The sequence below is a fragment of the Accipiter gentilis genome, chromosome Z (assembly GCF_929443795.1).
Source record: "Accipiter gentilis chromosome Z, bAccGen1.1, whole genome shotgun sequence".
NCBI classification, from domain to species: domain Eukaryota; kingdom Metazoa; phylum Chordata; class Aves; order Accipitriformes; family Accipitridae; genus Astur; species Astur gentilis.
In genome coordinates, this window is record NC_064919.1 from 15,177,590 (window position 1) to 15,465,947 (window position 288,358).

The following is a 288,358-nucleotide window of genomic DNA, read 5'->3' on the forward strand; positions in this document are numbered from 1 at the left end:
TAAATTTAGTTGCTAGGTAGGCTACTTTGTAAGCATACATTTAAAGTGAAAGTAGAACAACTGGAGGGGAAACCCTAACTAGTATCAAATGCTGAAAATAACTTCTACTCCAATTTTCCACACATGAAAGAGAATTTAAAGGGAGAAGAACACATGACTACCAAATCACAAGATTCAAAAAATTGTTTCAGAATGTCTGAATGCATCAGACTAGAAACCTAACAGGTGGTATCAGTTCTAAAACAAAACTCATGAGATTTCTTGTTTTATTCTTTCAACTCATGTGTCAGAAGACTATCAACAAAACAAATGTTCTTCAGGATTTTAGTCAACACTGTACATGTTCGAAGAACTCAGCACAAAGTATTTGTTCCCTTTCCATTACAGCTACCGAGACTTCAGTTATAACCTTGTAGCTGGATAAGGCATTTATCTGCAAAAGCTAAGTGCTCACCATCATTCAACTCACAGCTAACATACACTACAACAAAAATGAACACATTCAAGTGATGCCTAACTGAAGCAAAATGAAGTTTAGTTTGTGAAACCTACAGATCAATTTGTTATACCTGTTGGTCCAGTGCTTGGAAATTGAGTAGCTGACAATCTAGAATTATTCTGTTCAGAAGTTGTAGCAATAGAATCTCGACTTCTTGTAGCTTTAGCTGCAGACTTCACTGTCTCCCAGTGGGCCCGATGAATTTCTGCATCATGACCCTGCTTCCAATGAGACGTGTTGAATGGTGCAATTTCTTTTTTTTTAGGTACCTGATATGCACGTACACATAACAGAGTTAACATTCAAGCAGTTCTAAATCACAGCAAGATGGTGTTAAAGTTAACACACTGCTTCTTAAAACTGAATTTTGCTATTAGATTCAGAGCTCAGCATGCTGTCCCTGGAAGGAAAACACAGAGTTGAAAGAGCTCAGAGGTCATGGAGGGGGCTTAAAGAATTATGCCTATTAACATTGCCACTGAAAGCACTGTAAAAGCAGAGAAAGCCACAGCCACTCTGCGTTTCCAAATGCTGTATCAGTAATCTCATGGTACAAGCCCCTACTCCAAACTTACTTTTCAATAGTCACTATCCTCAGCTTCCCTGGGCAGCAGCTTACTTCACCTGCATCAGTAACCAACTCTAAATACTACAATATTTGCTACAACTTTTAACGGAAGCATTGATGAGAGTTTTGTTCTAATTAATTTCAAAATATTTTTACAACTAGATTACAAGACTCGGACAACCTGAAGTTCAACATGAGTCTACACATATTAAGTAAAGCTATGTTCACCTTCAGTTTATTACAAGAGTATAACTCACATCAAATTTTGCCGTGTGTGCAATTCTTCTCTTTTTTGCAGGAACATGTACTTTGGTTTCTAATAAGTTAATATGTTCATTTCTTCTATAAGCCTATTAAAAACAGCAATAGACTATTTAGACCAACTGTTATGAAGCTCCAGACTTTAGTAATATCCTCATGACCCATTTATTCCAATGTTTCAGGATATTCAGTCAAAAACTCACCAGAAAAATTACAATTCCATCAGTATTAGACAATTATCTTACATTTAGAACAGTTAAGCCACAGTGCTTTGAAGCTGAGGCAGTGGTACTCAACGTACCTACACTAGTTTATGAAAAGAACAGGAGACCACTGACTACACAACTGCTCAAATTTTGCTTATTTCAGTAAAAGTAAAAATGGCTACCTCAAGCTAGGGAGCTATTCAGAGCTATTTTCTACTTCAGGAAACATATATTGCCAAACGAGACTAAAAAGTCATAAGTGTTCCTCATGACTTTGTCTACTGGCATTGAAGGCTCAAATATTTAACCTTTACTAACACACATTTTGGACACAGTATTTGAACTTGACTATATATCACATCCCACCCTCATATGCTCAGGGAAAAAACCAAACAACCAAGCACTGAAAGGGAAGAAAAATACCTGCTTATCACTGTCCTTTTTTTCCTTTGGTGCTTGTCTTTCGAACTCTTCAAAAATTCTCCGACACTCCTCTAAAGTATTATCATCTGTTTCAGAGAGCCCTGTGTCCTCCCTACCAGGTTCCATTTCCTCAACAGATGAGCTCAGCAGAGTTCTTTCACTTTTTTTCTTGTTTAAGTAATAAGTTGGATATGGGTACATGTCTTCTGGGCTGTTATTACTGCAATTAACTTCTATGCTCTGGCTTTCCTCTGTATTTATTATTTCCTTATAAGGTCTTCCAGTTGTACTTCCATCTTTCAATGAGTGACCAGTAGACAAGATGGACCGTGTTACTCTTCCACTGCTCACACAGTCTTCATTAGTAGTGTGCTCCTGAACAAATGCTTCAACCAACATAAAGGTTTCTGCATTCTGTTGCTTCAGAATTCCCTTCTGCATGTCTGCCTCAATAGAAGCAGCTGAAGATGTATGTTTCTCATCAGTATAAGTAAGGGCATCTCCTTCCTCCAAAACCTTCAATGTATCAGTGTGTACTTCAGGCAAATAAATCTCATTTGCTTTTGGAAAAACATTGCCTGGTATTTCACGCTTATTTAAACCTTTGCTGTTCTTCCACAGAGTGAACATTTCCTCTGATTTTTCTTCTGTACACCCAAAAATGTTTGCTATAGTACTAACACATAATTTTTCTTCACGTATTACAGCAGCCAGTTCTCTGTCCCTGTTCCCCTTTGTACGGTTCCTATGTATTTCTGGCTTTTTAATAACAGGTTGTGGTGGCAGATCAATGACAAGATCACATTCGTCATCAGAATCTTGAAGTTTTATTTCAATTTGCACTGGGGAAAAGTCTGACCTGTTTGTGTATTCCTGTCTACTCCTAAATGGAGACATCTTTGAATTCCTTTCCTGATTTTCACATGGAAATACTGCTGTTGGCTGACACTGCTGCTTAGCATTTTCATCCTCATTTGTTACTGAGGAGATAGAGAGACCTGCAAAATAATTTTGTAGAAGATTATACTCACAAACAGTTGCTGGACAACTATAATCAACAATGTATTTTTCTGATTAAAAACCAGTTGTCATTATTTGTATACTAGGAAGCTGAAACCACATGACATACATGTGCTAAAAAACGCACTACAATGGTTTCCTTAGGAGAAAATATCTTACTTTAAGATAATTTTCAAGGGTTAGAGTGTTTATAATAATTTAATTGGGAAGACTGTACTGTGAGACTTCCTTCTGTTCCTCGATTTCATTCTTGACTGTATCTAGCGCTGCTTTAATCCTTTTGGGTTTTTGTAAATCAGCTGCCTTTCTTTGAGGAAAGACAGCTATGACCTTAAATTAAGGCATCCTAAACTGCAATCCACACATTTCAGCTGAGGAAAAAAAATAATCTATTTTATTAATTATGGACAAGACTACAAATCTCATTGTCCCAAATACCCAGTAACATTTCAAGCCAGGCATATTTATAACTGTGCACAAACTTCAAGCAGCCTTAAAGTCAAATGTTCCAACTGCACATTTAAGCAACTAACTGCTCTCTTTTTAGCTTTCATAGGCTGTAGAATGCTTACCAAAGTTCAGCCTGACACTTTCTCAAGGCACTATCGCCATCCCCACACAGATATTCTGGCAGATCACAAAAGGTAGTGGTCATTTCCCTCCCTAAATTTAATTAATTGTATACAGACCCTGTCATCCAAGAGACCTATTGCCATCAATTGTGTATTTCAACAACAATGCTATTTACACTGTCATTTTAAAACACATGTCACCATTTGATTTCAACAGTGATCATATCAGTAACTACAAAACACTTCAGGGAAGTAATAGTCACATTTTGTTAGTGAATGGGATCCTTTCCAGGTTACTCAAAAATAAGTCGTTTTGGCATAAACACAATAACAATACACTAAAACAGGGTGGTACCACAAAGCCTTGCTACCCTGGTTGTGTGTTAACCCTGCCTGGCAGCTGAGCTCCATGCAGCCATTCTCTTCACTTCCCCAGTGGGATGGGGCAGACAATCTGAAGGGTAAAAGCAAGAAAACTCCTGGGTTGAGAAAAAGACAGCTTAATAAGTTAAAGCAAAGCTGTGCACACAAGCAAAGCAAAATAAGGAATTAACACACAACTTCCCATCAGCAGGCAGATGTTTAGCCACTTACAGGAAAGCAGGGCTTCATCATGCCTAACTGTTACTTCAAATGTCTCCCCTTCCTCCTCCTTTCCCCAGCATTTATTGCCAAGCACAACATCATATGGTTTCAAGTATCCCTTTGGTAAGCCTGGGTCAGCTGTCCCAGCTGTGTCCCTTCCCAACTTCTTGCCCATCCCCAGCCTACTCACTAGCAGGGCAGCATGAGAAAGAGAAGCCCTTGAGTCTATGCAAACACTCTTCAGCAAGCCTAAAACATGGGTGTGCTATCGACATTGTTTTGGTCAGAAATCCAAAGCTTAGCATTGTACAGAGCTAGAATGAAAATTTACTCCACCACAGCCAAAAGCAGTACACCTCTCCATGTCAAAGGAATAGTCTGTGCTGGTAACTGTTCTTGTCAGAAATACAAATAATCTGAGAGGGGTAATGTCTCTCCACCTTTTATACAGATGAGACACCATTTAGACTATGTAGTAATCCATGTTATAGGATTATTCTTTGACTAACAAGAGCCTGAGTGAACCTTCAGGATTCAAGCTTGCTAGAAATCGCAGAAGCCATTTAATCACAGATGTTTGTCACTTGAAAGGAAACACCTATGGACTCAGCCTTCAAAAAGTCACATCATGCTGCACAGCTAGCTACCTACCTACAAAATTAGCAAGCGGAAGTCAGGAAGAAAATGACTCCATGCTGGGGGTTTTTTGTTCCTCCTCCTGCCCCCAGCACTTTTTCCAGTCTACAGTTCTTTATGCTTAAGATCAGAAATCTTTGAGAATGTAATAAAACATTACCATGTACAGATAACTGAAATCCCAAGTACTTATTGTGGAACTGAAAGCTTCTGCTGCACAGAAAGATACTACATGCAGAGGGAGAACCTGCGCTCTGACGGACCTTTTGGCACTCCTGAGCTGTGAAGGCAGAAAATCAGTAGCATCTGCTTAAAAAACACAGACATGACAGAGTAAGAGATGCTTTGATGGTTCCCTGGATTACACACTTATCAAGCAACTCTTCAAACTATCAACGTAACCCATAGCAAACAACGTGGAAGAGACCAACCCAAGTCCAAGGTAATCAGAGTGCAGCCACTCATTTCTAATTATAAGCTTTTCAAGTCCAGTTTGGAGGTAGGTTGCTTTTTTTCATTAACATAGGCTATTAGTATTGCTAAATTTTGTGGTTCCCATTTTAAAGTTTTTTTTTTTTTTTAATACTCTGTCCCTTGCCTCTCACACCCATTTGGCTATATTACGAACATTAGAGCACACTACTATTTCTGATAAATGAGATCGAGCTTGCAGTTGCCTGAAAACACTCGGTCATAAGAGGAACATAACAAACATCAAAAAAAAGCTAGCTACAAATCTTATTATGCTTAAGAAGAAAGCAGAGCACCATGGGAGACGTATACTAAAGTCTGAGGAGAAAATGGCAGTTATTCACTGAGGTGCGAGCAGCATATTTGCAGACTCTGCCAATCCTGGAAGGAAAGCAAATGCCCTACAAAGATCAAAAGGAAGTCATGTTACAACTCCTGCTCTTCAGTGCAGGGGTTAAAGGTCACACACCACAAAGGAGAGGCGATATCAGCCTACCAAGAAAGCAAGAAGTAACCCGCTTTTATCCATCACACAGTGGCCTAAGGGAACCCTCCCAAGTCCAGCTTCCCAAACCCTAACCCCAAGCCCAACCACCAGCTTATATTTTAATCCTGGTATTGTCACTGCTGTTCGGCGAGGCTGGGGGAGGGTTGTTTTTGTTTGGGGTTTTTTTTTTTCCTCTCTCCTAAGAGCAAAGACGGGCCAAGGCCCTAAAGACCTCCTGTCACGTCATTTCGCTCTCCAGCCCTCACGCACCGCGCTACGGCTCTGCAATAACCGCTGCCACCCTCGGACGGCAGGAACGAAGCCGCACCCACAGCGGCGTGCCTGCTTTTTTCGCCTCTGCCCGAGGACGGCGTCACCCCCCGGAGGGCAACTCCCTCCCTCGCCCCCCGCCAGCGCCGGTGCGGCCCTGCTCCCCCATCCCCGCCCCTGAGGAGGGCCGGCGGGAGGGGAGAGGGCCCCGACCCTCCTTCCCGCCATTCTCACCGTGGGAACAGGCGGCGGCAGTCCGCGGCGCCCCTGAGAGCGGCAGCGCGCCGCGCGACGCCTCGTCGCGGCAGGGGCAGCCGCCGCAGACGGCGAGGCCGGAGGGGCAGGAGGAAGCCTGGGCGCAGCGGGACCACTGCATCGCTCACACCGCCTGCGGGCGCAAGGGCGGGCACACACGCCGCCGGCCGGGCACGTGAAGCGGGAGCGCGGGAAAGCCCGACGCGAGAAGCGAGCGCCTGGCCCGCTAGCTCCTCCGGCGGGCGCTATGAGGGCGGTGCGCCGCCCCGGCCGCCAATGGGAGCGGAGGGGTGGGGCGCGAGGGGCAGAGACACCACCACCACCCCCCCCCAGCCCGCAGCCCCGCCCCCCGCCGGGCGCTGGCGGGTGAGCACCTGGGGAGCGGGGCTGGGCGGCGGAGGGAGGGGGGGGCATGGCCGTCCCGTCGTGGCGGCGAAGGCGTCCGCCCGCCATCTCGTGACAGAAGGTAGGGAGGGGGCGGGGGGGGGGGGGGGAGCACGGCGCCCTCCCGCAGCCCTCGGGGCGGGGGCCCGGCCCGTGAGGAGACGCCTCGGCCTAGGCGATGGAGGCTTCAGCCAGCGTTTGCGGTGGCGGCGTGAGGAGCGAGTGTCCCGCCTCCACCGAGCACCCCGCTGCCGGGGGAGCCCGTGCGAATCAGGGGCTTCACGCCCGGGCGGAGCGGTGCAGTCCTGCCGGCGGGGCGGTCAGCGGAGCTGCGGGGCGGACCTGCAGCCCCAGCTGGCTAGAAAGGGCGACGTGTGGCGCTGGGGGCGATACCTGCTGCTGACGGGGAAGTACCGCTTTGTCCTCCGGGCCGGCGCCCCGGCCGTAGGTGTCTATTGGCGAGCCAGGTATCTGGGCTACTGTTAGGAGCACCCGAGTCCTGACAGCTGTTCTGCCCCAGCCGAAGGAGAGCTACCCACCCACTCACTCACTCAGCCCACCCGCCTACCGAGCCAAGGGGCTTCCTGGGCTCTGTGGGCCGTAACGAGCCTCGTCCAGAATGAGCCGCTTGGCCCGCAGCCCATCGCTGAGAACAAATGTCAGGGTGAGTTCATGCCACGGGCCCGCCTGTCCCAGTGCTCTGCCTCCAGCTAGGCCCGGAGCCAGGTGGCTAGGGAGCTGCAAAAAGAGGGCAGGATTATGCAAGGCTTCCCTAGAGCACCCTCCAGGCCTCTGCGCAGGGGGTTGATGAGCTTGTCTGTTGAGTAGCGCGCAATAGCTCGTCTGGTCTACTCGGTACGCACTGCCAGGACAGCATCTGTTACGTACTTTGAACCTGGCTCCTATGGGTTTCGTTTGACGCTCCTTGCTTTTGCAACTGGAATGGATAGTCAATCGCTATCAGTTTCACCTGTGATATTTATAATAGACTCTCCCCTCCCACCAACACGTACTCTTTTCTAGCCTGCTTTTATGGTTGCTGTTGTGGAAGCAACGATCCTTGTTGCCCTACCTTGAAACTTTTCTGGTTTTGTCTCTCGCTTTTAAGAGTAAGGGACCAGAACTGCACTTGGTATTCACAATGTAAATTAGCTGGGAATTTGTGGAACAGCACTATCACATTTTGTGTGCTGTTTTGTATTCTTTTCCTACTAATTCTGCTAGGTTGAGTCATCAACACTCTCAACTCATACAGGTGGGTTGAGCTTGAGTACAACCCCTAAGACAGAACTTTATTTTCAGATAGTCAAGTACAGTTTCAAAACACAGAAAGCATGAAAATAATAACAAGAGAAAAGAATGAAGAAACTAGTTGAAAATGGGCTGCTGATGTAACTGTCTCCCATATATAAGAAAGAATGAAGAAAAAGAAGTCTTGCATTGCTGTCTTGTATTTCTGCATTGTGGGACAAATTATTTTCAAAACTTAAGTCATTATAGCTACTTCTTTGTGCAAGACCCTGAAAGTTAATGGAAGAATTCCTGTGTTTTGAGCTGGCTTTAGAAGACCATGGCCAAGCAATTTTTCTAAATCGATTGCATTGCCTTGAAGACAATACATTTTGGCTGTAATCTGGAAACCCTAGGTTTTCATGTCCCATTGCTTAAAATTTCTCTACAGACTCAGCCTCTACTTCTGAGCCTATGGTTCTCATTGCACTTTCCTTCCCCAAGTGAGGGTAGTGTCAACTGAAGAATTGTTGCTACTGTCTCTGAGTGGCAAAGACAAGTACGATATTCTGGGTTCGAGGCGGTGTGTAAAAACCAGGGGAAATAATAGAAAAATTTTGTTCTCTTAGAAGATCCAGCAAGAGATCTTTTTTCTGTTAAAAATACCAGCCCTGCTGTTATTTAGGGTTGCATATTACTGTGTACATACAAACAGCATAGAGAGCTGTTATGTACACAAACATTCGAAAATGCACCTAAGCTCACATAACTTTCCCAAAGGATATTTAAAAAAAAAAAAAATTAGTGAATTATTGCTAAAAAAACCCCCCTTAATTTAAAAAGTAATTATTGTTCAGAGATCCATCACTGCATTCCTGTTCAGAGTGTGCTGCTAATGCTGGATTGCTTGAATTCATTTCAAGAAGTCACTGTGTTTCAGCTGTTTCTTTTTGACTTGAGGAATAATGTGTAACTGTCTTCTGGCCACAGTTGTATCTCCTGGCACTTGATTCTGAAGCAGTTAATGTTTGCCCACAAACATTTGTGATCCAGCTTTAATTACACATCACTGTCTTATCAGAATGTGAGTTTTATTCTGTCCTGTTGTGAAATTTCAAGTTACAAATTTAGAGAATCACAAGTAGCATTTATAAAAACATAGGTGTGCATATACACCAGCATCTGAGTTAGAGAGCTTGTCAGTCACTGTCAATGAGATTCTGTTTAGTTGTGGTCTCCATTTAAGCCTTCATACGAAGGAATACTGCTGAGACTTGATGCATGAGAAATTGGTGGTATATCAACTACAGAACTGATGATGGGTAATGTTTCTGATTTTCTACTTTTACCATTACCCTGTATGTCTGATGCTGTTTTCTCACCCCACAGGTTGCTTTCTACTGCTCTGGAAACTGAAGAATCAGGAACTCCCCTCAGAGGGTCAAAGTAAGGTGCAGAAGCTGGTCTCTGTTGTTCACGTGAGCATCTGAATGTACGACAAAAATTTCTAAAACACAGAACACAAATCATTATGTTATTCTAATCAGAGTAAACCAATAGGAACTTAACAGATACCATTGAAGATGGACAATAAATTACTGAACTTCTTTTTCAAAATTCGAACTAACAAAGGGGAGCATCTCAACTTATAAGGAAAAGTCTAGTACGTACACTCTTGGTAATAATGTAATTTTCTACTTTTTATAATTTCTGCCCTTGCTTTTCGTTTGCAGGGGGAAAAGTAAGTAAGTTAACTAAATGTGTGTACAGCCTTTCTGAGCTTTTATCACATTTTTGCATTGTCTTTAATCCTATGTTTGGAGTAGCACCTTACTTTACTATCCAAATAATAAAGTGCAGCATGTGCCTGGAAGACTTACCCTTTTTCCATTCGGTACTTGATGAAAGCCATACAACAGCATATCATGAATATTAAGGAGCAGGCGAGAGTTATACACGACACAGCAAGCATTACATTTACTTTAAAATCTTCTTGGCTGGTTTCTTGAGCTATGTTCCTTTGAAGCAAATCAGCACCGTCTGACACTACAACAGTAAAGCACACCACTCCAATAGTGCACATACAGTTCACGTCCTGGACAAAGTGACTTACATAGACATGGATTATATCTCTGCGATATGCAAATAAAGATAAGCACTTTTTAATAAAATAACTAGTTGATGAATTGGCTAAAAGCACATCTTTCGATCTTTCTAGACATGATTTGTAACCATCTTAAAGAGTATTTCTGACAGAAGTTCAGCAGGCCCCAGGGACTGTTGAGATGCTACTACTCTGAGTTTATTAGAACCCATTTTTTCACCTCTGAGGAGATGGGGTGGTCTTAAGCACCTGTGGAACCACCAATTCTACATATTCCTAATTTACTGTGTGGAAAACCCATCAAGACTGCTATACTATACTCTTACTTGGCATTTTTTTGAAAAATACATTGGTTGGATGGTATCTACTGTCATTGAGATCAGGAACTTGATTATGTGCTCTTATTTGATAAAAATGTCTTTGGTGCAATTAAAAATCCATCTCTTCTGCATTTCATATTTAAATACATAGCTAATTCTTTTGTACCAAGTGAAACAAGTGGGATTGTAAATAATTTCCAAGCGGTTGGCTGTTCTAGTTAAGACAATTTGTGTGCGGCTGCTATAGCACACTTGATTGCATCAATGTTAATTCTTTTGCCTGTGGAAAGGAATGTACTGGGAGCTGTCTCCAGTGAGCTAGTGCTGTGGTTTAAGCCCAGCCAACAACTAAGCACCACGCAGCCGCTCACTTCCACACCACCCCCGCAATGGGATGGGGGAGAGAATTGGAAGGAAAAAGGTAAAACTCATGGATTGAAATAAGAACAGTTTAATAGTACAGAAAAACTAATAATGATAATAATAACAATAATAAAATTACAATACTAATAAAAGGATTGGAATATGCAAAACAAGCGAGGCACAATGCAATTGCTCACCACCCACCAACCAATGCCCAGTCAGTTCCCGAGCAGTGATCCCCCCCAGGCAAACTGCCCCCAGTTTATATACTGGGCATGACATGTCATGCCTAAGGGAATACCCCTTTGGCTCGTTTGGGTCGGCTGTCCTGGCTGTGTCACCTCTGAACTTCTTGTGCCCCTCCAGCCTTCTTGCTGGCTGAGCACGAGAAGCTGAAAAATCCTTGACTTAGTATAAACACTATTTATCAACAACTGAAAACATCAGTGTTGTCAACACTCTTCTCATACTTAATTCGAAACATAGCACTATACCAGCTACTAGGAAGACAATTAACTCCATCCCAGCTGAAACCAGGACAGCTAGTCACTCTGTCTTTTAAGTTTTTTAAGTTTTTTTTCTGCTTTTTATGGCTATCTTTTAATCCTGGATTTGCTAAAGTTCATATAGATATAACCCCCCCCCTTCAGTTTCTCCTAGATCTTGTTAACTTTCCTAAGTGTAATTTGTTCTAATAAGCAGTAACAACCAGATCTTTAGCTTTTAGCATTATATAGTTTTTAAATGGTGACTAATTCTCAGTCAAAAAGGGGTTCCAAATCAGTCATAAAGCTACTTCTATCTATCAAGGTAAAACTCCCTGTTTGTGCTCTTCTATTACATTCAGAGACATACAAACATTCATAAATTTGGCTCTTGGATCTGAAAAATGTAAGATATAGTAATACTTCAGTATTACACAAGGAAAACCTTAACATTTAAACAATAACTTTTTATTTCACCCTTTATGATGCTACATACAAACTCACAACAAACAGACAAACCTTTTAGAGTAATTTCTTTCCTTACAGTTTGGTTTATAGAAATGCTTTTGCTTATAGCCCTTTGTTTGAAAATGAAACAAGGTTGGTGTATTTTTCTAGCTATTCAGAAATAGAAACAAGGTAATTTATTTTGCCAGAGATACAGAAAGCATATACTGCTGTTTCATTCAGGAATCAGTATGAATAAAAACCATATAAGTCAGAGGCTAAGTTTTGCACACAAATTTTGCACATAAACATATGTCTCCTGTTCAGGTCAGTACAAACCTAACTTCATGTATTTGTGAATACATTTAACATTTTCCCTCAGTTGCAAAGTAGTAATAAAATGTAACTGGAGGTTGGAAAACAAGAGATACACAAACTAAAACATTCTTCAAGGTTTTGGCGCAGAAGCATGTTTTCGGATTAAAATCAGTTATTTGCATTACTTTTTCTATGGCTTGCTAATATGGCCCGTGCTAAGTTTCATTGTCTTGGGACTTCAGCTTGTTTACCTGTTAACAAGTACATGTCTCAAAGACAGGGCTTAGCTTACGGTTTTTTCTTCTTCTGTGATTCTCAGATGAACATGTGACAAAGTCTCTTGATTTCAAGTTTCTTTTAAATTTCATTTTTGCCCACCAAATTTAGAATTTCTTTTGTTCTTATACTGTCTAGTTAGAAGAATTGAACTTATATTTAATCTTTTGTTGAGTCCTCTACCATACCATCCAAAGGTAGTTCTTCATTATGGCTCTGTGTGAGAGTGGTAAGGTAATGAGGTCCAAATCTGGATTCTGGAAAGAAAAAAGAACAGCTACAAAGATTATTTCTAAGATAAAGCAGAGAAGGAAAAACCAGAAAGTTCAACATCTAAGATGAAAGGGCAGGAGAGGAACCATGCCTAGGAAACCTGCTTCATTATTGTTGAAAGTCTAAAAGCTAGAAAAATCAGAAATTAATGTAGTTGACTCGCAAACACGTTTGGAAAAGTGGTAAGAACTGCTTTCTTTAGAAAAAAAAAAACCATATGTTTTATTTTCTAGGACTTTGCAATTCTACAGTGATTAAAAAACTGAGAACTTGAAACAGCTATGTTATGAACTTACAAATAGCAAAGGAATACCTGGTCTTCAGCTCAATTAACCTGGGAAATTCTTGTCAGATCAGCATGTCAAAACAGATTTTTTTTTAGTGTGATGGTATAATACTAGAAACCCCAATGAAAACACCAATTAGCTGTTACCTAGTGCCTGCTCTTCCTGAGAAATGTCCTCTTCTGCTCCTTTGGTGGAGATGAATTTGGCTACAAGCAGTAATAATTAAGAAGCTGAAGTTACACAGGGTGAATCTCTTAGGAGTGAATCTCTTTTTATATATCTCTTTATATATAAATTTTAAGGCACACCTATTTTTGCAGAAGCATTTTCCAGACTAATATTTGATTTTTGATGGCCAGGTATGGAAGGCAATGCGTCATTTGCCTATGGTGTTGTGGACGGGCTAACAGTTTTACATGAGACCACCTTTCATGCTTCTTGGCAGAGTTGATAAGTGTAACAGCTAGCACCAGTATGTCACTTCCTATATACAGCTAGTCACTCAGCAAAAATATACATTATATTATAGTCCTTTTTCATAATCGTCAATTGTTAATTCTAAATTGTAAGAGAAATACCTTAAAGAAATAATTCAGGCAGAACTGGAAAGTGACTGTGTTAATCTATACACAGTGCCATGTGTGTTGACAGACACTGTGGCTTTACTTACTGTCTGCAATTAATTCAGATGTGGATTCTCTTTAAACATGAACCGTAAACCATGTTGGTGATCACAAAGGTCACCAGTGAGCAGTAGACAGTTAAGAGGATTCTTGAAACATAGTGAAACAAAGTGGGAATCAGTGGGATCTGATTACTCACAAGTCAAATTATGTCTATGAACATATTTTGTTAAAAGGTGGGAGGGCAGCAAGACATGCATTCTCCTCTTTCACCTACCATTCTGTAATTTTGTTCAATAGAACAGTTGTGTCAGGAACAAACGAATGCAATACAACATAAAATTTGAGATGCATAGCTGCCTGATACCTGTGCCAGGCTCTTCTTTCTGGACCTTACTACAGCTTAAGCAGGTGTATATAGTTTCACACAGCTTAAATGGTATCTTCTGCTACTTACATTTCTCCTGCAATTTCTGCATACTCTTCTTTAACAGATCTTCTCCATCATCAACTTGGGACACAGTTGTCCTTGCAGAAATGTCTAAATGAATGCATATTTAGTTGAACTCCTATTTTTGCCATATAAGTCCGGCATTTTCCAAAGAGCACAATGAGAGTATTCACAGAAACAGTCACATCCAAGTGAGAGAGACAATTTTCAAACTACCTATTTGTGCTTTAACTGATTTCTGACTCATTAAATGCAGTTATTTTTACAGAGAAAACAAACGTTCTCTTCTTTGAAAATTTGGATTGCATTGTTCTGTAACTGCCTAAAGTGCAATTGAAATGAGTGTTCCAAAGGCCACATATAACATGTTTCTTCCTCTATGTTTTTATTCATAACCTTTTTTGTTTCCAGTCTACAACATGCTTATAAATGAATAGTACAAATTTTGAATGTGCTTAGTTCAAGGACTGAATAGTACAGCACTGTTCCTCTCTCTTCCATCTTTCCCTTCCTAATGCATTAGAGGAAGAAAACTTTAGTTAACTAAAATCTTTTCCTTACAGGGGTGTTTTATAATTCCATTCTTTAACATTATAATTCTTTGATATTACAAATCCATGTATTTCAAATGTTGCCAGAAAAAGAGCCAAGCTGACTTCGTTCATGAGATATACTATAGTCCTCTCTTTCCTCTGTCCCACTACAGGTAGGCTTTTCATTTCTGCCCCATCTATAAGCCCTAGGCATGTGATTGCGTGATCAAATCTGTTTCAAGGACATAGCCAACAGGATCCTAGATGCAATTATCCAGTCCTGTTACTAGACACTCCCCACCAAATTTGTGTGGATGTATAAGCCATTCAGTAGGTTTGTGTGGAGACAGTGACTCTGTGAAACAATATTATGACCAGTGATTGCAAACATTAAGTTCATATTAAATAAAAGGGGGAATTCCACTTCACATAAAATTTTGAATACCTGATCCTGAAGTGACAGAATATCTATACTTTGCAACTTAATGTCATAGTTTCTATAATCTTACCAGGACTTTGTTCAACATTAGTGTTTTTTTCACCATCATCATCATCTTCTTCCTTCTCCTCTTCCAAATAATCTCCAGGTAGTGCTACTTTGGAGTAATCCAGAAAATGCTTAATCAGTAACTTCTTAGCCAATATATGTTTTTTCAAAAAACTGGTGATTTGACAGGCTGCAAAATACATTTGCTGCAACAAGTGACTAAAACCAGTTTAATATATTATAAAGCAATATTATTCACTTTTTGAAAATGCTGTTATTATTCAATTAAGATCTCAGTAGTCATATGACACTGTATTTCTAAATATGGCCTGTTTCCAACAGCTATGTACATACACTGATGTTAAGGAACTGTCTCCTGTGTCAGGCTCCCACTTTGCTCTAATCGGCAGCCTTCACAGTACAGCATGCCAATCACAGTATTTCTCATTTCTCATTTCTCATTATATATGCTAAGAAAACAATATTCCAGTCTCTGGTCTGGAGTGTAAGGTAACTGCTGCAGTGGTCAGGAAACCAACAGTGCTTTTTTTTACCTTGTGAGAAACACTTTTTCTTTTCCTTTTGTGAAACAGTGAATCTGAGCTGGAGCCAGCCAGAGAAACAGTTGAGAATGTTTCACTGTTGTGGTTTTGCTGTTCCTGATGACTGAACTCTGTTGTGTATCTGCAGGACTGACTGTCCCTGCACCATTAGTAAGCTCAGGGGCAAACCTTGTGCAATTCTCAATTCAACTTGTTGCTTGGTTCACAGAATTGTAAGCAGAGGCTTTTCTCTCTGGTGTCACAAGCTCTAATGATTAGGTTCTGACTGGATGCTATGTGGTTGCTGGAGATGCTGGACAAGCTCTATGCATGTTTGCCTCCTATGTGCTTTTGCACCTGCAAACAGGCATAACAAGGCAAACTGCAGGATATGTTTTCAAAACGACAGTGCTGCCACAGTGGATGGGAACGTTCTTATTAAGCTCTCTGAGGAAAAACTTCATTTAACTAAAAAATAATGAGAGGAAGAAATACCTTCTGCCTTTTTTTTTTTTTTTTTTTTTTAATATATATCTAGCAGAATGTAAGCTCTGTAATAATTTTTACCATAATAAAGTTTTAATTAGAACATACCATCAGGTGAAATAAATGTTCTCGTAGTCCCTGCAGAGGTTAGGAGGGATAAAAAGACAAGCAAAATTACTTTCATAGTGGAAACAGTGCTACTTCTCTAGAGATTATCCTGGTCTCTGTGGCTGCTCTTAGTCAGAAGTGTGACACCTGCAGAGGTGTGGTACTGTGACATCATCATCATCATGCTAAGAGCTGTCATAAGGCAGTCAGACGAGAAGGCAAGCCTGCCTATCTGGCAAGACCCCACAAATTACACTGGAGTAAAGAGGACACATACTTAAGATCATACAATCAGTCTTTACAGATGGAGCTGCAGAGAGCCCTATGGATGTAGAAGGACTGAACAGCTCTGCTCCCACGTAACTCCTCACTGTTAAATCGTGCTGTGTGGCTTGCTGAGGGGGGGACATGCATTTGACACTGTAATTTGTAATAGATCCTATTTAAAAAAAGAAAAAAATTCTTCTCCTGCTGAAGAGTCTTACTGCAACACACATCCTGTGACTTGATCTACAAGTATAAGGTTCAACACAACTTTCAGTTCTCACCTGTTATTTTTGCTCAACTGTAAGCTACAACTGTTTCAAACCCATGTTTCCGATTACAAGGGTTTTGTCTAAACTCTAAAGACTTCATTGCTTCAAAATACAATGTTCTTTGTTTAGGTAATGCTGAATATAGAGTTCTAGTAATATTCAGCATGGTTAATTTTAAATGAAAAACCTAGGAAAGGTATCATGTTCCTAATCTGTAACAGTTTGTCAAACTAACGATGTGACTGCCATTGTGCCAGAGCCCTTTAAAGAAATTTTAATACATGAGAATCATTCTAGCTTTTGTTAACTGGAAAAAGGGCAATAAAGAGTCAAAGCACAAACCGCTAAGGTCTTACATCAGTAAGTGACATAGCTCCCTCTGCTGACTACAGAAAGAAAAGTCAGGTTTTAAAAACGGATGAAAAAATACGCGCTGAGGAGAGAGCACTGCTGAAGAAATATATGAAGAAAATAACCAAGGCTGAGAAGAATATAATTATACTAGGAGAATAGAAGTCCACAATTTGTAAATACTTATTTAATCAACACTAACATAAGCTGACTTACCGTTGGCCCACGTTACTCACATAAGCAAGGATTTTAAATTTGACACAATAATGCAAAGATGAGAAAGAAGGGTGTTTCTGGTGTGGCACATAGAGATCCAGTCTGTAGCTTTTGGCGGTTCAGTAAAATGGCTTTTGGCTCAGTAAGATGAACTGTGATCTTACAGGAATCGCCCTTCCTAGACGCATTCAGTTTTGGTTGTAGCAGTCACTACTTTTTCAAACTTGCATTCGGACATGAGCACTTGAACCCTTTTTGGTGTAAAATATGACATATCTTTTTTTAACATCACACACAAGCGCATTCTCTCTCTGGAGACAAAGAATTTTCAACCTCTGTCTGAGGCGGACTGTATTCAGGTGACAAATCCCTCACTACAGGTGAAAGGAATAACACAGAGGCAACTTGCATGCAATAATTCCCTACACCATCATTGCAGGTAGTGCACAGATCTGTCCAGAAGGAATTCAAGTCAAACAGAATGCAAACCCTACGATTAAGCATAGTGTAGTGGCACTAAAAATTAGGGTTCATATTCAAAGCAGCCTAGAAGTGATTGATTGACTAGTTAACAAGCAAGGACGTAAAAGCAACATGAGGAGCTACCAGAAAGTTTGTGCTGCAGGACATGAGCAAATGTGATTTTGAGCTGAGAGGTTGATTTAGCAGAACTGGACACATGGTAAACAGAAGGCTATGGAAAAAACCAAACATCTAAAACAACGTTTTAGAAGATATTGAAGAGAGGGGACTGAGGTGAAGAAATAATAACAAGGAATTCTGGATGGTCATCAACAGTCTTTTACCCCAGGATCCAATGATGTTGTGTCACCAAACTGGAGGAGTACTCCTTATCCTCCTTGTATTGCTGTGGTGGGGAGGACGAAACTTGAATGGAAGAAAAAGGTGATGATGAACATAGAGGAGGATAGGGAAAAAAGAACAAGCAAATCAAACAAGCCAATGTTTAAACCAAAGCCATTAGCTTCAACTTATTCTTCCCATTTACACTGCAAGTTGCATTGGAATCAGTGTGATGCTCTTTCAACACTTTAATTCAATGGGCATAGCTCACAGAGGGAGCCCAGAGGCCCAGCAGTTTGCACAACACTTTGTGCGGAAGAAGGCAGGAACTCTGCTGGGAGCTGTGCATGTGTGCTCAGCAACAGTGGTCACAGTCTCAAGAACCCACTGGAGCAACTGCTCCTGATCTTGTCCTAGATGGGACTTCCACAGGAGGATGCAGGTCTCCAGGTATGGGGTGGAGGGCAGTGCAGAAGACTGGGGCCTCACTGAGGCCAGGATGAGGGTGATGGTGCCCTTGCTCACAGAGGTTGTGTGCACTGTTTGAGGTTCTCTGTTGCTAAGTAAAGGAGCAGCAAGAGAAGGTCAACAGGCTGCACAGTCTCAGATGCATCAAGAAAGAGCTTAACTGGGACATGTCCAAACAAGAGCCTGAACACCTCAGTTGTCTCAAAGGAGAGGCAGGCAGAGTCTGTGCTTATCAAGCTGGGAGACTCCCTCTATGGTGAAGGCTGGGAGCTGGTCACTTCTTGCACCAGGAGGACTACTCCTGCACCACCTGTATATCTTCAGCTACAGAGCAGGTTCAATGTCCTAACAACAGCGGAGGGAGTCAGATCTGTGTCCAATGAAGCAGGCAAGCCAGCAAACTGAGCCATGCAGCAGCACCAGGAGAAAGTGTGAGACACTCTCTGCTACAGGACAGGTGTCCCATCTGCTGACCTGGGCTGCTGTGGGGGGGGGGAGTTGCTCCCTGACGGGAGCTTGAACATTGTGGAGACACTGCTGGTGCCTGTCCAGCTCCTGGACTAGTACCCTCCACGTTCCTCCACATGGATATGCAGTGATGCTGCCAGGGAGGCCTGGAGTGTAACATCTCCTGCAAATGCATGGTAAAATAACCTGTATAAGCATCTTCACTGCTGTTTAAATTACTGACTTGCTGGAGAACACACATGGGCAATATCGCCATGCATCTGATCTGCCATAACTGAAGCTAAAGGAACATGATTGAGCTTCTTAGTGTAGTATGTACTAATTATTACAATAATGCTGTTGCAGTATTGAGGTCAGCCAAGTCAGAGTACCAGGCAAACAGTAAATGACAGCATAGTAGTCACAAAGTGGACTCTGAGGTACCTGTTGTTTGCTTGCAGAAGGTACTGACTGATATCAAAAGGAGCAGATGTACAATTTAGGTCTCTGCTTGAGGTAGTACAACAACAGATTTAAATTGTCCCTTAATTAAAGATGTCCAAAATGATTTTCAAAACTGACTTTTTTTTTTTCATGGGCTAAACCACCTTCCAACTTTAACAACAGGACACTGATATTATCCAGATTGGTTATGTATGTATTTTGCTTCCATACAGAGGAAATTAAGAGATATGTGTACATCTGTATTATACAGATGATCTATAACAGGTTTAATTTCAGGATACTAGTTCTTAGCTGTCTTGCAGTTGATCTACAACAACCTAATTGTCTATTACTTGCTTTTCTCCTTTTACCATACATCACAGAATCTCTTCCATTTTCATTTTTCAAGAAATAATTATACTGCCTGCTATCTTTATGAGTAAGCATTGCCACAGGATCAAAGTTAATGAGATCCATCTTGTTAATTTGCTGTCATGGCCTTTGAAAATGCATTACTTTGCACACTTAAATATATACTCCATTTAGGACTATCTCTTCCTCTCTTTGCTCTCGTTGGGTGCTCCAGAAGTGGATCAGTTGAATGTTCACCAGAACTGATAGTACCTCCTGCATGTGCAGGATGTTCTTGGGCCAAATGATGCAATTTTCTATGATTTCCTTGCTTTTTCCCCAAACAAGTACCAGAGAAAGACTAACAAAAAAACCCACAAACACACACACAAAAAAAACCCAACCAAACCCCCCAAAACCAAAGAAGAAATCAAAACCCCAGAACAGAATATAATGTGAGGAACTTCATACTAATCTATGAACTAATTTCTGCTCAGAAAACTCTTAGGTCTATTTCATTCTGCTCATCAATCACAGGATTAGATTATTAGTTAAAATCTGCAACCATAGTATATTGCATTTCACTTTGAAAGAAAATACAGCTTTTTCCATATCAAAACTAAAAAGCTATATAGTGATTACACAGCAGCATTAAGCACTAGCAGCTCCAGTGCCATTTCTAGCATGCTGATTCCTTGTCATAGCTTTACTCTGAGCAGGATTTTAGGAGTTTACTTGTATGAACTTGGGTTTGACAACCAAGAAAAAGGCTTGGTGACTTTAGCCTACAGAAGGAACAAGATAGAAGGATTTGAACATTTCCTCAGTTTTTTCACATCACCCTAGGCTCAGAACAGAAGGCCAGAGGCAGTGCAGCATAGACACTTAAAAAACATAACCAAAACGAAACAAAATCTAAGAAAACCCAACCTGAAGTGCTTGACGTCTGGACAGTCAAAAGCACTACGATTTCATTTTATTTAAAAATAGAAGTACTTGGGCAACAGCTGAAATTTGTACATTCACATAGGAATTAGAAGAATAGAAAAAATACTATTTCAGATCTTCCACTTGAAAAAAAGTAATCAGTAACAGTTTCCAGCTGTTTCACTAGGAAAAGTTAAATACCATACTTAGCTCTTTTTATGGTCTTTTATTCTTTTATTGGTTCAAACAAAAAGCTTTCTCCTTTACTCACTCACGCTGCCACTTGCTCTGCTCTATGTCTCTCATTCCTTTTGAGCAGAGCAGAAGCTTTTTTCAACATTCTGAACATGGCACATACCCTGGCTGGATCTAATAATGAGCCTCTGGCTGGGCCACAGACCCTCAGGGAACAGCCAACCTGTTAGAACAATTAAGAGTTTTGAATGAATGCATCAGGTCCACTTTGAATCCTGCAAAACCACCTCCAAACTAAGAACAGGAAATGGCAATTAAGTTTAGTCCCATTTGTTATTCCAGTCTGTTAACAGGTGAGCTGCTGCAGTAAGGCTTTTATACCAATTATTTTACAGTGGTCAAATTTTCAGACATTCGTTTGAAGTCAGGTGCGAGTTTTGAGTTTTGTTATGTTTCTGTTCCAGTAGTTTGATCACTTTTCAGAGAGAAGTTTGCATTATGACAACTTGTGGAAATGCAAGAGCCCATAAATCAGAAGTAACAAACTGAAGACATTGTGTTTCCCAGCACTTGAAGTGGCAGTGTCAAAAACAGCAGTACAGGCTGGCCTTTGACATCACTCTCCAGTTTACTCTGGCCTGCAGAGTAAACGTCTCAGGTTGTTTTGTTGTTGGGTTTTGGTTTTTTTTCCTTTGCTATGGTATGTGTCTTCTCTGCTGTACTTTGTATTTTGGAATTGCTTTTTCCAATGGGCGTGTGTAAAGAATGATTGATGTAGGTCCATCGCATGAAATCAGCCTGTGAAATATTAGCTAATAGCAACAAAATGCTGTGTCAGACTAAGGTAGCAGCTTTACCACAGTTCCTGCTCATCTGCAGGAGCATTCAGGTTGTCTGAGATGGGAATGCTGAGAGGCACTCAAGCATTCATCTATCAGTAAAATTTAATTTTCTATGCGTTATTTGGAACAGACATTTTGAGGATCAGCCACACATCACAAAGCTCAGAATCATACAGTGGTGACACATAAGTGCCACTTACAAGCTGAGTCTTTTGAATCAATTCAGCCTCTTCCTTTAGCCTAACCTTTCTCCAGTTTTTATAACTGTATGTCATGTCCAAATAACTCAGAGCTAGAAACATAGGCTAGGCAAGTCTGATTTCACTGCCATGGATGATCAGCATAGAAGTACATTACCAGCAAGTTGGCTGATTGATGGGGTCCAAACACCACCACTAAAACAAAAGAATACAGTGTTTGTGTAATTTTCTTTTCTTGCACTGATTTTTTTTCTGCTAGGAAAATCTAGCACAGGAACACTTAATGAAGGATGTCCTGTCAGTGAAACCTGCTTACTAAGGAAATGAGCTCTGCTTCTCAGGCTGTATGTAACAGCTCAGAAATTTGTTGTATACAACCTAGTTTGAGAAGCATAAATGCGGTGCATTAGATGATCAGGATTTGGGGTTTTTTTCTCCTTGAAGAGTGCCACCCAGTATATATTATTTCTCTCACGCTTGATCATGTCATAGCTACTTAAAAATTAAGCAAGTAAGTAGGCAGATTAATTGGGCGTAGTATTAATATGGTTATTATGGTGGCAACTGGGAGGGCCGGTGACTTAGTTCTTGGGCTTAACTGTGCAGGTCTTACATACGTGTGTCACTGAAACTATTGGTAAGTGTGAGAGTTACTAGACCATACTGTTAGCATATTTCTCTGATCATTTGCTAGGAAAAGGTCTCAGAAAGCCAAAACAGGTGGTGGTTTCGTTTTCTTCTTTTCTGTTAACATAGTATAAAGAGCACATGCAACTTAGGTTACTAAGCACTTGTCTGTTGGGAGCAGAAAAGAACAATTTGTGGAAACATATGATGATTCTTACAGCTTGAGCCCAGGAGAGCCTGAAAGACTCAGGGATTGTGAGTGAAATACACTCCCGTGCAGCATGCCAGCACATAGCTTGGACAATCACTCACAGCTGACTTGAGACCTATCTGCAGACTGAGGAGGTCTTCCAAACCTGGGCCTGAATTCTGTTACTATCACTCCATCCACTGACTCTCTTTTCCCTCATGAATACAGATGCCATTGGGTAGAAAACAAATAGTTTGATGATTTGTCTAAAATGACAGCACTACTGAGCCAGAGGCTAACAGCAGTGAAGGATGCAGCTAAATTCAGTGGGTTCCCAGCCACTTTTATTGCTCCAACCACATGAAGGTAGGTGCATTCAGCAAACTGCTTCCCTCACTTGCTAGGTGAGAGCAATACCGCTTCTTAGAAGTCAGCCTCTTGCTGTGAAGAGCATTGGCACATACTAGTACTGCCAGCTGATAGATGTTGACCATTTTAAGGCAGAAAGTAACATGACAGGTGCTTAACACAGAACTAAAAAAAAAAGCACCCCGATTTGCAGAGCTGACTAGCCTGACAAGATTTTGCAGCACTCTAGGAGGACTCCATGACTGTTGGAGTAGGACTCATGCTGATACAATACAAATGTGAAATTTTAGAATGGTCTATTTTTGGTTTTGTGTTGTGGGGTTTCTTCTGTTTGACTGCTAGAATATGATATAATTTGGCTTACAGCAGTAGATGGGCTTGAGTTACTGATTATGCAATGAGATGCCACCTTCCTTCCTAACTACTGCTACCCCTTGTGCTACAGTTATTAGTGAATGGTTAGTAATTACCTAGAGTATGGCTTTTAGGGGTGTGAGTAATGTGTGGCTTTTACTCTGCTACTAATGGTGCCAGAATGGCTCCACTTAACAAAATGCATGCACCTGGTGGGTGATGCCTTCAGATGACCAATTTACTTAAATTGCTTTAATTGCTGTGACATATTAAATACAATCCAAGGGCTCAAATCATGAGGTCCATCTGTTGTATATCAGAACTATTTTTTTAATCAGGCAGATCTGCTTGTTTTTCACTATCTTGCCTGCTGGGTTTGCCCCACTTTTATTTTATACCAGCTCTGAGGACTGTGAAGAGCAGTATGGAATAGAAAAGGGAAGCTGAATCCTGCTTTGCCATCATATTGTGCAGCAGCAAGCAATCATCATCCCAATTCCAGTGGCAATGACACAGCTGAGACAAATTCTCCAGTGTAGCAGGGTGTGTGGGATAAAACAGCCAGTCTTACTTCTCCCCTGCTGCTTTGCTCCTCAGCTGACTCAGGAGGTGTCTTCCACTTGCTCTTCAGCTTTCATTGCTCTATGGAGTCAGGCTAGGGGAAAAGAGGGAGGCACACAGCAAAGCTGGAGAGGGAAGAGTTTACTGCAGCTCTTTCTCCTGACAGTATAGGTCTCTTTGGGCCTAGACAGGGAAATTGACAATGGCAGTCTAAAGAGTTTCATTGCTGCTAAAGAGCCTACATACACTGCTGTAATCTCAGGCTCACCACACCACAGGATTGGAGGCACTGCTGGAGGTTGCTAGTCCAACCCCATACTCAGAGCAGGGTCACTTTGAACAGGTTTCTCAGGGTTGGCTTTTGTTATTATCTCTAAGGATGGAGACCCCACAACTCCTCTGGGCAACCTGCTCCAGTGTTTGAACACCCTCACAGAGAAAAAGGTTTTCCTTATGTTTAATAGGAGTTTCCTGTTCAACAGAAGTTTGTGTCCATTGCTTCTGTCATTGGATACCACCACTGAGAAGAGTCTGTCTTCTTCACTCACCTCATTGAATACCCCCATGGGCTTTCTCCAAGGTAAACAGTCCCACCTCCTTCCGTATGAGAGATGCTCCAGCCCATTCATCATCCTTGTGGCCCTCTTCTGCATTTGCTCCAGTCTGTACCGCCTCTTGTATTGGTGAGCCCAGTTCTGAACCCAGCACTCTAATCATGTATTGCCAGGGCTGAGCACGGGGAAAGGATCAGCCCCTGACCTGCTGTTAAGTCTGCTCCAAATGCAGCCCACGAGGCTGTTGGCCTTGTTGGCCATGACAGCAGATTGCTGGGTCATGGTCAGCTTGGTGTTCACCAGGACCCCCAGGTCCTTCCCTGCCCAGCTGCTTTCCAGCTGGGTGGCCCCCAGCATGTACTGGTGCCTGAGGCTGTTCTTCTCCAAGTACAGGACTTTGCATTTCTCTTTATTAAACTTCATGAGTTTCCTGTTGGCCTTTTTCTCCAACCTGTTGAGGGCCCTCTGACTGGTGGCACAGCCCTCTGGTGTATCAATACACACATGCTACCCTGAGAACGTCCCTGCTACCCTTGCCATTGGGCTTCTTTCAGCTCTGCCAAATTCCTCCACTTCCCTCAGCAGCTGTTTTCCAGTTACTCCATTAGTCCCAGCATCTCTAATCTGCAGGTCCTCCCCTCCATCAGAGACACCTGAAGTCCAGCATCACCCCTCCTTCTCCTTGGTGCTGTCTCAACACAGCTGACAGCCATTCTTAACCCCTATGGTCCTGTTCCCCTCCAGCTCCGTAACTAACTTGTATTCAGTACAGAGTAGCTTTAGATATAATAGTGCATATATAAATATGGTTACATATGGTTTAGGAATCAGGCCAGAGGAAAAAGAAATAGTCCAATGTCCATAAGCTGGAGGTAGTTTCTGTCATCCCATTAGACCTTAATTTCTTTCTGTGGCAGCCAAATTCTAACCAAAGTTCTTTAGTTCTGTTTTTAGGAGATGAAACTTTGCCTTGAACTAACTGGATTGGAGTGTCCCGTCAGGAACCAGCTGAAGAACATGATGAAATACATGAGTTACCCAAGCTCGAAGAACTGACAGGCAAGAACTAGCAGGCCAGCTTAGCTAAGGAAGGGCTACTTGAATGGCTAGTCCAATCCCACTGGTGTCAGTGAGAACCTGGCCAGTTTTCATTAGCATGACAGTTGGTTGATTTTTCTTGATGTCACACTGGTGCCAGGAAGGCTGTGAGGAAGTTGGTGCATTGGTCGTGATGGACGTCACTCACTTCTAAGTCCTGTGAGCCTGCCAGGAGATTCTACCCCACAGTAAGAAAACCATATGCATTTCTTTTGCTGAAGAATTACATCCCAAACAACTTCACAACACTTCTGCAAGGTTATGTTTCTTTTATTTGTATTTGTATTTCATCACTTCATCCACTAGGATTGATTTGAAAAGTAATCTTTCTTTTTCTTTTAATAAGTACAACAGTTAGTGTCGGTCTCTCTGCCCATGCAGTTGAACCACCATTTAATAGCAAAAAGAACTAAAAGAGCCTCAGACACATATGACTTCATTAAAAAAAATTAACATACCAAACAGCACTGATGCATTGAGGAGGAAAAGGAATCAACCACTTATTTCTTAGAAAGATGCATCCCCCTTAAAAATTATCAAAATAAAAAAAATGTATTCTGTGGGGAAGAGCAGGGAGTGTAGATACGCATGCACTGATACTTCCATATCCATATCCCCACCAAATGTGTGTGTGTGTATATATATATATATATATATATGCGCGCACACACATGCACGCGCATGTATGTATTAGACTGGAGAAGTAATTTGTTTTTTCCCTGGGAGAATATTATTATAACTCTTTATTATATTATATCTGTCTTTAAAATAGGAAAACTTATTACAACAGAAAAGAAACAACTCCTTTAACACCTCCAACGTATTTGGCTAAACCTTGAAGAACACTGCCTCTCTATTGAGCAAGAAATACATGAAAAATCAAGGTTGATTATTTTAGATTTAAAAGTATACCACTACCAGGTTCTTATTACTGATTTGGCTTGCTTTGCCCTTGGAATAGTCTCCATAATTATTAAAAATGTCTTTAGTTTCTTCCAATATCTAGGAAAAAATGTCTAAACACTGACCAGTTGTCTGTACTGGGTGCCCCAGTGTTATCCCCTTTCTAAAGCACTTAAAGCATGTTATATAATAGCAAGCATATTACTGTTTTATACATAGTGCATCCTGTTTTGCAGCACTTGCAGGTACCTCCTGCTCTCTTGCTTCTGCTATTCTGAAGAGATAATGCAAAGCCAACCCTTGGCGGTCTCACCTCAGAGGGTGTAGTTGAGAGGTATCCTTTCTGCAGGTACAGAGAGAGGCGAGAAAGCTACTTTTTGCAAGAACATTGCCCTGGGAAAGCGTAAAGAAGATCAAAAGGCAGAAGGCCAGCTCTGAGACTTCACTTCCAGAAAATGTAAGAAACCTGAAGAACATGCAGAAAAGGTAAAAAGCAAAAGGAAGGAACGGCTTTTTGTGAGAGGGCTCCAGAATTGGTAATTTATTCAACCCAAAGTACAAAGGTGCTAAAAGACCATTTTAGTCTATTGTTAATATAGACTTGGTAATATAGTGGCTCCCCAAGGGTACCGTTCTCTTTGTCCTCTCCAGAGAGGCCCAGTGAGTTTTCTTGCACATGATTGCTGGGACAATGTTTACCCCTTAGGTTTCTGCATGTCTTGAGTAGCTGTCTGTAGGTCCCCATAGAGTTACACATTAACTGTTTTCTTCCCCTTTCCCTGCCTTGTTCTTAATGAATCCATTGGTCAGGAGAATCAAATACCTTGTCTGGTATAAGTTTTGCTGCATAGAGCTTGAGTGCTTGGAGAAAACTTAAGTTTTCCTAAGTACCCAAATTCTCTCAAATCTGATGAAAATCATCAATTTCACTCCTGTGTATCAGTAAAAAAAAACCCCTTTGATAGACCCTTCATAAAACCTAAGGGAGGTTATGTTAAGATTTGTTTCATGTTACATTTGTCACTACAATGACACTAGTCTATGTTCACACTAAGTAGAAGTTCATTACAAAATCCCTTATTACAGAGAAATGAAAGCTATTAAGTCTTTAATCACTGAAGGCAATTTTGGTATCACAGGATCCTTTCACACTCTGAAGTAAAGCTGCCTGTGGTCTCAGTCAGCTGAAGTGATCCATCTCATAGTGCCTTGAAGGTTAACACTTAACAGCATCTCTTAAGATAAGTACCAGACTAAAAAAAAATGGGGTTTAGGCAAGAAAAACAAGACCTGATTGAAAGACTAGAAGGGTGATTAAAAAACCCAAAACAACAAACCCAAACAACCCCTTCCCCACCAAATCCCAGAACCATATGAAATGCTGGAATGATTAGGAACATACATAATTGGTAAGATCATGTAGAAAGTTTTTCTCAGTAGGTGAAATGGGCACCTCTGCATACAATCATGTTTAAACTCAGTTCTCATTATATATCCTGAAGAATCACATAAACCAGGACCTGCAATTAACAACAAAACCACAATTCTGTCCAGATATGACCCCAAGCAAATTACTGATGAAGCTGGAATCCTTGAGCACAAGATCCAAGAGGACGCTGCCCCTCTCCTATGGGAAGGGATAATATGACACTTTGATGTAGTGATGCCACATTCCAGACATTATTCTTATTGGGATATCAAATACCAGGCACAGGAAAAGGAGAAATGGCCCATGGCCTGAGATGGCTGGGCTGTGGCTGAATATCTCTGCAGTGGAAGCAAGAGTACCTGTTGCAAGATACTCAGCTGAAGGCCAAGCCCTGCCATTTGGACGAAGTTTATTTCATCACCTAGCAAATTCCATGTACTTCCCAGCAGAATAAGCAACCAAACCAAGTACATTTTGCACTTCTTTGTGGCTGGTTCAGTTCCTGGGTTGTAATAGGTTTTTCCCATTACAGGAATAGTGGCCAGGTCAAAAACAAATCCTCTAGGTTTCAACTTAGCATTTCCCTCCCTTGCTTCATACAGTGTGCTGTACTAGAAAAGGAAACACAAGAGTTTATGAAAAACAGTTTTGGAGAAAGGAAAATACTCCAACTGGTAAGTTTTGCATTCACAAAAAGGTTATTCAAAAATAATTCAAAGTAAATGGGAACAAAGTCTTCATCTTCAGACTGAGCTACAGTGAATAGACTTAAACAGCGTATGTTAAGTAGTGTAATAAAATGAAGAATAAATTATTTTATGCATAAAATACCATGTTTTTCAATATATGTAGTGACTTTGATCTTTATGCACAAAATTACATGCATTTGCATCTTCATGTTAATCTTTAAAATATAGCACTGCAGTACTGCTCAAATGGCAACTGACCACAGTGAAATTCAGGAGCACTGTATCGGCTCCAGCTCCATCTCCAACAGTGCAACAGCTCAGTCACTTTGGAGGAGTACAGGAAACCCTTTCGTATGCAAATGATGTTGTAATTCCAGGCAGTTGTGATCCACACGTACCATGTACCTTCTTCCAAAGATGTAACGTTTCTCATCTTCTTTAAAATAAGGCAACTAAGCTCAGCATTAGCTGTGGCAATGAATTCCACATATAACAAGCTAGTTATATCCTGCAAAAGTGCTAGCAGGCCAGAAATTATCTGTGTGTGCATTCTAATCCCCAAAGAATTAACCTGATTGCAAAGACCACCAAAGGAGGTAGGAACACGTCAGTCCATCCCCTTGACAGCAAAGGATAATGCTGCTTGCATAATTCTAAAGATGCAGAAAAGCCTCCACAAGTTACACTGAATGTTCACAGACAAAAGCCCTTTGTCCCAGCAAGGACGAGATCACTAACATTTACAAGCCCTATTTTAAGCAGGCAGGCAAGCAAACTAGAATGTACCACCACATGAGCTAGAAAAGGTTTGCTGTTATTCTTTAGTGTCTGCTACCCATCTATTTTGAATGTTCCAAACACTGGATAGCCTACAAGATTTGCTTCTGATACTGTCTCAGAAGATGTCAACATACCTCACTCACTTGAGAAGACAGCGACGGGGTTCAGCGCTTACTCAGGAAGAAGTAATCTTTCACAATAATACAAGGGTGCAAAATTCATTAGAAGGCACAGAATATATAGCTGTATTCCACTTAACTCCCATTTATTCAGCTGTATCTCTCTTTTGATCTCTCTGTTAACTATTGCTTTAGTTTTCTTTGTAGAAGAAAGCCTCTTAGCAGGACATATTTGGCATAGAAGACTTGATTTACTGCAATGGATCCTTGCAGGCTGTCCATACATGTGTTAAATTAGACTGAGTACTGGAAAAAAATTTTGTGTTAGTCCAGTGTAGAAAGCAAGCCACACTGCTGGACACTGTTTAGATGCAACTGAGACCTTCACTTAGTCCCTCCTGCTCTAACCTTTATACTACTCACCTTTACTGTATATTCCTCCCAGTTATTAAAATTAAATTTCTTCTTCCCTGAAAAGATGAAACTTTAAAGGTGAATGAGAGGGATCCTTGTAAGAGGATGGGAGGATATCAAGTTACATGACAGATTAGTGTACTTCAGAGGGTACTTCAGGAAAATGCTCACTATAGCTGCTTTTTATGTAACACAGAGATACTGAGCAGATTTGCTGTCAGTCACAGTATGAATTCAAAGGGAAGACTTCAACACTGCAGAGCTATATCTGGATTCCTACTCATCTAATTGAGATCAGGCTGTCCCATTGTCACCCGATTATGAGCCACAATGAAACACAAACTGCCTGATCAGCTGAAGGACAGGGCTGTGTTCCTGGAAACACAAGGCTTGCTGGCATTTGGGAATGGTGGCCAAGCCTTAGGTGGCCTGGTGAAGGGTGGGGGCTCATTAAAGGCTAAAAGTCTTCTGCAATTCCAGACCATCTTAATATTCTGCTGCACTTACAAAACAAAGCACATACCAAGAAACAAAAGAAAAAGGAAACAACATTGCAGCTAACAATACAGTTTCATTTCAAAACAACTAAGCTGGAGGTCAGTCCAGGGACCTGAATTTCAGTAAAGCTTTAGCAGCAGGAGCACAGTCTGTCATCATTTGTGGCTGAAGAGGTTCTTGTCCCTAATGAAGGAGCTAGAACTAACAGGAAATTGATTCTTCTTTGCCTCAATAATCCATGTCGCTCAGAAGAGCTTCCTAGCAGCATATTGTGTTAAGAACACTGACAGTGATGGGAAGCATTTGTGAAAGTAACAACTTTCCTGCTTTCATGGATTAACAAGCAGGCTCAGTCCATGGGGACTGTCACATTCTTGAACTCTGCAGTAAGAAGGAAATTGGACCTTGCTTTTCTTCAGTGGGTAGCTTTTTAGTGACACATCCTGGTTGTCATCTCTTTCTGTAAAACAAGAAGGGGAGATTAATAAGCAAATGGCATTTGTTGTAAAGCATGCACACACCTCTTCCCAGGTAACAATTCTGCACCTCTGCAAATTCACACGGTTTTATATACCACCATGGTTCTGCTCCTCTCTGTCACTTTCAAGGACAATGAACATAACTGGCAATTAGCGTGCAGTGTGTTGTCATTTTTGACAGCTTTAATACCCTACTAATTCCCTAGCCACGTCAGGTAAATGGTTTTGCATCCCCCAAAAAAGAAATACATCACCTGCAAAAGCAAGAAACCTTTTAATTTAATATAAGAAAAAGGATTCCAATCATTGCCATTGAACCTGCAGCCAACAGGAAATGTGGAGATACATTCTTTGTGTAGTTACTTCTGCCTACACGTGGACACAAAGGGCACATGGACACAAATCTTCTTTAACACTTGACCAGAGCTGAGGCATTTGTCTCTAGGTTGGGGTCTTGGAGCATTCATAGACTCCATTAGGAACTGGGGTTTGGGATCCATACAGGATTTAATTGCTCTGATTTACAGGCACTCTGATACAAACTCTCTGATAACTGTCTGCCCCAACTGGCTGCCCCATTCTATAAAACTCTTTGTATTTTTCAGCAGATATTCTTCAAAGATGTATCAGATGGTCTGTCCAACAGCCATCCATATACATCGCATAAATGTGTGCCATTTGCTGCCAAGGCTGAAGGGTTGCCACATCTAAGGGTCATCATAGTTGTGCAGGTTGTCACTTTAGGTCCTCTTTCATAGTGTCTCCAGACTGTACAGTATTTCCCTTGGAAAATCCATTTAGATTTACCAAGTTATCAGGAATTTCTAAAAATCTTCTTAGCTTGCTTGAATAATTTGTTATAATTTATAAGATCATTAGTATCTAACTTAAAGGGCTTCCTGACAGTCTTGTAACTGTATCTTACTCTGTGCTCAACAGATCTTTTTCTCCACCTAGAATCCTACGCAGAACTGTAGGACTTCTTTCCCCTTCCAGAGCTTTAATTAGTTTTCATTTCTTGTTGATTCATAAACTGTCTGGCAACACTTGTTATTTTGCTGTCATGCATGTAACAATGGAATATTGTCATTTGCACCTGTTATAAAGACAATGGTAATTAGAATAATAATTTATACAGTAATGTGTGATCTCCACGATGATCCATACAGTAATCTGAACCAGTAGTTGCTTTTCCTTTCCTCTAATTTGTTCAAGGTGACAAAGGTGAATGTTCATGGAAAAATCTGCCTCTTTTTCTTCTTAAATATTTTGGGGTTTGGTTTGGTTTTTGTTGTTTTGTTGTTGGTTTGTTTTTTTTTTGGGGGGGGGGGGGGGGGTGTCCTTTGAAACAGCTGCAATTAGGCTTATTCCTTCAGAGCAACAAACACCAAATGCAGAATCTAACATAATTCAGCACACTGTTGGACAGCTTCCTACTGTTTTATACACAAGCATATACAACATGCCTCTCTGTCTTCTTTTTTTGAGAGATCAGAAAAAGCAACTATGCTAGGAAATACTGAAGAGCAGCATTTAATTTACTACTACACCAACAACACGATAACTAGCTCTGACCAAAGCAGGCATCTAGAAGCTGGTAAAATCCAGCAGCATGCAGTTTGATCTGAAGCCTTCAGGAAGGTCTCCCCGGGCAGGGCAGGGCAGGGCAGGGCAGGGCAGGGCAGGGGCCACAAGCCCTGATGTGGTTTGACACCGTGCAGAAGTTTCACTGACAGGGCCCGACACCGTTTCCAAAGCTGTTTTTCCCAGCCGAGGATGCCAGGTGGTGCCCCGGCTGCTCCCCAGCTGCACTCCGAGCTGCCTCCATACGGTGGTGCCAGACTTTTTGCTACTGCCTGAGGAGGCACATACGTTGCGGAGACTGTTCAGCACCTTCCTCAGCAAAATCTGTCACAAGCAGAAAGGAGCTAAAACACACTCAGGAAGGGAGTATTTATTGCCAGTCTGTGTTTTCTTCCCAGATTTTAAATAATTCTTTAATTTCCCTTATCTGAAGATTAATTGGGTGCTAATACTTCTCAAGGCAGTGTTAAACTTTACAGACCCCTAAATTTACACATACTCAGTGTCTGCATGTCCACACTGTGCTACTATCCTGTTAGAAAAGCAGTAAAGAGAGTAATGTGGACACTAGCGGAGTCATTGTCAACTTGGTCACCCTCCTTTGGGAGCAGTGGGTGGCAAACTGCCTCTCAACAGATTAATAAAACATCATAAGCAACATATTCAACATGCAAAATGTATCTATTCTCACTTTAAAGAAAAAAATAGCATCAGAGGCAGGAGTTTAGACATGGATAAATGTGTCCAGGCAAAGGAAAGAACAGAAGCCTAGATAATCTATGCATGACATGTAAACTAGAGGGCTTATAACCAGTTTGCCATGTGAGTTTCAGCTAGGTGGCAGCTGTGAGTGTTTCACTGCTCAAGAGTCATGACACGTAAACCTAAGCCATTCCTAATTTTTCTGTAGAGGCAGAATTTATTTTTTATAGTAATACAAATTCTCCCCAAGCCTCTCCCTCCCTTCATTTCTGGATTTTTGTGTGGTTATACAGTTATATTCACAGTCCCTTACATCCACTATCTCCCCGCTAAATCCTATTCCCCCTGTCAGGAGGATGTTGCTGCAAATGGCTCTGAAGTTTTCTTCCTGTTTCTACTTAACAGGCCTTCTGTTCCAACACCTGCTTGGCTTTGGTTTTGGAAATGCTCACCAAAGTTGTAAAGTCAGAAAAACTTAAAACTTACAAAACGTGATCATCTCTGATGCACAGAAATTTTTTTCTGTATTGACCTATATTGTTACCAGTTAATGAGGGACACAGAAGTACAGACACATGGTCACATTGCATTCCTGCATATATGTGCCTAAGCTTTTACTGATTTCAGCCAATGACAATGAACTAGATGTGTTTTTTTTAAAAAAAAAACCAAAACGTGATCGTTGAAACAGTGAATTGGTACATGCTTTGTGAGAGTGACCTACTTCTAGCTGTTTTTTTCTTAGAGGAATTGACAATAGGGAAGAAAAACAAACAGGAAATGCTTTCTCAGAGACTGATATAATTAGGAAGCTGGCAAAGAAAAAGTTAGCTTCACTCAAAATGCTGGTGAGAATGAGAGCAAGGGTCATACCCACAGTGTCCAACCTCAGCCAGGTGGCAACATGAGGCATGCTGTGTGCTGCATAGCCTACTGCTAAGCCTTTTATAGAGCAAAATGCTCCTACTTGCCAAATGCTCCCTCTGAGATAGTTACCTTTAAAAACTAATCACCTGCTCTTCACAGAGCCTGCTGGAAAATCTCTCACTGATTCTGATGGGCACCAGGGAACTTAGCACACAGTCCCACTCTACTTAACTCAGCAGAGAAGTCCCTCTCAAACCTCATCAGAGATCTGGCTCCTTAGTTATTCTGGTGGTGCACAGCCATTAGGTGAGCACTGCCTTCAACACAAACTCAAAGCTGAGTCTTCTTCAGTGTTTCCTGAGACTTACTGGTTTTGTGCTTCTCTGAAACTTTACTGTTCATTTTAATTGGGGAAATATGTAGGGGTATGTTCTTGACTAATGATTACCAATTAAAAGCACATAACAGTGCTTCCCAAACATGGGAAATTACAACTAGCTGTTGACTGACTCATCTGAGAAGGCAGGAAGATTGGAAACACTGACTCTTTGGCTTAAGATACTACCAATACCCAGCCCCAGCTGGATATTAAATGAAATATACAGGCTAGACAGACAAGTTAGAGAATCAGACACAGAGACGCGGACAGGCACACACAAACATTTTTAAAGATATTTAAAACTTTCAAAGTCTTTCTGTGCTGACTAAACACACAAAACATTGTTAACAGAAACTCTCCATACCAGAGCTTTTGATACCAGATGTGCTTCCTCTTGCAAATGAATTACAAGAAATTCCAGAGCATTATTCTGTATCACTGCATTGACTTGCTCTTGCTCTGAATTTTGGATTACTCAGTTAACTCAAAAAAATGAAGGCAGGAATAAATTCTGGTTTTCAAAGCCAAAATACAAAACAGAAAAATCTGGACCCTATCTGTATGTTGTGGCCACAGATCAGCCACTGAGGAGAATTTAACACAGAACTAACTTCTAAGTAACTTAAAGAGAAACATTTGCTATTCTTTGTCAAGTCCTTAAAAGTACTTCCTCACTTGCTGGAGTTAATGCTAACAAGCCACTTTGCAGGCACCAGAAATCTGTCCATTGCATTAGCATTTGTGATTTCATGGAAGGATGGCATTCCTCAACATTTTCCAGGGAATACCAACATGATTTCCCAGAAGAAGGGAAAAAAGCAACACACAGACTTAAAAGGGTAATTTTTTTTATCTCTGATAGATGTCTGGTCCTCTCCCCTCCGTACTGCTCTAACATACATGTCAGATACATTCAGCACATAAATCTATACCTAACTATTTTAACTTCCACTCCACAGCTCACCTTTAAATAAAGTAGGAAAAGAATGGGAAAAATCTGACATCTTACAGCATGCAAAAGTAGATGAAGAAATCTCTTTTTAATGAGACAAATCTACCTATGGGGAGATGCAGATCAAATTTGAATGTGTTACAAGAAGAATGAATTCCCCAATAGCGAATCATGTTTTTCTAAGAAATTAGAATTGCATGAGTCAAAAACGGAGTTGGCAAAATGTAAGGCATAAAAAAAACAGACATCACCTTTCTTCCAGTATTTAATAGAAGCAAGGGGTCTGCAGTCTGTCCTGTGAAAAAGCTGAGGGGAAAGTGGGTGAAGTGACATGAATAAATAGTATAAAAGTATTCTATAACAACACCAGAAAATTAATAAATGCAATAATCACCTTCACTAAAACCAGGGCTGCTTTAAAGATCTGAATCCTCGTTCAGTGCCTCTGTCTTGCTGCTTCTCAGTTTTCTGGTTCATGTGGGTTTAGAAATAGTAACAGCCCAATCCAATACTCAATAAAATTAATAGAGTCACTCCATAAGTACTATTCAAATTATGCAAATACGTATTTTTAGTTAGGTAGACTAGCTCTCCCAAAACTTGTTCTTAATGTCTTCACAATTGCCTTCTCATGCCAGTTAGACTACTGGATTAAGATGTTAAGTGTTACAGAAAGGAAATTACAGATATTTTTTTCAACAGTTATCCCAAATTTCAGGTTGTTTTGAGTTCTAGGAAATCTTCTGTGTCCTGGTTTCAGCTGGGATGGAGTTGGTTGTCTTTCTGGTAGCTGGTACAGTGCTATGTTTTGAGTCCAGTATGAGAAGAATGTTGATAACACACTGATGTTTTCGGTTGTTGTTCAGTAATGTTTAGACTAAAGTCAAGGATTTTTCAGCTTCTGATGCCCAGCCAGCAAGAAGGCTGGAGGGGCACAAGAAGTTGGGAGGGGACAGCCAGGGCAGCTGACCCAAAGTGGCCAAAGGGGTATTCTATACCATGTCAAGTCATGTCCAATATATAAACTGGGGGGAGTTGGCCTGGGGGACGATTGCTGCTCAGGAACTGACTGGGCATCGGTCAGCAGGTGGTGAGCAATTGCACTGTGCATCACTTGCATTCCAATCCTTTTATTATTACTATTGTAATTTTATTAGTTATCATTATCATTATTAGTTTCTTCTTTTCTGTTCTATTAAACTGTTCTTATCTTAATACACAAGTTTTACTTCTATTTCTGATTTTCTCCCCCATCCCACTGGGTGGGGGGGGGGAGTGAGTGAGCGGCTGCATGGTGCTTAGTTGCGGGCTGGGGTTAAACGACGACATGCTGCTGTTGGGGTTTTTTTTAAGCAGTCTTTTATTTGTGAAGATTGACAACATTCAATCAGTGGATTGCCTCCTTGTTTCAGTCTAGTAAGGGCAGCTGATCTACCTTATTCAGAGAAGCACAGGATATATCTAAACTGGGAGGATGATACTTTGTTAAAGAAAATGAACATCAGTAGTTCTCTCGATAGTAATAAGAACAGCTGAGATGCTAATGCACATAGGACAAAAGCATTTCCAAAAGCATTACAGGAACCACAGTGGAGGAGTTCTCATCTTTTACTTTTTGCAGTGCTGGTGAAAAAGCTTTTTCCTGTCTCCGGTTGCTGTTAATGTGCCTTCCACACAGAGCACAGACAATCAGCCAGGACCCCTTCTACTAATCAGTATAAGAACTAGTGTAAATGGACCCATACAAATATAGATGGAAAAGCCTATTTGATCAAACTCTTAAAGGTTTTGCCACTTTATGATTCTACCTACAGTGTATTCTCTTGGGTTTTTCCTTGATGGGGCATGAACTGCAACTCTGCTTCACATTGGCTACAAGTTACTAGAACAGGCAGAGTAAGGTATCAGGTTGTGGTTACTAAAGGAGCAATTTTGGAACTGATTCAGCTCAGAATTTAAACAGGGGGCAAGTCCATGTGCAGGAAGCTCACATGTGAGTAGAAGAGACACTTATGTATCCATTATAAAGCAAATAATTTCAAATTCCATTTTTGTATCACACCTGACCTGGAATGCCCGTCATTTTTTGTGGTTTTTGCAACCACAATTGCTGCCTTCTACTCTGTTTTTTTCTCCTTGCTGCTGTATCCAAGCCAGGTACTCAACACACATACTGAGCTAGCACAGAGCAACAACCTATTGACTAGACAAGATTCTCATCAACTCATCAGAAGTGCAAAATGCATTAAATAATCATTGAAAAGATTTTTTGTGTGTCATGTCTTTTGTATTACAGCAATCTCATGGGAGTTCATTGTAAAAAAAAAAAACAAGTGCAAAAGTATCAGATGGATGGTATATTGCAGTTAGTTTCTGCTCTTTTAATGTTTTGCAAAATTAAAGACATTTGGAGGAATAAGCTTCTTCAGAAGTTTCCAGTTCTCGCTTTATTCTGGACTGTTAACTATAACTCTTTTTATCTTCTATTAATAATTTCTTTGAAGTACAAATGTGATGTTGTTTATTGCAAACTACGAAATGTGAATTAATTTGGAGAAGCCCTTTTTATTCAACAAGCTGTAATTTACATTCATTAGCTTAACTTTAAAACAGGACTTAACATGGTGTGCTCCTCACCAGCAACAGACACCTGTACCTATGTACCCACAAAAGAGAGGTAATTGTGTCAAAAGCACAAGACAGCTGAGCGGTTAATCCACAGCACCAAAAAGAACCACTCCAAAACCTCTGATGAGTTGATGACACACAGAAAATTGTCAGTAGGAAAGTCCTTCTGTCCTCCTGTTCTCAGCAGTCCATGCTTGGGTTCAGTGCAAGCAAAGCAGCTGATGTGATAAAAATAGTCATTAAAACATGCATACCAGAAACTATTTACTCAGGAACTCTGGCACTGCAGTGCATCTTATGACTCTGCTTTCTTTGAGCATCAAAGCTGAGAATCCTATTTCTCAGCAATGTTAAGTCCTAGAGTTCTCATTTCCCCCCGAACTTCTTGCAGGAAATGGAGGAGATGGAAAAGATGGCATTTATTTAGTTACCACTGGTTTCTTCTTCAGTTAGTGATAAGATCCATTTGGTGAGAAATTCTCACCATTTTTACAATGTTAAAGAAATCCTGTTGGATATTATCACCATATCTCATTGAAGTGGAAAAACTGGACAAGGGGCAGGAATTCTTCCTTTTTTTTTTAGTTTTTCTCCTTTTTTTTTTTTTTTTTTTTTTTGTTTTAAGAAGGAAAAAATACTGCTGGCTAGTTGGCAGCAGTGACAAGCCTTGCCTGAATGGAGACTCTTCTACTAAAGCAAACAACCGGCGGCGGGGGGGGGGGGGAGAAAGAAAATTATACCTACTATAAAGTTGGCTCAACAAGTATTTATCTGATTTTGGATAATACCCGAAAAAGTACTAAGTGACTCTACCACTTTGCGATGAGTAACAGAATTTAAAGCAACCATAAGCAACAACCTTGTAGGAAAACTAAATTATTAGATAAATTCATACTGTGAGTTGTTCTTGTGAATGCACAAGTACCTGAATTTTGAACAGTTTTAGAATAGCTGTATGCCTCCATTACATGCCTAAAGAGCCACAGAACATGCACACATTGGTAAATGACCTCTGACTCAGTTAACTGTATGTACACACATATTGAGTGTTAGTTCTGCATCTACTGGTACATGTAACTGTTGGTCACAGTTTTCTGCAAGACACATGATAAATATTTAGGAAGTGAGTTTTGCAGTAAGAGAGGCTGATAGTCAATTCTATCCAATAGAGGGCACAGTGTGCAATTTTGTGGGAGGATGGACAAAAGCAGGCCGGAGAAGGGATGGAAAAGCTAGGTGTCAGCTTCTCCAGAAGGAGCTATTTGGATTGGGCTTGCCTGTTCTTACCAGAGTGGCAGCAGGTTGCCAGCTCTCCGTCTGAATGCCCCAATGTCAAGGGATGAGGAAAGCAGAAAGAAAAGCTTTTCATACAGAAGCTTCACTAGTAGCTTTTTGGGTCAGAATCTGTTAACAAGAGATTAATTAGGGAATGATCAGTTATCCTTCTGGAGTATGAGCAGCTCTATGATGCTGAACAAGATTAAACCTTACATGTTCCCTGCCTAAAGCTTAAGCCAGCCAGCCAGCACACAGAACACACTGGGAAGTCTAGAAGGACAAAAACCCAGAGATATCTTTAAAGCAATGTATTAATATTACTGTTGTCTTGCTTCTTGTAAGTGCTGTAATACAGGATGCTTCAGAAGGATCTAACAGGCTGTACTTTGATGGCAATGACCAGCAACATAAAAATAGAATTGGGTAACTATAAAGGACAGTGATAACAAGAACACAGTAACTTTAATGAAATCAGTTCTCCTCTCCTTTTTAGCTCAAACTGTCCTCTGCTGACTGGCAAATAATTTATATTTCACAGTTGTCCTGGTTTCAGCTGGGATAGAGTTAACTGTCTTCCTAGTAGATGGTACAGTGCTGTGTTTTGAGTTCAGTATGGAAGAATGTTGATAACACTGATGTTTTCAGTTGTTGCCAAGTAGTGTTTAGACTAAGTCAAGGATTTTTCAGCTTCTCAAGCCCAGCCAGCGAGAAAGCTGGAGGGACACAAGAAGTTGGCACAGGACACAGCCAGGGCACCTGACCCAAAGTGGCCAACAGGGTATTTCATATCATGGGACGTCCCATCTAGTGTAGAAACTGGGGAGTGGGGGCAGGGAATCGCCGCTAGGGAACTGGCAGGGTGTCGGTTGGCAGGTGGTGAGCAATTGCCCTGCGCATCATTTGTACATCACAGTCCTTTTATTATTGCTGTTGTCATTTTATTAGTGTTATCATTATTAGTTTCTTCTTTTCTGTTCTATTAAACCGTTCTTATCTCAGCCCACGGGTTTTGCTTCTTTTTCCTGATTCTCTCCCCCATCCCACTGGGTGGGGGCGAGTGAGCGAGCGGCTGCGTGGTACTTAGTGGCTGGCTGGGGTTAAACCATGACAACAGTCTATTGATTTATGGGTACCATCACTACTTTCATGAAGATTGTAAATGGACATATGGAGAAAAAGGACTGAAAAAGCACAAGTTCTAATTTTCACCATAAACATAACAAATTAGCTAAGCAGACAAATAATAATTTGTAAAAAAAAATCTAGTGAATTAAGAAAGGAATACTTTTATTTTAAAATATATACTTGAAAAATTTGTCTGCAGAACAAGTCTCATTTAATCATCTTAACTCAGCTGTGTTTCATCTGAGTGTATCCTTATCAAAATGCCCATACTTTGCCATGTTTTGTTAAGCCTGCTACTGCTGATTTTTCCACTGTGATCACTGGATCAGGCTAGTGCCAGATGGGCTATGTTTATGGTATTTCTACTATGTCTACAGCATTTCTGGCAAAGAATTGTCTGATGAGTAAACATTTTTTTGTCATATAGACAAAGATGCAGCAAAGCTGCTAATTATTTTGTGAAAAGATGTACTGTTTGTAGTAAATTGGATGTGTAACAGTAGCTACTTGGGCTTCAAGCACAGTAGTGACAGAGCTGGAGGACTAATACTTACCTTGCTGTAGCCCTGGCAAAGCAAAAAGCATGAAAGAGAAACACTTAAGTGTTCACCTGAGCACCATCTGCCTACAGTACTTTAATTAGCTCATCCTGAAACAGACAGGGTGCTTGGAGAAACTCATGTGAAAACAGAGACTTCTTGATTTGGTATTTTGCACTTCTGTGTGATACCCTAAACACCTGGCAGGACTAGCACCAGCAACTGATGCAAGCCCAAACTCCCACTTGAAGGTAGGGTCACTCAGTCTTCCAGCACACAGTGAAGGACTACACTTTTGGATATGTTTGTGCTGTCAGAAGTGCAGGCTGCCACAAAAGCAACAGTCGCACCATCACATTTCCCCTCCCAGCTTCATGTTTCCACCACCTGTCTTGTGTTGATATTAGGCTATGTATAACCACTCAGGAAAGTGTCCTGGCAAAAATTCCAGCTGTTCAAGGAGCTACTAAATAGGATCCCCTCAGAAATTGCCCTCAGGGACAAGGGAGCAGCAGAACAGAGCTGCCAGATCTTTAAGGGCACTTTCCATAGAGTACAAGAGCTCTCAATTACCATGTCTGAGAAATCAGGAAAGGATGGCAAGAGACTAGCATGTATGTGTCAAGCCCTGCTGGTCAAACTAAAGGGCAAAAAGGAAAGGCACACGCAGTGGAAGCAGGGACAGGTATCCTGAGAAGAGTAGAGGGGTATTGACCGGTTGTGTTGGGATGGGGTCAGAAAGCCCAAGGCACAGCTGGCGCTGATCTTGGCAAGGGACACAAAAATTAATAAAATAAGAAGGATTTCTATGGGTATGTCAGCCAGAAAAGGAAGGCCAAAGAAGGTGTACTCTCACGATGAACACGACGGGCAAACTGGTAACAGCAGACAAGGAGAAGACTGAGGTATTCAACAACTGCTTTGCCTCAGTCTTCACTGTCAATGTCTTTTCCCACACGTCTCAAGTGGATGGACCACAAGACAGGGACTGGGGAGCAAAGTCGCTCCCACTGTAGGAGAATATCAGGTTCATGACCACCTTAGAAATCTGAACATGTCAGGTCTATTGGACCTGACAAGACACATCCCAGAGTCCTGAGGGAATTGGCTGATGGAATTGCCAAACCACTTTCTGTGATACCCAAAAAGTCATGGCTGTCAGGTGAAGTTCCCATTGACTGGAAAATGGAAACACTGCACCCATATTTAAGAAGGGTAGAAAGGAGGACCCTGGGAACTACTGACCTGTCACCCTCACCTCTGTGCCTGTGAAGATCATGGAACAGATCCTGCTAGAAGCTGTGTTAAGGCACATGGAGGACAGGGACGTGATTTGAGACACCCAGCATGGCTTCACCAAGGGCATGTCCTGCCTGACCAACCTAGTGGCCTTCTATGATGGACAGACTAAATCAGTGGACAAAGGAAGAGCTATGGATGCTGTCTATCTGGACTTCTATAAGGCCTTTGACATGGTCCCTCACAAAGTCCTTCTCTCTGAATTAGAGAGATATGGATTTGATGGATGGACTATTGGGTGGATGAGGAATTGGTTGGATGGTCGCATCCAGAGGATAGTGGTCAACAGCTCAACGTCCGGATGGAGATCAGTGACAAGTGGTGTTCCTCAGGGGTCTGTATTGGGACCAGTACGGTTTAATACCTTTATCAGTGACATGGACAGTGGGATCGAATGCAGCCTCAGCAAATTTGAAGACTACACCAAGCTGAGTGGTGTGGTTGACACACCTGAGGGACAGGATGCCATTCAGAGGGACCTGGACAAGCTCGAGAAGTGGGCCCATGTGAACTTCATGAGGTTCAATAAGGGCAAGAGCCAGGTCCTGCACATGGGTCAGGACAACCGCTGGTATCAATACAGGCTGGGGGATGAAGGGATTGAGAACAGCCCTGTGGAGAAGGACTTGGGGATGCTGGTGGATGAAAAGCTGGACATGAGCCAGCAATGTGCACTCACAGCCCAGAAGGCCAACCGTACCCCGGGCTGCATCAAAAGCAGCACGACCAGCAGGCTGAGGGAGAGGATTCTGCCCCTATGCTCTGCTCTGGTGAGACCCCACCTGGAGTCCTGCATCCAGCTCTGGGGTCCTCAGCACAGGAAAGACATGGACCTGTTGGATCAGATCTGGAGGAGGGCCACAAAAATGGTCAGAGGGATGGAACACCTCCCCAATGCACAATGGCTGAGAGAGTTGGGGTTGTTCAGCCTGGAGAAGAGAAGGCTCCAGGGAGACCTTATTGTGGCCTTTCAGTACTTAAAGGGGGCTTGCAAGAAAGATGGGGACAGAATTTTTAGTAGGGTCTGTAGTGATAGGACAAGGGGTAATGGTTTTAAATGAAGACAGTAGATTCAGACGAGATATAAAGAAGAAATTTTTTGCAGTGAGGGTGGTGAAACACTGGAAGAGGTTGCCCAGAGAGGTGGTAGATGCTCCATTCCTGGAAACATTCAAAGTCATGTTGGACGGGGCTCTGAGGAACCTGATCTAGTTGAAGATGTCCCTGTTTACTGCAGTGGGGTTGGACTAGATGACCTTTAAAGGTCTCTTCCAACCCAAACCATTCTATGATTCTATGAAAATCACCAGTTTTGGCTGAGCTGATGCTTAGCTGATCCATCCCTGGATCTGACTATGGTAACACAAAGGCTAGCTCTGACACAAGGAAGGAGAGAGGACTATCCAGTGAGCGGTGATAGGAAGGGCAGGATCACCATTTTGAGTTTCAGACTGCATTCATCTTGGCTTAAAATGATTGTGGAACTATACCTTAAGTGATGGTGGTGGTTTTTTTTTTATAGATTATGGAAGATACTGGCTGAAAGGTGCAGAGATAGAAACACTGTCTTTTCACAAACAATGACACATATATGGCAGCACTTCTGATATCCTGGCTATAAGTACAAAACCAACTCTTCCTTTTCCCCGTGTAGTTTCCGGTTGTTCTGCTAAATGTGCCTACAAACCTGTCAATTATTACATTCATGGGGTGCAGAGCAGCCTGCAGCAGCACACAAAGCAGCATACTGTGTAATACTAGTGTTGGTGGAAAAACAGCACATGGACATACCATCTGTGGCTGCAGGGCTAGATTTTTCTCTGAATTTTATGGGAAGATCTGGAATAATTCCACTGACTGAAAAGAAAGTGCCTCAGACTCATGTCAGTGTCATCAGGGCATCAATACAGCTCTGAATCATAAAATATAGGAAGGTAGAGTTATGGTCATTACACAAACCTCAATGTGTAATTTCCTGAACTTTGAAATCTTCTGTCCCCCAGACCATAATAGGTTTTTGCAAATAATATATAATACTATTTCCTAGGGGGGGAAAAAGAGAAAGAGAAAAAAAAAAGAAGAAAACCTCAAACAACTGAACAGAGTTTAATGATTTGATTAGTGTATTAAATACTCATCTCTTTACTTAGTAGACTGCCCGGACAAGCAATAGAAATTCCATTCAGAAAGACAGTTTTCTACAAACATGGGAAAAAAACCCCAACATTTAGATGGTCACTTTTAAGCAACTCCAAATATTGGATGAAAATGTTATCAGAATCCAATCATGATATTAAGTCAATGGAAGCTTTTACACTGAGAATAATGGAGAATAAGGCAAGAAAACCTTACTGTCTTTGCTCATCCTGCAGATGAACTCCATTGCCATTACCACTGTCCATTACCAGCTTCACCATTTTTATACATTCAGCTCCACTAACTGCCACCACTTCCAGCCCCAATGCTATCCATGGCTGATTGTCTCTGCATCTAAATGAAATCAGCATTTGAACAGTTATCAGAACAGTACATGTAAATAATATCCTTCTCTATTTTTCTTTATTCAAGTGTAATTATTACTTTCTGTTCTCATAAACAAAATGTTTATAAAAAATTACTTCTGAGAAAAAGGTCAAAGTTTTCACAGGATAGGACTTATAAAAAAAAAAAAAAAAAAAAGCTTCTGGAGAATGGGCAAAACAGCCATATTTTGTTGTCTTTTAGCCCTGTCCTTAGAGGGAAATTTCACTGCCATCAATAGTTTCCAGAGTTATGCAGGAATCTGCTGGGAATCTGACTGGTTTGCAATGCATTTTTGGGTAGTTCTGAAAGAGCACAAAAGGTACTCTTTGCTCTGTAAGAGGACACTACCTTGGTTAAACAGAAAACGTACAAAAATGACATATACTGGTATCTCTGGCAAACAGATTTGTGCATTTGACAATTCCTAATAGCTGTGAGAGAAGCAAATGTACTCAAACCATGTGAATCATTCCTTCCTATTTGGCAGGGTCCTCCTTGCACATCACTTCCCACTGCTCATTGGCACGATATGAATGCTTGACCTGCCCACAGTTCTGTAACTGGGTGGCCACAGAGACGTGAAATATACCTGGGTTTGCCACCTAGATTTTTTATTCAAACATGAGTTTCAGGGTACATATTGAATATACAAGCCCTGAACACATTCTCAGGCCCTATATGACCTTGCACAGACTTGCACAGCAAAAAGACCAAATACCTTTTTTTCCTTCGCTATCTCTCCTCCTTAGAAATACAATTTAAGGTTATGTTAATGTGTAATCCTCAACAGTGAGAAAAAGAGGTAGGTCCACACCTCCCACAAGTTTAAAAAACCCAAATGCATCTTAGGAATCTTGTTCCTTCAAGTGAATTACACAATGCTCAGCCCCCCAAATTTAACACTGAAATCTCACATTTTTAGGTGTTTGGTTTTTGTTTTAACTTAACTGACAAACACAAGGCACAGTGAAATATCAGGCAAATTAAAACGCACAGATTTAGAAATCAAAACAAGACACTGCAATACACACAGACCAATGCTGAGAAGTTGGGAACAGACTTGGCTGCATGACCAGCTGTTACCCAACAAAATGCTTTGCACTGAGATTCTGTCACAAATCTCTAAGGCCTCTGAATGAGAAGGCTCTTACATGACTGAAGGAGAAGTACAGCTGCTGGATTCTTTGCTGTGTCTCTCTGTCTGATAGGCACCTTTCTGCTGGGGAAAAAAACCAAACCAACCCACTTTGTGGTTTAATGCCTCTCTGGCATTATTGTTTTTCAGGTTGTAGTTTTTTCTTCCCTGCACCCTTTCTAGAGGTCATGTGGTGTAGCTGCTCTGATCCTCAGGTTTCATGACAGGATCTGTGCCTGCTTCAGCTAAGCTTGGAGTGCAGCAGTAAACAGGCTCTGCAATGACCAAGCCAAACCAGGCATCTGAAGGTGGTCACCACCTAGTGCTAAATAAGACACCCCACCCCCTCAGAGTGGGGAATGGAAGGAGGAATTCTTTTTCTTTGAAACAGTGTTATTTACACCAGAGAAAATTCTTCTGTGACCTGATGCTGCCACATCGCTAGAAGACGCTTTCAAGTGATAGATTCCTATAGAGGAGACCTGCTCTACCTATAGCAGTACTTTATACCTGCTAGTTAGTTAGCCTTTCTTTTCTGAGATGGGAGTAATGGAAAGTGATGCATATCAGAGAAGGTGTTCACCTCTCTTTAAAGAAGATCATATTTATGGTGATTTATGCTGTGTTGAGCTAAAGAAATCAAAAACTATTTGGAAGGGATTATGTTGCCTTGCATACAGCAGCTTAAAAGTAAAAAAAAGCTGATGAGTGACCTACCCCAGCAAAATATATTAAAAACAGGTCTCAAGTTATATCTTAACTACAAAGAGCTACACCTTTTGCAAGCAGGGACGGAGTATATTGACAACACTTTAACTGAGATGAGGTATTCTGTGAAGCAATTCTGAAGATATCCAATGTACCCTGAGAGAGAAGGGGAACAAGGGTCTGGATCTGTAGTTCAGAGCCCAGACTAACAGACTGCTAGCTTCATGTGAACTCTACACAGCTAGGAAGCAGGACATTGTTGTGCTTGCACACTTCCCGTTTTCACCAGTGGAACTCCTAAAGCAACAGCAAAGCAAATCAGCAAGCACCAGGTTAAGGAACACAGAAATTTTAGTCTTCCCGTTCCTTTTGTATGTGTCAAGGTATGCTGCTGAAGGTAGGAAGTTGAACTAGGAGCAAAGTTTACTCTTCCTACAACTCTTATTTCATCTTACCAGAGTACTTTGCAAACACTGTTGAATGCAGGCTCACAATATTTCTGTCAAATGCTAAATATTCCTATATTCCACATGGGAAAACTCATGAAAAGTGCTCTTACCCAGAGATAGGCAAGAAACCCACAACAGAACTGGAAACAGAAAGCAAGGCTTTAAGCAACAGATTGCATACGACTTACTTTGCAGAGGATGCTTTGTACTGGGCATAACTGGCAGGGTTTTGGTAGTAGGGGGCTACAGGTGTGACTTGTGGTGGGAGGCCATGAACTGCCCTGTGCCAGTCACAGCTACCTCCAGCTGCCCCAGAAAATGCTGCAAACAACCCACCATGTGTCAAAACTTCAACCAGACAGAGAAGCGCATGGTGCCTCTGCTCACAGCAGCAGCCGCTAAACGGAGACGACACACGGCAGGTGGCACTGTTGGGGAGTGGAGATTTATATGTGGCTGGAGATGTACTTTTGGAAGGAAGTACCCTGTGCCAGAGCAGGTACACCCCTGAACAGACTGTGGGTCACCTGCAACCCACGCCAGAGCAGGGACACCAGGGAGGGACTGTCCCCCATGGTAAACCCATGGTGGAGCAGAGGAAAATGAGTAAGAAGTAAGAAGCAGTACACACATCCCTAATCTCCTGCTTTGCCTCTCGCCTCACCAAAGGGATTAGGAGTAGCTGAGTGTAACATGTAGCAAAACCAAGGTGAGCTGACACCCAGAAGGGAGGAAGAGAAGTTTTTTACTGAATTAGAGCTTGGGGAAGACAGGTGTTTCTTCACCAAGTGTTTTGTTTAATTGTCTTTTTTTTCCTCAATACCCAGATCTGTAATCAAAAGTTTTGTTAACTGGCAATAAATTAAATAAAATTACCCAAACCAAGACTGGTTTGCTCAGGACATGCTTATAAAGTACTCTGGCGTATTTCTCAAGTCCTACATACTACAAAATCCGTTGTTAGAGAAAAGGGAACACAGAAAGGAAGTAGATGGGCATTACTTGCTGTCCCTGGGCTGTCGTTTGAACAGGAAGTTACTGGGCTGAGGCAGCTGCATTAAGATTCTCACTAAAAAGCATGTTTAGATGAAGTGTTTAAAGCACCCTATACAAACAGTCACCTACACAGAGTGAGGGTGGGATGGAGGTAATAGCACTCAGCTGGACAGTTTTGGCCATGGGAAGAGGCTCAGAAGTGAATTAAAATGAACTACTGCCAGTGGAAAATAAAGCCAGTCATGCAGGGAGCCAGCACAAACCAGATGTGACATCTTAAACTTCAAACCTTACTTTATTTCCTGATAGCCTCCCCATGGAGGCATGCCTTAAAAGTCTTCTGAGAGCTCTCACAGTGCAGACTGCCTTGTCTGCCCGTTAGCTGCAGGGAAGGGCAGATACACTTTCAGACTTCTTCTTTTCCCCCAAGTTAACCAATTGGACCTGCATTTTTTTCCTCAGGACCACCTGCGGGGTCAGTGACTGTGCCAACATCCTTTTTTGTCCCCACATAAAACAGCTCTATGAAGACTTGGGGATCTGTCATACTAACATAGCAATGGGGATGGGAAAAAGATATGCAGCATTTTAAACTATAGCCCCCTCTTTGACTGCAGAAAGGACAAGTTATGCAATTCCTGACTGGGAGGGGGAAGTGTATTTGGCTCATTTGCTTCATTTGATTTTATAACTGCTGCACCGGGCTGCAAAAGGCTGATAAAATCTATTTTAAACAGAGCATAAGTCCTGCAGGCTAATATTAGTATTCATCTACTGCCTGCTTCCCCAATTATTCTCCCTTCTTGAAGTTATGTTGATAAATCAGTTGCCTTCATGTTTATTAAAGCATGTGGCAGTCTGTTTATTTAATCAGCTCTTGGCCCATTTTCTAATTAAGGGAGATAATGTGGGCTCATTTCCTGCCATGGTGAACCTGGCAGGACACAGGTTGTCTCAACTACCCCATTAAAATTCAAGATTATTTGTAATGTCTGCTTTTGTTTGGCAACTCCTTCCCTTTCCTCTGCCCAGCTGAAGACAAAAATACAGATATATGTTTTTATTCTGCATTTCCACACTGTCAAGGACAGTAAGATGGAAGCAGGTGGAGCTTTGAAGGTTTGCTGACATGATGCTTCCCCAGTGCAGGTGAAACATTTTTCTGGGAGACCCTGCATTCCAGCAAAGTTAATAATACTGCATCATATGAAGATCATAAGGGCAATTTTGTGAAGGGACAGAATGCTGGAATGCAAGGGTAAAGCATACACCAGTTGAAGCACATTCCTAGCTTGCTCTGCTGCTGGACTTGGGCCACCTCCTGCACCACTCTGGCCTCAATCCTTCAATTGTCTGTTTAGTGCAGGAATATTGCTAACCACCAACTGCAGCATTAAATAATTTTTGTGCTCTCTGTATTCCAAAGCAAGCAAGGACCTTGTAACAGCCTTAAGATTGCCTCTCTTCCTACCTCTGAGATATCCTGCCTTGTATCTTGCTTGTGACATAGCCTTAGCATTTAACAGCTACAGCAAACCTAGGATCACTAGTTTGGCAGGGAAATTCTCTTCTGCAGGGCCTCCTTCTATCCCTTAGGACACATTGAGGTAGCATATTAAGTTCTCCTGCCTAGAAAGAAACCATAGATACATTGCAGGTTATCAATACATGCCATATGCAGTGTCCTTCAGCAGGCATTGTAAACTGCTGAAAACAAAACCATCCATTTTGTCTCACTTCACAGGCTCTCCTTCAATCAACAGAAGCATATACATGTACCACACCTGCAACAGCTCCAATTCTTGCAGAAAAGCAGGCAAACATCACTTTGCCACATTTTCAGAAGTGTTTCAATAGCAACTATGCTATACACCTCCTTGCAATGTGCCTTTATGTGGAACAACAGAAAACTTGACATGGTCCTTTCTAGGTGACACTGCTTTCAGTAGGGATTTGGACTACGAGATATCCACAGGTGCCAGCCAACCTCTGATTCTGTGGAAAAAAAAATATCCCAGTAGTTCTAGGACTTCATCAATAAGCTGTAGAACACAGTGTTTTCCAAACTCTGACCCATGGAGAAATGTTGCCCTGATCCCTTTTAAAGTTGGCTAAATGCCCACAGTGAGGGTTTCTGCATAAACCACTTTCTGAATTGCACCTTACTTTTCCTTCTCTGCTTACACTTTTATTTTATTTGCATTTGCAAGCAACAGCAAAAGCGTTTCCATTTCTGGAGCCTTACTTTTGGAAACAATGAATTTAATTTTGACCTATTTCAATCCAAAAGGAAGCACCTGGTTTTGTTACACTGCTAATTGTCTGAACCAGGGTCTCACCTCATCTGTTGCACTTAGATCCAGAGTATGCTCTGGATCTAACACACTCAATACCTTCACAAACACCTACTTAAAGATTTAAAAAAAAAAATAAAAAAATCACCTTTATATAGACCACTGTTCTCTTCACATGTATTCAAGTGACTGCTATGAGTACCATGGTGTTAATGACCAATGAAAAAAGACAGAATAAAATTATATATAAAATATATAGTACAGGAAGAAGCAGAAGACAAATGAACATCTATTTCCAAATGGCAGTATTTCCCACCTTGTATTTTCCCATACAAAATACATTGCACTTTTCTTTTTCTAATGAGCATCTCTCAAATATTGGAGCAGGTGGAATGGGTCTATGGACAGAGGCAAGAGTTCATCCCTTTAAATTGCCTGTGTTCAACCATGGACCTTATTCCCAGCGGAAACTGCAACAAGTGTAGGAAAGGCTCAGTGAAGGGAGGAGGAAAATTTCCTAGAGCTTTCCCCCAGACCCCACACTTACCAAAGGCTCTAGTTCTTTGCGGTCTATGAGGTTGAGCTCTGTCACAAAGTAATAAAAATGCTTGTAACAGGTATTGACGTGGGCCTCAGCCCCCATAAGGATGATACGGTCAAAGTGATGGATGTAGACGTGAACAAACACCCGAAAAAGCCGGCAGAGTATCTTCTTGCAGATCTGAAGGAAGTTCTTTGGAAAGGGAACACCTGTGAACAGAGAAGGCAGGGTTGTCATCCTCCCAAGACAACAGCTTTGGAGCAAAGCACGAGTTTGTAACTGCAAACTAGGTTAAGACTTCCTAGGCCTCCTTTCCAATCCAGAAGATCACTCAATGCATACATTTATCTGACCGCTAGCACCAAAGACAACCAAATGCTTAAGCACCTTTAATGGATCAAGACGACAGGTACTGATCCTTTTTCCCTGAATAATTTAATGGAGCAACATCCAGTATTGTAACATTCAGAAATGTGATTTTCACTGCAGTGCACACTGTCCCATTAACATCAATGGCTTTACATCCTAAGATGGCTGTTCCCAATACCAATATACCCAGAGCTCATCCTAGAAGTGACAGACACTCTCCTGCTCATCTTATTCAACAGTGGCATTTCACAGCATCAAATTTAGTAACAAATTCGAAATATCTGACTGAAGGACAGACCCCTTTGTTTTCACCTTCCTCCCAGTTATGTGTACCAATCTGGTTGCTCTTTTAATAAGAAAAATTCTTGGAGACACACAAGAACAACTCTTCCAAAAAACCTTAGAATTTACACTACTTTGCAGCTGGAGACTCCAAAGCAGCAGCAGAAGCAATATCTGCAAGAGAACAGCCAGGCATCCACAATGTGGCACCAATAATTCCTTCAGACCTGCCCTTCATTAAAATCTGATCTTGCCTGGCATTGTGTACCACTGAGCTGCCCCCAAAATCTGAAGGGTTCATCTCCTTCTGTGATTGTGCCTCGGACATGATGACTTTAATGCCATGCTCTAAACTCTACTGCTACTTTGCTTTGTGCACATCTTCCTGATTTTTAGTTATAGTTCATATTTTAGTCACATTTGAACTACATAACTGTAGTTATTGCTTCTTTAAAAAAACCCCACCAAAACCTTACAGCTAACCAGTCCCATAATCATTTATTATTTGCAGAAAGAAGATGGAGATATTAAATTAATGTTGCTGCAAGTTTTCTAGTTTTCAAATTTTAGTCTCCTGTTAAATACTGCTCAGGACTCATAAGACTGGTGAATTAATGGACAAATTGCACAGTTTCACTGAAGGGAGCATACAGTTAGAATTTCCATACTGAAAACATATTTTTGATTACAGATTACATGAAATATCAACTGTGGTTGTAACAAGTCTGGGTCCCTTCAACAGAAACATGTGCCTCATTTCAGACTCCCTGGCCGAGGAGGTACTGCAGATGTGAACACTGCTGTGTCTGTTAGCATGTACATGGGGAAGCACATCAGCATACAGAACTGTCCTGCTCAGTGTATCCTTGAACTGCCTCTACATTTGCCATTCCTAAGGTGCTGATGATGTGGGAAAGTGTCTTGAGTTTTTTGGCCCGTGCTGGGTTCATCAGAGGCAAATCCTTTTTGTATAATTTGAAGTAGCTTTAGAGATGCAGTGCAACCCTTCTTGCTCCTGATGTACAAACCGGGGACCAGAGAAGTAGCTGAATCTATCAAAACACAACTACTTTATCTCCTTAAGAAATGCTTTTGGTTGGTTTCGCTTTTGGTTGTCACATCCATTCATCTCGATGCTAAACCTAATATCGAAGGTCACAGAGGAGGAGGCCTAAATGCTCAAGCCATGAACTGAGACATCACTGAACTATGGAAATGATAATAAGTACAGATGTTTTGGCAATATTTGAATCAAAACTCTATACAATTAGCCAAACACCTGGATTATAACAAATGATTATTTCCAAAGGTAAAATAAATACAATCTATCAAAAACCATAACAGATACTTAACAATAAGTTACTTGCTTATTAACCAGGGGATCACATTTCAGCCATCAGCGCACGGCTAAATTCAGGAACAATTACAGCAGCAGCCTGCTTTACATTTTTGTAAAAGCTACCCAAACCAGAATTTTAAAAATATACCCAAGAAGATGTTAAGTCTTAAAAAAGGGGGAAGAGGAATAGCTGGCACTTGTCACTGCAAGCTGGTTTACTGAACTAAGAGATGAATTCTTGAAGGCACTGTATTTTCTGATCCAGAACAGGCATGTCCCAAAATGGAGAATAATTATTTTCATCTTCCACAGGCTGACATATGATTGTTACTGAAGAATGTTACTGTAATGAAGGAACTAATACTTCTACATTAACTGACTAAAACAAGCTGAATAAACCAAGCTGACAAATCCTTTAGCTTCTTTGCAGCCCATGTTCCCACTTAACAGTTACAGGCAGTAAGTGCAAAGGCCGTAGAGCACTGTTTCTGCTGTGGGAAAGGACTTTCATCTGACAGCTTTTTTGATGTGCTAGGCAGTCAATTTGAGGACATGTAAATAACACACAGGAAAAAAATAGCCAGTGCAGTACAGTCTAGGGTGCATAAATAAACTTGCAGTGTTCCCAGGGCTCCTTACATGCATTAAGTTTTCAGACAGGCTGGGTAGTTTCATTTGCCGTTGTGGGACTTCTCCAATTTTGCAAAGCTGTTTGATTTAATCTTAAATTTAAAACAGTGAAACATTGCTGCTACCACAGATTTATCACCTGGATACAGCAGAATCCATAATGGCTCTCTGACTTCTCTCCCCTTTCTGCAAAACTGGTTTACAAACAGACACGGTGTCCTTAGCTGTGCAGTGAGCTAGACTCCACAGCCTTGGAGAGCCTGTCAGCCAGTCTGTCCCTGGACTACAGAGGAGGCTCAAAGTCTGGTCAGCCTCAAGGTACAGATGAGCATACAGAGGTGGCTGACACACTAGTTAAAACATACACTCTGCTGCTCTTTGTGTTCAAAATTAGACAAAAGGATGGTAGAAATGCAGTCTCAAAGAAAAAGAATAATCTAATAAAACAGAACAGATTCTGATCTCAGTTACAGTAGAACGAATCCAAAGTAATGCCATTAAAATTTTAAAAATCAGAGTGTAATTATTCTAGATTTATATTCTTAGGTCAGAATTCGGCCTAATGTTTTGCTCCCATTGCAACTGCTATAGTTATAAATAAATCAACCACAGAACATAATTATTATGAGTGGCTCTTGGGAATGGAATCGCTTAGATTTAAATCCTTGTTAAGGACTCTGTTCTTTGTTCTTCAGCTCAGCCACAGTAGCCTTTGCTTTTTCTCCCTCCAAGCCCTCATTTAACATGGAGTCCAGATGTAATAATTCCTTTCCTCGAACTTTGTAGTTAAAAAAGGAGAGGAAGATAAAGAAGAAAACCCTAAACCCACCGGAAGTCCAAATATATATTTAAACTTTGGATTCTTTTTAACAGTGCAAAAAATTTCAAGAAGATGCCTTGCTATCTGCAATGTGATACTGCAAAGAGGCAGAACGTAAAAACATCGAATTAGATTGCTGAGTTATCATTATTAAAAGTGTTTTGGAAGGTGGCAAAGCTGGGCTACAAGAGCATGTGGAAGACACCCAAACAAGACCTAAATAGCACATGGCAATCATGGGATAAGATTGTAAGGCTATAATAGCACAGGAATGTAAATAAATTATAGAGGCTGCTAGTATGTTTTGCAGGGCTTTAAGGACTTTGTTAAGCTACTTAAAAGTAGTCGTTCATGATAAAGCAGAACTCATAGCTTACTTAATGCTTTTGCTTAACATTGACCTATTCTCTGGTTGGAGGAGTAAGAAAATTCAGAAAGTCCCAGAGCTAGCTTGAGCCAGGAAAAGCAGACATAGTAAAAACCACCCTTAAAACCAGGAAAGAGAAAGAACCTGCCTAGAGACGAGAAAAAGGACCTAATGAGAGAGAAGACCCCAGACCTGAATATTACTGTTGGACCAGACTATGGTGTGAGGGGCAGAAACTTAAACTCTAAGGGTATAATTGGCCAGCGATTTTGTTTTTGGGGTCCCTCCCTGGAGGCACGCAGCTCAAGCTGTCTAAATTTGTGCGCCATCGATCAAACAAATTACGCTTTTTCTTTTGAAGGCCTTGATTAGAGATTCTGCTTTGGGGAACCTAGGGTCAACCCTGAGGGAAGAAGCAGCACCTGAAGGGTGGGGGGGAAGGGGGGAACATGTGTGTGTCTCTGTGTGTCTGTGTCTGTGTATGTCTGCATGTGAGGAGTCAAAGGGGGCACCTGCCAGCTCACTGGAGTTGCCCGATGTGAAGAGACTCCAGTCCAGTCCTAGCAGTTACAGTCTTGGCTGCTGTGTGTATGACTGTTTGATTGATGTCTGAATGCTCGGGCAGCAGCTTCTCCCTTAACAAAAAGGCAAAGAAATACAAAGATGACACTGAAATTTTTGAGCTAGTTGCTACGTGCTAAAAAAATGTATTTCTGGATGAGTGAACTGGCAGCCTTGATTCATCTGCAGGCTGAGCCCCAGTGCTGCTATATGAGAAGAAAGTAACAGAATGGTCTTTTTTGTTAACCTGGTGTTCAAAACCCCAGAGCTCCCCATTACATACCAAGAATGTGCAAGCACCTTTCAAATGTCCCAGTCACACAGTAGCTCCTTTAACTCAGGTTTATATATGCAAATGGGAAACTATTAAGTGGGGGGTAGATAGGCATGGTATAACCAGTGACAAACATGCCCAGCATGACTGTACCCATACCTCTGGAGTGTCTGCTGTACTTGCCAGTGCTGTACTAACAGACGGCCTTCTCCTTCAGAAAAGCTGCAGCCATATAACCTGGTGACAGATGCACCACAGTAGCATAGGGAAACAATCACATCATTTCCCCTGTGCTCCAAAATCCCCATACTCCCTTGACCTTTTTACTTCTGTTGATTTGCTAGAAAAGGTGACTCCTAACATGCGCAGGACTCTCTACAACTTCCAAAACTCAGCTGGACTGATCCATTTATCAAGTTCTTTTCCATTGAAGAATGGAGAGATTTCCCCCTTCTTTTTCAAATCAGCCTTATACCCACAGTTCTCTGTAGGCTATCGATTTCATTCCTTACACATTCTTAATTTGCTATTGGGTGACTTGCTCCTGTGCTGGAGCAAGCATCCAGATCTAATCTATCCATTGCCGAATGGACATAGAGCACAGTGCTAACAAATTGAGTCATGCAATTAATCAGTTGTCTTACTTCTTTGAGTATTCCACGTACATGACAACTCCAGACAGTGTCATGGCCCTCCTCTCATGACACTCACTTCCCCAAAGCAGTATTATGACTGCTATCTGCTCAAAAGGCTGGTCACAATAACACGGAGAAGTATGCTGACCATCTTGTGCAGTGATTACCAGTAAGTTAATGGTCTGTTGTTTTAAAACACAGATGTTTTAATGCCATGATGAAGGTCCTCATTTAAACCCTGCTGATACAAAACCTGTGCTTTGCATGATGCAAAAAAATGGTGGGATAAGACAGAGAGACTAGATGTTAAAGAAACTAAATTAGGTGGGGATAAAGGAGGGTAACTAAAGGTCTGAGATGAATGGAATGGGCAAAAAGTCCATCTCATTTAACATACGACAATCTTGAATCTTCTTACTTCAATATGTGTCACAACCTCCCCTGAAGTAGGCCAGTTGCACAGGTTAGAGAGGAAACAGAAGAAAAGTCATGATAGGGTTTATTGCCTGATTATATCTAGACAAGAATCAGAAAGTATATGGTCCCAGAAGGTTGATGCTGAGGAACTAGAAAGAACAACCCTGACTTTTTGCCTGTAATGTTACATGCACTTCTTGACTGTCTCATAATCCCGCCTGGAACATGCGATGAAAATGACTGCCCAGTTAGATCTTCTGTGATGCCAGATGCATGAGCATTTTTTACCTTCTTGTGTGGTTTGAAGTCTTGCTTTACTCAAGGGAAGGTGGTAAGCTCTTTGGCAATTTTGCACAGAAATTTTGCTGCACATTTGAAAATCCTTTTACAGGCCACAGTCATAATTCATTCTTTTTTAAAAATACACATCTGAGCAAAAAGAGAGACTCCCTTCTCCATTGGCAAAAGGATTGACACTATACTATTGCAAACACAGGCTAAAAACGTGCCAACCTGGTAAAGCAAGAATCTTTTCCATTTTTATAGTAAGGAACAAGAAAGCAGTGTTACCAGAAACCAACCATTTGGAGAAGGCACCTGCATCAAACCCTTTCTCCTCTCCTCCCTCCATGTTTTTCTTCTCCTATCACTGCTCCAAGTACAGAAATTTGCAAAAGATGCCCTCAGCTATTGCTGGAAGCTTTGCTGCAAAAACACCTACCATGATCCAAGCAGATGTTTAATGTTATCTCAGTGTGTTAGTCAAGGAAGTGTCGGTTTCAAGGGTGCGTGAAAACAATGTCAGTTTTGCTGGACTTTGTTCCTCACATAAATAAGCAGACAGCTGCAAAATATTAGGGATAAACTAGACTACCATGTACCTACATCTTCCTGATATTGCCCTCCGTTCTGCTCTCATGTCAGAGAGAGCAGAAGAAAGGAAAACATTATTGGTTATAAGGCTTTCTAAGCAAAGTGGTGTCCTTTTCTCTTTTTAAGCAGGACTACCTCTTAACAGTGTTACTCTTGAGCGAATAAATCAGCAGGCAGGCCCACTGTCAGATCTTCAAAAAAGGTACTCATGTGCTGTCTGGAGAGAGCTCTAAATGGAACAGGGTACAGATCAGAAAACTGTTCGAGGCTTTGCACTACCTGAACATCCATAACAGCAATCCCTGCTGCTGTATAGAAGAAATGGGTGATGGCACCAAATTTTGCCATTTAATGAACAATTTCACTGGAAAAGCAGTATTATAATCCAAATACTGTGAAGCACCTAAGTATGCAAAGCACCTGAATTGACTCACCCTGAAATCAGAGGACAGAGGGACTGCATAAGCCAGATACCGTGGATTTTAAGCAAATTTACAATGGCTGCTCCTGACTACAACCTGACCTCCTCCCTGTTACGTACTACTTCTGCTTCTGCTTCTGCTGCTGCAGAGGAACAGAAAAGAAACACTGCAATGCTAGAGAGCAGAACACTCTTGTTGCCCGTACCAAGCAAGGGTAGTTTTACCCCAGACAATAACCAGGCTGATAAACCCATTAGAATAGATCTGTAGGTATTCAAGGCAATGAGCACACTGAATGCCATAAAAAGCTGCAGAGTCATGGTTGTGTGGCACTGTAACTTATCTGCCCTGGAAGATCCATCTTCACCATAATAACAGAATGAGATTTGTTGGAGCATTGCATTTGAACTTTATATGGCATTAACATATACATAGTCCAAATAGGCTTGGAGATCCATTAGAATAATTTAGAGCTCTCCCTGCCTTAGCAGAAACTATAGCACAGGTGAAAAAATGCAGCCTCTTCTGGGACAGAAAATATAGCAGCCATTTGGCAGTATAACAGCTTAGGATGGGAAAAGAGAGTTTATTAACCCAATGAGTGAATGCAAGGAAAAAGAATGTATGAACACTGTAGCCTGGCCAAGATATCAATGAAAAAACTTTCCTTCCCACCTGGCAGAGGTTTGTTAATAGCTTTGTTCCTACAATACTTACCATAGCCTGACAATTTCTAGGTAATGACATGGTTTGGGCTTTCCTTGCTGAGTGCACCACTAGCCAGCATGGTTTTTATTTTATTAACTTCTGATGTCTTCAGGCAACAAACATTCTGGTTCCCCATTAATTCCACAGGGACACTGGAAGTTACATGCTGTTCTAAGGGCCCCTCTTGGGCTTAATAATGCAGCAAGATGCAGCAATATGAAACATTATCAGAAGCAGCAAGCAGCATGGTCTTAGAGATGCACTCAGAATAAGACAAAACAGCCTCCTGTCCCCAAGATACGGATGTTCCAGCAGTTGACTGAAAAAGAGGCCTTACATCTGCCAAAACTCATGGCTTGACTTTAACAAGTAACTGTAGTTCAAAGGTTAATATCACAAAAGAAACCTTCATTCTTCAGATGATTACTGTGCTAAATTCCTTTTTAGTGGGTCATTAGAAGAAACATTCAGGCAGTTCTAACACCTCAGATTACAGCCCTGGTGTCTCCTAATGCAAGTTGTTTTCTGACTTAGGCATCTTGTGTGTGTATGACAATATCCTCAGTGCATATCAGTAGTTCCTTGGAGAGCTGATTTAGAAGTTTTGAATGAGTTATTTTTCCCTCCATTAAAATTTAGCTCTTTCATGAGATAAGGAAAGACAATTATATAGCAGCATGCAAGGGAAGTTTAGTGGAAGATTGGAAATTCTGATCCAGAAAACTAAGAACAAACAACCCCAAGAACAGAATCCTGGTCCCTGACTTTGTTTGAGTTGATCCTGATTTACAACAGTGCAGCCTGGAATAAAGTCCAGCACCCCGGGAGAGAATTCTGCAGGCTGACGAGCAAGAGCCAGTTGGAGCTTTTAAATCTGCTTTTCCATGTTTAACTATTTTTGCTTTTATAACATCAGATCTGAGGGTAGCACAACAGATGCTTTTCATTACTCTGTTTTTACAACTGTTAACGGGTTGTAAAATTGAATGAACCCATCAGCTGAAGAAAAAAGAGCCAAGCAACTGCCTCCCAGCACACTTAAGCACTCTGGAACATCAGAGAGCTGAAACAGATTCACTCTTCAGAAGTCTGTAACTGCAACCTCAGCTACTCTGTCTTCAGTTGGTTCCAGTCCATGCCCTTTCTCAACCGAGGACCCTCCCAGGCACCCGAAGTTTAGCCTCCCTTCTTTTCTGAGAACTGCCTTCCTGGAAGAGGTCAGTCCCTCCCTCCCATGTAAATACTAACTGATGTTCAAACACTAAACAGGATATCCAGCTTTCCTCGGAGGAATGCTCAGCACATGCCTGATATGCACTGCTTACATCAGGTTCAGTACCAAAGGCAGTGGTAACACTTTTCATTTCAGAGCAGAGCCAGAGAAGGTAGTGTTATCTGAGCTAAGGACACTCAAACCTATTTCTACTTTTTTGCAGGGAAGTATGCTCATCAATAGAAAAGTGATGAATCTGGGCAGCTGCACTCTTCATGCCATCTTGAAGCTACTGTGCTGAAAAGAAGAGCCAAGGAGAGTATCTATCCTTTAATGGATACAGAAGGGAAAACTGCCACCAGAGATAAGGAAAAGGCTGAGGTACTTAATGCCTTCTTTGCATCAGTCTTTAATAGCGAGACCAGTTATCCTCAGGGTACTCAGCCCCCTGAGCTTGAAGACAGGGATGGAGAGCAGAATATGCCCCCATTAATCCAGGAGGAAATACTTAATGACCTGCTATGTCACCTGGACACTCACAAGTCTATGGGACCAGACAGGATCCATCCAAGAGAACTGAGGAAGCTGGTGGAGGAGTTTGCCAAACCACTCTCCCTCATTTACCAGCAATCCTGGTCAACAGGGGAGGTCCCAGACAACTGGAGTATGGCCAATGTGATGCTCATTTACAGGAAGGGTCAGAGAGAGAATCCGGGGAACTACAGGCCTGTCAGCCTGACCTCAGTACCAGGGAAGATTATGGAGCGGTTCATCTTGAGTGCGCTCACATGGCATATGCAGGACAACCAGGAGATCAGGCCCAGCCAGCACGGGTTCATGAAAGGCAGGTCCTGCTCGTCCAACCTGATCTCCTATGAGCAGGTGACCCGCCTAGTGGATGAGGGGAAGGCTGTGGATGTTGTCTACCTGGACTTCAGTAAGGCCTTTGACGCCGTCTCTCACAGCATACTCCTTGAGAAGCTGGTGGCTCATGGCTTAGACAAGCGTACCCTTTGCTGGGTGAAAAACTGGCTGGATGGACAAGCCCAGAGGACTGTGGTGAACGGAGTTACATCCAGTTGGTGGGTGGTTACAAGTGGTGTTCCCCAGGGCTCAGTACTGGGACCAGTTCTGTTTAATATCTTTCTCAATGATCTGGACGAGGGGATTAAGTGCATCCTCAGCAAGTTTGCAGAGGACACCAAGTTGGGAGGGAGGGTTGATCTGCTTGAGGGTAGGAAGGCTCTACAGAGGGACCTGGACAGGCTGGATCGATGGGCCGAGGCCAACTGAATGAGGTTCAACAAGATACAGTGCCAGGTCCTGCACTTGGGTCACAACAACCCCATGCAATGCTACAGGCTTGGGGAAGAGTGGCTGGAAAGCCGCCCAGCAAAAAAACACCTGGCAGTGTTGGCTGACAACCAGCTGAATACGAGCCAGCAGTGTGCCCAGGTGGCCAAGAAGGCCAATGGCATCCTGGCCTGTATCAGAAATAGTGTGGCCAGCAGGAGCAGGGAGGTGATTGTCCCCCTGTACTCGGCACTGGTGAGGCTGCACCTCGAGTCCTGTGTTCAGTTTTAGGCCCCTCACTACAGGAAAGACACTGAGGTGCTGGAGCGTGTCCAGAGAAGAGCAACCAAGTTGGTGAGGGGCCTGGAGCACAAGTCTTATGAGGAGCGGCTGAGGGCACTGGGGTTGTTTAGCCTGGAGAAAAGGAGGCTGAGGGGAGACCTTATCGCTCTCTACAACTACCTGAAAGGGGGTTGTAGTGAGGTGGGTGCTGGTCTCTTCTGTCAGGTGGCTGGAGATAAGATGAGAGGAAATGGCCTCAAGTTGTGGCAGGGGAGGTTTAGATTGGATATTAGGAAAAAATTCTTTACTGAAAAGGTTGTCAGACATTGGAACAGGCTGCCCAGGGAAGTGGTTGAGTCACCATCCCTGGAGGTATTCAAAATGCATGTGTAGACAAGATACTTCAGGACATGGTTTAGCAGGCATGGTTGATGTTTGATGGTTGGACTTGATGATCTTGAAGGTCTTTTCGAACCTAAATGATTCTGTGATTCTAAGACTTGCAATGTCAGAAAGCAGCAGAAGACACATCATGACTCTGTAGCCCAGTGGGTAGTCCTGCTCCAGGAAGCGCTCCTGCATTTTGCAGTAACATATTCATCTCATAAAAGGAAGACCATTTCAAATCATTCCGGAAAAGGAACCAGAATACACAGGACTTTATGCTCACGGATGACAGCATTTTTCAAGACATTTCAGGTTACGTCAGCAGGCACATGCACACACACACACAAATCCACACATGCAAACACACCCACACAAACTCATGGAGTTTGTGGAGCCTGCATAAAAGCTGTTATTGACTGACAGGTTTTGGATTCAGTGTAATTCCAAAACAGGAACTAAAGTCATATAAAAAAGATTTAAATATTTTGATTGTATATGCCCCTATAAGACTATCTTTACTGCTAAAGTATAGCCCAATGATGCTTGGATTTACAAGGCACTCAAAACCTACTATTGCCCATGCAAAGGAGCTACTATCATTTAAACAGACTCTTCCAATATGTCATGAATAGATATGATCTGCCTCTTCAGATGCTTAGGCCTCCATCTGGTACCTGAAATTCAAAAGAAGCTTTACCACTAATTTCACTGAAAATGAATCTGGAAAATCAATGAGCAGGGGTATCCCGTTTAAGCAGCGTAATATTATTTTAATGTCACTAGAAAAGGACAATTACAGAAATGATTTTAAAAGTTGCATTAACTTGACCTTAACCAACTACTTTTGCAAGATTCATGTGCTAATAAAAATTCTGAATTAAAATAACTCAATAAAAATCAAATGCACTACAGGATGAAAAGTTTTCAAAGAGAACAACTGAAAGGAGTATTTTAAAACATAACTAGCCAAAAATAAGTTGATTTGCTCTATTATCAAATTCAGCTGAGAAAACGAGGCACCCTGATTTCACTAGAGTAAAATCTTCTCATTAACAGATCTTTTACAGGGTTAATATACTCTGAATCCTTTCCTAACTCAGCATCCATCATCCAATTCCTACTCACCAAAGCTTGGAATATCAAATATTTTTGACAGCCTTGAACACCACTTTTAGAAGAGACACCTCAGGCCCCACTAGTCATGGGCAACACCATCTTGTCAACAGACCTTCTAACTGTTACATAAAGAACATTTCTATATTGCAACAGCTTCAGCTGCATGAACTCTTCTTTGGCTCTTGAAAACTGGCTATGAACATTTGCTATTATTTAATGCCTACTGAATATCACAGACCCGAGAAGAAAATAAGGCAAAGATTATTTTAGCTTAGTATCTTCTTCTAGAAGTTAGAAGCTAGCTCTGCAGGAATTACTTTTAGTTCATTCACAAGAACAAGAAAACACTCATTGGACCTTAATCTTCACAAATGAAAAGCTTAAAGAAATTCAAACACAGAATCATAAAATGTTTTTTTAGGGTGCCTATACAAATTAATAAAATAGTTTTTTATGAATGACAGTAAAATAGTATATATCGCCACTCCAGTCCTCAGATGCACAACAGATACCGTCTACACTGCCGCCTTTCTTTTCACCTTATATCTGAAACTGAAATACTGGTCAGATCCCCACACTGTTTTCAACATGTAGGGACAATTTAACTGAAGGTGGGATTTACAGGGATTTTTTTATGTTTTTAGCATGGCTTTAGAAACCTACAGGAAGAGTAAGTGCACTTATTCTAGCAAGGGTGATTACTCCACTTCAGTAAGAGCTAAACATATACTTTTAAGTTTCTTGCTGAGGAGACAGATTTATCTATATGTTTAAGATTAATCATCTAAGGGGCAAACATTCATTTATCTTCATGTTTAATGTTTTAATGTCTATACATTTTTATCTATAGGTTTAACTTAAGCTTACATGATCTCTGCCACTGCTCATACGGTGTATAACATCAATCACCTTTTAAGTTTACTGGCATGTATATGGTCACACTGTAACTAACATAGCCTGAAAGCTGAGACGGTGAAGGACAGATAAAACTTGGGTGTAAAACCTGACAGAGAGCTGGCAGCTTTATGTATCTGGACACTTAAAATTTCCTGTCTGTAAAGGGTGAATGTGGTCTTGGCTCAGCAATTATCCTTAAGCATCCTTAAAGAGGAGGCACACAGTGGCACCGGTGCTAGTTCCACCTCTTTTGTGCTTTCAGGCTTTGAGTTTGTGTGTTTAGGCTCTGAGCACCAATGAACTGTGTAAAATACAGAGCACCTACATCTCAGACAGTGCTGCCAAAGGCAATTTTACTACTAGCACCTGGAATGAAGTCAGCTGTGTGTTACTGAAAAAAGGACTACCAAGCAACTGTATGGAGAGCTTCAAATTACTGCGGACCCAGTTCTCTGATACATGGTTTACAAGCAGAGCTCTGATAGGTCAGTGTGCTGGCAGGTAAGGACAGACTTTCAGAACGGGCTTCACTTTTGCATTTTGAAGAGTATCCCTAGGTACTGGGCTCAAGCTGTCTCTTCCATGGAACAAAAACATGAATAAATCATAGAGAAAATGGATTTCTTATTTCCTCCTGCTTACTCACAATAGACCTGTTTATATTTTTTATTTTTAAAATTATGAGGATGGCATCAATACTAGTCTCTTAAATCCTGCTCTCACCCTCAGGATTTCCAGTTCAGTGTGTCTTAAAATATTAGATCTTCATAAGAGTGAATAGGCCAGCCTGCCAACTTACCCTTTAGTGATGTTCCAGGAAGCTGAATGTTATGGAAATAATGTCTAATGTGGTGCAATTTGTTACAAGTATACTGGAGAACTCCACCTGTGACAGAGGACAGCCTAGAGAGGCTCTAGATTTTACATGCTCAAGGCATTGTGCCTTTTTCTTTCCTCCTATCCCAGAGATAAACACAGCAGCAGTTGTGGTTCTTCTGACAGCAACAGCTTAACATGGCTGTGGAAAGTGGGACTGTTCAAAGAACAATGGCAATAAACTCATACATTTTCACAACAAGGAGTTCATTACTAGTAACTGTAATGAGGTAAAACTGGTCTGCAAAGACCAAGTACTTGATTTTCTCCGCTTGGTTCATATAGTTCCATCAGAACAAGAGCAAAACACCAAGCAAAACATTTAATTTTTAACAATAGCATAGTATGCAGTAGTGGTGCACCACAAGAGGCTACTGCGTGAGAAGTGGAAGCATGGGAAGGGATCTAGTTATGTGTTGTTATACATCTACACTTTCAGTACAGTGCCTTCATGTGCAAATACACATAGGCACTAACTAAACAATTGTGAACTTAGATGATATATTCTTTAGGCAAGCTGTTATTTATGCATGCCCTGGGATCAGGTTCATCTATTACATTTAAGAATTAACACATGACTGTGAGGAAAAGAGAAAGTATCGAGGAGGCTCTGCAGCCCACCACTCAGATTCAGCATGGATTTGTGCTGGAAAATAGAATGACATTAAAAGAAAAATTATTACATACTGTGTTCAAAAAACCTCCTGCAACAAAATTGTTATATCGAGCTTAAAAACCTAGATAGACTAGAACTGGTAAGAAGAAAGATGGCTGGCCATAACAGACTGATACTACGGTGTAGTGTTGTTCAATATACAGTGCACAGAACTTCACATACTAATTTCTGCAACAAATCATACTTTTTGGCTATACCATGGTTAGGAATCCACTCATTGTTTCCCAGAAATGTCACCTTTTGTATCAACAAAAAGTGAGTAAATATGAAAAAATGTTCAACAGCGGCACTGCATTAGTATGGACCTTATTACACATTGTAGTATGTGCTTCTGTGAAAACTGAGTTAAGTTTACCCTGAGCCCAATGGATACAACTGCATTGATCTCCACAGACTTGAGGTCATTGTTAGTCTGTTTATTTTTCCTCTGAAAGCATCAACATGATTAGAGTCTTCCCCTCCTGCTCCTGATTCAGAACACATTTTCAGTGGGACTATTCCCAGGACAATGTGCTTATCAGTCTCGGGGTGTGGTCAACATATTCCAAACATTGTGAAGGCTGCAAGACATTAAAAAATGATTTTGTGCACAGACCTCTCCAAGGGCTTAGGAGATCATGCTGCCTTAAGGAGTATGGGGAACTTTTAAGACACCATCACAGGTGTTCCTACATGGACATTTTATCTTGCAGCACTTAACTCCTAGAAGCATTTGGCTATGTGAAAAATTGGACTGGTTTTATATAAATGTATACACAAAATCTTTCAATATCTATCGCAAAATTAAACACAAGGTTTGAGCCTTCATGATTCTGCAGAAAAAAAAGTTTGAAACATGAACACTAAAGACAGAATCCAGAAGACTAAACAAAATAAATTCATTCAAAAATCTGCTCTTTGTCAATTATTAAGACAGACTAAAGGTTCAGTCAAAAGGTGCATTTTAAGTTGTGTTTAAGTTTGCATACAAGATGACTGAAGAGCACACAGAGACATCACACTGACCCCACTGTGTGTTCATTCATTCAAAATTTGCTATGGATTGTCCTTTACAAAAAGACTTTACTACAGTTTTAGAGTTTCTCCAGACCATTATTGAGTCACAGTAAGTCCCAACAGAAGTGTTGCCACTACTGTGGAGTGTATCACTTAAAACTTTATATATATTTTTATATATATATAAAGCAATCTCTCCCTGAGTATAGATCATGAAGCAGTACGTACAGTCCGCAGTCTGTAATACTTTCACTTCCTGCCTAGCAGTAAACTTCAGGTTAAAATAAAGGCTGCATCAATCCCTGAATCTGAGACGTTTGTGGCACCCTGCCAATTCAAAAAATCTGTTTACAAGACTGATATTTTCTGGATGCACTACTAGGCACCAAGAGCGGCTGCAGTATCTCCACTGAACTTTCTGATGCAAAAGGGAGAACATGCAGCAGCTCTAGAAATACTAAAGAGAGAAACCCAAGTGCAAAACATGTAGCCTTATTAATCAGCATACAGATCAACCTTCCAGATCCACTTAACTTTAAATTACTGTTTTCAGTTAAATTTAAGCTGTTCCAACTGAGAACGTACCATTAAAACTTTCTCTTTATTTTTTCCTGACAAAAACTCTGTGTGACAAGGGACAATTTCTGTCATTCTGATTTGTAATTGCTTTAGAAACCCCATAGTTTGGGGTGAAAGAGGAGATAACATGACCTCAGAAGGTAACTTCCCTAAACTATTCTTTGAGTATGCAATTCCATTAAAGCATCACATTCCTGTTGTCAGAAAGCTGGGGGAGGGGGGTGGGGTGTCAGTAAAAAAAGAAACACGTAACGTAAGGACAGTTGATGGCAAGATTCCCTAATACTACCATTTCCCATTTCATGTCTTTGCTCTTGGGTGTTTACCTGAAGTGGGGTGGATGTAAGCACAGGCTTAATATCGAATATAGAAGGTAGGGCTTTGTGGAATCACAGAGTTATGTCCCACCTGCTTTGTGCTTTCTTTGTGTAACTGCAGTGTTACAAAATTTCTTATCTTTCTATTACCTGCCTTGAAAATCTAAGATGAGTATTAGTAACAAAGCTAATAAGAGGGAGGAAAAAAGCCTGTTGCACTCAGTGCTCAATGTAGCACTACATCCGCAACTCAAAAGATCTACTACACTGCCAAACATAATGGAGATTTTCAGCTTACCATCCACAAATGTGTCTGTCTTCTCTGAAACTTACAGCTCAGGCAGACAGACCATGGGGCACAGCAAATCAATTGGCTGTTACCGCTTCAACCTGTCACACCAATCCCTTCACATACTTTGCTATTATTATGATATGTATGTCTGATCTAAAACTCAGATCAGAGCTGGTTCACTGTAATGTGCTGAAAGGTGCAGCATTTTGGTTACTGGTTCACAAGCACGCCACAAGGGAAGGCACTGTCTGTCAGAAGGGCACAATGGACAACTCAGAAGAGCAGCAGCTTGGGGTGTGTTGCTTCCATTTGTTTCTGCCTGTTTGTCCAAGCCAAATTAGATGTAGAGGTGAATACATTACATCCAAAGGCCTTAATGAAGAATAAAAAAATTACTTCAGAAGTAACATGAAAACAAGTGTTCTGGTTCAGGCCAGTATTCTATATAATGATGCTTTCTCCTAATGACCTCCTTGCCTTTGATCACTTTCTGCTCAAGCAATTTGCTGAGCCTACTGTAGCCTGCAATAGATCTCTCTTCAGACTGCCTCTCCAGCTACCCCTTAAATCCGTCTGTAGTTCTTCCACTTACATCTTCCTTTGGCAAAGTGCTCTGCAGTCTGCCTGGCACTGTGTTTCTTGTATGTCTCACTCTCCTTGGCGAGTTCTTGGCTTGGAAGAGGCAGTAAACGGGCAAACCCTGCCTGCAATGCTCGTACCATATCCTGCTCGTCAGCTCACCTCTCTTCTACGGAGACATGTCTAAGTCAACTCCTCTGTTTCTAATTCAGAAGCGTTCCTATACCTTTGCTCATCCTCATTGCCCTCTCTGAAACTTTTCCAGTTTTAACATTACTTTCTCTGTGATTAGAGAACTGCAAAATGGTGTGGGAGAAACAGGGATTTACACAGGTGCATAATTATGCGTTTTGGTTTGTTCCCAATTTATTTCCTAGTAATTCTTAACGTTTGGTTCGCACTGAACTTGTCTTTAATCTGCATGGTAACAGTTGCCTCAGAGATGATAATTTTACAGAGAAACTAGGACTGTTTTCCCACATGCAACACTTCTTACTTTTCTACACTGAATAGTATCTGCTTTTTTATTGCTTAGTTACTGTCTCACAGTATTGCCTTCTGCAATCCTTCAAAGTCAGTTTCTGTCCTGCTACCTTGAATAACTTCATAACATCACCAAATATTATCACCTGATTGCTCACCCTTTTTTCCAGCTTACCTACATTAAGGAATCAAAGTCCCACCATGTCAGGCTTCAGAACTCTACGCTGACCTTCTTCAGTTCCACAGTGGAAGAATTCAACTATTGACTCCTACCCTTTGCTTTCTTTTCTAGTCAATATTTTATGCATTTATCACCTGCAGTCTCAACATTGCGAAGTAGCTATTAGTATGCAAATACCATAAATGTATCATGATCAAGAGACCACTTTTTTCAAGGAGATTCATCAAACATGGATAAAGAACAAGGACTCGTTAGGGAGAACCCTTCATATACAGTGTTCTTTAATTGTGTTGGTTCTTTAAAAAAACAACAGAAAAACCCTCTACATATTAGAAGGTAAACTGAGATAGTTTATGTGACAAGGTGCCGAAAGTGAGTCAAAGAAAATCAAGTCATCCTGAAACAAATTTTCCAGAGAAAGAGAAACTAATGTACACAAGAAGATGACTCTGTGATGATGGCTCTACTGAAAATAGACATAGTTTTTTGAAACTCTTTCTGTTGGCTACAGACATACCCATATAGGACCAGTTATCCAGACCGTTGCAAAAATGCAGTCTGTCCTGGTTTCAGCTGGGACAGAGTTAATTTTCTTCCTAGTAGCTGGTACAGTGCTGTATTTTTAATTTAGTATGAGAACAATGTTGGTAACACACTGTTGTTTTAGTTATTGTTAAGTAGTGCTTACTTGCCAGGTGTGAGGACACAAAAGGTAATCAAGGAGATGGATTTCACTAATAAAAATAATGTTTGGGTCAATTGATTCAAAAGACAAGACAAAACACCAGCAAGGCAGGTCAACAGGGTAATACTGAATACCTAATTCCTTAAGTAAGGCAACAGTAGGAGAGTTAATTGTCCCACTCCCTGCAGTAACACCTCATTAACCTGAATGGTTAGATTTTTCTGGGAAGAAAAGACCAATTTCAGTTGCCACTGGAGTACAATCTACCTCAGCTGTCTCTGGCTTGTGGCTCCTTATTCTGTTAGCGGACCCACTTAATAATTAATCCCTTGGACCACTCAACTTTCTTTGGCAGTTATTCATAGTCAGACAACCATGGCAGTTTAAACATTTTCTGCTATTTCAACTTAGTGCACAGGTGTATGGCATCACTAAGAACTAATCTGGTGCCCTCCTGTGTAAGAGTTTTGTCAACAGCTCCTCCCACTTTCCAGATCACAGAAAACTCTTACAACTTTCCTACTGCTCTTTATTCTTTCAGACAGTAAAGTTTCACCACAGTGCTGGAAGCTAATGCTAAGTATGACCTTAGATTCAGAGATTGTCCATTGCCCTGAATCACGTGCTGCCTCTTATACATTCCAAGCATCCAGAAAGCAAGGTTTCTTCAAAGAATCACTCATTTCTGGCATTCATACATGACATGCTCAAATCATTAATAATTTCTGAGATTTTAAAAGCTACTCCAAGTTCTTCTTTTTCCTTTGAGACCATCAAAGCTAAAACTAAACATTCAGAGAGTTTTGCACTTCTGCTTCAAAAATATTTTAAGTAAAAAAACATTCAAAATGCAGATGATGTTCAAAAACAACTGAAATATAAATTGGAAACTTTGTGGCTGTCTCGCTTGGGAAAATCAATGTTAGTAACAAGGCAGTGTGTGGAGTTCAAATGTGGTACGCAGATGGAAAGTTTAATAGGTATCTTTAAGTACCATTTAATGATTTTACAGCTTGTCCCTGGCCAACAAGGGGAAGTGGGCCATTAAAGATGTTGTGCTAAGAAAGAACCATCTGCCAAAGCCAGCAGAGTCTGGCTGGTTGAATTAGCAGCTGGAGTCTACAGCTGAGAGTACTCATGCTCATTTCCTTGTCTGTCTCAGTCACCAGGAATTAACAATAGAAAGTTTAAAAAAGAAAGCAGTGTCCATTTTGCTCAGCAAAGAGTATTGGAAGTTCACGCAAGACAACTACTTGCGTTTTTGGGATCATATTCTGACAAATAGGTTTTAAGTCAACACTTCAGTCCCAGGGGAACAGGATTGGTGGTGTAAGTTCACAGCTTTGAATTCCTATCTAGGTGATTAAATCACATGAACATAGACATTATAGAGGAAAATGCTGGAGACACATAGCAGCCCAACAGAGCCAAAATATAAAGAAGAGAAAGATATTGTTCGCTGCCATTTTATTCAAGAAGAAAATATTATTAAAATCAAATATGGTTTCATTATAATTACGTAAGAAAAAAAAAGGTCAAATTAATCTGTAGCTAGTAAGCCTGATCTTCAATATCCTATGCTTTTTGTAATCAGCCACACACACTACTGTGAAGGCAATTTTCAGTTTTAAATAATTCAAACTTAATCTGTGATTTGATTCATAGCCTATGTTTCCATCCTATCTTTTTCTATTTTTCTACAATACACTGGTCTATCATCCGAGAAAAATTTTATGAACAAGTAAGGGTGTATAACTAGCTACAGTCTGGGAGGTTTTATAGAAACTGATTTTGTTTGCCTTCTGTTATCCCTTCCCAGAGAATCACTTGCCTGTGTCTCCCAGCACTGCTCCCGGCACTTCTGAATGGCGGTCAGCTATGCCATCCGAAGGGGGTTTGAAAGAAGGGGAGTGCCATCCACCAGTTACAGCAAGGAACATTTTGGCAGGGTCTCTTTCAGGCTAGTTTGCCATCTATGATAATACAACAAAATTCCACTTAAAAGGTGGTTATAAGCACATCAGAAATTGTAATGCTTGTTGTAAGAAATCACATTATAAATATTGGTGAATACAACTGGAGGACTGCAATGGAGGGATGCGGGCTTTTAAGGAAGGAGGGGCAGGGAAGGTGAGGAGGGGAGCAATCTGCTGTGTAAGAGCACTGGGAATGCAAAGAGCTCTGCCTTTGGACAGGTTAGGAGACAGTCAAGAGCTTCTGTGTCAAGATTAGCAGGCAGATCAATATGGGCACTGTTGTAGACTGCCTGCTCAGGAAAAAGTAGTAGATAAGGCATTCTGCAAACAAGCGGAAGAAGTTTAACAGTCATAGCCTCTGGTCCTCAAGGGGAACTTTAACCCAATTACTATCTGCTGGAGGGACAGTCCAGCAGGGCTCAAGCAATCTAGGAGACTTCTTGAGTGCATTGCAGCCTCCTGGCACAGGTAGTGGAGGAGCCAATAAGGAAAGGTGCTGTGCCAGTCCTGATACTTAATGAAGAAGGAAGAAGCGGTGGGGGACATGAAAGTTGGAGTCAGCCTTGGCTGCAGTGATCATGAGGTGGTGGAGGTCAGGATCCTAAGAGAAGACAGGAGGGCAAAAATGAAGTCCACAGTCTTGGATTACACGAAAGCACATTTCAACTCTTCAGAGATCTGCTTGGAAGAATCCTATGGGACACAATCCTACAGAGAAGAAGGGTCAAGTAGGGCTCGCTGATAATCAAGGATCACCTCCTCTGAGATCAAGAAAGCTCTGTCCTGCAGATAGAAAATCAAGCAAATGTTGCAGGAGGCCTGCAGTATCAGCAAGTTGCTCCTAACTGGAGTTGACTCTGGCAAGGCATGTGAACAGCTACAATAAAGGATTTTACAAGTACATAAACAGCAAAAGGAAAACTAGGGAAAATGTGGGTCTGCTGCTGAATGGGGCACAGGAACTGGTGAAAAATGATACTGAAGAGGTCAAGGTACTCAATGCCTTCTTGGCCTCAGTCTTTACTAATAAGATTGGCCTTTAGAAATCCAAGGCCCCTGAGACCAGAGGGAAAGTATGGAAAAAAAGAAGAATTACCCTTAGTGAAGGAGAATTAGGTTAGGGAAAAATTAAACAAATGGGACATACATAAGCCCATGGGGCCTGAAGGGATGCACCCACAAGTGCTGACAGAACTGTCTGTGACTGCAAGGCTACTCTTGACTACCTTTGAAAGGTCATGGTGACTGGAGGACATTCCTGGAAACTGGGAGAAAGCAAGAATCACTCCTGTCTTCAAGAAGGGCAAGTGTGAAGATGCCAGGAACTCCAGATCAGTCAGCCTCACCTCAGTCCCCAGGAAGGTGTTGGGAGAAAATCCTGCTGGAAGGCATCTCCAAATACATGAAGGACAAGAAGGTTATTGGGAGTAGTCAAAATGGATTTACAAGGTGAAACACACTTATCTAACCTGATGGCCTTCACAATGAGGTCACTAGGTAGGCAGATAATGGGGAAAGCAGTTGATATGCTTGACTCTAGTGAAGCCACTGCATCCTATAATATCATAATAGACAAGCTGACAAAGTATGGGTTAGATAACTGGACAATAATGTGGACTGAAAACAGGCTGAACTGCTGGGCCTAGAGCGCTGTTCTCAGTGGCACTAAGTCCAGATGAAAGCAAGTCACTACCTGTGTACCTCAGGGCTCAATACTGGTGTGTGACGGATGCACTCAACCCCACCTTAACCAAACCAGCAGTAGGTTGGTACAGGCTCCAGAGGAGGTAAAGGCCTGAGCGGTAGCTGGGCCAAGAACTCCTCTAGGAAACCCACAAAGGAGCAGAGTGACACAGTGAGCATCGATGCATATGATCTTGGAACACCAACCATGCGATAAACACATGAATACCAGGTGGCTTTTCCAAGACTCAATTTATCAAGGAACAAAGAAAACTGTGGGTACAAGGAGTCTCATGCATACCTTTCCCATTGTATGCAATTTGACTACAAGCCAACCACTTTATTCCATAAATATGACAGCCTAAGCGAGCATTCTTTGAGCTCTCCCTGCTAGGCAGCGTGGCTGCATGGCGGCGATCTCGCCTTGAGCTGGGACACCTCCAAGGTTGCTCCTCGAGGCAGAGACCTTTTACCAATGACAGATCTTTGGATGAGCCCAATTTGAGTTCTCCCTGAACTGCAACCAGACTGCACGCCAGGTGACTCTCCCCTTGAGCAGGGATGCCTCTCAAGGTTTGAGATTCCTTACCCGAGACTAAGATTCTTCCTTACCCGAGGTGGAGAGACCCCTTACTCACAACAGATCCTCGGTAAGTGATGACAGCATGCTGAATTAATACTAATGAAACATTACTAATCCATGTAGCTACTCAGTATTCATTATTATAAACTTTGTATAGATAATTCCGTTAGACATAAACCGTTGACCAAGTCTGAGACTAAGTCTGGATCCAGCCGCACCTAGACTCCTCTCTGAGAAGGAGTCTAGAAAGCAAGGGGGTCCACTCTGAACCTCGTGACTCAACGGGAGGGTCTCCCTTACCCTTTTGTGTCTCTGGTCTCTGTGTGAATCATTCTAATTCAACTCAATTTTCCTTTGTATGTTTTTTCCATGCAGTAGTTAATAGAGTGAACCTTGCCATCAAACTTTGTTAAGTTGCGCTTCTACAACATCATATTAAACATCATTTTTGCAAATACCTTTGACACTAATTCTTTAAGTGATCTAAATCACTCATATGTGACAAACTGGCATAGTTGGCAGGATCCTAAATTAGGATTCGCAGCAAATTGGTGTAGTTGGCAGGATGGCAAGTAGTATCACTGATTACTTATGGAAGCATGGAATAAGTCTGATCCCAAATTTTCAGAAGAATGGGCTTGTGACTACTGGCATGACTGGGGTGTTATTGAGGAACAATTATAATTAGCAAGAGGAAATATTAATGATGGTAAAGGAAACGGAATTATTTATAAGATGTTAGGCACCTGCCTAGAAGCCGTGTGTCAGGATAAGAAAAACCAAAACAGAGAGAGACAAGATCTGAGAGAGGAAATAGAAGGCATAAAGGTAGCCGAGTTATTACTGTCCCTGTAAAGTGAACAGCTACAGAAGCAGTTATAGGAAGAAAATGAGAAAATACAAAACCTGGAAGAAAAGATCGAAATGATGCTCTTGTGGGTCCCACACCTGTCTAACCCCATGCAAATTAGGAAACTAATAGTGTCCCCAGAGGATTGGGACGGTGATATTTGGGGTGATCCTGGTGACTATGATGAGGGAAAGGATGACCCCTTGTTCCCCTCAGAGTCCTCTGAGTATGAGGATAGATGCAACATTAAAGCAGAATACATTCTGATTCCTGTTGGTCCCTGAGGACAACTGGTGAAACGTCTAATAGATACAGCAGCACAAAGTTCAGTACTAACACAACAGGATGCTGAGAAGCTGGGTGTGTAACCCAGACAGCAGAGAGTTAAAGTCACCGGAGTTAATGGAGCAAGTGTTATTTGCCAAACCACAAAAGGTAATTTATAGCTCCCAGGCGAGAAGCTCATGTTGTGTACTCGCTTTGCAGTTAAAGATCAAAATGAAAATATTTTGGGTTTCAATGTTTTAAACAGATGAACCTGGCACCTGCTGGGTGACAGTGTGTGGTTCTTTGGTTCAAAATTTGACCCTAACCCTGATAGAAATTGGGAGGCTACAGTGTGTGTTCTTCACGCAGCCCCTGCACTCCCCAATTCAATACCCAATTTCTGCTGCAGCACGAAATGGAATTTCTGAGGTAATAGCAGACTTGGAAAAACAGCATATTATTTCCACAACTCACTTCCCATACAATTCACCAGTCTAGCGAATCTGAAAACCAGATGGGAGGTGGCATCTAACAATTAATTATCAGTGCTTAAATGCCAACACAGCCCCACTAACGGCTGCAGTACCCAATATTGCAGCTTTAATAGCCACACCACAAGCAGCTACACACCCATGGATGCCAGTGCTAGATGTCAAAGATAAGCTCTTTATGGTTCCCTTACAGGAGGAGAATAAAAAGAAATCCGCTTTTACTTGGGAAGGTATACAATACACCTTTAGCAAACTCCCACAGGGGTATAAACATTCACCCATTATTGCTCATGCTCTGCTTGCTGAACTTTTACAGACAGCCTCAGTCCTCCAAGATGTGAGACTGTGCCAATGTATAGATGATATTCTAATCAGAGGAACTTCCCCTGAAAAGGTGGAGGAAGCTGCAGCAGCAATGTGGCAAGCAATACATAAACCCGAGAAATGTCGGGCACCAAGTAGAGAAGTAAAGTTTTTAGGTACTTGGTGGGTAGCAGGCAGTACAGTGATTCCTCCAGATACCTTAAGAAAAAATCAAACAGCTGTGAATGCCCCACTCTAGGAAAGAGTAAGAACAGTTAATGGGAACTTTAGGATATTGGAGAAAACATGTACCTGGATTTTCTATCATTGCTCGACCACTGTACTCACTTTTACAAAAGAGAAAACAGTGGAAATGCAACCCAGAACATCAAGACACATTCAAAACCCTAATACAGGATTTAAAAATGTATCAGTCATTGGAACCAGTACACATAGCCTAATGGGGTTTTGCTGAATATGGTACTTACTGTAACCTCTTCCAAATTGGCCATCACAGACCAAAGACATCTTTATTATTCAGCTTGACTGCATTTAAAGAGACAGAACAGAGATACGCTGAATGGGAAAAGGGACTTTTGTCTTTAGTCCAAGCAGTAAAACAAGTTGAAAAAATATATCAGAAATAGCCTGTGCAAACCAGAGGACCATTTAATTTGCCAGAAGCAATCCTAAAGGAGACTGCTCCCCCAGAAGGAGTAGCACAAAAATCTATAGTCAGAAAATGGTATGCCTGCTTGACAGGAATTGCAGAGGAAATTACATTAACTGAAGAACATACTAAAGTTTCCAAATTACAGATGCCTATAAATGCAGATCCATTAGTGTTACAACAACTTTTTAAACCCTCATCAATTTTAGATGCACCTTCCCTCACCGAGGAAACACCAACACAAGACATTTGGTTCACTGATACCTCAGCAAAAAGAATAAATTGTAAATGGCAATATAAGGCTGCTACATTAAACATTACCACTGGCAAACAAATAGAAGGTGAAGGTATAGTGCACAAGTAGGAGAATTAAGAGCAGTTGTTTTAGCAACACAGAATGGAGCAAAAATCATATATGTAGACTCCTATGCTGTGTGGACTGGCACCACACAATGGCTCTGTCAATGGGAATCCCTGAACTGGGAAATAAACAGATCTCAAGTTTGGAGAACTCAAGATTGGCAACTATTACTAAATATAGCCAGAAAATCACCATTCAAGATGGGATGGGTAAAAGGTTATGCCAATGAAATAAACCATCCACAAACTGGTACTAAAAGGTGGATACACTGACTAAAACTAGGAAAATAAAAATAGGGTACTGCTTAAATCCTGAGTAGTATTGGTTGGGAGAACGGCTACATCAAAAATTAGGTCACACAGGTAAAGAAGTGCTTTACTTTGCTGCACAGAGCATGGGTTGGCCCCTAGACAGGAAAATTGTGAAGTTATTCTCACAGAATGTCCTCAACGTAGATTAAAATTACAAACAAATCGCCCTGCTAAAGCACCACTGCTACATATCAATCAAGGAAAAACTTTGTGGTCTACATGGCAGATTGATTATATTGGGCCATAAAAACCCTCTGCAAGGCATTGATACATCCTCACAGGAGTGGAAGTAGTCTCTGGCTTGCTGATGGCAACTAAGTGCCAAAAGGCTGATGGACAAAATACAGTACAAGGGCTATTGTCCTGGTTCTCAAGTCTACCTACTCTTGATGTCATCCAAAGTGATAAAGGCTTGCACTTGTCATGTAAGGAAGTGGTGGAATGGGCAAACCAAGAAGAAATTCAATGGGTATTCCACACCCCATATTATCCTCAATCAAATGGGATGGTAGAAAGAACTAATGGCTTATTGAAAAAGAGCCTTAAGCCACACGAGGCCCAGTGGGATATTCAACTTTTCAAAGTACTCCACCAACTGAATAATCAGTATGGGCCCACTGGGAGCCCTGGGAACCAAGCATTCTTTGCAAAAGCTGAGTCTAATGCTCCACCTTCTGATGAAATAAAATATCCAACAGCATTAAAGCCAGGACAACCTGTCATTGTGAATTTACCACAAATTGGAACTGTACCTATGACTAACTAAACCTCGTGGCCCACTTGCTTGGGAAGCTACTGATAGCAGTGATGCAAAACATAGAATTAGTACACAGAAAATTTTTCCTTCTTTCTAACAGGGTAAACTGCCTGGAAAACCTCACCAAGACTAGTCTATTTTACTTTTTTGTCTTGCAGCCTCCTCCAAGATGAAAGTAAGATACATCATCCTACTGCTGTTGAAGATTTCGGTAACACTTGCTTCCCCACGAACGCCGACCTGTCTCAATTTAATCATCAATCAGGAAATCAGACGCAATTGTGTCAATACAGATAAGCATCCTGTCTTGTTATTAACAGACAATAACATAAATGTGACTTGTGAAACCCAACCACCTGTTAAGGGATGTATTTATGTTATGATTATTCATAATAACTCTCACATGCCACGTAGAAACTGCTTTAATGTAAGTCATTGCTCACTCCATGAGAAAGTGAAACGACATGATCTTGAAATATCATGCAGCTGGAACACTTTAAAGAGACGAAATGTAATACTAGGATCAGTACCTCTCAGAATCATTAAACCTATCACGACGACATCAGTGCCTACTTTGAATACTCCCCCAGTTTCACTGAGAAGTCTTACTGAAAAATCCCTAGAGTGGCCATGGTCTCAAGCTTGTGTTAAGTATACCAGGACTATGGGAACACTCCCTAATGGGAGAAATTTAAGTCTTTCCACTGTGGTTATGCATGGAACAGAAGTATACTTAGAAAATGAATGGAGCTGGGATAGAAATGAAACAGATGTTAATAAAGTTCCACAACTTTGGGGAACAGCAGGGAAAGATATTAAAATAGGATGTAGGATGATCAATGGCTCTACCCACAAGAAGGCAACTGAGATTTCTGTGCACAACATTACATCAAACACTGAAGATACAAAACGTTGTGCCTCTGAAAGATTTGACTGTTGGTACAATTTTACCTTAGTGCAACCTGTTTTTGTAATCTGCCTCTGGGCTCACAAGGATGTAGGACTATCATTTAAATTCAAAATAGACATTACTGAGCCTAGCACAACAACATCTGCCAGTCCTCACTTAACATCCACCCCAACTGTAAAGGATAAGAAAGGTCTATCCCCTCAAATTTCTAAAATTGGACCCTATGCCATCAAATATACAGGCCAGCAACAAGTGCTACTTAATCCATCATGGTCCCTCAAACAAGTGGAACTATCAATGCAGGTTAATATCTCTGCAACTAAACCTACCTGCTTACCATTCCTGAACACATCTTATACAGGATGGTCAGCGTGGTTGCATGGGCGAACCCTCACCTCCCCAAAACAATCAAGGAGAGATGTGACTGGCATCCTGGGGACAGGATTAGGAGCATTAAACAGCATGGACGCTGAAGTTTTAGCAAACAAAATAAGCTCAGCACCAAGTAATTTACACAAGTTAGAACATCCACTGGAATCTTCTCTGGTGGCATTGCAAACTAACCAATGGCTCTCATCTGATATATTACCCCAATGGGAAAGAATGAATGAAAAGGACAACCAACTAATTGTGAATGCACTAGGTGCAGCCCAAATTAATGTCTCTCTCGCTCTTAGTTGTATTGAGGCTCAACTGTGGGTACAATCTACTGTGGCAACAATTGTAAGGGAAGGTGAAGAGGGCACCTTACCCACTGAAATTCGAAAGGTAATCTGGGATAATGCAACTAAATTTGAAAGGGAATTCCAATCCTGGTGGTGTCTAGTTAATTTCACCTATGACCCTACCAACAGTAAAGCCATAGCTTTTGTTCTGACAATACGCAATGCTTCGGTATACACCATATATCCAATTGTTGCGCTGGGATTAAATCACCATGGAACTGTCCTCTATCCATTAGAACACAGAGTATGGGCCCGACAAAATGGGAAAAAATGGCAAACGGTTGATGTTGATGCATGTGTCGTACAGGAACAACAGGGATTTATTTGTGAAAGTAATACCATTAAGGCCCAAGACATTTGTCTTGACACTGAACATAATATTTGTCATTTTGAAATACATCCTGATGAAACCCCTGAGACTGTACTTATATCTGTTGGAAATGGATGTATTTGTATGAGAACCCTTTGTGATTCTGTATTTGTAGACAACACCACGGTAGAGACAAATAATCATTCCAATATCTGTATTTGTAATTTTACCAGAATTAGGGGATGCGACTTTAACTATTCAGCTCCTGTCACAACCTACCAATTGCTACAATCTAACTATATATCATATCAAGATTTACTACCTAGCCCCATTGGAATGAATCTTACAGTGGTAAGAGAACTGTTGCAACATGATGACCTGAGTCAATTGTTAAAACGAATCCGGAACAACAGACAAAGAACCCTGATTACCATCCATCATGATGCAGAGAAGATACACCATGTCCTAGAAAAACTGAAGAAGGATGGAGAACTTCATTCATGGGACACCTTATTTGGATGGTCACCGACAGCAACAGGAACTTTGAATTTCATGCTTCATCCAATTGCGATTTTGTTAGCTCTAACAATATTGTGCTTATCACTTATAATCATTTTATATGTAAAGGTTTGGTACATAATGAAGCAAATACTCCCTGTTCATTGCAAGAAATCATCCAATAATGTAATTAATAGTAACATTTTATACTAAAAAAGAAAGCTGTTTGCTTACCATGGATCTGCAAGCGTGACAACATAGTATACAATTAACATTAATTTTGGCACTTAAACTAAACAGCTTATCAAATAATTGGACTCCTACCACTGATCTGCAAGACGCCACATATTTATGACATAGAGGCAAGAGGTAACTGTACCACCACTCTATGAGTCGATAAAGTGGATTGACTGTAGTCACAGGGTGGAGTGTGACGGATGCACTCAACCCCACCTTAACCAAACCAGCAGTAGGTTGGTACAGGCTCCAGAGGAGATAAAGGCCTGAGCGGTAGCTGGGCCAAGAACTCCTCTAGGAAACCCACAAAGGAGCAGAGTGACACAGTGAGCATCAATGCATACGATCTTGGAACACCAACCATGCGATTAACACATGAATACCAGGTGGCTTTTCCAAGACTCAGTTTAACAAAGAACAAAGAAAACTGTGGGTACAAGGAGTCTCATGCATACCTTTCCCACTGTATGCAATTTGACTACAAGCCAACCACTTTATTCCATAAATATGACAGCCTAAGTGAGCATTCTTTGAGCTCTCCCTGCTAGGCAGCGTGGCTGCATGGCGGCGATCTCGCCTTGAGCTGGGACACCTCCAAGGTTGCTCCTCGAGGCAGAGACCTTTTACCAATGACAGATCTTTGGATGAGCCCAATTTGAGTTCTCCCTGAACTGCAACCAGACTGCACGCCAGGTGACTCTCCCCTTGAGCAGGGATGCCTCTCAAGGTTTGAGATTCCTTACCCGAGACTAAGATTCTTCCTTACCCGAGGTGGAGAGACCCCTTACTCACAACAGATCCTCGGTAAGTGATGACAGCATGCTGAATTAATACTAATGAAACATTACTAATCCATGTAGCTACTCAGTATTCATTATTATAAACTTTGTATAGATAATTCCGTTAGACATAAACTGTTGACCAAGTCTGAGACTAAGTCTGGATCCAGCCGCACCTAGACTCCTCTCTGAGAAGGAGTCTAGAAAGCAAGGGGGTCCACTCTGAACCTCGTGACTCAACGGGAGGGTCTCCCTTACCCTTTTGTGTCTCTGGTCTCTGTGTGAATCATTCTAATTCAACTCAATTTTCCTTTGTATGTTTTTTCCATGCAGTAGTTAATAGAGTGAACCTTGCCATCAAACTTTGTTAAGTTGCGCTTCTACAACATCATATTAAACATCATTTTTGCAAATACCTTTGACACTAATTCTTTAAGTGATCTAAATCACTCATATGCAACACAGGGCCAATACTGTTCAGTATTTTCATTAATGATCTGGATGGTGGGTCAGAGTGCACCTTCAGGAAGTTTGCAGATGTTACAAAGCTGGAAGGAGTGGGGGATAACACCAGACGGGTGTGCCACTGTTCAGAGAAACCTTCACGTGCTGGAAAAATAGGCAGAGAGGAATCTCATTATGTTCAACATTGGTAAATGCATGGTCCTGCCCCCAGGGAGCAACAACCCAGTCACCAGCACACTCAGGGGGCTGAGTGGCTAGGAAGCAGCTTTGCTGAGAAGGACCTTTGGGTTCTGGCAGACTAAGCTGACCGTGAGCCAGCAATACACCTTCACAGCCAAAAAGGCCAAAAGTATCCTGAACTTCATTAGAAAGAGCATTGGCAGCACGTCAAAAAAGGTGATCCTCCCCTCTACTCAGCCCTGGTGTAGCCGCACCCAGAGTGCTGGGTCCAGTTCTGGGCTCCCCAGTAGAAGAAAGACATCGAGTTAACTGAACTGAGTATAGCACAGGGCCACAGAGATGAAGAGGAAACTGAGAGGCTGAGAGGTAGGACTCTACTCTGGAGAAGACTCAGGGGACCTTATATGTGTGTATAAATACCTGATGGGAGGGAATGAAGATGAGGGGGCAGATTCTTCTGTGTAGTTCCCACTGGCAGGACAAGAGGCAACAGGCACAAATTAGAACACATGAAATACCATCTGACCACAGGACAACACTTTTTTGCTGTGAGGGTGGTGAAACACTGCAACATATTGCCTGGAAACATTGTGGAATCTCCATCTGTGGACTGGACAACCTGCTCTACATTACCCTACTTTGAGCAGGGAGGTTGGACTAGATGATCTCAAGAGGTCTCTTCCAGCCTAAATTATTCTGTGATTCTGTAATTCTGTCCAGTAGAGCTCCAAGTGCCAGGATCAGGATCAGTGTTCACTGTCTTACCATGCTGCGCTCATGGCCTTTAAGGAACACCTTTACACTGGAGCTGCATGACCACATTAGGAGGTGAAGAGGCCTGTTTCCATCTGCCAACCTGGAGTTGTACTGGAGTTGTACTTGAACAGCTGTAGGAGTACTTTGACAGAGTAACTTATGGTACCAGACCTAGACCTAACAATACTGAATATAGGCATCTTGACAGGTTCAGAGAGCAATTCTTTCCTCAGCAGCAGAAGAGGATTGCACCTACACTTCCACTTCAGACCAACAGCACAGCCTGGAGACTGGGAACGGATTCAGGGTGCAAACAACTTAGGTACATACATGCTCAGCAAGGTTTTTGTGTACCTTGGTGAAGGCAGAATATGACTCTGACACTGGACAGTTTGTTTTCTCATTGCTGGAAAAAGAGTGAAAGTTAGTTATTACTGGAAAAGTTTGTAAATGTCTCTTTAGTAATCCGAGACCAGAAATTTATCAGGTGACAGTTTACATTATCACAATATGTAACATGTAATAAGACTGAAAAGGAGTTGCTCAATTTGAAAATGTTAAGACTCCAATAGCCGAAATATTAGAAAAAATGGGGACTCTGAATTCTCTGAAGGAACAGTGCTTTAATGAGACCTCTAACTCCATGTGTGGCCTCCATAGCTATACATCCACACGACGCTGAAAGGCAGGTGCAGTTCATTAGCTATTGCTGTTTCAGGTGAGCTTTTGTGGTTTTGATTGCAGGAGAAAGCAAGAGATGAAATAGCTTTCAAAGCTGGCTCTAAGTTGAGTTTGCAGGATCTCTGCAGCTGCATGACACAAAACTCTTTGCCAAAGCAGAAATCCAGTTTTGTTATCCCATGCTACATCCCCCCCTAAACTGGGTTTGGTGCACTACAATGGTACTGGTGTATGTCTGAGGATCCCACCTGTTGGAGAAGTTTTCCCAGACCTTTAGGACAGCTTCGACTAAGCAGTGAATACAGACTACAGCTGGTGAAGAGAACTGGGCTTTTTTCTATATTTCTCTATTTTGGCCTACATGCCCTGAACTACTTCCAATAACAGAAATCATTAGCTTAATGTTCCCAGTTATGCCACATAGAATCATTCTGCTTAGGAAGGTTTTATAAAAGATTCAGATTTTAGAATCAGAAATCTCACTGGAAGTCAACGACATTTGTCAGAGCCTGACTGTTCCCTCCAAAATTTACAAAACCCAATCTGATGATAAAAAATGTCAGGGGAAATTGCACTACCAACAAAAAAAGATCCTGATATAACAAACATAACTTTTGTAAATTAGCCCTATAAATCCTCACATAAAGAAAAACCTGCTCAAAAAATTAAGGAAGGTGTCACTGTCACCAGCATTTACTCTGAGAATGGGAAGATTTTTAAATTTCATTAAAAGAGGAACTGTTAAGACATATTTTAAATAGAATGAGAAGAAGTTTTGTGTGTGTTAACAGCTGAGCCCTCATAACAGGAGACATGCTAGGATAAGCTTGGGCAGATGACAGGAGAGATAACAAGGAAATCCTTCATTTTAGCTGAAGGCTACATTCCATGTGACAGTTTTTTCATCTTGAATATTTACATCGTTGCTTGCTTTACTGTAAAGCTTCTCAGCTCATGTGAAAGCAGCTGCAGCTTCAAAATGAAGTCCTCAGTGTCCTGCAACCCAGTTGTCTGCAGGCAGCATAGACTATGGAAAACTAAATCACAGTGCCTGTGGTACACGTCCACGAGTGAATACCCCCAATTTCTTTGTGTCAACAAGCTTCGGTTGTGGGTTTTTTTCTCTCTTTTGCTGCTGTTGGTTTCTCAGAAGGCAATTAAATTACTGTACCATTATTTTTTTGTTTGTTGACACCTGTTGCTGTGCCTTGGGACAGTTACAAATGTTTGTGATCTCTGCAGCAAAAATACATAGTTAACTGGTAATGAACTGGGTCAAGTTACAACACAGCCTGAATACGAAAATGAGCACCGATTTTTACTCAAAAATTTTGGGTCTGAATTTGATGGCTACTGTGACATAAACAGTTTTTAAAATATCCCTGTCTAAAGGCAATTTATAAAGTATTTAAAGGAACTGCAAGTGTAAATGAAAGACAAATCAGGCATAAAGTTTTAGATCTCTTTTTCTCACTTGGAAGGAGAACAGAAGGATGTATCTTCAGCCCAAATCTTCCAACTGCTCTTTTTTCACCAGGAAAATTTATGGGCAGAAATTCTCAATGCAGCCCAAACCAGTAGAAAACTGAAATGAGCAGAACAGAGAGTCACCATGAAGATAAAACAGTGGGACTGCCATTTGTGAGATCCTCATTCTTTCCAGAATACCCTGGATCAAAGGATGTTCTCACACCTCTAACATGTGGATTGCTGAAAGCTGGGAAAAAGCACTTTCCCCTTTTCTTACACTCTTCTCCCATGGACATCCTCTATTGGGCTGGCTGGACCCTTGCTTTGAACTTTACAGAATTTCTTCCACAAATCATGTGCTCAAAAGCCATGGATCTGGAAGCAAATATTCAAAAATCTTCTAGGTCCTGAGTAAATAAACACCTAGGCAAAACCTTCCTCTTCCTCTGTTTGATCTGCAATTTTAATTCCTTCAGAAACTCTGTCAAGCATTCTCTTGGAGGGCTAGGAATGCATGGGATTGGAGTCTTTCTAAAGCCTTTCATTTTTCATTCCCTTTACTCCAAATGCATACACAAAGCTTGTGGATTAGGAACAAATCAAGAGTATTCTTTGAATCACTGATACTACCTGTTTCTGGATGCACCAAGGAACCACTGGGTAATCCAAGAATTTCCCATCTGAATAGCTACTCATACATTATGTAGACTACTTTGATTACCTGAGCTTTGATCTCTTATTTGACAAATGAATAGTAACATTTACCTTGCTTTATAGGGCTTTTCAACAATTAGATCTTGAATAAAAATACCAAAACCAAGCCCTAAAACTTCAAGGGAAAGGCAGCCATGGTATGCAACTAATTTTAGAGCACATAAATTCTAAACAGATGTATTGTTTTAATGGCCAAATATTCACTGGCACTTTTCTAAAAGGTCTGATGTCACCCAGCATATGGTTTGGAAGTGTCTCCGTTGCCGAGTACAATGGCTTCAAGCTTTAGGGATTTGTCTGTTAGAGTGCTGAGTTCTTTCTGCTAAGGCTGGTTAGAGCTGATGGTGTACGAACAAGAGTTACCATTATTTCACCATGCTCTTGCTGACAGTATACATTTATTGGTAAACTATAATGTTTCTCAGTTCAGCTGAATATCCACTTCTTAAAAGAAAAGGTACTTCTTTCCATATCCAGATGAGAGTTTTGTCTTTCAAAGAGAAGCTGTTCATTATCCTCCCTTTCCCCTTCCAACTATTAACAGATTTTGATTATTCCCTTCTTGATCATCTCTGATTCCAGATGTCTCAGCAACCTTCCTTTTGTTTCTCATGAATCAAAGTGCCGCTGATTCACATTATGAGAAGGAAATACAAGTTTCCACTGTGTATTTTCAAGCATATGAAAAGGCACAGCCCCCTCATGTTCTTCAGACATGTGACTCAATGCGAGATGGAAAGAAGAAAAAAGTCCTCTGTGTCAGCACTGTCAGTAAAGCCTGTTTCACTCTGTACTGTGTTGCTGAGATGCTCTGAGCATTTGTCAGGTCTTTTCTAATCTTTGACTTTGCTGTAACTGGGGTTTTCCGCTCAGTCATACAAAACAGTCACCCACCAGGTACCACGGCCTGCATTTAAGCCCTATTCCAAGGATTCTAAGCATGGCTCACAGGATTTTCCAAGTAAAGCAAAACTTTTGAAAAGGGAGGCTCATGAAACACTACAGAGATCTGTGTTTTAGGAAATTCCCATGTCCATTTGCATGTGGAGGCACCAACTATTGTGGTGCATCATCTGCTGGAGAGCGTCTTGTGTCAGTCTCCAGGGAAAATGGAACAATTTAGACCTTCGCTTTGTGGTTTTCTCTACTTAAAAACAATTCTTTGAGGTTAAATGTGTAATCAGAAGACTGGTTCTTGTACAAACAATGTCAAACACTGAAAATTATTTGATATTTCCACAGTCTATATGCTGCACATGTAAGTTTTGTGGCACACAGCCTACTATAACCAAAGAATTTTTACTGTAAGTTGTTCATCCCTGTGACACAGAGCTTACAACTCAGCCTGAGAATGACTGTCAGGCTGCAAAGCCTTTCTCCAGGGTCTCTGTTGTCAATGTGAGTTACAGCGTAAAAACAGTTGTCTGGCATCTCACAGTGCACTGCTTAGGCACATGGAAGCTACATTAACCATCAGTGGAGGAGAAGGGAAGTTTGTTGCTTTAATTAAGACAGCGTATGCAGTTCTGTCCACATGGCTGGAAGAAGGTAAGAGTGAAGATAACTATGTCACATTATTTCTGTGACTCATCAGATCTCTTTGCAGGACAAGCACTTGTCCTGTCACAGCTGTGTTGATAAGACTGGCCTTTATCTTTTGGCTTCAAACACCAAAAGGCACATGCAGGATGCGTATTTTGTTTCCTGATTCACTGCAAGCAGTTCTTGGACTGCGTTGGCTGATAGGTTCCAGTCAAAACTGCCCAGCTTATAGAGAAAAAAAGAAACAATTATGCCAGCAGCTACATATGTTAAGAGAGAATGAAAGAGAAGATCAATGAAATTCCAGCTTCTGTTGTATATCTGCGCAATTCCAACAGTCAAATAGTATGTAGATTTTCGTGGAGGTAACTGCACTGCATAGAGTTACCATGAGGGCAGATGGGAGACTGGATGGAGTTCTACAGTGCTTAAACGCCACGAACATGTGAAGTTGTACATGTCACATGTACAGCCACAGGACAGTTGTAGGAGTGAGCAAGCAAGTCATGTAGAAAGACAAGCTTGAATGCATCGGTGGACTGAAAAACACAGCTTACAATTATCAAGGAAAAAACCCCTTTCACTCACCACCTACAGGCATACCTTGTGTCGGTCATATTTATAGAAGTGTCTGCACTGTAGGTGTGGAAGGCCAGCAGCCAGTACTTGATGGCTTCTGCTTGGATTTCTCCAGAACATTAACAAAGGTGTATGAAAGGATTTTATCCCTGCTTGGATAGAAACACAGAAACACAGAGAGGAACAACCTACCAAAGCGTTTACTTTTTGTTTTAGTTTTCCTGAAGTCAGGTGGTCCCCCAGCATGTAACAGGTGGCAGTCTTAGAATCAGAGCACACATACATTCCATTGAAGCATGGGGCATAAGCTGACAAGTATCCATTTTTGTCCTGTTATTCCAGTGTTTTCAGTTACTTTATTTTCTACCACTCATTATCAATCTACACCCACACAAATACACTTCAAATATTTCTTCTGTGCCGCTTACTGTTTGAAGTTTCCATTAGAAAGTATGTTGCAGAAAACATGTTTTGGGAGTATTACAGCACAACTGTCTAATATGAACAATTCTACGCTCAAACCCCACTTTTTACAGGAAAACAATTATACATTTAAAAATGCCTTGCTCACTACACAAACATAAAATGAAGAAACATGTTTTACAGCAGTGTTGCTGTACACTCCCAAACCATTTAATGGAGTATTTCTTGCTTTACCACTGTTGGATGCTAGCTGGCATCAGCAGCACATGCCTGGTTTAACTAGATAAAGAGCAATGAGGTATATTATATGATGATAAGACAAAGTAAAGTAAGGTCCATTCTTGTTACACAAGTTTTGATCAAAGATCCTGGTGATGCTCAGTACACAAGTATCAGTAAAAACAAGAAGGATGCTTTATATTACCACTAAGCATGACTACTAAGCAAAATAACTGTATTGGCTTGAACATGGAGGAACTCTGATAACCGGTGTTCATACTGATCCATATCATACTAGATTCACACCTCTGTAATAAAACCGGGTATAATCCATTAATTTTAAGGTCACTGAATGTGAACTGGTTGAATTACAGTGACCAATAAATAATTAGTGAGTTGCACATAAACCCTGTTTTTGCAGGTACTCTTCAGTGTCAAAAAATAAGTTAAGATCATATGATTTAAGGGTCAAATTTAGACCCAATCCTGACCTTATTAATCTCCATTTCTTTCTGCTAGGCCAATGCTAGGCTTGCTTCAACTGAACAGAGACCACCAACTGTGAATCCTCTGTGGCCATGGTAGGTTGGTAACTATGACAAGAGATACTGGCAAACTCTTCTCCATGACTGAGCCAATGATGATTTGAACTGCTTTCAAGAGTAATTCATCTTTTCCTGAATGTGGAAGATAATCAAGCTTAAATGTGTTTCATTTTAATGAATGGCTGAATTACTCTAACAGTCTTGTGGAACATAAACTACAAGCCTTGGTCCCCTCTGCTGAGGATAAAGGGACAGTGAATAAGCAGAAGGATTGAGTATACTGTAGAAAAGTTGTTCTGACAAAAAGAACGTTGTCCTTAATGGTGCAAAGACTGGCCTCTGCATTTTCCTAAGCAACCTTACATGTTCACGTTCAGGGTTACACCAACTTATATTTTTTTTTTAAAAAAAAGGAGACTGTTGTCCTTCCTACTTTATGCCTGTCAAGGTACCAGGCCTGTCATCATCCTGAAGAATCAATACAGTGGAAGGAACACAGCTACCTTCTAAAAGATCACACCAGAGCTGAGATTTCAAGTTGTTTTCTTCAAGGTACGGAATAACTAAGGCACCGAGTATTGACAATCTATTGCATGAGGGACTACAGTGGCCAACATACCACAGAAATGGTGAACCCAATGACCACAAAGTTAAAGGGGAGCCACTCTGAGACTCTGAAATAAACTCCCTTCAGTACCACCATCGTTGTCCTTGGCTTTCACTTTTTTGGTATGGCCTTTTCCAATGTAAACACATGCAAACACACTCATGAAGAAAAGATAAACCTGAAGATGCAGCCATGTAGACAAGGGCTAGTCATGTCATGTGCAGCACTACCAGTGAGTGTTCAGCTGAAGACAGTGGTCAAACTAACCTGGTGGAGAAAAAGCAATTCTAGCAGAAGCCGTGCTAAACAGCTTTTCTCTGGGAATAATTTTCTTCCCATAATCTCTTGCTGACTTTTGTTTCTCCAAGCACGTAAGCTCCTCAAGGCAGAGAACTTCTGCATAACTAGGCACAGAAATATACTAATACAGTTGTCTTTAATGGTAAGCACACAAGTGACTTAATGACACTTATAAATACTGATAAGAAAGTTTGATGGGTTTCTCTGCAGCATTGTGCTTACAAATGTTTCAGGTTATCTGAGTATGTCATTCTTGCTTTTGTGTTTAAAGAGTAAAGAATCATACAATCACTTAGATTGGAAAAGACCTTTAAGATAATGAAGTCCAACTGTAAACCAAACGCTGCCAAGTCCACCACTAAACCATGTCCCTAAGCACCACGTCTACACATCTTTTAAATACCTCCAGGGATGATGACTCAACCACTTCCCTGGGCAGCCTGTTCCAATGCCTGATAATCCTTTCAGTAAAGAAATTTTTCCTAATATCCAACCTAAACCTCCCCTGGAGCAACTTGAGGCCATTTCCTCTCATCCTATCACTTGTTACTTGGGAGAAGAGACCAGCACCCACCTCACTACAACCTCCTTTCAGGTAGCTGTAGAGAGTGATAAGGTCTCCCCTCAGCCTCCTTTTCTCCAGATTAAACAACCCCAGTTCCCTCAGACACTCCTCATAAGACTTGTGCTCTAGAACCTTCACCAGCTTCATTGCTTTTCTCTGGACATGCTCCAGCACCTCAATGTCTTTCTTGTAGTGAGGGGCCCAAAACTGAACACAGTGTTCGAGGTGTAGCCTCACCAGTGCCAAATACAGGGGGATGATAACTTCCCTAGCCCTGCTGGACACACTATTTTGATACAAAGGCTCACACATAGCTTTTATCAACACAAGAGGTTTTTAACCATGTATTTTTAAAGTACATATTTGATTTTCCTCCAAAAAATATCTATAAAAGACATGAGGACCTCATTTAAAAGAAACTAATGAGTTTTCCCCTGTTAAGGTTTCTAATTTTGCTCTATTTACATACTCTATGTGAATCTAGCAGGCCAAAATTCTATGTGAAAGAAGGTGGCCAAACTTAAAGGCAGTATTGGTGCATATACCTCTGGCTGAAGCGAAGACCTTGTCCTTGGCTTTAAGCTTTCTACAGGTTCCCTTAGAACCACACTACTGTAGCACTCTAGCCATTCCACAATGACGTTAAACTGAGATTGTACTTTAAACAGGACTAAATTATTTTATTTTCATACCTCTATGACCAGTCTTTATTCTGATGATCGTTACCATACATCTGGGGCAGCTGAAGACCCCACTGACATGTGTCTCTTTCCTTGGCTAGGTTCTGCATAAAACATGCCCCAAAAGTACCAGCATTGTCCTCAAAAGATTGACCTTAAGGATGAAAATACTTTGTGAGAGTAGGGACCACCTATTTTCTACATGTTCTAGAAAATCCACCAATTTTCTACAATATTTCTGAGCTTAAATAACAACTTAAATTTGGCAAAATAAACATAGGCAAAAAGTAGCCACTAAGAAAGTTGATACTTGTGAATCTTATTTTGTTTGGGTTCCAAAAAACAAATGAGCAAAGTCATTATGATTTGTAAATGCTACTCCTACACATATTCTGCCTTCCAGCATATCAGACAAAGTCTGTTTTATAAGGTTTTAAATAAGGAGCTATTTCCCTTGTTCATCAGGAAAAGGAAGGCACACAACAATGTGGAATGCAGACTACTCAGTTCACACAAACCCACTTTCCAAGGCAATGCATGTTCAAGGTATTGAATTTCCCACACTTTTGAGTTGGGCACAAGCTCAACCCCAGTATGCTATAGACTTAACACACTGTAGACATCAGCCATGCTGTGACAGCAGCTAAAGAGAAGAGGTCACAAGTTCAGTTAGGGTAGAAGCTGTGGTTGTGGAGTTGCAGATCCTCTGAGAGACTAATTTAAGTAATGTCCCACAGTGTATGTAGTCACAGTGTGCTGGAGAGCTAAATTCCTTGAGAACAAGTGACCTGGCAGCTACAAGACAGACCACTCCTGCTCCCATGTGGGACACCACTTCTTGCAGGTTTTCCATACTTCTTTCTTCCTCCCAAAGCAGTATCAGTATAAGCAGAGATCCTGAAACCTTGCGGCCTTTGCAGAGCCAGCTAACACATCCCTCTCCCCATGAGCTTTCCCTCCACCATTCATGCTACCACTTAAGTTCTTATTCTTTTTAAGTTTCTGTACCATGGAGAATGGAAGAAGAGATCTGCTGAGACCTGCTTTTCTATGTGTTTTAGCCCTTAATGATTGCCATAATGCAGAAAAGCTGGCATATGAGGCATCAGCCTTCTAATATTCATTCTCCAGGTGAGACAGCATTCCTTCATAGCAGCCGTGACAAATCCTTCTCATGGAAAAAGCAGAGAATGTGCTAAAGAATTTGCACTTACTTTCTATTGCACATGTTTTCTATTATTATCAGAACTAGACTGAAGAATGGGTTAATTTACATGTCTGATCTGGAAGCAGACCTCTGTGCTCTTCAAATGGCACATCTAGCATCAGATCAAGAGGGTACGCTGGGGAAGACGGCTGCGGAGGATAGCTTTGGGAGCTGTCACCTGTCAGTCAACAATGATTGGGCTTGAGGATTGTCTAGACCACTCCTAAGCTTCAGTCCCTATGCTTGTATAAGCAGAATGCCTAGCCTAATCAAGGCATTTAGACACTAGACAAAAAAAAGGGAATGAAATTGCTCCAAAGTCTAATAAGTCAGCAAGAAAGTAATTCAATGCTAAGGCGGACAGATAGACAGCTATCTATTAGGCTTCATCACTCACCATACAGATGGGGCCAACTCTCCTTTGATGGTACTCTTGAAGTGTACTGGGTTTTTAGGTTGATTCACCTGCCAGCTTAGTTTACACAGAACCATCTGTTAGATCCTGAACCACAGGAACAGGAAAAAGGGGAGAGAAGGAGGAAGCTCTGACATAAAATCTAGTTGTAAATATCTACCTGGTATTTTCCAGGCACATATATTTCAAGACACCAAACTTTCTAAGAGGATAGCTGTGCTGCTGCTATAACTTTGCTGTAACATACATATATGCACAGAATTCACAAAGTTTAACGACCAGAGGAAAGCTACAGCCATACAATAGTCTATGTCTTGCAGAATTTTCTTTATTTCATTGGCACAAGAGATTAACTCAAAGCTCTTGGCAAGCACATCCATATTGAAGGAAGGAACAAGGAAGGGCAGCAACAGTGAAAAGAAGGTAAGCTTTACAAAACAAAATTCTCCTTTAGCCCAAATCCAGCATTGTGTCACAGGTGTAAAGATCAAGCAGAAAGGATTGTTTGGAATTTACAACAGTCTTCAGCTGGTAGCCTACAGCTACATGCATCCACCACTGTGTGACTGAATGATCAGTTAACAGCCAACAATCTGACCCCTCCCTTCAGCCCCTGGCAAAGTTTTGTCTTAAAATGAAAGAAACAAGCCAGCTGTAGAGATTATACATTTTTAATTGCAGGGCAGGTGTGCATGAAGAAATGGCGGTTCCGAGATGGTGCAATTGCAATGGCTGCAAAGAATGAAAAAAGAGTACAGACAGCAAATGCAGGCAAACGCCACTTTGCCCACATCATGGGCACCTCTTCATGCTTTGGAAGAGCAGTAAGACAGGGAGAGCTCTAAGACAAAGTCAGTGATGTCAGACAGTGTCCTCAGATTTCTACAGGCTGTATTGTGAAGAGGCCTTTGCTCAGTAAAAGTAGTTGAGGAATCTCTATTCATACCTACCAGTCAGCTGCTTGCCTGCACCTGCAGAAAACTGCCCCAAGTGGCAACTATGATTACTGGCTAAGGATCCAGAAAAATTATACCACAGTATTAGTAAGGAACAATTGAAAGTTTTGTTCCTGATTTAGTGGTTGTTTTGAATCACATCCAGGATGGCCCTCCAGAGTCTTGGTCTGTTTTTGTAGATGCATTGTTGGGCTCCTCTTTTGAAGTAGCATTACACACATGCTCTGTGCAAAAACTCTGAAGCTGCCAGCTACCAAAATTTACTAGTTAAGCATGGACCAGGCAGTGTATTTCTGAATATGCATCAATTTTTCAGCAGAAGTCCTAGGCTTTAAACACTTTAAAAGTATCTTTTCATTTTGATCAGCCATAACTAGGCTATTTCATTACAGTAAGTTAATAACCTCTGAAATTCTCCTCTACAAAAACTCATAGCTTAAAAGTGATTTTGTACTTCCATTAAATGCCAAGTTGCAGCTTCTTAAACTGCTTAATCAGTTTCCAGTCAATTTAGCTCTTGCTCCTGAAGCAGCCTGCCAGTGCTGAAACTAGCATTAAGAATCACAGGACAATTCAGGCTGGCACAGATTTTGGGAGGTCTGCATCCCAGCTTTCTGCTTTATATAGCCATCAGTTCAGACCAGGTTGCTCAGGGCTTCATCCAGTCTGGTCTTGAAAACCCCAAAGGATGGAGACAGCACAACCTCTCTGGGCCTGCTCTATACTGCTTTATTGTCCTCATTGGAAAAGGTTTTTCATTATGTCAAGTCAAAAAGAAGTCCATGTTCTTGTTTATTTCAGCAGAAGTCTCTTCTGACTGTCTTCTTATTTCAAACTATGGACCTGATGAAGAAAGCACATGGCAATGTTCTCTGGCCTGTGTTATGCTGGAGGTCAGATTAGAATAAATGAAATAATCCCCTGTGGCCTTAAATATCTGGGTATCTTTCCCAGCGACTCTTACAACAGAAAAAAACCCCATTCCATTCACTGAAAAGGCAAACAAGACAGAATTACTCTCAACTTAAGGCTACATTGAGGAGGAGAAAAAAATCTAAGCCAAGTGAATTTGTCTTGTTTGGAAATCTAGGCCTGAAGGGAGCACAGCAGCAGAGAACTACTTGCTTTCTTAGCTGCTTTTTTGACACGGCCCAAACACACGTAGTGAAAGCTGACAACTGCAATTCACCAAAACCTGCAGCTGTCCCAAGGATCTACTGCTTCCTGCTCCAAATGATTTCTTCAGCCTGTTTACCAAAAAGCACAGAGATAAAAAAAGTAGGGGAGTTAAAAAAAAAAGCTACTTTTGAAGCTATGAGGTATTAAGTTGCCCATATAAGCCTGGGAAATAGATGTCTCGAAAGGTGTTTAAATAGTGAGACTACTAGGTGCCTGGAAGAGCAACTAGTATTTACTGAAGAAAAAGAGTTTACCTAAAGCTAAACAAAACTCCAGCACACTACAAAAATTCATGCTGGGGACTACTATGGATAGTTTCACCAGCAGGCATAGAGAGTGAAATCTGCTCTGTTCTGTTCCTGTATTCCCACACTGTGAGGGCTGAGCCAGGTCAGGGTATATCTGTGGTTACACACAGAACTTGTTTCCAGAGCTGTCAGCCTCTTACATGCCTTAAATCCACTTAAAATGGATAAAGGAAATGGAAAATAATGGAAATATGAACAATTATGTAATCACATCTAAAATCCTCTACAGGTTGTGAGGCCATTTTACAAAGACAGTCCTTAAAGCTTTGCATATACAAAGAAGTTGTGCTAATATTCAGCACCTGTTTTTGTCACCTGCATACAATTCTTCATAGCTCTTCCATTCCCATACCAGCTTCCTTTTCTCCTGCCAGCCAGTTCAGTATTAGTAGGAGAGTAGCTGGAGGAAGACACTCTATACCAGCAAATGAATAGACCAGAATGACTGGAGAAAGCAGAGAGGAAATAGCACCAGACCACAGCAAATACAGAGACTGGTAAGTGGCCAGAGGTCATTGGGCCAATGTAAACACTGAGAGGATTAAATATAACATTCATAACAATTTATAATTCAACTGCATTCCTGTTTTTTTAAAACCACAGAGGAACACCACCACGACAAAAAAAAAAAAAGCCCACCAAGCCTGGCTATCCTTATCCTGAAATCATTTTCCTTGAAAGTAGCTCCTCAGTGAAACCCATGCTTAATTGCAGTTCTTGAAATCCCTTTTTAGATAGTTTGCATGAGATATGTCAAATGAAAGAGGACAAGTTAATAGGATTAAGGTGACAAAAATGTGTTCAAATTTCTATGAATCCCACTCTGGATCTCTTCACCAAAGTCATTTGCTAATGGAAAGGTCAGCCCAAATCCCATCCACTGGACATATACTTTTTCCAGAACAATTCTCTTCAGACCACATGCTACAGAGAGTCAAATAAATAAACTAATCTCTTTAAGTTACAGCCACCCAATGCTTCAAAACTATTGTACTATTAGTAAGGACATACCTATGCCTGTTTTGTTTTTACATCTGAGTATATCATCTTTCAAGATCTATTTCAACTGCTTTTGAGGAATGAACAGTCATCATTTTCACTGTCATAAATTTATCTGAATAAAAATAGAAGTTTGCATTAATACTACGCTTGTGGTGCGTCTAACCAAAGGCTGCTGCAGAACAGGTAGGAGCAAACAGTACCCAACACAATAACAAAGCTTCTCTGTCTGATCAACTGTGAAAAGCAAAACATGTAACAATATACATACTGAGAGACTGCAGCATTTCATTCAACAGCTTTATAAGCAGTACTCAGACATGCTGGCAGGTAGAATCATCCCCAATTTACAAATAGGGATTGATGTGCAAATAAATCAGAAAGATTCCCTTGAAAGAAAAGCAACTTAACCCAGAACAGACCCAAACTTCCCTTTGACCATTCTGGGTGCCTAAATAGGAACTTGCTGAGAGAAGAGGTATCCAGAATGCAGGATGCATCTGTTTCTGAACTGTAAGACCAAGGGCCTCCCAAAAAATTGTACCAACAGTTTCATACCACAAACTGGTGAATCAAGAAGATAATGAGTAGTGTGCAAGGTGGCCCCTATGGTATCTGCAACAAAGGCTTAAGAGGATAGAAGAGCAGAATACAGATGCAAGTGCTGCTCTATGGAGTAATGCTCCAAAGGGCATCTATAAAATCTCCTTACGGGATTGTTCAGTCATCTTGGTCTGTAATACAACCATGGCACAGTCCACCACTCCATGAAAGTTCAAGCAGACTTTTCCCCTTCCTTTGGGTCAATTCAGAGTGAGACAAATTCGTATTATTCACAGACATAAAGCATTCCTGTTCTGACTTTTATCAGAGTCCAGCCCCATTCTAGAGACCACAGGTCTTCCGCCTTCCTCAGTTTCTTCAGATTTGATTTAATCTACAACAACAGGAGCTGCTGGGAGGAGAAAAACAGTAGATGGAGGGTATTTACTGATTCCATTCTTAGGCTTACAACAGGTAAACCTTCAGGATAAAAGTTCCTCCAGATGTATCTTAATACAAACATAAGGCAGGAGCATCTAGAGCTGAAAGGTTGTGTGTTATAGATTATTTGTTGGTTCAGTAAAGCCCATCAGCAAGCCAGTGTGTTACCTGCTCCCCATGCTTGCAGACAGACCACGTTTTCTGTGTATGCAAACTGCAAGAGCACAGAGAAATACTGGAATACTCCAAGATGGAAACTTGGTATAACAAAAGTCTGCAGAAATACCAATGGAAGCAGAATTACATACTTCACTGCACCTTCAACCCACCTGCAATTCCAAAAATCAATCGCCCTGAAGAAACATAAAACAACAAATGCTTGAGAAATCAAACCCATTTTTCACTACACAAAATATATGGTACTGCTTCCTTTGAAATCCTCCTCCTTCTTGCTGTGCTGGCAAAGTCCAGAGTAAAAGATATAGTTACTGCCTTCTTTCTACCTATTAGTGTAGAAAAGAAAAGTGATAGGAACTGGGAAACAGACCACAAGTTTGTCCAGACAAACAGCTGTCAATGCCAAGAATAAGGTATTTCAAAGGTCAGGAAATACTGACAGACGCAGCCTCTCGATGTATCATGTACCAATTAACCGCAGGCCCCAGCTGCATATTAACTGCAAAATATTCGGCTGACTAATTTTAACATATAAGCATTCTTCTTGTTTGTTACTCATCTGGGCCAAGTACTTATATATTACAACTCACATTCCTTACAGCAAGCTCCCAGCTTTCCTACTTGCAGGAAGTGAATCAGGACTCATTAGCTAAAACTGCTAAAAATTACGTAAGTACACTGACATCTCTAAGGTGTAACATCCTGTCTCTTTTATTACTTGCAGCCCCAGCTAAAGATTTAGGCTGTCTACGCTACACAATGCACTCTTCTGCAAAGTCCTCCTCATCCAGAGGAAACTATTCCAGCAAAGATACTTCCACCTACTTGCTCCACTCTTCAGGAAAACTAACTATAGTATTGTAAAAGGAAAATTGTGCTGCCCTTACCAGTTCTCTCATCTGGGCTGCCTGGTTAAACCACAGCAAAGCTTGTTAGTCATATATCATCTTAGAAACAATAATCTGGAGAATAATTCACCACCCAATTCATCAGTTTTGGATGGAAAGTCAAGAGAGGGTGGGAGGACAGAGTTCACTGCATTTCTGACTCCACTGCCTTGTACTGCACATAGCTGTACACACTTTGAAGGGAGGATACCACTCAAATTAGGCGTTGCTTTCCATCCATTCTGTATCTGCCTAAGTGGCTAGGCAAAGTGCAAAGCAATGAGAACTTGATTAGCTTTCAACAAGCTAATAATGCAATGCTGACCACCCTTAGTGATTAACCTGAGAGGCTTACCAGAGACAAATGGCTAGAATGAAAACATTTTAGGCTAACAAACCCCACCATACCTAGCAGCCACAGTTAACATTTCATATATTTCACACCATTTCTGCCAGACACCCTCAGCCTCCCTGACTGCTGTTTAAAGGCTTAAATTTCACAATCCTTAAAAATGAGGGTGGGAAAAGAACATGCTTAGTACACAGAATGAAAGGCAGTTTATGCTTTAGGACTTCTTCCTTGCACTTACCTACACTTGTAGGAAATATATCCTCATTGTTGATTTGCACCTCAATCCAGTCCATGAGAAGATTCATATACTGGGGTGCTGGCAGTGCTGTGGGCCTCTTGTACTTCATATCGTCCTGCCATCGGTATTCATACTTAGGGCCTCCAGACATCACTGGGCAGGTCCTCTCTGTGCAGAATTCACAGATAGTTCCATAAATGAGGTTGATCCTATTGAAGAAGTCAACAACATGGACCGCAACCCAGTCATTTTGGTCTTCTCCGCTGGGCAACTGCACAGCCGCTTTCAAGTCCACACCTGAGTTCAGAGAGGCCTGAGCTCGTTTGTGGAGTTCAAACCTTTGGGTTCCAGGTTCAAACTTGCGTTTTGGGCGGAAAGTCTTATCTTTGTTAAAGACTTGCTTGAGTGCTATGGACATGTCTGCTAATCTTCTGCTCTGCAGCAGCTGGTAGAAAAGCACAGCTGAGATTTAATGCAGGTATCTGAAAACAGTTGCTCCCTATCGCAGGTCCTCCAGGCTCTGCTGGTTTTCTCAGAGAAGCTTGTATCAATTTCAGAGCAGTCTACTAGCTCTTTGTCTTGAAAGCCTTCCCAAAAGGTTTCATGTCCCTGAGGATATGGAAACAATATACATTAGTGGTAAACTCAAGTCTGGCCCTGACAGTTTGTGACTGTTTTACCATCATTTTCTGGTAATTATGAGCTGAAAAGCAAATATGTAACAAGCTGGCCTTAAAAACTGGCCAACCCCTAACCTGATGAACATTTAAAAGAAAAAAAGAAGAAAGCCTTACTTTTTAAAGTATTAAGGAATTAACTTCTCATGTCCTGTTTAAAATATTTACCCAAATAGATGCTTTTAAGCTATCATAAAGATGGGAATTCAATAAATCTTGTATAATTTTCCCATCTTTAGATAATTTTTAAACCAACCTTTTAATTTTGCTGCATTTTTTACAGTGAATGAATACCACACATAATATATGTGTACGTTTAGTAGACAAAATACTATGTGACAATTTAGAAGTCCTATCTAACTACTCCTGAAGTGACCCATGGTGCCTCTAAGCATTCGCCATAGCTTCAGTGCTCTTCTCTGTAGGAAAAAAAACCTCAAGCAAGATTTTTCTGGATTTGTTCTCTGTTTTTAATTAATGAATGATTTGTTTTTGCAGACTCATAGGATCTAGTCAGAGTGAAACCTACAGTATTGCACAGAAATAATTCCTATTTCCCACAGAACCATACAGAGGCTGTTATTTTTATTGACCCACCTTCAGGAATTCAGCAGTGGTCTTGATTTTCTATTGGATTGTGTAGAATGATTAGAAAGTGATGGTGAAGCTGACACTTTCTTTACCACTCTATTCATCTTCTCTACAGGGGAATACTTGGCATTGTCATTCTTGCAAAAGGAAGAGCATAGACTTTTCGGTTGCTCCATCTAACCTACTCTAGCAACAAAGAATGGTTTTAACAGCCAGTCTAACTGAAAAAATAAATTACCACATGTTGTGGTTTAAGCCCAGCGAGCAACTAAGCACCATGAAGCCACTCACTCACGTCCCCCTGCCCCCAGTGGGATGGGGGAGAAAATTGGGAAAAGAAGCAAAACTCGTGGGTTGAGATAAGAATGGTTTAATAGAACAGAAAAGAAGAAACTAATAATGATAACACTAATAAAATGACAACAGAAACAATAAAAGGATTGGAATGTACAAATGATGCACAGTGAAATTGCTCACCACCTGCCAATCAACATCCAGTTAGTCCCCAAGCAGTGATCCCCCACCCCCACTCCCTCCAGTTCCTACACTAGATGGGACGTCACACAGTATGGAATACCCCTTTGGCCAGTTTGGGTCAGCTGCCCTGGCTGTGTCCTGTGCCAACTTCTTGTGTCCCTCCAGCTTTCTGGCTGGCTGGGCATGAGAAGCTGAAAAATCCTTGACTTTAGTCTAAACACTACTGAGCAACAACTGAAAACATCAGTGTTATCAACATTCTTCGCATACTGAACTCAAAACATAGCACTGTACCAGCTACTAGGAAGACAATTAACTCTATCCAGGCTGAAACCAGGACACCGCATTAGAGCCTTGTTTGTTCTTATACGTACGTGCAGAAGAGTATTATCATCAGCAAATGTAGGCAATGAGTAGGTAATAGGGTAGATAGGGGCTACGACAATTAGACTTTTGTTCTACTACTGCAGGTTTTATGTTTAAAGAGAGTGTAAGCATTTCATACTGTGCATTGTTTAAATTAGATAACACAGTAAGTTTTAAATTTGCACAGCACTACAAAAACCCTGCCCGATCAGTGGCTGATGAATTCTCATCATGGTATTATGTATGCTCCACTGTTTCCCTTAACAGAAATCATGTCCATGAAAATTCTACTAGGCTGTGTGGAAAGCACTAAATTCTTCTGCAGACAGTTGCCCAAAGCTTTGCTGAGGGGCAGAAAGGAAGAGAAAAAGGTGCTTCTTTTTTCTTAAGCACCACAAGAAAGCAACACATATCAAGCAAAGAGAAATCTGGTGTGCTAGATGGCATCCCCACACAATAGAATGTAAGTGCCATAAAAAATCCTCTCCCAAATAGCTGAAAGATAAGCATCCACCCAATTTGCCAGGAAGCAGCAACTAAACAAAACAAGCAGAGAAGTGCTTGGTTTTCATTTTGCTGATGGCATGATGGAGGGATACTCCAACCATGAGTTTATAAACAGTCATTTTTTCAGTGCCAGCATAATATGGTAAGTTCAGGGATGAACTCCAGGGAGACTACTGTCATATCCAACATGCCCCTTGGAGTAATGTTCAAACCCGGAGATCCTGAAACCTGACATAGGTCGGGGAAAGAAGACTTCAAACAAAACTAGCCTTGGAACAATTTAGTTAAGTGTCATTGGCAGAAAATGAAGGCACTTCAAAGAGACAACTTTGCCCTACAGTTTGTGTTTGTTACTAAGACCCATAACCACCAGCTCTCAAATGCTCTGTGGCAGTCAGCTGTTTATTCAAAAGCCTCTCAAAAGAAAAGGTGAGTACTGCTGCACAGACTGAGCTTGCAGTTGACACACTTTGCGATGGCATGGAGTTGATGTCCCAGTTTACAATACTAAGGATGTTAGCTCTAGAGTTTTACAGCTCAGGTAACTAATTTTTTCCCACTCTAATATACCTGGCACTCTTATGTGGCTACTTAGACTCCCTTCCTCACCTGTAAATATTCACCAGAACATGCAAGGAGTTTTTATTTAAAACAATGTCGTGGTTTAACCCCAGCCAGCAACTAAGCACCACACAGCTTCTCACTCACTCACTCCCATCCAGTGGGATGGGGGAGAAAATCAGGAAAAAAAAGTAAAACTCCTGGGTTGAGATAAGAATGGTTTAATAGAGCAGAAAAGAAGAAACTAATAATGATAATGATAACACTAATAAAATGACAACAGTAGGAATAAAAGGATTGGAATGTACAAATGATGCACAGTGCAATTGCTCACCACCCGCCGACCGACACCCAGCTAGTCCCGAGCGGCGATTCCCTGCCCCCCCAGTCCCCAGTTCCTAAACTAGATGGGATGTCACATGGTATGGAATACACCGTTGGCCAGTTTGGGTCAGGTGCCTTGGTTGTGTCCTGTGCCAACTTCTTGTGCCCTGGCTGGGCATGAGAAGCTGAAAAATCCTTGACTATAGTCTATACACTACTTAGCAACAACTGAAAACATCAGTGTTATCAACATTCTTCGCATACTGAACTCAAAACATAGCACTGTACCAGCTACTAGGAAAACAATTAACTCTATCCCAGCTGAAACCAGGACAAACAACAAGCTGAGTACCAAATAAAACTAATCTTCAAAAGACACATCTTGAAGCACAGTACTCACTGCTGTTAACCTTTTCCAAGAAAAACAGAAGACACCATGTTTTATAAGTTATTTTCTACTGAATATGTAAACATGACTATTCATATTAAACACGTACTCTTTCCCACTCCTCTCCATACATTCAGTAAGTCTGCATAAAACCAATTAATGCAGAGAAAAAGCAACCAAAACATTCAGCAAACAACTCATGAACTCAAGTCTTCTGTGTACCAGGAGTCACATGTTCAAATTGTCTGTGAAAGCACACATACATCACGGTCAAACTCAACCCAAAGACTAATCCAAAAGATTACTCTACTATGCAGCCAGATGAAACTGTTCTTTAACCCACCAAGGCAGAATCAGAACAAACAATAATCTCCTATACTTTTCCTGTCTGGAGAGTCTTCTGTTCAGTGTCTTGCAATAAAAGCTAAGGCCCTTCCTCTTTCATCTTTCTATCACTTTACACAGTACAAAACTACATTATCTTTGCAATGCTGGACTGCAGAAGTCAAACTCACTGCTTAACTTCTCTTAGAGACTTAGCTGTCCTAAGAACTTATTTTTTTTCTCTCTCTTAAAAAAAGTGCCTGAAGGCTGTACAAAGCCAGGGGATGGATAGACTTGCTTTCTCATGCATTTTCACATGCAAGAATATAAAATAGAAAAGTCTATGACCGGAATTTCACAGAAATACTGTAGTGAATCATCCCTCTGAAATATTTTTTTTGCATCCTGCTTCCTGAGGGTATTTACTGTCTCACTAACCCATGTCTTCACTCAAAAGCTAACAGAAATGAATGAACAAACAATCAATTTTGAGACTCAGCCCCTCACTTCTGAAACACACTGCTTTCCTAGAGGTTACACAGTTGCCCTTACTGCCCCCACTCAAGCAACCAGCTCATTTAGGCTTTTCTAAACAGTTACAAACAGCATCACTATTATTTGCTGGAATAAAGAAGCTTTTGCTTTACTGACAAGTGACAAAAGAAGAGGCTCACCTGATTTTCAGAGGAGATCAAATACAGACACTTTAGGTTTGATCAGAGGCTGGAGCTAATGGGAAAGCTCTAGCCAGAGTCTGTGGGCTCTAAAAGCATCTTTACTGCTTAGGCAATGAAGTGGCAGTAGTTAATGGTAGGATGGCCACTCCTCTGCTTTGGACTGAATCACTAAGCTGTTGCAGGAATTCATTCACCATTAGACTTCCAACATGCTGCTGCACTGTGTTTGAATCAACAATCACTGATGAGAGGTTTGTCATTACATCCGAGATCACATACTGTCAATTAAAACTTTGTAGTGTTGGACTTACAATGCAAAGCTATTGCTTCAAAATCACATAGCATTAGCAAACGGAAAACGCATCAGATAATCTCAACAACAAATGGTGGGCAAAACCTCCTGATTTCTGAAGCACTGAGAACATAACTTGGCTTGCTGGCCACCACTTTCACTTCCATGAAAATTTTCATCTGACGAGACTGTGAAACACTCCCAGTTTCATTATCTCTATTGGTGTTGGGAGAGTTACTTCACAGATGAAACACTGTGAGCAATGTTGTGGTATTGGTTAGATTGGATCATAAGTCCTTGAAATATGTGGTACAGTAGTACCCACCCTCCTTCCATATAAAATTAAATTTGACTATTGCTAACATACTTTGCAGTCTCCTCTCACATCATAGTAATGCCAGCAGAACTACTCTTGACTTATACCTGTATCAAAGGCAACAGAAAACAGCTTCTGACCTTTTACGACAGGTCCTAACTATACAACAGGATATAAGGAGTGGCCTTGTAGGTCATGGTGGTTTTGGCTTGATGGTATACAGAGTCGGTGTTCTGGATGCTCTTCTAAACTAGACGCTTAATATATGTCTGTCCTGGTATGGGCAGCTCAGAAAACTCCTTCCAACGCTTCAGCTTCTCTTCTTTCTTTTCAGAGCAATGTATTTCTGAAGACATGTGACGATCACCAACAACTTTCCTGAGGGACTATTCCATGGCATGAATAATGCAGTTGGGTGAATACCCTTGCTGGAAGAGCCAGTGTAAGGATGGTAACTGCAGATTTGGAGATGAGCTCAGAACAGAGAACCAGACACTCACAAGCTTACTCCATGCTGTCAGCACCACAGTTATCAATTCTGTCCCCAGCCTTATGTAGAAACATGCACATATATAAAGAGAAACTCAGTTGAAATATCAGGTATACCAAGTCAACATATGGAAATAATAAACCAGTGGTACCCATGCAGACACCACTAAAAAAACCACCTACAACAAACCACACACCATTACCATCATCATGTCTGAGTCACTGCTGAGTTAAAAACATACTAAATCATTTCATCATATACTTTCTATAAAACCACAGATAATAAGAATGTGAAATGACACAGTTTACAAACACACAGCTTTCATCACAGCACTCTAGTGAGCATTATGCAAGCTTTAGAGGGCTGCTGGGAAGGTAGCTGGTATAATTCCCATTTTATTAATCAATAAAGTGAGGAGACATGACTTCTCCAGCATCAAACACACAGTAAGCCGTCTATACAGCAAGACGCTGTCTGAAAACCAACTCTACATCAGCTGATTTTTACATTTTTCCTTCCAAAATGTAGGTTTCCATTTTGAGCACTTGCATAGTCAGATCCAAAGCCAGCTGAAGCCTGTAGGAAAGCACACACTTGATCCAAATCCCATTAAGGTCCAACATTTTTGAGACTTCTCATGTTTGGCTTCATACTTCACTATCCATACAAGGCGCCATTTTACTCCAGCTACATCAGACAACTGGGGCAGCAAATACATTGTAGGGAGGCACATACACATACCATGCTCCTTTCTGATTGAGCAAATGTGCATTTTCTACTTCCAGGCTCTTGTTTGAGAGCCAGTATTATACTATACAATGAACAGGTTCTCTGTTTAACATGCTGAAGTACAAATAATTATTCAGTAAGGAAAGGCCTGCCTGTTCTGAAATCTGAAAACACCCTTCCTATTTACAAAGTAAAAATCAGCCAAGTGAGTAGGAACAATAATATTCTGTGTATCTTATTTACATACTTCAATTTCTGCAGTTCAGGTAAGTTTTACCTGAAATCAGAAGGAAAAAAAAAAAGTTGTGCAATTATTTGTATTCATAGTGAAAACTTCATGATATGAGAAGACATTCTTCATGGGCAAAACCCCCTCCACTTACTAACCTATAATGTACACAAGGAGATTAAGATTTACCTTATGGTTGTGCCAGAGTTGAAACAGAAAGGAAAAAGGATCAAAGCAAATTTAGGTTACTGAGAAAATGTCTCTCAAAAGCAGCATACACAAACACAGGAACAAGGTTCTGAGGGTCAGTGTATCTTTTCCTATATTCCAACCCATCCTCAATAATCTTGCAAGTACCATAAAGACCAATGTCCCAGAATTAAGGGTGTCTGATTATTACTGTAAGACTTAGAAGAAGTATTCACAGATATGTTTAAACAATGCCTCAGTTTCCCAGGTGCTGGCTTGGATAGCTTCTCCACAGCTTCTACAGTGAAAGCTTTCAGGTAGAACCATCACTATAAAGGACAACAATGACATGCTGCAACCTTTGTGCATGGTTTCTGTGTTATTTATATGAAATCTAGAGCACATCAATTAATACACAAAATAACAATAGTAAACGGTAGCATCCAGTGAAAGGAAGCTTACTCATGCTTCAAGACAAGAAATGGCTTTTTTTTATTGTGGTAGAAGTCCCAGAAACTTTAGGAAAAAAATCAGAATTTGGCTTAAAGTTCTCCCCACGAAAGGATTCCTGTGGTTTCTCCAAGTTCTTCCCTTTCCTCTAAAACTACTAGGATTACCTTACACTAATCTGTATGTGACAACCACAGTAACAACACTGCAGCTTCAAGGTACTCACGTGGAAAGCACTGACTGGGAAGAAGCCTTCCATAGTCAGAAACAATTCCCACATACAGCAACATCCATTCATCTGACATGAAATAACCAGCCTTTGTTTTGTCTGTGCATGGGGAAAAAAAGGACCAAGTGATTTCATGAGACTAATAAAAGCCACAATTGTAAAAGATGAAAGAAAACAGCATAAACAGCATTTTTACAATCGAGGTGCCAAGCCTCGATGAAGTAAATATAAATGACCTTTGATTCTTTTCTTGTTTAGACTAATAACCATTCTACCCCCTTTCTAAGGTAAAAAATTAGAAAGGGAAAGCAAAATACAATGGATAGCTGTCTATAAAATTGTGTCCTTTAAAAATGAACATAGTTATGTAACATGTGACAAACAATAACTAAATTGGATCAACTTCTGCCCGAAAATCTCTAAGCTATGCTAATATAATAGCAATATATGACAAAAGGAATAAAATAATGCCTTATGATTCTGCCAAAACCCAGAGATTTTCATAGCAAGAAAATTGAAAAATAATGGCTGAAGAACAGGGTCAATCCCTCTGCTGTGACTGAGTAGCAATGGCTTCAGTGGGAGTCAGGGTGTTCGCAGTCCTTTTCAGACAAATGCCCTTAATCATTTTATCAGCATATCATGAGCATACCTTAGAGGTGATGTTAGGTAGAACTATTGAATTTTAGTATCCCAGTGCTTTATTTGCAACTATTTAATTGCACCTCTTTCAACAAATTTTCCTTCTACAGACTACAAAAAGGAGAAGTCCCTCTTTCCTTTCAGGAAAACTGTTTGTACAAAACAATTAGAAGTTGACTTAAACAGCAATCATTTCTACAATGAAGTACATTAGCTGTTTGACAGCAGCAGAATCAGATACGACTGCTCAAATCTTAGGTGATAATTAACCCAAATGAAGCATGCTTTTCACTATGGCAATAAAGGTTTGTGTTTTAACAGAGGACTCATCTCTCAGCCAGTATCATTCTAGTGCCTTTTACAAGTATTAAATGTAATTACAACACATTTGAAGTTCTGGAAAGGTACACTGATCACCATGAAAATACTGGCCATACCCTGGCACTTACTTCTTCACTGCAAGTTTATATTGTAACAGCATCCATGGCAGTCCAGTCAGGAACATGGCCTTACTCTAGCATACAGTTTAAGGTAAACTGAAATAGGTCTCTCTCAGAACTACAGTAAAAAAACTGCAAAAAATGTATGGTTTAGATTACACTGAAGTTCAGCCTCTGTTCCTCTTTCATCCAGGAATTTAAGGTCTTGACCCTCTACAGATTGATAGTCATGCAGGGGTATGTATGGCTACAACTCAGCCCTGCCTCACCTCCACCCCTTTCCTGTTCCTGCCTTCTTGCCATCTCCCCTATGATACATGGCCCAGATGTTTATATATCCCCATGCAGGGAGCTGTGTAAACTGCAATAACTAAACAAACAAATGACTTTTCATACCAATCACCTTCTTTGATCCCCTGCTTGGTCACACAGCACAGTGAAGAGGACAACATAAGGAAAAGTCTGTGTGGAAGGCAGATGGGATATGAAACCCATGGGAGTGGTTTTTCAGCCACAGCCACTTTAGTGAATCACAGCGTTTGTCATGATCATTTCAGACCTCCCAACACTTTAAAGCAGGTGGGGAACTCCCTGTAGCTCAGGCAGCTACCAAGGCTGAAGTTTGACAGCATGACAGATCACAGTGAAGCATGCAGTTCTGACAGTCCCTTTGAATGCCAATTTTTTGTTACACACCCAAGTTCTTCCAGCTCTCTCCCTGGTTCACAGACTTTTACTGGCCTGAGCTGTGGCTAGCATACGTGCAAGCACAGTCACCAAACCACCTTCTCTGTAAGTGCACAAGCAGCCTCTGCTTTCAGTTATCAGGCCCTTCTGACCTACTATGTCCCTCCACCACTAAGAAAGCAAAGCCTTTATGAGTGCACGTGCCTTGTCTCACCAGCTGCTGTTACAATCATCGCTCCTGTAAACAATTACCATACTGAGTAGTTCGGCTCACCTATAGTGGTACGAGTAGCAACAGAACCAGTTCACTAACCCTGCTTCTCCCAAAGTCTTTTAGTCTTTGTGGGTGGAGTTCTCACCACAACAGTGTCTGGTTGTTACACTTTTGTAGCATAGTTATTGCAGCATTGGCTGCAACAGATAAACATTATCCTTTAAAAACAATATACAGAGGACAAGTGAAGGTAGTAAGAAAATTTTAATGGCCTTGAAGAAGAAGAGGACATAAAAATTAAATTACATGGTGATTCTCTTTGATAATATACATTTATCTTCTCCAGCTTGTTTCATTTCTGACTCCAACCTCTTTCTGAAGATGAAATTTTGACTATGCTGCAGTCAGTGGAAGTTCTGATACTGACTTCAACAGAGCTAAAATTTTACATTTACACTCTGAGCATTATCCTTTGACAAGACAATAAGAACTCTTTATTAAACTAGAGTTGAACTTCACAAATCTCTTTGTTCTGTTCAGCTTAATCTACTCCTAAATCTACATTCTGGCTTTTAAAAGTACTGGCACAATTGAGTAGATAGTCAAGAGAGTTAAATTAATCATTTCTTGCTCACTCCTACACTTTCAGAACATCCACACAATTCCCATACAAAAGGCTAAAATTAAGTCCACTGAAGCCTGTTGAAAAAATGCCAGTCAGATCATATGGGTGATAGGGAGCAGCAAAGTATGCACACACAAAAATCTGGTCTCAGACCTCATGTCAGGGCCTTACCCTTCTCCTTTGTGTACAGATCAACCAGATGGAAGGTCTTCCTGTACAAGGCAATACAATGGCTTATCTGCTAGAAGACAGCAGTTTACGCCCTAGACCTTCAAGCACTGTACTCTGCATGCAGTGGGCAAACTCAGTTTTATTTTTGGTCTAAATCTTAGCTTTAGGAAACCACGTATGTGTTCTGCTTTAAGAAAAAAGTCTAAATCATATGTTCCATCTCAGTGACATTTCAGTTAAAACCACTCGTTTTCTTGTCCAGGGAAAGCATGCAAAGAAACAGAGATACAAAATCAATCATGTTACATATACTATGCTGACAAATAATTAACACTCCACAGAGAAAACAGGGCTTCCTGCAAGCATAGATATTGAAAATAAGATGTAACAAGGTCAGTTGACATCCATTCAGACCCTTTAGCCTTGTCTGGCTTCTCCCAGCAAAGCTCAAGGTACTGTGCAGAGGGTGGACAGGGGAGAGGCAGGTTGGTGACACAGTGCCTCTGCAACTACCCTAAGAAGTTCAGGATTTCAGAGATGTTTTCCAAAGCAAAGATCTCCAAGGAGGCTACGGCATCTTCAGTTGGTGTTCTGCACCCTTTCTAACAAACACTGCTAATTCTCAACATGGCCATCGTGATTTTCAGTTACAAAAAATTAGCTTAACCTCTATGTTGCCAAAAGACAAAATTTGCCTAAAATCATGTGGGAGTCAGTAACTGAGGTCAAGTCTGACCTATGAAGCCCCTCAAATTGACTGCAAATAACTCAAAACTGAGTGGGATTGCTATGGGCACTACACACTCCAGTAGGAGGATAGCGAAAGTAGCTTCAGTATTAACAAAGGGGAAACAGGATTTATTTATCTTTAAAAAGCAGGGCTGATGAAGACAAGGCAAAATGCATAGTTCTTTACAAGTGGTAGAATATGAAAAAAAAGTTATAATTTAGTTGTGAATATCTTTCAATTATTTATACCATAAATCTAAAACTTTGTCCTGAAATGGAGCTCCAGGAGCTGTAGGACTCAATTCATTGACTTTAAACCACAGTTCTGCATGGTGATGCAGAGACTGACACTAGGCCTAGTAGATGTAGAAATAGAACGTATGTTTAGACTCAGTGTATTGCCAAATAAAAGACTCAGGAATTCGTTAGAAGGTTAACGACTGTCTCCATAAGTCGATTTACGTCGACAAGCCGAGGACATAAAGCACAAGATTCCTGTGTCTGTAATATACGACAAGATAACATGTCCTGTTTGAGGAGGTATTCTGTTTGATAAGAAAACATGTTCTGTCTCTTGTGATGACTGAGCCAAAAGCTAGGTGATAAGCAGAGAAGTTGTTTGTGGGGCCCAGAAGGGGATTGTACTGCACAAACTCATACAACAAGGGTCAAACAGCAGACAAGTGAGGAAGCCTATGGAAGACCACCAGAGGACTCCAGAAGACCACCAAAGACCTCCAATGCGCTTGCGTAAAGGACATTTACATATGCTAATGATTTCTTGGAAAGTTATTGAATATGTATATCATTTCTCGGAAATTCTATGAATATGTATGTAAGAGATGTATTTAACCTATACAATTAGTCCCAGCCGGCAAGCACGTTTGGAGGAGCGATCCCCCATGCTTCCAGTGCTGCAATAAAGAATACTTAACTCCATCACCGAATGCTCATTTCAAGAAACAATCTGGCAACCCAGGTGGTACCTGCGCTGCTCGGCTGCAGGACCCGCTGAGAACAGGACTCCCTAGGGTACCCCCGGGATTTTCCCGGAGTGACTCCTCGCCTCATTCGGATCACTGCAGGAGCAGACAAGGACACCATCTAAAGGAGTTTGAGGTATTCTTTATTTTGTGTCTTTGGGTTTGGGACCATTCATTTGTAAAGCTATCCATAAGTCATAAGATTAACTTATGCAGGATGGTGTATGTCAGGTAGCCGATGCTCTTGGTATACATTTGGTTTGATACATGCTTGGGCACTTTTGTTTCAGTATACTCTGTATGCTGTTGTGCACTTTGTGTGCTTTTGGTTTGGTGCCCATTCATGTACTTTGGTTCTGAATTTGATTTTGATCTTTTGGCTGACTGAATGTGGTAAACTACCATTGGAATCGGATTACGGATACTGTTTGTGAGTTCTGAATTAAAACTGTGTTGAAATGGTGAATTGAATGATTGATTGAGTGAGAAGCAGCTGCAGAGTGTGTGTGTGAAATTCTGATCCGCAGTTCGTAACTCCGGAGGAGGTACGGCCGGAGACGAATGAGGTGTGACTGACTCAAGGATGATTTGGGGCGTGAACTTGTACATTATTATTATAGTTATAAGTTTGAGCTTGATTATTTTACTTGTCTTATGGTGTTGTTGTTGTAAGAAGCTCCCTGTTTGGTGTATTATATAAAAGTGGGTATATGAATTGTGTCTTTTGCATCTGGGAAACGAGTGTAGACTTATATATATCCTAGAGTGTGTGTGGTGTTAACAAAGGTTGCAGATAGATTGTGGAAAGGATATTGAATGCCCTAAGTGTCGGGTCTGGACTTCCTGGGACAAGAGGGAGAGAGCTACGTATATAATTTGTGGTTGGAAAGATAGAAATCAGAGCAAATAAAATGGGAGGGAAACAGAGCGGTGGAATATTGAAAAAGAGCCCCTTAGGCTGTATCCTGGCACATTGGAAGGAAATCGGGGGACCTCCAGGCGGAATTGTAGACAAAAAGACCTTAATTAAATACTGTAATCAGTGGTGGCCTTTATATAAATTGGACTGTAGTGAAGTGTGGCCTTTTAATGGAACTTTGAATTATAACACATTGCTACAACTGATGTTATTTCTAAGGCTAGAATTAAAATACCTTTCACCATGAATGATTTGGATTCTTGGAGAGAAGTGGTAAAAGGATACCGTGATGATCCTGAAGGGATTGCTAAAAGATTTGAACTGATTGTTAAAAATCAGGACCCAGATTGAAAAGACATTGATTTAATGTTGGATGCTCTAACCGAGACCGAAAAACAACTTAAGAACAGCTCGAACACAGGTTCAGATTCAAATCACTGCTGGACCCTTACCAGGCACAGTAGATAATCATGTGCCCAGGACGGATCCCAATTGGGACCCGAATGACAATACTGAATATCGGCTTTTGAAAAGATACCAAGAATGGATAAAATTAGGTATTGAAAATGCAATACCAAAAGCAGTGAATTGGTTGAATCTGTATGCCGTAAAAGAGGGTCAGACCGAGATCCCAACAGAATTTTTGGATCGGTTAAGAGCAGCCATGAGAAAATTTACCACTCTAGACCCCTTATCTGATGTGGGGAGACAGCAATTAGTATCCTTATTTCTTGGGCAATCCTCAGAGGACATAAGAAGAAAGCTCCAAAAATTAAAGGAGCCAGATATTAGAGACTTAGATAAATTAATAGAGGAAGCCTGGAGAGTATATCGGAACAGGGAAAGGGATGAGAAACAAACTGGGGACGGCAATTGCCATAGCCACTGTGACAGCACTGGGACAACAAGACAACTCGCTCTACGGGAGAGGTTGAGGAAATGGGAATCAAAGGGGTGCCCGACAGCCTCTAAAATCAGATCAATGTGCCTATTGCAAAGAAACGGGTCACTGGAAAGGAGAATGCCCTAAATTAGAGAATTGTGCTGTCATTGCCAATGTTACCTCCGAAGCATGAAGGGAACCAGAGGAATCCACCCTAGCGGACCCTCTGGTTAAAATTAAGCTAGGGAAGGTGGAGCAAGAAATCTTTTTAATACATATAGGGGCGGCATACTCAGTGTTAAATCAAAAGTTAATACCAGAGGACACCGAATTCATAACAGTAAGAGGGGCTACTGGACTACAGACAAGAGCATACTTTTTAAAACCACTCAAATACAAGTTGGGTAAACATATTGGAATACATAAATTTTTGTATTGACCGGAGTCCCCACAGTCTCTACTGGGACAAGATCTATTAGAACACCTAGACGCAAAAATCACCTTTGATAAAAGAAATATGGTCTTGAGAATTAAGGAAAATCAATTGATTGATGTCTTAAGCCTAGCCCTGTTACAAGCCAAAGTGAAATGTAATGCAAATGCTCCTCAGGAGATTGTTAATCAAGTATACACTGGAGTGTGGGCCTCTGAAGTCCCGGGAAGAGCAAAGAATGCAGCACCAATAGTGATAAGATTAAAGGACAGAAAGGAACCTGTCAAAATTAAACAGTATCCTTTGAAACTGGAAGATAGAAAAGGAATAAAACCAATAATAGACAAGTTTCTACTATATGGTCTGTTGATAGAATGTGAATCAGAATATAATACTCCAATATTACCAATTAAGAAAGCTGATGGAAAGAGTTACAGGCTAGTTCAGGATTTGAGAGCAATAAACAAAATTACTGAAGATATACATCCTGTGGTAGCAAATTACTAACAAAATTAAAAGATAATCAAGTTTGGTTTACTGTGCTGGATTTGAAGGATGCCTTTTTCTGCTTGACCCTAGCCACTGAAAGCCAAAATTTGTTTGCTTTTGAATGGGAAAATCCAGAGTCAGGAAGAAAAACTCAATTAACATGGACAGTACTACCTCAGGGTTTTAAAAATAGCCCTACCATTTTTGGGAATCAATTGGAAAAGGAGCTTGAAACCTGGGAACTTCCCAGCCAAGAGGGAGTCTTGTTGCAATATGTAGACAACCTCCTAATAGCTACAGAAATTTGGGAAGATTGTATTCAGTGGACTGTAAGTCTTCTTAATTTCTTGGGTTTAAATGGATATTGAGTTTCTCAACAGAAAGCCCAGCTAGTCCAACAACGAATGACCTACCTAGGACTGGAAATCTCCGGAGGGCAACGAGAACTTGGACCTGAACTGAAAGAGGCCATCTGTCGGACTCCAGAACCACAGACGGTAAAGGAGTTGCGAACTTTTCTGGGAATCACAGGTTGGTGCCGGCTTTGGATATACAGTTAGGGATTGTTAGTCAAACCTCTGTACGAACTGATAAAAGGAAATGAGTTGAAACTGATTTGGACCCATGAAGCATGAAATGCATTTAAACGGCTTAAACAAGAACTAATGAAGGCCCCCACCCTACGGTTACTGAATGTCTCCAAACCATTTTGGTTGTTCTCCTACGAGAGACAAGGAATTGCTTTAGGAGTACTGGCACAGAGACTTGGTCCTTACAAACGAGCAGTGGCTTATTTCTCTAAATAATTAGATGAAGTAAGCAAAGGCTGGCCGAGCTGCCTTCGAGCTGTAGCAGCAGTTGTGATTAATATTCAAGAAGCCCGAAAGTTCACTATGGGTCAGAAAATAACAGTACTAGTCTCCCACACGGTATCAACGGTCCTGGAACAGAAAGGGAGCCATTGGCTCTCACCTCAAAGATTTCTGAAATATCAAGCAATATTGGTAGAACAAGATGATATAGAAATTGTGGTTACTAATATTGTCAATCCAGCCTCTTTCCTCAGTGGGACACTAGATGAGGCAGTGATACATGATTGTATTGAAACCATGGAAGCCACTTATTCAAGCCAGCCAGACCTCAAGGAAGAACCTTTGCAGGATGCAGAGGACTCCTGGTATACAGACGGGAGCAGTTTCCTGCAACAAGGACAACGTAAGGCCAGGTATGCCATTACAACAACTCAACAGGTAATTGAATCACAACCGTTACCCCCAGGAACTTTGGCCCAAAAAGCAGAAATAATTGCTCTAACTTGGGCATTAGAGTTAGCAAAAGGGAAAAGGATAAACATCTGGACGGACTCTAAATATGTGTTTGGTGTAGTTCATGCTCACGGGGCTATCTGGAAAGAGCGAGGACTAGTAACTGCCCAAGGAAAACAAGTAAAACATGCAGAAGAAATCCTAAGACTATTAGAAGCTGTACGACAACCAGAGAAAGTGGCCATTATGCATTGCCGAGGACATCAGAAAGGAAATACTGACTCAGAAATTGGAAATTGTCTGGCTGATTATGAAGCCAGGAGAGTTGGCGGAGTCAGGAGAAAAGGTTTTATCCTTAATACCAGATGGTAAAATCCAAACTATAAGTACAAATCAAAAACCAATCTACTCAAAGGAAGATTTGAAGTTAATTGAAGATTTAAAAGGTAAAATGGAAGAGAATGGGTGGGTCCATATAGCGGATGGTCGGGTCATAATACCATCTAACTTATTATGGCCTACAGTTTTAATTGAACATAATAAAACACATTGGGGGTCAGATGCCTTGTATAAAAGCTTAAATCAGAAACTGATAGGACGAAATTTATATACTATAGTGAAGCAGGTGTCCCAACAATGTGAAACTTGCCTACGTAATAACCCCAATGTGACCAACACAGTAAAATTGGGAACGATCGGCAGACAAAATTATCCAGGACAACAGTGGCAGATTGATTTTTCAGAGCTCCCTAGAAAAGGGGGGGTATCGATCTGGCTGGCCAGAAGCCTTCTCTTGCTGAACGAACAAAGCGAGAGAAGTAACTAAAATATTATTGAATGAAATTATTCCTCGTTTTGGAATTCCTGCCACAATGTCCTCTGATCAGGGTTCTCATTTTTGCGCCAAAATAGTACAACAAGTAAGTACGATCCTAAAAATAGATTGGCAATTGCATACCCCATATAGACCTCAGGCAAGTGGGCAAGTGGAAAAATGAATCATTTGATCAAACAACAAATAGCAAAAATCAGTCAAGAAACTAACTTAACATGGCCCCAGTCTCTCCCCTTAGCACTGCTTAGATTGAGGGTGAATCCAGAAACGAAGGACAATCTAAGTCCCTTCGAAATACTGTATGGGAGACCGTACTTGTTTCACTTTACAGGGGAAGACATAACTCAGCAAGGTACAGGATATATATATATATAATTATGTGATCTCCCTCCAAAAGCAACTAGAGAAAATAAATAAGCAAGTTTTGGAAGCTAGGGTTAGAGGACTAGATCAATGGATTCATTCCTTTAAACCAGATGATTATGTGTATATAAAGACTTTTTCAGGACAACCCTTGGAAGAGAAGTGGGAAGGACCTTATCAAGTCTTACTGACTACCTTCACTGCTATCAAGATCAAAGAACAGCCTGCCTGGATCCACTATTCGAGAGTGAAGAAAGCACCTGAGAAACCATGGACGGTCGTCCCTACAGGGCCCACAACTCTGCTAATGAAGGTATTACTTGGCTCAAATGGAGCTCAATGGAGCTTAAATACACATTTAAAATCTTTGACAGGCAGAAGAATCTGCCTAAGCATAAAGAAAAGGGGGAAACTGATGCAGAGACTGACACTAGGCCTAGTAGATGTAGAAATAGAACGTATGTTTAGACTCAGTGTATTGCCAAATAAAAGACTCAGGAATTCGTTAGAAGGTTAACGACTGTCTCCATAAGTCGATTTACGTCGACAAGCCGAGGACATAAAGCACAAGATTCCTGTGTCTGTAATATACGACAAGATAACATGTCCTGTTTGAGGAGGTATTCTGTTTGATAAGAAAACATGTTCTGTCTCTTGTGATGACTGAGCCAAAAGCTAGGTGATAAGCAGAGAAGTTGTTTGTGGGGCCCAGAAGGGGATTGTACTGCACAAACTCATACAACAAGGGTCAAACAGCAGACAAGTGAGGAAGCCTATGGAAGACCACCAGAGGACTCCAGAAGACCACCAAAGACCTCCAATGCGCTTGTGTAAAGGACATTTACATATGCTAATGATTTCTTGGAAAGTTATTGAATATGTATATCATTTCTCAGAAATTCTATGAATATGTATGTAAGAGATGTATTTAACCTATACAATTAGTCCCAGCCAGCAAGCACATTTGGAGGAGTGATCCCCGTGCTTCCAGTGCTGCAATGAAGAATACTTAACTCCATCACCAAATGCTCATTTCGAGAAACAATGGTTATCAGGAAAGCTAAGTGTATGAAACAACAGAAGAAATCTTTGTTTCCCATGGTTTGGATCAAAGTGCTTAATATGGCAGTTAGGGACAGTGGCAGCAACTACAGTTGATTATGGATGTTTTCAAACTCATACCAAGGAGACATAAAGTCAAGGTATTTGTACCTGTGTCTTTTGAAGAACACAAAAGATTTCACAGATCTGAGAGAAATGATGATTTTGTAGGTCAAGGGTCTGGTGTACTGGTAGCCTGCAACTTGGCAAGTCATAGAGTGCTTCAGCAGCGTGCAGTCACAAGGTATAGCCTCTGCAGTTAGTGGTGCGGTCACAAGTGTCTAGTTGTGCGATCTGTGCTTTCAAAATTCAGAGGAATAAATCATCCACCGTGTTGATTTATATGTTGGTGTTATGGGTTCATGTGGCGTGGGTTTTTTTGGTAGTGGGGGAGGGGCTGCAGGGGTGGCTCCTGTGAGAAGCTGCCAGAAGGTTCCCCACCTCCAAGTTGGCCCTGCCGCTGGGCAAGGCTGACCCTGTCAGTGACAGTGGTAGCCCTCTGGGAGAACAGGTTTAAGAAGGGGAACCTGCAGTGAGTAGTGGGATTGGAATGTGAGAGGAACCCCTCTGCAGACAGCAAGGTCAGTGAGGAAGGAGGGGGAAGAGGTGTGCCTGAGGATGTTGATGCCCCTGCAGCCTGTGGTGAGGTGGCAGGCTGTCCCCCCCCAGCCCATGGAGGGGAGCAGGGGAATGGAGGCCCCTGAAGATGGACATGACTCCATGGGAAAGCCCGCGCTGGAGCAGTGTGTGAAGATCAGCCCACGGAAAGGACCCATGCCAGGGAAGTTTGTGAGGAACTGCAGCCCACAGAAAGGACCCACATTGGAGAAGCTCGTGAAGGACTGTCTCCCGTGGGAGGGACCCCACAACGGAGCAGGGAACGGGTGAGGAGTCCTCCTCCCCGCCGAGGAGGACGGAGCGGCAGAGACAAGGTGTGGGGAGCTGACCCCAACCCCATCCCCTGTTCCCCTGCGCTGCTGGGGGGAGAAGGGAGAGAGAACCGGGAGTGGTGTTGAGCCGGGAAGGAGGGAGGGGTGGGGGGAAGGTGTTCTCAGGTTTGGTTTTACTTCCTAATATCCTTGTTTTGATTTGATCTGATCTGTAGGAAATTAAACTGATTTTGTTTCTTCCCCAAGCTGAGTCTGGTTTTTGCCCATGACCATAAGTGGTGAGCAATATCTCCCAGTCCTTATCTCGACCCATGAGCCTGCCTTTATATTTCTCCTCATCCCACTGTGGCCGGAGAGAGGGGAGGAAGCGAGCAGCTGTGGGGTGCTCTGTTACTGACTGAGCTGAAACCATGACAGTTGGCCTTAACTTGCAGGACTAAACTGACTTGATGGCTGAAGAAATTTTTCTCCAGAGAACCATTCTGATGACCACCCTGCAACTTTACCATGTTCAACCTTATCATTTGGTCACAATGACCTACTATTATGCACAGGGGGTAAACCAGAGAATGTGCTAAATCTGTGCCCCCCTGCCTCAAACCAGCCTGGAAACAGAATACCTGGGGCGAGGTAATCATCCACACTCCAGAGCTCTAAATCAGCAGTCTTACAGGACTCACTTGGAGAAAAAAATCCAGTGTTTTCTTTGCCATCTGCGATACCTGAAATATAATGAAAGCAAGTCAATGAAGTCAGAGACATGATATATCCAACACTTAATATGGGAAAGAACACTGAGGATAGTAGTAACCACCTCCTTGGAGGACAGCGAGCGTTCTCTCCAATTCATGATACAACTGTTGCTGTAACAAGGATTGTTTATGTGGGGAGAGAATAGGACAGAAAAAATGTGCTGTCCCTAATGCAGTTTAGCAGAGCAAAGTAGCCAGGACCTGCCATTGACTGCATAGCTCTGCACAGGCCATGATGCACGAGCAGTAGAGGAGCAATGCACTAGCAATATGTTGTAGGGAACAACTGCAGAACAGCCTTCTTCCCCCTAAACACCAAAGAGTAACTTTCTAGTTTATAATTCTACTTTGCCTTTCTAGTAAACTAAACCACTTTCAAAGCCTTTTCTACATACTGCTTAATGCATACTGTGCTTCAGAAGGCATTTAACACAGCAAACAAAACTTCTATTCACAAACTGATCTAGAAGGAGAGTTTGGGTGTTTTTTTAATTAGTCCCTGCAGCAAGCCATTTCTAGGCAGAAGTACAGTATTTGATTCCTCTTTGCAGTTTGTGGTCAGAGCAACTCTCTGCTGTGGTTTAACCCCAGCCAGCAACAAGGCACCACACAGCTTCTCACTCACATCCTTCTCCCCCACCATGTGGGATGGGGGACAGAATCAGGGGAAAAAAGTAAAACTCATAGGCTGAGATAAGAACAGTTTAACAGAACAAAAAGGAAGAAAATACTAATGAAGAAAATCATAACAACAACAAAATTACAATAATAACAACAATAATAAAAGTATTGGAATATACAAAACAAGTGATACACAATGCAATTGCTCACCAATTGCTGACCAACGCCCAGCCAAGTTCCCAAGCAGCGATCTGCCCACCGCTCCGGCCAACTTCCCCCAGTTTATATACTAGGCATGATGTCACATGGTATGGAATACCCTTTTGGCTGCTTTGGGTCAGCTGTCCTGGCTGTGTTCCCTCCTGCTTTCTTGTGCCCCTTGGGCCTTCTTGCTGGCTGGCCATGAGAAGCTGAAAAATCCCTGACTTAGTCTAAACACTACTTAGCAACAATTAAAAACATCAGCGTGTTATCAACTTTATTCTCATACTAAATCCAAACCATAACAATATACCAGCTACTAGGAAGAAAATTATCCAGCCAAAACCTGGACATTCATCCAGCACTAGCTCTGAGATCAGGTTTCTGTATTCCCCTAAACCATTTTGTATTATGCCATACTCTGCTTCTAACCATGCACAAAAAAGTTTACTGTGACAGAGCTATAGGACCAAGCTCTTAACAGGCATAAAAAGAGGAAAACTTTCTTCACTGCAAGCTAAGGATCTGGCTTTTGAAACCAAGTTGCCCACAGCTGTGGCCAGTAAATACCCAGTACTACAGAAAGAAGGAAACAAAAATCATTATTCATACAACATGCAAAAATTACCAGCAGGGAGGGATAAGATGGGTTCTTTCCTGACCATTATAGCAAGCAGTTTACTCTGAAGCAAAATAATTAAGTACCCTTTGTGGTCTGTGTGGCCATAGCTGCCAGCAAACAGGGAAAGCACAGCTGACAACCTCTGGAAGGTGCCATTTGAAGGACTCTGCTTTGAACTAGAGTGGTTCACAACAACCTGGCACTGCTCAGTTTAGCTCTAACTAAAAGCCAATTGCTGACTTTAATAAAAAATCGACTGTAAAGTTGGCAGTTTGAAGGTGGGAGTTGTCAAGGTGTCTTAAGTTTCCTCCTACAGAACTAGTTTATGCAGCATGTTTCCCATAAGTTCAGTAACTGCCCAACAATTTCCGACCAAGAGAAAAGAAAACCTGATACCTTCCTTTTTCTACTTGTACACTCGTGTGTAGCACACACTGTGACTTGAAAGGAAGGTCTCTGTCTAAGGCCCCAACCAGAGCAACACCATTACAAACTTTTAGTTGTTGGTATAACTAGAATGTCAGTAGGGAGGTTCCGTGGTGATGTTTCTTAATGAACCCTTTAAGCTTTAAGGCCACTTTCCACCACACCTCATCCCACAGCCTCACATCTTCTAAAGCAGAGATGGACAGAAGAGCTTTAGAGGGAACTGCTAAAAGGCACCTAAGTCCCGGCACTTTTCTCTGAGAGAGTGTAGATACTGGGGAACATATGTTGCAGGAGAGGCTGTCTTATCAAAGACACTTCCAAACCAATAGTTGGTTACAGTGATTACACCAGTGAAGGAATTCACAGCACCTCCACTATATCACTAAACACATGCATGTAACACATACACCATCAAGACTCTTATTTCCTCAAAATAAGGTAAGACTTACACATTCACATAACCCTTAAGACATCAGAAGCAGAGGCTGCGTTAGAGTAATTATAGCAAAAAAAAAACCCCAAAACCAGAAAAATCACTGAAGAGAGAAAATACACTTTGCGAGATCAGAAGCAGGAAAGCCATCAAAATGTGTGGAGAAGTCATTGGAGTAAACTGCCCTGCGCTATCTGCGCTACCTGCAGTCAGACTTTCAGTCTTCTATCTTATTCTTTTAACAGCTCACTTTCAATTTGAGAATCTGAATATATGGCACTTTATTATTCACTAATATTCTGCTGCTGGAAAACTGACTTAAAAGTATGCCCAGGAGGCCTGCAAAATAAAATTTTTGCAGATAATTTGAAGAACCTTACAGAAATCATAATTTGTACATTCAAGTTAATTGTATTTAACTGAAGAAAAACAACACTAGAAAATATCCTCCAAAAACATCACTTATTGCTTTGTCTTAGAAGGTGATTAGCACCTGAGGTTTCCACTCTACCCCAGCCCTCCCCTCCCTTTTGTAGTCTTCCAAGTGGGAGACACTTGTATCCGCAACACACTTTTCACCTGTTCATCCAGACCACAGCCTAGATGCCCAACCCTGGCTCACTTCATAATAGAAATGAAAGTATCTGTTATATTGTTGAATGTCTCCATGCACTGGTTCTAGATCTCCTTCCCTTTCCTGCTTCCTACCAGAAACACACATCCTGCAACACCCAGCAGATAATGGTGTTGAGATTTTTTCTTCACTATATATTTAGCACTTCTACTACATGGATTTATTATATTTATTTTAACATTTTCATTTACCCACCAGAATTTTACAGAATCTTTAACAGTACTGAGATTGCTGATTATGTTCACACAAATTTTAGCACTTGTAATTTATTCCTAAATTGGCATTAAGCCAAAACAGCCTTAGACCTATTGCCCTTTAGGATGCTTTCATCATTCTGGTTGCTACATAAATAAATGCTTAAGATTGCATTGCTACCCTGCTATTGTTTATCCCATTTCAATCACACCTTTTGCCACCCATGCATTCCATGCATTATGGTTTTGATCCAGTCCCAAATTTGAGTAAACCCAGCTGTATCACACACAATATCTGCTATTAGAGAGGCAGATGCCATCATAATTTGAGGCAGCAATCACTACACATCCCAAGAGTACTCCCAAATAATACATCTGCTCTCTAAAAAGCATGCTACTCAGCTGACTAACTGAGAAGACTGAATCCCTATCCTAACACAGCAGGGACAGAAGTCCAAGTTTTCATTAGAAAAATGAGTGAGAACCCAGGATGGCAAGCCACACAACCAAGTTTCTAAGCAAGCAGTTCCTGAGGGAGTCACTATCTTGCAGACCAGTACTCTGGCTCCAGCAAGACTTGCAACTCAGACTATAGATATTTCTTTAGTAACCACTGGTAATACCCAAGGAATACCAAGGTGCAAATCACTGGAGGGGTATCTGCAGGTACCATGATTACAGCAAATTGGATGGTAGTTAATAGACAGCTTCTTCCATACCACTTCATGTGCTGAAAACACACATCTCACCAATGCTATAAGATCAGACAAAGAATCAGAAATGCTTTCCCCTGTTGCTTTTTCTCTATAAGGAATTTCTATTCCCCCCTAGTCTTCTCTTTGTTCCAAAACATCCTCTTCATTTTCCTTGTGCTTTTTTTCTTTCTTCCTTCTTCACTCTTCTACTTAGCATTTCTCACAGTCACATCCAGGAACTGCAACAGGCTTTAGTTTAAGTGCCAGCTAAACAGCAATTTAGAAGGCTGACAGCACACACAAAAGCAAAGGCTGCTGGCTACATCCCCTTTTGTCTCTGTTGAGTTTCTAACCCTAGGTTCACCTATGGAAAACAATCAGGCAAATATACAAAGATAGTGTAAACCACCTACATTTGCTGCTTTTTATATAACCACGTGCAGACAGGTTCAATTATTAAACTATTGCATGTGTGTGGGAGTACATGCAATTAGAGAAGTATTCTTCTTGCACACTTCCTGTTTCAGGACAGGACAACATACTACAAGTTATACAGCCTGTAAGACCAGAGCCTATCACCCAATTCTCCATCTGCTTGCTCTAAAATAAAACAAGATTAGCTCCATTTATGTCAGAGCCAGACTGATGTGGCACACCTGGGAATTTAAGATAAAATCCACTACTCTGTGATTCATTCTTTAATACACCTGCTTAAGTTGGCATGAAAAATGTGGTATAAGTAATATACAAAATTAGAGAACATGATCACTGTAAAGGAACATGATAAATACAGGAGAAAACTTCAAATACTGACTACACCAGTTATAATTACAATGCAATAATCTACTACTGCCAGGAAATCAGGATTTTCCAAATTCTGCTAAGCATCATCACTCTTCCGTTTCTTTCAGCTCCAGCTTCTTTATTTTAAAACAAATATCAACACTGGCACTACGTTTTCCACCACTTTCTAAAAGAAAAAAACCACCAGTCAAACCAACAGGCAAAACTGAAATGATCTGATTATGGAAAAATAAAGAGCTACCTTGCAATGCAAGCATACCTTCAGATTCAAATATATCTTGATCACTGGATTAACAGGAGTTAAATTAAGCTCACAGCAGTAAAATGGTCATGCCGCTATATTTCAACTCAAGGCAATACATAACTTTCAGAAGTCCTTCCAGACCTCTCTAAAGGCCTAACAAAGACTTACTTTATTATAAACATATTGATAAGTCTCGAGAATATAGTAAAAATGTAAGGGTGCTTCTGAAATTGTGTAGGCCCCATGAAAACTGTACTATTCAAAGTCCAATGTAATTTAGTGAAGCAGATTACATCTACAGAGAGTTCACAGAGTCATAGAATTATTTGGGTTGGAAGGGACCTTAAAGATGATCTAGTTCCAATTCCCCTGCCATAGGCAGGGACATCTTCCACTAGACCAGGTTGCTCAAAGTCCCATCCTGGCCTTGAATTCTTCCAGGGATGGGACATCCACAACTTCTCTGGGCAACCTGTTCCAGTGTCTCACCACCCTCACGGTAAAGAACTTCTTCCTTACATCTAATCTAAATCTACCCTCTGTCAGTTTAAAGCCACTACTCCTTGTCCTATCACCATCATGCCCTTGTAAAAAGTCCCTCTCTGGCTTTCTTGTAGGCCCTCTTTAGGTACTGGAAGCTGCTATAAGGTCTCCCTGGAGCCTTCTCTTCTCCAGGCTGAACAACTCCAACTCTCTCAGCCTGTCTTTGTAGGAGAGGTGCTCCAGTCCCTGATGATTTTCATGGCCCTCCTCTGGACTTGCTCCAACAGGTTCATGTCCTTCTTATGTTGGGGGCCCCAGAGCTGAACACAGTACTCCAGCTGGGATCTCACAAGAGTTGCATAGATGTAATATGTAGCTGTTCTGGCCTACAGAGATATAACAGGTTACTTTCACATTCTACAGATTTCCTTCAAAGCTTGTATATCTGATGTAACCTCTAGTTTTTCAAGAGACATACCTGTGGAGGCAGAATGTAAGCCTTACTTTCTAATACACAAGTACCTATCCAACACCCCTTAAGCCAAATGACATAATAACCTGCAAAACTCCACAGAGCAGTTGTCATCTATGCTAGGCTGGACACATAAAACTTTTGCTTGTTGACATTGGTCTTTGGATATACTGACTCATATTTCATCTGTGTGGCGGAGATACTGTATCCAGACTGTGAAACTGCATACTCCATACCTGAAGTGTGCTTTGCACAAAAGACATTTCAACATACAGTTGCTAAGGGCTAAGGGGTAACCTTATATCCTCGCTTCTGATCTGTCACATCCCTTTGTCATTAGGACTGTTAGATTAATTGCATGGTTTATTCCAGCATCAGGCAGATGTTACAGAACAGCTTCACTGAAAAAACACAGGAAACAATGTCAAGCATTACGCTTCTTGTCTGCTTAAGGCTTCATAATGTTTTGGTTTCTGAGACATTATCAGATTAATACAATTAGTCTAGGGTGCAGATGGTGCACTGCTGTACTATTGTTTACATGAGCATTAAAAGATGTAACTTGGCTGGAACAGATGCCAAGAGTGCAGGCAGCAACTTAAACAAATGAATTGGTTCAGCTGCACTTTTTTTGTGTGAAGGTATAATGAAATGGACTGAGGAAAGGGGACATCTACAGGGAATACAAGGAATCAGCTCAATGTTTCAGGCCTCAGTATGCCTGAAAACTGAAACAATCCCTACTGTTACCTTACTGCCTGCTTTGAGTTGAAACACTAGCATGCACACAGTAAGATCTTCTGGAATAAATTTTCAGTATAAAGACAAATTCTTATGCTATACTTGCTCTAAGTAGAGAATAAGAACTGAGGCATGCTTTGCTTCCCCAAGACAGAGGTAAAAAGGAGCACAGAATAGCACAAAACTATCCTGTTATCCTGGTTTCACCTGGGATAGAGTTAATTGTCTTCCTAGTAGCTGGTACAGTGCTGTGTTTTGAGTTCAGTATGAGAATAGTGTTGATAACACACTGATGTTTTCAGTTGTTGCTAAGTAGTGTTTAGACTAAAGTCAAGGATTTTTCAGCTTCTCATGCCCAGCCAGCAAGAAAGCTGGAGGGACACAAGAAGCTGGTACAGGACACAGCCAGGGCAGCTGACCCAAACTGGCCAACAGGATATTCCATACCATGGGATGTCCCATCTAGTGTAGGAACTGGGGAGTGGGGGTGGGGAATCGCCACTCGGAGACTAGCTGGGTGTCGATCAGCGGGTGGTGAGCAATTGCACTGTGCATCATTTGTATATTCCAATCCTTTTATTATTACTGTTCTCATTTTATTAGTGTTGTCATTATCATTATTAGTTTCTTCTTTTCTGTTCTATTAAACCATTCTTATCTCAAACCAAGTTGTTTTACTTATTTTCCTGATTTTCTTCCCTATCCCACTGGGTGGTGGGGAAGTAAGTGAGCAGCTGCGTGGTGCTTAGTTGCTGGCTGGGGTTAAACCATGGCACCTGTAAAGACTTAATTTACTCTACAGTCAAATTAACACCTCCTTAAAGTAAAGCAGCAACCTTTTTGTGGGTAAACATGTTCCCACCTAAGTTCAAATTTCAAATCCAGTTTCCATGTCCATTTTTGCAGAATGAGCATTAGTTCTTCCCTGCTATTGTACCCACGCACATTCACTCATGTTTACAGATCTGAAACAAATACATGCTAGTAGTACAGTACATTAGTTCTAGTGGAAAACCATGACGATGACCCTGTGAAAGATAAGTAGCAACAGCTCCTTTTAATTATTTTGTTAAAAGAAGAAACCACCTCTGGAAATGCTATACCTGTCAACCATGAGATGCAATGGGATGTTAAGGACCTCCTAACTATGAAGCTTTAAGAGCCAATTCTTCATAAGGATTTAATATTTCAGAAAATGCACTTGCAATTGCCCTTTTCTATAATATTGTACAAAAACAGCCAACTAACAGTAATTCTGTCTGTTTTCTTTGTAAGTGGTAAGAGAGTAGTCTGGAAGACCAACAAAGATTTGGCTTTTCAACATGAAAAATCATGGTAAAAATACACTTTTAGTGGATCTGAATTTTTTCTGTGCTTCCCATGAAGTACTTTTGAAAATAAATCTTGGAATTTAAGAGTCCTAGACATGTTTGAAAAATAGCTTTCATATCAGGTGAAATATACTGGACCATTGTACATTCCTTCCTTTAGTTTAACTAATAAAACAAGACTGACCTGTCTGAAGAGAAGCTTAGCTTTGATCATTAAAAACAGTACAGGTTGTGCCAAATTTAATACTAATGGTTGATAGTGTTACTGCAGCAATATAAACACAGTGATCAGGACATAATTAAACCCCACAATTTACAAGTGACAGGGCAATATGAACAACACAATAACGTAATACCTAGCAGCTTAATTTACTGCACTGCTGAGCACAAGCCCATATTAAGAGCAACTAATGGCCCTGCCTTAGAAATCTAATAATTACAAATAATAACTCAGCAACTCCACCTTTCTGGACCACATGTCAGATTATATGGCATAATAAACAATCACACATATTAAATCAAATAAGTGCATGAACAAAGTTCCTAACAACTCCAGAAACTCTCAGTTACCTAACAATAGCTTATTGGGTGGGACACCTGGAGAATGGAGAATAAGGCAACTATGCCTCTGGACTGGTATTGCCTAAAACAGGCTAAATTCTGAAAGGGCTTAGGACTGAACAAATTTTGACTGTACAACTGACAGGGAGAACACAATTCCAGCCAGCGAGACAATTTCATACTGAGCACAGCCTGATCACATCAGCCACCTGACCTTGCCAGCACTGATGCTTCATCATTGCATACCCAGGACACAGAAATGTGTTGGCTTTGTGGTTACCGGGCCAGACCAGTCCTCAAAGTGTCACTACGCCATGCTCCTCAGAGCACAAAAACTGGAGAAGACTTCTGGCCCTTTGGAGCACACTGGTGCAGCAGTACGCTCAGGCTAATCAATGCTCCCATAATACACAACACTGGTGGCTCTGGCACAGATAAATACAGTAGTCTAGCAGGAGCAGGTGCAGCTGCCACTGCCATGACTGAGAACATGGCAAAACTTAAAGCTTTCAGGTAAGCCATGTGGGTTATTGTTATAGCAAAGTACATAAACCCAGGGAATTTATTTCTTCTGGGATGAAGTGTAGGGTAGTGGTAAGATACAGAGGGGTTACAATTAGAGCCTTTGGGAAGGAAATCATCTGTTCAAATGTAGGTATTTCTGTTGTAGATTTTGACACATTTGGTTCTTGTCTAGGCTCCCATTATAGTTAATGAAGAGAACACACATTTCTACGACACAACTCGTCTCATCCTAGACATGTAAAATATCTCACAGATGCATCAAATTTAAAAATGCTCATCAGTCTCCTCTGACAATAAAGGTAGCTAAGGTAGAGTCCAGTTGTGCAAGTCTTACAGTGTAAGCTGGAAGCTGCAGATCCCATCCTTAACATCCGTTCATGCTCTCATCAGTAGCACATCATTAGATTATGGGCATGCTCCTCTGCCCATTTTTCTTCTGTCTTAACAGAAGCACAGTAATGCTTGTATGTAAAACAAGGTTTCATTAATACATCCAGGGAAAACATTATGTGATTCTCTGATGCAAGACATTTTTAGAAATGAATAATTGTTTTGTAAATATTGTATCAGGCCTTCATGAAAAAGACAGTAGTAATTCTCTACTGAATTTTAATACAGCAGTGTAGAAGTGCCTCCCATGGCAGATGATATTGCAGCAACAGATTATGAGACCTACAATTCTTATACACAGCTGACTTAAAACCTACAGGACAATAAAAAATAAACCCCAAACCCTGACACTTTCTATCTAATCCCACTGGTGACCTTATGGTTTTAATGTAGCCACTGGTGTCCTCACACATACTGCACTGAAATGTCAAGTTACTCCTTCCAGGCTTACTCCTCTTAAACACAAGGCAATTCCATTGACTCAATACACACAGTTATATAACAAAGAGTTCAGAAAGATAAGCAGGTTAGCCACCACCATGGCAGAGATAAAGCCCTTCTGGCCTTAATTAAAGTAACTTTACTTGCAAAGGTGTGTAACACCTGAAAAGTCCATTGAGTGCTAACAGCTGGTGAGAACTGGGTAACAATTTTTAACAACACTATTAGAAATCTATTGAACAATTTAGCCCTGCTGAAGAAGACCAAAATCTAAAATATCTTTATTGCTCCTCCTTGCTAGATATTCTTGATCTTACCTATCCAAGGCAAATGACTGCTAAATTCAAATGGTCATACATGGCCTCCACACATGCCTTAAATATAGTCTCCTTCCAGTCACCTTATTTTATTTTCATTGTATTGAATATGTTGCCATGAAGCACTAGGCATTACATTCAAAGGCTGTAACCAATTGAATTCAGACTCTCAAGGCTAAATTCTTGATCTAATAAATCATATTGTCATGGCTTAACCCCAGCCAGCAACTAAACACCATGCAGCCACTCGCTCACATCCCTCGCCCCCCCCCCCCCCCCCCCAACCCCGTGGGATGGAGGAGAGAATCAGGGGAGGGGAAAAAAAAAAAAAAAAGTAAAACTCATGGGTTGAGATAAGAACAGTTTAATAGGACAGAAAGGAAGAAAATAATAATGGCAATAATAATAATGATAATAATGATAATTATTCTAATGATGATAATGATAATAATAGGAGTATACAAAACAAGTGATGGACAATGCAATTGTCCAATCACCAATCACCAACCGATGCCCAATTAGTTCCAAAGCAGTGATCCGTCCCCCCCAGCCAACTCCCCCCAGTTTATATACTGGACATGACATGACATGGTATGGAATAACCCTTTGGCCACTTTGGGTCAGCTGCCCTGGCTGTGTCCCCTCCCAACTTCTTGTGCCCCTCCAGCCTTCTTGCTGGCTGGACATGAGAAGCTGAAAAATCCCTGACTTAGTCTAAACACTACTTAGCAACAACTGAAAACATTGGTGTGTTATCAACATATTCTCAGACTGAACCCAAAACATAACACTATACCAGCTACTAGGAAGAAAATTAACTCTATCCCAGCCAAAACCAGGACACATATGCATTCCTTATTATTCTGTGAAGCTTTCTACCACAGCATAAACTAACCCCTTATACCTACCTTACTTTCTCTTAGAAGACCTCAAGCTATGACCACCTTTTAATCCTAACTAGTTCCTAGAGGAGAACAGAGTTATAACAGACTTTGGAAAATAGAAGCTGTTTTTGTGATGACTGGCAGAGCTCTCCCTCCAGGCCTTTATTCATATGGTAAGTTCTGTTTTGCTTCTGTGTTAGTTTACAGTATGAGGCAGAAGATAGCACCTGGAAAAGAGGATCTCACTTAATGAGGTCATCATAACAGACTCTTATCCATCATCCCATGTGGATTCTGCAGCCTGTCTCAATGGAAAACAGACAACTTTGAGAATTTTGGATACTGACTCTGCAGCAAACCTGTCTGTTTGAGCAGGAGGCCTGGGTTGCACAGGCTTCTCCCAGCTCATGCTCCAGTTTCACTGGTAAGAGATGGATCATTAATAACTTTCTTTGCAATTCTGCTTAAAAAAATGACCTGGCACTTGCATTTGGGTGATTGTATTTTATAAAGCAACACACAGCAGGACTCAAGACTGTCTAAAGCAAAAAGCAGAAGCAAAGTTCTGCTTCCTCCAAATCCCTCATAAAAGAGAGAGAAAGGCTGCCTAGCTATGCCATCAGGAAGGAATGCAAAATTCCCAAGGATTTAGCAAGCAAAAATTTATTTTTGCTAATTCCTCTGGTCTCAGGACATTAAAGGAGTTAAATCATGCAGCCCCTGTGCTGTGCACTTACAGAGATGAGCCATATTTTTTAGCAGCTCATTCTATTCTTTTCCTCCATGACCAGGCACAAGATGCTTCAGCAAAGGGATTTTCAACCATGAGCATTTTTGTTGCAAGACAAGGTCTCTTAAAGGTAGCGTCAAACCAAGATTTTGTTCAGGGATTACAGTGGAATGCTGTCAGTATTCTACATGCTTTACATGACATTTTAGGACTCTTTTAGGACTCTTAGGCTGCTTCTGCAACCAGTCACATTTTGGTGACACTGCAGAAATCAGTAAATTCCTAGCACAAGGCACTAGAAAAAGCTAGGAGATAAGAAGCCTACACCTGCAAGCATAATGAGCTGTATAACCCAAGAGGAATTTTCCTTTTCTATGATTCTTTACAGGCCATTAATGTAATGAAGTTGTATTTGGTGTCTTTATCAGTACAATAAACTAAAAAGAAATCACATTATAAAAGCTACCTTTTATAATAGTGAAAAAACCTGGTTATCAAGTGGCCCCTCTCTCCGCTGTAAGATATAACCACAAAATTCTTATCAAATCCAGTCCCACTGTCACTTCTGTAAAATATTTGTCTCCAGAAATCCTTTGAGAACAGCAGATGAAAGCAAGAAACATGAGAGCAAGTCATTTGTCCAATGTCACATAGCAGGCCAATAGCAGACCAAGGAAGAAAACCACAGTTAACCTCATTTGGAGTTGCCATCTGTTCTTAAAGCTAGACTCCAAACATGTTCTTGAAGCAGACTTTGGCACCTCTGTTTAACTCAGCTTGAACCTGCTCAATGAAACAACATACGCCCAATTTTCACTGGATAACAGAGTCCTGTGGATCTAATAGATTCACACTGGAAATGAAGTCTGGACTTTAAGATGTCAGAAAAATGGGTAGCACAAACTTGACATCTTCTCCCTCAGGAAGTTTTTCCTCTGACCTGCTAGGAAATTGCACTGCTTTTAAAGTCCTAATGTCATTAAACTAGAACAGGCATGGTCATAACTATTAAACTAGCAAGTTCAACCTGCAAGCAAACCAGAAAATAGTAGAAGCAGGAGGTGCCAGCTCAAGTTACCGGAAAAAGGTATGGACATGACTCATTACATTTTCTGGGACAGATGGAAGAGTAGAGGATGAATTTAATTCACTTTTGAGTTCACTTGTCTCCTGCATGTACTCTAGTCCTTCACCTAACTGCTTGATAGTCACCTCTTCTTCACTGTCTTGTTTCTTAGCTCTGGAAACTATCACTTTCCAAAGGAATAGCAATATTTTAGACTGAAGATATTTATACAGTATTGCTTAAGGTCTCTGCCTGAAAATGGTAAGTTCTTGGGAGGAAAAACAAAAATAGTATCAAAGGGCAAACTTAGTTGATGAGAGAAAATGCAAAACCTCTTGAGGTTCCAAGGCCCGGCATCTTCTCTCCCATTCCTGTGCCTCTTTCCAACATAGTACATCTGCCCATCAGTTTGTGATTAACAGAGGACAGTTACTCATTCACATTTGGGCAGCTAGAGTAAAGGCCTCTGTATGTTTGAACTTATTCAAGTGATTTCCATACACCTCCAACTTGTGTGTAGGTTGAGACTCTACCACAGTAAATGGTTTTCTGGAACCAAGTCCTTTGGATCAGGGGGAAAAAAAATGCATATCCTCCAAGCTAATTATCGCTATTCCATTGAAGGAAGAAATGAGGCCTCCATTTACTAATAATGCTTCTGGTGCTGAAAACTGCAACAAAATTAAGGAAAAAATATTTTAATTCAGGAAATTGCTTTGTTCAAGACCCCATTAGAAATATCATGCATTATAAAGATATTTCTTATAAGGTTATATATTACTTATAAGGACATTCCTTACAAGAAATTAAACACCTTAAAAACAGCTTACCATTGATGTCCTCTGCTCAAGACCCAAATGTCTATGTGAGAATCCCACCACAACTCTCTTCACAGAGATGCAAAGACTTAATCCTTCAGCCCAAATTCTGTCCAGAAAAAAGAATGTCAGTGCTAAGCACTCAGCACTGGGAGTTCTCCTTCCTTCTTACCCCATGCTGGGAGAGAATAGGTGCATCATATAATTATTAGTTGCTTGGCTGGCAATAGCAGCTGTCAACACCCTTCCTGTGGAGTGTCTTAAATTAAGCTGCTGCATAACCTACAGGAAAAAAAACCAGGAACAAACCACAAACCACTCACCAAGTTAAAAAATGGACTCTTTCTGTGGATGAAGTAACATCTCTACAAAGTAAAGGTGGCCCAAACCAAGGAGACAAGATGGGTAGAAAAAGCCAGAAAGCCAGAACAGCACTTTCTCTCCACTTCTCAAAGTACTCTTTAATTTTTAAAAAATGGGAAATAACGTAAGGAAAGCTTTACCCTTTTAGCACCACAGACATTTGATGCAGGTTACCTGGAAATTACTTGTCTTCATCACCTTGCCAAGACACAAGAGTTTGTAGACAGAAAATGTGGTGTAACCAGAATCATGCAAGTACTTCTTTTTCTTTGACATGGAGTGTGGAGGGCCCAGCTGACAAGTCAAGGATTTTTCAACAGCAGTTCCCAAACTGGTCAGTCCAACCTACAGCTGTCCAGGTTGCCTAGGACCTAAATGCTGGTAAAAAATGAAGGCATCTTTCTAGCAGTCACAGCAGAGGAAGAAATAAATAAAGGAGAAGAGAGGTAACTACCAAGACTGCTTTCTCATCTCTCTCAGACAACATACTTACTGGGGCTGTCCTCTTGCCAGCCCACTAACAGAATAGCACTGACTAAGTAGCAACTGTCTTTTAAAAATTGGTCCTATTCAGTTTCGCTCTGAAGAGTTACCAAATAAGACTTTGGACTGTGGGGGAATTCCAGACTCCACACAAGTGCTATCCTACCAAACAACCCATCTGCAGTGCAAACCAGAACCCTGCTCTGATTACATCAGGGTCAATTCAGTCTGGAAAAAGATCATAATCCATTCTTGTTATAAAAACACTTCAGCAGTCTTGAAGAGTACTACATACAGTACTGGGTTAAACCAAAACCTGTTCTGAGCTCAGACAGGTATTAAAAGAGTTAAAATTTCTATTTCATAAAATCAATCATATCCCATTTCACCTCTTCTTCTAACATCCAAATTGTGAACAGAAAAATAGGTGTGGTACTAACTGCACAGTAGCAGACAAAACTTTTATTTCAAATAGAGGCTTTCACACCCAGAAGTGCCTGTTTCAGTTAAAAAATGCAGGACAATCAGAATAATTTTTACATTTTAAGCAATGACATAACAAGCAAGGAGCATAGTGTGGACTCCTCCTGCTTTTCTCTACCAGAAAGCCTGCCTGTTACTTTCTCAACTTCAATCTACCAAATGAAAGTAGTTCTCTTCCCCTCTCCTTAGCCTATCATTGTATACACAATCATGCCACTGCTACAAGAGTTTTTCTTACAGAACATTTCTAGTTTATTATTTTAACTTCATGTAGCACCACAGGTAATCAAAACTGACACACCTGCCAAAACAGTGGTGGATCTCAGGGGTTCACCTTGTAACACCTTGTAGTTTGGGACCTGCAAGAGAGATTTCAGTTGCTTCACCCTTTCAATATACAGGAGTTACACAGCAGATAAATCCTGCTGCATAACAGCAGCCCAATGGCATACTCATAAAAAAAAAAACTTTTAGTCCCTTCAGTATGTTGTTACATGGTAGGTGTGTGTTTTACATCTGACAATAAAATACTGTTATTGGTTTGAATTCCTCTCTCTCTCCTCATTAGTGCTAAGACTCTGCTATAAGTCTCTACAAAAGCAACAATGGCATTTAGGAAAGAAGCTTTAGGAAAGTTTGCAGCTCCCAGCGTCTCCAGGTCAGGTTATTCTTCAGTCAATAGGAGTACTGGACTAAAAGGGGACTCATTCACTGAGCCCAGTTTTAGTTTTTCCAGGAAATCATCAATCTCTCCAGAAACTTGCTAACCTCACTATTAGAAACAGGTGGGGGTTTGGGGCCCACAGCTGCTTTCTGCTTGCAGCATTCAACATTCACTGCAACCACAACGCTGATACAAATCTATAAAACTAATCTCAATTATGGTTCACAGAAGGTGACTACTAGGCCTCTGGAGTGAGGATGTAGCTGTTCGGTCAGTGTCTGTTACTGTGGAATTGGGATGAGTAAGTATATAGCACTGCAGCTTGTTGTGGCAGTTTGCCATAGTACCTTCTCCTTGCCTAACTTGCAAGTGTTCAGACAGAAACCCAGTTTATTCTGTCAAGGGTCTTAAAGCTGTCATTCCTATAGAGTTTGAAATAAGCTTTACAGTGAACTGGTTCACAGTTTCAGCACATCTAAAGTTCCTGTGTTCAGATGCTGACCAAAACACAGTTCTGTCATGTGCTAGCCTGCTCAGTTGCCTGTGATGTGCTGAGCAATTTGAAATTAAGCATTGGCACCAAAAGCCTAGACCATTTATTAACTGCACTGCATTAAAAGGCACATGCACCAATTCACTAATTCAAGAAGTGATGTCTTCCCATACAGTTTGAACAATCTTACTGAGCAGAGCGAGAAAGTGCTTAGGAAACCCACCTAGCTCTTTCACAGACAGACTTCTGCGAACTCCTAAATAGCAAAACACACACTACAAATAGTTCTTCACTCTGGAGTCACAATCTACACAGCAAATTAACTGAATGTCACTGGATTCATTGGAGGTCTTCAAGCAGAAGTCTGAACTGTATCTGATGCAGTGTGAAGTGTGAGAATGGATGGTACCCCAAACACCCCTATGCACACAGCAGACAGGGAACAGATACAGTCATATTTTCACGGAGTACCATGAACTGTTCCCAACTAGGAATCTGCCCTGCTGCAGGAACCTATGTGATCACACATTCCTGTCAAGGCTTACGAGAGCCTTCAACAACTTTGTAACTTGATAACCCACCAACCACAGAGAGAAGTGTCCCTGTGACCATTTAACATTTAATCCTTTAGCCAAGATCATTAGCAAGGCAGGCTGTTAGAACTGCTGGTAATGACAATTTTCATGATGTGACTATCTGCCCAGGGGAAACAAAGCTAATCTGAAACACTAACATTTACTGGGGGGTACAGAAACCCAAACCAAACAAGCAGAAGCTGGCATGGTTATTACTTCTGGTGTCAATACTCTCTGTCCTCACCTTATTTCACTTGTGTTCACAAAAAGTCCACTGCAGCTACACTTCACAGTAATGCTTAATTCCAAAGACATACTAACTGTGTGTGTTAATAACTTTTAACAACTTTTTAAGGGAAAATATATAATTATCTCTCTCTTATGCTTCTCAACCAATTTCCTAGAAACAAGACGCTATGCAGTCCAATCGTCTGTCTTCCTTCCCACAATAACTTTCCAAACCATCATCCAGCTTCAATGATGTTTGAGAGAGCAGTTCAAACCTCAGAATAAATACTGTCCTCCAGAGTTCACAAAATTAGCAGCTGGACAGGGATGAAAACAAGCCTACTGACCTCACCAAGGAAAAACCTAATCACTCAGCACATGTGGAGTTGAAAATCAGTTACACTGCGTCCTCTGTCTTACCTTCTGAAAGCTCTGAAAGCAATGAGAACAAGTCGGAGAATTGAGTGAAAGGAGGTCAGAAACCAGGCTTCATCAGCTCATGAAAGAAAATTTTAAAAATGATAAACACACCTGGCACATATAATTAAGTCTTCACCTCACTATGTCTGGGCAATTCTGCATTAATACTCAGTTAGCAGTCTTCCTACAGTCATGCCGCATTGTTCAAGACATTTCTTACAAGCAAACTGTCATGCTGAAATAAAAAGGATTTGTCAGCAACACAAAGAAGTTTTCATTACATCAGAACAGCAGTTGCCCTCCACCCAATGTAAATGACCAGAAAAACTCTGTTATTTGTTATTACGAGGATGACACAGGATAGCCTACAGAATCACTGCATGCATATATTGTAAAGTGGAATAATATTAATGCATGTTTGTAGCCTGTAATACTCATACAGGCTAACATACAACCCAGACTGATTTGTATCTGGCATCAACTCTGTAAGACAGAGGTCTGTAGCACACATTCAGTACTCAGAAATTTCAGGTTAAATTGGTAAGGTTCTTAGCTTTTCATTAGTTTGGTTTTAAATGTTTTTGCTCTGTTCTGCATTCTGCAGCCAGTCTCAGGACCAAGTACTAGAGATGAGGAGCTGAGACACTTTGCAATATAGCTAATGTTTCCCTCTTCTGCAAAATGGGACTTGTGGCTATCACAATGAGGCAAGATCCCATGACTACTTCAGGTTGCCTTATACACAGCACAGGCTCCTAAACTCAGAATACTAGGTTTCCAGCCTCTTAGTGTCATGTCTCCTTTTAAAAAGGTCTGAAGGCAAAGGAGACCTGATCCAAACTGTCTGCATCATCTAAAAGCTAAGAAAATAAACTTTTTTCCTCAGAGACATTACCATGGGAAATCAGCAAGATCAAGTCATCCAAGCCTAAACATATCATCTCAGGTGATCTGAAGGCTGCCTGCTGATGAAAGCAGGTTCTGTTCCTGTGCTAATAGCCATGTTCTGGTCATCCCTATGTGCTGGCACCAGCTCTACTCTGATTAGTCAGTGCAAGGTAGAAAAGCAGGCAAAAAACTGTCCCCATCCCTGTTCCCCGCCCAGCCTCTCTCAGAGAAAGTCACAGTAGTTCACTGAGCTGAAACAGTCCTAAGGCCAAACAAGAGAAACACAACCAGCACCTTTGGGTAGCAGCTAACTATTAGATCAATTTGGCTGTGTGTGGCAAAACTTCACCCTAAGCTCACCATCATCTGTGCTCTATTGCAGGCTTGCTCCCAAGAGTAATTTGACTCTAAAGATCTCTAAAAACACATGCAGCATGAAACATTTCCTCTGCAGTTGGGGGTAAACAAGTTGGCTGGGTGGAGTTTTCCCTATCACATTTATTGGATTCTGTGATTTAGGCCTAAGGGTTTTTCACATGAGAGAAGAAATACAGTGGTGTTTGCACTCTTCCCAGAAAGAAACACTGCTCAGCAGGAAAACCAAGTGAGTCTCTCTCCTGGAATCTAGCCTGGCATTTTGGATTCTTACTTTACCACACAAACACACAATTTTAATAAGACCAGGACTGTCAAACTGGTACAAGTGAGGAAGCATTAGGAACCTTGTATCTCTCATCACTGTGGACATGCTCTCATGACTGCTATTTTATTGGCTGCCAAGATGACCTTTTTACAGACAGATGAACAATAATGCTAGTCTAACTGTTTATTACAATTGATTGCAAGCAGATGAGAACAGTAGAGTCACAAAAATCTAACACAAAAAGTCTGACAATGCAGCCAGATGGAAATTCCCTTGGAAAGCCAAACAGCCTTTGTAGGGTATTCCACCTCTGTTTTTCTGGTAGGCTATGACACCTACATTTTCCTCGTGGCAGATACTTCAATAAAGATCAATCGTTTCTTCTTACCCCTGCAAATGTTCCTTCACTTATTCAGCCCTCAATAACATGAATGAGGTGAGACAAGTACTTTATAAGGACTTAGATGAGACTGTGGATTTCCTACTGGAATTGCTGGTCCCTGGCCATAATTTGCTGAAATATTTCTTAAAATACAGGAAAACTAAAAGACACTTTGAACCTAGGCATTACATAAGTGAATTCTGATCTGGGATCTGAGTTCCATTCAGTTGTCTCCTAGTCCTTTGTAGCAGACCTATTGCTTCAGCTTTAACCTCTGAAGTTTGTTTTCAGCTCCCTCCTAAGCCACAAAATTTTCATGTCCTCAAGGGCTTTGGCGCAAAATGGGATTCACAGTCGAGGAAAAGTTCTTTAGCCTTCATCGAAGCTTGACAGCCTGTGTGAGCACAAGACATTTTGATGCTCACTCTTATTACAGACATACAAAATCTGTAATGGAGTGATTTTTTAAATTATTATTTAAAAAAACAACCAAATAAACCAACTAACAAACATATTCTATCTTACTAGAGAAAAAAATGGTTCTTCCAGCTGTTCCAGGTCCCTTGACCAAACTCCAGAGCGGTGATTAAGAGGAAAGAATGTAACACAAAGCTTAGAAGAACCTAAAGCACTGAAACAAAAGCATAGATTCATAAGCTCCCAATTTGCTCGTTCAAGATGTTCTTCTCATTCCCACAGGGAAAGTATTCCCATGTTTGCAGGAACAGCCAGCGATGGGTTAAGAAAGGGTCAGTGTGCAGAGACTGGTCTCAGGGTGGATGGTTTGCACTACAAGGTAGAATGTGCGTATCTCTTTTTCCTCTCTGTTTTCAGGGAAGAAGAATTTTAATTTAGAAGATGGTAACCTTCATGTGGGTAAAATAGATGTCCTCAAAGTAGGAAAGTTACAGTATTGTGTAGAGACAACTCAACTTCCCTGGGAAGCAATCATCCTTACATTTGTCCCTAGATAAGCAGCACAAAGCCAACAGGTCTCAGATCCTTAATCGTGGCCAAAAGGTTCTTCCACAATGAATATACTCCCTCCTTCACCACCTATTACTAGCTCATCTAGAAGTAACTGTGAACAGGTTTTCTATTGTTGCCTCTTCTTTTTTCTCAGAGAAAACTTCTTCCCTAGTAACACCTAAAAGACACTTAATTATTGCTTAATCTCCCCTTGAAATTTTCGTATTTTTTCACAACATACAAATAGCTCATGGATCACCCAGGAAATCACAATGGAAGGAAAGCAAGGGATGACTGGGGTTAAGAGACTGCTCTCCAGTGTATAAACAGAATAAAACAGTTTAACAGTCAATCAGATCCAGCTTTGCCATGCAACACTGAGGTGTTTTTCATGTTGCTTCAGTAGATGAAAGGACTGGTCCTCACCTGATTTAAATCGATGTTGTTCCATTTAATGCAACAGAGCCATGTATACATACACTAAATTGAAATTCTGTCCTGAGATTTTTACTGTAAAGAATGAGCCAAATTAAAGGTGAGGTGAATTAAAAATTAATTCAGAACTGAAATATCAAAACTATGGCCAGACATTAAAACCGTGTTCCCAATGGTTAAGCTTTTAGATCAGACTCTGACCTCTCTGGCATTACTGTATAGACATTCTTAATGCAATTACTCTAGCTGTAACCTAGACATGAATCTGATGTGATTTATTCTCATATGATGCCTTCATTGAACCCATTTCAGCTCAGCATACATAACTAATCTTTCACTATACACTTCCAGCCATGCCTCAAGATCTGATTCAGTCCACTACTTATTTTAATTCTGCTCAGTCAAGTCTGATATAGAGAATGAACTACTAATTGCTCAATGATTGTCTCTCTATAACTTTACATATGAGACAAAGACTGGTGTTTGTAAGAAGGAACCATGAACAATCACAAAATCTTGTCGAGAAGACACAAGTAGAGGCCTTGCTTGAATAGATAGGGCTAGCAAAGGTATGAACTCCTGCCTTTGTTCTCATAACCATATGATTCTTGTAACACTGCTTACCAAGGACTGGTGTCTGTCAGGGATTAAGCTTGTCAGGGACCGATACTCGTCAAGGACAGATGCGTCAACCAAGGAAGTGATAATAAGAACTGAAATATAGGTCTAAGATAAGGTGTATGAGAAGCAACCATAAAACTGTTATAATTGCCTAGTAAGAAGAGAGCATGCGTGAATGACTAAAGTTCATCTAAAGGACAGAAGAGGAAGAAGAAGATAGAACCCCTGAAGAAGTAAACGACCACCAGAGACAAATCTGAGCATGCGCAATGATGACATATACATTTTAGAATTGCTGACACATGCCTTTTTAATTACTCCGCCTCACTTATGCATATGTATGTTTTTGTATTGAATAACCTCATGAATATGTATATTTACATTGTATAAATTTCTGGTAAATTGGGCAACGGTGTGCACGATAGGTGGAGCGATCCCCCGTGCAACCAGCGCTGTCAATAAAGAATACCTACTTAATAGTTAATCAAACTATTGAGTTAATTTCTTTGAATCAGTCTATTAAAGCCAGAATTTTCTGACACTATAACATCTTCAGTTAAAAAAGAAATGGTCCACTGCCTTTTTTTAAAAAAAAAAAAAATCAGAGAAACATATTTGCTGCTGCTTTAGACTGTATGTAATGACTACTAAATGCATTCTGTGTCCTGGGATCTTTTGTAATAGATCTAATTTCAGGAGATCTCATCATTATCCCTCTAGTACAAGCTTCACTAACCTTTTATTACACTATATTTGAATTAGATATGCTGATCTTCCTAACACTACACGTTAGCACTACTTGCTAATTACAGTTTATCTTAAATCCTTTCAATACATGCACAGACTTCAAAAAAATTAGAAAACATATAACAGAGGCAATGCCTCCAACTATGTTTAGATCCCTTACACACTGGAAATCATGCATATCTTAAATGTGCCAAGGAATACAAACAGATACAGAAAAAAAACCACAAACCCAAGGGAAATGTAATAATCCTGTCTTTAAACAAACTAAGAACTAAAAGAGAGTAGTTCAATGTCTCACCAAAAGATAGTTGTGGCAAATCCATGCATTAAATCTACCATAGCCTTCTTGATTCTCTGTCCAGTCTTTCAAACACAAAACCATCCTCCCCACAATTTCATTCATAAATTAATGTCTCTGAAGATCTCTGGGTGTAGGTAATTTATGATAATACCACAATATTACTAGAGCATTAGCATCAGCAGTAGCAAAACAAGAAGAATCACCACAGGAATATTAATATATTAGTAGGGCCCCATAGTATAACTGCTGAAGTCATCCTGTGGCTTGCTAAAGAAACTGCTTATCCATAGCAGTCTTTCAGTCTGACACATTATAACAGGTCCTCCCAAGCATCAACATGATTTTTTTTTTTAACAAAATACTTTCTAATCTCGAGAGTATCTAAGAGTTCCTCTGCTGCTTACATCAAACATTCCTGAGCTTCAACGTTCTCCATATTCTTTTTCAAATATCCCTGTAATTATGCAGACTAATTTACATAAGGGCATGTCCCCTGGCTTTCAAAACTCTGTACACTTCAGTGGCCAAATCACTTTCATTCACATTTAGATTTAGCAATCCTTAAAGATTCCCACAAGAAGATAAGCAAATCTGCCTGCTAAATGCCTTGTAACTTTTGCTTATCTTAATATTCAATCCAGTCTTCCTTTTCAATCACCAGTGAGTTCTCATACTGTGATTACAGGAACTGGTTAAAAGTCCTGGTCAAAAGGAACCACACTAGAGGAAGCCAGCACTACCTAGAAACATGGCACTTTGGTAGTGCATATTCGGGAATGAACCAAGCACTGTCATTTCAAGCCACAGTGCTTATGTAGCCCTTCCTCAGAACTGTCATCACAAAAGGCTGAGACTGTTTTGGGCACTTAAAATTAACATGCTGGTGGCTACCTGCAGTCCTGCTACAAGATAGCCCAAGACTCGATATTCAGGGAAGTACACTGGCCAGACACTGGGAGACACATTCCAGCATTACACTGGCTGGGGTGGTCCTGAAGATAGGAAGGGCATTTTGCTACCAACACAAGTAAATTCAGTCTCCTTGAGAACTTGTCTTCACAGGAGGAAGCTTCAGAACATAAGTTTTCTTACTCTGAAATGTAAGGAATTCCTCTTCTTTATAAAAGTATGCTTTCCTTTACGGTTCTCAAAATTTAGACTGATTCGTCAAGTGATGAAGTAGAAGAAAGATTCTCTGAGCAGCAAACTATCAGAGATTTGGGAGAAAGAGTTGTATATAATTCTTTTTTTGCCAACACAGTGATAGCAACATATGCCCTAGTAGAGTCAAAGCTTGTGTCAACAACAGTTATTTTGCTAATAAAATTTAAGACACTCCCCAAACCAATTTGTCCTACCAAAAAAGACATTTGTTTTTAAATCAATAAAATTACATCTTGCTTAGAGCACATAATCTGCAGATCTGTTATCTGGGGATGCAATTCTTTTTTCACAGTCTTTGCCAACTTAAGCATAAAAGTAAAATTTCTCAGCATAAAGCAAGACTGCCTATTCTGGTAAGATTATGAGAAAATGAAATGCCCTTACCAGATTCTAACCTGCTAATCTGTCCATGTCCTCTGACTGACCAGATTGACTCACTCTTTTTTCAATTAAATACAGTCAAAGCAGAAATGAGCAAACCTTTGCAACTGTTTTAAACTGAAATAAACAGTAAACCTTGGCAGGATCACAGTTGATAAAAACACAATTCCTATAAAATGAGTAATACTCAGCATGTCATACTGAGGAAATAAATTCAGAGACATGAAAGAGAAACATGTGAACACAGACAAGACAACCAAGAAACTGCAAGCTTACAGATCTGCAAAAAGGCAAGGAAAATAGTGCTGACTACTTCATCAGCATGAGCATCTTGGTTCAGAGAAGTTTACTGCGAGTTTGCATTACATTGGCATTGTACATCAAAATCTCACATCCAGTTTGCCTTTTCCAAGGAATCAAAGTGCACTACCACCATATGAACTTTCTGTGCAAAATGGGTAGTTATTTTTCTCAGCAATGTCTCAGCGAAACAACTGATTTCAGATTCCCCGTTGAGATTACCAAGGTCACACAGAAGAATGTCACAGTGATCATCTATGAGTTCCTTCAACAGATCTTCCAACTATTTAGCAAAAATCTTCCTGTTGGTGCTTGGAATACAAGCAAGATTGAGAAATTCCAAAATGGAATTCATCAGCAAATTGAAGAGTTGGAGTTATGTTTGTCAGAAGAGCAATCAAAAGCAAGAAGCAGCTTTCAAACATGGATCCTAAAAAGTACTACATTCAGCGTGAAAAAGTACTTCCAAAGAATCACTGATTTTCTAAAAGACAAGCAATACAGCCACTGTTCTTGGGAAGCAGTCCAAATGGAATTGAGAACATGCCTTATAACTTTTGACAGTCTTATGAAAAAACACACGTCATAAAGAGGTAACATCTTCTATTTTTTGATTCTTTGTAAGAATCTGATAATTTTCCCCTTTTTGATAGGTTTTTAATTTCCAAATTTTAATCATTTTGAAATTGATAATTGGGGCTTGTTTTCAAAAAGCATTCAGTGCTGTAAGTTACATATGTCGAGTACTCAAATGAAGGGGCACTTGTTATCACTGCTTTTGTAGAAGATAAGCTCTTTAAAAAACAAGTGGATATTGCTCCTCTGTATTCTGTCTCTCTTTGCACTATAAAAAAGTTCCATGGTCTTTCCACAGAATATGCCAATTGTTTTACAACCTGAAACTCTTGCATTTGGACACTGCATAGATTTTACTTCTGCATTACTACACTAACGTAGAAAAAAGTACAGGATGCAGACATGCGTAAGGAAGACAGACCTTCCTGGAGTCCTGTATGCTGCAAAGATCTTAATTTGCAAACCAGATGAGAATTAAACATGCCTTGCACCTCTTTAAACTCAGAAATAATGATGGATAGACCTTCTGAGCCAGAGAAGTCAATTCCCAGCTTTGATCCTTATTTTGCATGTAGACTCATTTCTATATCCTATGGGAATACAAAAGCCATCTTTCTATATGGCATATTCAGTAACTACAGCATGGAGTTTTAGGATACGTTGGTTCACAACGCTATATAAAATATGTATCTGTTCTATCTGCTTTTAGGTCATAAGCAGACAAGATTAATCAGAAAATATTTATGATATGGACAGAGATGCAAATAAATTTCTTCCACTCCTCTCCCACCTTTCTTTCCATCATACAGGCAGTGCCAAGCAGTGCTTCAAGTCATCATCTTCATCAGTTTAACTGCTACTCAAGAGACCTTGAATACCCTGGGTCTCAGTACCACTCCCTATATATTAGAAGGCTGGATGAGTTCTGACATGGATTTTTTTCCCACCTCAGATTTCTAAGCCTATCTGATTCCTAAAATATGTTTATCTTAAATGGAACATGTTGAATTGGAATGTAAGAGGAAAACAGTTAAAATATTTCTGTGACTATATGGGACTGCGGAAGGAAAAAAGTATTCTGAAGAGAAAAAATTCAATGTGTTGTTACCTTTACCTGAGCACAGAATCTCAACTTTTTGCCTGAGAAGCCTGACGGCTGGAGAGCAACTTTAGTCCCATGTCCTTCCTTTATTTAAATGGAATATATATCTCAAAATCCTTTCCCACTTTGCGGGGGGGGGGGGGGGGGGGGGGGGGAAGGAAAACTAATTCTGCATGTAGCAATCCTAATGGAATGGTATTGCCAATCCCAGGAGTGCAACAACAGGATACTTACAACAGCCTAATTTTAGGCATCTAAATTAGACATTGAGCTAAAGAGATGAGAACCACCCACTTCACTCTCACACACCTTTATTTTACAGAAACTGGGGAGGAGAGAATGGGTTTCAGACTTCTGAATATAAGCCTACTTTCAATCACCAAGGTAAAGAGCCCAGTTATTAACTGGTTGTAACAAGGGAGCTTAAGATCAATCTGTTACATAGTTAAATTCCCAACAACCTCAATCAATCTCTGGAATCCCTGTTTTGTTAACTGAAACACTTTGCAACTATGTTGACACTATAGTGGCGTTTAATAGCAGCAAAACACGTTCAACCCTATTTAATGCTGAATATTATTTTTTTTTATTTGCTGCTTTTAATGTAAAAATGTGAGGAATTAATATAGCCCAACTTTGGATACCCAACTTGAGGAAGTTCCTAAACTGAAGCCCATGAACTTCAGGTTTCCCTATGCGTAATGCATCATGCAAGATGAGGTCAAGTTCTATCTATGTACCCATGTCTATGCTGGACATAATTCTCTTTGCTCAAATCTGCACTTGGATTGCAGTCTCTGAAAAGCCAAGAGTCAGTGCAGACTTCAGCAGATATGACTGGACACAACCTTACACAGCCTACTAGGTGCCTTCAATTAATGGGATTCATGGTATCGCAGCATATTTTGGTTAGGTAATGACAGCACCATGAGCAAAAGCCCATCCCTGGGCAGCAATGGAAACATTTGCTTCCTTCATCTGCTCTTCTGGGGAGGTACCTTCATGCATCTAAAGCAGATATGCCTATTAACTCATCCATGTTTTACTGTCCATTGTGACTCCCATTTCAAGAGGCAGGGTTTGGGGGTTTTTTTGAAAGGAGGAAATAGAGAGGTTGCAAAGCCATACACTCATTAGGTGATAATTTGGGGTGTCCAGGTGAGCTTAACTGACTGATGTCAGCTAAGCATTTATAGGGAACAGGTGTTTAAGAACTGCCTATGCTTTCTTTCTGCAAAAAAATCTTTGCTTTTACAAGCTAAAGTTAATTATATCTTGTAGAAGAAAAAAAATAAGTTACTGTGGGTAACACTATTTTCACGTTTCCTGTCTGGAATTCAGGGTTACCCCTCAGTGAGGATACATACGCAACTTTCTATTCCTATGAAAAGAGTTGCGCTGAGTGCATGGTCTTCTAATATTTGAAGTCAAATAACTTTAAATCTTGACTTTTTCCCTTACAGGAGTATTTAGAAATTAAGTACTGTGCTTTTCTATGAAAAATTCTAGACTACTGTTGTTACATGTAACTTTTACAATTAACACTTTTGTGACTTTTTATGATACTGTAACTGGGGACCCAAAGAAACAAAAATAAGTCTACTTGTTCCAAGTTTTTTTAGATTGTTGGTTTTAATACCACTGTGGATACACACCACTTCAATGTCTACCTTATCAAGCACTCTACTACCATGTCAGTGGGTAACTCCATACAAGAGCAAAGGGAAAAAAAGACACTAAAATAAGAAAGTAAAAATGATATTCTAAGACTCTTAGAATTAGTACAGAGATTCAAAGTCACTTAAAATTTCTTATAAGAAAAAATTTGACTACGTTTCAAGATCCCCTAACTGGACAGTTTCTTGACTATTTTCCTGGGCAAAAGAAGAAAAAGCAGAAGTCCATATTTTTCAGGGAAGTACCACCTGAAATGTTCACTGCTAGCATTTGTACCATGTTGCACTGGTCAATGAAAGGTTAGATCACTTTGAAATACAGACAGTTGTGAGATGGAAAAGACAAACTGCAGATCTCCCAAGATTTAGAGCTGGAATAAGGAATGCATGACCAAAGGATGAGAAATAAAATGGAACTTCATTTCTTACAGCCCTCAGCCACACTTCCCTGGTTTCAGCACACTGAGAGGACTACTCAGTCAAGGGCTGGTGTCAAGACTCCCCAGGCTATTTTAAATGCTTCAGCACTCCCTCTAGTCCCTGATTTAAAGGCTGCACTCATCTATCTGCTAGCATTTGTTTTAAAAATTCAGAGCTGCATAATTATGACAGATATATTTTAATTTTTTTGTACTCCCAAATGGTAATAAGTGTAAAATTACAAAAATCCAAAACCAGTGCTTGCTTCAGTGGGGAAAGACTTGTTTTTGAGACAGGAAAGGTTCGCTACCAAATACCTGGATATACTGCACGTTACTAGTGACAGAATTTGCTACAGTCTTTCTGGATTAGAAACCTGCATCTTTTGACAGCATGAGGGTTTGTTCAATCTTCACACAAAACCAGAAAAAATCTGAACACACATTTCCTAGATCAAACAGATCTTGGAAAGTCTTGACTGAAGAGCCCCCTGCTCTTAAAAGTGTCTTCACATGAAGCTATTTGATTAGCCTAAGTCCCTTTTTATCTTTTTGGGGCAAATCAAACTAAAGTTATGGTTCACAAGACAGGATGACCCAATTTTACACCTTCTCTTTCTCCCTTCCCTGCTTTTCAATTCCACATTCTTGTTCTGATCTAACACTTGTTGAACCTCTTCCTGAGCTCACCAGACCAACAGGAAATTATCAAAAAAACCCAAACAAACAAAATCCATACTTTTGTTCCAAGGGAAAGATTTGAAGTAAAGTAGGGAAGAACACCCACTGCATATAAGAACCAGCAGAAAAGAGAAAGGGGACTGTGGCAGCAAGACTGCATAACAAACACAGGAGAACAGTGAGTAAAACCTCCTCTTCTGTTATCTGGTCCAAACTCCTTTAAAAGAGCCTCTCAGTTACTCTTGTGTATGTCCGACTACTAGATCTTCAGCCATACCCGCAGTGCACTTGTAAGCCTTTTTCCTTTAATATACTAACATGCTAATTACCCATCACCAAAGAAGCTTACTGCAGTAGTAAGCTGGTAATTTCTCTGGAAGTAAATTTAATTGTACAGTAGTTAGTATTAAAATTCCAGTTATATCTTACTCATTCCAGCTTTCTGTCTCCATCTTACCTGCACAGGCCTAAGTCCCTGGCTCAGAAAAGGCTCACAAGACTCATATCTGTCAATGGTACTACGGAAGCACCTAATCCTGAGATAATATCCTAAAATGAAAAATGAAAATAACATTGTGTGTTGTCTATAAATTATTCTGAGATGTCAGTTTACCTGACTCATGATAAATACTGAATATTAAACAAAGAACAGTATCATGTTTTTCCTGTAATATTTTTAAACAAATGCTATTCCAAATGACTCTGTGATCCATGTTCCCAGGGCACTTGGCCCTCTCTGCTTCTCTTAGTTTCTGTTCCAGAACAGAAGTACCTTCCTCAAGCATCTCAAATGACGCCAAGTACTTTGCTGGCAGTTGATAGAGAAACGTTTATCATGAGAGAAATATCAGCAAAGGATCTGAAGTGATTTGGTCCAGTCCCAAGTTTCACATCAGTCACTAATGTGCTCTAAGCAGCACCAGCTACTACACCAACACTGCGGCAAACAGCATTAAATCACCATTCCAAGTTGCGTGATGCAAAACAACATCACGCTATTCTTCATCCATGTCCTTTAGCTCTATAGTACTTTCTGGAACTCAGTATTGTTTGCCTGTACTCCATCCACCCTGTGTTCGTCTTCTTTCTACCCTACCCCCGTCTGTGACATGGGCATACAGTCTGTTACAAAAGAACAGTTTCCTCCTTTTTTTGTCCCAGGAACGCTCTCTTCTCTACCGCACAGAGTCAAGAAGCAAAACTATCACAAATGTTGGTCCACTCAGAAGAGTCTGCAAATCTTAGAATGTAACATGCTTTGCTGTGGTGGAGAAGGGGGAAACAGTGTCTCCATCTACCTACTGCAGAGCATCCAGCCCATAAACTCTCCAGTCTGAGAAGGATGTCTGGAAGATTTTCTCATGAGTATCCCTCACATACAGATATCTGTGTGTAAAAGACACAATTAAATGGCTTGGAGAATAGAAACAATCCTGTTGTCTATATAAGAAATCACTTCAATCTAAGCAGGGGTGGGAAAGATCCTCAACCACCCTTTATCCTTCTGATAATCATACAGGTAACCTGTTCTTGCTCTAACTTGGTTGAGGACACACCCCTGCATCAATCAGAACATCTTGTTTATGAGAGCTGCCCACAGACAGCCCCAGAACAGGCTGATCTGACCAAGTGGGACCAAGAAGGCCTTTACATCTTCAAATGCCAGCTGGCAGCAGTCTTGCCAGAAGACAGACAGATGATCTGCCGGGTCAATTAGCTGCAAGCAGGACTCTCCAGGAGACCCTGCCAACGAGGACCACTCTGTGCTTGCATTGCAGCTATTCTCTTTTAAGCCAAGAGTGGGTACCTCTAGGGTTTGCCGCTCCTTGCACCAGCAATTACTCACTTCTCCATAACAAGCGCTGGGTCAGCCTCTGAGACCAGCTGTCAGGTTGTCACATCATGATGCTGCAAAGACTTGCAGATATTTCAAATCCTGTGTTCCGCTAGTGAACAAGGAGTTTAACACAAACCATTTTTCATTGAGCAACCTTGCAAACTAAAAGCGAAGCCTGGCACCCTGAGCCTGTCTCTCCACAGCTAAAAGACCTGGCAGATCAGCTGCACGGCAGGTTTCTTGAGACACTAACTTCATCTCCACCATTAAAAGAACTGCAGCAAAATTGCCGTTTTCAACGGGCCGTGCCTCAGTGTTTGCCGTGCCGAAAGACAGACTCCCAGCCCGCAGTCCTGAGGCTCCCACCCCTTTGCACAACACGGGTACAACAGTACCAGCGGGCAGGGCTCCGCGTCCCTCCTCCCTGCCTCAGAGTGCGGTGCAGAAAGGCAGCAGGACGAGTGGGCTGGGAGCGGGACACCGTACTGGGTTTAAATATATAGAAGGGGGAAAGAGAACCCAAACCCAAGTCTGACGACTACCTGCCTCCTCCCTTCTTTCTTTAACCTGCGTGCACCCTCGCCCGCCCGGTGCCTGACAGGGCGGGCGGCAGGAGCCCCCCGTGTCCTGCCCAGGGCTGCCTTGGTCCCGCCAGCTTCCAGACATCCACCGGGCGGCAACAGGTCTACAGAGACAGCGGCTCCCGGAGCAAGCCCGAGCAAAAACCCTGGAGCTCTGAAGGAAAGCACCCAGCGACCTCGGAGACAAGGCGGGGCGGGGGGGAAGCCCTTAGGAAAATGCACCTTTCCAGGGGCTCCGGGCCAGTCGGCTGCTGTACCCACAGAGTGCCTGTGACCGGGGAGCCAAGCGCCCCTCACAGGCACCGTCCCGTCCTCTCACACGGCGCCCACCCGCCGGCCCGGGGCCTTCCTCCTCCTTCGGAAGGTGGCGGGGCGGCAACCCGCCCCCGTCCCGGCCGGCCACGACGGCCGCGGGGGAGCAGGAGACCCTCCCCGGCGGGGGCGGGCACCGGCCGAGCCCCCCGCGTTTGGCAGGTGTGGGCCGCCTCCGCCCGCGGGCTTGGGAGGAGCTGGGGGGCGGGGGCGGGGGAGGGGGGCACCTCCACTTGGGCTGAGCGGGATGGGGAATGGGCGGCCGGAGCGCCGGGAGCGCGTCCCGATCGGCCACCCGCTCACAGCGCGAAGTTTGTGGGGCGGCGGGGCCGACCTCTCCCCTCACGTGCACCGACCCGACCCGCCGCCGCCCCCGCCTTACCTCCACCCCTGCGGGTGCTGCCGCCCGCCCAGGTGCCGCCTTCTCCGGCCAGCCAGGGAAGGGACGCGACAGCTCGGCGCGGCTCCCCCGCGCACCACGGGCGCCAAGGCGCTGCCAACCGTTGCCCGGCCCGCCCGCCCCCCGCCGGCCCCGGGCTGCCGCCGCGCGGCCCCACAGGCTCGGCGCGGCCCTCGGCGGGGGCCGCCCCCTGGCGGGCGCGAAGCGGCCAGCGGCCGAAATGGCGGCGCTGCCCTGCTGCCTGCCTGTCTGCCGGCCGGCCCCGCCGCGGCGGCGGCAGCGGTGTCCGCCCTCAGGGGAACACCCCGCCTAGGCTGGGGAGGGGCGGCGCGGGCCCGGCAGCCGGTCCGGCCGCGGCTCCCCTCAGCTCCCCAGGGCGCCCCGAGGCTTCCCAGCCCGCGCCGCGGCAGCCCCCTGCCCTGCGGCCCCGTCGGATGGGCGGCCCCCTTCCCCACGGCTACCGGGAAGAGGCCTAATCCTACACGGCAGTTAGCAGAGCTTGCTGGAGAACTGGCTTCAGTTCAGGCAACAAACGCGGGACTTTGACCTGTCATGGAGCCTGTAACAAGCAGCTGGCGAATCTCAACCCGCGCGACCTTCCTTCGCAGGGCTCCTCGTAGACACAGTGCTCTGGAGGCGTTTGCCCTCCACAGCGGTGTCGTTTTACCACATCAGCAGAGACCAAAGACCGCGGTCCCTTCCCTCAGGGTTGGAGGATAAGATAAATAATCGTATTTGTGTTGCTGTTTTATCAGCTAAAGGGATTTTTGGTTTTATCTGATCCACGGTGTTTATGGGAGTAGGCTGATACACAGCCGTTCTGTATAACTAAATCCACCTTTGCAGTTACATTGATTGGATTGTCTTGCTAGGGGGAAAAAAAAAAAAGCAAAGAAACCCATTCTCCTAGGTGTGGTGTGGGTGGGTGGGTGTGTACAAAAAGCTCTTTTTCAAGCCAACAAAGGCTTCAGGGTATTACAACTTATGACCCAACCCATCTTTTCCACTGGACGATAAATAAATAAATAAATAAATAAAGGGGGACGGGAAGAGAGATAGTAACAGCAGAGACCTGTTTCAGTGCCACCCAACTCAACACAAAATGACTGTGTGCCAAACTCTTTATTCTTAAGTGGAAAAATTTCAAACCCAACAGCAATGAGTTGGGGAAATCCTGTTTTCACCGAGTGAACAAAACCCGAATCCCCCTCTTTTCAAGCAGCAGAAACTCATGAGGAACTACACAGCCTAATGAAGATGCAAGACAAAGAACTATGCAAAATTGATAGCATTCTTCTGAGAACAAGAACAGCATGGCAAGCATCAAAAAATGTCCATGGCAACTGGTCAGTCTGAAGGAATCATATCTCAGAAGGCATGGAGGAGAGGGCTGCCCACTTAACAGGTTTGCAGAAGATGGCAACAAATCAACAATGGTTGTTGATTGCTGGCGTTCAGTCCTTTCCCACTGTGAAAGGCAAAGGAAGGTGGCCTCTTTTTCCCCACTGTGGACCCCAACTGTACCCTCGCAGAAGGGCCCAACTTCTGTCAAATGGGAGATGGAGTGGGGCAGGAGCTCCCATGTGGCAGAGGCAAAGCAGAAGCTCAGCTGGCCTTAGGGAAAGGCTGAATCTGTGGCCTTTTAGGTGAGAATTTGGCTTAGGAACTATTGGCTGCCAAATAAGAGAAGAAAAAGGCGAATGGGTAACTAAGCAGTTTGTGACCAGGGTGGGGAAGGGGACAGTTTGAGTTGCTTGGAGGAAATACCCGTATTGCGACTGATTAACTGTTCTTACCAAACATGTTCAAATAAAGATAGTGGAAGCAACCCTTGTACCTTTGCAAGCACAGCAAGAACAGCCTGAGAAGTGACCCTTTTTGAAACAACTGTTTAGTTTTAGTGTGGCAGCCATTAGCTGTTTCTCACAGAGCTATCTGAACAAATAGCAGTGGAAATAATCTTTCTGAACACAGAATAAGCAGGTTTAAGTCACTGGTGGAAATGCTTTTTATCTCATTACCAGTTCCCTGCTTTCAGGCAGTGAGTCAGTCCTTTTTCCTGAGGTGCAGCCTGGTCTGACATTGTCATTACTGTATCCCATGTAGGAAATTGAAGATAGTCAAATATGCGTACAGAGAGTTTGTGGGATCAGAGCTCTAAGAAGGAGTAGGTAAGAAAGAGAAAATGCCACACTCAAAATTTCCTAAAGTATTTGGAAACACTTAAACATGATATTGGTACAATGCCAGATCAAAACCCAGCAACACAGTAAAACAATTTTGAGGCAAGTTCCCTATTAAAAACAACTGAACAACCTACACAAGCTATAGTCTTCCCATTGTCCCAGCATCCCCAAAAGTTTAAGTTTGCATCCCTCTACACACTGCACAGAAAGATGTTTTAAAAATGCAGTACGTGTGGTTGACAAGATCCATTTTGTTATATATACTCAAACAAGGATAGATGGTGTCTTTGAGGACAGCATTCTCTTTTCTGTAATCCATAACCATTAAAGCGTATCAAAAACCTGCCCACTTTGCCTAGGAAGAATTTACTTTTGCTGACAAACTAGAGCCCAGAAAGGACAAACTGCAGATGATTCCTTTCCTGAACTCCAATACACATCCCCTTTCTTCTTTTCTTACCATCATAGATTGGTAGAGGTGGTACTGTACTCCAGCAAGAGCTGGAGGTGAAAGGGACAAAGTGCTTAAAACCACATCAAGGAGAGCTGACTTTTGGAACAGGAAGATGCCTGCACCTCCCTTCTCTGTAGTCATGTTGTACACTTGGATCATTACCATGACCATGTTCATCAGCACACTCGATGGAAGCTGCTTCTTTGCTGCTGGGAGAGAAGTCAGAGACCAGGACTGTGAACCCAGTCAGGCAATTTACTTCAGGGGAATTTCACCAGGAATCAATTCAGTCATGTATGCCCTATTATTCTAAGCACATACAGCAAAGATGCTGAAGTCAAGGGTCTTTCCGCTTCCTACTCCATAAAATACGCAGCTCAAGGCAAGGGGTGGGGGCGAAGCAGGTCTTCAGATTAATTCTTGTCAGTACGAATGAACTGAAATGCAATTTAATTCATTATCAAATGGTTGAGGACTGCTGAATGGGAGTCCGGAATGGAAAAGGACACAAATGGGGCAGAACACAGGGGTACAAACAATTTAAACTAACAGGAACAACCTGTTGTGATGTTGCCCTGTTTGGTGCTAGATGTGCTTGGATGCTCTGAAAGAACCAAGATCTTGCAAGTGGAGCTTACAAGGGTTATTTTCCTATGGCTCTTTTCTGTCTATTTTTTGTTTTGTTTTGGGGTTTTGTGCCTGATATGACTGAATTCACATTGCCTCCTTGGTAGGTCACAAAGTTTGTGTACATCTATTTGTCTACCCTGACATAAATTTGCACAGGAGTTGCTGGAACATACCGTCTTTGAGATTTGTATCCCTTAATCAGTTTTACAAAACTGGCTAGCAAAATCAAAATTGATCTGGGGACAGTGGGAAGAATAGAAACATGCATGTAACCAAGATACTATCATAAACTCTGTTTTCTTGGGAAAGCAGGATAAAATTAGAGCCTGCCTCATCCTTTTTCCTTTTTCAAGTGGCTAGCTTATGGTTTTGATTTGAGTCTACAAGAAATTGCTGTGGCATTGTTAAACCCAATTTAAACTTGGAGATAATTTTTACTCCATTCTGCATCAAACTTAGTGATTTAGTTTTATGTCAAGGCCCTGAATCAGCTTAAATCAAGCCAAAGCAGGCTGTTGCTAAATAATGCTTGGCAAAATCAACTGGAGTATTTAAGAAGTTATTGTCTGCAGCAGCTTATTGCCTCCCATTTGGTGATGATTAACACCTCCAAAACTGAGTCCACTTTACTAAAAAATAAAACATCTTCATTTAGCTCAGCCACCATCAAATGCAGTTCAGACCAGCTGATTTTGCACTGAAATAAGTTATAGCAGCCTCTCATGTCAGGGGCTGTAGGCATGTGAAGCTTCAAAGTAATGTGACTGAAAAAAACCCTTGGAAATGTAGCTTAAACAACTCAATCTGTTTTTGAAGTAAGTATGTCTTTGTGTTTACCAGCACCCAATTCTGTGTATATTAGGACTGGCCTTACTACTGACTATAAATTACAGAGCTTTACTGAAACCACAGGACTATGCCATGCTACACCCTCTGAGAATATAGCCAGTAACATGTAACCAACCTGATTGAAAGTTCTGCTACAAGTTAAATAAAAAACCCTTGGTTTTTTTAATTTTTTTTTTTTTTTTTTCCCCAAGGGTAAAAAGGGTGCCTTGTGATGTGAGGAAGGAAAGAGGACAGAATACGGCAAAGCACTGTAATAGAATCTGCCTACCTTTTTTACCATTTGGGCTCACTGACTTGGATTTGTTTATGCAGCAGCATATCTTGAAAGAAGGAAGAGAACACTACGTACCCTTCATATTTGTAGAGGAGATCTTCCTCTATAGTCACCTTTAAAAGAGTCTTCCTCTTTTTTTAATCACCATCATGACTTGGTGTGGCAGGTACACCCCCACTGCCCCAGGAAACAAAACTTCTCCAGGCAGGGAGGAGAGGAAAAAAAACCCAAACCCTGCAGGCCGCAGGTTGAAAATTGAACTGACCAATCGAGATATGCCGGGTACACTGAAGTGACCTTTTGGCCAATGGGTATTAAAATGACCACAGGTCAGATTTGACAAGGGTATAAACGGGGCCCTGCTGGAGGACATTTTGAGTCAGTCCTCCTTGGAGCAGCAGGTCTGCAGTAGGGACTCTTCCCTTGGGTCGGGATGCTGCCCATGGTAACTCCTCAAGGGAGAGAGAGCCCTCATCTTTTAGGTGAGTGATATGTGTATTTTGGGTCATCATTTTAAATCTTAAGAATTCTTAAGTTGGCTGTGTAGCACTAATTCCCCTTACATCATTGAATCTGTGGTTCACAAATGTTATCAGAGTTCTAACTTTTTTTACTGAAGAATAAATCTGAGTTTTAACAGCTGCTGGATTTGATTGTGTGAGCCTCTGTTACACTTGTCTCCCCTGTGCCATCTATAGAAAAATGATATAGCAAAAAACTGAAAAGAGACAAACAAAAAAATCAACACAGAGAGAATCAATTGATGAAATTCTGAGTAGGTTAAAGCCACAATTCATGCAAAATTAAATATGCTTTCTTATAGGATTATATCTCCCTGCACTCCTTTCAATTGGCAGACTGTAGAGTAATTCATGTCAGTATCCATCCTTACTATCTCATGATTTTAACAGCTCTTCATTGTTCACAGCATAACTGTACTGCACACAGTACCAAGCATTAAGTTCTGACTTACTCCCAAATTACTGCACAGTGAGGGCCTGCTGCCATAAAGACAAACTGAACACCGTAATCCATACTATCCCCTTGAAACTTCTGTGTATGGCACAGATCTAGCATAGTTGCTTCTCACTAGTTCTGGCAGCATACAAAGAGTATTCACCAACCTAGGCAAGGCCACAGCAGGCAGTAGGTTGGACTGCAAACAGCTGTGGCTGCACTGCTGAGATGCCTGCACCTGCGCTGAAGGCAAGCTGATGCTGGTGTTGCTGAGGGAGAGGCTGAAGTGCAGTGAGGCCAGAACTGCTCTCTCAGGAGCGGGTACCACCACTAATATGGCTTGCACCTGTTGCTGCAAACAAATGCATCTCTTCCATGCATTCATTCCTAGTTTTATTTCTACTCCCTAGCCACCTGCTTTACATGTCCAGAACAACTCAGACCCAAAAGTGTGGTCTCCACCGCCCTCTTATGTGGGACAGATAGGCGATTTACTCCCAGTGCACCTGGGATTACAAATGGAAAGAGACTCTTTCTGTCCTGGTTTCACCTGGGATAGAGTTAATTGTCTTCCTAGTAGCTAGTACAGTGCTATGTTTTGAGTTCAGTATGCGAATAATCTTGATAACACTGATGTTTTCAGTTGTTGTTCAGTAGTGTTTAGACTAAAGTCAAGGATTTTTCAGCTTCTCATGCCCAGCCAGTGAGAAAGCTGGAGGGGCACAAGAAGTTGGGAGGAGACACGGCCGGGGCAGCTGACCCAAATTCGCCAAAGGGGTATTCTATACCATGTGACGTCATGTCCAGTATATAAACTGGGGGAAGGGGGGGCAGGGATCACCGCTTGAGGACTAACTGGGCATCAATCCGTGGGTGGTGAGCAATTGCATTGTGCATCATTTGTACATTCCAATCCTTTTATTATTACTGTTGTCATTTTATTAGTGTTACCATTATTAGTTTCTTCTTTTCTGTTCTAGTAAACCGTTCTTATCTCAACCTACAAGTTTCACTTCTTTTCCTGATTTTCTCCCCCATCCCACTGGGGCTGGGGGGGAAGTGAGTGAGCGGCTGCGTGGTGCTTAGTTGCTGGCTGGGGTTAAACAATGACGCTTTCCCATAAAAAAACAAGATACAGAATTTCTTCTTTTTTTTTTTTTTTTTTTTTTTTTAATATGGCAATACATCTAATATGCTTCTAGATGCTGTAAATATTCTTAATAGAAAGTCTAAATACTGTACTCCAAAGTCCCTAGGCTCACATTTTACTGTTGTTTCTTGTGAATATGCATTGAATTTGTTGGCATTAGCAAAAATATTACAGCAGTAAATCTTCTCTCTGTTATATTTAGGAACTGTGCCATCAGGCCTGATTTTTCACTTAGTCCAAAGCATCACCCTGGAAACCTCCCACTGATGTACCTTGTAAAAGAATATAGTATGGCAGGGGGGATTTCAAACAGTGTCCTTGTTACCATGAGCAGACATAGAATCAGCTTTTTCATATATTGACTTATTTTCAATATTTTTTTTTTAACTTAAGGTGGCTTTCTGCAATTTGGAGATGGTCCAGCATATGTAGTATGGTGGCAAGCAGCAGCAGTGGATATAGTGATATAAAAAGCACTGTAGGACTAGCTTTGCCACTCTTAGGGTGGCTCACAGAGCATCCACAACCAGCTCCTGCATAATGGCTACTACTTGCAACCAGAGCTCACTGCTCCCAGCCAGACCTGCTGAGAGGCTGGGCATGAGAATGGAAGGTACAGGAACTCTGAATAAACCCATTGGATGGCCCCATGACAGCTTCATTAGGGCTGGAATCCTTTTTTGTTGATGTTGGCCAGAGATTATGATGATCCTGTCAAAAGCCTATTTTCTGGTTCAGTGATTCAGAAAGACAGCTATTCCCTCTGATGATTGTCCTGATAATTATAGCTGCCCATAGAACAATTTATTTCCAGCAGCTGAATGGCATCAGCAAGAACATTTGGTGGCCTCATTGTGGTGCCAGAGGCCTGAGCATGTTTTGGTGCATATGTGCCATTGGTTGCATGCTTTTACTCCAGTTCTGTCATAACTGCCTCAAGAGCATCGTGTCTGGCCTGAAAATATGGTGAGGGGCGAAAAGAAAATAAGCATATTTAACTGAGGTCTGACACTGGCGATACCCTGTGGGTAGGGTGCTCAGATGCAGTTAACAGCTGTCAAAACCCATGGCATTGTCTTGCAGAGGGAGTCCTATTTCATTTGGAGAGCAGCTGAATGCTAGCGGACTAAATTTACTAGTGCTTTCAGGAGTGAAAGAAAAACACTGCTGAGGTCAAGAGACCTGCATGGATCATCTGTTTGCCTCTGCTGCCTGCCTGTTTCTGCTCACCTGTGGGATACTCTCACAGGTTTCTGTGGCTGACAGCTGATGGGGAGAGGCAGGGAGTTGTGTATTCCTATGGTAACCCAATCTCTTTAGTGTTTGCTAAGCAGTGTAAGTGATGCTAAAATTAAGGAGGAAACACAGTACCTAGAAGGAAAAGGCAGCATGCGACCAAATTATTAGACTTGCTTCTGCATTAAGAAAACTTTTCTAGAACTCTCCAATGCAAAATATAACCCCTCTGCTAGCATTAGGTAATGCCGTCCAGATTTTATCTTGAAGTACATGGAAGCAAGTTTTGCTCAATCTTAGCAGCATAAACCAAGAAAATCTTCCACTCGTACCAATGAAGAGCTTATACATTTATAGGAAGGTGACCAAGAGTGGAACTCGGTGCCCTTTGTCCCTTTAAGATTAGAGTATTGTTTGCCATTCCTACCCAGCAAAAAGTAAACAGCAAAATCCAGTTACTATTTCGTCTCACTCAGATGCTGCTCAAGGCTTCTCTCAGGACAATGGTTGTATTCAAGCTGCTCTCTGAATTTAATTCCTCTTTCATAATTGCAGCATCTCTTTAGGATTTATTTGTCAAAAATGTGTGGATCAGAAAGTGCTATAATCTTACTGCATTTTAAAAAAACTCAAGTCCCCTCCTTTTATTTTTTTAAAGTACTTGCTTCCTCTTCCCTGTAAACAGCAGAAAGAATGCTTTCCTGGAACTAGTGGCAAAATTATATCTCCTTCTGGGATCGTTATAACATTAATGTAACATGAAGGCACTCGTGTCAGGTCCACAATGCACACATTGGTTCGGTTTCTGGCTCCATTAAGAGCTATTTGATGGAGGATTTTATTTTCAACCACTCAAGTCACATTACAGAAAAGGCATGGCCAAAACCAGCTTTCCCCATTGATCGCATGTAGCTGAAGGATAGAACTGTGATGTCTCCAGCAGGTGAAAACCATTACAGCCTTTAGAGCACCTGACAGGACAGGCTGGGTGCTGTTTAACCTGAGGACAGCATCTGAACTAATGACACAAGCCCTGCAAAGTGGAGCCCTCTCTTTCAGCCCTTGCTGGCAGTGTTTTGTGAGAGGATGCAATGCACGACAACCTTTTCAGGAGAGGAAGCAAGGAGATCTCCAGGTAACATCAGCCATCAGACAAGCTTATACTCCCACCTAGGCCCAGCCTACCCACCAGCATTTTCTACAGCAGGAAATGAGAAAGAGAAATGTTCTATTTAACATAGGGCACACAGAGATGAAAGATATAGCTACAATGCTATGGAAAAAGGCAAGAGGAGCATCCCTCGTACTCAGAATCCACCCTGACTCCTTCCTGGTGTACAAGACCTACTTAAAATACTCCCCTAAGCATGGCAGCTACAAGATCCATCTCCAAGTTTTCTCCTGATCTATTTCCCCCCACTCTTAGAGGTTCCGAATGGAACTTCCAAGTTCCTGCTTAAAGCTACCACAATCACTCCTCCACCTGTTCTTAGAGCAGATAATGAAAGGACCATATGCAAAGTCCTGCAAACTGCCCTCTTTGCCTAAGTTCCCAGTGATCCCAGTATTTAACAGGGAAGTTACACTCCTTTTTGAACACACTCTGAATTATGTTTCATGCAAAACCCAGTAAGTCCATGCTGTATTACCTTGGCCTGCCATTCGGGGGAAAAAAAAACCTTAGAAAAGAAAGAAAAAAAAAAAAAGGAAATTGTGCAGAACTTCACTACTTTATTTCAACCACATTTTGAAGGAAGACTTACTGTGAATGTCTGCCATGCTTTGTCACTAAGCACTTGACAACATAGATGGGGTATGAAAAGTTGATGGTATTTCTTGGATACCTCATGTTATAAATGACACATCAGAACAGTTTAGGTATGAACATGCACTTTAAAAAAGCCCCATGCATACATTGATAAATATTTTTCTTGGCACTTAATCTTACCTGTTGAGTGTTGATATAGCACCTCAGCACTTTTCAGAAGGATGTATATGCAACTGGAAAAGCTGTGGATTAATGTTTCAGATTCAAGCTGGCCTATTCCCTGTCTAGCCTTAATCTCTCCTTCTATTTAATGACACCATTGGGATGCCAAAGCTAATTTGGAACCTGGCAGCCCACTTATTAAGTGGGACTTTACGACAGGAGAGCATTACGGTGCTGCTCAGACAGCTGCACTGGCTGCCTGGAAGTCTCCAGGGAAAATTCAAAGCTTTCAAGGCTCTAATTGTTTTGGATCTGGGTTATTTTATCAGCAGATGAGGCATTCAACTTTGAGAAGCCTTGATATAAAAGAGAAGTGGGTGGCAAGGGCAGTTGGTTATTCAGGTCTGTTTCTCCCTAGATTGAACTCCCAGATGTGTTATTAAATCTTATTTTCCAGTCTGACAACTGGGAGAGGGAAGGTTAGAAGAAGCTCTTTGCAGCATATAATTAGTTTAGGTGCTGAGTGCAGTAGCATCAGCTGGTAGAATATCTAGATAATGAAATTCTGTTGTTTTGAATATCATTATAAACTAGGAAGACTATTGAATCCTTGGAAAGACATTGCTGGTGTTTATGTCTTGTAAAACATACCTAAATAAAATATACTCTTGGAAGTTGTTCTCTGAGGACTCAACAAATCCGGAACACTAGATAGTCTGAATTAAAATTTAAACTATCACAACAAGACAGGCTATGGAACACACTGCCATGTGTTTCCCTTTAAAAAAAATTAGGTAGTTACTCTACCCTTAATTCACTCCCTTATCTAAAGATAACACTATTGTCTTCCATACAAGGAAGGTTGCCTTACAGGCCAAAGCATGGACAAAGTGCCAGCTCAGTGAAGGAGATGCACTTCTTTGAACAGTGGGCACCAAGATGAGTAGGCTGATGCCCCCAAGAAGGGCTCAGACCCATGCATACTGCAGTGGGAGCAAAAAGTATTAAAGATCATTCTTCACCTGTCACCTGGTTCTCTCTTCCAGCCTAAAGGCTGCAGCCTCAGTGCATTTCAGCTTTCTGCAGGGATGTGTTGGCTAACCTTCCATGCACTGGCTAGCAGGAGAGAGTAATATTTTTCTGTCTGTGCTCTATTTCACTGAGTGGATCTATAAGAACATCCACAAGAACACAATAACTCTTCATTGCACATACAGCATTATCACCTGGGTCCTACAAGTTTTGCAAAGTTATTCCTACCACAGCAGGTGAAGGAAAGGCAAGGGCCTAGTACTGCCTTTAAATGTATACAAGATCCTCCTTTATAAATGAAAGGAATTGGGTAAATACAGCTCCAAAACAACTCGTTAAACCACGAGGCTTACATTTTCCAAGGTGACTGTCTCCTTCAAACATTAAGGACTCACTTGATAATAGAGGCAGTATTCATAGTCTAATATCTCATCTTAAAGCACATGACTTCCTTTTTTTAATTAAGTTACTAGCTTTAATAATAATCCCATCTCTCAGAGCACCAATTTCATGACCATAGGTAAAATATGATGTAATTATTCATTAAAGAACAGGTAGCAGCACACCTCTACATCTCCCTGAGATATGGAAATGTGGGCTAATCCATCACAAGATAAGACTATGCATTCCAGCTGGTGAAAAGTACTAATGGAAGGGAGTGGGGAATGCATTTCAAAATACAGAGCTAGTCTAGACATCCCTGTGGATTATCAGCAGTGGTACAATTTGCCTAGGAAATATAATTCTCTAAGGAAAAGCAGATGGGTTTGAATAAATTAAATAAAAAGTGTATAAGTGGGGCCTGCCCACATGCAGAAATCTTCTTGGTGTAACGCCAGTGGGATTCTACAGACCTGAGTGTGAACCCCTGTCCAGACACTTTAATTTGGTTTCAGGGTGACTAAATTACCAATGTTTATGTAAATGCATTCCCAGACTACATAAACTAATCCCGGGTTATCCATATCCAGATGGCCAAACAACCTTTTATGTCAGTTTAATGGGAAGAACTTCAAATCACACTGAATATAAAAGGAAAGTGGAGAACAAAGCTCATATTGCAGTGCCCAGTGACTTTCTGCACCTTAACTGAGAAAGCTCCATCCATACTACTCTGTCCTTGCTGACAGTGCAGTACATGCACAGTAAGGTAGAGAATGTGGTAATGTTTTAATTCCTTCCATCCATAGGCACATGACACAAAAAAGACGTCCTTTCTGGTACTGGAAACCCCCAGTGGCCTCTGAGTCAAAGACTTTATACTGTAAGAAAAAAAGACTTGAAACTGAAGAGAAAAAACATTGGTGTCAGCCCCAAAGTCTCCTTATGTATAAATTTCATATACAGTTTTAATCACATGTATTTGTATTGCCATTTTTTACTACACTGATGAAGGATGTTCCTGTTACTGTCATCATGGATTACAATCTCATGGTTTTAGTTTCTAGGAAGTCAGTATGGGACCACTGTTTTTGCACACCAAGTTCCATCATGATCTTCAGCTTCACACATGGTTCCCTGAGCCTCTCTGAATCTGCTCCAAAGAGACGTATCTTTTAAATCCAACCAAACCATGAATTCAGTGAGGTCTTAATTGTCTAATGAAGATCTTCAGGAGAGCTAGCTCATGACAAAACATTCTTTACAGGTACCTCCAAAATAAAGAGACAAAAGAGGTATCTGAAACACCCTGAAAGTGACGTCCATTTACAAACCAGGATCCAGACTGTGAAATCCCAACTCCACCTCCTGCAGAGAAGAAGGAACAAAAGGAAAAGCTGAATCCTAATCTGAAAATATTGGAATTCACTCTTGTATTTCATCACACACAAAGTTTTCTTAGTATATTTTTCCAAGTGTATGTCATTCTGGGATGTTTCTGATTTTATTTTTACTAAATAACTTTGATGAATTACTTGAAGTGGGAGATGGTTCCATCAGGACTGCTCCAGTCCAACTAATCCTGTGATGTATCTGAATGGGGTCCAAGGGAACAAACAGTAAACAGTAAACAGTAAACTGCATGCAGAAACATGCAAGGATTCAGAATGCCTGACATTAAAGAACAGAGAAATTTTGGTTTGTGAGTTTGGCTCCTCAGCAAGTGAGACTGCCAATTCTACAGGCCATAACACTCATTGTAAAAAGCACATAACACAGAGTGTCAAAAATGTCCTTGCAAGCTTTGAAATGAAAGAGTAAAAGCTTAAGAGAAGAGAAGTTACTTCCATTACAACTTTCACAGTTCAGTACTTGCTCTATAGACAATGAAGGGCAAACAAAGTAACCTCAACTGGAACGGCTTTTAAAAATAATTGGTTTTCTAGTTTTGTTTGTTTGGTTGCATATACAGGCAACAGGATCACTCAAAAAAAATCAGAATTCTGTTGTATTTGTTTTCTTTTTGTTCACATGCTGATTTTTTTTTTTTTTTTTTTTTTTTGGCTAGTAATTGGTTTGCAAAAACTGTTACAATGATTTACAGGTCTCATCTCACTGTTTCTAAGTGCCTTAATGAAAACTAGTAATATGGCAGATTTCCAGGAAGGTAATTAGTAAGAGCCTTGTTTACATTCTCCTTTACCTTCTACTTCCACTTCTGCTTCTGTTTCCCCTTTCCTTCCTCCTGAAAACCACTATGGCCAGAAAAGGGAGCAGAAAAGCTGGACATCAGAAATACACATCACCTCACATCAGAGATTCAAGAGTGACTGTGTGAGCACTTTTGCTACGCAGCCAGCAAGGCTCTGTGCTTAACAGAGGGGCTTAACTGCAAGAGAGAAGGACAAGGAAGTACTTAGGCTGGTCTTTTTTGCCCCCACTAACTGAATAAAGATCAGCATTATGGGAACATCACAGAGTTTCATTGCTGGTTTTGGGTGTCCAAATGAGTAATCCTGTTATTAGCTGATCATTAATGACATGTTTGCATCATCAAGGCTATGAAATACTGTGCTCCAGATATGCCTTCTAGAGCAAAGTCTAGCTTTCTTACTGACAAGCCATGACTTGGCTTAAACTGGCTTTGGGACATGTCTGCACTTGGGACAAAAACCAGCTGTTTTGTTAAATAAAATTTTCTACTTCCAAAAGCTTTTCCTGCCACCCTTTAACCCAGAACATGACTAGGAGCAGTTAAGAAAACTCAACAGCAAAAGAAATGTCTACTTCAGAGAAATCACTTATTAAAGTAAACTAGTATTAAGACATAGCATAGTTTGAATAATTCCTGTTCTGGACCATCTTTAGCTGGCTTCAAGTGGCTCACCACAATCACTTAACACTGATTAATGAGGTATAAACCTCTTCACCTTTTATCTCTGCAGCTGCCTGCCTGTAGAGTCATTTGTACTCATCAGAGCAATCTTTTAACAAGAAAAAAGCAAGGCTAAAAACCCAGAGCATCAAAAAGCTGTCTAAATCCCACACTATCCAGATCACTGTACAGTCACCAAAGCTGTTTTTTCAGATATGCACAAAACACCAAGCTGAAACCCTGAGATGCTGCCATGATGTAAGCAACGTCCTTCCAGCCTGTGGTGGAAGGCATTTAGCTCTCTCCTGTCTTGGGAATCATGGAAACACATAGATCTTGCCATTGGTTCTCCTTCTTACCCTTATCTACAGCCTCCCCCATGACCTGATCCAAAAAAATTTCAAACATGAAACACTAAAAATATCCTGGTTCTGAAGTCCGTCCTTAAGTCTGCAAAGTCTGCACTGCTTAAACTTATAGACATGGTCTCAAACAGTGTAATAACCAGATGGGTCTTGCTTTTGCTGGAAAAAAATAACAATGCTGTTTTTAATAATGGCTTTATTTTTCTCCAGCCATTGGCAAGATTTGACATGCAGAATAGTCAGCATTCCACAGTTTCTGCCCACAACAAAGTGTGAGATGGTTCCAAGATGCCTTGCTTCTCTGTACTGCAGGATTTTTCTAATGAGAAGCCAAACTTCTAAAAACTGGAGATAGCAGCACAAAAAGCCCTTGGAGAGGAACCCTGTAAAACTAAGTGAAAGTGAAATTAAATCAGGCTGCACTGGAAATGCAGAAACCTACAGCAATGAACATAGTAATCAGTTCCTTTCTGTAGACCATTTCAAACAAATTGTGAAAAACTTAAACATACTAGGTTTTCCCCCAACTTCATCCCATGGCTGATATCAGTAGATGTTTTTCAGTCCACTTCAATAGCCTCTGATCAAGCTGTATGTCTTCACAAGCATTTAGATATATTACAATAGTTTTAAAAGTTATTCTCATAACAAAGCACATACAAAAATATTTGCTGAGGCATGTTTCTGCCTGTTTTTTTTTGATGCATGCTGCATTAATTTTCTGCTAGAAATAAAAATGTTGCCTACATTCAGTGATTGGCTGGGAGGGAGAAGAAGGGAGGAAGGATTCGGTTAAATGCATTTCAACAATCTTCTACCACTAGAAAGGAAAGTATAGTAATCCAAACCAGATGTGGGGAAAAAAACTAGAGGCACATAAATATGATCATTCTAATGTCTACTTGGTTTCCACCATTCAGATTTTTTTTTTCATGCTGAAAATTCAAATGTATTTGTGATAAAACCAGAACATTTTTCTAATCAGAGGCACAGATCTCGAAACAGACTAATTTCTACCCCATACCATGCTACCTTTGCACATAAAGGCCTGTTGGTATTCCTTTCTCCTCTTCTTTCGGAGCTTCCTGGATAATTAACCCTTTCCTTTCCCCCTTTTTCTTCTCTCATTTTCTCTTTTCTGTTATCCTTCTTCACTTTTAGTTTCATTTGCACGCTCGTACCCATTACTTGTGATCAGCTGCCTGGTCAGAGGGTACATCTGCAGCAGTGTTTCTGTTCATATCAGGAATGCTCTCCTCCAATCATTCACCTGACCATCCGCCTTTCCTCACAGTAGTTTGGCTCACCTAATGGACTGCATAAAATAGATTGCATCCAGCAGATAGTGAGGAGTCAGGGTATGGGATGGAACTAAAGCTCATCTGAAGTGAAACTGCTGAGACAGGTACAGTGTGGACTTCAGGTCCTCAGCCCTAATGAAACCACTCCCAGAGCATTTCACCAAGTGCTAACAACGATGTAACAAAACAACAGGCATGCCTTACAGTAACCACACATCCACTAAGGCTGTTCTGTGCCCTCTGAATGCATCTACTGGTTTTCATCTTGGTGCTGTGGTTGTCACACACAGCTTTGACATTCTTAGCCTCCCTTTGCACCTCTTGACCACTGGGCTCCCCAACATACCACTGGTGGTCTCTCGCTGCTCTGCCTTCCCCAGCATCCTTTCCTTCTTAGTCCTCCCCTCCTAGAGGGCTTTGGCTCAGTTTCCCTGACCTCCATGGATGGATCTTTTTTTCCACCTTCCCACTTGGGAAGAATTTCATGCCTAACCACTCCAAGTCCTCCTCCTTCCACACAAATGCTTTGTTTGCACTGGAGTAAATGCTGCCCTTTCAGCACAGCCATAACCACACAGTTTGCTTTTGCTGTGTCATTGCGCTGTTCTTCCCAGCTTCTTCCTCAAAATATTCTGTGAATTCTCTCTGCAAACAGAGAGCATTTGAAATCCCACCAGCTGCTCCTCAATTGGTTTGGTCACAGGCTCCACCAACTGCAGCAAAGCTGTTTCCAGCAGCTGCCTGCAGATAGACAGGAGGTCTCTGTGCACTGAGTGGGGAAGAGGATGGCTTTGTGACCCCTGGCACCCACGTTATCTAAGAGCCTCTTTTTCACAGCCTGAAGAATCAATCTTTCACTGCACAGCAGTATAACACTGTCTTGTGTTTCAGGAAAGAAGTAGCCCTGTTTGGGTTTAAAAGCAAAAATATTTTCAGTCTCTGCACAGTCAGGCTCTTTGGAGTTCAGAAAAATGGCCTCAGGTGAAAAATACTTAATTCTTTCCCATTTAAACTGTGGCAAAGCCATGGGGAGATTTCCCCCTCCATAGGAAAACCTCTCTGTCCCTCACTGAGCTGTAGAGCCAAATGGCAGAATTCGAATAACAAGGGCTGCTGGGAGGCGATCTGGGTTTCTATCCTGCTCCTTTTCCTCGGGTAAGCCACATTCGGGCTGGGGCTCAGAGAAGCAAACTGTTGCCTCTTGGATTCTTTCTTCAGTCTCCTGCAAAATAACTTAACCTCTCTTCCTCTGTGCCAGATTCCAGCATCCTTTTTTTTTTTTTTTTTAAGCTCATTTCATAGTCTTGCCTGGAACAAAAGCCAGGTATGGGAAGCTCAGCAAACAGCTGAGATCACCAGGAACAGCTGCCTCCTCGCACAGACAGGGACTGGCCTGCAGCTTTCAGAAACAGGGATGAAACTCTGCTTCAAAACTGTTGCTATCAGGCTTCTCTCTGATTGCAGTCCGTAGCTTCAGCATCACTCTGGTAGCTCTTGGCTACTCAAGGTTTGCCTTAAAATTGCTGCAACTTCCAAATGATATTCTTTGTAGAAGGGTTGTGCTTAATCTAACACACATACCTTTTGGCATCTATCCCAATGCATTGGTTTTGTAATACATGTCATTACTAAGCATCAGAAATTAACAAAACCAAGGGGACTAAAACATTAAAGTTTAGCAAAATGAAAGGCACCTCTGGTATTCAGTTTGTGAATTTGCACTCTCAAATAAAATTACCAGCAGAGAAAGCATAAAAAAGCCACGTAAGATGCTGGAACATTAAATGCAGTCTCCACCAACACAACCATCCACTCAAGCACTGCCAAATTTTTTATGTGTACATACTCTGGATTAACAAAACTCCATAATCAAAAGACTAGATATACTCTGACACGAATGTGTAAATCTAGTCCTATAGATCTGGCTACTTTTTTCTGTAATAAGCACATGTACAAGCTGGCACTTCTCTGGAACTAATTAAAGACATCACATTGTCACCAAATCCGTACAAGCAGTCAAACAAACAGACATTTATTTTCATATGTGACAGAGTGGTAAGTTTATTTACAAATGGACAAAGAAATCTACTGAAATATGTGAAGATGGGAATGAAAACTGGGTGATTAATTTGAAAAGAGACATTCTGAAAGTTAATGGAGTCTATTAGCTATGGGTTTTTTTAACTTTTTTTTTTTTTTTCTTAAATGCATTATCAGAAAGGTGACTGGAATGCTTTATTATATTTTTGTCACATCTTCATAGTTTACATTTTATTTGTGTATGATTTATACCTCTGTGAAAATTTTGCCTGAAATACAGATAGCTGTAAATACAGCTCAGCCAGATGGTAGAGTCATGTGGGCTACAACTATCCTAAAAAAGTCAGAAATATAGCTGCCTTTTTGTGGAGAACTTGAGAGACAGTGAAAGGGTCTAAAGTACAATTCACATTTTACAGAGCCACCATGGCAACTACGAGCTGTCATCAAAGAGCAACCTTATTTTATGGAGTCACAGGAAATCAACCAACCATCAGTGCACTGCAGTAAAAGACATGCCAGCATCGTGGCTCCCCGAACCCATGCTTGTTTTGTGACGTGCTGTGCTGCTACCCCATGCTCCTGTACCCTATAAGGGGCCTTGTTAGTGCCTCTCTGTTTCCCCATCCTGGAGGTCCTGGCACCAAAAGGTGCCTCATGGCTTCATTAAGTCAGCTTCCTGCACATTCTGGAGCTTACAAACACCTTGGCCTCGGCATACTGGAGGGCTGGTGGGGCACATGGTCCCACAGCAGCCCAGGTCCTGTGGGGGACCTGCGACAGCCCACAGCAGAAGTGTGAAAAACAAGTTACTCTGCTGCCCTGGTATGCCAAAAGTCAAGGGCGTATGGTGAGAACCTGTTCCTGCTTAATAGGAGCCAGGCAGGGGAATGGAGGCTAAAGTAAAGTAATTATGTGTAGGAACTGAGTAAGTCCAACTAGGCTGAACTGAACAACGGTAGAGGAACTTTGGGGTGCAAAGCCATTCACACCGAGCTTTACTGTTGGTAAAGCCACATATGCCCAATATTGCCTAAAGCGACAGTATCAGAAATACCAAATTTGGCTGCAGATGTAGCAAAACTAGGACCAATGGGGAAAAGCTATCAGGTGTGGGGGTGCTGAAAGGAGCTTGGTGGGGGAAGGAAGATGCAAGGATGGCAAAAAAGTCAGCTTAAAATAAGAAAAACAGGGGAGTAAGGTATGAAATCAGGCAGAGAAAAAGATGGATCCTCCAGCAGCAGGAGCACAAATGTCTGCAGACAGTAGTGATGCTGGCCTGCATGCCCAAGCCCACTGGGATGCCGGAGGGACCTCCTTGGGCATCTGTCCTCCATCAGGTCTCTGTCCATCAGATCTGGTGTGGGAGGTAATTGGTTTGCACCCCCACACTAACTGATTTGTAATTTGATTGTGATGACATGTTTATGTATTTCACTGGACTTCACACCTGTAACAGCTTCATAGTCAAGCCTAATACTCTGCATTGTTATTTAATTACAAACTCGTATATCTGGTTGCCTAGGTTACTGAGAATTTTGCTGTCCTACCCCTTTCCTTCTAGTGTGATCATTAATCAACAAACATGTTAATCAGTTTGCATCAGCTACCTCTCGAGTCTCCAACCTGACGGGAAGCATCAGACCTTGGCAGTAACAATGCTAAAAGCAGAATGAACCCAAAATGTTCCTCAGCCTGCCAGTGCCCAATTCTCTGCCAAAAACTGGTATGAAGTTAATTAGTCATTACTTTTGTCCAGGACCTTTGTATTCTGTGTGGTTTGTCTGTGCAGCTGCCCTTGGGCTACTGAAAAAAAAACCCCTAATGCCAGAAGGTCCTTCCTCCAGAATCTAGGTTATCAGAAGTTATTTCCAAATACTGCTGTCACAGAGACAGGGCAGGGAACACCAGCAGATGAAGTGATGCAGGATTAATCTCCAGTGAATAAGCACCCTGAGACAGACAGAAATCTCAACAAGGACAAACTGCTTTGCACCCCTATGGATGAGTGCAGAAGGCTGTAACTGCAGTTTCATCAGTCAGCTACACTACTCAACATTTTGGCAGAAATACTGAATTACTGTTTGTAGAGGCTGCAGTACTAAATTTCAGTATTCCCTGACCTGCAATTTCTTATGTTGCTTCTTCTACTGAAAACCGAAAGTCTGGCAACCGTTAGTCATATTTAACTGATGCTGGAAAAGACACTGTTGTACTACAATGAGACAAATTTCTACATGGAAGAGAAGCTGGCATTGAACTTTAAGTTTCACAAATTAGCTTTTGGCTGTTGTACATTTTCAAACATTTTGGTATAATGTTAGATACAGATTAGGGATGAAGTTTCAGATGTTTGCCTTTGAGATACCACTGCTTCACAGCATCAAGCTTTTACTTTGACATTCAGCCAAAAATATCTTAAGTGATTTTACCTAATTACCCTTGCTTATATGTCTACATTCCTCCCTCTTAAAAGTCTTTGCTTCCTTGCTGCAGATAGATGTTTCTACAAAACGGTCCGATTAGCCATCATGTTTCAAGTGAAGGATATGCTGCCATTGATTGTAATGTGTGTGCTAGACCCTACAGATACCATATTCCTGATACCTAACTTTTCTCTCTGGGATTCATATATTAGTCCACCCACAGTTTCACTGGTGAATCCAGGGCCACCTTTCAGCTTTTGCACACTTGTGCTCTCACAGTGGAGTTTATTCAGCCCCTGCTTTTATCTGTGCCATTGGAGATACTCAGAACTGGCCAGATGATGCCACGAGCAACCTCGATGGAAGTTGGCCTGGTCCGAGCAGGGGGTTGGACCCACTGCCCTCCGGAGGTCACTGCCCACCTCAGCTGTTCTCTGGTTCGAAGCAACAGTGACTGCAGCCTGCCTGCCAGGACGTAGCACTGCAGGACAGCTCAGGCTGGCAGCGACCTTGGTAGGTCCCCAGTCTGACCCCCTGCCCAGAGCAGGCTCAGCCACGGGGTCAGACCAGGCTGCTCAGGGCTCCATCCCGTAGGAAAACCCTCCAAGGGGGGAGACGGCACCACCTCCCTGGGGCCGGCCCCACTCCCCAGCTGTCCTCGTGGGGGAAGAGCTTCCCCTTGTCTCCAGCCTCTCGGGCTCTGCCTAGCTGGCTGCCCACCGGGACCCAGGACCTTCTCCCCAGAGCTGCCCCAGGCCCCACCGGCATGGCTGCCAGGCCTCGGCCTGCCCGGGGCAGGGCTGCGCAGTGCTCCCGCCCCGAGCGCGGGGGGGTCCTGTCCTTTCCTCCCACTGGTCCGGTCCCCCCGGACAGCCGCCCTGCCCTTGTGCGTATCGGCCGGTGCCCCCCAATTTGGCGTCACCTGCAAACCCGACGGTGCACTTGGTCACCTCCCCAGGTCATGGATAGAGATGCTGAACAGGACAAGCCCCAGGGCAGACCTTGTTGGGACCCCGCGGGGCACAAGCCTACCAGAAGATTCTATCCAGCAACCACCATCTCTGCCCAACCAGCCGACCAGCCAGGTATTTACTCCCCTGCTGGGGCACCCACCCAGACCCCAACATCCAGCCTGGACACAAGGACATTGTGGGAGAGTGCTGGAGGCCTTGCTGAAGTCAACCTAAACGATATCCCCTGTTTTCCACATGTCCACTAATCCACTCATTTTATCACACAAAGCGATGAGGTGGGTGAAGTACCATTCACTCTTGGCCAAACTATGCTGACAGTTCCCCATCACCTTCTTCTCCCTCATGTGACAAGATGTGCTCCAAGAAGACACATACCATGATTTTCCCAGGTACCTGAGTGAAACTGGTCAACCTGCAGTTCCCCAGATTGTCTTTTGGCCCTCTGCTGGTTGCCAGGGACCTCACCCACCTCCATGACAATACAGATACAAATACGTAAAAAAAAAGGGCTTAATTACCAGTTGCCATGCCATGCCATTTAAGCAGAAATTTCTCTTTCCATTGATCTTTTGCTTTGAAAAGCTCCCCTGTGCTAACTTAAGGTTAATAGTTCTTGCAGGGTAGCTCTATTATTTCAGTTAAAACTGAAGTCAGAGTTACTCCATGATCACTGTCAGGATTGTGTCCTTTTTTCATACTTCTCAACTTTAATTAAAGTCTTCTGTGTTTGAATCCTCTGGACATCCATATGAACAGCATGCCTTTGAGAAGCGAGATAATTACTTCCTTTAACCAAAGTATCACATGAACAACCTTGTAAATAAGGCCATGCTGCCACGGAGTTTCCTTGGTGTTTTGCCCAAGTAGGAGGTGTAACAGATCTCTGTTAGCTCTATGCCAGGACCGAGGTAAATGACACAACCATGTTCTGTTCATGTGCAAAAAACTCCTCTGCATACTAATGTATGTAGTTTATGCCTCTTTAGTCTTTAAGAGAGAACAAAGTATATTCTTTGTAGGCTCTGATTAGACAACAGAGGTGAGTGACATGCCTGTATGAGACTGCCCTCACATTTTGGACCACATTCCTTTGCCTTCACAGATCTGAGAGCAGGAAGAGAAATCTTTCTAATGCCTTTTCTCAGTAGAGGATGGAGTGTAGAAGTCCTGGCACTCTGTATTGGTATAATGTGCTGGTGGCTCAGCGATAACAACATTACCAAAATACCCATTTCGCTGTGGAATAAAACTGACATTACAACATACTGATACATAGACTGGGAATATCCTCTGCAGTCCTCACAAATAAGACATTCTAGTGGATGTCTTTCTGTGCTACCTTTATAGGTATGCAAAGACCAGAAATCAAGATTGGGGAAAATGTGCTACTAAAAATGCTCTAAAACACTACTCCCCTTTCAAATCCAACTGGAAGAAATAAACTTGCTCTATATTCTTTTAACTGTAAGGAACTAAAATTCTGAAGAAAGGTACTCACTGATTGCTAGATATAAGTGAACTCCTTAAAACATTTCTAAATTCTCACATATGGGACTATAACTTTTTAAAAGTAGAGGCTAAATTCTTATTTGAGCACATCAGAGGCATAGCAAGTCACACCAGTCTCGGACTGAAATGAGTTAAGTCCTTAACAGAAGTGGAGGAACTAAGTAACAGATGACTTTCTAACAATGGCAGTCTATATGGAAAAAGGTTTCTTCTTTATTTCAAAGGATAAAATATAACTATTCTATCAGACACAGAACAGAAATTTCTATGAAAAAAATCTAGAGCAATTAAAGTAAAAAATTGTGCATGGATTTTATTAGAACACTTTGTTCCTGAGCAAGATTTACAACACAACATGCAGATGCATTTAATAATTTACTTCACCATACATTCTGCAGCTCTGACAGTGCAATTGTGACAGTTGTGCAACAAAAGTAGCAAGTGAGAAAGTTTCCAGCATTTAGTAATTTCAAAAAGTGACAGGATCTTTAGTAAACAGAGCTTTACTGTTAGTAGTGTCAATGCTAAGTTTCCAATGGCTGTCAATGTGAAGTGATTAATTTCAGCAACACATTTAAAGCTCTTCTTTAGCCTTCACTACAACTTCTACATGAGAAGTTTCAGCAGTCTTTACATTTTTTTCCACAATCTTAAACATGAGAGTAAAAACTTAGCACAATCAGGCTCTTTTCTAATGGATCAATAATGGCAGGAAGACAAAAGAATCTCAGTGCAAGTAACTTATGTCAGCATAATTCTGACAAGTTCTTTTCGCAAAGCAGTGAGCTCATTGCAAGAGTCCTACAGGGACGTGCAGAAAACAACGGCTCCACAAAATGTAATCACATATTCAACCCGGTAATGCTGATGATGTTCCTTCACAAAAATGGTGTGCAGTGGGGCTCAATTCCACGTCTTTCAGAAGCACTAAATATTTAGAATCATAGAATCATTTAGGTTGGAAAAGACCTTCAAGATCGAGTCCAACCATTAACCATGTCCACTAAACCATGTCGTGAAGTACTCCGTCCACTCGCTTTTTTAATACCTCTAGGGATGGTGACTCAACCACTTCCCTGGGCAGCCCATTCCAATGTTTGACAACCCTCTCAGTAAAAATTTTTTTCCTAATATCTAACCTAAATCTCCCTTGCCTCAACTTGAGGCCATTTCCTCTTGTCCTATCTCCAGCCACCCAACAGAATAGACCAGCACTCACCTCACTACAACCCCCTTTCAGGTAGTTGTAGAGAGCGTTAAGGTCTCAGCCTCCTCTTTTCTAGACTAAACAGCCCCAAATTAATTGTGAATCTTTGTCTTTCAGGAAGTGTAAGGGAATTCTGGACATCTAAATAAAAAAGGACTGTATTCCTTTTAAAATCTGAGTATTGCACATTTCAGGAGAAGCTGTGAATCTAACTTTTGTTAACTTCCAACACCTCGCTGCATGAAAGAGCCACTAAAAAGCTATCTTGAAAACAGAAACCTGTTCTCCAAGGACAATTTTAGCAATAAAGCAGCTGTGGCTTCTTTAATCACAAGTGCAGCTCTTTCACAATGAATATTGATTTACGAGGTTATGCTTACACAATACAAATATATTCCTGTGTTTGCCCAAAAAGAAAAGAAATACAACAACATGCAGTACAGATGTACCACTGATTTAAATATAACACACACCAACCATGCGTCAGAACTCAAAAAAAAGGGTGTGGATTAACCTGATACCACACTGCTCTACATGTTTCTGAGAAGGAAAGGTTGAGGCATACAAATAGAAAAAGTGTTTTTATTTTCAAGCAAAGCAAAATTGGTGATGTGCTAAGATGAACTAAGAAGATGGGCAAGATTATTCACTAGAATTCACTTAGGAAAATGCTAATCACATTAGTTCATAGCTGTGCTCATCTCTGAATTAAGGATTACTAAATATATTAATGGCAATGCAAAAAAAAAAATATTACTGTTTTATCTTTTAGTTTGGCTATCACCATCCTGTTCTTTGGGAAGGTCTAATACTTTAATCTGAACCTTATTCTAACTGACAATGGAAAAAACAGCAGCAGTTTACAGACAGAAAGACTGACAACTGCTGCTGAATGACACAAGTTTTCTGCTTTGTGTTTTGAAAGAGCTCAATTATGCTGGATCATTGAACACTTCACTGCGGGATGGCCCAACAATCTGTGACAGAGTATCCTGGTTGGCACTTGCATGCAGAAAGCTGCTTAAATAATGACCCAGTTCCCACAAGCAGAGTGCTGCTATTTAAGCTGCTCATAGTCAACAGTTTGCACACAAGAATAGCAATTTGTAGTATATTAAAAATCCCAAACACTTTTAATGCTCTAAATGGAGGAGACAGTAGTGTTAAAAAGGGAGATGAGGGAAGACATATTTCAGATTTGTACCACATACATAAGAACAAACACTTTTAAAACCTCTTTGAAATGCCTGGAGGGCCCCTATTCTGCAATCTCCGTGATTATTCCATGATTAGAGAGGACATATGTATTGTTTTCTGTGGAAACACTAAATATACTGACACAGCAGAACTGGGAAAAACTGACACACACCTTAAGGAAGTCTCTCGGGAAAGAAAACTAAAATGCTTCCCTTTATCATACACCAAAACTTTTTCAAATTTATCTACTAAGCCGATATGGCAAGGGAACCTCTGGTAACATTTATTGTTAAAACAGACATAAGAGATGGATTCATTAAAATCATACTTGTCTAGTCAAGCTGATATTGCCTCTAAAAAGATCCCCTCCTGCTTCAGACAGACTGTAGTGTCACTGTGCTCCTAATGCTCCATCCTCAATCAAGTCAATGATTGTCACAAGCGTGGTGGTCACACTGGCAGATTTCTTTTCGTACCATGCAAGATTGCAATACTACACGTCAGTGGTGGAGAACTTTAAAACGTCATGAGCACATCACGTTCTTGTACACTAGTGTAGAACGGCTTCCCAAAGATAAAAGTATGTAGACCTGGTTTAATCTTCTCAGCCAAAGCCATTATTATGTTAAGATCGCCCTCTGCTGCTAAGTCAAGATCTACCTTTAAACTACGAAGAGACTTAAAAGGTTTTTTTCCTTTTTGCCTGTAAGAAAATAAAAAAGGTGTAAAAAAGAACAGAGGAAGTTTCTCAACACCTGCTTTCTATTATCTGTTCACTTACGTGTCATCCTCTACGTATTTTATTAAAGTTAAGGCTTTTCTATGAAGGACTAGTAGAAATTGTGCAAGGAAAGTACTCCTTAGAGACAAGCCAGGCTTCAGATGGAAGATCTATTAAAAATTATACAAAAAAAATAAGTAAACATGGAAATTCAAGTATCATTTTAAGAATGTGGAATATAAAGAAACATTACATAGACACATACATATCCTTAATTATGGCAAAGCAGGCATATTAACAGTATATTTGTAGATATACTCAACATCCTTTCTTAGTTTTCTAACCGCTCAGATGCAATAAATTAAGCTGTTTTACAATTCTGTTTGGATAAAGTATTGTTTTCCTTTTTAAAATGATATGAAATTAATCTCCATCAGGTAGCTTTCTCAATACGTAATTGTGGACACTGTTGCACAGCAATAGAAAATGTGCATTGTTTTTCATACATAAGGAACTTCAGTATTATACTACAAATAACACAAGTATTTTTCTCTCTAGTTATGCAGAGAAGAATCACAGCACTAGTATGAAAAAGAGCTACCAAGCCAACAAATTATCTTCATGTTAAATTATCTGTTACTAGGGCTCAAAGCACTGAACTTCAGTTCTTGTTCTTTCTGAAAAAGCAACAATTACCTGATCCAGGAAGGCTTTTACTAATGTATCTCGATGCAGAATATCTTGAAAGACATTTCTATAGAAAAGAAAGCAAACAAACGTGAGGTAATGCCATGGACACTAACTGTCCACCAGTTGTGCACAGCAACAGCATTACTGTTTACAATCTGGCAGAAATTAAAAGTGAATTCAAAATTTTAGTGATTTAAAATCCTGCTATTTTAAAAGCTAATCCAGAATTTTAAAACAAAACTTTCAGTTGTTATTAACTAAACCCAGGAAAGCCATTGGGCCCTGTCAAATACAACTAGGTCTGTTATGCACCTATTTAAAACAGGCAACAAAATTAAGATAACATGGTCAGATGTATCACTGAAAATGAGTTTCAGTAATATTTAATGCAATGAAACTACTGATGGAACTGGTAAACTCCTCCAAAACAAATGCAAGTACTGGAGCTGAAGAAGCTTATTAAAAACAAAAAACCTCATGTACTTCATCAGAAAGTACACTTTGTACTACTTTACTCTCTTGTCCCAAATCAAGTAACTTCTGAGAGATGTGACAGAGAAGTACATACAAATCAGGTGTGAAACTCTCATCTGTGTGGATAATATGATCCTGAGACATTTCTTCATCTGAATTAGCTCTCCAAAATGCTGTCAGCTCGGATCTCATGTATCGTCGTTGGTTATAGATGTGTTCATGACAAGGGGGCATCTGCTTCACTGTATTGACATCTACGTCTATATGTGTAGTAGGGTATGGGGCATACATTACTTGACGGAAAGGCAACACAAAGCTTCCTGTTGCATCCTGTTTTAGTGAAAAAAAAATTATTCTTCTAGTTACTTTTAAAAAAAAACAACAAAGCTATACTGGAACAAAACAGTATTAAAGCATCATGCCTAAATTTTAAATCTCATTTGTTTAGACACGTTTTGTTTGAGAGAACTGGTGGTTGTAGCCCAGTAAAAAGTCCTTCATACTGGATGTTTCCCTTAATATAATCATGAAAACAGGTACTGAGGTAACCTGTATATTACAGTATTGCATCATCTGCTTCATGAGCCCATTAACACTACAATATTATATTTATCTGGTAAGTTTAGACTGCTTGCTAGAGCAAGAAGCATTATTTTTCTATTAAAAATGCTTGGAAACTGTAGGATGGATGGACTGTTCTTTTTTTTGGTTTTGGTACAACACAAAAATTTAATGCCTTTTGGGATTCTAGCCCCAAGTAGCCAAAAGAGTATTATTATTATTGTACCTCGAAGTACAGGAACAATACTCAAGAAGTAGATGTGTTAGAGAAAAGACTGGCTTGGAATTTTAACATGCAAATAGTTACAAGGAAAGTGATAGTGCCAGATATGCACACGCATACACACATCAAAGAATGTTCCTACACTACAGAAGAATAGAACTACCCTAAGCTTACTTACTTTGAGTAAGCCTTGAACAAAAAGTCCTGATTCGTATTTGAAAGAAGACTCATTTCTACAGAGTCTGGAACACTTCCGCTCTGACGGTGTAAGAAACAGACACAACGTTCTCACAATCTGCATTAAAAAGAACAGTTTTGAAAAACATGAAAATGTAAGGAATGAACTGATCTTCAAATGGAATTTCTGATTAGAATATATTAGGCATTTCAAATTATGAACAAAAAAGTTCACCATGCTTATTAGAAAAGCCAAAACTTTAACAAGGTCACAGAACAGTGACATACTTCAATTATTAAGCTGTAAGCCATATTACTCCAACTCCTTGTCAAATAAAGAAAAAATCCTACACTTTTTGTCAAAGTTTGTTTTTTAGTCAACTACACAGAACAAATCACTTTTGCCTTCTGCTGCCTCTTCCTATTACATAAACATGAATTACTGTGATTACTTTCCTAGCCTTTTAAGCCTCTTGCTTTATTCATTCAGGCACAGTCGATTTCCTAAATAAGTAACCATGCTTATTTCCTCAGTAATTTCCTCAAACTTTCCCTTAAGAGCAACAAAGGTACTTCATTATCCATTTTCAAACTGCTGTGCTACTACAGCTACAAGTAACCATGCATTCTGCTAATCTTTCAGTCTTAACCTGTGGAGTCCTTCCTGTGTCTGTAAGGTGTTGGAGAAGGCTCTATCCTTGCACAATGTGTTTGTGCAGTACCTAAAAATGACAACCTAGTTTTTCACTAATGCTTTTTTGCCACTTCAGCAAGATACAATAGGTGTTTTTTTTTTTACTTTAAGGAAAGCTAAAGTATGCCATAAAGTTTTCTGAATATACTTTTTCTCCACAGGTACCACTATAGGACCTTTGTCATAGTCTCAGGACATGGGACTATTGTTATTGTATGGCCCAGAGGCCCCAGTGTAAATTGAAAACTTGTAAAGCTACATAACTACACAGAACCTTACCGTCACAGCAGTATTGGTATAGTCATTAAGCGTGGTGGTGCCTAATACCTGAAGGCTCTAGGATTGCACTTTTATGAAACCTTTCTTTTCATTCTCAGTTGCAGGAATATTCTGAATCAAAGAGGTTTATTAAAAGGACACAGCTGTGACCGTAAAGAGGCAGTAGATTTAGTGAAATACATCTACTCTCAAAGAAAACAACATTTCCTTCATGATTTATTTCTGAATATCCTAACTGAAAATTAACTTCAGTTTTTTTTATCAGAAGGGATGGAGTAACACCCTAACTGAATGCAAGTCAAAGGGAAATCTCTCTAAACAAAATGCCGATACATTGCAGTACACTAAAAGGAAATATGCTTAAGAAATATTGCAATGGACAGTAAACACAAGTGTATCTCTTCCAGCAGCTGCCTTCAGTTTATCTGAAACTAGCATTTTGGTATAATCAAAAAGCTGTATACAAAAAAAATACTTGGACAATTCTGAATAAGGAGAACATCCTCATTTGATTTTTCCCTCACATACTGGATAAGTTTAAAGTAAGCATCAAGAAATTCTCCATTTACACTAAAACATTAGAGGAAAAGCAGGGCAGGTGATAGTTTCATATTGGTTCAAATTAAATATTTCTTAACAAGCTTACAAGAGAGTTACTAACAGCATGGGGAAAAAAAAGTCTGCCACAAAAATGTAATTATTTTCTTGTTCTGAAATGACAGCTTCCAAGAGTGACCTTTTTTCCTCCCAAATAGACCATAATTATGTATATACTCTTCCCTTTTAAGAGGTACAGCTAATGCTGCTTATTTTTTCTAGACCTGAAAGCTCCTAAATATCATCCCTGATATGCTCCAGCCAGTATGACACACTGAGTGTTTTGTTTTTAGAGGACACGTTTTCAGGGGTTTAGATCTGGACTTTGCCTCTTTCTGGTTCTTCTGGAAAGATGAGTGTCATGGCTTAACCCCAGCCAGCAACTAAGCACCATGCAGACGCTCACTTCCCCGCCCCCGCCCCCCCAGTGGGATGGGGGAGAAAATCGGGAAGAGAAGTTAAACTCCTAGGTTGAGATAAGAATGGTTTAATAGAAGAGAAAAGAAGAAACTAATAATGCTAACACTAATAAAGTGACAATAGTAACAATAAAAGGATTGGAATATACAAATGATGCACAATGCAATTGCTCACCACCTGCCGATTGATGCCCAGTTAGTCCCTGAGTGGTGATCCCCACCCCACCCATTCCCTCAGTTTATATACTGGGCATGATGTCACATGGTATGGAACACCCCATTGGCCAGTTTGGGTCAGCTGCCCTGGCTGTGTTCCCTCCCAAATTCTTGTGCCCCTCTGGCCTTCTTGCTGGCTGGGCATCAGAAGCTGAAATATCCTTGACTTTAGACTAAACACTACTTAGCAACAACTGAAAACATCAGTGTGTTATCAACATTCTTCTCATATTTAACTCAAAACCACAGGACTATACCAGCTACTAGAAAGACAACTCTATCCCAGCTGAAACCCGGACAATGAGTCAAACCTAATTTAAGATCTACCAGCTGAACTGTACACTTACTTACCAATTAAGTATTAAACAGACTGAAGATGAAGTCAACACAAATACAGCTATGATGAAAAAATACACTGGAATTGCTGGAATGGTTTGAAGTCCTGGTAAGCTTGCCTGTTTCAACATGTTTGTTTGTGTGACTACAGGCTCAGCAGCTTTGAGGTTCCACGAAACATAAGCAGTTCATGATGCAGAAGTACATTTATTCCCCAGTGTTAAGAAAAATTATGCAGATACTAATTTCTTAAGAATACATGGAAAATACCCACTGCCATAGCTGAACTGAGCAAGCCAGTTCAGACCTCTTCAATTTGTGTATTGTAGCTAACAAAAAGCTCAGACTAATTTACTTGTTTATATAGAGTATCAATTAAATTAAATACATTGGTTTTCTATAGTTGCCAGAATATAACTGATAAGGCAGTTTTCAGGCAGAATTATCAACTGCTAGATGAATCAGATGAAGATAACCAGACAACAGTATTCTGTCCTTCTTCAACCCCAAGTATGTTTATAGATAAACCTTGTTCCAAATAACACACTAACACTCCTAACAGTCAGCATTTAAGTTTGGTTTATTAGAAAGTGCATTACCTTATTAACTTTTTCTGCGCTGCTTCCTACAACTACAGAACAACCACAGGTCTGCAGGTGTGAACTAATTGCACTGCAAATAAAAAGAAACATAGGTTAATACATTTAACCAGACATTTCAAATAAAACAATTATCATCTTCATAAGAAAAATGAAGTGCTTCTAGAGTAAATATAGGCCCATATCCATAGGGCTTCACACAGCTGTGTAGGTTACTGCTGAAATCCAAAAGTTCAATAGTATCTACATTTTCATTTTGATGAATAAAAAGACTGTCACTCAATATCTCCAAACACCAGTTACAGCACAAACAAAAACTGTCTATTGCTACTATCTAACTGTATTACAGAACCTGTATAAAATAAGCCATCTAAAGTAACAGAAGACATACTAATAATGAAGGATTCAAAAGCATCTATACAGAATACCTATTCCATGGTTGTCCCAATTTTCTGAAACTGTGGGTCAGAAACCCATTTCGGGAGACTTGGCAGGTAAACTGTTCTACTCTTGCTAACTACATGGGCAAGAGCATGTCACAAGCTTGAGTCCCTCAAAATACACACAGGCATGCTTGAAGTTGAGTGATCTTGTCTTGTGAATTGCCAGCAGCACACAGATCAGATTTAGTCTCCCTTAAGCTTGAAGGCTGCAGTAAATATAGCTGGACTAACCCTGACAACTCTTAACTTGTCCTTAAGAAACTTCTGTTGAGGTTTCTTATCCTTATCCTCCCTTTCCCCCTGTACTTTCTCAAACTAGCACCTGGCCGACAGCTTCAAAAAGTCTAGATACCCTAGATAGTCTAGGTAGTATTAAAAAATTTCTCCAATACCTGTGAATATACAAAAGTACATTTATACTATCTTACTGAAGGATGCATTGTATGTGATTAACCAGTTCTAATAAACACCTCTAATCGATAAGGATTATAATAGCTACACTCAGACTCTGAAATCCTACAGGTGGACTTTATAGTGGACCTGCTACTATTTCTCTTATCCAGTATATTCTAAGAGTTAAATTTAAGGTCATCTGAATACCTATGAGTTCTTCCTTTGGGGCAGAAATAGATGTTTAATTTCATTTAGAAGTTACTAAGAAAGCATAACTACTTATTTTAGAGGTTGGTATTATTAATATGGCAGTTAACTTAGTTCAATCCAATTTTTATTCAATGACATGTATAAATCCATACAACATTATATTTAAGACTTGAAATCTGAACCTAGATGAGCTAATAAGATTTGCAGATAAGCTAAAAAGCAGACATTTGGACCCTTCACACGAATGGCCACGTTACTCTTTTCCAGGCAAAATTTACAGGGAGAAGCAGCAGCACAAGAGATTAACCTGACACCCTACAGGCTACTACCTGCCCAATAAATCTCCATCTGTTATAAGAATAGCTCATCATTGTAGGATCAATGGCTCTAGTTGTTTACAATAATACACTCCATAACAGTCACTTCATTATTTCCCAAATTCTCTATGGAACTAAATACTACATTTTTGTGAAGAACTAGTTAATTTAACACATGAATTTCTGTAGTACTGAAAGCATATGTGACGCTGTATAAATAGATGGCACTAGGCACTACATAAACGAATGTGGTTACACCAGAGATGTTCTGAAAGGTAATGGACCATCAATTAAAATCTATGAAATATGCTTTCCCAGAGGAAGAGACTAAGATGCTCTCAAGTGCCACTACTTCCACTTACACATTAAAAACAGGGGGAAAAAAGAGAAATACACAATTTAATAATAACCATTCTATATGCCATACCATTAATGACTCTTATTCATAGTGTAGGCAGTAACCACAACCCATTTTTTTTGGCATTTCTTAAAAATGTAAGACTTAAGAGTTATATCCTCATAAACTTAAATGTAATTATCAAAGAAAAATTATATTTGGTGGAAATTCTGTTATCAAGCAAATGACTCAGTGACAACAGTCTATAGAGATGCAGCTATCAGCTCAGAGCCATTCTTATAAAACGACAGCAACTTCTGCCACATTTTGTAGACAAAAATTTCAAAAAGCCACATACATATCATCCTCCCATCTCCTATGAAGAAAACTAATCTAATACATGTTCACATGCACATAAAGATAGATATATACATACATATACACACACAGGTTTAAACTGTTTTACTGCAGGATAAATCAAAACTGAAATTCTTACTTGAGAAGAAAGCCTTCATGGCAACTATCCCCAATGTCATCATCATTTAGTACCGTGTCACTTATCTGAAATGCAAGTAAATATAAAGGAAGGTTAGACAACCTTCTGCAACACCTTCCAATTAATTGATTTTTCGTTTTAACGATAGGTGGGAACTGTTCGGGAACTATTTAAGCTAAGTTGTAAGACCGTCCAAAAAAGCACAACTTTAAAAAGACCTTCTGACTTTAGCCAAAGCATTTTGAAAATGAGAAAGTTACTCAATTATAAAACGTTCTTCACCAGTCATAAGTCAGATTCCTTTCAGCGGCTTTTTTCTATAACCTTTTCCAAAATACTTTAAATCAGTGCATGAGAGATCACTTCTACTTCCTCGAGAAGTTTAAACCACACTGAAACAAGTATCAACATTAAAACCATTTACCTCCCCATTCATTTTGCTATGCATCAAATAGCCTTTCCACTCCACTCTTAAAAACGGTATCATCCTATGCAGTCAATTTTGCTAAGTGCTGACCATAAAACCCGCTGCTTCTACTATTATATTTACCAAACTACAACAGTTATGTTAAACCATTCCCGACACCACTTAGGAGAACTTGATGTGAAACAACTGGGGCGTGCAAGAATTTATGACAACTGTGGGGTTTTGTCCGCCAAAGGGAGTAACAAACCAGAGTGCCAAAGCCACTTTTTTATTAAGAATGCAAAGAACGCAAGGACTTACATCTATTTCTTCCGGAACACTGTGTGATTTCATAGATGAAAGGAGTTCCATTACAGGAATGACCTCTCCCGTCAGCATTGGAATGATGCTCTGGCCCTGCACAATAAATAAAATGCTTGAAGTACAAGCACATTGTGCAGTATTAGAAGTTACTACTAACATGAACTTGCAATATTACATGCAAAACATCTTTAAATTCCTATTGTTTGGAAGTGTGGTATGAGTGGAAATTGATGCATAGACTTCTTGGGCTTTGCTCATCAATAATTATGAACTGGAAACATACATATTGCTTCTCAACATCACGTCTAAAATGTATTTCCAGGGTCCAATGCTAATTTTCACAGTAAGTTTGATTGGCCTAGACAAGTATTTGGAGTGAGATAATTTGATCATACCATATTACATGCAATTACTGTTAAGCATTTTAGATTCAAGTCTGATGTTTTAACAATGACAGGAAACCAAACACAGGCATATTAGTTAATAACACACAAAATTACTTATCTGATTTATCTATCACAAGAAACTGAAGCGGCAATTTCATATTTACAGTTTCAGAAATCAAATTCTTTGCACAGTCTTATCCGTTAGGTCTCCAACCATATTCCAACATGACAGACTCCGTATGTCTCTGTAACTTGAAAAGGTAACGACCTAGTGAAAAACCATCCTTGATAGGAGGCGAGGATGAATCTATGGAAGCTACTACCTTTACAGAGCTTCAAGTTCAAGTGACTTTCCTTTTCTGAAAGGTAATATTCTTCATAGATTTCCGTTTTACCCATAAAGTGATGAAATATATTGTCCTTCAACTTGTTCACAGCTTCCATCATCCTATCTTCAGAAACTTTGCCTCCTGTGCATGGCAGGTCAGCAGCCACTCCAAAGTATCTTCCTGGATCCCAAAAATAAGAAGCAGCACCAACTTCTACAGTCACCAGATGCAGTCAAATACTTTTGTGATGGTGTGCCATACGCATCAACCAGATGCCCCTTACCTGATCCTCCATTCTCTCCGTGCCTTCCAACACAATCTTCTGGAAATGTTCTTGCCTCTCCTGAGCAAGAGAAGCAGTTAAATATAAACGCTCTGGTATTTGTTTATATATGTATGCACACAACAGTCAAATGGTACAGTTTCTTCCCTGTGGAGTCACGCTTCTTAGATTCAAATTTCGACGTTCAAGTCTTTTTTCTTTTACAGAGTTGACATTAGCGGGAAGTGATGTCATTTTAAACAGACCAACATGCCCTGCTTTGCCCCCCACCAAACCTCTCACATGCTTGGCCAGGAGTAACAAGAAAGGGAGGGTGTGATGACAATGACAAAACATTAAGTTTCTTCATTACAAATCAAGAAAATGCCAAATTATCAGATTACAGTGAAGAATTCCATTTTAGGTATGGATTTTTATTTTCAAATGGATACAGACTGATGGAACCTCATGCAGCAAGAGAAAAGAGAGATCTTCAGAATGAGAAAAATTATTTGTTTGGGGACGAGGGTAGGAAAAACAAGACCTTTTTTTTTTCCACATCTTGAGACACTGACAAGTCTTCAAAACATTGTTTTTTAACCAAGTACAGGAGACATGAAACCTCAAAATACACAAAAGACAATGTACAAGAGACTGGACAAAGTTATCAAAACAGACTCATCAGCATCTGAGCAGCAAACTGGATTCAAACTGCAACTTACAATGGAATCAAGTTATTATTCACAAAGAGAATTTGGCATTAATCACTGGAACAATCAATATAATACCCCCAAAATGGAAGACGCTGTGAGAAATAATGGTAGCTTTTGCTTGATGCTGGCAGGTTATTGCATTTTTATTGATTACTTATTAGTTTCCTGTGACTGAACTACTCAAAGTTGATCAACTTCAAGTGGGAAAAGAGTTTACATGACTTTTTTTGAGCAGATGAATAGGGAACAAGCTACAGTAACTTGCCCTAAAACAGTAATAAAACTTGTCTAACCATTTAAAAGAAGCATCTGTGAAAAACAATACTGGAACGAGGCAGATTCCTTTGGGGCAACTCCATCCTTGAGTTCAGCGTCAGTGAAGTAAGACATCCTTGACAATGATGATCCTTTGCTTTAAAAGAAGTCAGTCTTCATGAAGATAGGGCTGAACAAATGGTGTGAGCCACTTCTTTTTAGAAATATAACCGCTCGAAATTATTAGACAAACATCTGTAACATAAAATTGAAGTAGATAAAAGGGGATTTTAATCCCATATAGATGACTTGCTTGGAGTTGCTTGTCTGTCTTTGCCAGTCTGACACTGTGCCATGTTTGTCCTAGTCCTTGAGGTGATGTTTCTTCTTCTACAGTCTAGCTGGAACTGTTGTCTGGCTCTACACAGAACTCATGAGAGCTGATAACCACAACCATTAGAAATTCCAGAACAGATACACAGTTCCTTTCAGATATGACTTCAACATTTTTTGTTCTGTTGTAGCCATAGTTGCTGAACTGCCTCAAAACGCAAACTACAAAATGAGACTGTTTTAATTCAGTATTATTATTCTACAGCTCAAGCCTAAAGTTTAATCTACATTTTCAAAGCAGTTTTCTCTCTTCTAGGTATGGCTGCAGAACTGCAGATATATGCAGGAACCTTTGATCTTCCTCCAGGAAAAAAAAAAAAAAAAAAAAAAAAAAAAGACAGACAATAGAAGTCTATTTCAGAATGTATCACTGTCTCAGCTAACCCAGCTGACCTATCTGCTTCAAGAACATCTGAAAAAGAATGAAGAACTTAATGACTGATTTCTGAGGAAACTAGTAGAAAACATTTTTTTTTGTCATTCTCAGTGCCACTTGATGGCTATTTCTACTGTGAAAACTTACTGATATGGATCAATGTCCAAAAAGAGAGAAGACCTACTATAGCTAAGGAAGATGGACAATTCTTATTTGACCACTCACATTAAAAGTCACTACAAAGGACACTAAACGACAGAGAAAGAATGTAAACAAGAACATGTGATAGCATCACTTACATCAAAAGCACTAACATCCAGCAGGCTTTTAGAAGACTAGGTCAGGAATGACACATTTGTGTTTCTACTATATTAGAAATAAACTCTATGTCCTATCCTTCCTCTGAAAAAAAACCACCCAGAAGTATGAAGAGCCAATGTGACAGAAAACACTGCCAGCCATCATCAGGCAATACAGCAAAAATCAGTGGAGTTTGTTCGGGTACCAAAAAGGAAACACCACCATAAAAATAAGCATCAGCTTATTATTTCTGGAATCTTAATTAGTTCAGATAAGAGCACTCAAAAAGGAAGTCTAAAGTATGTTGACTAGAAGTCTCAAAACAGAAGAGGAACAAAAACTTTATCAAACATGCATCACCATACACATTACAGCTGACATGCAATCTACTGCTCTAAGACAACTTGTACTCCATGAAGACCACAGAGATGTTAATTTTTCTTGTTAGAATGTTATTTATTTTAAACAAAAATACATAACAATTTTCACTTCATAAGGAATTATCCATAATGTATCCAAAGGTAAGAGTTGCAATTCTTAAGAAAAATCTAGCATGTTTTCCTTTTGAATTTCAAAAGTAGAAATATCTGGACTAAAGGAGATGTAATTTTCCTGGTTCTCCCACTAGTTTTACACAATTTAACACCTGCCAAACTGTTTGTTGATACCCTTTTTTTGAAAAATAACACTGTAATAACAATGACAACATTAATTGCATCAGTTCCCTCTTCTGGAACTCAACAGTGAAAACAATGATTTGAAACACAGTAAATTTACAATTCTACCTAGTTTAAATACACTAATTAACACACTTAAAAGCAAAAATTTATATCAAATTCACAGAGATTAAGATCTGTACAGGATACCTGTTTCACTGAGATAGCCTGGTATAGGTTATATAATATTACCAGGATAAATCATGTGGCTAAAAACCCCAGCCTTGAATTTGCTGACATATTGATAACTTTTAACCTTCAAAATTGTATACTTTTAGATGTCAACATCCTCTGAGCTTTTGTGTATGACTTGCTACATAACAAGTGTCACAGAATCTTAATTCTTGCTTTTGCTCAAGATAACTTGGACAACTGTTTTTAGTAATGAACAATAAACTTACCTTGTGCATCCATATTCTTCCTTTCCTTATAATATGTGTTAACCTATCCACGCATACTCTGTGAAGTGGCAGGTAGAAGCCAAGTTCACTTTGTGGAAGTATAATTGATAGTCCATACGTGCTTCTGTCTCCATTCCAGTTTCCATCAAAGATTAATGACACAATGATTACCCTTTTTTCTGCCAAGACGAAGAACTTCACATCTATTGCACCGCTTTCTGCATTCCGAAGTATTTCTCCATTCAGGGTGTGGTTAGCAAGAAAAGTTATTTCACCATCACTGAGAAGTACCTGTTCTGTCTTTGGGGCCCAGATATGCCGCACTCGGGGGCCAAGAATATTGTCCCAGTAAGCAAAAGTGGCAGCTAGTAGAGGTGACTCGCCATTCAAAGAGATCTCTGTTTTAGCAACTGCAGGAGATGGTGGTGGACAAAGAGCTGACATGCCTGCTTCCTCTCTCATGTATAACTGAAATGCTTACGTTACCTAAAAAAAAGTTTTCATAGAAAAAAACAAGATCAGAGCTGCGCTCGTTATTATCTCATCTTCTTTTGTTTCCAAATAAGACTTCAAGAGACAACCTGACTTCTGCACCTGAGATTTCACTGTAGACTTCATTCAAGAAGGAAGCGTATATGCATACCTTCCACATAATGAAGTGGTACGCTTTACAAGCTTTAGTCAGTCAGACCTCAAATACCCTTTACTCACTACACTAGTATGATGAGCCTGCACAACATTCAACTTGTGTAAGAAAACTGACAAATGCTATATATATCCTTTACATCACGGTGACATGCAGGGTGTTGCGATACGAGATGAATATTTAGCACTTGGTAGAATCTATTGATGGAAAATTCTTCATAGGCACATAGACATTTGTGTGTGCGTACACACAAATCCTTAAACATTTTCCCTAGCAACTTACCCGTTTTGATAGAGCTTCCCCATTTTCATGGGGCTGCAGAAGATAACAGGAAGTTCCACCTTCCCTAAAAGTTACGCTACAGTCACAGGAACGCATTAAATAAAAAAGTTTTACCGACAAATTCAACCCAGGATGGAAAACTCTAAAAGATAAAACACACTGCTCTCGACAAAACCTCACATGACCACAACTCAGCCTTCCTTTCCTCTCTGCCTGCAGCGCTCCCGAGGGGACACCCCCGGAGTATCTAAGGAGCAGTAACAGCCACCTCACCGACACAGCTGTAACCCGCCAGGCCTCTGGCACCGTTCCGTTCCATGTATCTGAACTTTCTTTCTTTTTTTTTTCTTTTTCCCTCTCATCAGCGTCCCTAGTAAGATCGTCCAGATGCATTTCCTCACAGCGGGAGGGTAAAGCACCCTCCTCCGGCTCCTTCTCCAGGCCGGCTGAACACTAGGCCGTCCCCTGCCAGCCGGTGACCAGCCCGGAGGGCAGCGGGGAAGCCGAGGCCGTTTGAGGCTCTACGTGTGCCTTCACAGTTTTCAGGGAAGACGAAAGAGCGCGTCAGCCACCCCTGCTCCCTTACGCTCACGGGCTGACGAGAGACTCCCTCCCACCGCAGCCTCTCCAGGAAAGCCAGCCGCCGCCGCCGCCCACCACGGCAGCCGCGGCACACGACGGCCGCCCGCCGGCAGGAACACCGCGCTCCCAGCCTGGATCAGGCCCCTTTCACACCCTCCAGCTCTGCTCCGAACTAAGGAAAGGACCCACCTCTCGGGGAGGCGGTTGGGAGCCGAGCTGCGAGGGGCCCCAGCTCCCTCCCTCCGCGAGACGGAGACGGAGACGACGACGACAGCCGCCGGGACGGAAAGCGCAAACCCTCCCCGCCGCCCCTGCCCCGCGCCCGCCTCACCTCCTCACCAGCCGCCGCCCCGCGCATGCGCCCGCCCCCCTCCCGCCTGCCCACCCGGCGGCTGGCCTCAGCAGCGCTGCCGCGCAGGCGCGGCGCCGCTCCTCGCCGGCGGTGGGGGGGAGGGGAGAGGAGCGGGCGGTGCTGGCGGGCGGGGACCCGGCCTGCCCGAGCCGTTGCCAGGGCGGCGGCGGCGGCGGCGGCGGCAGCAGGAAGGTGGCGTTACCTCACGGGCGGCGGAGGAGAAATGGCGGCCGGCGGCGCAGGCTGCGCAGAAGCGCCTGGGTGCTGTGGCAGCTGCCTCCGCCGCGGCGGAGAGGGCGGCTCCGGTGTGCCCGGGGAAGTGTAGTGCGTGTAAGCCGGGGCCCTCTGTGGGAGGGAACAACCCCAACCCAGCCCCGGGCGGGCGGGAAAACCAAGTGCAGGTTGTGAAGGAAGGCCAGGAGGCCCCGGCTGCCGGCGCTGTGCCGGGTGCGTCGTTTTAGGGAGGGGCTTTTAGGCTTAAAAGAAGAAGTTAATAATGACAGAATTAGGCTAGTAGCCAAACACACTGCATGCAAAACAGTGAAGGTGCGCTTGTTTGAGCTTCCTTTAGTTTTACAGCTGCATGGTAGCGACATTCCATCACTTCTGCCATCCAGTCTGGATGAAAATCGCCACAGTCACATGTAAGAGGCATTTGTTTATTTACAGCCTAGAAAGGAGAGAGACCCCTCTGATGTGACGGCACACGCCCGGCCCTGCAGGCTCCCTCACTCTGCCGTACCCGGAGGGGCTGGCTGTGTCTAGAGCAGCTTGCAGTGGCCCGTACAGAAAGTCTTAGCAGGGCACAACAGACCTGAAACGCGGTGTATTGAGCCTTACGGTCCCAATTTATCCACAAAGCCACCTTCCTCAAAATGCCTTTTAACGTTAGGCAATTTGAATAGCTTCACATCGAAAAATGTAGTCTTCAGCCTGCTAAAATTTGCTTTTTAGATTACTTAAATTAAGGATTTTTAAAACAAACACTGAATCTAAAATGACTTATGTCTGTATATTGGATTGTAGTTTTAGCTTCCGAGAAGCAGACTTCCAATAAAAACAAATTACCACAAAATTTATGTAATGATTATACAAGAGCTTGGAGGAACAGCAGAATTAAACTCTAGTTTTAAAAGTTGCTGATATTTAATTTGCTGAATTCAAAGATTAGGCATCAAACTCTGTGGAACTTCACTTCTTATCTCTGGTATAAATGTAAATCTATGCAATTTATAAAAAAACCCCAGGTTTTGTGCATTTAGTTTACCTTTGAACAGTGAAGGTAAATGAATGTAAACTTCTCATATAGTTGTAGACGCTAAGCTCTATGGTAAGGTAAGAAAAGTGCATTGATGTTAGATAAGTAATGGTGTAGGAAAAGTGGGCTTCAGGGGTGGGCAAGTAGGGTTTATCTTTATTTTGTCACTGAATTGTCATGTAGCCTTGCATAAGACACTTGGTAGTGCTGCATCAATTTTCACATCAGAAACTGCTTTAAGAATTCTACGTTTAAAAGCAAATCACGGTGCTTTGTGCAAAGAAATATTAGCATGACTTAAAAATCCTTTCTTTTTTCTTGGAAGTAATAGATGAGTCTCTGTAATTGCTGCAGTGGTGTTATTGACAGAATGAAATTTCTACCTGTTGTAGAAATATTGACCCTTGTCTGGTTGTTTGTTTTGTTTTTCTCTTCAGTTTTTCATGCTTTCTTCAGGAAGAGGAGAGAGTAAGAATCCCATTGCATATAATTTGGAGAGACTAACAATATTTCTGCAGGTGCCTTCTGTGGACGCATCAGAGATGTGGTGACAGGCTGCAGTGTAAGCAGATTTTTTTTCCCCTGACAGAGAATACATCTGGCTATGAAGCCTAATGCTGCACAGCTGCAGAGAAATTAATTAGAGAGTGTGGAACACAGAGAAGAGAAAATGAGCTTAGGCTCTGAGCTCAAGCAAAAACACATTTCAGTTTTATTTATTTATGTTTTGAGTATGGCATCCTGAATCATCATCGTGACTGATGTCATGCTTTAAAATAAGGGAGTACATAGGCAAAAAGGGAAAGGGATGAAACAAAATGCAGTGGAATTCAACTGCTCAGCCTGGTGGAGAAAGGCCACGGAAACACAAGGCATTACCTAGCTACCCTGTTGCACTGAAAGCATGCATGTGTTCAGGCCAGTGCAAGTTTGCACCACTGCAAAACCTGATCTTGAAGAAAGCTAATTTCACAGTAATAAAAATAATGTTTTCCAGCCAGATCAGACTGCCGCAAAAATTAATACACAGGGTAAGAGAGAGCAAATGGGAAAGCTTGGTTGAGGTTGCAAGAAGCAGGAACGCTTGGTGGTGGTGCAGAAATCAGTGCTGAGGTTACACTTTATGCACATATAAGCAACATAAAGCCAGATTCAGCTCTAGAAAAAACAAAGCTTGCACTACCCTATCCCCAGCTATTCATTCCTACAACAGGGGAAAGGTGGGACTTTCCGCAGTATCTCTGATTGATGGTTTAAGGTTGTAGTTTCTCATCCATGTTAAAACCAGTGAAGTATGCTTGCACTCTCACTGTCATGCTTATGGAGTTTCTTGTTACCAGTTTTAACTTGTTCTTAGGAACACTGGCTTTAGGAAGTGCTAGGGTCCATGGAAATTTGAGCTTGACCTGTGAATATAAATTAATTTCACACAACTTCTAGTATTGATTCTAGCAGCATCCCACCAGTTGTTTGTATCTGAGCTATCCCAGGCTGCTGTCATTATCATGTTAACACTTTGCAGATCACTAAATGGACGGACATGGCAGTGTGGGGACCCATTAATAACAGTGACAGAAAGCAGCCTACAATTCTAGCGCCACTCTGTGGAAGTTAATTTTCAAATGGAAGTTAAGGATGCAGAATTTTGGAGCACTGAAGTATTTTATCCTGAGGACTCCCATGACTTTTTTTTTTCATGATCCTTTTACACATGGAAAGGGTGATTTGATCTCTTAAAGAAAAGTATTGTACCTCTTCAAGCCCACGTGACAGTGGTAAAATTACAACAAAAGATTTATGGGAGGCAGTGATATAGAGAATGAACTACTAATTGCTCAATGATTGTCTCTCTATAACTTTACATATGAGACAAAGACTGGTGTTTGTAAGAAGGAACCATGAACAATCACAAAATCTTGTCGAGAAGACACAAGTAGAGGCCTTGCTTGAATAGATAGGGCTAGCAAAGGTACGAACTCCTGCCTTTGTTCTCATAACCATATGATTCTTGTAACACTGCTTACCAAGGACTGGTGTCTGTCAGGGATTAAGCTTGTCAGGGACCGATACTCGTCAAGGACGGATGCGTCAACCAAGGAAGTGATAATAAGAACTGAAATATAGGTCTAAGATAAGGTGTATGAGAAGCAACCATAAAACTGTTATAATTGCCTAGTAAGAAGAGAGCATGCGTGAATGACTAAAGTTCATCTAAAGGACAGAAGAGGAAGAAGAAGATAGAACCCCTGAAGAAGTAAACGACCACCAGAGACAAATCTGAGCATGCGCAATGATGACATATACATTTTAGAATTGCTGACACATGCCTTTTTAATTACTCCGCCTCACTTATGCATATGTATGTTTTTGTATTGAATAACCTCATGAATATGTGTATTTACATTGTATAAATTTCTGGTAAATTGGGCAACGGTGTGCACGATAGGTGGAGCGATCCCCCGTGCAACCAGCGCTGTCAATAAAGAATACCTACTTAATAGTTAATCAAACTATTGAGTTAATTTCTTTGAATCAGCAGAATATACATGGCTAAAGAGCTTTCAGACAATAGCTGCTTTGGAGCTCAGGGAGCACTGGGCTTCCTCTATCTGGACAGTTGTCCCTAAGTTTTACACAACAGCAGTTCACCTTTGTATGGGTTGGATAGAAAGACTATGGATTTAGGCAGGAAAGATAATTAACTCTTGCTTGCTGTTGAAATCACACTGTCAGTTCCTCTTAAGCTGCCACAAATTTAAAAAATGGAAACCCAAATCTGGTGTCTTTAAAGATGCTTAGCATTGATTAGAAATACTTATAATAAAAAATTCCAAAGATGATATTGTTTTATTTATGAGGGAGCCGTGGTCATGTAAGCTCCAAGTTTTTTGTTGATTTCATAGTTGTTTTCCAAACACAGCAAGAGAGGTTCTGCTATAATAAGCATCAGAGTAGTTTTGACTTGGCAAAATGGTAGGAGCATGGAGTCCACACCATATTGCTGCAGCATCAATTAGAAATAAATAAATTGCAAAACTCAAGGAGAATCCACCACTGAGATATACCCAGCTCTGTTGTTTTATTCTAATGCCACTGAAGGAGGATACTGTCTCAATAAGACTATAAATGATGTAAAAGCAAACATACAATAATCCATGTAGAGTTTAAGCTGGAGTGTGGAGATAGACATGTCACTTTCAATAAATAACAGATAACGTCCTGTGATTTGTTATATCTTCAGATGTGCTTTGTAAAATCAAGTTTCTCATAGCAGTAAGAGCTTAGCTAAGGATCGTTTCCGTGATCCAAGTTACTATGCTAGATGTATTTGTCTGACGTCTTTCTAAGACTCAGTGGCATTGTTCAGGTGCAGTTACACAGCTGACCTAAGTAAAATCTAAATTCACACAGCTGTTGAAAACAGCTGGTCTGGTCTGGTCTCTCCTCTCTTCCCAGGCCCAGGTGAGTGTTCCCACTTTCCTTTTTCTGCTTGTATTAACGTTTGTGTGATGATACAAACGCTGTACAACATATCAGGCTCACCTGTCTGAAAACCAATTTCTTTTTCATTTGTGTAGGTAGGCAGGCAAATGTAACTTTGGGAATAATATTGTACAGAAGCAAGCATATATCATGTCATATTAAGCTTTATAACAATAAACCAAAATTGGTCATAACCCAATACCATATTTTAAAATAGGAGTTGTATATGTTGGGAAATTTTCAAGTCTGAAAGATGCTGGAAAAAAAACTTCAATGAAAGCTTTCTTCAATACATGTTACAAATGAAAAAGGCAGGAGTAACTGTAGCATCACTTCATGTTAGGACCATTACATAAACCACTCTTCCTCAGTTTCACTTTTGTTGAGTTTTACTTCTCTTCTTGGGGGAGACTCTGAGAAGTATTGATGAAAATCTGTGGCAACATGCTGTTTTTAAAAGCTGTAGAAGCCCCTGAAGTTTGCCATGGCCATGCTTGTCACTGGCAATCAAGACATCTTAAAGGAGTTTCAAGCAGAGGAAATCTTGTCCTTTCCTCCAAGGCTTATGAATATGACCCAGTACTACCCTATTAGGACAGGCAGGTTTGGGAAATGTTTTAAAATATTCTGTTTGATTGCATTAACCTTTATCTACTAACAGGCAGAAGAGTATAAAGTCCTCTTATGGACCTTCCAGCTGCCATGAAAGGCACTCTTGAATTTTGGATAGCAAAACAGACCAGGTACCTGCCTTCACCAAGCAGACCGTGCTAAGGAGTTACTTTCCCTTCACAGTCAGCTATGGCTGAACAGGGTTAGTCAGGAAGTATGATATTTGATGGACACTTCTGTATCCTACTGTTTGTTTACATACTAGTACTTTTATTCATTGGATAAGTGACTTCAGGAAGGCCAGCAAAGACAATTTATATTCATTTTTCCTGTTTTTTTTTTCTCAAGTCCAAAGATTTTCATACTAAAACTGAAAATGAAGACTTTAGTTTGTTCAAGTTTTAAATTTAAAACATCACATATTTTGTAGTACCTTGCCCAGCTGTTTTCATGGATACATAGCCTTTTCATGAGCCCTGACATAAAAACTTTTGAGATGTGGTATTTCTGTACTTGAAGGTCTGTCTTCTTCCACTTTTAACAGAATATTCAAATACACTTTAAAAACACTGATTTTCTACTTCATTATTTCCAATGTAACTTCCTCTTGAAAAAAGGACACTGATTTTAAAGTCATCTGCCTTATTGCTGTCAGAAGTGTTACTATACCATGCTAGATGTAGGGAGTGCTTATTGTTTCTGAAGGAAGTATGTAACTTATAAAATTACCATCATGTTTTCTCAAAATACATTAATGTACACTCAAGTGGCATGGCAACATCCAGTTTCTATTTTAGCTTTGGAATGGGTCAGAGACATGCTGCAGAGTCAGTAGAGGCTGGTCAGGAGGTGGGTAACAAGCCCAAGATGGGTAAAAAGTTTTCTCATGTAGTATCTGAGGTTGATGCTCATAGGTTTAATACAAGCTTTTCCAGGGAAAAATGTAGGGGCTTTCTGAAGTCAAGGTCTGTCTCATGGGAAAACAGCAGGGTTATTCTGATACCACCGCTGTTTTGGTCTAGCCTTACCAGTTCTACTTAGTGTCGCCAAAGGACATTGCTCTGTAAGCAGAGGCAGTTTCCGTAAGACTTCTTGTAAACTAAAGGTCACTGGGGACAAGCAAGTTTCCTCAGGAGTCATCCAAGGTCAGACCCAAACTTGAAAGCAGCCATCAGGTTTCTCCTAGTGTTGTCCCATTTGAGACCCAGTGCTAAAATTTGCTCAGAGGTCAGCCAAAGTTGCAACTGCCACCAAAAGCAGGCATCATCAGTTTTCCTGCTGAATCCTCCGTATATGCAATTTTCTGTAGTCAGTCAGTTTGATTGAATCACTGACTGTTATGCATCTGCTTTTTAAATGTTATTCCAATAAGAAATGCTTTGCTTTTCACTTGTTACCTATGGCTTAATACCACAACATGTTAAAGCAATGTACAAAGCTGGTGTGATAACCTTTGGTAGCATGATATGTGCTTCACACAAGATGACTGCACTCATGAAATAATGAACCCTCGGGTGCAGCTTCACTTGAAACATAGCAAATAAGGCTGCAGGTGAGAGGTGGGATCTGCTATATCACGACTGTTCTTGACAGATTTTTCACCAACCTGACCAGCCATGAAAATGTGGCTTAGGTTCCTTGTTCATCTTTACGAGGAATGATTGCAGTGTGGAACTACAGGGTGTTTGGAGGGCTTGGGAATGTGGCAGAAGGCAGATGTCTACATAAAAGTTGTGAAAACCTACTAATACAGATGAGTCTTATCCTCACTACAAGAATAATTTTGATGTTTCTGGTATTTCACAAAGCTCTTTTAAGCATATGTTACTGGACTTGTTTTGTAATCATCAGCTGCTCTAGAACCGTAGAAATGTTTAAATCCCCATTGTCAAATTAGGATCTGAGTGTTCCATCATATTCAGTGACATGAAGTGAACCAGCAATCAATGAACTGTGCATTCAGGATCAGTGTCAGCAATATAATAGACAAACTGATACTAGATGCTGGCAAAACACTAATAGCCACTTGCACATGTTAATATGCCTGTCTCTAATCCCGAAAAGTTACAATGACATCCATGTATGCTGCCTGGCCCCCTCCAGTTAAATGGATGATTGGGTATGTAGGTCACAAGCTCATGTCCCCTATCCTGAGCACTGCTGTGTGTGACAGGGTGCTCCGGCTGTACCTGCACCTGTGTCATCCCTGCAACCCAGACCCACATGCCACTGAGGAAGCCCCCTGCAAGGTCCCATAGACATGTGCAAATGGGGCTTCCTTCCCCTGAGTCCTTCACAGTGATGGGGTGCAGGTGCCCAGCAGTGCCCTGCAGCAAGGCTGCTCTGTCTGCCCCAGCACCAGCAGCTCTTGGGGTGTCCCAGGGCTGCACTGGCACTCCTGCACTTGGCTGCTTTCCCCACTGCTGCAAATGTTTCTGCTGCTTTTATACTGCTTTTCAGGCTGACTCCTTCTTTTCCAAAGTTTCTCTTAATTGCCTGATTACTGTTTGATCCATCTGAGAGTGATCTTCATCTTTAGCATCATCACTGTTGGACAAATGCCCCGAGACATTTTTGGGTGTCCCATTCACATTCACTGTTACGCTGTTATGTCCCTATCTGATCCACTCTTGTTATCTGGCTGTTTGAACGAGAAGAGGGGCCTCGCAGGCATTGCAACAATCTCTTTCATATTCTAGCTATCAGAAGTCTGAACAGGGAATTAACCATAGAAGGATGTTTTTGTGGCTGAAAGGAAAGGATGAGGAGCTGGAAGAGCCATATTCTGTCCTGTCTGCTTGCATATTTGTAACTTGCCATACATTTAAATGTAAGTGCACAAGGCATTTTAAGAGTAAAAACCAAAGCATGGAACCTTAGAACCAGGACAGACATACCTTTGGATAAAACACACTGACGCTTTGATTACTAGGTCGAAAACACTTCCACACATACTTGCAGTGCTGATCAGTCCTCCCTTCTACATGTGTGACATAGCATTCTGTATTAAGCATCCAACAATTAACTGGGATAGCTTTACTGTTACCTATACTGCACGGCCAGCTCAGGTTGTCTGTCACTGATTTAAGAGCTCCTAATTCTAGAGGGAAACAAACTAACCAGAACTTCCTGTTCAAAAAGGTTAGTGGGCGATTCTCACAAGCTAGATAACGTCGTTTTGGTGCTCTGATAGTGTTTTGAATATGTAGTCCTCTGGTTAAAATACCTGAAAAGGGTCTTAGTGACACTGGTGCATTCTGTGCCTGAAATGGCACCAGCTGAAGGGTGATCAGAAGTTTACAGAGCTATGAATACTGAGCTAGGCTATCAAGCTGTTTAGTTGGCTCCATTGTCTCACTGCCAGCTCATTTTAATCACCACATTACAATTATTTTGCCATTATTAAGGCATTTACAGGTGTTGAAGAATCTGATCTTTTTCTTCTGATAAAAATATTGTGGTACCCAAAACTGTGTTGTTAGAGCAGCACGCATATCTCTGCTGCTGTTCTATGCATGTGTGACAGAAGACACCTGAGCTGGATTTTATGCATAGCATTGTTAAGAACTCTTAGGTGCATAGACTTCTTTGTTCCTCCTCTTGAGCTAAACAAAATTCCTACAGCTTTCTTCCTATAGTTCCAAGGCCAAAGAAATATATTCCACCCCACCTAGTCAGACTAAAAGTGCATATCCAAGTCTTCCCAGAACCTCAACACACATAGCACCTACCTCCAAGCAGAGGCCCTGGGAGTAATTTGCAAGCAGGAAATGGCAGTAGTTCTTCATTGAGGGATAGCTGGATATTCAAGTAGACAGCAAGGCAATGAAGAACTGGCACCTTTGGCATTCCCTGCCGGCTCACTAGTTCTCATAGTTAGACACTTGATTATCCAGCAACCCTGTCCTCCTGTTGCCTTGCTGCCATCACTGGCTGTAGCTCCAGCAGAAATACTGCACTTGAACTTCCCAGAGCTGTGTGTGACTCAGGAGCCAGTCACGCACATTGTCCTACAGAAAATTGAACTGGGCAGTGAAGAAAAATGATGGTTTCTTAGGATCACAGGAGTTGCTAAGTCTCTTATCCTTTCCATATGGGAAAGTACTTAAAATTAAGATACAGCTCAGCATTTTATCATCAGCTGGAAGGAGTCATATGTGAGAGTGTGGTCTTTCAATATGAGTAGGTGGAAGCCAAGTATGTAACCACTTGATGAAGTGGCTGCTGGCTGCATAGATATTAGGACTGTTGAAGGTGACTAGGTTTCTTCAAGCAACCACACAGCTGGCTAGCAGTCAAGGCAAATGCATTTAGCAAGCCCTCTAAGCTACTTGTAAAGAATTCTGGTCAGTATATGATGTCAGTTTAGAAATACAAATAGGATTTCATGATACTAAAAATGATTACAGATACTCATTCATCTCTTACAGTTAACCCAAACACTGGCATTTTACACATTATGGTACATTTACACATTATACACCTTGAGTATCAGTGAGGTCTGCAGCAATAAATCTGTGTTGAAGATGTTCTATTTATTTTGCTGTGTCTTTTTGCTTTCTCTGCATTTGGTTTTACTTCCACTGGGATGAGTAGCAAAAGTTTCCTTTAGATTTCTAGGAGAGGAGAGCCTAGCCTTGAGGCAGTGCAGGATGTTATTTACTGCAGCTGTCAATGACAGCTTTACCTTAGAACAGCAATGTGGGTACAATTCAGCAGTGCCTCATAAAGTGTATGATTGTTTTCACTGGAGAAAATATTTCATAGCTTTCTACACCTCCTTCATTTGATCATGCTCTGAAGTGTTGCATACAAAGCTTGGTAAGAGACTCAAGCTTCACATCTATGGCATTCTGTCTTAACTTCAATATTTATTTTCTCTGTCCTTATCTTTCAGGCTTGATTATCTTCTTTGGTATGTTCAAATATTAGAGAATCTTTCTGAGTGATACTGAAAAAATATGTTGTGATTCATCAAATATTTGTTTTAGTGGTTGTTTGACTGGCTAAACTTGCAGCGGTTTATGGTAGGTTTATGTCTCTCAGAAGCTTCTGTCTACGTAACCTAGTAATACATTTTTATTAGATATTTTATTTCTACTTTATTTTCATGTCTTGCTGTCATGAACATGACAGAGAAAACATAGTGTGTTTGGATACCGAGGTTTTAAGAACTGGTGATGTTGGTACTGTTACCCTCCTTGACAATTTCACACACACACTCATTCCCAAACTCACATTCACTCAGTCTTGACTTCCTTCTCATTGAGGAGATTGCAGTTGGTCCTGGAGAGTTTGGGAGAAAGTGTTGATTTTGTGCTTTTCTGGTGCTTGCAGTTATTGATCTTGGGTGTCAGTGGCCAAGTCTCCAGGCATCCCTGAGATTTTTTAGGTGCATTTCCAAGGAATTCCACCATTTCCAGGGTCTTTTCCAATTTTACAAACCTGCTTTTCTCCACCTAAATATTATGTATGTAGAAACACATGTGATCTTGTCTCCTCATTGAGGGTTTTGCATCATGTTATGGCATGTGTATTTTTATTCATTGGACGATTTGGTGTATGTCACTTTTCTCTAGTCCAGGTGTTGCTACATTTTACAATAAGCCCATACAGGTTGTAGCTAGCAAATAGCAGACCTGTGCCTGAGAATTCAGAAGCTTAGTTTTGGACACTCACCCCTAATCCCTATGGTTATCTCCTGCCTGTTATGTTAACTATCCAAGATATTTCTTGGCTACCACATTTACCTGTATCAACAATTAAAAGGTGTAAAGAGCACAAAATATTCTATGGTCTGGTTTCAATTTTTCTTGTCTTGTCACTGAAGAATCTTATCCATTTTTCTTGTAACATGCTATTAATTTTCCACTTGGGATTAAAATCCTATCATCCATTTTAAAGCTACTCTGCAGTGTGACTTGATGCAAGGGGGGATTGCCTTATGTGGCCTCATATGTCATTGCCTCATTGCAAAAAGCAGTTGTACTTTTAGATTATGCTGAAAATAATCAGCAGTTTCAGACAAAGTTCTGAATTTCTAAGGACTGGTTATAGCAATGAGGTACCACATCTGGTAAAACAAATGCTTATATTTAGGAAATATAAGAAAATATACAGATAGATAGAAACAATGAAGAGCATATAGTATTCTGTTTCCTCTTCACAAGCAAAGAAAAACATGAATCAAAACCAGGGTCTCTCTTCATCCTTTCTGCTTTGGCATAATAGTGGAACTTCAAGAGGAAGTTTTGCCTGAGTAAGTAGTGTGGATTAGTATGTAAAAATAGTAGTGCACCCAGGGAGCAATAAAATTGGTGGCTTAGAAATATGGGTCTGAAAGTATTTTCTTTGCCACTTTGTGACAAGAATTTATAATTTCTGCAACACAACTTCACAGGAAGGTGTCCAATATGTTTCCAAAATTTTTAAACAAAGTGTAAGACCTGTACACCCTCACTGATGAGGTTAATAATTGTTTTCTTTCCAAAATGCAGGGCAAAGTAGCTTGGTATACTGGGCAGAAATGAGTAATAGAAATATGAGATATTAGAGTACGAGAAATTAAAAGTTCAGGTGCTGATGAATAAACTCATTCCAGAGAATTAATGAGTGAATACGAAGTCATTTTTATTGTCGTAATAACACCTAAAAATACTAAAAGAGGTATTGAATTTGTTGAGGAAGAAGCAACATATTTTTTCCCCACCACTAGCACATTTTTTTTCAGGATTTATTAATGGCAGAGGCAGTAAATTGTTGTTGGAAGCAAGGATTAAAAGGCCGTCATTTCCATTTTTTATTCAAAATCAGTCAGCATGTAAGACCAGAAATTCTGCTTTTTTTAAAAAAAAAATAAATTAGAGACCTTGAAAGTTACTTTCCTGTTCACAGACAGATGTAAGTAATCCATCAGTCATCATGGCTACTGAAGCAAGTCAGGAGAATTGGCCTGTTTTTTGCCATGTTCTGATAGTGCGCTTTACAAGAAACTTAACACACTTCAAAGCTAAGTCTGCAATCCTCATGCTAGCCAAATACTTGTGAAAGACACTTTTTCATGTTTACTGTGTTCCATCAAGAAATGTAAGAAAAGTGGTAAGGAACAAGCTCATCTCTTAATAAAATAAATATTTGAGATCAGAATCTGTAGCAGGAGTTAATAGTCTTTGCAAATAACATGCCCCTCACCAATGAGTTCAAAGCAGCTCTGCTGCTAAGAGATATGTAAGGGAATTGGGTAAGTGACAGCTCTTTATGGCAACTTGTATTAGGTTTGTGTGGCAAGGTTTTGGTAGTGGGGGGGGGGGGGGGCTACAGGGGTGGCTGCTGTGAGAAGCTGCTGGAAGCTTCCCCTGTGTCCAACAGAGCCAATGCCAGCCGGCTCCAAGATGGAGCTGCTACTGGCCAAGGCTGAGCCCATCAGCGGTAGTGGTAGCACCTCTGGGATAACAGATTTAAGAAGGAAAAAAAGTTGCTGCACATCAAAAACTGCAGCTGGAGAGAAGACTAACAGCATATGAGAGAAATCAACCCTGCAGACCCCCAGGTCAGTGAAGAAGGAGGGGGAGGAGATGCTCCAGGCGCCAGAGCAGAGATTCCCCTGCAGCCCGTGGGGAAGACCACGGTGAGGCAGGCTGTCCCCCTGCAGCCCAGGGAGGTCCACGGTGGAGCAGATCTCCACCTGCAGCCCAGGGAGGACCCCACGCCGGAGCAGGTGGGTGCCCGAAGGAGTCTGTGACCCCGTGGGAAGCCCGCGCTGGAGCAGTTCCCAGCAGGACCTGTGGATCTGTGGAGAGAGGAGCCCACTTTGAAGCAGTCTGTGCCTGAAGGATTGCAGCCTGTGGAATGGACCCATGCAGGAGCAGTTTGTGAAGAATTGCAGCCCGTGGGAAAGACCACATTGAAGAAATTTGTGGAGGACTGTCTCCCATCTTCTGCTCCCACGCTGGAGCAGAAGAGTGTGAGTACTCCTCCTGAGGAGGCAGGAGCGGGAGAGGCAATGTGTGATGAACTGATCCCAACCCTCATTCCCTGTCCCACTGCACTGCTGTGGTGGGAGAAGGTAGAGAAAATTGGGAGTGAAGTTAAGTGCTGGAAGAAGGGAGGGGTGGGGGGAAGGTGTTTTAAGATTTGGTTTTAGTTCTCATTACCCTACTCTGGTTTGCTTGGTAATAAGTTAATTTTCCCCAAGTTGAGTCTGTTTTGCCCATGACACTCAAGGGCTTGTTTCAAGGCTTGGGGAATTTGAGTGCACTCTCTCCTGTGCTGCAGTGCAGCTAAAGAAGCAGGGAATGGTATGTTTTGACCTGTTGTTTGCAGCATGTTTTTCACCTAAGGAAGAACAAAACCCCATTCTTTTGAATTGTTTTGCTAGCAAGCCCCAGAGCACTTCCAGGACTCGCATCTTTCCTAGCTGCTCCAATTCCCTTACAATAAGCAGACACTTGTTAATTGTAGTGCCTTTTTTGAATACACAGAAGTCAAGATGCTTATCTGGTCAAAGGTATGTTCAGTAACATTGCTACTATCAGTTGTTTCAATCTGTGTTTGTAATTACTGTGCAGATGCCATGGAAGCTTATATGCAGTGGAACAAACTACAGCAGAGAACTAGCATCTCTGCCACAGAAGTTCATATATGAGTCAAATGCTTGGCACACACTGATGTCTATCATATAAAGTGCACTTGCACTTTAGCAGCTCTCATATGCTTGAAATGTTTAAGGCAAGAAGGTCGTTTACAAAAAACACAGGGGTTTCATTTGATATCTACTCTACAGTGCCAGAGGCCAATGCCAGGCTATTTGAAAAAGGGTCACTGTAATTTGACGTGCAGATATTTCCCGTCACTGGTGGAGTAGGTGGAGTCCTACTGACCTTCAGGACTCTGAGCAAAAAGGCCAGGTGTGTTCCATTTGCTCTCATTTACTCCTTTGCTGCTGTCTGTGAAGTGTTTTTGATGACCTAATATGATTTTCCAATGGTTAGGTGTCAAACACCAGCAATCCACGGCCACTGGAGGAACACTGCCGACAACCTAAACTTGCATGACTCTGACCAAGTTACATGCTTTCACTCTGAGATGACATTTCAAACAATGTTGAGACATGCTTAACTGCTAAACCTCTTGTGAAAAGGTCAGTTTCCAGAGCATATTTCAGCATGTATATTTGAAATAGAGACCAAAAAACCCCCCACTATATTACTTGACTCCAGCATATGACAGGGAATAGACAGTTGTTTTAGTTCATTCAAAAAATCCAAGAATTTCTGCAACATAGTAACATTTAGAAAGTTGTTGAATAAAGTGAGCTATGTCCCTCTTTGCCTGTTTTCCAGTGTGTTACAGCTACAGTCTGTTAACAATGTCTTTGGGGATGGTATGAACTCACCAGTTCTTCGATTGCCGCTTACAAGTTCAGATGTAATTGAGTTTTGTGTGAATAGATCTGAAGATTGCTGTATTTGGTCTCTTATGATGAGGGGTGGTATATCCGATAATTAGTAGCCTTGACCATCCTGACTGACAAAGTTTGCTCCATAAGTTCTACAGCCATAGTAATGAGAGAGTTTGTGTGGGTATTTTCATTAAAGCATGAATCCAATCTTGATATGCATATTGAGAAAAATATCTTGTACAGACAGGACACGTGTAAAAGCCAATTAAGTTATTTTGTTGATAGAAGAAACAATATGAATTTGTAAACAATGCTAAAGGTGCAGAACACAAATGAGTAAGACAGGAAGCCACACCATTCTGTTATCTACATTTTGTAATTGTTATGCTCTCTCAAATGTGGAGGAGGTCAGCCACATTAAGCTTAATGTCATCCTGCAATGATTAATTACGGTCATGTCTAATCTCAGTCAAGAGCCGGTAATGAGCCACTTGCATTTTCCCATTCAAATATTTCTGTTGAGCTTTTTTTCAGTGTGCAAATGATGTTAAATATTATGCTCAACAGGTGAAGGCACTTCACTCTGCAAAAACAGCACCCTTAGTCACCCAGGTGGGAGGAAGAAATTCTACGTGACATCAAGGAGTCAAAAAGTTGTGTAAATAGACAGAGTGGAGGTCTTATGGTCCAAACATCGAACATTTCCATGCCCAAAGAAACTAGTAGAGCTGGCTGCGAGCAGGAAGCTTTTTCATCAGGAAGTTTTCTCTAATGCATGCAGCCTGAAACATAAGGAATCTCAGTATGATCATGCTGTAAATACATTCAGTATCCACTTTAACAACCCTCTGCCCCAACTCCACTCGCTTACTTTTTTAAGAACTTTTGTAATGATGCTGTGTTAGAAGCTATGATGCTATTTTGGCTTTCACTTCAAGCTGGCTTGTTTTAAGGATGATCTTAAATAAGCTATATAACAAGTGAAGATTTTCTTATATGGGGGAAGTGGTGTGGTAAATCTGTAAACTGAAAAAATGAGCCATCTTAGCAATGTGTATAAGCCCCAGAAAAGATAGTAGGTCACAGAGCAGGCTGGTCTGAGATCTGCTATCCCTGGGATCAAGGAAAGAAGTACCTCGCAAGGACTCAGTTGGCTACCCTGGCATAAGATGAGCTATGGAAGAGCCTATGTGAATCATCAGGGATTTAAATGAGTTATTGTTATTGCCTAGGCTTTCTCTTGTACATTATTTTGCACAGGATTGTAGGAAAGAGCAGAGGAAGCTTTAACAAGCCAGTAGGGAGTAATCCTAGTCAGCCCCTAACTCCCACTGGTACTGAGGACCAGACAAAATGTCATGTGTCTCACAAGGTCATAAGCTTTAGATCCACAAACACCTACTAAGTCTCAGAAATTGTGATTAATACATGCTCAGAGAAGTTAAGTGTGTTCCTAATGGCATTACATACACTAATATGTATTTTAGGAATTCAAAATTGTTTGCACTATCAGATGAGTCTGGAGTGGGACAACCAAGGCACTTTAGTCCGAGCAACCAGCTTATAATCAGAGTAATCAGTTTATAAACAAATGAACTCTCTTTTGGCTAGTATTGCATAACTGGTTCTAATCTCTACTTCACAGAAACCTAATTTGGGGATCTTTTATAACATTGCTCTATTTCAGCCTGCAAAGTAATGGGATACCTTTAATTGAACTTTGAGTGCATTATTAAATATTTTAACTTATTACCAACTTCCTTATACCTAGTGGATTATAATTTTAATTTTTATATTTTTTAAAATAAAAATGACAAAAATCATCAATTGTATGCGATGTTAGAGGCATGCTTAAGCAATGTTTCAGATAAACACAAAAAATTGTAAGCCCACCATTTGGGCAGAGAAGGCCTTCAGTTACATCATCAGCTGCAGAAATGTAATAACAATGGCATCTGATACAGACTAGGAAGGTTATATCCTTCTGATATCAAATTGAAGAAGATGTGTCATCTAAAGAATATGCAAATCAAATGCTTTGGGCAAATGGGCAGCACTGCTGATTAAACACAAGGCTGCTGTAATCAGTCACTGGTATTTCCATTTGGAGTTTATGAACAGAAGTTAAAAGAAAAAAGTCTTTGGACAAATTTTAGTGGAATGGGAAGAGGAGGTGAAATTCTAGTTATATCTTTGTAAAGTGAGGGACAGCAATATGCACACATCTCCTTTGAAACTACAGGGTTGCTAAAAACTATGCTTTTGCAAAATTAGAGATGATTAAAAATTACATAAACCATGTGTTGACAGCAGCAGGAGATTCTGTACTAGATACATAAACAGTGACACCTTAAAAATGACACAGACAGACAGAAGGTTATTTGCTAAAGTTTTCAGCAAGTGCATTTTGCTAGCAAGTATTTGAGAGGTGATCAAACTGCAAAGCATTAGCTTTCATGGGTAGGACCAGCATCTCACCTTGGTCTAATGGACTGCAATGCAACTCGGTCAACTTACAGGAGAGAAGGACATGTCCCACAATCAACATTTCAGCAGATTACACTGAAAAGTTATATGTTTACTTATCTGCAGTACTTACAGCACAAGCTTTAGTCAGCTTGGCACTTTCTGATCATTCAGATGCTCACACCCCTACACCAGTTGCTTCTATTTAACTCTTCACTGAGAAAGGGGCATATGTCCTGGTAGGATTCAGACACAGTGCCCTCACAGCAAGGATGAGTTAAACTTTACAATCAAGGACCCTGGCACCCATAAAAAAGTAATAGTTCATATTTTTACTTTGTGATCATTAAAGCTAAAAAGAGGGTAAGCTTGCAACTAAATATATGTTTATATATAAGGAAATAGAGATCATTATGATTGGCGTTTATAGCAGACTGATAAAGCAGGCCAATGTTAAAAGCCTTTATTAAATTCATTCATTAACAACTTATGTTTTCTGCTAATGGTTAGCACTTACATGATATCGATTGTCTTCACTATATATTTAAAACTGTTTGTCCTTAACACTGATATCCTAAATCACCTCTGTGTATGTGATACCATGAAGCTGGTGCCATGAAGTCAGGGCTGATGACTGAGTCCTTGGTGGCCTTAGTCATGGACGTGGAGGCAATCAGGCTTGAGAGCTCTTTGATAAGGGAAGTCTGATCATATGCGGGCCTCTCCTCTTCCCTCTCTGTCTTTCCTCTCCCTGCCTGATGTGTATATGCTCTTTGCCTGCCTCCTGAAAGAGAGATCTCATCTGTCTACCTTGGTTCTGGTTTTGTCACTCATCCTTCATTTGTATGCAGCAGGATGTCCTGCCTACTGCAGCCTTTTGTATTTGTCTCATTCTTTGTTAACTTTTTCTTGGTTGGATGCTTCCTGTGTGCAGCTGTATGTATACTTGTTTCCCCTGTTGGTGTTCATATTGCTCAGACACGTGCGTAAAGTGCTTATGCGTTGTGTATGGCTATGCTATGACAATGGCACAAAATACTTACATGCTGTTATTGGTTACAGTTTTTAGTATGCTTATATTGGGTTCAAGGCAAGCTAATGTTAGTTATACCCTAAGTAACGCGCATTCAGTTTCTAGGTGTCACAAATCTCTGCTTTGGCTGCAATGAGCTTAATCTTTCTCTAAGAAAGGAGTAAGGCAACATGCCCACCCATTCTGGTGTAAGGAAAGCTAATTTGACCTCATGCTCATGCCAGTCTGTACAGGAGGTAGCAGGGATTAAAGGCAATGCTCTTGAAACGGTATTCTGGGTTCTTTTTGCCTGCCTTGAGGCCAGATCCTGATTTTGTTTATGTTGAAAGGGGGTCTTATTGAAGCAATGTAGGGAGTGGGGCTAAAAATATGTCATGGTTCTCCTATGTTCAGCCCTTGGTGTGACTGAAATACTTAAGGAAGACAGACATCTGAAAGACAGTGCAAAAGCTATATACACATGCAAAAGAGTGCCAGGTATGCCTCATCCAAGTTTGGATCAACAATCCCCAAAACAGTTAAGAGAATGAAAGGGAAAAAAAAGGAAATGTGGATGAAATTTTGTATCTTTTAAAAGTTATCAGGATTTTTTGCAAATCATTTGTCCTTAGATATTTTTTTAAAATCCTATTTTATGTGGACAAAAGGCCAGCTGAGGTCACACTGTTATTATGCAGTTGCATCAGTTGTATGCAAGAACAGTTGTAGGCAAGATCTAGCTGCATGGCTTGTTTATTTGTATATATTTAGACTGAAGGCACGGCACTGAATAGTGGGACCATTCAGTACCATTCCTATACTACAGACTATTTTTGATGCAGACTTGTATATGACTATGAAACACACATCCCTTCCTTTCAGAAAGCCCCGAAGGAGAACATAGTACTTGTACATCTGGAAACTTCCAGTCATGGAGACTGTGATTCACAGTTCAAATGACTCACAATGACTTAGGCTTTAATTTTAGCTAGTTCTAAAAAATGAACATTATTCTTCTGATGCCAGTTGAAAGAACTTGATAAGCCCTCCTGAGTATCTAATTGGGCATAAACACTCTGGATTAGTAACATGCAAAACTAAACATCACCTTAAATGAAATATATAACTTTAATCTTCTTACGTCTTGATATAATAGAGAAAAAACACATGGGCGCTTTCCAGAGTGATGTGACTGAAGGCAGTATCACAGCATGATGCAGCGAAATAACCAGTTCCTCAGGATGGCAGTAAAAAAAATATATTTTGTTTTCTCAAAGACTAAACAAAGGTATTCTTAATAGATCTGACTAGAGGTATAGAACAAATACAGGAGCTGCTAGTATTATCCATCTCGCAGGTATTGTAAGAGAAAGATATAAGCGTTATATATTCTGTGGAAACTCCCTAGAGAAAACAAAAATGAAGGGAAACAAAATCCTCTCTGCTATGTCAGCAACCAAAATTAAAACAGATGCCAAAGCATGTCATTAAGGGAGACATTTTCCAAGACAACAGTAGTTCAGTGCCCAAGTTACACCGAAAGTCTCCCTTTCAAAGGCTCTTGCAGCTGTTGCAGTAACTCTCATCCTCCCCTCACTCAAAGGGGAGAAAAAGATCCATAGGACAAGTCTCTTAGTAGTTGCACAGATAAACAGATGGGAATAAACCAGAGTGATTCTAAGCCACAGCTTTTAAAAAGCTGAGGTTTTGTGTCATAAAGTAATACCTAATTTACTCAGGGGAAATAAATCATGTTACCCATTTAAGGAAAAACTACAGGGACACTAATATAAAAAAATCACAGAATTGTCTGATCTACAAAATATCCACCACCCATAATGAAACATGCATTGGCCTTATGATACTGTCAGTTGGGGGCTTCAGGATGGAGCAGGCCATAATAACCCATGTGGAAAGCAGAGGGTTTCAGGGAGTGAGGGTGGTGTCCAGCGACCCACATCGTCATTGCCCAGGGGATTACCCCAGTCAATTTATAGACACGCAAGTCAGCCAGCCAGTCTGTCTCTAAGTGATCATCATTGGAGCCCTTCTCCTTTTATTCCTATCTAGAAACAGTTCAGGTGAATTCAAAGCTTGTTCTTCCTTATGTATAATCCTTATTTCTTAACTGCTTACACATACAGTCTGTGAGTTGGGAGCTCCTTCAGTTATTTGCTCGCTGACCCATTTGACCTTTTTCTTGCATTTGGTAAGTATGTCCCTAGCTGTAAACCACAGCAACCCAGTCACGAAATATAAAGGAAAAACAACACCCCAAGATTAATTTCTCTATTTTTCATCCTACCAGGTGCTCAATATCCACTCTACTTCCACCGATAGTCCACAGACGGTTTTTTTCCTGCGGGCCTTTTAAACATCTGACTTCTTTCTGTTAAGACCATTATTTGTGTAGATTAGGTAAAGGTTAGACAATATGGGTGCCAGATCACCCTATGTAAGACAGGACAATAACAGGTGAACTCCAAGTAGACTTGTCAGAGTCCTACCAAAGCAATGCACGTCATACTCTGTGGATGTCAGGATGGCACAGTGTTATGAGTGCAGTGGGGGTGTACCAAGATGCAGGCATACAGACACACACAGAGTGGAACACATAGTTTTCACAGGACACACATTTACCTCCAATTAAAGTTTTTTCCTGTGTGGTTATAGGATAAGTAGGATATGGTCATATCATTTGGGAAGAAAAAGGTAAAATGTCAGCCCCACTGAAAAGAGGGATTTTGTCTGGGTAAAGATAGTAGGAGGATTAAACCAATACTCAGAATTACATGAGGGTTATCAAGATGGGAAAAATACCTACCCAGCTATCAAATGGATATGTAAGGTCATAATAAATTCTTGAAAACACAGTTAGCTCAGGAAGGCAAGGATTTTGGAAAAAGTACAAGGAATCATGTTGAATCAAGTATATGTAGGTTTCTTTAAGAGAAAAGTGTAACTCAAGGTCTACTTTATTAATATTTGTGCACTTTCTTTTTGGTTTCTTTACTCATATATGGCCTTCCTGTACTTACAACATCCACCAAATTGTGCAAGATACTGTAAGAGGATGTAATGAAACTTCAATCACTGAAAAGAGAAGCTTAGAAAAAATTAAAGCCAATGGCCTTCTTTTGAAATCAAAGAGGTCAGAGAACTGAGAAAAATTACTGCAGCAAAAAAATGGTGATTGCTACAAGGAATCTGTCCCTTATCTCTCTCACAATGGATCCATGGTGAACGGTCTTAAATACTTAGATCATGTATGTCAAAATGAACACAGAAGTGAAGGGGCTGTATTCATTACAAAAAAAGGCTATTCTGTGGAAGGATTTTAATGATACTAGTAGTATGGCCTTGCACATACATTTTTGACACAACTTAAGGTTTCAATACTGTGTTGAAGGGGCAAGGTGCAATTTTTTTGTTATACCTTCCATTTTACAGAGAAGGAAGAAAAATTTATGCAGTATAGCCAACCCTGCACTTTTGTGCACCCTGTCTTCTGCATTAAATACTTGCCCTTTTTTCCAGCAATGTTTGTGAACCATAACAACAAATAGCAATTTTTTTTTTTTTTAAATGAAAGCTGCTTGATACATCTCCCCTCCTTTCTGCTGTGGGGCCTCTTGTTCTGTGGCAGCAAGCACGGTGCTGTATTTCAGTGGCCTGGGTAGACTGTGGTGGGAGAGAAAACAAGCTAGGAAAGGAGGTTATTGCTGACTGAGAAGCGTGGGAGAGAGTGCGAGTGCGAGCTGCTCCGCCTGCGTGTGTCTTCAGAGCCAGGAAGGGATGGGGCTACTCTGCCATTACTCCTGCTTCTCAGAAAAGTGATTCTACTTCAGGAACCCCATTAGTACCAAGTGAGCTCTAAGTGCAGCCACTCTGGGAGCTTGGAGAGTCCTCTACAGAGTCATTTCATGATACTGATATGTCTTTTCACATCCTCTTTCTCCTTATTTGATTTAGTCCAATGGTTTCAAATGATGCTGTTGGAGCTGAACTGCTCGAAGTGACAATCAGCACAAGGGCTTTAAGCTTACAGACTCAGTCAGTGCCTTGGGGTTTAAGGGTGCTCTAAACCTACCTTTTTACACATGCTAGAGGACCCATTATATGCCCCTCTTAAAGGCATTCTTGACAAGAAACATGTACCAATCATGAAAACTGATTTTCCCTGAAGTTTTAGGTTAGTTCCCCTTTTTTTACACAATAATGAACACTTAGGCTGGCAATACTTCTTTTCTCATCCAATTTTTTTTAACCCAAAGTCCTATACCTGATCTAGCTATGAAGGAGGTGTCATTTCATTAAAAAAGTGAATATTGGATTAAGTATTGAACTGTGGGTGCTCAGCCATGGATATAGGGCTGCGCAATCAGACAGGCAAATGTCTCCAGCCCGAGTTTTTGTTTTTTTGTGAAGGTTATGACTACCCTTCTTTCACTAGCCATCACAGCCTAGACCTAAAGTTACCAAGGAGTGAAAATGTCTAGAAGTCCACTGACATGCACTTCACTTGTAAACTAAAACTGAGCATAACCCATGTTCTTAATATCACTAAATATCAGCCAGCAAGTGGTGCGGATGCCTGTGCTTGGCGACAGCAGGGCTGGCCCTTGTCAAGAGGAGGTTGCTGCCACGTGCCCCAGCCGGGGCCTCGGGCTCCTCTTTCCAACAAAGCTGCTGCCCGGCAGCATCCTGGCAGTCTTTGCAGTACCTGAAATGCATTCACAAAGACTAAGTTCATGCTCCACTTGCAAGGTTCTTCAGAAGGGCAAAATATGCATCATCCTCTTCTGAGAAAGGACAGAAAAAAGATCAGTGGAGACATCTTTCAGCTGACTACAAAGTTTCAATAATATGTGGAGCATAAAGAAAATTAGTAAGCTTAGGAACACTATGTATGCCTGTCTTATTGTCAGCAATTGCTCCCTTTCTTATTCTTGTTAAACTGAAAGCAAGCAGTCAGAGGTGATGAAACATCTGTAATATTTTGCAATAATGAAGCTTAATGCATGGTAGAAGATAAGGAGACCTCAGTAAATGAATACAGAAAAGTTTAGTAATTTCCTTAGGAAACTAAGGAAAAAAAGGGAAGATTTTAGTCACTTATATTCTTGCATGTTATTTTTCCATCTCTAGTTCTTGTTTACTATGCAGAGAATGCATTATTGAAGACATGTAACGTCCTCTGGGGATCAAGCTGAAGTGTCCTGATACAGAAACAAGTGTCAGGAGACAAAGCTGAGAGAGAGAGGCAGAGGGAGGGTGGGCTATTGCCAGGGTGCCAGATCTGAAAGCACATTGTGCTGACAATGTCTGAAACCAGGAGGGGGAGAAGAAAGTTTCGTAAAATGTGCTGAAGATAATACAATGAGGCATAAGAACAAACTCAATAATTTTTGATAACCAGAGCAAGCCTAATAATTTTTAAACTCTAAAGTAAATAGCAACAGTTGAGCAGTGGCTATTAGTATCTGGAATAATACTTTGTACTTGAAGTGCTATGAAAACAGCAGTTTTCCAAAGTCCAGTTTGTGATACTGACCCAGCAAAACTGAACACCGAAAGTTTTAGTTCTAATACTTAATATGACATAGGCTTAATGGAACCTATCTATCTGTATGGTGTTCCACTGCCTTTCTTCATCAAGAGGTAAAAAAGCTTCAAGGTAATTTTTAATCTGTATTTAAATTAGGTATTATTATATCATCTGTAGCAAGAATCTGCAAACAAGCAAGGAGACTGGGCATTTGCAGAGAAAAAATACAGAAAGAAGACAAGTTCTTGTCCAACAATTAGTCAGACATTGATGGAGATGGTAGATTTGATTTCTTTTAAGGACTGTTCCAACGAGTTTGTTAGCAGTGAAGTGATTTATTTTTTCAGCACTTACTGTTCTTGCTTAGCAGGAGGGTTCAATTTCTCTCCTCTGAGACACATATTGTACACCTGTGGGTAAATCTGTACTTGTGTTCTTAATGCTGTCTGTTGTGTGTAATATCATTAACTAGGTGAACCCAGGAGCCATCCTTACCACCGCCACAGAAATCAGTGAACACGGTGTGATGCTACCAGCTCCATGGGGAGCTGGGGACTGCTCTGCTCATGGCTCTGCTTCAGTACGGTCCTGGCCAAGGCACCCTGTTGACTGAAGGACCACTCAGTAGCACCAGAAGTCAGCCAGAACTGGAGTTACTAAGTATGGCATCATTTCTCTAAGGGTTGCCGCTTAGTTCAGCTGTAAATGAAGCACTATCTGTCTTGCAATACTACTGTGAATGAGTACTTTAAAAAGTACTCAGGAGATCTTTGATTGGCTGGTATGACAGTTGTAATGGGCAGTTTTATGAGTAACACAGCCTTTTCTAAACCCTGTAAGTTTTTGGAGAGCAATGTGATGCTCATTCTGGAACATGACATGCAAAAGGGGAACCGTGCTGGCAGAAGGGCAGCTGAGCAACCTTCACCATGGAAAGGTGGACATTCAGGGACACTGCAGCCACCACCCAGCTCATTTCAGAGTCTCTCTGCATGCCCAGCTCCATCATATACTGCAGCAGAGCGATGGGAGCCATCACAAACAGCTGTTGTCTCCTGCCTGTGAGTTAATCTGGAGTTCGCTTCCCTCTGGGCTGCACAGCCTGTAGCTCTCTGTCATACAAAGATTTTGGTATGAAGCACAAGATCCATATGGCTTCCCAGAGGCACAACAGCAGTAGGATTATATGCACTGGTGACATAAATGCATTAAAAAATTTCATGGGTTAAAAAGATCTTCCCATCTAGTTTGCAGAATGACTCAGTAGCAGGATACTTGATTTAATCATTCTCTTAATTCCATGGTTGTCCCATTTTCTGCATTGCCACCTGCTGCAAAACTGCATAGAGAACTGAAATCTTCCATTTGAGAGAGAGAAATAAAAGGAGAAGGATGATTTCTAACCTCATGCTGACACAGAAATCTCCAAAAGTGAAGGGAGTATGAAGATCTATAGGGATGTTTTTCCAGGAGTCTGCAAACAGACTGCCGTACTAGCTCACAACATCATCCATTAGCTTAAATAGTCCTTATCCTTCCCCAGTCTTTACTCTGCTGTATTCAGGGAGAATCACATCCTTGCTTGAGGCCATTTTGCTGGTTGAAACAAGCTGAGCTTCTTCAGTCCTCTTGCATAAAGTTAGTTCTCCGTCACTGAACTCAGAAGGGGTTAATACAAATTGCAGAACTGCAAGAGAGAGTGATGAAGATGAAAATGCATGGCCAAGTAGTGCAAGAAAGATATGGCTTCTGAAGTGCTGGATTTGATAACAGTCTTTCAGACTTTTTGGAAGGCACAGTTTTCTTCTCTGAAGGGCTCTATGTGACAGACAGTGTTTGTCAAAGAGCAACATCTTGTTCCTTTATGAGGTCTGGCACAGTCCTATCCAAAAGTTTTTGGTTTTATACAGGCAGGTGGGTGGGTTCAGTCTTATCTATGCTTCTGATTAAATCCAAAGTCATCTCTAAGGTGTGGTTGTTATGCTATTGCTTTGTACTGTGACCCCTGCCAAGCTGCACAAGGTGATGTGAGTGGAGCTGGCGAGGTTCAGTAGAGCCGTGTCAGGGTGCAGATGCAATGCCGCAGGGACCCATGCTTTTGTGCACTCTGGGGTGCTAATGTTGGGCAGGTGCAGGAAGAGAGGGGTTTTCTGGCTGGAGAACATTCAGAAGACTGCCTGCATAAGGATTATAAGAAAGAAACATAGAATCTTGCAACAGCAATGACAGTTATATTATTAAGAGAGGGTAAAGAAATTAGTAACTTTGCCAGCTACCTTTTGTTGGGGAAAAAAACCCACCCTAAACCCTTTAAACATCTGTAGAGGATATTTATATGGGAGTGTAGGGAACACGGCAGCCTGCAAACTAGGGCCTTAAGCACTAAACCAGCAGATGACTGTTGTTCAGGATATCAGCTAAGAATGTGACAAACTTTAAAAGATTTCAATTCTGCCCAGACTTCAGCTGATGCACAATTCCCACTGCATCTGAGTACACACTTAAAACCTGATTCAGCAACGCACTTCAGTGACTTATTTCTTGTTCAATGATTTCCCTCCTTGACCTGAGTTACTCTGCTTTTATGAACTTCAGAGAAGCATAAGAAGCTGTGACAAGTCAGTCTCCCTTTCATGCAAAGCTCCCTAAGCATCTTCTTCACCTTAGATACCTTAATTAAACAGATTCATTTGTGAAATTGCTGGTTACCATTGACTGCTCAGTCAGCTAGAAGGATTCTTGACATGTTCACTGTGTTCTGCTGCAGACAGATGCAGAAAAAGGAATCAAAGAGCAAGAAGTATAATACATCTGATAACAATCAGTGCAAAACCTCAAAAAAAGGGAGAAAAGATTTTAACTTGTAGTGTCTTAAACCTGCGTCTCCATGGAGGGGCTTTTAAATGGAGACACCTATGAACATGTTCATGCATAACAGGTTCAGTGCTTACTTTGTACAGGGAGGAGTGACAGTGCTGGTAAAATACGTTTTTATCATGTCACCTGTGTTTCACCTCTCATTTGGCTGAGTGTTCATAGACTGGGCACTGGAAGTTTTGGGGTCTGTACTTTTAAGATGTATTTTTTCATGTTTACAATTTACCTTAAGCTGCCAATTGTTGTAGGCATCTGAGTATATATGTCACACTGCAGGACCAGGACACTGAAATATAACAGTGGAAAAAAAAATCTGTACAGTATTAATGCTGTTTGGTTTTTATTTTTTATATAATTTTTCTTTGGTTTTGGTAAAAAACTATTCACTGTCAGAGTTAAAGAACCTGAAGAAAAAGAATTAGAAAGCTAACTCTGGAAGCAAGTTGGCATGATTGGGTTCACCCCTTTTTGTATTTTGCTTGCGAGGATACTGCAGTACATAATTCTCTGGCAGCGTGTGTTCTCTAGAGATTTTCCATTAAAAGTTTTTATACTCCACAGTCTAATATAATGACTTTGAGAAGCAACTAGAACAAGGAAATTTTCATATAGGTAGCAATAAAAGCCAGGAAAAATAGTACAAGTCATATTCAATTTGTAACTTTTTACTGTTTCAAACTTTTGACTGTATTCAAACTGTTTTTTGTGATTTTTTTAAAAGAATTGTTCCACTGCCCTTTTGAAGGAAAACAAAGAAAAAGAATGAGATCGTAACTTAGAAGCCAGTGGACTTCAAAGACAAGCAAGCACACTTTAAAACAGAGCTCTTGGTGCTCTGGAAATACTACAAGCATTGTCAATAATGCTGCAAGGAATATTGGCATCTTTTTCAAACCTCAACATACTTCACCATTTGGGAAAGTTGTGGCAGAGGTACATGGCCTAATGATATTAGAATGAATACACATCAGGAGGATTTCCCAGCATTTGAAAATGTACCATCCTACGTGCCTTTTGTCACGAAATAAACTGTGGATGGCAAAGACCCCATGAGGGTGTATCATGCATGAGTAAGCCATGTAACAGCCTTTGGCAGCAGCTGGATGTTCTTAACCAGATTCTCAGGAGATGCTGCTCTTCCTCTTTTCCAGCAGAGGAATCAGGTCCTGAAAGAGTCTGGGGAAAAGCTAATCCTGCAGTAGCTGAGAAACAGGGAACAAGTCATTCCCATATTCATACCCTCTTTTTCACAGTGAATGTAGTCAATGAGCAATACTGGTAAAACTGCAAGAAAAGAGGAAAGTTTGTTTCCCACTAACTTCAGACCAGTTGCTCTTAATGCGGTCCTGAACAGTCAGTTTACATAGTTTGTCTAGTGGGTTTAGGTGAGGAGTATCAAGAGCTCTTCCTTTCTAATCTGTCCCATCCAGTCCCGCCACCTGTCTCCGGGAGCATCATTTCCGGCTATTCTGGCCCGATCATAACTTTCCCAGTTCTCCTGTCCCATCTTAGGCTCAGCCATGGCAGCACCTTCTGTTGAGGGTCTTACTCAATGTTCCCCATTAGCATCTTCCTCCCTAGCCTCCATTACAGGATTCGTCTGTCTGGGATGTGGTCACTACTCACTGTTTCCCTGACTGTCCTGGCTTCCCAAAAAGCTGCAGGACATTTCAGCTCCTGCTGAAAACACTTGGCTGCACTTGTAGCCTTTGCTTGTAGCTGCCACAGAAGAACAACCCTCTAGTCCTCAGAGGCAGGGTCTGACATCCACAGCAGGAAGGGGGCGGGGGGAAGCAAGTGGGAAAACTTGCACTGTCTCCCTGGCTTGCCACAGCAACTCAGGAGGGGCAGAGACAGAAATATGAAAGGAGCAGGGTTCAAGGAGAGTAACAAATGTTCATCCTTCATGTGGGAAGGACTATGGCAGCTCTTTCTGTAATGACAAACCCACCCTATTTGACAGGAGACAGTGGCTCTAGCCAGCCCTCTGGTGGGGAGTTTACTGGGTCCATGGTGTGCTCTGTTGGCTGGGTGTCCGTCTCCCAACCAGAAATGTTGTAATAATTACTACCAGCGATCAAGCCTGAGATGCAATGCTGACTATGAGAAGACTACTGTCAGCAGAGGCGAGTGAACCCAAGTCACTTAAAGATAGGTATTACCATGGAAATACCCGTTCTCTGCATCCACGAAGGGCAGGCTGACAGGGTGGCAGTGTTAAACACCAGTAAGGGAGAATCTGCTTGGACACCAGGAGTAGTTTTCGATGTTATCCAAGTTCTGGAAGAAAGCACGCTGGGAGAATGTGGACTCTGCCCCAGGGGTCTGCAGGAACAGGTTAGATACGCACCTGGCCGGAGTGACCATGGTGGTGCTGCTACAGCTTCAGAGCAAGGGAACAACTAAATTGATTGCAGTTCCTGGTAGGCTTTAAGATTTTACAAGTGTATTGCAGTGTGTAGAAGAAAAGAGGCTCTGCAATATCACAAACTATAAAGTGTTCCCACTGGAACCACATCTAATTAGATCAGCCCCTCCACCCCCTGCCAAAAAAAACCACTCAAACCAGCAAAAAGTGGAACCAAATGCTGCAACAGCACCGAGGAAGAAAAGCTGTACTGATGAAGAAACATTGTCACTTAGCAGAGGAATGTGGCAGAGTGTCTCATGCCACTCAAGAAGAAGCACAATTTTTTTTTGTCTAGAAAGGCACAATTTAATAAAGGCTTATCAAGCAAAATGAAATGGTGGCATGCCTAGAAGACAAGCTAGCAGTCTACAAAAATGAAGACAACAGCAACAATGAATCTACTCAGGATTTTAATTTCTGGCTGTGTTGTATATTATGTTTATTTGGAACTTCATTGCAGTACTGGGACTAAAACCCCTCTGCTTAAAAAGTACAGGCCCCTGCCTGATAAATTAATGAAGTCTATCTTAGAACAGGAGTAGAGAATGAAAGCTCTACAACACAGACCATTACAATCAAATGGTCTTGAAAGGAGCCGTTAAACTTTTAAATGGCATTAGGGCTCTTAATTCAGAAAGAAAGAAACAAAAACAAGGATAGAAGGAATGGATTTGCAAGAATAGAAATTTCAGTATTTCACCTTCAGAATGAAAATAATGAGCTATTTGGCAGGTATTATTGCCCAAGACACCTACTTATAGTCTTTTCTATGTTTAGCACAGGACTGAACATCGATTCATATTCTCTAAGTAATGCAACTCTGCTAAGAGGCATTGATCTCAGTTAAATGACATCTAGTATTTAAAAAAATCAAGAGTACTTGAAGATGTCTTAATAAAGCAAGGTCAGGAAGGAACCTAGGCCTTTATGGCAGACTGCTTTTTTCCACTTACGTTCCTCAGATCATGACTGAAAAGTAATAATTTTTATAAGTAAAGTATTTCATATTAGAAATGACAGTTTCAGTACTGTGCGCGCGGTATGGAGAATTTCCCCATGCACACCAGAAGGGGTCACTGTTGAAAGCTAAATCATCTTCACCAAATCTGCATCAAGAAGTACAACTACTTGAGCCTGTACCTACAGAGAAATAAAAATCCACATAACTGCGTTTCTCCATCTTCTTAATGTATAATGTATAATGCCCTGTCATGAAGTAGCTGTAAAATGTCCAGTCTGAACTAAAACTTACGCTACTGAACTTAAGAATCATGTTTAAAAACTCTAGATGAAAAAACACCCCAGCCCTGCCCTGTTCTGGAATGATTGTTTAATGGTTAGAAAAGATTTGTACGGAGCTTAGAAATGAGGAAGCTATAGAAATGATAAGTGCTAAGAGATCAAACACATGCAGCAGTCTTGCAGCCTTTTGTACATGCATATGCACCTGATACTTGTCTGCAAAATAGTTGGACCGTTATGGGAGATCATTCACCTACCGCAGAACGGAGGCAAGTGTGAAACTTTGACTCTGGAAAACACCTTTTGAATCTCTACAACATACATTTCTGTAAGAGTTTGGAAGGGAGTGAAGACAAAGGTCCTTTAAATGATGTACCTTATTAAATGTAGTTTATTTGGAAACACCGTGCTTTGAATATTTTAGCTTCCTTTAAGTCACCATAGCTACTTGGCATCATTGACTTTGGCAACAATCTGCTGAGGATGACCAGCTCTTCAAAAATCAGTGGTCAAATAAAATGTTATAAAAAAAATCAAGAATTTCCACAAAGGTTATGTATTCAGACCCCTGAATTTTCTTTTCACTGAACATAGCATATCACAAGGGGAAAAAACCTTTAAGACATGATTTAAATTTCAGTGATTGAAATTCCACCACAGTCAAGTAGGTCATTCCTCTAGGAACACTTAAGAAAATGTGGACAGTTTTATGACATTTTGGTCTTATGGAGTGAGCAGCAAGCTGCCTGAGGCCAACAGAGGCCTGGGGCAATATGATGCCTTTGCTGTGGGCTTGTCCCACCTGCATAGGAACATAGCAAGGAAAAGTGTGTGGTGGGCTCTGGCTGGAGAGAGATCATGCTCAGTAGCAACTCGTTCTTGGCTAGAGGTAGGGAAATAGGATGTTGGGATAGAAAGAGTTCAAGTTTGAAATAAGAGAGTTGCAGACATAAGGAAAAAGAGGTTTTAGAAGGACAAGTGAATTTGGAGGGCAAGAGGAACATTAGCATGACTGCTTAGAGGAAGAAAGGGTGGTAGTGAGGTTTTCCTCATTTTATTTCTCTTTTTGAGAAGATGGGCCCAAATTTTATGATGCAAGCTGTCTGTTCCTCCAAATAAAAAAGTACAGCTGTGTTGGTTGCTTGTTTAACACCCTCATGAATTGCTTGTGGAATAGGAAAGTTATCACTCACATCTTCTGACATGGAGACATCACCTGGAGTTTATCTCAAATAAAGAGCATGAAGGTTTACCAAACTTGCCTGCTTTGATTGCATTATTATTATTATTACCAATTTCTTTAATTCTATCTGTGATAGGAATTGCCTTATTCTGCATGTGGCACCATGTAAGTGTAGTCCCTGTATAAAGAGCCTGCCCTTAGAAATTCTGTCATCAGTATTCACTGTAATTGAGATAAATATATGTTCATAAAGTAGCAAATGGCTACAATGAAGTAAACAGACAACAGATTACTTTTTTTTTTTTTTTTTAAATAAAAAGGGTTCATATTTAAGTTTCCAGTTAGTATTGTTCGGTAATCTTCTGCATGACTAGTTTTGTGCTTGTGCGTTTGTGCCAGTTTCTTCATCTTGGCACATTTTAAATTTCTACAGCACCATGTGCTGCTTGCCTCATTACACAGGAGTGATCTATGACAAGCAGACGTGTTTATACATGCAACCATTTCTAGGACCTTGGAACTGGCAGCAAAAAATAGCATCTTGTGCACAGTCTGTTTCTCCAATTCTCGTGTGCTAGCTTGATCAATCCAGTTGTTTCCCTTGGACTCGTCACATACAGAAATAGATCGTTACAATATGTTCAGCTGATGCTAAGATATGCCAAGTTCCCTACTTAAAAGATCAGGGTTCATTTCACAATTCATATCATACTCATGATAGTGCTCAGCAAATAATTGCGTATCATTTGACATTTTGATATCAAGATTGTCTTTCCCAGAGAGATGCTGCAGCACAAACAAAGGTTATGAGTCTCGTAGAGAAATTATTAGGTAAAGAGCTGTGATCTCTGTTAGGCAGAAGAGCACACTATGTGGGCCCTTACTTGCCTTAAAATTTAAGTCAAAATTATCTCCAAAATGCCCTAAAAGTATAGCAAAGTAGAGGTTGATTGAATTTTAGAGGGAAACTGACAGCAAACCATACCTCCATCTGTAGAGCACTAAGAGGTCTGTGATTCCCTGGTAGCCCTCTAAGCTATTGCAGTTGTGGAGTACAAACTGCTTGCTTTCTTCTTCAGAACAGCATGACCTGACTACAACCTGAGGTCAAGATGGTGCTTCTAAAATGAACATACAGAAGCAGAATGTGTTATGGAAACAAGCATCTAAGTTAATATTCTGTGTGCCTTGCTAAAGAAAAACACCTTACTTATTTCAAAATATGCACTATAGCATAGCTATATCTGCTATAGCATAGCTGCTGCATAATTACTGTGTATATGATTTTTTTTTTTTTAATTTGTCTGTGCCTTCAATACTGTCTTTTGCAAAGCTGGCCAGTTTTGTAAACAGAACCTGTCACTGCATTTCTGTCCTCTCTCAGATTTTGTGTGTCCAGCTGACATAAAATAACGCTAAATACAACCAAAAGTCTGAATTACAAGAAGCATGCTTTCGTTATGATACATGCGCAACTCTTTGTCAGTGTTCACTTATAATTTATTGGGTTTTTTTTGTACATATCATACTTATGTAGATATATGTGTTCATGTGCTTATGTGTGTGTATATATAATACTTGTATAGAACAAATACCTGATTATCTGAATAATAATGGAAGGTTTCTTTACAGATTCCTTCAGTTCTTCTTTGGAAATTTTTGCCACTGGTTTTCAAGTAATTGAAGTAATCCACTGAAGTTCTGGGTATTAGCTTCTGCCCTCTTCCTGGGAGCTCTCAGGAGCACAAGAAACGTTCTTGCATGTTCGTGCCCACGTCAGCATGTTAAGCTAGTCTGGCCTCAGGTCAGCTGGGCAAGCAGCATATTGCTCACCTCTGTGATGGCATTGCAGGAAATGGCATCAAAGAGTTACCCACAAGAACACAGCTTCTCCCCTATTCTGGTACACGCAAATGAAGTATGTGCTGTGACAGCGGCATGCTATGTGCTTGGTTGATGTCATGGAGAGACAGATGACCGTAAAAGACAAAACTCTTCTCCTGGGCATAAGGCATGTGCTAGGACTCCTTCCCTTTGCAGGACTGCTCTGAAGCAAATAGATTTTCTGGAGGAATATTATACTTTGCTGCAAAGCCACTAACATGATTAATGTGGTTTTATGCATTCCTTCTGCGTCAATATCACATGCTTTAACAGAGCTATAGGGTGACTGTCCAACACGTCTTCCTACTCCAACTCAAATAAAGCTGCAGTTCTCCCTGGTGCAGATGTAAGGCACTCAGTATTTCTGCCTCCTTGGGCAGGACTCCAATGGGAAAAGCTGTTAGCAGGTCTCTGCTGGAAAGTACTTTTGCCATTTCTCCAGGTCCCACCAACTGTGCTCAATGAGAGCAGATTTACCAGTTTAACTGCTTATACCACAGAGCTTTGCTAAAAGATGTTTTGCCTCTAGCCAGTGTAAGGACATTATACTCACCTAAGTTTATAGGACAGTCTTATCCGTTTAAACATGGTGACTCCAAAACATAATTTTGGGTCGTGCTATTCAAATGGCCATCAAATCTGATCAACCCCATGAGGATTGCATCAGGCTACAAATACATCTGCATTGCATTATAGGTGTGTCTGGGTAAATTAATCACTGTGCTCTGGCACACCCTCCTGGCAGCTTAAAAGAAATTGTTATTGATTTTTTTATTAGATCCAAAATTGTTTTAGGGTTTTTTGAAAGCAAGCCTTCTACCCCACACTAGTTTTCTGTCTCTGAGTAGTCTAATGAGCAGAATATTTAAGGATCTCTAAATTGTAAGTGCATTTATACCTACTTCACACAGGGCACTGTATGTGAAGTGTCACCTCATTTCATAGCTAGGAGTTAAGAGACAGAGATATTAAACGAGCTGCTGTAGATCAGCCAGCAAAACTGTAGAACTAGGTATGGAGGGAAGAGGTCTTCACACCCAATCCAGTTCCTGAATGGTCAGTCTACTCTTTTTTTCTATGGACAATGATACAAATGACACTCAGACTCAGGTGCAAATATAGTGTCATATGTCCTTGCATAGAACTGAGATGTGTTAGGGACACTGTACATTAGTATGCTCTGTATCTTGTCTCAGAGATAGACTTTCACCTATTTTTAAGGGGAAGCTTTGATGTTTTTTTTGTTGCAGAAAAGAATTCACCTCATCAGAAAGTACTCAAGATCACTGAAAGAAACATCTACCGATTGGGTAAATATTCCTGCCTGTGGGCAGAAAAAATATTTACTTTTCATTTTCAGAGCAGATTTTATGTCAGTAAAGGCAAGCAATAACTTTTTTCTCCACCACCAAAAATAATACCTTTAGAGGAAATGTAAGACTTGCTCTATGAAATCATTCTTCTGTCATGTTTATGCTTTTTATCCATTCTCAAAAATGAGTCACTGTTTTAACAAATTTAATTCTTATTCTGTGCATATTACTGAATAGGATAATAGCAGTTGCCATTTCAATGGCAAGGTGGTATAGTTGCATCCTTCACTGCAAATGTAATGCTCCTTTTGAGCTTTCTGAAGACAGCTGCAGAGAGGATCTCGTTCAAAATGGATAAAAACTTGAGTACTAAAAATGTCTTCTCTTCCAGTTAGCTAAGTGCTTCTAGCTGGATCTTCAGGCTTATTACAAAGGTGGCAAAGGAAGAAGTTCCCAAGAGAAAAAACCTTTTTGCTCATAGTCCTGCCATTTCTGTAGTTTATGCTATGTTATATATCTGAGATTCAGACACAATGAAGCTCATTTAAAAGGTAATTAGAAAGCTGAGTGTCTGCAAGCCCTATACTTAAAACTGTCAAGATCTCCTTGTCAAAGAATAGCCAAACATCTGCTCACCTAAGGTACACAGAGAACTCATTTCTGTTCTGGGTGACTCCTAGTTGAGGAATTCAGTGGTAAAGAATTAGTACTTGGTCTGCCAGAATACCTTGTAATTATCTGTGTAAGCCATCAGATGTACATGGGTAGTTTTAGGCAATGCCTAATATCTGTGGTCTTTACGGTTAAATCAATGCTGTAATTTTTGCTCTTTTTCTTTTCCACAGTGCTCTATTATTTCAACAAAGAAGCACTTTAATAAAGCATGGAAGACTTATATAAATGAGCCTCACTCATGCAAAACTCTTCTTAATGCATCCCATATAAAACTCAAGATGAAAAATTCTAGGCAGGTTTATGAGGTGCTTAAGTGACCATTCACACTCATGACCTGGACCTATGCATACAGAGGGGATGGAGTGTGCAGTAGGTGAGAGATTTCATGCTGCAAAGAGCTACCAAAAACTAGTTTGTTCCTCTCAGCAAGCCCACATGCTGGTAAAGCAAGTCTCTTAGCGGAGAACGAGGAAGTATAAATAACCCTGGTTTTCCATGTTCTCCACCGCTGTGAAATGGAGCACAGCCCATAAAACCTGCGATGTGTTATGTTCAGTGACATCCGTATGCTGCACAGTGCACAGTGGCCTTGCAAGAGTGGGCAGAAAGAACAGAGGAAAAACAGTGGGAACACAAAAGAATGGAAATCAATTCCCTATGTTTTCCTTCCACCAAAGGTAAAACAAGGGGTTGGGGCAGATGACTGAGGGTACCAGCCTCTCATTCTGCAACAGTAGTTTTACATGCCTCACCTGCCATTTGATAAAAGGCAGAAAAGTAGAGGTGTTAGGGCATGCCACATGAAATCGAGGGTGCAATTCCTTCCTTTGTTGGTACCATCCACCTCTGAACAGGCCTTTCTAAAAAGGATAAGAGTACACTATCTGTTTGGGAGTGGAAGTTAAAGACAAATCCTAACTGATCATAGACCTGACAAGGCAGATGTGGAAAAACAAGACATAAGAAAGTTTCTGAGAAAAGGCCAGTGGTAGACATGTGATAAAATAGAGTTACCTGGCATGGGCTCAGTGCTTTGTGCCAATACAAGGTGTTTAGGGAGTTATTATGCTCTGAGTAATGTGAGTGTCCAAACACCTTAGTGGAGGCAAGCCTCAGTACAGGAAGAACTGGAAAGGGCTGGATGACAGAAAAAGAGCAAAAATTCTGCTTTTAAATTAAAGTCTGACAAATATCCATCATGAGATAGAGTCCAAACACTCATTGTTACCAACATGAAGTATTTATGGTTTTACTTCACAGTTGCATGCTAACCCTTTTGCACCAACCCTCCTGTCTCACATAGTGATGGGGAAACTGCATCTTTTCAAAAGGGCAGGTCTAGTTCTCCGTGGACTCATACCACACCTGTTGTGCTGGGTCCAGAAAACACATTGCTGTATGTTCAACTCTAACAGACCTGACCTGGTGGAAAACAAATCCACCCAAAATAACCATCTTTTATATTTACAGGATGAAACACTTTCCAGTGGGTCATCTTACTGAAACAACTCACTTTGCAATTGCATGGAGACACAGTGCAAGGGAGGGAGGGACAATATGTAGCTAGAGCAGTTGGACTGGGTCCTGGTTTTGGCTGGGATAGAGTTAATTTTCTTTCTAGTAGCTGGTACAGTGCTGTGTTTTGGGTTCAGTATGAGACAAATGTTGATAACACACTGATGTTTTTAGTTGTCGCTAAGTAGTGTGTAGACTAAGTCAGGGATTTTTTGGCTTCTGATGCCCAGCCAGCGAGAAGGCTGGAGGGGCACAAGAAGTTGGGAGGGGACACAGCCAGAACAGCTGACCCAAAGTGGCCAAAGGGGTATTCCATTCCATGTGACGTCATGCCCAGTATATAAACTGTGGGGAGTGGGGTTGGGAGGAATCGCCGCTCGGGAACTGACTGGGCATCAGTCGGCGAGTGGTGAGCAATTGCATTGTGCATCATTTGTTTTGTATACTCCAATTCTTTATTACTATTATTATTAATTATTACTATTATTACTATTATTATTATTGTTATTATTTATAATTGTTATTTTCTTCCTTTCTGTCTTATTAAACTGTTCTTATCTCAACCCACGAGTTTTACTTTTTTTTTCCCAATTCTCTCCCCCATCCCACTGGGTTGGGGGGGAAGTGATAGATCAGCTGCATGGTACTTAGTTGCTGGCTGGGGTTAAACCAAGACAGACTGCCTCGAATTTCAGCAGCCACTTAGAGGTGTCCTGAAGGATACCTAGAGGTATCCTTGTGTTTAAAATAAAACCGAAGATAGACTAGTGATGGACTGCCACAGTTGGCTGGACACAGGGAACCACCAGCATTTACCAGAGTTTTTTTTCCTACATGAACCCTTTTGTTGCTTAGAGTTTTGCACTACCTTTTCCTGGACTCTTCCTACTCCCTAGGAAAGGGGTGTTTCACACTTCCGTATTCTTTGCGGCATCATTGTTATCAGGTATGTCTTTTATTTTATTAGCCAGTATCATGGTTTCTGGTTTTGCTACTAAATAAAAACATATGTTCACATGTGCATATGGGCATTGTTTTCTTATCATCTACCTCATTAGTTACAGCAGTAAGAGCAAATTAGGCATATCTGAGGATGTAGTGTTACAATCATTTACCATAATTGGTTTCAGGAGTTCCCCACATTGTATTTCACCTATCTCACAGTCACAGCACTGCTTCAAAAGTGAAAAAAAGCATGATGGTTGTTTCTTTATTTAGTAAATGATCTGTGCTTGCTATGCTGTAAATAGCTCCATAAACTTCATATCTTAAAAGCAATTTTTTTTTTCCCCAAGGGACTCTGAAAGCAATGAACAAATACATTATATTTGACTTGTCCAAAACTGGTTTTGTGCTTTAGACACCTGTTCTGTTCAGTTAGAGGCCCTTTTCTCTGACTGTCCATACTGTAATATGGTGGATACTTAGTTTGTAAGGGACCTATGGAGATCTCTATAGTCCAGCCTTTTACTCAAAGCAAGGCTAGCTTCAGAGTTAGGTCAGGCTGCTCAGGAATATTGTTGCAATATTTTAGGATAGTGTGCACCCAAAATGACAGGGATAGCAAGTTAGATTTGAAGCAATGTAGTGCCCTGGTGTAGGGATTAGATGGGGATGTCTTATAATTGTCCTAGAATTGGCCTTATGTCCAGAGCTTGGATAAGCTAGGGGAGAGTTTTCAGATATAATTAAGGAAAACGAATATCTGACTTATGAAAAAAGACAAAAATTCTGGAAATAATTAAAAAAAATTGCAAGGATGTAAATATATAAGTTATGACAAAGTAGAATGGGAATCAAATATGAGATATGACTATATGAAACGAGGTGAACTTTTAATAGAAAAAATAGCCAAAGGATTATCAAGAAGCAATAGCTACTAAGGCCAGGTAAATTGTAAGGCTGTACTCTAGGAAGAGAGGAGTCGTCTCATGACAACAGTAATGTGAAAAGCAAACCCAGCTATGGGGAGAGACTGACTGTCAGTATCTTGGTTACTGCTGTTCTTGCCATGCAGATGTCAACAGCAGCAGTATGAAGGAAAAAAAAATAGGGTGCTAAAGTGCTGAAGGTTTTTTTATGGTTACACTAGGAAAGCATCATATGGTGTAAGAAAATCTCAGGGACAATGAGTTAGACAAGGTCAGTTCTCTTTGTTACCTTCCATGTGATCATCTTAGTCATGCAAAAAGGAAAAAGGAAGATAAAAACCCGAAAGATGTAAAACACAAACCCGAATTATTTCCAGCAGGGTGAGACCTTTACATATTTGTGGTCAGGACTGTAAGATTGCTTCTTTAGCATACTGTAACAGAACTGCTCCCTGCACCTCGAGGATGTTTTGATTTTCATCTCTATTTTAAAATGGAGTAAGTGTACCTGCACAGGTATATAAACTTGCTATTACATGGCTATGTATGTGAAATTACATTTGACTTTTTAGATGGTCTGAGACTTGTTGGCATGTAGAAACAATGGAAAGGAGGAGGTGGGGTAGAAGTATCCCATAAAACATTCTTCCAACCTTGCAGTCTACTCCAGCTTCCATTCTACTAAAAAACAATCATAAAATCTTTCCAGCACATGCAGGTACATTTGTTTAACCACTAAAATCAAACAATTACATGAAACTTATTTACCTAATGCCTTGCACCCAGAGATTCTGTTTGAAGTGGTTTTATACCAGTTGAAAGGAGAACAAGTCTCAGATGATCACCTTTAGAAGTCAGAGATGTAATAAGGCTAATAACATGTCAGAAAGGAGACTAATGATTAAAGTGATGAGACAGGCATTTAGGCAGGTGATGTCTTACTGAAGGAGGTGTGGAAGCTGATATTACTGAAGGCATTGAAGCTGATGCTGGAAGACAGTGGAGACAGCTCATTTATAACAGGTGCAAGTTTTGTGGAATCACAGCGCCCCTTGAGGACTGTTAAATACAGCAACAAACACACACAAAATGTGTTGTTGCACTGCTTGACATCAGGCTGGTGTCCCTCCAGATCCCTCCTGCAAGTCTAAACTTCGTGGTCAAACATAACAAAACCTGCAAAAAACCCCCAAATAGATGGGTTGTGTTTTTGGAGCATGCTAAAGATTAGGAATCCACTCCCCCACTTTTTATTCACATTGACGTTCTCCTAAGTGCATAGCTAAACTTAGCTATGCCAAGCCTGAGAGGTGGCATGAAACGGACTTGAAAGTAGCACTGCCACTTAAACATTGGATTCCTGAGCAATAAGTTTAGGAAGTGGTTGCAGAAATTTCTCGTAAGCCTGACTGATACAGGCTGTAACTGGTACAGGCTATTAGAAAAGTTGCTCAGTGCCAATTCACTGAAATAATAGAATATTGTTCAAACAGTCCCTGGTCAAACCCCATTACTTTCAGAAGGGTAAAAAGTTATTATATGTTGTCAGAAAACACCATTCTGCTTATTACCCAAGTAATTGGAAACAAATGGCTGATGTTTGGGCAAATAATGATAAAGACTTTGCATGTGACACAATAATTGTGAAAAAAATTGTGTGTCAAATCTATTGCGGAGATGTAAAAGTGAGACCCCCCCCGGGATTATTGTGTGTAGCGATATCATGACACTGTTAGGGGGCTACAGTTTCAAAAGAGCACCTCTGATTTTTCTTGCACAGTTTTTATAAGTTTGCATAAACATACATTTTCACAACCCAGCCAAAATGTCTTCTCCAAGCAGCACTCCCTGGTAACTCTCAGTCACACAACATCCATCCAGCAATCCACAAACATCCCTTTATATTCACACTCACCACAATGAAAAAATATGCTGATGGATTAGCAAAGCTTACTCCCCTGCAACATTTCAGTTCTGAAGTGAAGTTCCTGCGGTGGAAACACACAGGAGGATTTTAGATTAGAAAAATGCAAAGACAGAGAACATGGTGCTGTGGTTCTGCATTCCCCATCGCATGCTGCCAGGTGGTATGGGCTCCTGCCATGGGGATACCTGCTTGATACCCTGCTCAGGGATGCCTCAGCCCCAAAACTCTGTCTGCTCTCTGTAGAGACCTACCCAGGGCAAGTCCTGGGACAGCAGGGTAAGCGGATCTGGGATTCATGGTACTTTCCCAGCAGAAGGGGTAGTTAGGAGATAGCTTGAGACTTTTCCTGCCCACGCACTTTCTGGCCTAATAAGCTGTAGTCTCTTCTCTGTCCATCCCCAAAAAGAGGAAAAAAAAAAAGAAAGCTGCAGCAATGGACGAGTCATGTACCTGAAACCCATAGATCTGAACCATCATCACTGAAAAAAGAAATGGAGACCTGTTTGATCTCCTGGCTTTCTCTCCTTTGTGATCCTGCTCAAATGGTAGTTTAAAAAATGGACACCCTTGGATATCCACAGTGACAGGTAAATGGCCTGTTCTGTTCTCTTGGGACCGCTGCGCACTTTTAAATTTGATTTGCTTTGAATGCCTGTTTTGTAAAACTCTGTAGGACTACAGAGTCCTAAGTATAAGTTGAAGAAGAAAGCAACAGATGAGGAAGCTGCCTGTGTGTTGAGTGTGCCCATATTCATATATGCAGGGTAGCCAGCCATATATGGTATCTGTCTATACTGACTGTACTTGGAGGCTGTGAAAGACAGCACTACAGACTGCAGGAGAGCTTTCCACTGCATGTGAAATGCCTGGTTGTCATACTGCATCCAACAAAGCAAGAGTGCTTTGATCCCTTGAAGTATTTTCATGCTTACCATTTCAGCACTTCACCAGAGCTTAAGCATTACAGAACAATATTTCTGATGGATATTTTGATAAAGGTATACTTAACAGAAGAGCTCTTTGATTTGAATAATCATATCAAACACCTCTTCTGATTAGGAGGCAGAGTTTTGTGTTACACAGGCCTTTTCAGGTGAGGCTTTCTGTTTTAGTTACTTTCACAAATTCACCTTCATTTTGTACAATACCTTCAGGTCCCATTCATTTCATCCTAAACTTGCTGTCTGGGGTCCTCATTTCAGCATCGCTCTTCAGAAATGCAATTGACTTTAAGTACTACTCTACTCTTCAGGTCATTTAATTGCAGTGAATTGAGCTCTTCTGAAGGTGACAACTCTGCAAATTCAGAGTTCTGATCAGTTCAGAAAAATCGCTTTCAAACGCAACTTGCCCTGACATTACAAAACCTTCTGTTAAAACTTTTTCCATTTTCCAGGCTATCATTCTGTTTCTGAATATAGATTTCTTTCCTTTGTGTTCAGGCAACAATTTTTAACTTCCCATTTCTGCTCCCTGCCCCTGCCTCATCTCACAAACTGCTCCACTAAATTTCAGGCCGTTATAAGGACACTTTTCTGGCTTTCTCCCCAGTTCAACCCTGCGCGCTTGTATGGCCTTTTGTAATTCCTCTTCCACAGCTGCTAGCTTACCCGGGGAGATGCTATGCCCTTTTCCCTATGGAGCCTGCCTCTTTTCTAACTCAGAGCAGCACGGACTGGAATGAAATGCCCTCATGCCTTCATCCAGCGGGGCTTTGCATGGAGGAAAGCTCTACCTTTCACCCAAAACTATGACAAGCATTGGCCATCAGAAAACATAAGGAGTGCAACCCCATGCGCTGCAAAGCCTGAGCAGAGCGTAGAAGTAGCTCAGAGGAAGGGAATCCAGCTCGGAGGAAGGGAATCCAGCTCAGGGTCTGCTGTTGCATGGTGGCTCGGTCACCCTTGGCTGCTGGCCAGTCACCATCCCTGAAGAAGGGCAAGGGTCTCTAACCAGAGCTGTCAGCCCTCTCAGTTGCACCCCGTTAGGGGCTTTGCCCTGCTCGGTGTCTGCCTGGCTCCTCCTGCCTGTTCAGGCAGAGCAGGGAAAGCAGTGCCCTTCCTGCAGGCAGGGCAGCCAGCAGGATGCTGCTGCCGAAAGGGGCGTCTGACCCTGTGGGTCTCTTCCCCCCTGGGCCTCTGCCTGCAATAAGATGGGACCTGCAGTCCAGCAATGGGTTCGGGAGTGAGAAGTGAAGTGGCAAAGCAGTGACTGCGTCTTGTGCAAAGGAAAAGAACTGAAAAACAGGATTCTCTTTTTTCATGACAAATGGTGTGAAATTTTCCTTCTTCCGTCATTGCTCCTGCGTGCCCAATGTTCATGGTTACAGATTTCCTGTTCCTCGGAGCTCTTCTTGCTAACTCAGAAAAAAATAGTGCAGGATACAAGACAGGCCTCACAGCTGTGGCAGCAGTTGGAAGTTTGTGTATCCCAGAAGACCAGCAGCTAGCATCTTGAAAGGTGTATGCATATGAGGTAATGTAATAACAGCAACAGCAGGGTAGCAAGATGAACAATTTCTATTGTTCTATTGTGCCTTCCCCATCCCTTTCTATACTCTTTCAGATCTAGATTTTAAAGTTTGCTTTCAGATTTTTATTCTTTCCAATATTTACTAGCACAGTTATAGGTGTGGGGTTTTTTCCATTAGTGTTTGCAGTTGGATGGGTAAGAGCAAGAGGAACGCATTCATGTAAATATCACGATTAGCAAACCAGTCTGCATTAAACCTGACTTATCTCTTTACATGCAAGATCTCAGGCATACATCAGGAGGGCCTTGGGGAATTCTGACCCAGACAATATGTTTTTAAAATGCTGCTGCCATACAACTGCGGCTGGATTAGGAAACTTCCCAGTACAGCTAGGGAGCCAGATTGCAAATTCTTTCTTGAAGGAAGGTCACCTTCGATTCTGTTTTCCCAAGCCACACTCCAGACTGCTTTTTACCCTCCACTGCCAACCCATGTCATCTTGTGTAGCTTTTCCCCTTCAACTTTGCCTTTACAGCTTGTAACTTCAGTTGGTATCTCATGCTCCTTCAGTGCACATTAAATAAATACTCATTTTGCTTTCTTACACAAAACAAAGGCTGCAAACTTCTTTCTCTTGCAATCAAGAATATTATCAATAATAGAAGCAAATGAAGGTGTTACTGAAGCTAATGTGTTTTAAAAGCCCTGAAAAAAAAAAATATCAAAGCACAGCACTATTAGGCAATTAGAAAAGGTGCTAAATCAACTCGCTAGGCAATCTTCACTATCAGACACAACTGACATTGGAAGAAATAGAAAGAATGCTAATTAGTAATTAAATAGAACTGCTGGGATTCAAAATCAGGGGAAAACCTTTGTAGCAGAGCAGGGGAGAACTGATCTTTTCATTACAGAATGTGGTGTCTACTCAGGCAACTGAATCCAAGCTACACAGGAACAATATGAAGGAATCAAAGAGCAACGAAGACAGCGCTCTGCTGCATTTCTGTGTATCTTTAAATCTGAAATCAATAATAGATGATACCATTCTATACAAATATGTACCAAGCAGCAGCTAGTACCAGAACACTGACCAGCTCAGTAACTGTAGCTCCAGCTTCTTGAGCTGGTTATCAAAGATGTTGAGCACAGCCAGCTCCTGTTGATGCCTCATGAATTTCCATGTGCTTGGCATAAGTTAAAGAGGAAAAAAAATCAGAATAATTCATATCGTCTTGTTTAGTCACAGCCCCTAAAACAATGATTGCTACAAATGTGATTTTGTAAAATAAAATAAAAGCCAGACTAACATAAACCAGTAATTTATGTGTCCCTTTCCCTATAGTCTCTTGGCTACAGTAGTCAAGAGATTTAGCAGATATAAGAGTGAAAATGTAGAAGGGTATAGGAGAGATTTGGAGGGGAAGCAGGAATCAGACAGGCTATCCCCTGCTTGCTCATTTACATATAAAAGTATCAGATTTGCAGACATGGCAGATGTATGTGCTGAATGCAGTGGGTAACAGGGCACACAGTTTTCTGGAACGGAATCTGCATGACAACAGTAGAGATAATCACACATCTGTGGTCTCCAGCTTCTTTAAGTATCTTGAGCACAATGTTATTCATTTCAGTGGAGATATGCCCAATGTAGCTTGTGGTAGCCAAATATGGGGAGCAACCTGACCATTTCAGTAATAATCTGCAGCATATGAATTGAGGGTATTCTCTCTCTTTTATCATGTTCTGCTCAGTACATCCAACCTGGCTTCTGAACTATGTTATTGTCTGAAAAAACATCTGAGGGAAAACTGTGCACACACCCTTGCTTAAATGAATAATATTTACCACAAAAGCACCCATGCCCTGAGACGCATGCATTCATGAAATGAAAGATGACTCACAGAAGGGGGTCACTGTAAAGCAATATTATTTGTGTTTTTTATTAGAACCTGGTGCTCTACTGCTAGACAACAACATCATTCACAAGGGAATAAGAGCTTGTGGGCATATGAATAGGGAGTGTTGTACAATTACAGAAACACCTGTGCTAAATAACCTTGCACTCATCCCCTAGGAGAATCTGCATGCTCAACAGCCCTGAAATTTCTCATGTGTATATTAAGCTGCAGTATAAAAGCATGGTGTGATAATGCAGACTAAAAAAAAATTCTTCAAGGGCATATATATATAAAACCTATGTTTTTACTTCAGTTTTTTTTCCTCTTAAACACCACTGCAGTCATAAGGCACATTATACTTCTCATAACATAAAGAGACCTCCCTCTACATAAGAAACCTTGTTTTTCATCATAACAAGCACAGCATCATGCCCTGGTGGAAAGAAGATGATCCTTACTGATTTTCAGCAGCTGAGGGTCTAGCCTTCTTGTGGGGGTATTTGCTGGAAACCAGTCCAAAGCATGCCAGAACAATGGTGATCCTGATCCTGCTTCTTTGGATAAAAGAGGTGTTTCTTCTTCTACTAATTTTTCAGAGCTTTCTGCATTTGAGAGCTTCTGGAAAACTACCTGCCAGAATGAGTAATATTGCAGAGACGTTACTGGCAGCCCCCAAGGCAAAAGACATTTGATTAGGGATCTGACATCTTTCAGACACTCATGTATCATCATACAGGCACAGATATTTCAGTCTCAAGTGATGCTTAGCACTAGCAATTAGCTCAGCATGTGCTCACACACATTCAAGCACACACACAAAGACTGGGTTGCAGGTTTCTCTGTAACAGTGCAGACACAGCTTAGTTGGATGCCAAATTAAAGCAAGACAGAGCATCCTTCACGGGTCACTGTTTGGCCTAGAGTATGTTATAAATCTCCCACTGGCTTCAAGTTGTTCTATTTAAGCACAGGAGATCGCTATAGCAATGATCATTTATAAAGGCAGGGCTTCCATTCCTAAAAACTACTGACCTGTGTCTGTCCTGTTTAAACCACAGAAAGACCCTCCCTAAAATCTACGGGAAGTGCAGAAGGAGATTTGCTGTCACTTTGCTACAAATCAGTTTAATAGACCACAGTCATGTGCATTCCCTGCTGTTTTCCCCCTTCTTCTCCCCCAAGATGATGTCTCTTGAAAGCTGTTCTTGCATGTAATATACAGAAGGGAATTTAAGGAGACTTCACTTTTGGATTTAATGTAAACATATGATGTCAGATAGCATTAACCATATAGTCCTTAGCACAGGGTCGGACAAGTTAGAGAGCAAAAAGATCAGATCAGTAAGTCCACCCAACTAGCAGGGCAGAATATAATCTCTTGAAGACGTATGCAGAGGTTTCCAAGCAGGTATGATACAGGACTTTATGCAGGGGAAAAGGCAGAAAATCAGGATTTTCCAGTTGATCCGTGCACATGGCTTCAATAAGACTGAATTTGCAGTGGCATGGTGCGGGCACCAGATCTGGAGCAAGAACCTGTGTTGGACGGCCACGGCCGATACTAGTGACAGCTCCTGTGCCTAATGACAGGCAAGAGTCTCTTCTGTGTTCTGGAGTGTGAGAGAAATGCGAAGGATCCTGTGGTTATGAAGCTGTCCCTGTTAAGCTGCTCTGTGGCCAAGAAGTTTCCCCTGTTTATGACTTGGAGCAGATCACTTGGTGTTTATCTACATGCCTCAATTTCTCAACTCTAAATGCCACTGCTGTCTACACCAGGAGATTTTATAAAGAGGTATGTCAATTACCAAAAGCTGATATTACTGCACTGATATTACAGTTCCACTGCCATGCTGTGGATCTTGGGCACTGACAATGCTACCAGGTTAACTGAAAATTTGTTGTTGGATACTTGGGGTGGCCACTGGAGCAACACTTCCACTAATTTTAGAAAATGAGTTGTAACACAAACTGCCTGAATTCTCCCTACACATCTTTGAGTAGCCCATGCTAACCTTTACCCACTATTTTTCAGGGCCACAAACTAAAATCCAGTAGCAGTTAAAGGATGAACAAAGTTTAAACAGCTACCTGTATCAATATTAGAGGCTGTTAGAAATTATTCTGAAAATAATTAGCATCCCTGAAGCAAAAACTCAGGCTGAAAACGGAGTAGGTCATACCATCAAGTCAATTTGAAGAGCAAGTCAGATCTTTATTTAACATGAAATTTATGAACTCTCCTGTAGTCCAAAGCCAAATCTTCCAGATGGATATCACCTTCCACAGGGAATTAGGAGAGAACTGCTATTTAGATTTTCACTTTGCAGTGGCCAGAGACCGGGGAAGCACTTGACTGGCTCATATACCATCACAGCAGTTTGGCCTGCCATACAGAAAATATACCTTGTAAAAGCACCTTTTTTTTCCCCCTTCTCTCCCACAATGTAAGTCAAATACACAGCTTTTACAAGGAATAGAAAGGCAACATATTGCTGTGAAAACAGGAAAACTATAATGGCTTTGCACTTACAGCAAACTAAGGGGAGGACAACACAGCTTATTTGGCAGTTTATCTACATTCACTTCCATTAAAAAAAGACAGTAGGAGGAGAAATTTGAAGTGTAGGCACAAATAGCCAATCCATATTCTGTTTGGAAAGTAAGGGCAGGTAGAGGTTTTTGTGTGGAAGATTTAAAAGAGAAGAAACAACGTTTCATTGTTCTAACAAGCAGCCTCTTTGCTTTGGTACATCAGATAGCAGAGTCAGAAGGATGCTTGCAGAGAAGTCAACAGTCTGTGATCACACCATTTCTTCAGTCAGACTTTTAACCTTCCTTTAAGTTCCATCTCAAAGTCAGTGCTGTAAATTAGTTTTACTCATGCAGCTGCACATGTGTTTGTACACCTTAGGTTTGTGAGGCTTTAAAAAACTTGCCAATCTTTCCCACGTCCTGTGCCCAGATGGGTTCTAGCATCACTCTTCTTTCTGTATTTGATGTATGGAGTAGTACCAGTTACCTCTTGCTTACATGCACCCTACTGATAAGGATAAAAATGTACTCAAATCCATTTTGTCCTTTCCCACCATCTGGGTTTTTAAGTGTTATTTCTGGGGGTTGTATTTATTACTAACTGGCCTGATAATATTTAAATCTGGATCACCTTATGTGTGTATTTCTGAGGCATTTATTGTCATCCGCCCAGTAGGTAAGACTTTTCTAACTCCAAACTTCCAAATTTTCATGAAAAGCCTCCTAATAAATTCTGCAGGGAAAGTCTCCTATCATGCTTCCTTCTAGAAGGGACTTCTTGACTAGGAAGTAGTAACTTTGTAGCCTTTATTGGTACAGCTCTTTTTCTGTACCAGTAATTCATGCCACGGCTCTTTAAGAGGTACATTCTTGATGATAGACCTGTATTTGTCTGCATGCTGCTGATTGATGAATTCAGCTGTAGCTGGCTTAAATACAATTCTTAAAGGCAGAGGTATGATGCTAAGAAATTCCCATCTTATTACTTGACAGTGCAGTGTCCTTATACTAAAATTAAGAATTACTTCTGAGTCTGAAAGTTTGGTGTTTATACTAACTGTATCTATTGGAAAGAAACAAATACTACCTCTCAGGCAGACCTTACATTTTGAAAACTTTGCTCTTCTGGCACATAGTAATACATGCTGGAGACTAATTTAATTTTGTGTTCTTTAGCTGTAATTATTTTGGTTTTTTGCATGTGTACAAAACCCAATATAACTTCAGAACACTAGGGAGGCTTTGGGAAATATATTTGATAGGGGTGCTGAGAAAAAAAAAATGAGGAAGGAATATATGATAAAAGTTAACATTTGTTGTCTTTTATAATGAAAGATGCTTGCATAAATTGTCAGGGAAGCTCTCATTGTTTGTGAGCATGATAGAAAAAGAACTTCTGTTTGCTTCCAAAATTTTTGTTATTGATGTATGCCTTTAACCTTGCAAGGAAAACTGGTTTTGAAAAGAAAGAGACAAGTTAGCTTTTCCAGGCAAAGCAAAAATCTAAAGCTTATGGAGGGATGATATAATGGAAACCAGTTTTAAGATTAATTTCCAGAATAGCCTTGTTTATGAAACATGATTTTTTTTTTTTTTTAAGTCAAAAGAATAGCAGTCTTTGCAACACTAGGAGTGTGAGGAAGCCAGGAACTGTAATGTTACTAGCTTTCTCCATGCAGGCTAGGATATATTTTGACCTAGGGTGGCTTTTAACTCAAGAGATCCATTTCCAAACCTTCCAGCAACTGAGTTTAATTGTCAGATAATAAATTGCTCCATGTCTTGACTGTTGAACTTTAACTGAGGATACCTATTGTGTGTTGTTCAGGTGTGTTGCAATTATTTGAGACAGCTTAAAGGCATTGCCAAGTTAAACCCAAACCCTTTCTTCTATGAGCCAAAGAGAGTGCTTAACATGTATGTCTATAGATCCAGCCCTTGCTCCTACATCCCCCCTCAAGTGACCCAACAAAATGAGTCTACTTTGAGTCCCTGTCCAACTTACAGCTTGGGGCTTCAGCTCCAGAACAGCTTCCCAGTGTCATCATCATGCAGCAATCAAGGCTAGTAAGAGGAAACTGTCTGCTATTCCCTGTATAATTGTCACTCTCTGCTAAAGTGGTATCTCATGCAGAACTTCAGAGGTGTGAGAAAATAAACCTTGACAACTTTATTAAACAGAGGACATAACCTCAGTGAAACTATTTTTTTTCTAAGGGGGACGGAGCTGAAAATATTCCTTACTGAATATTGAGACTGTATGGCCAGGCTTAAAAACGTTCTGATTAAGGAGAAAATGCTGATTCATTTCCATTATCTGTCAGTGTTATTTTTTCCAGGGAGTGGTTTATGACACAGCTGGCACCAATACTCACAACCATATACAACACATCAACACAATGGCTGTATCATTTTGACTGGCCCTTGCTTGAGTTATAGTGATGCCTGCTGGCATTGTCTTGTTACAGGAGGTTTGTGTCAGCAGTTCTGCTTCCGCATAAGCCCTTTTGTTCAGGGGATTATAATAACTCAGCCGTAAACATTGTTCTGGGGTTGAATTATTATTATTAGCAGAAGTAATACTAATAACATCTTAAATGTATTTTGTGCCTTTCAACTACAAGAATCTCCAGGCACTTCAATGGATGCACAGAGTATCATAACTTTACCAATCCCCAAGCATAAGTACTTTTCAGGATAAAACAAAACAGTTACTCTGAACTAAACCCAGACATTTTTCATGGGGAAGGAAACATGTTTAACACTTTCTTATGAGCAAGAAGCAAGTTCATTTGTCTGCATGCCCATCCCTCTTAAATATGCAGTGAAACCAAGATTGCATACAATGAATTCCTAATCATGAGTGCTTCTTAATTTCAACTTTTATGTTAATATAAAAAAATTATGCAGTGTGATGCATTAAGGTTTATGTACTTAACAAAACCTGTATTCCTAACAATTATCATTTTATGGATAGGTCAAAATCAAATTGCTTAGAAATTAAGCAAGAAATACTCATTTGCCTGCCCAAATTGATAGCCAGGGGAGAAACCAAGTGGATATACAGGAGACTTGTGAAGCAGGCTTAAATCAGGCTGTCTAAGGGAGCAAAAACATTGAGGATCAAAGAAGCATCTACTCTTTTGCTGTGAACTCTCCTTAAGGAGAGAAGTCTGATAGCCCCGATACATACACTTTGTCTATACATTATTGGACTTACACCATCAAGATAAATTAAGTCATTTCTACAAAAGCCCAAAGGATTGAAAGTCTCACATTAAAAACTGGCTGCCTGGAAAACCTGTGATGCATTGAATGCAAGGGAGAATGTTTGGCATCCATAACATGAAACCACCAGTAAGATGAGAAGACAAGACTGGAGAAGTGGAGAAGATTTATGTAGGGAATATTGGACTTTTCCCATAATGAGATAGATCCCATCTTCTCCAGGCATGACAGCCTGCCTGTGATCTACAGTAGGGCAAAGTCAACCAAATGACCACAGTGGTTCATTCTCCTGCAGGGATACTGGAGCTGGACCAGGGATAGACAGGGTAAGGCCCTCCTTTCCTGCCCTGGAAGCAGAGCTGTAGCAATGGTCACACTATGCATTGCTCTGCAAGGTCCTACTATAATTCCAGGTTTTGCAAATGTAAGCCCATTAAACCTTGTAACAGTCAGGAAAAGCTCACTTCAGTCTATTAGAGAACAAAATGTGAGAAGCTAAGGTCATACTTTTCTAACACAAACGTGCAATAGCGTCCTGTTTTTAAAATGCCTGAAGAAAACAGAATGACTTTGGACATGTGCTGTCACTGGAGCTGCCATGCATTGAATTGCAGCCTGTGATGAAGACATGAACTCATAAGACCACAGAATGATCCATGAACATTTTCTCTGGGAACACAGGAGCTGTGTGAACCTCTGTTTAGTCTGTCTACTCGAATGGCAGTCTCTGCTCAAGCTGCCATAGGGACCACTTCATCCAGACAGTATTCCTTTGGGATCCAGGATGGGCATCCCATCTATACAGGATCCTTGAGGTAGATATCTTGTTCCTGAATAACCCCCCAATGAGGAATATACAGACCCAGATTTAAAATGTTCAGACTAATCTCAGACAATATCCTTTATGGAAAAGGAAACTGGATGATAAAACAATTTTAAATTTACCACTAAAAGAAGATCACTGGTCTAATATCTTCCTTTTTACTATTAAAATAATGAGAGAAGATTTAGGAGATAGAATTGATATTCATCTATAGTCTAACTTGACTCCTTCATGCTAAAAACCTCTGGGCAAAATTTTATGGCTGATGATAGTTAAGAGGTTAAACTAGATGACCATAATGAATCTTTCTGGTCTTGAGCTGTATTATTTAATTTTAAAAGCATACAGAATTCCTTTGACTACAGCACTCAGTGCTGAAGTATGTGATGCACATGCACAAATTCTATGCTGCAATCTAGTCTAGCACTTGAACCTGCTGTTAACATAAGGTTCAAATCACTCCCTGCTCCAAAAGGTTGTGTAGTTTCAAATTCAAATTGAAATCGTTCTTAGCAGAATAATAAGAAGAAAGAAGGGAAGCAAAGAAAGACATTTGATAGTGCACCTGTCACATTCGCATATCACACTCATTGATATTGGCTTCATAGAGCTTTCTGAACACATGACAATTTAAAAAAAAATTAACACCTTCATAAGCTCTCAGAAGGAGCAACAAAAGTTATCATCTTTAACCAGATGAAGATGTTTGCTAAAGAAGAAATACTCTTTTACAGCTGTCTGGTTATGGGCAGTGTCTCTGCCTGAGGTGACATTTCCTGGCCTTGGATTTTTTTTAGGCCATAGCCACAGTGACTTCAGTTTACAAGCACTTCTTATAATAATGAATGTTGCAGTCATGCTGAGGAAAGCATTTTATTGTAGAGGATATTCTATTCCTGTTATGAACAGCCAGCGATCCTTATATCTTGGGGACTTCAGACCGCTAGAAATGTCCAAGGGGCTAGCCAGCACAACTTCATTAAACCTCTGTAAGGAACAGTTGTCATCCCGACTATCTATTATCCCAGCTATCCCTTACTACTCTGTTACTACTCTGTCTGTTTTCAGATATCACTTTTAAAGCCACAGATGAGAGGCTTAGCAGCCGTGGATATGTGACCATGGAAACTGCTGCCCCTGGCATACCAGATCAAATGTACACCTGGGTAACTCCAGCCTAACAGCAGCCAATGTTCCCTTTTATGCTATAAAATATTTGAGACCGTCCAACATAAAAATACACACCCTTATTTCATATTCTTATGTAAGTTACTATTAAGTTCAGGGTGTTCTCAAAACAGGACAAAAGAGGGAAGTTTAATCCTTGGGAAGGCATACTCTACCAGAGCAAATACCTTACTGAGCTCAGTATTGCAAGACCAGAGTTTAAAGAGTAGACCATTAGGTGGTCAGATTTAAGGGTCTTTAAACACATAAGAAATGCAGAGAGATACCCAGTTTCTACTGAGAGTCCGTGGGACTAATTTTATTAGTCCCTGAATATGCAGGAGTACTTTAATTCCTTTATGTTTGGCCAAAGAGGACTGGAAGATTGTAGGTCAAATATTGGAAATGTAGCTGTTTTTTTTTTTCTTTCTTTGGACTACTAAGAAAGATATGTTAGTGTTGTCCATGTTTTTTGCATCAGTCTACTTTCCGAGCTTCACAGCAATTACCTCTTCTAGTTAGGAATGCTGTTTTCTTTGGAATCCCCAATGTAGGAAGTTTCTTTAAAATAGGAGCATGTCTGAAATACGTTTCAGATCAGAATTTTGATGAATGAAAAGAGAATTTTGTGTCTCTTTTCTAATGAGATTAAAGAGATATTCCAATGTCATCAGATAATCAAGCATTCCCTTTGTAGTTCCTGTTTTATGCAATAAACTTGTCCTGGGTTTCACAACAGGCTTATCTTAAACATCTCTTTCAGTGAAATTACTAGCTGCCTATTTGAAAGTAGTGCTCAGGATATCTTAACAACAGAGGGCAAGAAAGCTTATTATATGTTCTCTAAGACATTGTTGTTTCCTCAGGGCACACATTAGTGTCCTCAGTTCACCACCAAATTTCAGTTTCAGTGCATTGGTCCAGTCACTCAAACTAATGAACTTGTCTTGCCAAGTATTATGATGCTTCTGCCGTCACATCACCAGCATATGGCTGGTGGCAAATAACCTAGCTATTATTTGCATATCTGCTGAGTAATATTACGTTAAAACATTACATGCACAATTATGTTCAATTATATTAAACAAATCTATTTCATGGAATACTGAATCTCCAGGGCTTGCACATCTTTAGTTACAGGAAGTTTAGTGTAGGGTAGCATATGTTGCTGATTTTTTAAGGGGATAATACATTTAAAATGTCAAGTGCACAACAATAATTTCATAACAGATATTCATTTTAAGCAAATAAGTAAAAGTAAAAATTTTTGACTCTTAAAGACATCAGAGGAGTTGCACAAAATTCAACATGCCAACATTTAGTCTTGAACACATGTGAGCAAGCAGGGCATTTTTTTCAGACTGCAGACAAGTAAGTAATGTCTCTGCTTTCATTTTGGAGTCATTCCCAAACTTGTTTGCAACATGACTTGAATGTACTAGGTTCCCTTCTCCCCTTTCCCTTCCAATGTTGTCTTATCTGTTTATCCTTTTTCCTTTGCATGGAGCTTTCCTATGTCGCAGATTTCCCTCATGCATTTTCTTTTGCTCAGAGTCTCTTTCTGGAGGCATTAACACAAACAGTGGGACTGGGTCAGTAGAACATCCACTTTGTAAGGTGCAAAATGCATTTTTTTTTTTTTTGTATCTGTCCCCCAGCCCTCATCCCCAACTTGTATATGCTATCCTGGCTGGTCACATTGTGTTAGCAGTCTGGCTAACACAATACAGAGCATTAAAGCCAGAAGTTTTCATCAGGGAGGACAGAGGCTTGGTTGTGATATGTAGAAAATAGCATGCTAGTGCTTATTGCCCAACTGACTAAGGGATCTGTGATCAGTGAATAGTGATAATCCTTTAGGATTAAATCCTACAAGATGTTTCACACTCCTACTTCATCAGCTGTTATAAATGCACAACAATATATTTCACAATTCGACTTCATCATACCAGCTACTAGAAAGTACTATCACTGCCCAGTTTCATGCACTTATAATCCTTGCCATACCTGTGGGGTGTTTACTTCTTGGTTTTCCTTCTGAATCACAGGTGGGATTGTGTGGTAATGCTGAAGCTTGTATTCCAGTCCAGTTACAGGAAAACCCAGAATGGACATGTTTATACCTATATTCCCACCTGATATTGCAAAATATATTTGTGAATAGTATGTATGTATGGAAGCAAAGTGCTTTTTCAGGAAAATACTGGCTTTTTTTGAATACACCAATTACATAGCACAGTAAAGATCTATGGTCTTCAATACCTCGGGGCTCAGGAAGCCCAAGTGGGAGGCAGGGCATCCTCTGCAAGACTGTAGACTCACTGGAAGTAATGGAAAACATGTGCAAGTAAGACCTCTTTCAGTCCATGAGGGATCAAAAGCCAGATGAAAAAAATTAGAAATTCAGGCCCTCGTCCTTCACCCACTCTAATAAAGCAATAACCCAGTGAACATTGAACACCTAAGTCACAGGAGCTGAAAACTGGTTCACTCTTATCACGCTGAAGGAAATCCTCCATTTCTCAGTCAAAACACAGCAGAAAGGGCAGATACCAACGGTAGTGGCAGAGAAAACTCTTTTCTTTTGAGAGCACCAGTGCCAAGTAGGGCTTTGCAAACTGTAATACACCCATGCCAGATACTCCCTGTCACATAACTTTTTGCCACACCCCCCAAAAAACCATAAGGCAATAAAGCTTTATAAGAAATTTTGTACATGTGAATCCTGGTCACTGTGACTAAGCATCTGGCAAAAACCAGAGGTGCCGGAAGGATTTGCCCTGCTGCTCCCTCTGCGCCCCCCCCCCCCCCCCCCCCCAATTTCTAATAGTTTTAGTTCATTTTGGACCAACTCTGTGATTTACCATAGACAAGTTATGTTACCATAGAGGCTGTTTTTTGCTTTCTTGAACTGGAAACATACCAGGGGGTATACTGGCTGAAATAATACCAAAGCTAGTCTTAGCAGAAAGGTGAACAAGTATGTTGGTACTGAGGGTTACTTGGGGAAATGTCTCCATGATATGAAAATGTCCTTTGTCCCCATCCTGTTTAGCCATCCATGGTCCAGCATCCACCAGGTGCAAGCAGGGCAAGGGCTATCTTCTGTTTTAGTCTCAGCTTAAATAATGTTAACCAATCCCAGCGCTGGGGTGTGCAAAAGTAACAAAATACTGCCTTGATTTTCCCTCTGGAGTTGTACCTATTGCATGTCAGTTGGTTCAGAGGTGTTTGCTGATGAGTTAGAAAAGACGGGGCAGCACACACACCCTTCCCATAAATCTCAGCAATGGGGACCAGCTCCACTGCTTTTTGAGGCTCTGTTGCCCTCCCTGTGTCCCCTGCTGTCCTCCTGCTCCAAAGGGGACCCGCAGTGCAACAGCTCACTCCCCATCTTGCCTCCTGCTGCAGATGTGGCTTTATGTCTGTGGTGAAGGAATTTCTGAGGGCAGTGCAGCTTGGTACAGTAATGCCCTGTAAAACTGTTTTGTCCTTTTAATCATACTAGGTCCTCCTACCTCCAAACCCAGCCTATTCTTTTACTCCCTGCAACCACTGAAACAATGTATATTCCTCTCCTTCTGCATTTAGTGGAAACAAGCCTGTGTCTTATAAAGCATCTTCTCTCCACCCCTGAATTGCAAGAAAAAAATAGTTTGTAGCCAGGATCAAGCCTCTGTCTTCCAGTACTGTAAATAAATCTCATTTGTCTTTCTCCCTCAGGAAGCCAGCAAGCAGAAATATACATTTGAGAAAGGAGACTAGCTTGCTCTTTACCTCAGGTACAGTAGATAGGGACAGGGAAGAGAGGCAGCTGGTGGGGGAGGCCACCACCCTAGATTATTTATAATGATAAATGGAAGTATCATCTCTTCCTTCCAAAACTTTACAAGCACCAACTGGAACTCAAAGCTGACTTGCTAGCCTGTTAAAAAGATAGCAAAGGCCAGTTACATGAAGACCTCTGATGTTGCATGGTTATTGCATTTTGATGAGGAGGGATTGTACTCATCAGCAATAAAATTCTTTAACTACAGTTTGACACCTGAGTCTTCAAGAGTGAGGTTTATATGCAAGATTTTCGTGAGGGTAAACAATATTTGGAGTCTTGGGCTGCTCTTTTTAAATGTGTAATTAACCCCAGGGTTCATTTAAGAGTTTAAAAAGGATAATTTGTTTTTATAGTGTGGGAACACACTTTATTACTGATCTAGCTCTTTTAGCTGAAAAGACCAGTTTTCAGTAATTTTGCTGCTGACTAGTATACCTTCCTTCACCTCAAAACCCTGCCTTCAGCAGCTAGAGAACAAAATGTGCGGAGTGCTCAAGAGCAGGGGGAAGATCAAGATGGACCTCCTGAGTGAGCAGAGTATACCAATGAAAGCACCCTGGAAGAATTTGTAGGGTAGAGCATTGTTTCAGGTGGTGCTCTAGGGTCAGGCACTTCATGTTGTAGAGTTATGAATGCAGTATGGAGGATGGGTATCCGGTTTGCTTGGGTTGGCACACATGTAAATGTTTCAGGTGCAGAATTTCAAGGTGAATGCAAACCTTCTTCCTACTCCCCCTTAATCTGCCTGGGGGGAAGGGGAGGAGAGGGAGAATTACTAACAGACAGCGTGATTCTGCCAGTTTGCATCAGATTGTTGTAGTTTATGTTGGGAGGAACAAGTCTTTTTTGCGTGTGAGCATAGCACAGATTTCCCTCTGCAAAGGAAAAATTCCTTTTTTAAAGTGAATTGTTGCTGGGAAGAAAATCAAGAAAACTTGGTTCAAAGAGCACCATACACAACAACAACCATAACTAGTTCCCTCACTTGAAACCATTGTGGAGATATTTACCTTAGGGAGGTACATGAAAGCCTTCAGATTCTTCCTGCTCATATGAGAAACTGTACCAAGCCTTACTGACCTATTGCTCAAGAACCCCTTGGGCTTTCTCATAATGATGTAAGAAGGAAGCTGAATAGATTTATGCTTTGTGGGACAATGCAGGAAATAAAAACCAAAAAAACCACAAACCCCAATCCCTGAACTTCTCTGCTGAAGCAGAATGCCAGTATTACTTTAACTAAATTCTACCTCCTGCACATAAGCATTCAGCAGGAACTCTCTGTAGGAGGTTTAACTGCTTTCCTCGGAAGCCCCTTATTAAAGACCAGTGGGTAGGCCAGCTGAAGCCCAAGTATATCTTTCAGCTTTTTGACGTCTTTGCAGGTGAACACGTGTCCATTTTTCGTCAGCCCTATTACAGAAATGAATCACTCTTCTACGTGCAGGAAAACTCTCCACATGGGATGAATTTTGTGTGCCACACAGTGTACACAAAAACCAGCCATATGCTTTTGTGCCCATAGATGATTCCCCAGAATGCAAATAAGGCCACTCCCAGCCAACAAATCAGACATCAGAGGTAACTATAAAGACAGACAAAGCCTGCAAAAGTACTTTGACTTTACAAAGTACAGTCCTGCCTCCATAACTCCTTGTTTTTGAGGCAGGACTCCAAAAGTACTAATGCTTTCACACTCAACTTTTCCCCCACTGTCCTAGCTTTGGACTTGCACAGTGCAATGCATAGCACACTTGCTCACTCTGACAATCATGGGAACCAAAATACAGAAGTCTGGAGTGCAAATGCAGATCTGACCCTACACCTTGTCTTTGAAGAATTTTCAAGAGTGGAAGAGGAAAAATGAGCACAGTGTGGCAGGAGACTGTCACCAGGGGAAGTATGAAATAAATGGGTGCATAATATACAAAACAAAAAAACAGCCCAAAAGTGCAAAAGGGAAGAACGTGTGTGATGGGTTGACTCTGGCTGGACGGCAGGTGCCCACCAAAGCCATTCTATCACTCCCCCTCCACAGCTGGACAGGGGAGAGAAAATATAGCAAAGAGCTTGGGGGTTGAGATAAGGACAGGAGAGATCACTCACCAATTACCGTCACGGGCAAAACAGACTCAGCTTGGGGAAAATTAACTCAATTTATTACAAATCAACGAAAGCAGGGTAATGAGAAATAAACCCAAATCTCAGAACACCTTCCTTCTACTCCTCCCTTCTTCCCAGGCACAACTTCACTCCCAGATTCTCTACCACCCCACCCCAGCGGCACAGGGGGACAGGGAATGGGGTTTACGGTCAGTTCATCACACATTATTTCTGCTGCTGAATCCTCCTCAGGGGGAGGACTCATCACACTCTTCCCCTGCTCCAGCGTGGGGTCCCTCCCACGGGAGACAGTCCTCCACAAACTTCTCCAACGTGGGTCCCTCCCACAGGCTGAAGTTCTTCACGAACTGCTCCAGCATGGGTCCCTTCCACGGTGTGCAGTCCTTCAGGAGCACACTGCTCCAGCGTGGGTCCCCCACGGGGTCACAAGTCCTGCCAGAAAACCTGCTCCAGCTTGGGCTCCTCTTTCCACAGATCCGCAGGTCCTGCCAGGAGCCCGCTCCAGTGTGGGGTTCCCACGGGGCCACAGCCTCCTTCGGGCATCCCCCTGCTCCAGCGTGGGGTCCTCCCTGGGCTGCACGTGGAGATCTGCTCCACCGTGGACCTCCCTGGGCTGCAGGGGGACAGCCTGCCTCACCAGGGTCTTCCCCACGGGCTGCAGGGGAATCTTCGCTCCGGCACCTGGAGCATCTCCTCCCCCTCCTTCTGCACTGACCTTGGGGTCCACAGTCTTGTTTCTCTTACATGTTTTCAGTCCTCTCTCTGGCGGCTGTTTCCATCCATCCCAACTTTTTTCCCCTTCTTAAAAATGTTCTCCCAGAGGCATTACCACTATTGTCGATGGGCTCGGCCTTGGCCGGTGGCAGGCCCGTCTTCGAGCTGGCTGGTATGGGCTCGCTCGAACACAGGGGAAGCTTCCAGCAGCTTCTTACAGAAGCCACCCCTCTAGCCCCCCCCGCTACCAAAACCTTGCCATGCAAAGCCAATACAACGTGAAAAGAAAGCATGCAATGAGAGGAAAAAGCAAGAGAAAGAGACCAGGCAAACTTGTGAAAAAGGATGGGAGAGAAGGCTTCATCCTTTCTCCCAAAATCCTACTAATTCTTTTATGCAGGAAACTAAGCCATGCCTTCCCCTAAGTGCTTAGCTCTGCCTTCAACTGTGCAAATCGCAGCCTGCTGCACAATGGCCATGGTGCATATGCCCATGGGTAGGCACAGTGTGACCCAAAATTGAAGGGGTAGGAGAGGCAAAGGCTAGGCAGAAAATCTTAATTTATGGGTCAAAGAGATTCTACTCCCAGGCCAAGGCAAGGCAGCTGCAGGAGGCACTGCCCTGGTGCATCTTGGCCAGGTGATGTGGCCACTCTGCTGAGAGCTCTTGGTGCAGCACAGCAATGAGAAACCTGCATTTCAAACACATGATAAAGAGAATTATAGATGTGTGTTGAGGACTTGTGAGAAAGAACAAGGCACTGTGTCAGCCAGAAACACACACTACACAGCAAAAGCTTAGCCTGCGTGAACTTGGCATCCAAGAGATACATGACAAGAACAAAAATTAGAAAGGGAAGGGTGAAAGCGCTCTCTCTGCAGCTGCCTTTTTACTGAAATAACTTGGTAAAATGCAGCAGGGGTAGAAGGCACAGAATAAGGCATACTACAGCCACCTATCTTAGCACATGAAAACAATTGGTTTAACATGGTCTAAAGAGCTCATAAAATCACTCCCAATATTAATTCAGTTTACTATGCTCTTTTTATACCCATGAGAGAAAACATCCCCCCGCTCCCCTTCACTCCTCTTCCTCCAAGAGGTTTAAAATTTCCCAGGGCAGCACATGTTACTGTAGCAGGAGATTAACTAGCAAAGAAAATTATAGCACCATGTTACTGCCACTAGAGTTAAGGTGGTGTCAACATTTTTTTATAAACTTCTATTTTTAGAGGGTTTATGAGGCTGACACAGCCATAAAAAATTCTCTGTAACCTGATCTACAGGACCACACCCTGAGACCAAGGGGTCACTATTCTTCATTGTCTCCTCTCAGTTATTATTGAAACTTTTTTTGTCCATTTTTATAAAAGCCATAGAAAGAAAGAAATATAACTCATGTGTCCCCATCTTGCAGAAAAATGACTGAGATACTAATGTTTTAAAGATTCATGAACCGAGCATATGTTCAGTAACTTTTTCAAAATTAAAAGATCATAAAGCTTTGGAGTGCCATGACTTAATGATCCTACACAGCTATTGGATTAACAGAGTACACAGATAGCTTTTATTGAGCCCTGGGTGTACATTTCATGCACTAAAAGGAAGCTTCATGATAGAAAGCAGTGTTGGCAAAGACTTATAAAGCCCTCTTTAACCAATCTGCTTCTGGTTGGCTATGGGACAGAGAAGCAGTTTACCTCTCCTCCCTATCTCCATTCATCTGGTTGTGCAATGGTGGAGTGGTCAACAGTATACGACTTCCCACAGTTTCCCCAAAACCATTAGGCCCATATGACACATGCTTTGGCCTCCTCCTGATCCTGCAACCCTAACAGTCATATTAGGGAGGAAATAAAACTTTTATCCTAGGATTGTAGAGCTAGAGAGAAGCCAGGCAATATACTGGCAGTGCCTGATTTGCTTGTGCAGTAGCAGTGTAGTAACAGGGAGTCCCAAGTGTGAAGTATGACATCTGGCAGATCAAATCCCGAGAAAATAATCAGGCAAAAGCCATGGGTTAGATTCACATCTGCTGTCAGCTGCTGCAGTTTTGCTGACTTGCATGCCAGTAAAAGCCGAGTGAGGGAGCTTCTGCTGAAGCACTGATCTGCCTTGGTGAGGTGTTGATAGACGGGTTCACTGTGCATGTGTGATTTTTAAAAACATACTTGGACTCAGCTGCCTCCTCCTTCACAGAAGGTGGCTGGCACATTTTCTTCATTGATTTTTTTCTACCAAATCCAAGTCCCTTCTGGGACTGTTTCTTTGCTGTAATGAAACCAAGCCATAGTCCCAGGCCAGACAGCCCTTTCACCAGCTGTTTTGGGGCTAATTCCAAAGAGTTGCAGGGGCTGGTCTCCCATCCTTTGCTTCGGGATCTGCTGCAGGAGTCTGTTTCTGCTGAACCATCTTTGCAGCTTCTTTCACAAGGAATGTCTGGGCAGGTCCCAGGTGGGGCAGATAATTTCATATGGTCATCCAACACCAAACCAGTGGGCAATAAAGAAGCAGATGACTTTTTTCGCAATCCACTGAAAACAAATCTTCAGTAAATACTGTATTTCTCTATTTTTTGGTGTAATTTCAACAAATATGCATACACATAGGCACCCTACTGACTTCTGCTTAAAATTAAGGATATATGTATCTGAAGGATATTTAGGTTGTAAACCATCTGGCATGGGAGACTAGTGCCACATCCTTTGCTTAAATTACCATATGACCATGCTTCTAGCTAAGAATACACATTTTCAAGATTTGTTAGCGTAATTCAAGGCATTTTACTGTAAATAGGCACTGACAGTTTGCTGGGTACACATCAAATACAAACAACCTGTATCCTAGCCTTGAGGGTACGTTTACGTGTTTTGCTGCATGGTAAACAGATCTCATAAATAATCTTCATGCACTGGCACTTAATTGTCAACATGTTCCTTATAAATTGGGACACTTAGGAAAGACAGAAAAGGAGACAACATTGTTTCTTGGCACTGGTTTCTTTTGAAAGAACCAAGGTGTTTGTATTGTGACTGGTGTGTGAAATTGTTCCTGCTGAAGTCCAAGGCAATTTGTGGGACAAGAAATTCAAGTCTGGAAGATGAGCTACTACAGCTGCTCTCTGATCTCTCTCTCTCTCACAGTTCAGCTGAGCATCAAGAAGTCTTGCTTAAGACAATATCTCCCCCAAAATTTTTTAACTCTGTAGTATAACTAAACAAAGCAGTTCTCCAACCGAAGACCAGTATACAGATAAGAAGGCTGAAGAGGTGATGCAGGAGGAAAAGGCATTGGCAAATATTGATAAGTTTCAGTTCTCCTTGTATTGTTATTACACCAGATGATAAAAGTCTATTACTGCCTGTCATGATAGAAAAGAGAGGGGGAAATGACATCCCCAGTGAAAAACTCCATTTATTTGAAAAGAGTTACAATAAATTGTGTTACTTAGAACACAACTTAGAAAAAATATCCCTATTCTCCTCACAAATCTGTCAGTGTTATGGCTCTACAAATTTGTGGGAGCCAAAGAAAAGTCACTGTGGCCAACAGAGCCCTCCCCAGATTAACAGCTCAGTTTCCAGCTTCTGTTCAATAGGACAGGATCATCACTTTGTGTGCTACATGCACTTGCTTATGAGCGGGGAACATTTCTTGCTGAAGGGTTGTTATTGTACCAGTTTATGAAGCTTACTCTCCCTGTGACATTTAAGTTAATGACCTAAAACCATGTATTCAGGTGGGACTCTATATAGAGTTTTTCACTCTGGAAACAAGTCCCATTTATTTAAGATCTTAAACTGCTTTATAATTTCATGCAATATGTTCCTACCATTTTAGAACAGTTGACCATCACCAGAAAATTACAGCTTCTTTTTCCCATAGCAAGAGTGCTGATTACCAGAACCTCACATCCTGTAAACTTTTTTGGTCTTAAAAAAAGGCCAGCACCAATTGGGCACTTACAGTACAGCAATACTGCAAAATATGTACTGCAATACAGTAGTACAGAAACATGGAAAAGCTTTCTGCATTCACAGGAAAATGTGTAATAATGTCAGAGACGCTATACGTTTGTAGGCATCCATTGAGCATGCGTTCAGGCATTTATCATACTTGTTAAACTGCCAAGAAATAAAGATCTTCTGTAATAAAGACCACTTGGGGTTCAGCTTGCACTTTTTAATCTCAGGTTTGCCATGGACTGGAAGCAAGGAGTTGATCAGGTACTTTGCTTCTGCTGAAGCATGGTATTTCAAACAGTGTGATAAGTGGCTGTATGCTGTGCCATTAGACCAAATGCTCATAAACAGGCTGGATCTTGGAAATAAGATGACATAAGCATGTGGGCATATTAGAACTAGAGTTAACCTGGCCAGAAAGCTGACAGTAGTGCCAATGGCACGGCTGGAAGCACTTTGGCACGCGACGGATGCTGGCTAGCAAACCCTCCGGTGACCCAGCATCGATCGTTATGTTGCTGTCCTGCATCACTGTGCCTTCACTGCTCTTATATGATCTCACCTTCAGCCTAGAAATAAGCCTACCAGAAGTGTGAGCCATAGAGACACATTGTGCTTTCAACGACTTTAATTTCTCCAGTTACATTCAATGGGATCATGCTTAATATCCTTTGAGGTGTGTCTAACCTTACAGTGACTCCTGTCTCTAATAAAGCTGTGAAACAGTTGTTTTCTTCTATAAAATTTTTTCCTTCAAGGATTTCAGATAAGAATTCTATTCAGGTTTAATATCACAATTATTATGGATTTAAATGAACACTATCTGTGTTACTTACACATAACATTGCCTTCCTCCATTATACAAGATTCACAATTTCATTTCTTATTGCAGATGCATAGCTTTTGTTATTTAGAAGCTAATACATGCTTGTGTTTTAATAACACTTGGAAATAAGGAAAATGTAATTACAAAGGTTATGCTCCCCATTAACTTGTTTATATGCTAGAATATGGCTGGTTTTAACTGTAACTCCATAATAGTTTTCCCAATGAACTGAAGAGAGAGGGAGAAATGAGCACACAGTGCCAATTTCAGCCTGAGATTCAGGAAGAAATTAGCCTTTAGTCCCCAAAGACAAAGATACAGTACCAGCCCTGCTTTTTTGAGGTACTTGGTTTCTTGGTGTTCGGACACTCTCCATCACTCAGCGGTAGCTGCAGGTGCTTCTCTCGATTCAGTGTATTTCATCTCACGTGTTACAGACACAGGGGAAAGGAGCTGTGCTTAAATAGGGGTTAGCTAAACCTCTAGTTAGTATAACTAAGCATGCATACTACTTCAGATATATTTATGTAGCAATGCAGATTGGTCAGTCCTGGGAAACTACCACCTTTCTCATGAGTTGGGGCAATGTAGCCCTACAAAGCTGTAAAATCTGCTTAGTAAGAAATGTAAATTTTACCACCTGAGCCTTTGACTCAGGATCTCTGGGGTATGCATGACAATGATGGATTTCCCTCTCTTCTGCTAAAGATGCCTTTGACAAGGGAGCAGAGTTGCTTTCTCACTGTTTTCATCTTACCTTTCAACTGTTAAAACAAGTAGGGTCGTAAGAGCAGTGAGAGAAGCAGCGGAACAGCATGCACTGCTAATGGCTCCCCTCCTTGAGAAGTGAACATTCACGCATCCGCTGTGAATCCCAGCAGGCCAGAGCTAGAAAAAGGGGTCATATAGATTTTTCTATACTTAATAAAGTCCTTAGGGTCCTAAACAGATGGACTGTGGCAGAAATAGGCAGTTTTGGGTACACTTATGACTCTGAAGCAATCAAGATATCATCCAAGTAAATAAGCACTTTCACTCCCAGAGACCTTAGGAAATGAATTACTCATCCCACAACCATGGCTATTCTTGGAGCAATGCACAGGCCAAACACCCTTGCATATTGCTGATGTGTAGCGCCCATCTGCAAAGACTTTCAAAGCTGCTTTATGTAGCTTGAATGCAGGAGGGTCAGGATGCTAAATCAGGTTTTACCTGAAATCTATTTATATCAGAAAAGGTCCATATCTGAATTGTGACTTTTATGTTTGAAAACTGCTATGTGCAACCTATCTGTAGTCGCAAAGCATCTCAAGGAGTTAACGCATATTGTATATACCAAATGGGAAGAGTTTAGCATGATGAAGCTATGTTAATTCACTACCAGTGAGCAATTCTCTTTGACATGTAATGCTGTGATAGATTTCTCTACATTTTGTATAACATGGATTAAGTTCAGATGTGAATTCCAGATTTTCAAACTGATCAAGAACAGATCACTCTAACTCCAAAACTGGTAATTATAGTGGAAAAATTATCAAAGAAGAGTAATCAAGGGGAACACACAAATTTAAAGGGATATATTCACCTGTGTTTATCTATGAAACACTCAACACTAGACTAATGAAAATACAATTTCAAGTTCTCTGCGAGACTTCTTTGTCACTTGGTACTAAACCTGAAAACAGGCCTGCACTTCATGTCTTTGGTTGCAGTAAGTTTTACCGTTGTGACTTGACTCACCTTTTTTTGGTGATGAAAGAAGAAAATATTTGTTGTTTTTATCAGTAGTAATACAGCATATGTGGCAGAACTGTACCACCAAGGTACACCCTTATCCTTTTTTCCTGGTGTGCTTGCCACTCACACAGTCATGAAGTTACTGTTTTTGTACAACTGGACTTTCATGTACATTTGTATAATTGCAAACTAGCCAACTGTTTGTTTGAACTAATGTATATTTGCTGAAAGAGAAGACGTACCTGACCCAAAGATGCATTCTGCTAAAAACAAATACCTAAAAAGCCTGAAAAAGAAAATACCAGTTTTTCTTAAGGCTAAGATATATTTTCATTGGCTGAATCTAACCTTAAATGTATATTCAATAGCCTGGTCTAAGCACTGAAATTTAACATGACCTTACTCACATTAATGATGATATGCTAGGTACCATAAATTGTGAATCCACCCTGAAAAAGTCTGAGCTAAAGAGAGCAGTAAATAACCTTTTAAATCTGGAAGGTGAGGGTGAAAATGAAACTGGTTTTGTGTAGAAGAATAAATACAGATTTAGTAGCTTAACCTTATGCATCTAGGTTTGTGAATTTTGGCTTTAGGCTACAACAGCACAAGATGAGCAATTTCTCCTTGGAAAGCTGGAAGTACATGATTACAAAATCCAATGGGTCTGTATTAGCTTTGTTTTTTTCTCTGTTACTTCAGCACCTCAAAACCTCTCATTGCTATGGTAACAGATACACAAATTGGCACATGGCAGTCATTCATTAGAACCAATTTTGCCAGAAATTTATATTATCCAAGACAACAATTTAAGTAATCAAAAAAGCCACTAACCAGAAGGTTTTCCTTCAGAATTACAAATTACCTTAGGCACTCGTTAGAAAGGCATATTCCCTTCTCACTAAAAAACTGAGATAAGCACTAGCCCAAATAGCTGCCAACAAATATTTTTTAAGGAAAGCCAACTCTTACTGTATTATTTTCTTAATTCAGAGTTCTTAGGGATAGTCTTCTAAACATAGTAATTAACATATTTTAGCTAGTTTAAACTTGTGTTATGTTGTGAATTGAATAACTTTCAGCTGTCCCATGATTTTTTTGTGTCTACAACCTACAAAAGATTTCAGCGTATGAACATGCAAAGCCCCTTCTGAGGAACTAGTTGCTGTCACAAATTAAAATGTTTCAGTATGCAGGGATGAGTCCTGTCTTTTCCCATCTCATGGTTGCTCCGCATGGGATTTTTCTCTTGTCCCACTGTATTGGTTTTGTGTGGCAAGGTTTTGGTAGTGGGGGGGTTACAGGGGTGGCTTCTGTAAGAAGCTGCTGGAAGCTTCCCCTGTGTTCGAGCGAGCCCATACCAGCCAGCTCTAAGACGGACCCGCCGCTGGCCAAGGCCGAGCCCATCAGCGATAGTGGTAACGCCTCTGGGAGAACATTTTTAAGAAGGAAAAAAAGTTAAGACAGACGGAAACAGTTGCCAGAGAGAGGAGTGAGAACATGTAAGAGAAACAACCCTGCAGACCCCCAAGTGAGTGCAGAAGGAGGGGGAGGAGATGGTCCAGGCGCCGGAGCAGAGATTCCCCTGCAGCCCGTGGTGATGAAGACCCTGGTGAGGCAGGCTGTCCCCCTGCAGCCCAGGGAGGTCCACAGTGGAGCAGATCTCTACCTGCAGCCCGGGGAGGACCCCATGCTGGAGCAGGTGGGTGCCCCAAGGAGGCTGTGGCCCCGTGGGAAGCCCGCGATGGAGCAGGCTCCTGGCAGGACCTGCGGACCTGTGGAGAGAGGAGCCCAAGCTGAAGCAGTTTTTCTGGCAGGACTTGTGACCCCATGGGGGGACCCACGCTGGAGCAGTGTGCTCCTGAAGGACTGCACACCATGGAATGGACCCATGCTGGAGCAGTTCGTGAAGAACTGCAGCCCGTGGGAGGGACCCCACACTGGAGCAGAGGAAGAGTGTGATCAGCCCTCCCCCTGAGCAGGTGAAGTGGCAGAAAATAACGTGTGATGACCATAAACCCCATCCCTGTCCCCCTGTGCCACTGGGGGTCTTGGTGGAGAAATCCGGGAGTGAAGTTGTGCCTGGGAAGAAGGGAGGGGTGGTGGGAAGGTGTTCTGAGATTTCACTTTATTTCTCATTACCTTGCTCTGGTTGATTTGTAATAAATTGAGTTAATTTTCACAAATTGAGTCTGTTTTGCCTGTGACGGTAATTAGTGAATGATCTCTCCTGTGCTCATCTTGACCCGCAAGCTTTTTGTTATATTTTTCTCTCCCCTGTCCAGCTGAGGATGGGGGAGTGATAGAGCAGCTTTGGTGGGCACCTGGCATTCAGCCAGGGTCAACCCATCACACCCACTTAAACCACTCTTTCTAACAGCTGATTTCTTAGGTATCTAACTTTATACCTGCAGGATAGGAAGCTGAGGTACCTGTCTTAACACTGAGGACACTTAAGGGTTAAAGCATCTGCAGAGTTCTTCTGTTCTGTAACATTGATGCTCTAAAGGATAAAAATCTGAAAAACACAGGAGGCACAATGGAGTCTTGTGAACAGTGCTGCTGGAAAATATTTTGCATTTCCTAAGCATAGTCCTTTAAATTCTATTAAAACTATTTTTTCTCCCTTACTATGTAACAAGAAAATGCAGTTGACTGTTTATGGGATACACTGAACTATTATTGACAATAATGCCTATACTTCTAGTTAGTGCTGGGTTGTGTACAGCTTCTTTTTTATCTACAACCTATGTACAGCTGTCTTTTTATTACAGACACAAACCCCTTTGCATTACACAGAAAAGAAGTGATCAGTTTTGGTGATAGATGAAATGTAGATTTTTCTTTAAAACTATTTTCAGTTCATTATTTCCTTTCTGAATTTAATATGAAACTGCTGAAGAATTTCCAGATTCCTTATCACTAGTCTTAATAAAAGATGTATCCTACTTCTGTAGGGTTTTTACATTAATAATTAAGACAAATGCAATAGTAAGTCCCGTAGAAGGAACACTTGTCATATAGTTTAATATTATCTATTCTGAAGCTTTCAGTTGAATCCAATTAATACTGCTGTGTGAGACTGGAGGACCTTCAGCTGATGCTTTTCAAACCCATCAAAAATCGTAATGAATACTTGTATCCATATTATGTCTAAGCCAAGTCCATCTTTCTGAAATGAAGGAGGATAGGAAATTTGCCAGTCATAAAAAGCCACATTTTACATTTAAGTTGCTAATCCTGTGCTATCATTCATTGCATGTAATTGGTTTCTTAATTGCATCTCCTCAAAAGTCCTATCTGTTCAAAGTTCAGCAATCTCTTGCTGGTGAGACCAGCACAGTACAATCTCCAGTTAAATGTGTTTGCTTTTTCCAGGTGTTATCAGGATTTCAGTAATGAACTCACTGAAACGCACCCATCAAAGAATAACTAAGAGATGAATAGGATGGTTAATTTTGTGGAGCGTTTCTCATGCTTAAAGAAAGCCAGTGCTGCTTTATTTGTAATAATGAGTTTTTATTAACTGAGATTAGTAGTTTTAAAGTATTTTTCAGCCTTCCAGTGGGATTGTGCACCCCTGTCTAATGAACAGGGAGACTGGCAATGGGCTGGATTTCCTTAGCTGCTTTTTGGGAATCCCTGTGGCTGTTTCCTCCACACATCAGAGATATGCCAGTTGAAATCCATTGACCTGGTAAATAAATGAAGAAGGCAGGACATCTGATTACAAATGCTGGAAGGAAGGAGGATGATATAATGGCTAATGAATTTATTTCAGGTTCATTGTTCTGCTGCAGGACTGTACCCAAGTCAGCAAATCCCAAATTTTTGAGCATATGTAGAGATATGGCTGCAAAGAAATGAGGGCATTTCAATGCCTTGGAAAACTGTCCATTTGTGCAGTTGCACTTTCTGGTTAGAAAAATAACTCATACCTTTTTAAAAAGAGAAGGAAAGAGGTAAATGTAGTATGAATACAAATGCACGAGACTCATGGAAGATACAACAGTAGGTTTCAGTTCATAAATGTGGTATAAACTTACTTAGATTCCTTGCTTGCCGTGAAGCTATATCTGTCAGTGGAAAGTACCGGCTCTTGTAGCCAGCCATTACTAGCTCACCCAGTCCCTTGAGTGTCGTCTTGGTAAGCTTTGCCACTTCCCTGATAAGTTGGTTATCTTAGTTCATATTAAAATCCATGTAAACTCCATGAGATTGTTTAAAATGACACAAAAACATATTACATTTAGAACGGTAGCTTAGGCTTCGTATGATTTGTTTTCTGTATACTTCTCAAACAAATGACTTTTCCAATTTAAGTAATTATGAATGCTATTTGGGTGTTTTGTTCTTACATTGCACAGTTCTTACATTTTGCACATATAGTTGCTGAGTTTAATTCAGAAAGCAGCACTGAGTGACCATTGCTTCCATACTGTTAAAGTGCAGATACATATAAATTAGCAGATATGTCTAATTGTGTTGGTGTGTTATAGATGCCTATAATTTTTAAATTTTTTCAGGGTGGGCCCTCAGTTCATCATCTGACCACTCAGTTGCCTGGCCACAATCAAAGCAGCTGAAGTATAACAGTAAAATTGATGTTACTTTGGAGGAAGGATGGGGACAGAGGAAGAAGATTGTCTGAGGAAGACCAATGCAAGGTAAAATGATTTACATGGCATCCTGGTTGCAAAATAAACATAAGCAAATGGCCTCATTTAATAGGCATTGTTTTCCTGATAAAAATGTATCTTGTCAATGTGTAATATTTGTGTGTATTCATTAGTATGATTTATAGAGGAGTTTTCTTTCCTGCCGCGCTCCTACGTCAGCGGGCAATTGCTCACGTGCTGATCTATCATTTTAATGCAGAGGAAAAGCAGCATCTTGCAGAATCAGTGAACAAGGATTTTGAGGAGAGTATCTCAGCTGAGCTAAGAAACAGGCACTTCAGCGAGCAGTTACTTACAACTCAAACTGAGGTACTTCAGTAGCTTTGAAAACGTGCTCTTGGATCACAGAAAGAGCACTACATGAAAGCAAAAAGTTGAGGAGCCACTTAAGGGATGTTTCTGTGACTGATATAGTAAAACCTTGCTAAAACTGAAACTGGAGACCTTTGCCCAGCTCAGGGCCAAGCTAGGACATGTCTTTCCCACAGTAGAGGCACAGTCACCTCTTTAAAAGTCAGAAATGGAACTGGAAGTACACACAGTACCCCTTCAACCAAGATATGGAAAATGATAGCAAGTCTGTAATTCCAGATTTTCTGGACAGAAAAAAGTGCTGCAAGTTTGGAGAAAGTCTCCATGGACAGCATTTTGCAGAGCTAGCTGCAAGACTTTTTCTTCTGTGGCATGCAATGTATTATGTAAGTATAAGAATTAATTTCTCTAATTCTGTCAATTTCATCTCTCAAAATACTTTAGTATTCTTACTTCCTATGTGACAGTACCAACTTAATTTTTGACAGGACTACAAAAAACATTATAAGATTATTCAAAAAGGTCTCTTTTCCTCTTGTTTCTTCAACGAAATGCAATTCTAACAATTGCATCTAGATAATTCTTTTACTGATCTTTTTGTACTTCTGTTGACTAACAGTAGGATAAAGTACACATATTTGGACCAATTACACTTTTGAAAGTATCATTCCACTCCTTGTTCTCTCACTCCTTCCCCTAGTAAGCGTAAAATATAATCTCTGGATATCAAAGATTCAAAGGAAAGTTAGGATGTTTGAATGCAAAATTTCACAGGTTAATGTTAGTGTTTGGTGTTCTCACACACTTTAGCAAGTCTTGGTTCCTTATAAGCACTGCTTTATAAAGATATGTCAGCAAATTATTGTAAAAGTAATGCAAATATAGAAATTACCCACTTTTTTTTTTTTTTTTTTTCATTTTATTCACAAAAAGAAAAAGCAACCAGCTCTTCAATATTACTAAAAAAAATCAAAAACTTTTCTTACAGAAAATGTAACATGTGGCGGGGCATAGAAGATATTTGTGGAAAAAATCAAACTTATACTTGGACAGATCTGCTTTTAGAAGCTCTTTTGTATCAAAAGATTGTGTGATATTCTGTTTTGTGGTTTAGTGAACAGTGACAGATTTCAATACTAAGCAAAATAGTAAATCAAGAAGTTCTTAGTGAGGCCCTGAGTTAAAAGAAATGTTTTTGTGCTTAAATAGCCCATGCTGTTGTACCAAGATGTTCTTAATCAAACTTCTTAGATAGACAATTACTTGTATATTTTCGCCGTGTTACCAAGATGTTCTTAATCAAACTTCTTAGATAGACAATTACTTGTATATTTTCGCCGTGTTTGCATATACCTAAGTCCCTTCCCTGGCCCCAAGGCTTTTAATCTCCTGTCCAATTTCAGTCAAACTTGATGAATATTGAGAATAGAACAGTTTAGGATAACATGACAAGAATCATGTTTCATTATTTCCCTTGCTTACAGAATGATTTGTGAATTGCTGACTAGAAAATTAGACATCTACTTTTTAATCCAGCCAGGCTCGCCAGCACTTTCTGTCACTCAATTTATCTGATAACAGCCTTTGTTACTGATGCAACATAGTAAGTCCCACTTTTGCTGAGTTTAGCATCTTATGTAGCCACTTAACTCACCCAAAATATCTTATCAGACAGTTTGCTTTACATCTTTGTTGTACAGGTGTAGATGATTATCCAGAATGCACAGGAGCACCAGGCCAAATGAAAGTATATCAAAGATGCACAGCATCATAGTGTAAAGAACATCATTCATGCAACAGACATCCATTTAAATCAATAATGTGCAAATGTAAGCAAGACATTTCCATTTCACTAAAGTTCTGTAAAAATACTAGCTTTGAAGAAGAATTAAGTGGTTATTCTTAAATGTTCTCTATATCATTTTGATTCTGGTCCTCTGAGACAATAGTTAAGATTTCTATCAAGTTCAATGACATTAGCAGAGGATATTAAAGTGCTGAAAACTCAAGCTAAAAAACTACTGTCAATGTAGGAAGGACTGCTGAGATAGCCACAAAAGAGGCCTATTTCTGTATAATCCAAATGGCTTCAGTGGACAGTGAATGACATGCCATCAGTTCCCTGGAGCGAAGCTGCATTTCATGGCCTTCCAACATCAAGCTGACAATTTCTGGATAGAAGTTTAGCAATGAATTATGTAGAAATAGTGCTATTTAACTTACTGTTGGAAATGGTTAGATAGCTCTCTCATCTGTGTAAAATTAGAATCTTGAATTGTTCAAAATCAAGAATCAGCATGTAAATTAATGAAAGATGGATCTGAAATTCTTCTGAAAATCAATTGAGAAGGTTTTGAGTCTGCAGGATAGAACTCTCTGCATTTTTTCAAATTTTACTTCTGAGCCAGGACAACTGAAAAACATGAAAATCATAAAAGCAGAACACCTCCTGCAATGCTGAGTCCAGCACAGAGTTGTAAAAATAAGCAAACAAAAGGAATTGTAAAAGTCTGAGCATCATGAATCCTGTAGAAATCATTTTAGCTGACAATACTGAAGAAGTCCTTTCGTGACATTGCTGATGCTTACCAAACAAGTGGGGTTTTTTCTGTGTTGGTTTTTTGAATACAAATTGATCTGTTAATAGGTCATTGCTGGTAAGCCTCTCAGACAATCTGTCCTTGTGCACCTGCAGCAAGACTATGAGCCTAACATCAAAGAGTATAAGTGTGTTGTGGCTGCTTTTTGTCTATAATGAAGGGCTGGTCATGAGAGGCAATCTTTGAGCCTTGGAAAGTTTAGTGAATGCTGCAATAGAAGTTTTGATGAACCTTTTGGGACTTACTGAACCACTTTTGGAACTTGATTGGCTCTTTTCTTCTCCCCCCTCCCACCCCCCCCCTAAAGCTTACAAAAATATAATATCAAAGAATTTAGAAACTCCACAGGCAACTCTTTGCCAAAGGCAGGAATGTCAGATTTTGTTGAAATGCCAAGGCTTGTGGTTAACATGTTGATTTCTATGCAATTGAACCAAACTGCCAGGGTGAGACTCTTTCCTACTCCAGAGGGGGCTTGACCCAACCTAAGTCTTGTTCAGAGGAGTCAGGCTTCTCCTAGTGCCTGGTGTTTGAGGGGAGACAAGGGGAAAGAAGAAGGAAATATGGAGGACTGTTAAATATAAAGAAGGTCAAAGTAGTACCATTTCTCCTGGATGACTAAACCCAAAATATGGATGAATCTAACAGAGGCCATCACCTCTACCACTCCTTTTTATTTCCACGCTGAAGATCAGCCTTTGGTGGCCAAACCACATGAAACTATTTCTAGGTACAGCACAGCTGTACAAGCCTAAAGTTGTTGCTGTGAACACCTTTCACCCCTCAGCTCCCGATACCTGATATATACTGTCCTGGGTTCAGCTGGGATAGAGTTAATTTTCAGAGGAACCTGGGAGGTGGGGGCACAGCCGGGGCAGCTGACCTGAACTAGCCAAGGAGCTATTCCATACCATGTGCCATCATGCTCATCATATAACTGGGGAGCGGGCTGGGGGGAGCTTTCAGCTTTCAGTGGGGGAAGTGGTGGGGCGTCGGGTTCCGGGTGGTGAGCAGTTGCACCGTGCGTCACTCGTTTAGTATATTCTTTTATTAGTACCGCTGTTGTAACTTCTCTTTTTGTGTTGTCCCAGTAAATTGTCCTTATCTCAACCCTCGAAGTTCTGTTTGTTTGTTTGTTTGTTTGGTTGGTTTTTCCTTTTCTCCCCTCTGATTCTCCTCCCCATCCCGCCGGAGGGGGGTTGGAGGAGTGAGCAAGAGGCTGCGTGGTCCTTTGCTGCCAGCGGGGCTGAAACCATGACGTATACTCCTCCACTTAAGGAACCCGTAATGTTATAGAGATTCTGACTTTAGAAAGGGCATCAATCAGACGATTTTCTGGGACAAAAATGAAATTGCTTTCATGGAAATGCATTCAGAAAGAAGGCAAAAAAAGTGTTAACACTATATCTAACTGTCCTGTGAATATTCTTGAGAGACAAATGGCAATATGGCTTAGAAAGAACTTTTCAGTAGTAACAGATAAATCAATCTGTGTTTAGTCAAGAAGTACTTCAAGAGTTTTGTTCATGTTTTAAACAGCAAAGATATCTCTGTTGTTCTTACTTTGGCTGCATCTCATTTCCCAAATGCTTGCTCATGTAGCTTTGATTCAATTGATCTCCATGACCACTTCTCATTGCCACTCTATTTTGATCTTTCAGCAACTGAAGGGTACCTAAATATGGGAGGATTTTCTCATGCATGCAATGGAATAGTCATTCATTTGTACTAATTTTTCATGATATGTCCTTTCAAAATCAGAAGCTTAGTAAAAAAAATAGCTCAATGCAGCCTGATGCCAGCAAAACTGCACCTGTTTTTGCTTTGGATTCTTGTGCTTTGATGAAGAAGGAAAGAACAAAATTATTATGCACTCCATCTCTGGTTAAATAGAGGATGAAGGCTTAAAATAGTCTGACAGTCAGAGAAGTGTCTACTGTACCAATGCTGCAGGAACAGGTTATGGATGTGGAACAGATGGAGTAATGAACATAACATCAAAGTTGTTTCTCCTAGGACATTAAAGATCAATAATATTAATATAAAGATTAATTCATATGGATTTAGTGATTCTGCACATTTTAGGCCACCAGTGCCTGAAACTTAGACTCCCACCAGGACTCAATTTCATCAAATATCTAGAAAATTCACCTGTTTCATGTGATGTCTCAAGCTGTCAAAAGCCTTGTCTCTGTAATACTGTGGTTAAAATACTTCTGTGGTTTGCTTTTAAATTAATTTAAGGTTCTCCTATTCATGCTGCCATACTTCAATTTTCACTGAAGGGTTCATGTGAAAGTGGTTGTCTAAGACCACCTTCCAGGTTTTTTTTCCATAATACATGTTAACATGTAACTAGACTTTCATAAAGGATGATTAAGTTGTTAAAACTGTGAGACAATACAAAGATGCTCTCCAGAAAAAGCTAAATAAATTACCTGTGTGGCTTTTATAGTGAAGGATGACACAATATTCATAAATATGGAGATTTTAAAATGCCAGGGTTTAAGACAACTTAAAGCTACAAACCTACAACTTTGTCCAAGTCTTTATAACAACTAAATGTGGCTACAAAACTGTGTTCCTGGAAAAGGAGTATAAATGAATCATAATTAATTCACAAGTATTAACAAGTTCTGCTATATTATTTTGATAGTTGTCACCTGGGATAATCCTCATATGGCTCCAGCAGATCTTTGTTTTTCCAAGTTAAACTCTGGCAATCAAAACAGACTATAGCCTCACCTCAAAAAGGTAAATGGTAGCAGGCTGAGAAATGAGCAATAGGCACAGTTCACCCTTCAGCATAAGTCAGTATCTAGGCTTTTGTGGACACCAAGAAGACATGATCGCACACCTCATGCCTAACTTAACAGCATGCCACAGAAATCTGTTTGAAGTGTGGCTGTGGCAAATTCACACTGCATTAGGCACACATACTAGCCAACAGTTGAAGACATCCTTGAGGTCAAAGTTTGTCTATTTTGTTATTAGAGAAGATCAGAGGACTCTTCACAAAGCATTTTTAATGTAATCATAGTTACAAGCTGTGCTTTTTGGCTCAAGTAACTCATTAATGGCATGAAAAGGAACAGTGAGCCAGCTCTTCTTTGAGGAAATTATGTGGTAATAATAAGCTGCCTAATCCTTCAGGAGAACAGTCCATTTTGCAGAACAGATAATTTTCACATAGTTGAAAGAACACCATGAATGCCCCTTGAAGACTGGCAGCTGACTACCGTACAGAGGGATGGGTTTTTTTTCTGTATTTGCCAGCCAGTCTAGGCTATCAGCCTAATAACTCTCTCAGTGCCTTATAACAGCTCTATGTAGAACCATTCAGAGCCCTTGATCACACCAGAAAGAGAATAAAGAGGCCTCCATACTCATACAAGGAGGAAAGAAACCAAAGCATCTGCTTCTGTGAAAGCAAATCTATATAGCTGCTAACAACACTTTACAGCAGCATCAGTGAGGACATGAATACCAAAAGTTTGAATATAATATCTCATCTCGATGCTCTTTTTCATTAGTCAGCAATGGAATAGCATCATGTAAGCTGCAGCTGTTTTGGGTTGGGGGAGGGAGTAGATATCTGTGAAAATGCTGAAGTTCAAGGTGGGCCAAAAAGCTCAGTAAAATGTGGCATTCATTTGGAAGCTGTTGAGAAACTAGGTTTGTTGGAATGCAGCCACACAACTAGGTTTATAGTTCTGTTGTGAAATGTGCATGTATTAAAATAGTGATAATGTAAGAGTAAGCCAGCTTCATTCAAAACTGGGTTTGCCTTCCAGGCAAGGAAAGATTGAGCAGTAAAAGAGATTACCTTCTCTGAATAGCACAGAGGAAAAGGGAAGCTGTAACATAACCCTCCACAACTTCCCGTGTGCCCAGATGGCTGCAAGGAGAGCACAAGCTGAAGCTCTTCAAGGGTCTGTGGTATGTCTGTATTAGATCCCTGTGAAGTGACTTGGGACCAAAAGGGTTAGGAAATGCTAGACCAACCTGCAAGTGAAGTCCAGTACTACAAGAAAGAAAAGGCACTGACCCTTAAATCACAGGTTTTTTTGTAGTCTTACCATTGACGGACTTGATGTAATAGGCTCTCATCTGGTTTACTGGGGAAGACAACGTGGTGTGTGCAACTGTGGCTGAACTCATGCCAAGCAGAGCTCTGACAGGGAGTGACTCCCACTGATCTTCTCCCAGGCTTGTGCAGTTGCACTCAGGTAATGCACAATATTCCCCCTGCCAAAGCTTTCATCCCTCCCAGCATGCCACAGCCAGGTGAGAAACCAGTAGACTTCCTCCCTGGCCTGGCCATTCAGAGGTATATAGTCACTCATGACTGCACAGATAAAAAAATCTTATCTGCCACCTCTTACAGGAATATAATATCTTACAAAACTGAGTGGATAGTTTTTTCCAGATACTTTATATCCTCTTAGATTACCCAATTTACCCATGTGTTCCTCCATTTCTCACCAGCGCTCAGTCATCTAAGGAAAGGCTGATGTTCTCAGGCATCACAGTGAGCACAAGTGAGCAATGGTGACTGGTGTCTAATTTCAGAGAACAGCCAATAATGTTGTGTGTACTAATGTCATAATGACAAAAAAAGGCTGGGCAGAAGCAATGCAATGATGATAAATGCTCCAATAGTTTATTCCATAATTGAAAGGTTGCCAGGCCATCCTACACCATGAAAATCCATGAGTTCAGATCTAAGTTTTCCAATGAGTGCTATATACATTTGTGTAACATTTGCACCAACAAACCTGTCTTACATGGTAAGCAAACACAGGGGTGTAAATGAACTATTGTTTGTCTGACCCAACTGAAAAATCTCCTTGCTGCAAAGGCACTAATACGGACATGGACATACTGTGGAGAGGACTTAGGCTTGCTGATAAAACTATAAAACTAAAGGGAAATGAAAGTGTAATACATAATAATTATATTTCAGGTGATGGACAGCTGCGTGTTCTTTACTGCTCAGGTTGGATTGTTGGAAATAAGGGTTTGGGCTAAACTCTGAAGAGCAGAAACCTGGCCTTGTGCTACACTGTGTAGTACAACAGATTACACAATTTCACACAGAGTGAGTGAGGAAAGCTTAGCATAAGCTAAACTTCCTTAAGCTTTCTTGCATCTAATCTAAGAATGAATGTCAAAAACCAACAGAAGAACAGCTGGCATTATTTGCCGCAGAGTGAACAGTTTCCGGGTGAGTTGTGTTTTTGCCATGAAGATTATTCTGTTTTCTTTTCTTACAGTCAATATAGCACTTTGTGAAAGAACTTCTGAAAATCAGATGTAAATGACACTTTAGCAGTTTCTGTTACAACCTCACTAATCAGAAGTTGTATGTCTTGGATGATGGCAGAAAAATAATTTTCTGTAGGTGTTTTGCACAAAGGGAGAAAGTGTATGTGCAGCATTCCAGGGGTCAGTGCAAGGCTGCACATCTCCCCTGCAGCACAGGGACAGAAAACCCAGTGAGGGCAGTTTGGGGAAAAGGTTTTAAAAGTCTTTTTGGTGAAGGGAAGACCCTGTGTGCATTGATCTGGAAAAGGTGAGTCAGCGAAGTACCCTGGTACCACTACTGTACTGGGGAAGTTGTTGCTATTGATGCAAAACCAGCAAAACCAGTGTTGTCACCGGCTGTGGGGAATGAGGCCGTGGGGTTATGTTTGAAGAACCTGGATCTTGTACCTCACATCTCTTCCTAGTGTGTGACTGTGATGCCAGCTGACCGAAAAGGACTAGTGAAGGATGGGAAAGAAGCTATGAGATTATTAATTCCCAAAGGAAAAGCCTGCTGGCTGTGACACTTAGCCATGGGGACTAGAACTAGACAAGACTCCTCTTTAGTTTAAGGCCTCCGTTTGTGATTGCCAAGCCTGTACTGTTGTCCCACCCACCCCCACTCCCCCTTTTCTCTTTTTTAATACTTAGCCTTTCCATCTTCACTGTCTCTAAGCAGCAAAAATGCAGACTGCTGTTCAGATTAGGAGGATTATATACAAATCCCATAGCCAGTCTTTTGAATCTGGAAAATATCCATAAGGGAATGAAACAGAAAAAGAATATTTAAGCAACAACAGAAATGCAAGAGAAAAGGTTCTTAATGGATATTTTCCAAATGACTCTCTGGGAGTTTCATATAGATATTGCAAATTCTCTGTGAATATACTATTTGCTACAGAACTTGTTTTTTCCATGACACTGAAAAATAAGTGGTATTGCTGCAACATAAAACTAAACCAATCTGATGTGTGCATGGGTTCCATCTGCATACTTGATGTCTATAGTACTAGGGTTTAAATGTAACATAATGGCTTTTAATCAGCTGTTTATAGATGGGGGTTTTGTGCATAGTTTACTCTCAGTGATTTATGTTAGACAAGAGACCAGCTGTAGTTTTCTTTTGTATTGTGCCTGTTTTAACTCATAATTGAGAATAAAAACAAAGTAATGTGACTATATTCAAAGGGCTTGGTTGTAGGATCAAAGAGAGATCATGGAAACAATACTTACCTGATAGGATTATCTTCAAGGTGTAATACAGTGCAAGAATAAACTTCATTAGATCTAATGCATGAGCCCAAAACGCCTTTCCCGGAATGCTGATGGACTTTGTGGCAGCTCACCATGGCAGTTATAGTCCAATATCATAGCTGGCAAGTTTGTATCTAAAAAAGAAAAAAAAAAAACAAACCCAAACCCAGGCCTTATGGATTTTTTTTCTTTTAAAATGGCCAGGTGCTCTCAATATCACTCACAGTAAGAGTCTTCTGGAAGACCTGTTACTAAACGTTGTCTTAAGACAATTGCTTGAGTAAGGAAGGTTTTCTTTGACTGGAATTGCTTAGAGCAACTATCTAAAAATTCTTTAAGAACAAATGCAGCAGAAATACAGTACCATTTGAGAGAAAAATTAGCTCTCATTGTGGTCTTTCTGAGGTGTACTCAGTTGTCTCTCCCTCTGTACTTCTAGTTAAAATATACTAGTTATGATAAAAAAAATATTCCAGAGGAGTAAACAAATGACAAAATGGTGAAATGATCAAAGTTAATTGCAAGGAAAGAATGAAGAGACTTTAAGTAAACATCATTAAGATTAGCTTTTGTTGAAGTAGTTTCATTACAGTTTGTGTAGGGTTTTTTTGTTGCAAATTGAAGCCATTTAAAGATTTTTCTCTGTCACCTCTGAAAAGTCAAAGGAAGGGAAGAGAACCTCTTCATCAATTCAAGATTTTTTGGGACCAATTCAGTAGGATGGAAAAAATGAAAAGCTAACAGAAGGAATTTTATCCCAAATTATAGTTCTAAATGAAAAAAAAAACCCAAACCACAAAACCATGAAAAGGCCTATCCATACATCAGATATCTCCCCACAAGAAGGAATGGAAATCAAAACCAAGAACTAATAGCTATGCAAATTAATGGATGAGGATTGAGTCTGAGAAGTGGTGTTTCAGTAGCACTGACTAGTGAATTTCCCCATGCTAACAAAATGTGTAAGAGCTACCTGTTTGATTATTCCAGAATAAGAAAATCAACTGCTCTTAGGGGGTAAAGTGTACAGGATAGTGCAGTGCTGATCAGCAGTAAAATGACACCCAGGAGGTTAAATGAAAGACCTATGTAATATGTAATACATTTTGAGTCCAAAGGGTCCTGTAAATCTGGAATGTCTGATTTAGATATCAATAATTCTTTGCTTTAATCACTTCAGTAACATAGAGTAATTATGAACTATTAGTTTGGAAGGAACATTAAAAAATATCAACAACAATTAAAGGAGGAGTGAAAGAAGCAAACAGTGCAGAAAATCTGTCATATTTATTTATTTATTAGTTATGTAGGTGTTCAGGGAATACCTGCTATTAGCAATTACATGCTGATTTTTCTTTCCAATTACATTTTGCAATATATTTTGGTTTTGGGGGAAATCAGAGACTGAATTGAAAAGGGAACAAATCTGCAACAGGATGTTATTTAATGAGAAATGAAGCTTTTTAACAGGAATTTCTTGAAAAGTCACTGCTATAAATTTCAAAGCCCTAGCTGAAGACGTGAATACAAAACAAGACAAAAGTTAGTGGCAGAATGGCCAGGCAGCAGAATTATTGTCCCAGCCCTTCAATACCTTTAGTCTGAGACCACTGAACAATGAATGAAGCCTTAAATGATTCAATACATGGGAAACTATGTGACTTTTTAATACAGAATATTTAAAATGTTCTATGTCTCATGTTTCAAACTGTTTTGATAAACTCAGGATGTCTCCATTTTGCTATGAAATCAACAATGAGATGTGTGTCAAGGCTCCCACACAGAGCATTGAGAAAAAAAATCACAGAGGACATGAGGTAATAATGCATGCACAGAGCAAAGAGTTCAGGAAAATTTGGCTGGTGGAAGGTTCAGTGTGGGTCTGGGAAATGATTTCAGCTTGCAGACCAGTTTGCTTGTTCTGTACTTTAGATTTCTGTGTGTATTTTTCCCCTTTGATTTTCAGAATCTGAAAGGGACTCCTCCTCTGGACCCTTAGAAGTCCCAATGATTCCACAAAGCTCAACAGAGTTAAGGGTGCAAGGAAGAAGCAGATGTGAAAATGTAATCTCGTTTCATTCTGCCTATAAGTTACAACTTAGTATAACTTAAATATATAGCTCCTTCCCTGCTTCTATGTTTCAGGAAACATCTCCTTGCTTGGCAGTTTGAAAACACATGAAAGGAGGCTCGTCTTGTGTGGTAGTTGGTATTGCTGAGGTAGTTTATTTTGCTAGAGCTGTACTCAGGTGCAAATCTGAAACTCCAGCTGCAAGTCATAGCCAACTACTGTAACAGGGTAGATTCAGTGGGACTCCACAAGGGCTTACCTTAGAGAATGATGCAGAAAGCCCTGGTGTCGTCATATGTTGGAGAACTGAAGATACATACCATAAGAACACAATTACACCTTGTGACTGGTTTTATATTGCTTCTGAAAGTCATTCCCCATCTCTATTATTGTAGTATAAATATTTCCTGCTGCTTCCATAAATATTCAGCTCTTCTTTAACCCTTGCTAACACCTTAATATTTATGTCACAGACTCATAAACTTGAAGTAAAATATTAATATGAATTATGCTTCAGGGATAGATATTTGGGGGTTTTTTCAAGTATCAACAGATTTTTGGGAACTTAAGTGCTAATTGCATAGTCATTTGTTATTACCTTTATGCAAAACAGGTAGCATTTGTATTAGTAAATGTAGTGATACTGATATCTGAGAAGACATATTGTATGACATGCATTTTATACTAAAAAGATTTTAGCAAGACAAATACACTGGACTAAATTATGCATGCCTTTTCCTTCACAGTGAATAAGCACTAGAGGGGATGAATTTTAATTTACCTATTTTACCTAAATTTTAATTTACCTATTAAGTAAAATTACCAAAGTTTGTGGGTGAAAAAATGTCAGTCATAGAGGAAAAAACAATCTTGGCTCACAAGTTTATTTTGAGAATTTATCAATGGGAGCAGTGTTGCCAACAGCAAGCATTAAGAAAACATGAACCAAACCCCAAGAGCTGTATGTTTCTGAGTTGTTCTTACATCAGCCCTGAAAGGTGGTTATTGCCCAGAGTATGAATATTTTAATATATACTGAATACTAGTTCTACATAGCCAGAGGACCAAGCTAGCAAAATCCATTAAGATTACCACAGGGCCTGATATAAACGTCTCTCTCTCACAAACAATCTCTCTGTTTCTTCTCTCATTTTGGAAAAACTGAGCAGCATCTCATCTTCAGTGCTGTCTCATTACCTAAACAAAGCAGAGAAAAAAAGGCTTATGTTAGCCCATTCTGCAGAGGCCATTTGCAGCCTTAACACCTTCCCTTACTTGCATTTGGATATCTTCACCAGTTCCCAAAGCCTGGAACAACTCTACTAGGAGGAGAAATGGGTGTTTGCTCTAGGAAAAGAGTGGAACAAGGGCACTTGAGGAAAGTGAAGTACGGAAGATAGTGAAGAGGAAGAGGAAGATGGTTTAATTTTGAGTTGCTGCTCCCCTCTCCTTGAAACACAAGAGAACATTTTAAACTATTTAACTGTAGCAAACTGCAGAATTATATCAAAGTAATTCATTTACTATGTCATCAGATTGTAGAACTCATTGTCCAAGAAGTTATTAAAGATCAGAGCATACCAAGGTTAAAAAATTCTAAAACATTATGTTTGATCTATTGTGGCAAATCTCACGTAATATATACCCTATATAATGCTTCTCTCTCACCAGTCATTCACTTAGGTTGCCCTAAAAGGACCAGGAAAAAGGTGTTCCAATGGGCATCTGGTACCAAATTTTGTTGTATCTCCTGACATCTTCATGAACTTCACTTCTAGAGACAGAATTTCTTTGTAACAGGCTGGAGTTAGCTTTTGCTTGCTCAAGAAACATACTGAATTTGTAAAAACTTGTAGGTCTTCTGTGGGTCTTCATATACTGTGGTGCCTGCCATTTACACAGCACTTGTCACAGAAGGATATGCATATTTAAATAATGCTTCATTCTGAACTCACTGACAAAATATTTCCTTCCTCTGTCATAGGATGAAAATAAGGCTTCTTTGGAATAGGGATTAAATATCATTTTAATCTCCTGTGCAAGCCAGCTGTGTGCAGAGAGGCAGTAATGCACTAATAAAATCTTAAATTCAGTTCAGAATTTTGCTACATTCCTAGAGACACTTAAAATAAGATTTATGGGAGGATTCCCTGGCAGAATTGTGTAAAGCCAAGGACAAAGTAAAAAAAAAAAAAAAAAAACAACCTTAAAGGAAAATTGTAATTGAAGGGTAGTTTCTCCACCAAATATTTGGAAACTAGGAATTTGAAAGATTGGTGGATATACAGCCTTCTTCCCAGGACCTTCAACAAAGAGAGATGATGTTTTTTTGAGCAGCAAAATGTATGTGTCCTCTTTTCCCATGAGTTTGGGTCCACTGTCACTATGCACCTTCCATTTCCCTTAATCTCCATTCCATATTCCCTGACATCCAGGCAGATATGCCAGTGCCTTCAATTCCCACTCCTGCTCTGCTGCTTTCCACTGTTAAGTAATATCCTAAGTAATATCCTTTAACTGCCAGCTGTGAATCATGAAGAATGTGCCAATGTGGGTTTCAAGCTGTACACGTGCTGGATGATCAGTGTGCTAGCCTTACTCTGCAGCTTTTGCTGTAGATAACACACATGAATTTTTCTTTGCCACACATAGTCACTCATTTTCCCAAAATTTGTTTGAGCTCTTTCTCTGATATCTTTTCATGCCTTGGCCAATTGAAATCAACATAACAACAGCTTGTAAGTTTTCAGGGAACTGGCAGACCAATCTAATCATATAAGCTTTGTCTGTATGGGAAAGTAAACTGGAAGATGAAAGTAAGAATTAAAGGACCAGAAATTATCAGGATTTAATCAGAAAGAATTTTGTGGGATCCTGATTCTTATTGGCCTCATGTTATTTATTATGTAATTGTTTCTTTAACTCTATGCAAATTTCCTCTCAGACCTCTGATTAGTCTAATCATAATTTTCTGCAACTTTTCTGATTTCAACAGGTCTTTTCTGAATGCAAATAATCTGAATGGGATACCATATTCTAGGTGTGATTTAGTATAATGTCTTGAACATTGCACTCCATCTGCTGGAATTACCCTCTCTTCCCTCTCTTCTTTCATTGCCGCTTAAAAGCACATTCACCACTGGCTGTGAATGAGATTGCAGGAATAGATTAAAAAGCATATATGCTTTGTAGTGTAGCAATCCTTTGTCTTGCCAAGAGAGCCATCACTGGTATAGCCCTGGGTACATTAAGGCCAACATTATGCTATGTACGTGAAGCAAACCAGCCTCTGCTTAAATTAGGCATGGACAGGGACAATAGTAATCTCACAATATAACAAGTGCTACCAAAGTCGCAAATCTAAACATATCTCAAGAGCATTTGGTAGCTTACAATGTACCTGTTGTATGCAAGGTGAGGAAAAGTTTGTATCTCATTTTTAGGTAAGGGAAAGATGCATAGAGACATAAAAGCACTGACCCAGACTCAGCCTTTGAGTCTGTCTGCACAGGAGGGAGCTGTTGTGTTCCCGGTAGTTGCATAATCACCTTGGACTCCCTTTCCATTTTAATGTTTACACAAATCCAATCCAGAGACTACACCTGAAAAAATCTTGACCACTCATGAAGCAGAACAGCACAGTATTTGTACAATGGTCTCCTCTTTGTGAAAAAATGGTATTTGCAGTTATGTATTTCTTCAACAAAATCCACAAATTAAGTGCTGTGGGAAAACAACATTTAAAGAGATGTGTTTATCAGTCAATACATCTTAGTCAATATTTCCATATGAATGCTTTTGAAAAAGCATCTTCTTCTTTTGCATATCATTCAATTTCATGTCAACATTCATTTTTTCCACCCAAGCTTGGCTGATCCTGCTGTAATTTTCTTCAGAGCTGACAAACAGTGATTTACCAATAGCCATTGTATTCAGACAGCCAGATTCCATTTGTAAAAGGGAAAAAGAGGTAAGGTACCACACCAGCATAGATTATGAACACTTGTAGCATAAAATATTAATGATATAAAAATCTAATTTTTTTCAGCTGTTTGCAGAGCCACTAGATCAGACTCGCACTAAAATAAATGAATAGAGACTAGATTTTAAAATATAATCCATTTGCCCTGCTTACTGTTATCCAGGAGAGAGTCTGAATTTCCTTGAGAATCACTGATGACTTCTCTAGTAAATTTTGACTCTAGTGCTTACCACAGTGCTCAAGACTGAAAAAATAAGATGAAAAATCCATCAAGGCTGGAACTGCTGAACTCAAAGCAATATTAATTGGCAAGCATGCATTTCACTGGTCAGAACTACCACCCAAGTAGCAGTCGTTATTTTTATTGGGACACAGTCATGGGTGAAACAAAGATTACAGGGTAGGACTACCACAAACCAGCTGCTAACAATACAGTAACAGCCCACAATTAGTGTTATTTCTGCATCTGGTGAAAATCAAAGAATGACTTCTTAAAATTTTGCCAGCCACCCTTTTTTCCCCTTAGATCCATCATCTTCCCTCAAACCTATACTGTACTCTATGTGGGAATAATCCAGAGTAGAAAGAAGCCAGTTTTCTTAAAGGATTTTCTTCCTTCCTGTAGTTGTTTTTAATAGGACTTGAATCAATGGTCAGTCACCAAAGTGTGGACAGGAAGTTCTTTTTACTCATCTGGGCCTGAACTTGCAAACCCCAAAAAGATGCAGGAATAATGAAAGCCTTGTTAAGGATGTCAGTTTGCCTTGATGAGAACACATTTGATTCCCCATGCTCAAATGAAGAGCTCCCCGCTTGTGCCCATGCAATACACCCACTCACAGCCATGCTGGCTGAAGCAGATCCAAGGCTACAAGGGCTAAACGGGAAGGTTTGCCCGGCCATGCCTAAGGGTGAGTTGGGCAGGAGCTGTTAGCAGTAAAGATCAGATGGGTTTGATCATCAGTCTCAAATGCTTCTGTGTTAATTGGAAGCTCCCAGTGCCATCTCAGGGATCACAATACTTTGATGACTCTGACGTGGCAATGCGTGATCATGCAATTCTCTTTCCAGGCGTGATAATGCAGTTTCCTCCTGTGGACAACTCCCATCACCCAACCAATCTACTCTGGGTGGGATTTCCAAGCTAATGGCTCTCTGGAACCGATTTTTTGTTCCCAGCAGAAGCAGCTGTCTACCACTCACCTGAATCAGACCAGGACCAACAGCAATTTTTTATTCCCTGCTGGTACTGCCAAGATGAGAGCTTCTGGGTTAAGAGCCTTTTTTATTAACATATGTAAATCTTAAAAGGTTCCATAAGAATTAGTGTAAGCTTTTAATGCAAGTATGGGGTCTGTACACAGCAACAGCAGAGAGAAACAGAAAAAAAGAAGAATGGGTGGAAAGCAAGCAGGTCCAAACACAACACCAGGGACCTTGCCTCCACTCACCACAAAACTTAAGGACAGGCAGAATTCTCCTTACTTTACTTGTATGAGAAAGTGAAACAGTCTTTTACATGCACATGCATGCTTTCTCACCCTCTTCCTCTTTTCCTAATGCTATCAAAGACATCTATCCTTAGACAGTCATCCTTGCTTTAAATTTCTTTAAATTGAAATTTTATAAACTTCCAGATTCTGGGGCCCCCCTTTGTCACAGTAATTCCTGGGGATACAGCCCCTGTTTGATGAAATGAAGAGCTGCTGAATTAGCAAAGTTCTCACAGAAGATGGGATTCTGTTTTCATAGTAGAAATTCTGTTTAACCAACAGCTAACTTTAAGGAACCCTAAACAAAATATACATGCTTGCACATTCATGTTCCTGTATTTTATTTTATTTTTTTAAATTAGGCTCTGAATTTATGAGCATTATGGCCTGTGTGTTTGTCTCATTGGGAATTTGGACTTTAGCCTATGCACTTGCTACCCTTGACCCTAGAGAACCCAAAATATAGGCACCATTTGATTGAATTTCCCCAAATCAGTTTCAGTTTTGCACTTTCTCTGAGTGTACATGTGGCTTTTAATCACTGTATCGGGTTTGTGTGGCAGGGTTTTGGTAAGGGTGGGCTACAGGCATGGCTTCTGTAAGAAGCTGCTAAAAGCTTCCCCTGTGTCCAACAAAGCCAATGTCAGCTGGCTCCAAGATGGACCTGCTGCCAGCCAAGGCCAAGCCCATCAGTGACGGTGGTAGCGCCTCTGGGATAACAGATTTGAGAAGGGAAAAAGTTGCTGCGGGACAGAAACTGCCGCCGGAGAGAGGAGTGAGAACATGCGAGAGAAAAAACCCTGCAGACCCCCAGATCAGTGAAGAAGGAGGGGAGGAGATGCTCCAGGCGCCGGAGCAGAGATTCCCCTGCAGCCCGTGGTGAAGACCCTGGTGAGGCAGGCTGTCCCCCTGCAGCCCAGGGAGGTCCACGGTGGAGCAGATACACACCTGCAGCCCGGGGAGGACCCCGTGCCAGAGCAGGGGGATGCCCGAAGGAGGCTGTGGCCCCGTGGGAACCCCACACTGGAGCAGGCTCCTGGCAGGACCTGTGGACCCATGGAGAGAGGAGCCCACGCTGGAGCAGGTTTTCTGCAGGAGCTGTGACCCCGCAGGGGACTCACACTGGAGCAGTCTGTGCCCGAAGGACTGCAGCGTGTGGAAAGGACCCACACAGGAACAGTTTGTGGAGAACAGCAGCCCATGGGAAGGACCCACGTTGGAGAAGTTTGTGGAGAGCTGTCTCCTGTGGGAGGGATCCCACGCTGGAGTAGAGGAAGAGTGGTGAGTCCTGTCCCTGAGGAGGAAGGAGCAGCAGAGACAAAGTGTGATGAACTGATCCCAACCCAATCCCCCATCCCTCTGTGCTGCTGTGGGGGAGGAGGTAGAGAAAACTTGGAGTGGAGTTGTGCCCTGGAAGAAGGGGGGGATGGGGAAAGGTGTTTTAGAGATGTGATTTCTCATTATTCTGTGATTTGATTTGTAATAAATTAAATTAATTTTTCCCCAAGTCGAGTCTGTTTTACCTGTGATGGTAACTGGTGAGTGATCTCTCCCTGTCCTTATCTGGACCCACGAGCCTTTCATTATATTTTCTCTCCCCTGTCCAGCTGAGGAGAGGAGTGATAGAGCAGTACCTGGTGTCCAGCCAAGGTCAACCCACCACAGTCACACACAAAAGTCCTACATGTAACTCTTGGGTTAATTTAGCTGCACGGTTTTGTTTACAATTAGAACAGAAGGAGAAAACCCCACCACAGTCATGAGTAGCAACGACTAACTTTTCTTTGTTTAAGAAGATTGTGGGGGAAAGGAAGGAAATACCATCTCCAAGTATCACTGCTGAAGCAGTCCACAAGTTTTGTAGGCAAGACTTGGGCTAGCAACACTCCCAGCTGACCAGTTGAGAATCAAGTCAAAAGTGCATAAAATAGACTTTAGTACTCCGATGCTCTTTTCTGCATAGTTTTAAAAAATACCTCAGGGCAAAAAAACCCCTAGTCTTTACATTGTTGATAAAGGACATGAGTCCTTTTTTTTCAGAAACTTTCTGAGGAGTTCTTACTCCATTTAATGCTTAGAGTATTCAGTTTTATTACATCAGTGAACATCTGGGTTTTAATATACTCTTTGTCCAGAACTTGTCACCCCAGCTAAGTATTCATTACTTTTACTACCACTGGGGATCTTTGCTGTTCCTCTTCTGTAGGGGTGCAAAAAGAAGTTCTTAATACACACCTCAGACACCATTACATTCCTCATATTTGAGAAAAGAAAATTAATACTACCATTTTAACCATCCTTCTTGAAATATTTTAGATCCTTTAAAAGGAAAAGTGCTCCCTTATTCAATGTTCTTACTGCATTGTAAGCTTTCCTCTTCTCTATTACTCATACAAAATCTTTCAAAGTTACAGGGTAATTTCAGTCAGAGTGTCTGGCCTAGGGACACAGTTTATGCTTCATGGATTTCACTTAAATTCAGCTGATGAACTTCCTATTTTGTAGTGTGAACACAAACAAAGCCACCTTTAAGCCAAAGGTACTTCTGACTCCCTCCTGCAAATTTTATTCTCTGTTTAGGTGGAAGGGAGTTGTTTTCCCAGTTAGCAGGGACTGAATCAGAGCAGCATAGCCTAGTGAAGCACCCCAACCCAGGACCCAAAGATGCACATGTTATCTTCTGTAATCCCCTGCATAATGCTTCTCATCTTTGCATTCCCAGAGCCCAGGTAAACTTGCCCAAACACTGATTCACAGAGTATACATAATATTTGTTTCATTGTGCACATAGTTTGTTATCCTCACTGTTAATTTTCTAAAGAGCAAAAATTTGAGATCAGTCCTTGTTTGAACTTCATGGTAAAGACATTTTGCAGACCCCGAAGGGCAAATCCAGAACCTGAATTTATTTTGTGGGTTACAAGTTTTCATACTTCATCATATCAGAGAAGAAAGACAGTGTCTAGGGGAGAGACATGGATTCAGAACTACTGTTAGGTATTCATTCTAAAGGATAATGTTAGGTATACCTCACAGAAAAAGGGAAGCAACTAATCAAATTGTAAATGATATAAACAGGAGAGACAATGTTATCAGTACTTGATCTCAGATAATCTATGCTCATGCAGCCTCAGAATATTATTAATCATCCCAACTATACAAAAGGAAAACTTTCCTATCTGTCAGACAGCTGTCCCTGGACAGCTTTTAAGTACCTTGCAGTTAACAGCCATCACTCATAGTCTAGCCCTGATCATTATCTCAAATACTTGAGAAATTATAGAATGATTAAACCCATGAAAAATCCCATCACTCATTGCATTGACTCCCAGATGTCTAATTCTTATATCTACCTCTGAACTTTAAGCCTGCATGTTAGGTTTCCCTTGCTCTGGTTAGTATTTATCCTATTGGATCTTCTCATGGCTTTGCTTTCATCACTTTTCATAGGCTAGTAACACTCTTTCCAAACTGACAAAAAAGGTTGTTCTTTGCAGGCAGCCATCATGCCTGCTGCTGTTGCATATGCTACCCGAAATTTTTTGGTAGCCAGTACTTCATTCTGTTTTTCAGCAATTAAGCGGGTGATGCTATACTCCCCAAAAGCTTTTTAATCTGGAAAAAAGAACAATGTACATGACAACAAGTAGCTAAATTTAATCTGGAAATAAGAATAATTTTATATAAACTTCCACTCATGCAGTTACTGTGCTTGCAAGGACAGAATAATATTGTGTTTTGGGTTTGTGCAGCAGGGTTTTGGTAGCAGGGCTGCAGGGGTGGCTCCTGTGAGAAGCTGCTAGAAGTTTCCTCAGCTCCAAGTCAGAACCAAATCTGGTCCAGGATAGTGGTAGTGGTGATGGTGATGGTCCATCAGTGATGGTGGTAGTGCTTCTGGGAGAACAGATTTAAGTAGGGAACCTGCAGTGGAGGAGGAAATAATTGGAATGTGAGAGGAACCCCTATGCAGATACCAGGGTCCGTGCAGAAGGAGGGGAAAGAGGTGCACCTGAGGACGTTGATGCCCCCGCAGCCCGTGGTGAGGTGGCAGGCTGTCCCCCCCCAGCCCAGGGAGGGGAGCGGGGGAGCAGATGCCCACCTGCAGCCTGGGGAGAGCCCCACACCAGAGCAGGGGCATCCTCCCAAACATGGCCGTGACACCATGAGAAAGCCTGCACTGGAGCAGCCTGTGCCTGAAGGGCTGCAGTCTATTGAAAGGATCCATGCCAGAGAAGTTTGTGGAGAACTGCAGCTTGTGGGAAGGATCCAGACTGGAGAAGTTCATGGAGGACTGTTTCCCGTGGGAGGGACCTCACACTGCAGCAGGGAAGAGTGAAGAGTCCTGTCCCTGAAAAGGATGAAGTGACAGAGACAGCATGTGACGAACTGACCCCAACCCCCATTCTCCATCCCCCTGTGCCACTGTGGGGGAGGAGGTAGAGAAAATTGGGAGTGGAGTTGAGGCGGGAAGGAGGGAGGGGTGTGGGGAAGGTGTTTTTAAGATTTGGTTTTATTTCTTGGTGTCCTTGTTTTGATTTGATTGGTAGTAAATTAAGTTGACGTTGTTTTTTCCCCAAGTTGAGTCTGTCTTTTGCCTGTGACCATAAGTGGTGAGTGATCCTTCCCTGTCGATGCCTCAACCCATGAGCCTTTTGTTATATTTTCTCCTCCTCATCCCACGCCCAGGGAGGAGGAGTGAGTGAGCGGCTGCATGGTGCTTTGTTGTCAGCTGGGCTTAAACCACAGCATATTCTTACATCACCTTTGTTTACTGTTGGACTGTCTGCTGCATTTTGTACTTTTTCAATGGCTTGTTCCAAATGTGTAAAAAGTAAAATTTTCCTAAACACAGATATAGTGTTTTTTACATAACGCATTTGTGTAGACAATTCCCTTCCAGCCCAAAAGAAACAGGAATTGCTCAACAGGTTGCTGCTGTTTCAGTCCTTCTCCAGGGCCCTTATTATATCTTCTAATAGATCTGAGGTTAGAAGAGTAATGCCAGAGTGAAAATGCTTGGCCATACCGTCTAAAAAGTTGAATGTGAACAAATGCATAGTTTAAGTTCAGATGTATTACAAAAAATGTTCTTTTTGGAGCAGAGAAAAGGTAACTTTGTCCCAGCAGGCTTTATGACAGATCATCTATTCTCAGTCTACAATTTCCTGTAATTAGAACTATCATTAGTGCTGCATGCTAATTTGTCAACAATGAGATCATTGGCTTGGCCTGATCTGTTAAAAACTTCTACCACCAGCTGTAGCACTAGCACTTGTAGCACCAGCAACATCTTTAGGACTATCTGATTTGTATTCATCCTTAATCCAGACTGCTGGCATAAGAGTGTTTTGTATACACTTGTACCAAAAAAGCAAATCAATGCAGGTAAGAAGGGCACATATAGCAGCGCATTAATAATATTTTTTCCAATACAGAGACAAATAATCATCTTCAAGGTCTTATGGCCGTTGTTTCTGCTCAGGACTGTGACTGAATGGAGCCACCACAGGCAAGAAGTACTGGGCTAAATACTCTAGTCTACAGGCCAGCAGAGTCTTCACTGGCAAGGTCTCTTCCAGAACGAGCTAAGCACCTTGTGGTATGAAGGAAAACCCAAACAAACTAGTAATAATAATACTGGCAGGAAAGGGCAGTTGGAGGAAAAGAAGACATACCACAAAATAAGTTTGTGCTTCTTATACTGAACTGTTTTGTTACTCACAAAAAGATCTGTAATATAGAAAGATGATGAAAAGGATGCTACTCTTGGATTTCTCCAGGTGCTCTGCCTAGGTAAGTCATCTGCTTTGCAGCATCTGCTAGCAAGCAAGTGAAATAAAATCTCAAGTGCTGATATAAGACATGAAATTTACTACTTTTAATAATGTAATTCTTTAATAGATATGATGTATTTAATATTGCTAATGTTAAAAGTTTTACACAATTGTCTTGTGGTTGAATGAATTACTTCATCTTTGAAACAGCAGTTATTCTAACGGATAAAGCTATGGGCATTAATGGTTTGTATAATAAATGTTCCAGTGTGATGTGCAACATGGACATGAATTCAGCCTGATCTTCACCAGTGCTCTTTCTGTAGGCTCAGCTGATGTAATTTAGATTGAAAACTTACTGTTATTAAATCCATTGTAGATTAAAACTGCAACATGAATATCTTACGCATGTACAAACAATATGTGTTCTAGCATTGAGATCACCTAATTTACTTAAACAAAATCATGTGCCTTGGAAGACTAAGTTATAAACCAAGTTTTTGCACTAAAATGAGCTGAGATTAGACACGCAAATATTTGTAGGTGAAAGATAAGGCTTTAAAGAAATGTCTTAAAAATTCTATGTCTACCTGAAACCTATGAGAAAAGTTGTAATAGAAGAAAAATAGTTATGATGATTATAACCACATTTTATATAGTAATTATTTCAGAGCCTCAAAAGCCCCGTAACTACTTTCTAAGTCTAAGCACAGAAACATTTGGCAAAGGCATCTTCTAAAATGAAATATGATTATCAGGAAAAAAACACCTAAGATTTGAAGATGGAAAACAGTAGAATTTCAAGTTAAAATATAATCACGTTGGAGTAAAAGGTACCAGCATAATCATTTCATAATTCAGTATTTTCAAATTCATTATAAATATTTTCATTGAGTCTCAACAGATGCACAGCATGAAATTTCAGCTGCACAGGTGAGTCCACTGAGTTCAGAGAGACTATTCACACAACAAAGTAAGTTGTCAGCCTGAGTTCCTGAAGTCTGCACTGTCCAAAATGAACACTTTAATCCTGTAATTGTGTTTGGACACCGTATTGAACGGACAGCTTTGGGCTGCCACTCATTACCAGGCACAAATAGGCATGCAGATTGCAGGACAGGAAAGGAAGGGACCATGTGATGAAACAGGTCCCAAACCTCCCAACTTAAAATACCAGAATTGTTGACGTTTGCAGGATGAGGTTAAATAAGTGAGTTATTATGGTCCATATTTTTTGGGAGGGGCTCTGAGAGATGTTTATTACACTGCTTCAGAAAATGAAAAATTAATGATTTGTAAGCCTTTAGGTAATTGCATTGGGTTTGCATTGCAAGATTTTGGCAGTGGAGGGCTACAGTGGTGGCTTTTGTAAGAAGCTGCTAGAAGCTTCCCCTCTCTCCGACAGAGCCAATGCCAGCTGGCTCCAAGATGGACCCACCGCTGGCCAAGGCCAAGGCTGTCAGCAACGGTGGTAGCGCCTCTGGGATAACAGATTTAAGAAGGGAAAAAGTTGTTGTGGGACAGAAACTGCAGCTGGAGAGAGAAGTGAGAACATGTAAGAGAAACAGCCCTGCAGACCCCCAGGTCAGTGAAGAAGGAGGGGGAGGAGGTGCGCCAGGTGCCGGAGCAGAGATTCCCCTGCAGCCCGTGGTGAAGACCCTGGTGAGGCAGGCTGTCCCCCTGCAGCCCAGGGAGCTCCACGGTGGAGCAGATCTCAACCTGCAGCCCGGGGAGGACCCCACGCCGGAGCTGGTGGGTGCCTGAAGGAGGCTGTGACCCCGTGGGAACCCCACACTGGAGCAGGCTCCTGGCAGGACCTGTGCACCCGTGGAGAGAGGAGCCCATGGAGCAGTTTTTCTGGCAGGACTTGTGACCCTGTGGGAGACCCACGCTGGAGCAGTGTGCCCTTGAAGGACTGCAGCCTGTGGAAGGGACCCATGCTGGAGCAGTTCATGAATAACTGCAGCCCATGGGAAGGACCCACGTTGGAGAAGTTTGTGGAGGACTGTCTCCCATGGGAGGGACCCCACGCTGGAGCAGGGGAAGAGTGTGAGAAGTCCTGTCCCTGAGGAGGAAGGAGCAGCAGAGGCAAAGTGTGATGAACTGACCCCAACCCCCATTCCCCATCCCCTTGCACCGCTAGGGGGGAGTAGGTAGAGAAAATAGGGGATGAAGTTGAGAAGGAGGGAGGGGTGGAGGGAAGGTGTTTTAAGATTTGGATTTATTTCTTATTATTCTCCTCTGATCTGCTTGGTAAGAAATTAAACTAATTTCCCCAAGTCAAGTCTGTTTTCCCAGTGATGGTAATTGGTGAGTGATCTCTCCCTGTCCTTATTTTGACCCACGAGCCTTTTGTTACATTTTCCCTCCCCTGTCCAGTTGAGGATGGGGAGTAATAGAGCCGCTTTGGTGGGCACCTGGCATCCAGCCACGGTCAACCCACCACAGTGTTGTACATATCAATATCAGCTGTTAACAGCTTTCAAAAAAAGAATGAATATTCTTTCAGAACAGAACTGGTAGATTTGAATCTTCATTGCTTTTACTAGACTAATATATACATGGAAACTTAAAGAACTTGTGTGTCTGAAAGCTTGGGTTTTTTTTCCCAATGATATCAGTTGCTCAAATGAAAGATTTTATCTTCCATGGGATACCTCCTTGCAGAGAATTAAAAATTATGCCTATAATTAAGGTAAACTGAAACACAGTAATTGATTCTAAAGAAATAACTTAAGCCACACCAAATTAATCTGCGGTTTTGAGAGGGGGGTTCCAAAATACCTTCTTCCATTTTTAGAGTAGACATGCATTCATTTTACCAAGGTTTGAATGGAGTTCATGAATAAAAAAAATGGAACACCAAATACTGTGTAATTTATGTCATATTTTCAAACTTTTCTGCATGCATGTTTGCAAGTACCAAAGACTATATTGTGGGGATTATTTGTGCTCCTGAAAAGAAACAAATTATGCTTTAATACTGAAGCTGAGGACCACATCTTCATCATTGTAAATCAGGATGTCTGGAGAAGATAAGAGAAGCTGACTTGGGATGCTTTCCCATATCTGTATTATATATTACTATATTTTTAAAGACCAACTTTCTTTTCATTCTTCTGTTAAAATGTTGCATTTATATGACTCATTTGTTTGCAAGCATAGTAAAGAGGTGTGTGCTATACAGATGCATTAAAGAGACCCTCTGGGTCAGCTCAATTTGAGTTTACCATGTGCTCTGATTCCTATCTGCTTTGTGCTTTGTAAACCACGGCTGTGCCTCCTCTCTTTGAGGTAAAGTAGATCATGAGATCCTGATCAGCCTCTTTCTATACTTGGGTACAACATGTTATATCATTATCTAAATGTTTAAACATTGGTAATGCAGCTCTGATCAGGAGTAGCAGGCAAGGTTAGTCAAAGAATCACTGGTGCATTTTATTCTTGGTTTTCTGTCTGTGAAGCCTTTAAGCTTAGAAGTCGTTAAGCTTGGAAGAATGGATTAACTTGAGTTAATATTCAAGGCCAATAAATGAAAATTTTGTGTGTATATCAGGTTTCAGTAGATGTTCAGTCAATAATATAGTTGAGCTGATGTTCTAGCAGTGATATACTTCAGGTTATAGGAACAACCTCAAGCATTAGAAAAAGTTGGTTTCTTGTATAAACTTCTCACTGTGCGATGGTCACTTTCCATTATATCATATTACCTGGAACCTGAATTTAAGAGGAAGTAAAGGACAGAAACTCTGCCATTTGATGAGCTCTCCATAAACAGTCTATCTCATTTTCCTTTTAGATATGATTGAATTAATGCTTTTCTATCCTGCAGCAAGGAAGTGACATGACTAAATTGCTTTGCAGAACCGGGTTGTGAAATTTTAAAATAAACTGAGCATTAGAAAGACACTACAGAAGTGCCAACTATTTGCATGTATATTGATAGTTATATGAATTACTGTTTTGTATTGATTTGATCACTCCATTTCTCAAATAATGAAAGCGTGCATTCAAAGTTTTGTGATTGACATAGATTTTGACTGCATGCTATCTAGGACTTAAGAATTTATGAAGTAAACCCTCTTTACATACTTAAGTACGTCCACTGCCAGGTTAACTAGATTAGTAAACAGGTTTTAAGTGCTAATGAGGGATAATATTAGTTTTTCATCAGGGCTTATATATTTGTATAAATAGCTAGAAGATAATATTATATTATTTCTAAAAGAACCTCTTTCAAATTATGCCCATTGATTATACTTATTTTAAGAACTTCTGGAAAAATATACTTTTTTTTTTTTTTTTCCTGAAGGATTTATGTAAGATATCTGTCAAAGAAAAAAAATGCTACTTTACAGATGAAATAATACATTTAATATTTTGACAGTTGTATCCTCCTCATGCCCTTATCTTTAAGCCTTAAGCTAGTTCAGTGGCATATAATTTATTTACCAATATTAATGTTGAGTTGACTATAAATTTTATTTGCACTTATTTGGAGAGTTCTCCATTAC

The 288,358-nt window shown here is 41.0% G+C and overlaps 2 protein-coding genes across 11 annotated transcripts; both read right to left on the bottom strand.

Annotated features, from left to right (window-relative positions):
- Nucleotides 1-26,144: 26,144 nt before the first annotated feature.
- On the bottom strand, nt 26,145-150,564 carry MOB3B (MOB kinase activator 3B). Its single transcript, XM_049794920.1, has 5 exons — nt 150,482-150,564; nt 118,608-118,709; nt 98,503-99,111; nt 50,821-51,023; nt 26,145-30,796 (listed from the first exon to the last, which is right to left on the bottom strand). Exons 3-5 carry the CDS (start codon nt 98,918-98,920, stop codon nt 30,767-30,769), a joined length of 651 nt encoding a protein of 216 aa, XP_049650877.1. The 5' UTR covers nt 98,921-99,111; nt 118,608-118,709; nt 150,482-150,564; the 3' UTR covers nt 26,145-30,766.
- Nucleotides 150,565-173,355: 22,791 nt separating this feature from the next.
- C9orf72 (C9orf72-SMCR8 complex subunit) lies at nt 173,356-190,865 on the bottom strand. Of its 10 annotated transcripts, XR_007505060.1 has the most exons (12): nt 190,215-190,338; nt 188,516-189,001; nt 185,383-185,442; nt 184,382-184,477; nt 183,655-183,719; nt 181,459-181,531; nt 178,320-178,436; nt 177,452-177,687; nt 176,890-176,947; nt 176,254-176,363; nt 175,801-176,175; nt 173,356-173,995 (listed from the first exon to the last, which is right to left on the bottom strand). XR_007505060.1 is itself a non-coding variant. In XM_049794901.1 (11 exons), exons 2-11 carry the CDS (start codon nt 188,975-188,977, stop codon nt 175,989-175,991), a joined length of 1,464 nt encoding a protein of 487 aa, XP_049650858.1. In that variant the 5' UTR covers nt 188,978-189,001; nt 190,580-190,865; the 3' UTR covers nt 173,356-175,988. The 10 variants fall into 10 exon arrangements, 9 of the variants coding, with proteins under 9 accessions (XP_049650858.1, XP_049650856.1, XP_049650859.1 ...); XM_049794901.1 differs by lacking the exon at nt 190,215-190,338 and adding an exon at nt 190,580-190,865 and having other exon boundaries at nt 173,356-176,175; XM_049794899.1 differs by lacking the exon at nt 190,215-190,338 and adding an exon at nt 190,357-190,440 and having other exon boundaries at nt 173,356-176,175.
- Between the last annotated feature and the right edge of the window lie 97,493 nt (nt 190,866-288,358).

Bases quoted from the DNA above. Each gene is read 5' to 3' on its own strand.
- C9orf72 (XM_049794901.1), bottom strand. From the start codon at position 188,977: ATGAGAGAGGAAGCAGGCATGTCAGCTCTTTGTCCACCACCATCTCCT. The intron at 184,478-185,382 runs GTAAGGGGCATC...TTTATTGTGCAG, and splicing joins CGGAGAGAATGGAGGATCAG to GGCCAGAGCATCATTCCAAT. The intron at 183,720-184,381 runs GTAAGTCCTTGC...CTTGCATTTCAG, and splicing joins GTGTTCCGGAAGAAATAGAT to ATAAGTGACACGGTACTAAA.
- MOB3B (XM_049794920.1), bottom strand. From the start codon at position 98,920: ATGTCCATAGCACTCAAGCAAGTCTTTAACAAAGATAAGACTTTCCGC. The intron at 51,024-98,502 runs GTAAGTGCAAGG...CTCTGTTCACAG, and splicing joins TATATTTCCTACAAGTGTAG to GTGTTCCCTTTCCAAAGAAC. The intron at 30,797-50,820 runs GTAAGTGTGGGG...CTTGTTTTACAG, and splicing joins GCAAAGAACTAGAGCCTTTG to AAAGAGATGACAACCAGGAT.